Source organism: Hoplias malabaricus, chromosome 2 (assembly GCF_029633855.1).
Source record: "Hoplias malabaricus isolate fHopMal1 chromosome 2, fHopMal1.hap1, whole genome shotgun sequence".
Lineage (NCBI taxonomy): Eukaryota > Metazoa > Chordata > Actinopteri > Characiformes > Erythrinidae > Hoplias > Hoplias malabaricus.
Genome location: NC_089801.1, coordinates 64,326,200 through 64,614,557, shown reverse-complemented (window position 1 = coordinate 64,614,557; position 288,358 = coordinate 64,326,200). Strand labels below are relative to the sequence as shown.

The 288,358-nt window shown below is 40.7% G+C and overlaps 14 protein-coding genes and 1 long non-coding RNA gene across 22 annotated transcripts; 8 read left to right on the top strand and 7 right to left on the bottom strand.

Moving 5' to 3' along the window:
- Window positions 1-769: 769 nt before the first annotated feature.
- Window positions 770-33,371, bottom strand: jag1a (jagged canonical Notch ligand 1a). Of its 2 annotated transcripts, none has more exons than XM_066660839.1 (26): window positions 32,785-33,371; window positions 30,481-30,792; window positions 23,997-24,054; window positions 19,955-20,212; window positions 18,652-18,712; window positions 18,287-18,417; window positions 18,012-18,131; window positions 15,997-16,110; window positions 15,084-15,197; window positions 14,686-14,799; window positions 13,926-13,972; window positions 12,093-12,266; window positions 10,301-10,451; window positions 8,845-9,009; window positions 8,620-8,733; window positions 8,343-8,456; window positions 8,141-8,254; window positions 7,738-7,854; window positions 7,307-7,334; window positions 6,921-7,006; window positions 5,793-5,906; window positions 5,204-5,313; window positions 4,410-4,634; window positions 3,811-3,942; window positions 3,226-3,376; window positions 770-2,950 (listed from the first exon to the last, which is right to left on the bottom strand). In XM_066660839.1, exons 1-26 carry the CDS (start codon window positions 32,854-32,856, stop codon window positions 2,439-2,441), a joined length of 3,708 nt encoding a protein of 1,235 aa, XP_066516936.1. In that variant the 5' UTR covers window positions 32,857-33,371; the 3' UTR covers window positions 770-2,438. The 2 variants fall into 2 exon arrangements, with proteins under 2 accessions (XP_066516936.1, XP_066516937.1); XM_066660840.1 differs by having other exon boundaries at window positions 770-2,947.
- Window positions 33,372-82,767: 49,396 nt separating this feature from the next.
- On the top strand, window positions 82,768-92,905 carry btbd3a (BTB (POZ) domain containing 3a). Its single transcript, XM_066660836.1, has 6 exons — window positions 82,768-83,205; window positions 84,389-84,630; window positions 85,452-85,542; window positions 86,070-86,188; window positions 86,643-87,006; window positions 87,130-92,905. Exons 2-6 carry the CDS (start codon window positions 84,491-84,493, stop codon window positions 87,796-87,798), a joined length of 1,383 nt encoding a protein of 460 aa, XP_066516933.1. The 5' UTR covers window positions 82,768-83,205; window positions 84,389-84,490; the 3' UTR covers window positions 87,799-92,905.
- A 629-nt stretch (window positions 92,906-93,534) lies between these two features.
- Window positions 93,535-102,815, bottom strand: esf1 (ESF1, nucleolar pre-rRNA processing protein, homolog (S. cerevisiae)). The gene is made up of 14 exons (XM_066659705.1): window positions 102,728-102,815; window positions 101,086-101,595; window positions 99,550-99,890; window positions 99,170-99,283; window positions 98,936-99,054; window positions 98,642-98,794; window positions 97,553-97,667; window positions 96,938-97,082; window positions 96,526-96,687; window positions 95,894-96,018; window positions 95,709-95,805; window positions 95,487-95,578; window positions 94,971-95,120; window positions 93,535-94,427 (listed from the first exon to the last, which is right to left on the bottom strand). Exons 2-14 carry the CDS (start codon window positions 101,564-101,566, stop codon window positions 94,083-94,085), a joined length of 2,439 nt encoding a protein of 812 aa, XP_066515802.1. The 5' UTR covers window positions 101,567-101,595; window positions 102,728-102,815; the 3' UTR covers window positions 93,535-94,082.
- A 1,102-nt stretch (window positions 102,816-103,917) lies between these two features.
- Window positions 103,918-108,834, top strand: ndufaf5 (NADH:ubiquinone oxidoreductase complex assembly factor 5). Its single transcript, XM_066660835.1, has 11 exons — window positions 103,918-104,270; window positions 104,870-104,910; window positions 105,059-105,122; window positions 105,302-105,349; window positions 105,448-105,551; window positions 105,766-105,805; window positions 107,055-107,252; window positions 107,545-107,605; window positions 107,690-107,773; window positions 108,229-108,311; window positions 108,604-108,834. Exons 1-11 carry the CDS (start codon window positions 104,022-104,024, stop codon window positions 108,697-108,699), a joined length of 1,068 nt encoding a protein of 355 aa, XP_066516932.1. The 5' UTR covers window positions 103,918-104,021; the 3' UTR covers window positions 108,700-108,834.
- On the bottom strand, window positions 108,775-136,109 carry kif16ba (kinesin family member 16Ba). Of its 4 annotated transcripts, XM_066660833.1 has the most exons (33): window positions 135,798-136,109; window positions 133,786-133,855; window positions 133,165-133,278; window positions 131,104-131,220; window positions 130,752-130,849; window positions 130,549-130,658; window positions 129,181-129,323; window positions 128,809-128,977; window positions 128,427-128,558; window positions 127,973-128,148; window positions 127,656-127,721; window positions 127,490-127,549; window positions 126,179-126,298; window positions 125,557-125,608; window positions 124,960-125,097; window positions 123,977-124,059; window positions 123,628-123,716; window positions 122,256-122,288; window positions 121,668-121,721; window positions 121,207-121,408; window positions 120,456-120,587; window positions 120,289-120,401; window positions 119,252-119,642; window positions 117,670-117,939; window positions 116,919-117,232; window positions 116,616-116,774; window positions 116,105-116,210; window positions 115,320-115,367; window positions 114,627-114,671; window positions 114,079-114,201; window positions 113,752-113,841; window positions 113,589-113,672; window positions 108,775-112,821 (listed from the first exon to the last, which is right to left on the bottom strand). In XM_066660833.1, exons 1-33 carry the CDS (start codon window positions 135,842-135,844, stop codon window positions 112,660-112,662), a joined length of 4,110 nt encoding a protein of 1,369 aa, XP_066516930.1. In that variant the 5' UTR covers window positions 135,845-136,109; the 3' UTR covers window positions 108,775-112,659. The 4 variants fall into 4 exon arrangements, with proteins under 4 accessions (XP_066516930.1, XP_066516927.1, XP_066516929.1 ...); XM_066660830.1 differs by having other exon boundaries at window positions 120,289-120,587; XM_066660832.1 differs by lacking the exon at window positions 115,320-115,367 and having other exon boundaries at window positions 108,776-112,821; window positions 120,289-120,587.
- A 1,277-nt stretch (window positions 136,110-137,386) lies between these two features.
- On the top strand, window positions 137,387-152,805 carry nup133 (nucleoporin 133). The gene is made up of 26 exons (XM_066659642.1): window positions 137,387-137,648; window positions 138,222-138,340; window positions 139,091-139,194; window positions 140,399-140,503; window positions 140,903-141,034; window positions 141,580-141,750; window positions 141,875-142,030; window positions 142,303-142,373; window positions 142,571-142,718; window positions 143,244-143,394; window positions 143,843-144,000; window positions 144,108-144,199; window positions 144,725-144,879; window positions 145,921-146,015; window positions 146,181-146,405; window positions 146,786-146,908; window positions 147,002-147,101; window positions 147,733-147,984; window positions 148,273-148,406; window positions 148,793-148,951; window positions 149,926-150,061; window positions 150,313-150,431; window positions 151,156-151,236; window positions 151,315-151,388; window positions 151,501-151,589; window positions 152,345-152,805. Exons 1-26 carry the CDS (start codon window positions 137,530-137,532, stop codon window positions 152,479-152,481), a joined length of 3,405 nt encoding a protein of 1,134 aa, XP_066515739.1. The 5' UTR covers window positions 137,387-137,529; the 3' UTR covers window positions 152,482-152,805.
- A 3,400-nt stretch (window positions 152,806-156,205) lies between these two features.
- acta1a (actin alpha 1, skeletal muscle a) lies at window positions 156,206-162,101 on the top strand. Of its 2 annotated transcripts, none has more exons than XM_066660827.1 (7): window positions 156,206-156,252; window positions 156,936-157,075; window positions 158,357-158,681; window positions 158,774-158,935; window positions 159,016-159,207; window positions 159,726-159,907; window positions 160,970-162,101. In XM_066660827.1, the coding sequence occupies exons 2-7, from the start codon at window positions 156,947-156,949 to the stop codon at window positions 161,111-161,113; spliced, it is 1,134 nt and encodes a 377-aa protein (XP_066516924.1). In that variant the 5' UTR covers window positions 156,206-156,252; window positions 156,936-156,946; the 3' UTR covers window positions 161,114-162,101. The 2 variants fall into 2 exon arrangements, with proteins under 2 accessions (XP_066516924.1, XP_066516925.1); XM_066660828.1 differs by lacking the exon at window positions 156,206-156,252 and adding an exon at window positions 156,585-156,667.
- Window positions 162,102-162,825: 724 nt separating this feature from the next.
- On the top strand, window positions 162,826-171,580 carry ccsapa (centriole, cilia and spindle-associated protein a). The gene is made up of 4 exons (XM_066649398.1): window positions 162,826-162,941; window positions 163,908-164,311; window positions 164,698-164,996; window positions 167,308-171,580. Exons 2-4 carry the CDS (start codon window positions 163,912-163,914, stop codon window positions 167,485-167,487), a joined length of 879 nt encoding a protein of 292 aa, XP_066505495.1. The 5' UTR covers window positions 162,826-162,941; window positions 163,908-163,911; the 3' UTR covers window positions 167,488-171,580.
- An 8,987-nt stretch (window positions 171,581-180,567) lies between these two features.
- Window positions 180,568-184,365, bottom strand: si:ch211-133l11.10 (rho-related GTP-binding protein RhoU). The gene is made up of 3 exons (XM_066659242.1): window positions 184,170-184,365; window positions 183,110-183,168; window positions 180,568-181,038 (listed from the first exon to the last, which is right to left on the bottom strand). Exons 1-3 carry the CDS (start codon window positions 184,363-184,365, stop codon window positions 180,568-180,570), a joined length of 726 nt encoding a protein of 241 aa, XP_066515339.1.
- A 22,126-nt stretch (window positions 184,366-206,491) lies between these two features.
- dla (deltaA) lies at window positions 206,492-213,825 on the top strand. The gene is made up of 11 exons (XM_066659117.1): window positions 206,492-206,575; window positions 207,043-207,342; window positions 207,799-207,859; window positions 208,385-208,642; window positions 209,994-210,054; window positions 210,155-210,285; window positions 210,649-210,818; window positions 211,092-211,308; window positions 211,464-212,292; window positions 212,385-212,595; window positions 212,793-213,825. Exons 1-11 carry the CDS (start codon window positions 206,525-206,527, stop codon window positions 212,796-212,798), a joined length of 2,295 nt encoding a protein of 764 aa, XP_066515214.1. The 5' UTR covers window positions 206,492-206,524; the 3' UTR covers window positions 212,799-213,825.
- An 8,568-nt stretch (window positions 213,826-222,393) lies between these two features.
- triobpa (TRIO and F-actin binding protein a) lies at window positions 222,394-233,219 on the top strand. 3 transcript variants are annotated; one of them, XM_066660584.1, is made up of 13 exons: window positions 222,398-222,758; window positions 224,031-224,087; window positions 224,628-224,696; window positions 225,130-225,219; window positions 225,670-225,779; window positions 226,161-226,590; window positions 226,700-226,928; window positions 227,169-227,250; window positions 228,375-228,534; window positions 230,056-230,118; window positions 230,272-230,385; window positions 231,793-231,879; window positions 232,663-233,219. In XM_066660584.1, the coding sequence occupies exons 1-13, from the start codon at window positions 222,753-222,755 to the stop codon at window positions 232,822-232,824; spliced, it is 1,659 nt and encodes a 552-aa protein (XP_066516681.1). In that variant the 5' UTR covers window positions 222,398-222,752; the 3' UTR covers window positions 232,825-233,219. The 3 variants fall into 3 exon arrangements, 2 of the variants coding, with proteins under 2 accessions (XP_066516681.1, XP_066516682.1); XR_010800349.1 differs by lacking the exon at window positions 232,663-233,219 and having other exon boundaries at window positions 222,394-222,758; window positions 229,989-230,118; window positions 231,793-231,878; XM_066660585.1 differs by lacking the exon at window positions 230,056-230,118 and having other exon boundaries at window positions 222,400-222,758.
- A 130-nt stretch (window positions 233,220-233,349) lies between these two features.
- smdt1b (single-pass membrane protein with aspartate-rich tail 1b) lies at window positions 233,350-235,454 on the bottom strand. Its single transcript, XM_066660586.1, has 3 exons — window positions 235,236-235,454; window positions 234,119-234,261; window positions 233,350-233,581 (listed from the first exon to the last, which is right to left on the bottom strand). Exons 1-2 carry the CDS (start codon window positions 235,395-235,397, stop codon window positions 234,127-234,129), a joined length of 297 nt encoding a protein of 98 aa, XP_066516683.1. The 5' UTR covers window positions 235,398-235,454; the 3' UTR covers window positions 233,350-233,581; window positions 234,119-234,126.
- Window positions 235,455-237,501: 2,047 nt separating this feature from the next.
- On the bottom strand, window positions 237,502-245,178 carry LOC136677879 (GTPase IMAP family member 8-like). The gene is made up of 4 exons (XM_066655578.1): window positions 244,548-245,178; window positions 244,359-244,418; window positions 242,484-243,155; window positions 237,502-239,453 (listed from the first exon to the last, which is right to left on the bottom strand). The coding sequence occupies exons 1-4, from the start codon at window positions 245,176-245,178 to the stop codon at window positions 237,502-237,504; spliced, it is 3,315 nt and encodes a 1,104-aa protein (XP_066511675.1).
- A 7,235-nt stretch (window positions 245,179-252,413) lies between these two features.
- LOC136686122 (uncharacterized) lies at window positions 252,414-253,560 on the top strand. Its single transcript, XR_010800286.1, has 3 exons — window positions 252,414-252,492; window positions 252,624-252,700; window positions 253,329-253,560. It is a non-coding gene; the product is annotated as an uncharacterized lncRNA (long non-coding RNA).
- A 10,865-nt stretch (window positions 253,561-264,425) lies between these two features.
- Window positions 264,426-273,045, bottom strand: LOC136677871 (GTPase IMAP family member 8-like). The gene is made up of 5 exons (XM_066655566.1): window positions 272,999-273,045; window positions 271,758-271,808; window positions 270,727-271,362; window positions 267,765-268,442; window positions 264,426-266,374 (listed from the first exon to the last, which is right to left on the bottom strand). The coding sequence occupies exons 1-5, from the start codon at window positions 273,012-273,014 to the stop codon at window positions 264,426-264,428; spliced, it is 3,330 nt and encodes a 1,109-aa protein (XP_066511663.1). The 5' UTR covers window positions 273,015-273,045.
- Between the last annotated feature and the right edge of the window lie 15,313 nt (window positions 273,046-288,358).

Here is a 288,358-nt window from a genome sequence, read left to right as displayed (position 1 = left end):
GACATCAACTTCTGTTTATACACATTTCATGTTACAACAGGCATTTAAGTCTTCAGGTGTGTTACCTATTACCTTCACTGAGAAAAATTCTGCCTCCAAACATATGCACTTGTGTATAATATAGTTTTAGTGTTAACTTTACTTTTAGGATACTCCGTTAGTCTTCTATACACAAGTGTTGTATTTGCTGGGTTAGTTCAATACTTAAAGACTGGGAAAGTTTCCCCACACCCAGATTAACCCTAATCTTGGGCTAATAAGAATTTCTAAGTGATTCACCATGGATCCAGCAATTTAGTCAAAGACTGGGTTAAACCTCTGTTCAGGAAACCAAACCATATAACGTCATTCTTTTATTCTTCTGTAACCGCCTCATCCTAATCTGGATAGCTTTGTGCCTGATGCCTACTCACAAACATTACAAGCAAGGCAGGAACACACACCGAACGGGACGCTTATCACAGGGCATCATGCACTCACCAAGTCACACACACACCTGTGGACAATTTCACACACTCACCTAGTCTCTTATTCCCATGCCTGGACACTTGTGAACAGCCACCTACAAGTAGGTGTATTTGGACTGTGGAAGGAAACCCACAAAGACAAAGGATGAACACACCACACCCCTCACACACACAGCGAGAGGGCGAGGGGATTCAAATGTTGTTTTAATCTCAGTCACTGGAAGTGCTAAAAATGAATGGACCCACATGAAACAAATTGTTTCTTACAAAGTAATTTAATAAATATTACTTTTCAAAGGCACAAATAAACAGGAAACAGACAAGACTCATCTTAAAAAAAAGAAAGAAGGGACAAACAAAAAACATTCTCAAGTTTCTGCCTAAGTTTAACACTAATGTGAAACTGAAATTCATCTCATTTTGATCAGAGAGGCCTAAAAACTGTGCTAAAATTACAATGTCTGGCCAGCTTCACTCCCATTAAAGAGCTTTACTTATCTGGACCTGCCCTCCCCTCTTCAACATCTTAAAAGTAATAAGAAATAATAATAATAATAATGTAGGTTTTTTTTAATATAGAAACACGATGATCAGTTGGATCAAGTAAGTTTTTCCTTTTCCAGAAAAGATAAAACTTTTATTTCTTCTCATATTATGGTCAGTCAATTTTCACATATCTCCATACAAACTGGTGACATTTGTTACAGAATACTGCTCTGGGAAATGTAATTGGAAATGATAACATGGTGATGGAACATTCTAGAGGTTATAATGACAATAATACCGCTACTGAGATGTGTGGTCACGTATTTTCATCGTCGTAATAAGTTTGTGAACTTTCTTTTATCAGAGAAATGTTTTCCTCTTCAGTACATTACAAAAATAATCCTTACAAACATCTAACCATACACATGGTTGTTTCTGAAACAAAACTTTGTACAACACGTCCGTATTCAGGCATGACAACACCAATCATACAGTCAGAAAAATAAAACTATTCTCTCAAGAACACTTTTGGCATTTTACGAAAGTTGAAACAATATTTTCTCATCAAAAATAAGGAAGTAGAAAGCTTACAAAGCTGTCAAACCTTCGAATCTATACGAAGCACATAAATAAAAATGGGAATGATAGGCTCTTGATTATTAAGTTAATAAATCAAATATACACAATGATTAATTAAAAATATGTACATACAAAATCTACACAACACCAACAGCATTCTAAGTCGACAGTTAAATTCTTCATATTGCGAGAAATGACAGAAGTATGTTTGACCTGCCACTCTGCAAAAAAAAAAAAAAGGCTAATAAATAATCATTATAATAAAGTTTTGATGGTTGTTGTGGTGTGGTCAAATGGAAGCTTTATGGGAACAGATCCTTTAACGCTGTTCACTTTTTGTATCAGCTTCTACACAGAGCCCATATTTAACGTCAGCTCCATTTGTAAACATGGTTCGCTCAGTCAAATGAATGGGGTCTCAACTATAAGTCCCTGTGAAATGAGCCGAGGGGAAACACGGACAGCTGCTGAGTGCAAAGTCACATGACTTCCGATGTTTGAACACAAATCCAATTTATCTGAAGTGTCGTCACTTCCCATTTTGTTAATAAACAAAGGACTTCATGGTGACATTATTGTTTTAAACCAGGGTTTTTCCAAAATATTTGTCCACTACACCTGGAAAACTAGCCACCCACGGGGACTTTTATTTTGTCATTTTCCTCTGTTTTTTTATTGTAAGATTTCCCGAATCCAAAGCGGAGTCTCTCCGGCTTGAGCCTTTTGACGGTCGTCCAGAAGTAATTTCAAGAGAAGTCGTGCTTATTTTTGTTTATTTTTCTTTCTTCCACCGCTTTCATCCCTTTCGCATGGCCTTTGTTTGCATGCAGCCATGTTGGTTGTCATGGCGACTGTGACATTAGCCAACCTGTGTTGCTGTATTTATTTTGGTTTTGTCAGCGGTCGCTATACAATGTACTCCATTCTGTGTAAACTGTTCTGCGACTGTTCTAGGTCCCTGTTGTCACGTTTGTTAGTCCAGTGCTTCCCTGTTGTCCCGTTCAGACAGGCACACTCTTCCCTGTCCACGAGCATGTAGGCTGGTTGCCGTGGAAAGCGGGCTTTGTGCAGCCGCTTGTCGGTGTCCGTGTCCTCCTCCGTTTGGCTCGTTTCCACGGAGAAGTGCGTCCTGATCTTGGCGCTGACGGCGTTCTTGTCGTCGCCGTGAAGCTTGTCGTTGCCGTTGGTTGCCTGGTTCTTCTCGATGTGATTCTTGATCTGGTTCAGATGATCGCGAGCATTGTTCGCCGCATTGTTGTCATCGGCAATTGGCGTGGGAGACAGGGAGGTGTGGCCGGTTGCCGTGGCGCTAGCGCTGTGCTTGCGCCGTCGCCTCACACACCACAACAAGGCTGATGCCAAGGCTAGCACCCAGACCACAGTCACCACCGAAACCAAGACAGGCACCAAGTACTCTACTGGGCAAAAGAGAGGAAACATGGATGTGAAAATGCTTCAGAAATGGGTCTGTTTTTATGAAACACTGTTGTGATAAAAGCATATAATGTTGGACCCTAATCAATTCTCCTCGGTTCAGTGTGCACCCTATGTTTATATTGACCATAAACCAATATACTTTCAGTAACAGACTTGGCTTAATTGGTAAATTTCGTCTGTTGTAAGTCAGTGCATACATTTCCATATCATCCTACAGTGTTGTATATTCTGCATTGTGTTTGCTGTAGTATCTTACCCGTTTGACTGTTGTTCTGCCTGCGCTGGACCCGCACCTCTGCGATGGCTTTGAGGATGGTGCCGTTAGCATTACGTTTGGTCACCAGGTCCACAATCCTGTCAGTGATTTCTTTAACCGGAGCATCACTGCCCACACCATCATCTGAAACCTGCAGGAGAACGCAAACTGATTTTAACCTTTTAATCTGAAATAAACCCTAAAATATCCACTAATCCAAAACATTAATGCATGCACAATACATTGCCTCTTACCTTCAGTTAATTCCTAGCATACTACTTGAATAGCAATAACAAAGGACTATTTGGAAACAGATTTCAATCTCATTCAAAAGTCACAAACATAAATAACCATTATTGTGTGTAGCGTGCACTCGGGGAGCTGCTGCCAAAACACATAATTCAAGCTTTAGACTTACGGAATTAAGTGTATCAACAGAGACCTTCACATTTGAGTGTAATTAATGTTAGTGTATTACAGTCTGAATATGCACTTACACATTTAAGGACTAAAGTGATATTAAAAGCATTGCAGTGTCAGTGAATATAGTTTGGAGAACATTTAGAGGATGTTTGGGGAACGTACGATGGTGACATGGATCTCGTTGTTGGCGCTGGTGGAAGGTTCGCAGGTTACAGAGATGGAAAAATCAGAGGAAAGATTCTTCACCACAGAGAGACTCCTCAGCTCCCTACACACCTGTTCCACAGTAACACCCTGCAGGTGAGAGAGGGACAGAGAGAGAGAGAGAGAGAGAGAGAGAGAGAGAGAGAGAGAGAGAGAAAGAGAGAGAGGAAAAAAAGAAAGGTATTACATGAGAATATTACACTATATGGAGTTTTATGGACACCAGCACATCCAAAATTTCATCTGAAATGATGGTTATTAATAGGAAGATTTTCCCCTTCACAGCAGTAACAGTTTCTATTTTTTTAAGAATGCTTTACACTAGATGCTGGTATATTATTGAATTAGTGCATTACTGAGGTCAGGTCCTGAAATTGAACCTTTTGTTCTGGGTCACAAAGATACTGGATGGAGCTCGATCCCACAAGAGCATGCAGTTCCCCATTACCATGGAGCTATATACCCCCAACTAACCAACACTTGACATGGAGCATGGTGACCCTAACCTGGGTTCTGTAGAGAGCATTCCCACAGCTGTTAACAGACTGCTCGCTCACCTGTGGCATAGTGTCTTTGATGAAGGTGAAGGTGACATTGGCACAGTTGCTCTCAGGGTGACACTGGGATCGGATCTTTGGACCATGACCTGACCAGCACTCGCCCTGCATGGGGCACGGCCGGACGAAGCAGCTTTCATCCCTCAACGGGACACAGGACTGACCGACTGGACACTCCCCTCGACTTCCTCCGACCAAACGACACGCTCTCGGACCACACCACAACTACAAAACAACAACAACAATTTTAGCTTTTATGTAAACATTGACTTGAGGATTAAACGGATACATGGATTTTTACACATTAGTTTCATAATAGTCAATATGTCCCAGGAGTTACTACACCATATTTATAATTCTTAATCAACAATTCATACTAGAAACTTAATCATTTCTAAAAGATACGGTATAGAGTTCATAGCAGTTAATTAATTACAAGCCTTAAGAACATAGCAGCGTCCTGTCTAACCCTGTTCAGAGCGGCCACTTTCAGCGCCTGTTCCTTTAAATGATAACGAGCCGCTTGCTGTTCACCCTGACCCCGAGTGCACAGCAGTGAGGGGTGAGGAGCAGAAGCTCATATTTTTAGCTGTTTCCTCTCAGTTCTCTTTCTTCTCCGTTCTCTTTTTCTGTGTTTTTACTCAGTGCTCTTATTTCTCAACATTTAAACAAAAATATACCCAAAAAGAACAGAAAATGATATAAATTACCAGCTCAGTCAACAGCTACTGTGGACATTCATGGTGTTAGTTAACTAAAGGAATGAGTGCTAGACTTAAAGCAGGGCGCTGTACCTTGGTGCAGGTGACTCTGCTGTTGTGACAGCGGCAGCTGTTACAGTCTTCCTCCCACTTCACTCCGTCAGCTACGACAAGGCCTCCGACCAAACACGGACGTCCGGTCACTATCAGAACAACAAGAGAAGTATTACAAACGGATTACAAATACATCCCGTGTGTATTTGACCTAATATAGGACAAAAGATTGATTAAACATATTTAGCTTCACCCAAATGAAGTGTTCCTGGTCAAATGTCATGCAAATAAGGTCAAATGAGTTCTTCACAGTCAGAAAACATAAATGCTACATTTTATGATAATTTTAGAGCAGACTTTCTATTATCTAATGCTTTCTAATGTTTTTCAATGCCTGTACGTACTGGAAAATCTTTCCAACTTTTGTTAAATTCAACAAATAAACAGTAATTGTGCAATGAATTTGTGAAAAACCTATAGGGTTCCTCAAATGTACAGATGTCTGACAAAGAATTATACAAAATCACCCACTGAAATTTGCCATAATGAGACTGGGAACAATTCCAGCTAAATGGTGTCTACCCTGGAGTGATGCATCATGGGTAGTATGGTTGTTTACACAGTTTACCTTCCTGGCACCTGGCTCCCATTCTTCCCGGTGGACAGAGACAGCGGTAGCCATTAATCTCGTCCACACAGGTGGCTCCAAATGCACACGGAGACGACTGGCACTCGTTAATGTCTGTGGGATCAAGAAAAGATGTTATTAAAATATCAGTTGATACCATGTAATTACCGCATTAAACATCTTTAGTAAAGTATAACACATAATTACTCGGCTGATGGGAACGGGTGAACTTTGACAATGTTCCAGCTCACTGAGTCAGTAGGGTTTCAGACTTCAGTGGAAAGTGGCTACAATCTCCTTCTATCTCCATTTCCGTCCCTTCCCATAAATACTGTGGTTTTCTCACCATTTACTTAGGTGTAGGAAATGTTTATGGTGAAAAAATGAAGTCTGCTTAGTGTTTTGGATACTACTGGATAGTCTCAAAGCTCCACCCATACATGCATTACTAGTGATCATTAGTTATAAATGCCACACTGCTGAGCTGGACTATGTTGTTGTAGCTGACTAAAACAAGAAAGGACTGAAACGGCAACACTGGTTTATTTTGGCACCATGCTAACTATGCTCCGTCATTCCTCAGAACACTGTTCCACTGCTCCACAGCCCAGGACCAGGGGCTTTGTACAGCTCTAGTCAAAGACTGGAACATGGTCCAGAGCGTAAGTAAAAAATCTGAGGTGCTCCAATCAGAGCCAGACAAGGTCTGGTCTGCTCAATCCTGATTGGCTAAATGCAGTGTGGTGGCCACATTCATTTGCATTAACTTGGGTTTTATTTGAGAGGACTTAAAAAAACACTAGTGTAAGGTTTGGTATTTTTGCTCCTGGGCTCCCCCTACAGTTGCTGAGTGTAATTAATTTACCCTTAGAATTAAGGGTGGGGAGCATGGTTCCTACCCTCCTCCAAAAGTGAGGTAGTGCATTTTCTGAGCCCAGAGTAGCAGTGACAAACCCTCTATTCTCCTGATTATAGCTCAGTGAACTAACACAATGATTTTGAAGTTCTAATTTTAAGGTTAAAATATTTCTTAGTGTTCCTTTAACGTGTAAAAATGTCTTTGTGGTCACAAAGCTTAAGCACTGCATTGAACTTTTATTGTCTGTGCGTCAGTGGTCATTTACTCACTGATGCGGCAGTCTGGTCCGGCGAATCCTGCGGCACACTCGCAGCGATACCAGTTATCTCCGTCCACACACGTCCCACTGTTATAACTGCAAAGAAAGGTGAAGCTCAGAGGTCAGAGGTCAGCGCGGACACAGATAAACATCTGCTGTTCACACGGTGTAATGAATGGTGAGAGGGATCTTGATGGAATCACATCCTGAGGGTCCTCAGGCTTCTGCGCAGAAGCATGTGAGCTCCACATGAAGAGGGTAATGTCAGAGAGGGGCGCAGTTACTGTGGAGCTGTTTGTGTGATTCTGAATTTACATGGAGAGGCGGATAGAGATTCTCTGAAGTTTAGTTTTATAAGTTTAACAAACTTAAGTTTGTAAGTTAAAAATGGCTTACCATGGCTGTGGACTGCAGTCGTTTGAATCTGTAAAATAGAAAAGCAAATGGTTAAAAAATGTGATATTCAGAAAATGTCTTGGTCTGAATTGAACAAAAATACTCTCAGTATATGAACTTGAAATTAATCACTTTCTAAGTAACCTTGACTTCTTTGACAGTATTTTTACATGAAATGTTTCATTTTTCACTGTTTTATTTTGTATAGAACCCTTATTAATCACTAAATTACACATTATAACTATAATTGTGAATGTGCTATGAAACTGCTGCAGGCTAAATAAGCAGAGATATGGATGTGTCTGTGAGTGTGTGTGTGTGTGTGGTTGTGTGTGTGCAAGAGTGTGTGTGTGTGTGTGTGAGAGAGACAGAGAGAGAGAGAGAGAGAATAAAAATGCAGATAGCCATAAGGAAAAGGAGTGTGTTCTTACTCTGGCTGCATGTCAGTCCCTCCCAGCCTTCTTTACACACACAGGTGAAGCCATCTCCACTGACCACACAGGTGCCTCCGTTCTCACACGGACTGGGCAAACAGCTGCTGTTCTTCGCTACACACACACACACACCATTTACAGAGGCTTAATTTCAGAAGCAGTATTTTTCTGTTTAAAGTCCTATGAAATCCATTTATAAATCTGATATAATACTACTAAAGTATATAATGATAACATTGAATAATTCTCTATAAGACAATTCACAATGAGTTTGTGACTTAGTTTACACTTCAGTGACTGAACTATCAAGAAAATATCATTTAAACTTCTCTTTGACTGTTCCATGTGTAGATGCTGTGATTAAAGTATAACATGTGTGTTGTGTGTGTATAACTCTTACCTATATTACAGGTAGTCCCTTCCCACCCGGGAGCACACATGCATTTAAATGAGTCTCCTTCATCGTAGCATGTTCCTCCGTTGTTACACGTGGCTTCGTCACACTGACTCTCACCTGTAAATTCAAACTGCTGTCAGTTCAAAAGTTCTACCAATCACAGACCTGACTTTGTGCTTTATGTAGTAAAAGGGGCAGGGCTTACGTGAGTGACAGGTCTTGCCCTTCCAGCCGTTTTTGCACTCACAGAAAAAGTCATTCACCAAGTCACGACACACACCACGGTCACGGCACGGGTTTGTGCTGCAATCGTCAATATCTTGAAAATAGAAAGAGATATAACGTCATAAACTTGCAGCCTAATGACATGATATAACAAGACCAGTTAATTCAAAATGAGATGTTTTTGAGGCTTACATTCTATATATATACTGTCATTTTTTGTATAGGTCTTTCTTTATAAAGCAGAGGTATGATCTTACTAGTTCCACAGTTTGGTCCCTCCCAGCCATCAGCACAGATACACTGGTAGACGTTCACTTTATCAATACACGTCCCTCCGTTACCGCACGGGTTGCTCTCACAGTCATTAATGTCTGAAAGAGAGGGGGAGGTGTTATTGTAGGGGTTATAGGAAATGATCTAAACACTAGTCAAAACAGGGAGTGTGCTGTGATGCGGTTGCCGTGGTAACAGCCATTACTCACTCTCATGGCAGTAGGTCCCCGTGAATCCGTCCTCACACTCACAGCTGAAATGTCCGGCCGCGAGACTCCGGCAGTGTCCGTGCGGCCCACACACGTTAGAGGAAATAAAGCGCACGCTGCCCAGAGTGCTGTTCGAAACCACTGCAACCGTGCAGCTGTCAATCACTGCAGGAAGAAGAAAAGACAGGGCTTAACACAATCTTGGCCCATATAATATAAAAAAAAACAAATTCTCAGGTTTCAATGAGGTAAGATTGCAAAATAATATTCAATGATTTATCTATTAATATTAATTGAGCCTTTCCAATGAAGAACCATGTATCATTGATTTGCCTTTTATTAGCACTGTCCGAGGGAGAGAAACATCTTTTTAGCATGAGGTGTTTAAAATCTCTTGTATTGTTCTTGTAATTGTTTTTCTATTTTGATGTGTGTGGCCAGGACCTGTAAGGGTTAATAAACATATTACCTCTGGTGTGTTTGTCCTGTTTCTAAGCCTTGGTGTGTGTATTACTGTACGATCACACACCCCGGCTGCTGACAGTTCCTCTCACAGCTCAGATAGCGACGTCCTAAGGCTTAGTGAAGTCGTCGTGTAGTCTACCCCCCCAAGCGTTAAACGCAGCTACGCTCCAACACTGTAACAAAATCTTAACTGTTCCCAAGGCAACACAGCCCTGAGGGACCAATGAGGAGCGTTAGCAATGGCTAATGCTACGCCCTTCTTCAATGGCATGGCATCAAAAGCCTGGGGGAAGGGGGAAGGCCTTGAGACTGAAGATAGCCTCAGTAATGCACCAGCTAAAAAAACCTTCGCCGACTTTTTGGGCGTCTCCATTAAACCCTCAGAATATCCCTGTATGACAGGGTAACATTTCAGAAGTGTGCGTATGTGAATTGGGGACGTCTAGACATCCAGAGACACAGAGGCTGCGAACTGTGATATGACACGATATGAAGCCTAAGCTTAAGCTTCTGGGCCTTTGTAGAGACATTTTAAGCTGATAGAGACGAGGCTTCACTGAAGAGGCAGTGGTCATGTCACCGCTACAATTACCGTCATTGAGACAAGTGGAAAAATACCAATGGGAATGTGGCACTATGTAAACTATTTTGTCACTTGGACAACTGGAAAACACACACACACACACACATATACACACATATATATATATACACACACATCCTTGTTTTTAGGCAATTTGAGGACATAGGTCCCAAGGGTATTACATAAATGTTAGTAAATATAATAATTTGTTTCCTATGTTTTATATAAATAAATGAATGGGTTTATATATAAATAAATATACATATAAATAGATATTTTATTTTAATATACTCTTATATTTTGACACTTTAATGCGTGTGTTTAGGATTTTGATTGGCTTTGTTTAATTTGTCTGATTCTCCTACAGAATCAGTTCTGGAAATGCAGCAAAACCATATGGATGCGTACCTTGGCAAGGTGTGGTGCGACAGTGGTCTTTGAGGTGGGAGCAGTTTTTACCCTCATAATCTTCAGGACATTTGCAGTAATAGTCCGTTGCCAGATTAAAACACTGTGCTCCGTTCTGACAGGGATGGCCTTCACAGTAGTCAATATCCAACTGGAGAAAAAGGGGACAAATGTATGTCAAACAGTGATCCAACAGAGTCGTAAGACCCCACTACATCAGCTGTGGTGTACAGCTTCATTAAACGTCACATAACACTGTACAAATTATTATTTCAAATTCATTATAAGTTATTCATGACACTTCCATTGACTTCGGTGCCCCATGTTAGCTCTTTACTCCACTGCTCTGTCCTCACTGTCTGTACAAAGGGTCAGCTGTGTGAACACAGCTAATGGGTTTTGCTTGAGCCTGATAGCATGAACATGCTAATTTATTTCTCAGAACAAGGAACAGTTCCATGGGGTCCGTTTTACGAGGATGAATTCCGCTAAAGCAGTTAGGCAGTTGAGCTACCACAACTTACCCAATGTGTTATACTAGCATGAGCTAACACAACCATGGGAAACTCATGCTTACACAAAATAAGCCATTACAGAAACCAAAGAGTTTTCAAAGAAAAGGACTCAGAAATATAGCTATGCTAATCCTTCACCAGGAGAAGATACGTAAGACCTGCTATCTGAGTTGGTTCTGTCATAATGAGCTATAGCTGCTAGCAAGGCTAATGCTTATTTTCAAATTACATGCTGGGAGGCACACAGTCTGTGTTTTTTATAGACAATAAGCTACAGAAACTTAGCGATAACTATTCTAATGCTTACCACAGAGAAACTCACACAACACAGCTAAGCTAATTGTATATTGATACCATTTAAAAATATCCTAAGCCAATCCATTAGAGCTTCATATAGGGCCCAACTCACTCTTTCAACCAGCTACCACAACACTCCTGCTATCACCTATGGCTGAACATTTACTTAGAACATTTAAGTATCTTACAACAACAATAAGATGACAACACCCCACTCACCTGCTCTGTCCTCCTCGTATCTAAAACATATTATTATACTGCAAAGCTACAGAATCATAGACTATAAGGCCAATATTTTGGAAACGCTTGCATCATTTGTCATTCCTTCTGAAATTAAGGCTGCATTAACACCCTCTACTTATGTGAGAAAATATATTTAAAAACATCAGAGAATTCAAGTACTACACAGAGCCCTCTAGCTAATTTTTGGCTTTGAGCATGGTGACCTTAGGCTTCCAAATCTTATTCAACAGAACTGACAACACTGGGTGAGATCAACTTTAAAACAGGGCAGGTACGCAAATGTTTTACTGTGGAATAAGCAGACACTCAGCAAATCTAATGTGTTATCACAATAGGTCATCAGGGCTGATGTATTTACCCAGAACAGAGTGACGATCAATGTGTTGTCACTGAAAAAGGGGAGCTAGTGTACTTCCAGAGACAAGAAACAAGTAGCAGTCTGCCTGAGGCAGTGACATGAACGAACTTGACTGTGTTTGGGTGGAGAAAGGCAGCTAAGGCAGGGTGGGACACTAACAACTCCAAATGAGGAGAAACAATGTTTGTGGTTTCGGTGCTGGAGGGAGCTATATAAACTAATCAGATTGTGATAAAAGACTCGAATCAGGTTGCGGTGAGAATGTGAACTAGAATTTGGGGACTTTTATGCATGTATTCGGCAGTGGAAGACTTTCACTGTTCTGGGGCGTGGCAGGGTGTGTGGGTGTGTGTGTGTGTGTGTGTGTTGCGTCAATAACCTGGCACAGGTTTCCAGAGAAACCAGGCAGGCACAGGCACTGGAAGCCGTTGACATGGTCCTGGCAGCGGCCGTTGTTGAGGCAGGGGTGACTCGCACACTCATCCACATCTCTTTCACAGTGATCCCCCGCAAAACCTGCTGCACACACACACTTATAGCCATTCACCAGGTCCTGAGAGAGTGTGTGAGAGAGAGTGAGAGAGTGAGAGAGAGAGAGAGAGAGAGTTAGTTACTTGTACATGCTTTACTGATCCCTGAGGGGAAATCTGGTTACAACAGTAGAAAAACCCTGACAGATTAAACTTATTCGACTACTCAAATTTCTCAAGCTGCAATTCAAACGTTTGAATCAATACCCTTTAATACAATATACGCTGTATCAAATGATTCTAATATGCTTTAAATTTTCACAGCTTTTAAATCATTAATAGAACCATATTTTACATTTATGCATGTGGCCAATGTTGTTTATGTAACAATGTAATCTGCAGAGGTAGCGATTTAAAATTGATACTTGAAAAATGTCTGTTTGAAATGCTGTTTTTGGAACTCCTAACTTTATGGCAGGGTTTATTAAACTATTAAACTGCAGCTAGAACTCCTTTATCGTTGTGGAGGGGGCTCCCAATGGTTGTGTGACTTGGGTCATTTTGTTAAACATGAGTGAGTGAGTGAGTCGGGGAGCAAGTTACAGGCCAGCTCCATAAGGTGTTTGGATGTTATGAGACTGAAGAATACAATGCTGTGTGACAGACTAATACAGAGCATGACAAATAACAATAAATGCTTGCTTAAGGCTGGAATGCTCCTTCACAAATCCATAAAGTGGCTTGAATACAGCAGAAACCAATCCTGTTTTTTTCTAACTCTATTATTCCGGTGCTATTTTTTTCAATCTATACAATTAACTTTAAAGGTTTTAAAGAGCTTCCTGTATTTATGTTGGTCGGCTTTTTGGTAGTCTGATGTTATGTAGTGTTTTCACAGGAAAAACTCATTTACTGCCAAAAACATCACTGCCCTAAGTATTTTTTCTGGACTGCTTTGAGTGTTTTGCACAATACTGTGTATAGGAAAAAAAGATTTCAATGGGATTTTCAAACACAAAGGTACCTTTTGCAGCCATTACATTACACCCAGCACAGTATAACCCCATTCATCCTAATCAACCTGTTTACTTTCACTCATTTTCTCTGATTAACGCTCTGAAGCCTTTTCAGTTCGGCCAATCCGCTCCCGACCAAACGTTTGTGGAAGGAAAAGGGTCATTGAGGTAAAAGACGGAGAAAGGAAAGGCAAAGGGAGTGAGAAAGAGAGAGGGAGGTGTGGGCACAAGGGGAGGAGGAGGAGGAGGAGAAAGAGAGATGGAAGAATAAAGGCTCCCTCTCTCTTTCCTTCTCTCTTTCTTTCTTTCTGGCAGGAGACAGGAATGTTTATGGAAATCTGATCTACTGTGTTCATCCAGTCTTCCTCCCACCCGCACACACTCTTTCTCTCTCTCTCTTTTTTTCCCCACATGGCTTTCCTGCACTCTTTTTCCTTCTTTCTGTCTGTTCTCCAAAGCATGACTCAGCAGTCGCTATTTTTAAAGAGAGGAATGAGGAGAGAAAGAGATGGGCAGAAGTGATAGAGATAGAGAGAGAAAGAGGGGGGAGAAAGAAAGGAGGAGGAGGGTGAAAGAAGAGAGAGAAAAGAGGAGGGAAAAGAAAGAAAACCTCAAAACGGTTCCAAAAACAACGGAAACGCTGGAGGAAAAGCCCACCCCCCTCCACACACACCCAAAACATCAGCAAGATGTTTCTGTGGGTCCTAATCCCACACACGAACTTACCTTACACGCTCCGCCGTTCAGACACTGGCCCTGACAGTCGTTAACATCTGCAATTTAAAAAAAATATATTAACACACCCAATAAAAACAAAGAAACGATAATTCATCACAGTTTGGCCAGTGCTGCTTCAGAAGTGACTCAAAGCAAACGGAGCGCTAGGCTAATCTGACTTGGTAACAAAGCCGTCCTCGATAAGCACCGCTGTCAGATTTCCTGAGCTTTTTCCTCCGATAAGCACTGGGGAAAAACCAGGCTCAGCTCAGCGCAGGCCCGCAGCATGTTTGAGTTGGACGCTATCACTAGCTGCTTGCTAATGGACACTGATAAGAGTGCACTTTAGTGCGCTACTCATTTATCAAATGACTAATGTCTCACACACACTTAATATCCGTGAGAGCTCCAACGTTAATATTATAATTGGCCTGTTATTTGGGTCAACATGAACCTGACAGGAGAGCGCTGTTTAAAAAACGTTTCAAAGGATAAACATGAAACATCCTTAAAATATTTGAATGTGACAAAGTCCATCTTCGAATATTTTAATCGGTCGTGGCCACAGGTAAAATGCAGATAAAGCCCTGAAACATTTACGAGGATGTATTTATGTGACACAGAACAGGAAGAATTGGTTACAGAAATGAATGAACGAATGAATGAACGAATGAATGAATGGATGGATGAATGAATGGATGGATGAATCTGCTCATATGGAGAGCTCGTGGATGTCTAGGAAGTGTAGTTTTTGATGTTGGTTACTTACTGATGTCACAGTTTTGTCCTGTCCAGCCAGGAAGACACTCACAGAAATATCCACCAATCAGATTACGGCACGAGTGAGCATTAACACAGGGGTTCTCAGCACACTCATCAGCATCTACACGGAAAGAGAGAGAGAGAGAGAGAGAGAGAGTCAGTACTGCTGAACATGATTTGTTTTACTCAGTGTGTGTGTGTGTGTGTGTGTGTGTGGAATGTAGTCTAGCACAAAACAGAGGTGGGGGTCTTTCACTGATCCACAGCTTACATTCTTATACTACAGAGTCGGTTACCAGGCGAGGGACCCCTCAAACAAACAGAGAAAGAGAGAGTGTGTGTGTGAGAGAGAGACAGAGAGAGAGAGAGAGAGAGAGAGAGAGAGAGAGAGAGAGAGAGACTGACCGAGGAGGCAGGTTTTGCCAGTCCACTGTGCTGGACATATGCACTTGAATCCGTTGATGAGGTCCACACAGGTTCCACCGTGACTACAGGGGCTGGGGCTGCAGTTGTCTTCATCTGAAAAAGAGGAGAGCAAGAGATTACAGCACCCAGCTACAACTACACTTACAGCATTCAGCATGAGGGAGGCTCATCTCATATGAACAATCTCTCTCTCTCTCTCTCTCACACACACACACACAAACTCAGTGACCTCACTCTCTCTCCGTGTCCACAGAGCCTGGACTCTGTTAGGGTCTGTCACTGTTTTGTATCGTTCTAATGGTTTTCTGTTTTGTGTCCCAAGTTTGGTGGAAAATAGATCAGCAAAACAATATGGAATAAAAAGAAATGCAATAGAAAAGAACTGAAAATGGGAGGTAAAGAGAATAAAAAATTAGAGAAGAGTAAAGACAAGCAGAGAAAAGAAGAGTAGAGAAGAGAAAAGACGAGAAGTATAGAGAAGAGTAGAGAAGGCAATAGTAGAGTAGAGAAAAGAAGAAAATAGCAGAGTAGAGAAGAGTAGAGTGGAGAAAAGAAGAGTAGAGTAAAGTAGAGAAGAGAAGAGAAGAGAAGAGAAGGAAATAGCAGAGAAGAGAACAGTAGAGAAGAGAAGAGTAGAGTAGAGATGAGTAGAGAAGGGTAGAGTAGAGAAGGAAATAGTAGAGAAGAGAAGAGTGGAGTAGAGATGAGTAGAGAAGGGTAGAGAAGATAAGAGAGGAGAAGAGAAGGGAAGAGTAGAGAAAGAAATAGTAGAGAAGAGAAGAGAAGAGAAGAGAAGAGAAGAGAAGAGAAGAGAAGAGAACTAGCTGTCTGGGTTATAAGAGTGAATGTGCAGTGCCCTGTGGGTAATGGCTTGATGGAGTATGAGACTCACCGATGGTGCAGGATGGTCCGGTCCAGCCTGGTGCACAGCGACACTCAAATCCCTGACCACTCTCCACACAACTACCTCCATTAAAACATGGCTCTGAGAGACATGCGTTATCAGCTGGAGAGAGAATGAGAGAGAGAGAGAGAGAGAGAAAGAGAGAGAGAGAGAGAGAGAGAGATGCAATTGTAAGTAAGCCCTAAATTATGATTTGAGTTATAAACATAATGGATCGAATACTTCTCCAAGACCCTGAAAACCCAGAGGAGCTGAATCTGTGGCCACGCCCATCTTCATTAATTTATTAAACCACAGTGAGGTTTTCACCTGCTGTTACGTCTAAAGTGGATGATGCTTTTTCATTAATAGACACTTTCATCAAACACCTTGTTTTAGTTCAGGAGAACTCGTCTCTGTCTCTCTGCATGGCTCTGAAGCAGCTCTCATCATCTCTCCCAGAGCAGGAGCAGTGGAGCAGGAGAGAGCTGCTTGGAAGAATAACCCTCCGCAGACCAGAAAAGCGAGTTTAGCCCTGGCAGCACATTGGAGCTGGCTGCTGAAGCTGGGGCTCACTGCATCCTTCGCCCACTCCTCTATGGCTTCTACATGCTTTCTGCAGCCGGAGCCAGGGTACACAGGTCTGTGCGTCCGGCACTTGGAGGAGGAACAAGACGTGTGTCCTACACTGCGCTGGACTTTACCCTGTGTTTACCATACGACTGCTTCACCCCCGGCCCCTTAACATGCAGTTTATAAAAACCCAGAGAAGGCTATAACATGATTCTGAAACAAAAACACATCCATACGCCCATCATCGCTGTTCAAAAGCTCTGCTCTGACACAGCAGCAGGAGTGCTGCTGGCCTTGGGTTTTCCCCTTTCAATCACTCCCTCCCTTCCTCTCTCTTTCTCTCTCTCCCTTCTTCTGTCTGTCTGTCTGTACCTCCCTCATTCTTTCTCTCCGTCTTTATCAGATGCAGTTAGTGGACTGGAAAGCCCCTTTGGCCTTTCTCACACGGGACAAGAGACCACACCAATACAGACAGAGAGAGAGAGAGAGAGAGAGAGAGAGAGAGAGAGAGAGAGAGAGAGAGAGAGAGAGAGAGAGAGAGAGAGGGCAAAGAAAAACGTGAAAAAATATAAAGTATTAAAATTGAAATAAGAAAAGAAGAGGGAAACAAAAGAGAGTTGAGAGTTAAAAGAGAAGAGAAGAGAGAGAGAAAGAGGTGAGACAATTAGAAGAAAAAGGACAGATAGGGCCAAAAAAGAAAACAAATTAAATGAGAATAAAGAAAGCCAACTCTGACAAGGGTCTCATGAGTCATTTGATGTTTGGAAACATGGAGAGAGAGAGAGAGAGAGAGAGAGAGAGAGAGAGAGAGAGAACCCCACACGTTGGGACGCATTCCTCTGTCCAAATCAATTAACAGGCACTACTCTCTCTGGCTGGGAGACAAGACGGCGAGATTGATATTTCGAGGGTGTTTATTTAAGCTTTTGTCTGATCCTCCCGTTCCTCTGCACTCCCCTTTTCACTCTTTCTTCCTTCGTTCATTCACTGGAGGTCTGATTCTGATACTGAAACCATCTCTGGAGAAAGGGAGGAGAAGGAGAGAGAGACTAAAAAAGCTTCATCTTTTCTGCTGCGTATTCTCCCACTTTTGTAGCGTCTCATTCTGTCTGGCCCATAACACCCTCATGAGTCCATTCATCATCAACAGCCAGGTCATTCACCCTGATCCAAACTACATTACCCACAATGCCCCTTGCCCTGGAAACATGTTCAACTAAACAGAACTATGTGAAAGTTTGTATTTAACCAAAGTGGTTTTAAAGTAACAGTGAGTGTCTTGCACCTTTGTGGCGCTGGGGTGGTGAAAACGTTCAGCAGACAGTGTGAGGGTTTGGTTGCATCCAGCCACAAGACCATTACTGAGGTCAGGAAATGATGTTAATATGCACCAGAGAATGGAGGTCCAGTCCTCTAGTGCTGAGGAAAGCGTGTGTGTGAGTGTGTCTTACCTCTCTCACAGTTCTGACCGGAGTAGCCCTCTGGACAGGAGCAGTGGTACTTGTCCGGTCCCGTGTTGCTGCAGGTTCCTCCGTTCAGACACGGCTGCAGCGTCCCACAGGTGTTCAGATCTAAAACACACACCACACCAAAGAGTGCAAAGAAAAGATTAGTTTAGCAAAGAAACAAATGAATAAAAAATAAAATGAAACAATAAAAAACAACAGAATAAAATCAACCAGAAATGCAACAGAATATAACACAATATGAGAGTGAAATGCCGCACCCTTGTCACAGAGCTGTCCTCCCCAGTTAGTGTCACACAGACACTGCCAGGGCTCCACACAGCTCCCGTGAACACAGCCAGGGTGAGGAATACACTGATCACAGTATTCACCCTGCCACCCATACAGACACCTGCACAGAGAGAGAGAGAGAGAGAGAGACAGAGAGAGAGACAGACAGAGAGAGAGAGAGAGAGAGAGAGACAGAGAGAGAGACAGAGAGAGAGAGAGAGAGACAGAGCAAGAGACAGAGAGAGAGAGGGGGAAATGATTATGAGACATGACGTTCACTGAGGGTAATAAAATGGAAATATTTGGGACTTTTATTCTGTATTTGGATTGAAAATAGAGATGGATGTTTGTTTACTTGCAGTCTCCAGGCACTTTACAGGATCCGTGCTCTACACTGCAGCCTTGCCTACAAATCGCTGAGAGAGGGAGAGAGAGAGAGAGAGAGAGAGAGAGAGAGAGAGAGAGAGAGAGAGAGAGGGAGGTGAGGAATGTGTGGGAGTGATTACTATTGTATCGCTTATCAGATTGATCTATTTAACCAGAGAGAGTGAAGTCATCGCTCTGGCCCTCTATTTTTCTGTCTCTTTATGTCACTCGCTCCTGTATTCAGCACAGACAGAGCGCGGCTAGCATGAGGTCATTTCCACTGTCCCCCCCTCGTCCTCTGTCTCGCAGGAACGAGGGATGAATGAAGGAAGATCGGAATCTCCCACCACAGAGCTAATCCCCGATGATCCCCACGCGGATCTGTGTCCAGACGCTACCGCGGCAACCTTACGCCGCAGCAAATCCGCCTTCAATGCTGCTAAACTAACTACGGAGGGGGCTGAGCGTGTGTGTGTGTGTGTATGTGTGTGCGTGCTAAAATGGCTATGAGGTCACCAATTAACAGGCAGTGATAGCCATGGCCTGACCCTGCACTGACCGCCTCAGCCAGCTTTTATATTAACTGGGAGTTTTTGCTGCTCCTTACTCCCATAACAGCTTTGGATCTTCTAGGAAAATTGTGAAACACATGATAAAACATTGCTGTTAGGTTCTGACTGCATTAGTGAAGGTCAGGTCCTGATGTTGGAGGATTGGTTCAGGATCAAACACCACTCCAACTCATCCCAAAGGTACAGGAGTGAGCTCTATGACTCTATGAGAATACAGATCCACTGCTCCACGGCCTAATGCTGGGGGACCTAGTATCCCTCTAGCAGCTGATGGCCCAGAGCGTCCAATTCAATTAGCAATGAGTAAACTTTAAGGTAATGGAAAAGAAGGGGAGTGGTCTTTATCAAGGATATAGTGTACAGCACGAAGATACATGGATTACAGATAAAGCAAATTTCAAAAGTCATGGTAAAGGAACACTGGGTAATAGTTTTCCCTTAAAATTACAGCTTCAGGATCATTGTGATGCTCCAATGGCCTGTAAAAGGGAGAATAGTGCCTCTGTCATTACTACACTGGGCTCAGCATTGCAGAAACTGCACTGTGTAACTTTTGGAGGAGGGTAGGAAACCCACCCCCTGCCGTTGATTTAAGGACAGTGCTGTAAACGTGAATTAGACTCTCTAACTCTAAGGGAGGCCAGGAGCAAAAATACCACATCTTACCTAGTGTTCCTGTGAAACCTTACTGAAAACCTGAACCCTACTGATGTCTCTCACCGATGCTGCAGTCAGGACTGGCCCAGCCCTCCATGCAGGTTTTGTTGCCGTTGTGGTCGCAGGTGTAGTGGCCGAAGAAATCATCACGCGGCCGGCAGAACTTGTTGCAGCCGAAGCCGTAGTAATGTTCGTCACAGGTGACGCGAATCTGGAAGTCGAACTGGGCCACGGCACCGTTGTGCCTCAGAGTCTGCCACTGACGGCTTGGGTTAATCATACCGGACTGGACCGCCTTTTCAATCAGTTGACCACTTGTACCTGAGAGAGAAAGAGAGAGAGAGAGAGAGAGAGAGAGAGAGAGAGAGAGAGAGATGTTAAAAATCCTACATTGAACAAGGTTTTTACATCTATTAAATGATAAAAGCTACCACTTCAGTTATTATTAAAGGAACACTAGGTAAGATTTGACATGTTCATGCCTTGGCTCCCCTTACAGTTGCAGAGTGAAATTCACATTAACTGAACTTTCCAAAAATCAAGGCGGAGTGAGCGGGGTTTGGGGGTGGGGTCCTTACGCTCCTCCAAAAGTTACACAGTGCAATTTCTACAGTGCTGAGCCTGGACATGGAATAACAATGACAGAAGCTCTATTCTCCTTCTTACAGGACAGTGAAGAATCTCAAATATTTTGAAGCTGTAATTTTCTGGTAAAATTACTACCTAGTGTTCCTTTAAGGCTAACACTAAAGCTAACAGTGATGTTAGATGCTGAGGGCTGAAGAGGATGTGACATATACAAGTTTTATACAAGGTTTAAGAAGTTAAAATGAAACAAACAACAGCCTATGTACGCTCAAAAAAATGAACTATTTATCTCACTCATTTAACACTTCAATATAATGTTACACATCATAATATAGTGATTTTCACCAGTACACTAACCCAGATAAAACAGACAGAGCGGGAGAAGACATGAGAGAAGGAGAGAAGGGGAGGGGATTGAAACTGATGTGCTTCAGTGCAGAGCAAAATGAGGGAAAAGTTTGTGAATGCGTCACATTAGTTTCACTACAACACAAGGCACCGCTCCCACCTGGTCACATTCACTGAGAGAGAGAGAGAGAGAGAGAGAGAGAGAGAGAGAGAGAGAGAGAGAGACAGAGAAAGAGAGAGACAGAGAAAGAGAGAGAGACAGAGAAAGAAAGAGAGAGAGAGAGAGAGAGAGAGAGAGACAGACAGGGGGAGCGAGCGAGAGAGAGAGACAGAGAGAGAGGGAGAGACAGAGAGAGTGGGGCAGACATCAACAGTGAGTGTGTGAGTTAGTGCGAGATGTGTGTGTGTGTGTGTGTATGTTTTGGACAGAGTGTAATGGCAGCTGCAGTTTAATTACATTGCTCTACTCCGTGACGGCAAAAATATTCAACATGTTCTACATAAGGTTTCACAAATAGAGAAAAGACAGACTGAGAGAGAGAGAGAGAGAGAGAGAGGGAGAGAAAGAGAGAACAAAATATGGAGTGAGAAATAAGTAATGAGACACAAAGAAAGAAATAGAGCAAAGAAACTGATAGAGAGAAAACAAGAGAGACATAAAAGAAAGAGAGCGAGTGAGAAAGAGAGAGACAGAGAGAGATCGAGAGAGAGAGAGAGAGAGAGAGAGAGAGAATAAAATCCCAATTGTACATTCCCTATTCTGTTCCAAAACTAATCCTGTGCTCAAAGACAGTGTGTGTAATGTATAGAATGTGTGTAGTGTGTATAGAGAGGAGTGTTATGTTTATTTTCAGAAGGCTCACGGCAGGCAAAATGGTGGTCATTTTTTCGCAGCCGTTTGAAATCCCACGCCAGTGTGAGGTATTTGCTCAGTGGATGGAGGAGTGTGTGTGGTGTGTGTGTGCGAAGTAAATTTTGGACAGCAGGTTGAGCTCAGAGTGGAGTGTGACCTCATGTCCCTCACATACACCTGAACGCAGAGAGTGTACAGTGGCCAGACTCTGGGATGAACTGGACTGACCATGCCCACCAATGTGTTCTTTCATAGCAACTGTTGCTAGGCAGGACAAGCTTTATGAAGACCTGCAACACATCAGGATGGCGATGTATCATTTTCAACCTCTGAGTACTGTTAACAACAAGCTGGCCAATCAATAAGAGTGGCCACCAAGTATCTGGCCTTTACTCATATAACAAGTGTAAACAATGTAATCTTAAACCCTTATTAACCCTGTGCATTTAAGAGAGCCACAGGGAGGGGGCGCTGTGGGAACTTACTGACTGGTAATGTCACATTCTGAAAATGGGTGTGAGGAAAAAACACAAGCCCAGTAGCCCACAGCAGTGTGAGTTTAGCGCTGAGTTTGGTTTAAATGACAGAGGAATGAAGCTGAAAACCGACAAAATACTCAGAAGACCCTTCACTCAACTTGTTCACAACTTTATCTCTAAATCTGTGTGATTTGAGCCTCAGTTTGATGGAAAATCATGTGCTGTGGTGTGCTAAACAAGTGCCTGTTAGCGGCAGCTATGTTTCTAAACAGTGTACACCGTCTTATTTCACTTAATTTTGAACTTTTCTGTTAATCCAGTCTCTGAAATTTGTTCTCTCAGAAACAAATGTGATATATGCTGTAGCAGGAGATTTTACAGATGGAGAGTTAGTGCCGGACATCTGCATTGCGTGGTATAGAGTGACTTTCTCTGCACAATCAGCGCCACGGTTTTGTCCCTACTTGGAAACACGAGAGAACAGGTACTATAAGACAAACCTGTTTCAGGTACCAGATTTATACAGTAGTGTTGGCTCCAACTGGTGAAAAGACCACCATTCAAAGACTGTTATCCTTGAAGTTCTGGGTGTTTTGTTTTTAAATGCCGTAAAGTAACTTCAGAAGTAAATACAGACATAAAAACTCACAAGAAAGCATGTTGGGAAAAGCCGTAGTTTAAACATAATTTTAGATAACATAGTATTATTGTGTATGTTTGTGTGTGTGTGTTAGTGTGAGTGTGTGTTATACAGAGTGTGAAGGTGTGAGAGCGTGTGATTGAGTCTTAAATGAGGCCAGCTCTACAGTAGGAAAGTGCTAAAGGCCACTTGACATGCTGACGTTAAGAGAAAGTCAATATTTGCACTTGTGCCCCCCCACACACTCACACACAAACAGAGAGAGAGAGAGAGAGAGAGAGAGAGAGAGAGAGAGAGAGAGAGAGAGAGAGAGCTTGGCAGGTCAGAGTGGCTTCATGATGTTTGGGCATACTTCAAACACTTGCTCAGATTTCACTACAAAGACCAGCCGCCACACAGTGTCCTCTGTGTTTGTGACGGCCTGTCAACACTGAAAAGAATTATGGGGGTTGTAGTGCTTTGTCACAAACAAAAACAACACATACACAAGCCCCAGGAAAGAAAACTTGTTGACCATACAAGTATTTGATATAAGCAATGCCTTGATGAGGAAAACTGGAAAGAAGCACACACACACACACACACACAAATAAGTGGGGAGGGGGTAGGCATTACAAAGAAGGAAGGAAAGGCTCTTGGTAAATGCAGGACTCCTCTGGACCTCCTGTCTGTCCATGCACATAAACTCTGTATTTAATAATTATAATTTACAGTGCATGTATTATTATTATAAATATTAGTAGTAGTATTAATAACAAATCATATGAATTATATACATACTTATATACATACCTCTGTATAATAACTATCATCATATGTATGTGTATTTTTAAGTGATTTTATTTATTAATTTATTTTAAATTTATAATTTTTTTCTGCCTTTGTTTGTGTGTGGGTAAAACTGTCACGCTCCACCCTGTTATTAATTCACTGTCTGCACCTGCTCTTAGACATCAGCCATTCACAAAAAAATAGAAGATTCTTAAGCATTCAAAACACACACATCATTTCTTTCTTTCCTTGCTTCCTGTTCATGCTTGCCTCACCATTGTGATCATGCTTTCTCATTCCCAGACTGTTTACACAATGATAATAATTTGGAGCAAGAGAGAGTGCGGACTGGGGAAAGAGAGAGGGAAAGAGAGAGGCACTGATAGCGGGACAGAGAAAAGAAAACACTGAAAAAGCTCTACTCACTCCCAGTGCTGGAGTCATTGTTGAAGTCCATGGCCTCCAGGATCAATGTGTATGACCTCTGAGAGAGAGAGAGAGAGAGAGAGAGAGAGAGAGAGAGAGAGAGAGAGAGAGAGAGAGAGAGAATTACAGTTATAATTAATATCATACATGTGGTTTACGCTATTGTTATTCTTACATACTGTATTTCTCCATTCCTTGATGTCATTTTAATACGAGGGAGAAAGAGAGTAAAAAGACCAGAAAAAATGAAGGAAGAATAAGAAAGTAAAAAAGATGGACACTAAAGGAAAGGCATAGAGGTAGAGAAAAACAAAGAAAAGACACAATGAAAGAGAGGCAACGTGAGAGAGGAACAGAATGCTGAAGTGAGGGAATAAACAGACAGAAAGCAAAACAAAATACAGAGAACAAGAGTAAAGAAAACCCAAACCCAAAAATAAATCACCCTCCCTGAGGCCAACACTCACATTGTTCCCACAAGGATTGCCACAAGGATGTGTCTCACACACTAAACTAATCATTTTAATCTCTTAATGATCCTCTGAAGAACGTTAACAAGCTCGCTCGCCCAGAGAGCAACAAACCCACCAGGAGCTTGAGTGCCGGCCCCCAGCCCCTGACTCCCCAATCCTTACAAACACACACACACACACACACACTTCTGTATGTTGAAGAAAATACTTTGAACCTTTATTCATTAGAATAAGTAACCGTCAGGTTATAATACAGTGAACATTCAAAGGATACAAAGCCTATTCCCACATGATTTTATTCATCCTTCCATTCATTCATTGTCTGTGACCCCTTCATCATGTTCATGGTTGCAGTGGATCTGGAGCCTATGCAGAATCATTGGTTGCAAAGCAGGAACACACTGGACAGGGAGTGAGTCCATCACAGGACATCACACACTCATACATTCACTCACACCTTTGGACACTTTCACACAGCATTCCACTTACTAGCATGTGTTTTGGACCATAGGACAATACCAGAGCACCCAGAGGAAACCCACGCAGAGAAAACACCAAACTCCTCACAGACAGTGACCTCAGAGATGTCAGCTATTCCATCTGCAGTGCCACCATATCGCCCACATTAGTTTTAATATATATAAAAATTTAATATATATAAAACATATAATTTAATACTAAAGGTATGCCACAGAATCACGGTACCAATTTCAGATTCAATATTTATGTATAATAGCGTCTTCAAAGAACCCAGCTGCTGTCCTCTTAGTTCTGCCAGTGGTATCACCTTAACAGTGATATTGCCATAGCAACGCACACAAACTGCACCAGCAGCGATGTTGACTGATACCGTTAAGGTACTAGTTACAAACCTTCACTTTCCAAAGAAAAACATGTATCTTCATTTTTGTGGAGTTTACCACATCATTTGAACACAGCCGCTGTCCTTCACACTGTGAATCTTTCATGACGAATGGACCAATAGAAATGCTTTAAAAATAGTTTTTCATTGACTTTCATTGAAAGTAAAAAAAGATTTTTTCCTTCTCCTCTAAAGTTACTATTTTGGAGATACACAGTTTTATGGACATAGACAAGTTGGCACATGCCACTAGCAGGATGGGTTTGGTTCAATTAGATATGTTTGGTAAAATTTGATTATGAGGAAACAGGTTATGACATGCTGTTGTAGGTATTGATTATTATACAGTTAAAATGTGGTGTGATGTGATATCTGGCCTTTAAAAGGTCTCACAGATAGCTGTTAGTTGAAACAGTTATAAATATGTATTCAGACACCTGGGAAGTTGGAGTTAAGGCTTTGTTCTATGTCAATATCACATGTACATTATCACATTTTTGCATTTGAACATCACATTGTCAGTATGCATTGTTATACCCCTATTGAAGAGTATTTAAAATTCACACACATGCACACACACAGTGACAAGGCCAAACCAACCCCCAAAGAGCAGCTTCCTATTCAAAGCATGAGGCCATTTTTTTAAAAAGACATTCCTAAAACCTGACCACAAAACCGTTTCATATTAAAGCATTGTTTCAATTCACATCAGCCAGCTTAAAATCTAAAGAGACACTGTTTACACTGCAACGGTTCAGTTGCCATGAAAGTTCAGGACCCCCCTTGGCATAGTGCATCCATATATAAATAAATAAATAATTTTTTTTTAAATTGTGTGTGTGTGCGTGTGTTGGGATTTTTCCTTCAGTGCAGCCCCCTTTTTGAAGGCTTTTGTCACCCTTAATGCCACTGTCTCTCTCTCTCACCAATATCAGATAACACGTCACACAGCGCAGTGTGTGTGTGATTCAGAAAGAATGTGAGTGTATTGTGCAGGAGGGCCAGAGGGCCCGTTTGTGTGTGTGTGTGTGTGTGTGTGTGTGTGTGTGTTTGTGAGCATAACCCTTCTCTCCTCTCTTCACACACTCTCTCCACCTCTCACACGTTCTAGCTCAGCGTAGCACAATGCAATGAAATATTTCAGAAGAGATATGGCAAACTCTTGCCAATAAGAGACCTCTACACACACAGAGAGAGAGAGAGAGAGAGAGAGAGAAAGTAATCCCCATGCTAACAGCTAACATGGCAAAACCTCTATACAGCAGCCCCCTCTTTCTTTGACTGCGCTGCTTCATTTATTAAAGTTGCAGATTTGTATTCAGATCTGTACAGTTTCTGAGACATTCAGCCCACACGAACGCTTCAGTCCAGCTGGACTTCTGTCTTCTGGTTAAATGAACATGAAAAGCTTAACTAGCTCTTCTTGTTTACAAGGTTTAGCCTTTTAGTTTATCTGACATAGGTCTTTATGGAGAGGAGAGCTTTACTAGCTGAACTATCTTTCTAGTAATACTAAGAGATAACACAAGCGATATCTTTAGCATGCTTATCATAAATATATGAATACAAGTGGAGAGGTTATTATCTTTACTGGTAACTTCCTTATTTTTACTTCATTTCAGAGAGCAGGGAAAGCTACATTAGCATTACTAGCTTTACAAGTTTTAGTCCATAAACAGGGAAAGTTCATATGGTTTAGTTCATCAGCTTTTAGCATTTTAGAGTATTTAGTTTGGCTTTTTTAATAAGGAGGATACGTGACTAATTTTAATAGAGAAATAAAACCTCAGATAGAGGTGGGCAGCTCCAAAAACACACACAGTAACAGAGTTAAGGACAGAAGTGTTAGTGAAGCTGGAGAGCTGTGGCCTAAACTGTCTCCTGAACTCACACACACAGTCCGGTGAACTCTGTGTGTCACTGTCTCGCCCTGAGGCTTTAGCCAGCATCACACACACACACTCACACATGCACAAACACACACACACACAAACATTACAGCCTCTTCAGCACAATGCCATTCCTCACAGTGGAGCTTCCTGCTGCAGCGAGTGTGGGACCCGCAAGTCTTTATTCACTCTAATCCATCCGGCCACACGCCTAGAGCTACTGTTTACCACCACCAACACACACACACACACACACACACACACACACACACACACACACACACACACACACACACACACACAGATAAGAAGAGTGGACACACAGATGGAAAAAAGGCTATCAGCCACTTTTACAAATCATGGAGGAATGATCCTACAGCGAACTGAGCTACAGCAAAGACCAGTTAAAGAAACATATACATATTAGTGACTCCAAAAAATGTCTGAAATTTCTAATTTGGGGCCAAATCTGCTAACAATAAATTACAAACCACATAGATAAAATAAACTGAAGTGAACACACCATGAAGGTCGTACTGAGTCATCAACAACAGAGAGCAGTTTGTTATTCAAGGGATTTGACTCCACCAATGGATTAAAACCAAGAAATGTCCCACTTGACACGTTCCCTCCAGTGGGTATCAAAAACAGCCCATAATTCACTACAGCACAAATGGTAACATGCCACAGGTTCCATTAAAGATGCGATCCAGTAAAAAAATCCAGTTTCTCACAAGTAAAGGCAATCACATGCCTTCCCCAAAGAGTACACGCTGTTATTAATTCCAGAAGATACATTGGCCAACAGGAGTCTAGAAAGATTTGCCCGTAAACAATAAGCTTTTATATCTATCTCTGACACAAATTCAAATGCAGCTATGACATTAAAGAGAAAAACAATGAGATATCCTCACTGTTCAAGTAGACTGGGTCAATAAAAATGATTCGGATTCAGGTTCACATTGTCCTACTAGTATCCAGAAGTGAATGATTAAATAATGCACTCAGCTGGACACTGGTTGCCCAACAACCACCTTTAACATCTGCTGGTGACCCACCGGACAGGCTCAGGACGACTTGGGCACTGCTGATGATGCCAAAAAAACGTATGGCAATCAAAACCCACACACACACACACACACATGCACATACTCACACACACACACATACACACTCTCTCATTCATGAGCCCCCTGTGTTCCTTTCTAAGCTCCTCCTTTGTGGTCAGGGCTCATTGTGCTGGGCTGGATCAGCTCTGCTTGGTGGAACTATTGCTAGGTAGAGATTTAAAGGAAAGGAAAGCATGCAAGATGACAATGTCTAATTATTCCCCATTCAGCTGGGACTCTGGAGCCGGTCTAGACTGTCAGACGGGCGGAGATGTCTGAAGGACGGCTGCCCCGGTAACTGCAGCTAATTGGACTATCGGCCTGACTCTGAGTGACCTGGTATTGACAGCTAGCTAATGCCTCGGGGTGGCGAGGGTAAACACATGCCGCCAACATTCACGCCGGAATGAGGACTGAGGAAAAACAAAAACATACACCCACACTACACCTAAAACATGCCTAATATGTCTTTCACAGTGTGTTGCATGACACAGAAATATATTATAATTCAGATACACAGTTGTTGGCAGATGTTTTGAAACCCCTGGTCCTGTAGACTATAGTACATGTGAGTTTTTTATACATAGTGTTATGTGACAGTGCTGCTACACAAACAAACAAGTAGGTAATTAAATTTCCAAATTAATAAATAAATAATGTTTATGACTGGTTTTCCAGACCCAGATTTAGCCTTATCCAACACTAAATGAGCACCTACACAATTTAGTCATCAGCAGGACCTAATCAATATTCACAGAACCAGGCTATTTCGCATGTTATAGTCTTCTGTGATATATCACTATTACAAGTCAATAATGCAATATACGATAAGGATAATGTATCATTATCCCTGTCATGTCAAACCTGGTTATGTGTAATTTGACTAATTCTAATAGTGACACGCATGAGGGATTAACTGTATGTATAAATAAATAAATATAAACACTAAAAACAAAAACCTAAGGCAGAGGTAAAGTTATCAGAGGTGGAAGTGTCTGGGGTTAATTGTGTCTAAGAGAAATCAGTAAAGCCATTTCCTGAGGCCTTTGTGTGAGTAACAGAGGCTTAGAGTGAGAGAGAATTCAGAAACTGATAAACTGAAGAGATTTTATAGGCCTCATTGTTTCAGTCCTTTGATCTAAAACAGTGGAGAGAGTCCAGCCATGGTCAGCTCAGCTCTTACACTCTGACTTACAGTTCTCTAAAGGATACTATGGGTGTTGAAATTCAGTACATTTATGGTAATTAACAAATTGTCGGTTAATACCACATTTCAAAGCTCTCCAAAATGGACGTTCAAAGAGTGATTTAAATATACCAAGGACTTCTAACAATCACACGAGACCTGTTTCTATTAGATAAACAGCGCTTAAAGTTTCCACAAAAATACACTTCAGATCTGAACACATCCACAGCTGCTCGGGTTAAAAAGGATATGGAGCTGTCCAGAAGCCCTTACTGAGCCCAGACTTCAACAACACTAAATGGGTTTGTGACGACTCGGATCACAAGCCGAAAATGCACCCAACTTCAAACGCTGAACACTGGAGTGAATATGCATTACGCTGAACAATAAACAGCTCGGACTCAAAGGCCGATTTGACTCGAAAGGGTGATCTCTGACTGTTGTATACGCTTCCATTACACCCTTGAAACACATACACACACAAACATCTCTGAAGCCCTGGCAGTACCTGCTGCTTTGCTCTCCTGCTAGCAGCTCCAGCCGGACACACCAACCCGTACCAAACAGAATCATGTCAGCATGCAGGAATGCAGTGGAAGCAAAATGGGGCACTGATTCATTCACCGTATGTAGAGATTACGGTGTTTTAACATTATGGTTATGTTATTGTGATAATAATTATGTCTTACTGAGCATACTATAGAGATCATTACTGCATGAAGAGCATTAACCAACACTGTGTGTTTCATCACAGCATAGATCCAGAGCAGTACAACATGTAAAATGATAAATAAACATCACTGTACGCTGAACATGTGATTGGATAACTCATCGTGCTTGGAGGAGAATACAAATTCTGTCTGTTTATGTTATGTAAGCTACCCGAGGCATCACTGGGGATCAAACCTGTCATCTTCCAATGATGCTTAGGCCAGTGCTTAGACAGAATCTAATGCCACACTCACCGGCCAGGCGAAGCTGAAGGGTAGAACGATCCGAGCGCGGCTCTGTCCTGCTAGAGCTTCGCGGGTCACGCTGTTGCCCCCGAGCACAGGGGTGGTTCCGCTGCCGAAGCTGCATGGCCCTCCAGAGGACACTCGCGACTGGTACTCCTTCAGGCAGGCACGGAAATACGTGTCACACTCGTCCCGAGTACATGCCTCGCCTGCTGCGGGTGGGTCGCGCACACCATCGCAGCACATGCTGCTCAGGAGCTCGCCGCGAGGGTTCTGTATGGACAGCAGCTGCAGCTCAAAGTAACCAGACGCTTCAGAGCTCTGTGCAGGGAATAGAAAACAAGACCATGGCTTAGTACACACTGTGGGTTACCATGTAGATGCTTATCTTGAATTTAACTTGATTTCAGCTTGGCACTGACCCTAACCTCAACCTCAACCTCAACCTATAAGACCTGTGGTCCTAAACCTAACACTGTTATTAACCGTAACACACTGCTTCACCACACGGTCAGGAGTTAGTTAGAGTCTCAGTGGATAATATGTCTGAGAGAATCCAAATACAGTGGAACTGTATTTCCACAGTTTGGCTTGTGACCACAAAAGAGCATTGCACAAGAAAGGGTTAATAAACTATTTTATGAAAAATCTTGTGCAAGAGTTGTTATTATCCACATAAGAAGACTCAAATCAAAAATCGGTTAGCCGTATATGTCTGCAATTTATTTACTTACTCATAGTCTTAGTTTTAATTCTGTCCCTAGTCTGTTTATGTGTAAAGTCTTTTTATATAATTGTGCCTTAATAGCTTGTGTGGATTAGCAAAGTAAGATTGTCAATGTACAGTGTAGCTGTCTGTTTACATGACAGTAAAACTCCTCCATGTCTTGAAACTCTCCAGAAGCATTAATAAACTAAGGTATTTAAACTGCAGTGACTTATCTGTGGTATAAGCCAACACACTGCCCAAGCATTCTATAACATTCCCAGAAAAAATGCTTGAGAACTGAGAGGAACTGAAAGTCCAACCAACTTCTGAGACTGAACTTTAGAGGTGTTGATGAAATTTCTTCCAGGTTTTTCTCCTGAAAGGAAGGGAGGTAGGGGTGGACAGACTAAAAACAGAGAACTCTAGAATTAAGCTTAGTTAGGGCTGGACAATAATTCAGTATCAATATATATCGCAATATACCAATGTTTCAGTGACAATGATATAATTTTTAAATACATTTAAATATTTTAATATACATTATTCACAGCATCTGTCGCTGACTGGCGTTCATTACTGTAACTGCCGTCAGTTCATTGCAGGCCATTTTAAATTTAGTTTCTAAACATTAATATTGACGAAATATTGTTGTATGTTTGAGTGTGATATCATGTTTCTTGGCAGATTTCTGAGGTTTTTATTTTGTTCAAACTGATATCAGAATTATATTGTAATGCCTGAAATTAAGAACTATATCTTGCTATAAACTTTGGCCATATCATCCAGCTCTATGCTTAGGTGTTGAGGCTCCTGTGTAGATTGAAATCCAACAAGTTACAACTCTAAGGGCTGGTTTCCCACACAGGGATTAAGCCTAGTCCTAGACTACACAGCATTGGGATTTTCCATTTAAAGCCCTAAAAGTGTTGAAGTGTTTTCTGCTCTTTTGATTGCACTGGAAATGAATGACTTGTACTTCAAGGCTGTTTTAACTGGAGGTTGAGTAAATGAATGATGTGTGTGACTTCTGCACAGTACTGCGCACTCATTTACACACATACACCACTGCTGCGCTAAACTTACCCTCACACGAATAAGTGAGTTGGCTCGCAGCCTCACCGAGTTTGTTAAGCTTGTACTGACTGACCGTTTCACCAGGTCTGTAATGTTTTATGTGCAATGTACCACTGAATCCAAACGGAATCAAACAAAGCGATTTTGTCGTGATGCATGCAGTCCGTGAAGTGCACTGCAAATCAGTCAAAGCTACGCGCTGAGCATTTTCTTAACGTCTGTAAACCAAACAACCAACGCTCAACGGCAACACAAATTGGGGATCTCATGCACGCCAATATCTCAGACAAAACAAAGGCTGAGGGTCTGCTGCATGCAAAAGCAGTGCCCCAAACAACCACTGGATACGTTTAATTTTTATTGTCACACAAATCCAAACCGCGCATTGCATTTCATTAAAAAAATAAATAACTGCAACCTATAAGATGCGCACGGGTCTCGTGCATGCAACCCTCACTCCCCCAAAAACAGCGCAGCAACCTCTACAGATCTCGTGCATGAACAAATAGCTTCAAAAACACCGCTCATACCCGCATCCAGAAGCAGAGCACGAGCAGATGCAGGCACGCCGCCGTGAGCCGCAGTCTCCGTGTCCCGGTCATGCCTCCTCCCGTGTCCCGTGCGTCCCAAACTACTGCAAAGTTTCCGAACACCGGAGCGCGAGCCTCTTCATGCACCGAGACCTCCACCTCCACCTCCTCCTCCTCCACGCGCCCCTTCTGCCAGACCCTGCACGCACATGCACGAGCGCAGAAGCGCGTGCAGATGTGGAAACCGTGGAAAAGCCCTTCTTTCCTACGCGGGCTTTTTCTGCTCTGTCGTTTGTCCCGTTCTTTCGCTTTTAAGACGGTTTGCGCTGTTTGGCTCGTGCGCCTCTGTCCTGAAGGTGCTCGTGCTGAGGTGTTTATGCTCTAAAAGGCGTCTTCTTGTGGATTTTAAGTGTCCCTCCCTCCTTCTCCGCTCTTGTTTCTGGGTGACAAGCGCCTGGCTGTTGTTATTAAGTGTTTGTCCGTTTTTTAAAATGTCCTTCCGCCGTAGTGGTTTCAGCTTTGAAAGCGTTGTCGTTGATGCTGTAGTTTGATGGCTCTGAAGGAGCTCGCGAGTTGCGCGAGGGGAAAATAAATGACTCGACTGTGAGAGCACGCGAGCGCTGTGTCTATAACACCCCGCTCACAGTGGAAGGGGGCGGGGGCGCCAGTGGAAAACGTGAATATTCATGAGGAAGGCGGGGTTATCGCGGTAAGTTGCGCCCACTGTCGTCGGAAAAGGAGGCGGGGCTTTCCAGTAGAGATTTATGGGCGGTTAATCATGGCTTTAAAAAGACAACATTTCACAGTTTAATTAGAAGCAGTTTTATTACGTTTTTTACGTTTGTGTCTTAATTTTACTCTCTAATTATTCCATGTGGCCTGGGGGGAAACCTCATACCTCAGTTTTTGTAATTTCCTTCCATCCATCCATCCATCCATCCATCTATCTATCTATCTATCTATCTATCTATCTATCTATCTATCTATCTATCTATCTATCTATCAGTTGCTCTGTTTCCTGGGGTTAAAAACTCATGACGAGTGCCCCACATTGATGTGGAAATAAATACTATGTCACCTCCAGTCCAAGTTACGAACATCATTTTATTATGAACAATGTGTAGACTGAATGAGCTCTGTTCTTATTGGCTGCCCTGTATTCTGACTCATTCAATAGCAGTCCGTGGGCGTAGCATGACGTGTGCATATGAATTGGTTTTGTGACCTCACAAAACCAGTGATCTTAGAACGGGCTGTTGTGCAGTTCCTGCACATTGACTGGGGATTGAAACATGTTTTGCAACTTTTAACCTTTTTATGTGCACTATGTAGTCCTACAAGTACAGAGAGTAGTCTATCAGGTGCTCTGCATACTTCGTTAAACTTGTTTTAACTCATTCTGCAACGGTCAGGGCCCCCACAGGACCTCCACAGAGCAGGTATGGTTCAGGTGGTGGAACATTCTCAGCGCGGCACGTGGTGGTGTATTAGTGTGTGTTGAGCTTTTATGAGTGGATCAGACACAGCAAAACATTGAGGTGATTTTAATATTTATTGAAAGGTATTCGGTTGTGTTATGTAGAGTCACGGATCGGCACAAACAAGGAGCAGAAAGGAACAGTTTGTTTTATTCATTTTCCCTGAAAACACAGTATGAAACATGTGAGTGACTGATCAAGCTTCATTAGCTCGATTAGGCTTTGTTCCTGTACCGAACGTCCTCGCAGTCTCCACCTCATCCCCCCCAACTCTCTGAGGAACCTGCCACTTTTAAAGCCCAGTTAATCAGCGCTGCTCATGTATTATTCATCAGCTGGGATCTCTGTGGAATCCCAGAGCTGTTTGTACAGGAATGGAGAAGCGCATCTGTAATCACAGCTGCTTTGGGCCCTAACAGCCCCTCAGAACTGCTCCTTTCTGGAGGTGTCCTGCCTCTGGGTCCAACCATCTAGGTCTTCCAAGCAATGTCTCATTTATCTGCATCACTGGAGCTAGTTTTGGAGCATTACAGTGAATTATAACCTCATTCAATCTTCTGATCATATTCACAATACTGTATTTAAAAAAACACTGTTCTTCACGGGTTCTTCAGTAACAACAATGGTTCTACAAACAGTATTGGTTCATTATTGTTCACAAAAGATACAGACAGTGGAAATGTTCCTTCCAGTGTTGTTCCCTAAAGGTACATCACATTCTCTTCTCCGGAAGTAGAGGTGAGGTGATACATTTTCATAATGTAAAGGTTTTACATTAAAAAAAGGAAAGAAAATAACAGTCCTGGAGTTGAACCGAGATGTATGGAATCATTGCAACTTTCTGCAGTTAAAACAGAACATGGTACCATTATGTTCTGTAGCTAAAGTTACTGAGGATGAACCCTTCAGTGTTTTTGAGTGTTTAGTACCACAAACACTTCTGTGGTTCTATTTACACTGGCTCTTCAGATTGATGAAAAATATGGTGTAAATGTTTCTATGTAAAGTGGTCCTATCTTCTACTGTTATGAGCTTGACATCTTTATACTCTCAGAAAAAAGGTAGGGTAGAGGTATGTTATTGTCACTAAACATACAAAGAGTGTGAATGTATTTTTAAAGGTACAGCAGTGCTGTTAAAGTCCAGTGGTGTTCCTTAAAGGTTCATTACATTCTCTTCTGCAGAAGGAGAGGGGGATGTCTGTAATCTGTCATTACAGAACTGTGTCAAATAAAACAAGATAATAACGAGATGAAACGAATATTATAAAATATGATACAGTAATGTTCCCTAACTAAAGGTACTGAAAATGTTGAGGGTACCACCACAGAGACAATTTTACTAACAGTGTTTGGTAGTGGGACCTTTTTTGGCACTAAATAGAACCCTTTGCAGAGGAGCTGTTCTATTATCCCCTTTACACAGATACATTGCTTCAACCTGAAGGATCCTTAAAGCATGGAAATAGTTCTTTGAGTGTTTGTGGTTCTCAACAGAGTCATTGTTTTTACTGAATATCTCTGAAAGAACCATTCATTTTAAAGAGTGAATGAGCTGTACCTGAATAATGACATTGATTCATTTTGTGCAGAAAATCGTGAGATTTCACAGAATCACATTTGAATTATTATTCCTCCCCATACCTGTCTAAATATACCATGGCAAAAATGTAAAATATTCATGAAAATAGTCAATTATAATCATATTCACTAAAGTTTGTGCTTGTTATTTTGGCCAGAATGAAAGCCCTAGTCTATTTTCAAATGTAAAAGTCTGTTTTCTGTGGAAATCTGTTTTCTAGGTTTGCGCTGGGTATTTTTATGAAGAGTCCTGAATGAAACATTAATCCTCAGATTGATGCGATTCGCAGCGAGATCTGAGCATTTATGATGTGTTCGGTTCTTTCATGTCTGAGATTTACAGTCTGGTTTGGTATGTTTTATCAGTTGTGGGAATTTTACATAATATTACTGCAGATTATAATAATATTCAGTAAAGACTGGGCTTGTTATAAATCCAAATTAAAATCCTACATTTCCAACATAAAATCCCTAATAAAGAGGGATTTTCTGTACTGTGTTTATTGCCTGTTTTCTTCATAACAAGCCTCTTGTCGAATCTGAGTGTTCAGTGTGTTCTCAGCATCGTTCTGAAATGTAATAAAAATATCCAATCAGACACTGGTCAAATCCGAGAGATGCTCTGAGTGATGCTGTGAAGAATCAAGATGAAACTGAATGACTGTGAAAGCCGAGAGACCCCCCCCCTGGTCTGAAGAGAGAAAGAGTGACAGGAGAGAGGGATTGGGGGGTGGATGGAGGAAACTGGGAGGAGGAAGGAGGAGCAGTCTTATGAAACACAGGAGGGCAGGGGGTGGAGGTGGTCTTTATTCTGAAATTGGAACAGCTGTGTCTCGCTGCCTTTAAAGAGGCCGTGAATAGATGATGGGACTAGAACTCCCCCCAATATTACACTCCCTACATCTCCCCTCACATCCCCCTCAGGCAGAGAGAAGAGAGAGAGAGAAAGAGAGAGAGAGAGAGAGAGAGAGAGAGAGAGAGAGAGAGAGAGAGAGAGAGAGAGAGAGACTATGAGACAAAAGAGAGCAAGACAGGGGGAAGATGAAATTGGAGAAAGAATACAAGGAAAGAAAGGTAAAAGAGGATGCTCAAAATAAGAAAGAAAGAAAGAATTAATTAATTAATTAATTAATGAAAACAAAATAATTAAGTATAGACATTAATAAAGAAAGACAGTGTGTTCTGAAAGGGGAACAACACTAAAACTAAATTGTGTACTGGTGTGTGACAGAGGTGTTAATCGGCATCATCATAAACATTCGCAGTACATGATTCAAATGAAATACCTATAGTGTTTGTGCTGCTGCATCTAGTTTGACTGGGCTTCTATTGCCCCCATCAACTCTGCTGCCCCCTAGTGTGAAAGGCAACACATCCAGGGTGTGAGTTTTTAACTCTTTACTATTTAAGGGCCCAAATGTAAAATTAATAATCATCATAACTGAAAATAGCCAAATGATCAATAAGAATATAATAAATTCATTATAAACATTTGCAAAGCAAAAAGACATTAGCTAAAACTGCCCCCTGTCACCCCATACAGGGCGAGGACTAGCTCAGGTTTCAGCCAAGAAATGTTAAATCAACTACTGCTATTGCTGCTAACATGCCTCAGAACCCCTCAGAACACTCGACAGAAAACGTTAACTGCTATTGGATACCCACATGGACTAGCATGATGCTAACTGGAGGGGAGTTGGAGGGCCAGAGGTCTCAGATGGCTGAGGGGATTGAACTGGAACAGGGTTAAAAGGCCATTACTTGCCAAGTGAGTCTTTCACATATCAGAAAATCAATGACATCATCTAATATGCATTCTTACCCTGTCTTTTCATTTTCTCTTCCTTTTGTGCTTGATCAGTAGCAGTAGCAACTTCATACTGACTGTCATCATCCACCTCCCTGTGAACTCCACCCACACTGACTTGTTGGTTCATGACCTTCAGTAGAAGGTGTGGACAAGCGTGGGAACCTTTTGCATCAGGCTTACATCAAGAGGCTTCTTTTGAAGCAGCTATCAGCTCTACAAAGTAAACTGTTGCTTCAGCAGCTTTCGTAGAAATACTTGCTTCATAGTGACAAAATTCTGCCCCAACTCAAATCTTGTCCTACAAAACTTAACCCAAAGAGGGCTTCATGCAAAAAAGATTCTGTATCGAACACCTAGCTCGACAAAACACCTAGCCCCAATTACCTTTAGCCCCACACACACACACACACAAAACCCCTGTCCACACTGACTTTAGCCTGACAAAAGTATGTCTGAATTCATCTAGAGCTTGCCAAGGTTCAGTCCAAACCAACAGTAGCCTAACAATCTTCTGTCTGAACTGACCGAGGCCAACCAAATTCTGTCCCAAACAACTAAAGCCAGACATAGTTCTGTCCAAACCAACTGTAACCCGTCAAGTCTCTGTCCAGCCTAATTACAGCCCAAGACAATGCTGTCCGATCCGACTGTAGCAATCTGCAGCAAAGATGAGGATGCAGCACCTCCGGCTTTATCAGAATTCATCTGCTACAAAATTATAATAATAATTTAGTACTGTCGACTGATAAGAAACTGACCAACACTTTTATTTATGAAAATTTAAATATAAAATAAAGTAGCAGTGTATGATCCATTGATTAAATATATAATCAAAACAATAAAATTAAGTCGCTTTGTATTTTTGGGAGGGCATTACAAACTGGTTACAGGGAACCATTCTTTTTACTTTACTATAATACCTCAGTATAGTTTTGATGTTTTTGAATTAGAATCTCTTAATTAGTTGAGGAACTGTGTGTATGAGACAGGGAAATCTACTGTTTCTATAAAGTGAATCTGAAGTTGTGGGAGGGGCTATAACTTCTGCTTCTATAGAGTGAATCTGAGGTTGCAGGTAAGTTACTGTAAAATTTTTATAGGTAGGTTTATAGAGCACATGAAAGTAAGGTCAATCTGACAGTTGGTGTGTGTGTGTGTATTTAGTTCCCACAGACAGACCTACTATCTCCTGATTTGACCTATGTTTCATTCTCCCTGCTGGAGAAAAGTTGCGAAAGAAGCCAGCTCTGGTGAGAAAAGAGAGAGAGAGAGAGAGAGAGAGAGAGACAAAGAAAGAGTGAGTTTATGACTAACCAGAGAGGCCTGTAATTGCTCTTCGACTTCACAAAACTTGTGGAGAATGTGTGTGTATGTGCGTGTGTGTGCGCATGTGCGTGTGTGTGCGCGTTTGCTTGAACAGGTGCAAGACCCGACCCTTATAACGGTTGTCTGCTTTTCCACCTTCACATGATTCTTCTTACATTACTCTGCAGCTGTGTGTTAGGATCCATTTGAAACTACAAGACTGCCCCTATAAGGTGTTAATGAATGGTGTAAGATGGGCTTATTACTTCACCCTTAATGCGATAAATGTGAAAAAATTGCTTTTATTGAAATTGCGTCTCCACATTTAACAAACACACACACACACACACACACACACACACACACACACATTACTGGTGCACTAGTGCAATCCAGCCATCCCCAGAGCCCAGGGAACTGTTGGGGGTAAGATGTCTTGTGTAAGATGTGGATGTTGAGGGAGGAGACAGAGCTGTTTTAATTTGGTTTAAATTAATATAGTAACCTAAGCTGGTAAAAGAGATATTCAAAGTGAATATTTGAAGTAAGACACATTTCTGCAACATGGACCTCACTCAAATTTTGATCAGCGTCGCCATCTGTCAATTCGCTGTCACTGTTTGAGGAGAAAACGCAATTAATTGCAATACTTTGTGTCTCTTTGCTTTGGGAGATGAAATTCTTTGAGTCTCCAGACACAGTAAATACTTGGGAAACCAAACACACACACACACACACACAACAGGCCCCTGGTATTTAGTCTGCTGCAACATCTTTAGTCATCTCAGTAGAAACACAAACAAACTTCAACATAGGCCATAAATGACAATAATATTTAATGTGTTTGTGAATGGTATCTCTGTGTGTGTGTGTGTGTATTCACTGACAAATATATTGATTAAAATCAAACATATCCATGAAAAGGAGCCACATTTTTATAACCTCTGTGAAACACACATATTACCTTGGGTTTATTTACACTTTATATAATAATTTAAAATAATTGAGCAAACATAAATATTTAGGTAGGTTTAAAAACTCCATGACGAGTGTCACTGTAGTTGTACTAGTTAAAATCTGTATTTATTGAGCGTAGGTTGCTGATAAATGGAAAATAGCTTAAATCCAAATCAAACAAACCAACCAATTTCAAAATAATACAAACTTCACTTACAGTGAAGCAGAAAATTGAAGTATCTGTGCTGAAAGACAGACAGATGTGTTGCGGTTTAATATTTTCACAGCAGAACAAGAGCTCAGGTTTCAAACCTCCTCGTAGATGACTTCTCCTTGGTTTATAATGATTCAGGTCAATGTGTGATGGGATAAACTTTGTGGGCATCTGAGAGGAGCTTATACTCCTCACAATGTAAACACACATCTCCCCAGCTCTTAAGGAAGTTATTCAGCCAAGTATTTCCACTGTTGTTTCCCTCAAGCCAAAAGTACTTGCTTAGCCATTAGATCTTAGTTTTGAGGCTAGTGCAGCCAAGCTAATGTACAAACTATTAGCATTGTGCTAACTGTGTGTATAACGTATCCCCCTCCCCACCTCCACACCCACAAAACTAAAGCATGTGGAGTTGTAAATAATCACAGATTAACATTGTTTTAGACAAAATGCCACTTTTAAGCACTTGTTCTTTCACAGGCCAATGAACTGATATTTCCTTCATTCTCTTGTTATTCTTTATAAATTAAATTAGTAAAAAACACAGTGTCAACATTTTAACCTAATTGGTTCATATCAATACACCTTATTGAATTTCTCACAGATGTAAGTAGTGTTTGTATTAGTTTATTTTCCAGAATAAAAGTCTCTGTGTACATTAAATCTGTTTGAGTAAAGTAAAAACTGGTTAGATCTTGGACACAGGGCAGTAATCTCTCCACTAAACTACACAGTCTGTAGTGTACCGAGATATTAAGCCAGTGGACAGATGCTTGCTGTCTGGGAACACATTTACCAGTTAAACCAACTTGTGCTTTGGACATTCAATGCTGGTGAACTTTTCTTGGTGACCAGCTAAACCAAGTAAAGCACTGAATTCTTACAGGTGTCTGCAGTTTGTCCATGTCATGTCTAAAACAAAAATGAACCACAAGAAGCCACTTCACGACCCATACTAGTGATTCACAGAAGAATCACAGAAGAAACATTCATGTTGTCAGAAGATAAAGACTTACAGGACAGGGTGCAGCATTCCAACAGTTCAATAAAATCTGTAATAAAAACATTCAAGGACAACTTGACAAAACTACACATTTTAATGTTCCTCACGATTTACAGCTTTGCTAGTTTGTTTGTTTGTTTTTTTTAAATGAAGAACTAAGTATTGGCAGAATGGAGTGCTCGTCATGTGAATTCTTAATAGTATTCTTAACTCAAACTTGTACTAACATTAAAGTTTTAAACCTATAAATGAAGTATATCTAATTTTGTACATTTGTCCACCAAGGTAAAGAGCTAATTCAAAGGTCAAAATTTAATTAATTATATGATCAAAACCAAATAGATTTTAGTATTGTCAACACTATCTCAGCACAGCAAATAATAATCCTGTTACTCTGCTGTACTCTGCACATAACCCTCTATATATTTGCATATTTTGCACTGTCGATATTACAACTGGAGTACTGTACTGTTCTGTACTGGTTTACACTGTTTACACAATTTAAACCAGTTAATTGCACTACCTCCATCACACTGTGAGATTTTTCTATATCTATATCTATTTTTTATATTTTATATTTTATTTTATTTTATATTTATACTTCTACTTGTTATTTTATATATTATATTTAGTTCTACATTCAGTTCTATATTCTACATTCAGTTATAATTTCTATTTTTGTTGCCATTAGCTTTTTTTTCTTCTTTTTTTATATATTTAGTTTTGTATTTCTATTTTTGTTGTGTTTATAATTTTTTTATATTTTATATTTTCATGAGGAAGAGCTTCTGGATGTCTCGAATTGCCCTCTGGGATCAGTAAGTAAGTAAGTAAGTAAGTAAGTATGTATGTGTGTGTGTATATGTATGTATGTATGTATCTTTCTATCTATCTATCTATCTATCTATCTATCTATCTATCTATCTATCTATCTATCTATCCATCCATACATCCATCTATACATCTATCTTTGAAAGAAAATTCATGAAAGGGATCTCCTTAACATCTCTGTAATTTTTCCAAGACAACAGTGAAATCAGATCGAAAGACAAAGGAGACCGTACCACATGCCTCATTTTGCTCCAGTGTGCCTCCTGAGGTAAACCACTTACTGTATCCCACGCATGTGTCCTTGAGTTGTAGTGGAGATCTCAGTAAAGTCACAAACTATGCATCGCATACCAGAAGTGACTGTAAGTACAATGACTAATGGAATAATGTGTAAAACAGTATTTCAGAAGTTTCTCACATTGCTCATGCTTTATTAACCTTAACGATGTAATTCTCCTATTGCACCTTTTTTGGGTTCAACTGGGTGTGACAGAGTCAGAGATTACTCGCTTACTAGTCATATCCATGTCCTTACATGAACCTAGGTCAAAATCTGAAGTATTTGTTCTTTCCAGTGCAGTACTTTTACGTTTACTAATCATATACAATATGTAGACTCCCAGTGAAATACTGAATTCCACTAATGTAAGGTGGACAAATTTAAATGTACTTTACAGATTGCAGTTCAGTTCCTGAACTAAGAAACCACATTAAACCACAACAAAGTTCAGTTCCTTTGGCTGTGACAGAAAGTGGAAATGAACTCAACGAAAGTGTGGTTTTTGACTTTTGCACAGTCTGGGTCTATTTTGTTTTCCACTTCAGTTTTTTAGTTCCCATCAGCTTCACTCTCACCCACCGTCCAGTCCTCCTCACTGTGGGCTCTGCAGCTGTGTACTGTGGGACGTCTTCACTTGTACAGACACACGCACACCCCCCCCCCCCACACACACACACACACATAGACACACATGTAAACAAACACACACCTACAAAGGACAAACCAGGATAAAACACACTGGCATACTAAAACACTAGTGACGCAGTGATATGTGTGCACCTCTACGGCACCTTCTGTGCTCTCTCTCTCTCTCTCTCTCTCTCTCTCTCTCTCTCTCTCTCTCTCTCTCTCTTTGTGGAAAACAACAAACATTAGGAAACATGAGTCGGAACAACATCAAGTTCAAAACGCGCATCTGGACCACAGCGGGAAAAAACGAGAGAATCGCTGGCAGCAAAACAAAACAGTCCTCAATGAAACATACACACACACACACACACACACACACACAAGCACAGAACACTGAATGTGTTTACTGAAAGAGAATTTGGTACTTCTTCATTACTCTACAGATCTTGGGCTGAGACTGAGAGCATTTACACACTGATCTCAGAGAGGAGTTCCTTACATTAGTATTTTACGCCAGCTTTTTTAAGTCATACCTTAAAGGTATCAGTTAAAGATTGATTACTTTTAAATGCCATTAAAGTATGAATTTTTTATATTCTGTCATTTTTTTTATTCTAAATTTAAAGTAAAAAAAAAAATCAGCCTCTAAATTTATAAACCAAACTAGCTATGTTTAAGTTTTTTCCGTTTAAATGTTAGGCCTTCAGTTCAGCTCCTAAAGTCCTAACCAATGAGAGGGTGAGTTTGGAAGTATCTGCCTGGACACCACAGGGAAAACAAATGCTGATTGGAGGAACCTTCCAAAACATATTAATTTTGTTTAGGATCAGTTACTACAGTTTATAATATTATGTCAGCACTCGCAGAATATAAATACAATAATGAAATAATGAGCTAAAACGGCTGATATTGTTGACTGATAATTTGCAGAAAATATTAAGCTTTCTCTAAGGCCCTAGAGGGCCCTGAGGACCGCCCCCCCACCCCCAACCACACACACACACACACACAAAGTCTTCCAATACACAATACAGCAAAAGAATTGTGAACCCACACTCATTAAGCGTTCCTCATGAAATATGTCGTAAGTGCAGTGGGTGAAGATAACAGAAGGTAGTCAGTAATTTATTCAGACCCCAGTCTTGTTGGTGAACTTCAGGAGGGCTAATTTTTTTTTCCACACAGTCACACACACACACACACATACACACACACACGTACACACGCACACACACACACACACACACACACACACACACAGATCAGAACTTATTTGTGACTCCCATCAGCTCCCATGCACTGAGGTCAGGGGTCATGTGAGGTCACTGAGCGTGTGACCTCACGTCACCCCCCGGGGCTAAACTAGGTCGGTGGAGGAGGTCTTGGATTCAGACAGTGCTCCAAAAACCAAGGCTTTCAGCGACAAAGACAAAGAATGCCTATATTACAAATAATGATAATAATATAATTGTTATTAAGACCAGAGGTAAGTAGTAACACCTTCTGTGTGCTAAGGGAACTTTACAATGTATAAGGTTTGAAATGTGTAATTTCTTGAGTGTTTTCAAATCACCATTTGTTCATTTCTTCTCTGAGAAATTTCCGGAGGCGACAGAGAGACTGAGAGAAGCACAACTGAGGAAAGGCGGAATGAAAGCGAAAACTGATTCTTCAAGAATATTAAACTCAAAATTGACACAGAAACATTCTGTTTACAACCCTGTTTTTATAACTCTCGGTATTAATGACAGCTTTCTCAATTACAAAATGTCATTTATTGGTTATGGTTTCAGGTTTTTGGTTCTCAGAACTTTGATTCCATAGTAATTCATGTTTATGCATATTTAATACCACAGTCCTTAATCACTTTCCTGTGTTTAATTCTTTATTATTTTAACAGCATCTGTGCTGCTTCGTGACCAGCTACTACTGCAGTGCCAGGTCCCAATCCCACAAGGCAGTCAGCTCTGCTTCTACAGTGAGAAAATCCCCAGGTTATGGCACAGTCAACTCCACTACAGCAATGAGAAATTCCCCAGCTTGGGGCCAGTCAACCCCATTGCTGTGGTGAGAAAGTGCCCACTTTTGCAACCACTAACCTACAAAGCCATTCTGTATTTTACTTGACTGTACTCACGTTTTTCGCTTTCTATTAGATACATTTGGTCCTGGTTGTTGTTTAGTCGCTGTTCTCGTGGTTCAGAGCGAGCCGAGTAGGGATTAAACCGTGGCGTGTAAACCTTGCAGAGTGCTGATTGTCCAGAGAGAGTCCTCACTCTACGCCACACAACGCAGACGACCAGCACCAACTCTCCAGCTGCAGCAGAGATCACGTTTGTTTTTATCCGACTCACGACGGCAGCTCGTAAAATTACACAGAGGTCTTTTGAAGAGATTCAAACGCTCCTTGGATCATTGGCTTACGAAAGAATCCAGCAAGAGCTGGACGCTGTAACCAGGAATGAACAAACTCTGCTGATCTGTCCGAACTGATGACGGAGCTGTGTTCAGTCCCAAAAAACAACAACACGCCAATTCACCATGAGTAAACAGCACTTATCGTTACCATCGCCATTGTTGTGGTTTCCAAAGTCCACTGTTCTCATTAGAGATGGTGTTTTATGATGTCATTGTGTACACGTTACAGGGGAGGGCCTTGGTTGTGTAAAATAATCCAGGTACTGAGGACCACAAAAAGAGTCGGTTTGAGTAATTTAGATAGGTACTATGCAGTGGAAATGTGCCATACGTATGCAGGTAATAAGAAACTCTCAGCTAGTCAAAATGGCTACAGCACAGAGAAAGTCCTGCTGTAGTGGGGAGAAAGACCCCAGGTCATGACCAGTCAAATCCGCTGCCATGGTGAGAAAGTCTCCAGGTCATGACTGGTCAACTACGGTACTGTGGGGGAAAATCCTCAACACCAGCCCAGCTACTATGAGAAGAAAGTGTGCAGATTGTGGCCAGCAAGCTATTACACCATGTGCTGAAGGCCCACAAATTGTGGCAGTAAAATCCACTTCTGCAAGGAGAAAAATCCCCCGTTTGCAGCCAGTCAACTCCTCTGCTGTGGTGAGAGAGTCCGAAGGTCACAGGCCAATCAATCTCACTGCCAAGTTGAAGAGTCCTCAGGTCACAGCCAGACAGCTCTGCTGCTGTGATAAGGAAGTCCTCAGGTGCTTTATAAGATGGTGTCAAGTTAGGCCCCTAAGTGGCCAACATCACATGCTCGATATCCGGTGATGCTTCAGCGGCCTGAGTCTGGAAGACCAAGGAAGGACAATTGGCCTCACTCTCTGAGTGAATAGGATGGACCTCCTTTCCCCCATCACACAAAGTATAAACTGTATCTTAATGCAGTGATAATGAGGTGTACGACAAAACTCATCAGAATCTCATCCACTTCTTTTTGCCTTTGGGAAAACTTGACACCAGTTTTCAAACTACACACGCACACACACACACACACACAGTACATAAAACCTTAAATACTCAAGATGAATCATGTATGAATTTAATTCTTTCTTTTGAAGCTCTTGCTGAAACTTGTTGAAATTTCTATGAAACCATTTAGAAATCTGTATCTGCTTTATTTGTAGATTTCTAAATGGTTTCATAGAAATTTCACATGGAGAACAGAGTGAGAGCAGTGGAGCATGAGCAGATGTTGTTTCTGCTTTATTTTCACATTCAAGGTTGACCTCGCTTACATGAAAAAAAGAAAAAAAAATGGAATAGGAGACAAAACCAAGCCGCGCAGCAGTGATCGAAAATTAAAAAGAGCTCTAATATTTGTGTAGTTTCCTAGGACTCGGCTGGAAGCAATGAATTTGCATGTGGAGGAGCTGGAGCCTGTTGGTATCGTGGTGGTTTTGTTGTACTGCTAGAAAAATAATTTCTGGCTGGAGGTTTTGTTTTGTGGAGCTGCTGAGGGATTCATCTTCCAGCTCTGACTCAGAGAGTTTTCACCGAGGACACAATTGCGTGTAATCTTCAGATTAGTGAATTTATTTCTGAGGAAAAGGTGGGACTCATAACAACAACACCACACCTGGCGTACCATCAAAACCATCTCATCACATAAAATCTCTCTCTCTCTCGCTCTCTCTCTCGCTCTCTCTCTCTCTCTCTGGTGTGGCCAGGGTGCTGACACTAGGTAATAGGCATGGTGGTTTTGGGATCATGTGCCACTGCTCCTGTGTGGCCCATTTCATTCCAGGCCTTTCTGAGGAGATCATAAGTCTGTGTCTACATTAAGGGGTCTCTACAAACATTTGGAGGTACAGTGCAGCAATAATCAGTCCATCTCTAACCATATAAATGAAGATGGTTATGTGTGTGTGTGTGTGTGTGTGTGTGTGTGTGCGTGAGGGGTCATTGCTCTAGTTCTGAGAGTATCCGCTCTGTTTGTTCTCTAAAAAGATTAAAGTCCTCTCACTGGATCTAACTTCACTTTGCTGGAGTTTATTTACAATGTGTTACTCACCGAAACCAGTGAGAGACACAGAGAGTATCTGCCCCACTGTTCACATATGTGAGAAATAATTCAGTGTTCCTCAAATGGCCTCTCTGCTCTGCCTTTTGATCTTTAGAAAACGCTTTTCACTGGGAATGCAGCTGTATGAATGTATTTAAATACTTTATTAATATTAAGAAATCGGTCCTTCATTTAGTTTCCATCCATGTGTCCAGAGACTAACTTGAAGAGCACTAGGACATGCGTAATTCACATACACAGATTAGAAGTCTCAGGTTTAATGATCAGGGCTGGGGCAGGTTTAGTGACTTTTACAGCAATTTACAGAATATCTATTGAATATCTGAACATCTACAGAACATCTATATATGTAAACATCTATACAAAAGACCTATTGAACATCTATAGAACATATACTAATCATCTGGTCATCTACAGAATATCTATTGAACATCTGAATATCTACAGAACATCTTAACATCTGAACATCTATATAAAACATCTATTGAACATTTCCTAATCATCTGGTCATCTACAGAATGCCTATTGAACATCTGAACATCTACAGAACATCTTAATATCTGGACATCTATACAAAACATCTATTGAATATTTACATATCGTCTGCTCAGTATATAGAGAGCATACATTGAACACCTGAACATCTCCTAAACAACTATAAAATATTTATAGATCAACTCAACATCTTAGTCATCTCCTAAACATCTACAAGACATCTATAGATAATCTACTGAATGTCTACAGAACATCTGTAGAATATCTCCAGAAAATTTACAGAACACATCTAAATTCTCTCACTTTGTCTCCTCACTTGCTCTATCTCTCTCTCCCTTGCTTCTCTTTCTCTTTTCCCTCCCTCTCTCACCTCTGTGACTTTTTCACCCTCCTTTCCTTGCTTTTCTCTCTCTCTGTCTCCCTCTCTCTATCTCTCTCTCTGTCCCTCTCCTCATCTCTCTTTCTCTTGCTGCCTCCAGTTTTTCGCTCTCTATGGTCCAGCAGAATTTAGTCCAACCACAACACACACCACCCACACTCATTTTTCAGTCTCTCTCTGTCTTATTCAGACTCTGGTCAATGGTCAGTTATGACATCATCAGGTTGAGTTGCCAGGTTGGGGTAAATCCCTTATAAAAATCAAACAATGGCAAAAAAAAAAAAACACGAAAAAAAGAGAAAAAAAAGAGAAAAGAAAAAAGAAAAAACCTCTACAGCCCAAAAGTGTCCAGTCATTTTCCCAGAGCTGAGTCCAGTGGCTGCGGGGGAAGTGAAGTGGAGTCCGTGAATATAAAGGCTTTATTGGAATCTAATTTGAGTTTCACTGCAGCTGTTATGCTCTGTAAAGACTAATCATAACCCTTGAACATCGCTACTTCTCCGCCACCATCCGCAACTCTCTCCTTCCTGTTTCTGCTCACGGCTCGGGATGTTCCCTGGGAAACATCTCTCCATCTGTATTTTTAAACTGCAGAAGAAATCCAGAAATATGTAGACGCCCCTTAAAACCAGCGAGCACAGCTCATTTAAAGTGCCCCCACTGTGGACACAGATGGTCATTACACATGTTTGCTTACATACACTTGTCCTGCAGACTGGACAATTCAATCGGAATATACACTATTTTTTCAGAGGTTTTTGGACACTTACTCATCCACCATTAATTGTGACATGTCCTTCTCTTCTGAGAGTGGATCTACATATAACTCCACAAATTGCACTTTCATTTATTCATTCATTCATTATCTGTAACACTTATCCAATTCAGGGTCGCGGTGGGTCCAGAGCCTACCTGGAATCATTGGGTGCAAGTCGGGAATACACCCTGGAGGGGGCGCCAGTCCTTCGCAGGGCAACACACACAGTCACACATTCACTCACACACTCACACCTACGGACACTTTGGAGTCGCCAATCCACCTACCAACGTGTGTTTTTGGACTGTGGGAGGAAACCGGAGCACCCGGAGGAAACCCACGCGGACACGGGGAGAAGACACCAACTCAGTGACAGACAGTCACCTGGACCGGGAAACAAACCCACAACCTCCAGGTCCCTGGAGCTGTATGACTGCGACACTACCTGCTGTGCCACCATGCCGCCCCACAAATTGCACTTGTGGAAAACAAATGTTTATGTGTTTGTGATGAGGTGGTAGAGGATGGGCTATAAGGAATAGTGTAATACTAAAACCCATCAGTTGGATCCACCCATTGGAATATGGGTCACTGGTGGCAGCTGAACGAGTCTGAATTCTTGGAATATTCCTGTCTGGTTGAAGTTCTCCTTATAAAAAATGCCATCACTCCATAAAGCCGTGGTTTAAACATCTGAAACATGTCAGAGACAGGCTGGGACGTTCCAACCTGAAGGGCACTTGAGCTTCTGATTACCAAACCATAATAACACGCACCATCTGACCTTGACCTTCACAGTTTCCAGAAATAATTCCCAAATATGTTTACTCTCTTAAACAGAAATGATGAAATGTCACAACTCCTGAACCACCAGAGATATCAGTCTACATGCGGTGCACTTGTTTCCTTCATCACAAGGCGACGAGAGCATGTGTCCGTAAGAAAACCACGGGTTACCAATAGGGTAATCTAACCTCAGTTTGCTTGGGAGCATAAAGACTGGACTTTGGAGTAATGTAAAAAGGTCATGTGATCTGATGAGTCAGTTTGACCCCATTCCAGAGTGATGGGCACATCAGGGTATGAAGGGAAGTTCATAAAGCAATGCGCCATTATGAATAATGCCCACTGAACAAGCCAATAACCAACTTATCACATTAATGGATCTCTCTTTACTGATGGCACTGGGGTATTACAGGTCAATGCTGAGATTCATCCAGCTCTGACGGTGAAAGAATGATTCTGGGAGCCTGAGGAATCATTCTCACACTTGGCCCAGACTGGATTCGGGCCTTAACCCCGTTGAAAGTCTTTTGAGAAGGAGAAATTTTTTGAGCAGATCGACACGCCTGCCTTCATGAAGGCCAATGTGTGCATTTTAATTAAAGCGTAACAAGATCCAGTCAAATATTACATAGTGTGTGGGGTTATTTTCTCTGCCAGCTTTGGACCCAGGAATACTTGGATGGGAGGCCTCCTAGGAAAATTTGGGTGGTTCCTGGATGTGGGGACCAACAGGGGGCGCTGTCCCTGTGGTCTGTGTGGATCCCAATACACGGGTGCAGTGACAGGGACACTGTACTAAGTAAAAAGTGACAGGCTTCGAAAGAAACAAAACTGAGGTCTTGACTCTCTGAGGTTTTAAACTACTGGGGACATTTCCTCATAAAGAGCAGAGGTGTGACCATAATGTCCGGCTAAATCTGCCGCTTTGGCCTCCTATAATCTTTCCCAGCTTGAAATGAACTGGCTCAGTCACTCTCTCTCTGCTCCTTTAGACTGTAAAGAGCTTTGGGGGTCTAGAAAAAAGCTGTATAAGTGTTACTAACATCAATGTATTAGAATTTATAAGACCCGCCAGAGCCGGTCCAGACTTTCCTGGGGCCCTAAGCAATATTTTGGTAGGCAGGGGCCCTTCTACCTGAACTCTGAGCCAAAATGTGACTATTTTTTGACAGTTGCACCTGACTCTCCACTAATACTCTCCCTCCTGTTTTGGCTTAAGAATAAACAGCCCGTCATACAGAACAAGGCCATATGTAAACAAACAATATTTATTATATAAGAATAATATATATATAAAGTTATATATATAACTTTGCGATGAGCCCTCCAGCATCCAAGTCAACATTTGTCTGATTCTGTAACAGCTGTACAACCTTAAATGATGCAGCAGTGGCACCTGTAACTGCTTCACTGTTTAAGGTGTTTAATGAAAACCTAAAATAGGCTGGTGTTAGTGTGATTGTATGAATATAGCGGCAACACTTAAGGTGGAACTAAACTTTGAAGCACTTGGAAATAACTATATCATATTTTAAGGTGGAATGAAATATTAAGAAATTTTAGACTGGACATTAGACTAAAATTTGTACTGGTGTGTTTGGGGAAGTTTAAACGAATACTAAGCAGCATAACATCAGCATATGTTCACTTTTCACTTTTCTGCTTCAAAGTTTGGTTCATGACACTGTGGCACTGCTTTTTTAAGTTTGTGCAGAGCAGCTGTGCAGTGCATGCCACCTCTAAATATATTTCCATGTTTGTAGACTATTATTTATTAACAATCCAACCTCACTGCTGTTCCCGCAGCTCAGTTTCATAGAGTGTGTTTTTTTTCTTTTAATTTCCTAAAAGATAGTTTCTCTTCTGATGATACTCAAACTCCCCCTGACTTGAGATAAGGGGGCCTTTGTTAATTTGTGGGGCCCTATGCAATGTGCGTAGTGAGCGTATAGGGCGGTCTGGCTCTGAAGATTGTCATAGTAAAGAATCTCCCCTAGTTCTGGGGGCATTATATTTTACCCCTCTGGCCAACACTCTACTCCAGGGCATCATCTTTGTCTGGGTCCAAAATGGGTGCACTTTACAGTAGCCGAACCCACCGATGGTAGATGGTAGATAAACAGGTCTGGGTGCTGATCTGTTGAAGCTTGTGTGGGTTGCCAGCGTGCAGCAGCCTGCTATATGCAAAACCACTTCTCCCCACGACTCAGTGGAAAGGCTACACCTGCAGGAGTCCTGCCTCATCATGTATCTGTCAGCAATGATTCTGACTTTATCACCTCATTCAACCTTGGCCATTATTCAGCCCTGATTTATTTATTTATTTTTTATTATATCCGTATCCACATCTCCTACAGTCTCTCTGTGACAGAGCTGAGCAAAACAAGCTCAAGAGTCAGCGCTGTTTATGAGCTCTGATTAATTTCCAAAGCACTGTGCGAGGGCTTGTGTTGAAGTTGTTAATAGAAGAGAAAACATCTTATTGTTCCCTGGTGAGGCTTCGAGAGCCTAACTGGCCTCCTGCTATTTGGTCGGGTAAGTTGGCCATCCCTCCTGGACTACACTCATGTGAAAGGTTTTAGCAAAACACATTTCTTTCTAATGTGTAAGTTATAAAGTGTACAGTGAATATAAAAGCCCTTGACCAGATGTGGCAAGAGAACTAGCCGCTTAGTGCTCTCCTGCAAGCGCGATAAGCTCTAGTGATGTTGTGTTAGTAGCAGATTGAGAGGAAGCAATGGCTGAATCACATATCTCTAAAAATGCTGGTCTGTATCCTCTAAGCTTTTGGCTATGATAAGAGAATCTGTTTGTCTATCTATCTATCTGTTTGTCTGTCTGTCTGTCTGTCTCTCTCACTGTTGAATGACAATGTAAGTATCAGACAATGTCCCATGTTCTTCTTCTTTTCTTTGTCTTCCTCTCTGAACTCTTTCTCCCTCTGGACTGACTGATCCCTCTCTCCGTTTCCTGGCGACCACAAAGCCGTTAATCTGATCAAGATGTGTATGTGGCTGAGGAAGAAACAAAAACACTGAAACACTCCGTTCATTAATATCTCCCTGGAGATTCACACACAGGGACAACAGCCTGCCTCCCTCTGCCTCTCTCTCTCTCTCTCTCTCTCTTCTCCCCTTCCTCCCTAAATCTCTTTCTCTTGCTCTCCCTTTTCCTTTATCCCTCCCTCCCCTCTCTCCTGGGCACAAGTGCAGTATATATGAGAAATTACAAAGAGCATGTATTTAGAGTCATGAAAACACAAAGACAAAGAGTGATTTATTAAACACACCCACCCTCATCCTCACACACACACACGCATACACACACACATTCATTTACCAATTAACAATCATATAACACAAACCCTGCAACTAAATACATCAACTATTCAGCATTTAATGTGCCCACGTTGCCATCACAGCTTCTAGTCTTGTTCTAGTCTTGGTCTGGTCTTGCTCTGGTCTTGGTCTGGTCTTGGTCTAGTCTTAGTCTAGTCTTGATTTAGTCTTAGTCTAGTCTTGCATGTCCTGAATCTCATAATCTGAGTTACAAAGTTTCAAAGTTGTAGTGCAGACTTTCTTCAATGAAGGCTTCTGAACCACGCCACGTCCTTTCAGACCCACACTGACAGAATGGATACAAAAAGCTAGGAATGTGTTGAGATCTGAAGTGAGATAAGCCTTTAAACACTGTAACAACACTGTAATTGCTGAAATATTGTAATTGCTATATATCTTTGACTGCATAAGACCCTTGCACAGAGTTGTATGCGCACATATATATATATATATATGAGTGTGTGTGTGTGTGTGTGTGTGTGTGTGTGTGTTTTCACTGGATCCACAAATGCTAAGTTTGTCTGGTTCTGTTATTAGAGAAGAAAGCACACATGGTCCTAGTTCTTTTTATTAGGAATTAAAGCTTAGAGCGGTGTGTGTGTGTGTGTGTGTAAGGGTTAGGTTTAGGGTTAATGTTAAGGTTAGGGTTACTCTAAGTGTTGTAGGGTTTAGACTAAAAGCAGTTGATGATAAGACAAAGGTAAACCTTCACAGTATGTTTAGATGTCACTGTAATTGCCTTAAAATTCATGGAAACCAACTCTCTCTCTGTGTGTGTGTGTGTGTGTGTGTGTGTGTGTGTGTGTAATAGATAGAGGTATATTTGCATTCCTGAGGGTCGACTGGTATTTGAAAACGTCCCTCAGCCCGAGGGCACAGACATTACTGCTACTGCCCCCAACGTTATAAACGAGTGTGTGAGCCTGCAGTCTTAGGGCAAAGTCCCAACACACACACACACTCCGCCCCCCGGAGAAGGATGTTTTCCTGCCAAATATAAACCGGTATAACTGACCATATAAAATCATTCTGACTGGGTTCTACACTTCTGTTCACCAACCAGCTGATCATTCGCAAGCTCAACATTCCTGATGCTTTTCACATTTATCATAATTTTGCAAACAATCCTTCGGTAAATTGTCTGCTGTGTTTATCATCACACTCCTTCACTTAGGAGCGTTTAATCATGTCGTTCTGTATTATGCACTGATGTCTGACAACACTCCTTAACTGGAATAAATTCACGGTATTCCCTAAATATATATTCCCTCAAAAATAATTAAGAAGTGTTTTCATATTATTATTATTATTATTATTATTATTATTATTATTATACTGTATCAAACTCTTGATATGAGACTTTTAAAAACGCTATGATCCACTGCAGGGGGTGTTTGGAACTGTATTACGTGATGGGTTTAGTGCTTACCATTGAAAACATTCACTGTGTGAACCCTTTTAAAAACCCCTCCCCCCCTCAACACTTTGTATTTATTTCCTTTGAATGAGTCTTAATCAAGGGGCTTAGACCCCCCCTCTACACACACACACACACACACACACACACACACACACACACACCACCACCCCGAAATCTCTCCGTAATTCACACCCGGAATAAAAACAGCCCCTAATTGTGGTGAAATCAATGTTAAGATCAGCCTCCAGTGGCTTATTGCTTTATTTCCTTGTGGGGACAGAGAAAATGTTTCCATAATGTCAGAATATTTGTGGCACATAAAGAGAGAAAAACAGCACACACACACACACAGAGTGGCTTTTAATCGTGTCATGTTAAGCACTGTATCAGACATACAGACTAGTTTTAACATTACACAATATCTGCTCTACCCACAGCCACCAGAGAGAGAGAGAGAGAGAGAGAGAGAGAGAGAGAGAGAGAGAGAGACATTGAGGCTGACAGACTCAGACCAAAGCAAAGCTCTGTAATTGAATACAAGTGTGTTTACGAGCTCAGAGAAGCCTCAAAGCCACAGGGAGAGAGTGAGTGAGTAAGTGAGTGGGGGATGAGAGAGAGAGGGAGGGAGGGAGAAAACTTAGAAATGTTTAGACAGGGGTTATGGGGGGTGGGCAAGAGAGAGAGAGGAAATTGCACATCAGCTTTAGAGAACTGATCAGAAATGATCAGAGAGAGAGCGAGAGAGAGGGAGAGAGAGAGCAGTTTGGGTTAAAGAGCGACTGTATGTGATTAGTATATTTGGGATTGCTTTAAAATTTCAACTCATTGCTCACTTATACACTGCTAATTTACTCACTGAATCTCAGACACATCTGTAGGCCTCTTCAGAAATGTATGCAGATAGAAATAGCCAGTCAAACTTAACATTTTAGAGTCCTGTCATAATCCCTGCCTTAAAACGAGTCTCAGCCAGTCATGCTGGATTACAATAATGAACAGAATGACCACCCCAGAACACAGACCTCATCGTCACTAAATTTGTTTGGGCTTTATTGAATTTTGAGAATAAGAAAATGCAACCAACTTCTAAAACCCTAAATATCTGACTTTGGCACAGAAGTGTTAACGGTATTTATATTTTATACATACGACCGTTATACTTTGTCCCGAAGGAGGTCAGAATGCAAGAGCATGAAAAAGAAAGAAAAAAAGAGAAAGAATAAAGCAACTAAAGACAGTGAGAAAGAAAGACAAGCAAGAAAATGATAAAGAAAGACAGGACGGAGGAAAAGAAAAAGCAGTTTTGTTCTGTGAATGTTTGCTTGTTTGGTCATCGTGGGCCGGCTGGATTTTGCTGAGTCTTTTAACCTTGTTTTGCTCTCGGAGCTGGGAACTCGTCCCACTAACCACTCACTCACAAACACTGCGTGAGTTCAGAGCTAAACCACACTCAACAAGACACAACACTCTCACGCACACACACACCATATCAATCATACGTCTCAATAGCTTTAGTCTACATCCACGGCATCATAAGACAACAACACCCCCAACACAGAGGTAATCTCAGTCCATGGACATTAGGAGCTCAGAATGTCAGTGTCTGTGAAGGATATGGCAATCAGAAATAAATCTGGGTTATTATCACAGCCTGGGAAAATCAAAATCATTAAGCAATGTTTTTAAAGGCGCAGTTATGCATTGTGCATTATGCACTCTGTCTGACAACACTCCTTAACTGGCATAAAATCATAGGTATAAGGTATTGTGTGTGTGTGTGTGTGTGGGAGAGAGAGAGAGAGAGAGAGAGAGAGAGAGAGAGAGAGAGAGAGAGAGAGAGAGAGAGAGAAACTTAAATTTGCATTTACATTTTTTCCCTGAGGTCTGTTTGTGATGTTCGGGGGTTTTATGCACCACCAACAGCCCCTGTTCATTTTAAAATTAACTCTTAAATTGTCCCTAAGGACTAACTACTCTTTTTTCATCATTGTGCCTTTAATACTACTACTAGCTCTGCTCCGACTGGCTGTGTTGTGCTTTAGTAATAAACAGTGTGGGCTGAAACACTCCTTATAACTTAAAGTGCTGTCGTCTGAAGAGGAAAACAAAGGAAATGGGCTGGTTTTCCTGACATCACAAAGTTCCCACATTCAAATGTTTGCTTTTTAATTCCTTAAATATAATTTGGCACTCCAAACCTGTCTAATGTGTATAAGAAGCCCTGGCGTCTGTAAGTAAATGAAAAAAAAAAAAACTGGCTCAGTTCGGTATGCTAGGCTCTCTCTCTCTCTCTCCTCATAGAGTTTCTGTGGTAATTCAAACAGTGAATAAAACTTAGACAAGTTACATTTTGGCGAGGTACAAACAACAGTTGTTATTCTCCTTCGAACTCACCCTTCCACCTTAAAAGTTGAGCTTAGAGCTTCATTTTCATCAGTCATAGATATTCCCTTTAAGTCTGTGAGGGAGCGGCAACTTTAGCTTGCTTGTGTCTCAAAAGACCCTCAATTCACTGTTCCCTACATCTAGAAATCTGGATCACCTAATGGAGCACTAATATAGGCAACAGGTTTCATTCACTGATTCATTCACATTCTGAAGCAACTTTGTCCTGATCAGGGTTGAAGTGGTTCCAGGGCTTACCCAGAATCACACACTCACACCCATGGTTCACATTGGCAATCCACCTTCCAATATGTGTTCGGACTGTGGGAGGAAGCTGGTGTATCCAGGAGAAACCCACACAGACACAGGGAAAACACTTACACCAGATGCCTCACAGTCAGTGACCTCACACTGGAGCTGGGTGTCAGCTGCATTATCTGCACCATTTCGAATGGTCTGAAAATACCATTTACGACAATACTCAGGAACAGTGGATTTCTTCACTCAGTAACACTCAGAGAAGTTGAATTTTCAAACACAATCCAATTTAGGTATTTCATATCTCCTAGAGTACACAAATGACCATTTCTCAATGTGTTCTTGTCTGCACTTGTGTTCTTGTCGACTTGGGAAATGTCATCAGCCCAAGTACTGTTCCATTTAAAAATCCACATAAGTCCAAATACCCAGATGTGTTGTTTCCCCACCCGTATTACAGAGGATGCATTGAGATGTGACTTGTGTAGACTTGAGAGACTCCAACCTCAGCGTGATGGATTTTTTTGTTTTCTTCCCACCACTGAGACAGTGAATCATCAAGTATGGTGGCATTCCAATTTCAGGATGACCATACAGTCAAACTTGCCCAGTCTGTACTACCAGGTATGGTAGTCCAATCTTGACATACTTTGTATTGAACAGCTTAAGATACATGTTTAATTGACAGCAATACAGAGCTACAATTCTATTCATTCATCCAGATTAAAACCGGGCAAAACAGCTGTTGTAAAATGACTAGCTAACTCCACTTATTTCCCCCACATTCTCTGATTAAATAAATATTTAGCAATTTATCACTAGTTAAACAGCCAAATATTTAGTGAATTTTCACACAACATGTAGCTAACTGGCTAACAATTACCCTCAAAATCATTAGCTAGCTTTGGCTACACTTGACCATTAGTCAAATTCCTCCATAATCTGTAGCTAGCTACATATTTTTGCATTGTCCCTTACAATTGCGATCTCTCTGTAGATATTAATGATTTCTCTCAAAATAATGCTGCGGCTAACTTAGCATGTTTACCTCAAAATTTCAGACTCTAGCTAGAACGTTTTCTCCCACAACCTCTACCTGGAAAGCTAAGAAAGGAAAAACAAAAGTGAAGGAAGGCATGTTTCTGAGTGGAAACTACACATATACTTGATCTAGCTAAGTAGCACATTAGGGTAACTTTAGTCTTTTTGGAGTGTATTGAGCTGAATTGTGATATTGAACACAGTGAGAGTGGAGGAGTTTGAAAGCTGCTGGCAAACAAAGAGAAAAAGAGATTTACACACACACACAGACTGCAGGCTTTACCTTTCATACCAGCTACGCCTGTGTATGTGTGTGTTTGTGTGTGTCTGTGTCAATAAATATTCTTCTTCACCCTAAAGAACCAGACTGTACTAATCCATAAGTAATGGTGAATGACATGAGTCAGAATCTCATGCAGCTGCAGCTACAGCCAAAGCCCTGAGTAATTTACTTCAGTAAAAGTCAGTGACTTGCAGAATACTTTTAAAGGACAGATACCTTCTCAAAGCAGTGATTGGTAAATTTGTAGGTATTTTAGTGGAATAATTTTAAACTTTTAAATCAAGTGAATAAAATATTTTTAACCCTGTAAAAACCACTCACAAGATTCAGTTCTGCCTGCATTTTTACCTAAATTACTCTCTCTAAACACAGGCTCCATTTAACAGTGTGGTCTGAAAAGGTATGACCTGATCTACAAACTACAGCACCTCTTCACAGTGTGCGGAGAAACACACACACACACACAGGTATGCACACAAACAATCTTTCACACTCTGCAGTGAAATACCTGAAGTGAAGCTAAAACTCAGTGCTATTCAAATACTGTTAGCCATGTTAGCATCTCTCCAAAATGCTAACATGTAAATGAAACTCACCATCTCATGTTAGCATGATGTATACAGTGCTAACTGCCCTCTTCTGGGCTTCTACTTAAACATTAGTTGCTAGCAATAAAACAAGGTTGGGGTTTGACTTCTGTGATCTGATCACTATGATTCAACATAACCTAAGGGTTTCCCAGACAGCTTATATACAACAGGTCTCACAGATTAAAGAAAAAGTGTAAATCAAAAACAAATCCTGACATTTTTATTATTATTATTTTTATTTTTTAATTCTTTATTTTTAGTTTTAGTTTGTTGGAGATTTTTATGGGGTTTTTTCTTTGCAATTTCCCTCACCAGAAACCTAGTTCCATCTTTTGATGTCATTTTTCATAATTGCTAACTGCAAAACTAACTAAAAGGACTAGCTAAAACAGCACAAAATGATTCACTGGGTGCAAGGCGAGAACACACCCTGGATGAAGCTGTACAGGATATAAGCAAGTCGAAAGACTTTGTTTAAAAGGTATTAATTAAATTTTTTTAATTCCGTTTCATTAGTGACCAAGTGGAAAATATAATGAGAAACTGCAATAATCTGCAATTTCCTTTGTGCTCAATACATTATTATCTTATAAAGTAACAGTATGGGAACTTCTCCATTAACTTAAATCTTCTCCATTAAATCTTACTCCATTAACAGTGGAACTGTGGAGCCAAACTTATGAAGGGGCAAAAGATATCTAACAGAAATGTATCAAGTATGTTAAAGTAAATAGTAGAAGTAACACTTGAGTAAGTGTGTAGATGTAGCATTTAATACGTACACACATAAATTTGGTAATTTTTTTTTTTTACCAAGAATATTGTTTAAAATGCACATTTGAGACAAATATAATTTTGAAAACGTTTTTTTCATATTTGTAGAAGGGACTTTGAAAACGTTCACGGTAATAGGTCTTTTCCTCTTGGAAATGACACTGAGTAGAGGTCTGAAAGGTTTCAGAAATACCTGAGTTCAGTATTAAAATCAGCTTACATCAATCCCCTGGTGCTGTTAAGTAGCAGCCAGTAGTAGATAAAGAACATGATTTTATCAGATATAACGAGGTGAGTGCAGCAGATTTCAACCAGATTACGTTGGGTGGTGCTAAACATGGTATAAATAATTTCTAATATTACTAGTTTATATATTAATATTACAGTTTATCACTAAAATATCAAGTATTGGGGAAAAAATAGAAACAGTTTCCTACCTTAGTTAATCTCTCCAAACAAAAGCCACAGTTCCAACTCAGTCTCACTTCACAGTGTGCTCAGAAAAGACATACCTGCACACACACACACACACACACACACACATATACACAGGTATGTCCTGCTCCACAAAGTTTTTCACAGTAGGCTAAGAAATACACACACACACACACACACACACACACACACATTGGCCATTGGCCTGTCTCACCATATTTCTCTGTTCTGTTCAGAAGTGCTTTATCAGCATTAATGTTCCCAAAGTGATAAACAACAAATATAAAAAGAGGACAAATACAGAGTACAAAAAGATTTATTTTTAATTTATTTTCAAGAGAATAAATCAACATCAAAGACAGGAAAGACTGGCAAAGATTATAAACTAACACGTTCCCTCACTGGCAACACATTAGGTCATAAATCTGTCATAAATCTTGTCGTATTTATCCCCCATTTCTGTGGTAACAGTCTCTACTCTAATAGAAAAGTTACACTCTCAAAAAAAAAAAAGCTATAGTAAAGGTACATAATTGTCACTAAATGCACATTTATCTCTCCTTCCAGAGAGATAAGAGAGAGAGAATGCAATGTACATTTAAGGAACATAATTGGAGTTACATTTACACTGTTTGTACCTTTAGTGAACAATATTGTACCTCTACTGTACCTTTTTTTCTAATAGTTTACAGCAAGGAGGTGTAGAGGGCAAGAGAGAGAGAGACTCGCCCCCTATTAAAAAATAACTTAATTTACACAGTACATCCACCTCACAATCTCCTTCATTTTATTTTTCTCTTTCTGCCTCCATCTGGAGTTCGCATGTCGTCGGAGTCACGTGACCAAAACAACATGTACACGCATAGGGCTGACTACAGTGTGTCACAGAGACTGCAACCATCAAATCCTAGCATCACAGTAAAGCTTATCTTTCTAAGCATATCAAAAACAAAAACCCAAATCAAACACCCTTAAGTGTACCGTGAAAGGTGAAACAAAACATGAACATGATATCTGTGGTAGCCTGAGAAGGCCAAAGCAGATTGTAAATCTGAAATGATGCAGCGACCTTCATTTTAAATGGTCCTGTCTTGGTCGATGTAGTCTAGTGTTAACACGTCTGTGCATTCAAAGTGTGTGTGGAGAGTGAGAGGGCAGATATGGATTTGCCCCTATTCCTGCAGTGGAGCATCAGAGGGAGGTTTCACTGCGGGGTGAGGGGGGTGGGCTGCAGGTTACGAAATACAACAGAAAACGACAGGAAGGTCAACAAAAAAAAAAAAGGAGCTGGTACAACCATTTGGGCTTTTGGACACTGAAGTAAAAAGGGATGAGGGACACACACACACACACACATATACACACACACACACATCAGGCGGATGTTCACAGTACATTGGCTCTGTTTGACAGAGGGCTCGCTCTCACTGGACACATGAGGTGTTCCTGTGTGGGTGTTATTATCCTGCCAATATATATGGCATTATATATATTTATATATATAATACAGAGAGAGAGAGAAAGAGAGAGGGAGAGAGAGAGACAGACAGAGAGATATAAGGCAACTAGTAATCTCTTAAGGTCTGTACAAGTGTTAGGCTTAGGTTAAAGGTGGGGGTTAGTGAAAGTATTAGGGTTCGTCTAGTAGTAGTTATGGATAAGGTTAGGGTAAGTCCTCAGGAACTTAATAGAAGTCTATTTAAAGTCCCCACAATTCACAGAAACAAATGTGTGTGTGTGTGCCTTTGCAAATGTGTAGTTAACTTCAAAAGCAGATTGGGCAATCCTCTGTGTATATGCGTGTGTCTGTGTGTGTACTCTTCCATGTGTGCATTTAACTGCAGTACTATAATCCTGTGTGTGTGTGTGTGTGTGTAGTGAGTGAAAGTGAGCAGTGGGAAGTGTAAATCCGGTAGTGTGTAAGCTCCATTACCAAATGCATGCTGAATATTCTGATCCAGCATCTTCACATTACACTCTACACACTACTGCACCATCTCAGTGTGCAAACACACACACACACAAACACACACAGAATTAATTTACAGCTCTATATCAGTCTTATCCTCAGTGTACACACACACTTCCATTCATTCCTCCAATGTCAACACACTCCTCCAAAATCTCAGTACACTTCTGTATAGGAGCAGTTCACATGAGAGCACTTCTTACTTTGTTCTTTAAAGGAACACGAGGTAAGATTTGGTAGTTTTGTTCCTGGACTCCCGTACGGTTCATTCATTCATTCATTGTCTGTAAGCACTTATCGAGTTCGGGGTCGCGGTGGGTCCGGAGCCTACCTGGAATCACTGGGCACAAGGTGAGAACACCAGTCATTCACAGGGCAACACACACAATCACTCACAGACTCACACCTATGGACATTTTTGAGTCACCAGTCCACCTACCCTCATGTTTAGGGAACCAGAGGAAATCCACTTGAACATGGGGAGGACCGGAGTTGTGTGACAGCGACACTACCTGCTGCGCTGCCATGCTGCCTAGCACCAACAGTAATTTATTTTAACAACAAAGAGAGAGGGGGGAGGGATTTGGGCAGCAGTTTCCTACCCTCCTCCAAAAGGTACACGGTGAAGAGCCTGGAGTAGCAAAGATGGAGGCCCTAATCTCCCTGATGCAGGTCAGTGGAGCATCACAATGATACTGAAGCTGTATTTTTAAGGTACGACTATTACATGGTGTTTCTTTAAGGGGTAAGTCAAATGTACACATTTTTCCATCATCAAAATGTAGCTGATCAGTAAGGACATTTAGCTAGTAATCCAGCACAGTCTTTGACCAGTATACCATCACCAATACGTAACATACCCTATATTCATTTATTTATTTATTTATATATGTATTTCCCAGCAGGGGTGTTTGATTTTATATTTTACTAGAGCTACAAGGTTAAACACTATAAATGTGAACTAGCATTATGTTGAATTCACATCCATTGTGGCTGGCCACGTCGACTTGTTCAGTAATAGACTTAATAGACTCTAATACACTTAATTTTACAGCATTCACCCTAAAGCCTGATTTCTGTCTACTATTTTGTGTGTTTTATAATTAAATTTAAACCCAAGCATCTCTGGCCTCTTTGGCGACATTTGGGTTAAAAGTGGAAAACTAAATTTGATCTTCCTTTTTTCACTTTAAGCGGCTGCAGAGCTCTTCGCGGCCCATAAGACCAGAGCGGAAGGAAATGTATCAACATTTCACCTCTTCATCCTCATACAGCGGCACTGAGTCAACCACAGAGACACTCAGAGGACTGAGAGAAAACAGAACAGACTGCTGAGCAGAGAGAGAGAGAGAAACAGACAAGTCAAGGGTGATGGAGAAAGAGAGTGAAATGTGAGGGATATATATATATATATATATTAGTGAGAGAGAGAGAGAGAGAGAGAGAGAATATATATTAGTGTGAGAAAGACAGAAAGAGAGCAAGAGAGAGAAAGAGCGAGCGAGAGAGAAAGAGACAGAAAGAGAGCAAGAGAGAGAGAAAGACAGAAAAAGAGAAAGAGTGAGAGAAGAGACAGAAAGTGAGCAAGAGAGAGAGAAAGACACAGAAAAAGAGAAAGAGTGAGAGAAGAGACAGAAAGTGAGCAAGAGAGAGAAAGACAGAAAGAGAGAGAGAGAGAAAGAGACAGAAAGAGAGCAAGAGAGAAAAAGAGACAGAAAGAGACAGAAAGAAAGCGAGCGAGAGAGAAAGAGACAGAAAGAGTGAGAGAGACAGAAAGAGCGCGAGAGAGAAAGAGACAGAAAGAGAGCAAGAGAGAGAGAGAGAGAGAGCCGAGAGAAACAGACATCTGAATATCACTTGTTCATTTTCATGTCCGTATTAATTTGGGAATCTGGACACACAAAATGAAATAAGACCACTCCGTCAGAAAATACAGGCTAAAATGAGTCCTGATTCTGCTCCACTTCAAAGTTTAGACATTTTAGAATTGCCCTGTCCCTTCATCTGAGTCTTTCCAATCACAGCACGGAACCCGCATTTATGTGAGAGCGCAAATATGAGGTTAAACGCAGCAAAACATACACGAACACAGAGAAAAAAGAGTAAAAAAAATTAAGAAGACCTGAGAGAAAAAAGGTTAAAAACCAGATCTTCTGCTCCTCACTCCTTACTGCTGTGCACTCGGGGTCGGGGTGAACAGTGAGCGGCTTATTATCATTTAAACGAACAGCCACTGAAGCCGGCCGCTCTGAACAGGGCTGTTTAAACAGTATTTGTAGTCATCCCATAACATCAGAATAGAAAAGTCCAGTTTAATAAAATCTGAGAAAAAAAGGAGAGATGGAGAGAGAGAGAGAGAGAGAGAGAGAGAGAGAGAGAGAGATGGGGAACAGTTTTCAGGTCAGTTTGAAGTTAACGATGCAAAGATAATCTTTCCACCACAAACCAAAGGGTGCTTTTCCATAAGAGCAGTTCCTCCTGTGGTGACGTTCTGACAAATCAGACTCCAATCTAAAGGATAAGTGAGCTCTAATCCAAGTGTACACAGAGTGTATTGCACTTATACTGCACTTAATTCCTTTCTTTCTAGGTATGAGCACTGACTCTACGCTGTGTATTGCACTTCACTGTAAAAAATGTCTGTCAACTGTAAAACCTTGAGTGTAAATGACTGTAAACTCAAACAGTTTGTGTAACAGTGAAATACAGTATATAATGGTATCAGCCAAAACACTGATTTGTACATCTCTTTACTGTAAAAAGTATATTATATATACATTACTGTTAAATGCACAAACCATTGTGGGTGGTACAAGTGTCCAATGCCTGGGAGTTTTTTTGTGATTTTCCTAGTTTCTTTGTTTTTCTCTGTCTTTGAGACTTTTAGATTTTTGGTTGCATTGAGGCCATTATTGTGTGTGTGTGTGTGTGTGTGTGTGTGTGTGCATGTTATGATGAGATGTGTGTTGGTCAGGAAAGTTCACTATCAGCCTGTGTTCCGAACACTGGAGTGTGGCACCCAGACACCGCACATTTCTTAGCTTCTTTAGGCAATAAATACCTTTTAAGAGCTGAATCTAGGATGGGGTTTGGCTGTATCTCAGTGTCCATTCTCTCATTTGTCACACTATGTACATGTTAATTTCATGGCAAAACAATGTTTCTATGTTTATTCATGTAAATACTATGGGGTTTGTACAGTGTATATCTGTTTTTTTTAACAGAAGATTATCGTAAACAATGTAAAATGTACGACTCGCAAAAATAATGTCATATACATTTTTACTGTATATTTTATGGTGAAATTTTGGCAACCACAGCTGCCACTTTTTTACGGATTTTTTTACAGTGTGCTATGTTTTGTTCTTTCTAGGTATCAGTGCTGGCCCTTGTTCTGGCAGCGTCTGAGCTACGATACTAAACACATTTTTGAGTCGCTCTGGAGAAGGGCGTCTGCTAAACGCTGTAAATTTAAATGTAAATGAAGGATTTCCAAATAGTTCTACTTGGCTGACTAAGTAACTCATCACAATACACTGGGCCCACTGGGACTGGGAGATACCCACAAGACCAGAAGGAACCAGACAGAAAACTGTCCAAATACAATCCTGATTAATGCTTTTGAAGCCTTCAGAAAGGTCCACAAAGACCATGAACAAGTCCTGCTTTTGTTCTCGGTGCTCTCCACTCTCGTTCTGTGATCTTCAGTGATGTTGTCAGTGATTGTGTGGATCCCGGTCTTTGCCAGGACTTTACTGGCGACTGCAGCAGTGATACGCCCTTACTGCTTCCACAGAGGGATCCTTTGTTTTTGCAAATGATGATGGAACTCTTTTTGTAAAACATCTAGAACAGTGTGAACGGAGACGATTCAAATATGGGAGAAGAAAAAAAACCTCCTTGGTGTAATTTTTGGGGAACATTAAGAATCGAGAACGTCCGAACAGTCGAACTAAAATTAAGTGATTAAACATAGGAAATGTGTGATTGAGGTTCAAGGAAAAAACAATTAAAAAAGAAAGAGAGAAATCTGAGAGAAAGCTTTACAACAGACGTAACTTGCACAGAGTAAACACACATGCGCACACACACACACACAAACAAGCTAGAGTTCCCAAGGAACATCTAATGACTTTTACATTGAATTCTCTCTTGCGTTGGTGCAATGCATGGTTTCAGCTCAATGTGGCATGCACCATCCCTTCATGTAGAGGGGTACAGAGCGGAACTGCTGAAGAGGGATGGAGGACACGTGCGTAAACACACACACACACACACACACACACACAAAAATATAAACAGTGCCTGGAAAAAATAGACCACCCTTGATTTATTTGATTTCCAGTCAAAACCTGGTAGAGCACCAAAGCTGCCCCCTGAATGACTCTCGCTTCAGCCAGTGTCCTTCCTTCCACTGTGAAAATAACAACTCAAAATTGGGGGTCTGAAAGGATGTGTTGTTGTCCATATGTGGTTGCAGAGAGAAGGCAATAAAAGAAGAAAATCTGTAAATCAAACAAAGAAGCAGAACAATGGACTAAGCCCAGAGCCCAGGCCTCGACATCACTGACTGGGTCGGGATCACATGCACTGTGAGAATAGGAGACTAACGTCTAAGAGAGAACTCTCTCTCTCTCTCATTCTCACCATGTTTTCTAAATCATTTTTTCCATTCCTTCAGTATTTCCTAAATTAACTTCTTTTGCATCTCACTCAGAAAGAAGTTTTTTGATGCCGTGTTCAGATGATGAAGAAACACAGACAGTTCCAGAATGAGTTTATGGAAGAATATTGTCCCTCTCTCTCTCTCTCTCTCCCTCTCTTTCACACACACACACAGTACTTTCATCCTTCACACACACATCCAAAGCTGCCACTCTTCCAACACACACACACATTTGTATTTACCAGCTGGTAAGACGTCTGAATGTGGCCATAGTGGTGGGTATGGCTGGAATAGTGGATAACACTGCAGCTCCCTTTGTGACGAACTGGGGTTTGATTCCAGTCCAGCAACAATGATCTTTACCTGGACAAGACTTTCTGCATTTACCTCCATCTGAGCCCTGTAATTCACACTGGAAAATAGAATCCACCAAATGGCAAATAAAACATACAACATATTTACTTTACTTTCATTCATTGTCTGAAAACACTTATCCAGTCCAAGGTCATAGTGTGTCACAAGGTGGAAACACACCCTGAAGGGTGCGCCAGCCTTTTGCAGTGTGACACACACTCACACCTACGGACATATTTGAGTCGTCAATCCACCTACCAACGTGTGTTTTTGGAGCGTGGGAGGAAACCAGAGCACCCGGAGGAAACCCACACAGACACAGGGAGAACACACCAAACTCCTCACAGACAGTCACCCAGAAGAAACCCACTCGGACACAGGGAGAACACAGCACACTCCTCACAGACAGTCACCTGGAGGAAACCCACACAGACACAGGGAGAACACACCAAACTCCTCACAGACAGTCACCCAGAAGAAACTCACTCGGACACAGGGAGAACACAGCACACTCCTCACAGACAGTCACCTGGAGGAAACCCACGCAGACACAGGGAGAACACACCACACTTCTCACAGTCAGTCACCTGGAGGAAACCCACACGGACACAGGGAGAACACACCAAACTCCTCGCAGACAGTCACCCGGAGGAAACCCACGTCGACACAGGGAGAACACACCAAACTCCTCACAGACAGTCACCAGGAGCGGGACTTGAACCCACAACCTCTAGGACCCTGGTGCGCCACCGTGCCGCCCAGATTTATTTTTCCAGATACAAAATTTTATAAAAATAAACTGACCAATTGAACAGTAAACAAATTGACTGTAAACTTAACTATGGAGAGGAGGCATAAATAAGATGAATATTCACTTTTTAAAATATAAGAAATTATTGAAATATTCATTAAAGAAATATTACGATTCTGCACCTCCACAGATACAAACATTTTTCCACAGCCCCAATAATTATACTGCTCTGTTATGATTTCTGACAGGTTTCTGTTGGTGTGATGCACCCTTCACATTGTTCCCAGAAGATAATTTATTATTTCAAGGGTATTTGTTTGTTTTTTATTATTTTAGTGTCACTTTTCTTGTTTAACATGTCAGACGTGTAACAGACAGAAATAACGAGTTTACAGTCTCTCTCTCTCTCTCTCTCTCTCTCTCTCTCTCACTCTTGACACTGTGTGGAGGGACAAGCTGGGGTGGAGACGGACAGGCGGCCTGTCTGGAGAGGTACTCTACAGAAATGATTACAAAACGCTCGGGTGATCCCAAGTTTTATCCATCAGCGCTTTTGAGTCTGTGCTGAACGTCACTGACCAGTGTGTGTTCTGTGGACTCAGAGAAACAAATTTCCACAGTTTTTTAGACTGTTCAAGGCTCTGGCCTCATTTTAACACTGAGGTTTTTTTTTTTCTGAAATGTGGGGTGACTTTAAATCCATGTGCTTTCATCATGGGGGCTGGGTATAACCAGAAACATCGTTTTAAATGGCAGCTGTTTAATTTCATGGTCGGTCAAGCACAACTGGCGATCTATAATTTCAGATGAAATAAAGGAGAGAGCAAGTCTGGTCAAGAGGTCTTACCATTGTTCATATCTCTGGTAAAGTCCAGCATCCTCCATGAGTTTGGGTTTTACAAAGCCATGCACAATCTTCAGGTGTTTGAGCAGGAGTGGTGCCATGATGGCGTCCTGTGCAGTGTGGTGGAGGGGGAGATGACCCTCGATGCCCCCTGGAGCTGAACACAGTAAACAGTGATGAGGGTAAAAAAGGGATATCGAACTGAATGAGCTTCCTGTACAGGTCCTGCTGAACTGCTGAATAAACGTTATGGTTGAAAATCAAAATATCCCTTACACTGACCATAACCCTATCCCTAAACCTAAGCTTAAAACATTACATTATGGGAAGCAACTAATGGTGTCTTGGTCCCCAACTATTGACATATTGATATATTCATGCATGGACACTCACACACACACACTAGGCAATAACTCTACCATCAAAGTGCATTAACCAATACTAATTACTTATTTTATAGTTAGTAATATTCTAAAATAATTTATCGACTTTGTAAACTGTGGTTACCAAGAAAAATAACAAGCTCACAAACACTATCCGACAGTAACACGAAATCTCTTCCTCATTAAGGCGTCATTACCATCCGTTAATACCACAGTCTTATGGTATTAGCGCAGCAGGTAGTGTCACAGTCATACAGCTCCAGGGACCTGGAGGTTGGGGGTTCAAATCCCGCTCCGGGTGACTGTCTGTGAGGAGTTGGTGTGTTCTCCCCGTATCCACGTGGGTTTCCTCTGGGTGTTCCGGTTTCCTCCCACAGTCCAAAAACACACGTTGCAGGTGGATTGGTGACTCAAAAGTGTCCGTAGGTGTGAGTGTGTGTGTGTGTCTGTGTTGCCCTGTGAAGGACTGGCGCCCCCTCTAGGGTGTATTCCCGCCTTGCGCCCAATGATTCCAGGTAGGCTCTGGACCCACCGTGACCCTGAATTAGATAAGCAGTTACAGATAATGAATGAATGAATAATTCATTATTTGCTAAAATATCGAAGCAAACAATGGTTAGATAAATGTCCTTTTCAGTATTAAACTTTTGAAAATTAGTAAAAATAACGTTAAGTGAAAGAAATGTTCTCGTTAGAGTTAAAGCTAAAGTAGGACACCAATAATAAGCATTGCTCAGGAGAAATATTATAATAAAATACTTTATGTCTTTGTTGGAATTAGAACCTATGTTATGTAATTCGCATTATGCCTTTTTCTATGAGTAATGAAACCTGTAATGAGGAAGAGTTTTCGTGTCACTGTCACATAGTGTTTCTATGGTAATTGCCCATTCACTAATGATTGTGATATTGTCGCATAAAATGTGGGTACATATGCGACTATGTCACGAATTGCAGTCTCCTATATATGTGACTATATCATGAGTAGGTGTGAGACCAGGTTGGTATATATTGTGTGTTTTTGCCATAGGTTAATAATAACAAATCTAAAATTAATTAGGGAGACTCCCTCCACTCATGTCAAACTTAACGTTTTTGGAAGCTCTGTTATTTATTTATTTAAAATTAAATGTATTAAACCAGTGCCCTCAATGTGGTGAAGGGGATTCCCTCTGAGCTAATCGCAGAAGGAAATACACGACTAGACAGCACTGTTATCATCACTGTGCTGGCAAGATTGTTCAAGCCTCAGACAAAATTCATAAGGCAATGAAGTGTTTCTAGCTTTTAAATTGTTGTCCAGAACTCCACAAACCAAAAAAGACATTTAAAAAACCTTTACAATGCCTTATTTTTAGGTGCAAACACAAGAGACAGCCGCATACACACACATTATTTGGAAACCCAGTAAACCAAGACAGCAGCCTATAGTTAGTTTCATTGTCTGCTACTTTTTGCAGCCGTAACTGTCCACAACATCATAAAAAAAAAAGGGGGGGGGGGGGGGGACGGCAACAACCATCAAACTCAGCAAATTAGCGCTGGCGTGTCTTGCGCCATCTTTTCCGTCCAAGAGTGGGAAAACACTCTTGGAAGAGTGTGAAAACCGCAGGAGTGTGGAGGGAAAGCCGGCCGCAGCCAAGGAGCCTTAGATCAGCTTCTTTAAATAAAAGCCAGCAGCTCATTAGAGTCCTGAGGGACGCTAGGTCACTCTTTTATGTCACTACCGGACCGCCACACACAAGGCTTGAATGTGTTAGAAAGATTTTAAAGTGTTTGTTCAGCAGAAAACATCACATTTACACTAGTTTGCCCTTTTTGTCCAAATCAAGCAGGCAAGTTATCCTTGTCTGAAGTTTGGCTTCTTCGGTTCACACCGGAGCTACGATGCTAATGCTGTCATAGCTAAACACAGCCTTACCTAAAAAACCTTAGAACAAGCTACTGTACATCCTCTGTCTTTTTTTTCTTCTTTTCTTCTTTTTAATAAATAACACTATTTCATCAATTCCAAGAAACCGCAGACAGGGAAACCTTGAATGAATGAGTGCTAGGCTAATCAATCAGGCTAATCAATGAGCTTCATGTAGTTGTTATAATCTTTACTTAAAGGCAACTTGTCTATTCTGGAGAACTGTCCTCAAAGCAAAATAAACTCCCCCACCCCATCCCAGTGTTCGTGTTCAGAATATTCAGAGGTTCCACATTTAAGTTGGGACTGTAATTTTAACTAAGAAACCTTTAACTAATATTTAGTCATGAGAATGTTTCTTACATGCAAATAACCGAGGAGACTGAGGAACAAAAGATGCCTCTCCAATGGCTGTTTGTTGTGTTCTTTGATCATTTGAAATGAAATCTTTTCTATAATTGAAATGTAAGCCTTCTTAAATCTTTTAATGTTTTTTCTTTTGATGCTGCGGTATTACTGTAATTAGATATTGTTATGCCAATAAAGCTTACTGAATTAAGTGTGTTTGTGTGTGTGAGAGAGAGAGAGAGAGAGAGAGAGAGAGAGAGAGAGAGAGAGAGAGAGAGCCTCGTTTCTACATGAGTCATTCTCAGCAATCAAGACAGTCAGTCTGGGGTTTGAATTTGGCTCATCTTTTTGGCAACACAATGGCTATGGCTGCAGACAACCCTGGGGCCTTCATACATACACACACACACACACAGCTAGTCATCTAAACTTGGCATTCCATCCAGTGCGTCCAAATTCCTTCATTGGGGAGTGTCTGCAGCAGGCGGCCAATTACATTGTCTGCAACGTCTTCTTATGGAGTCACTGGCCATTTTTAAAGGAAATGACCATTTTGTGCTTCTATTCACAGGAATAATTAGAAACACCTCCATCTACTTCCATTTACATTCACTGGCCACATTATCAGAACCCCCCCCCCCAACCACCCACCACCACCACAACCAATGTAAGGACCTGAGGTCAGAAACTGATCAATGATGTTGAGCTAGAAGATGGCTAACCCAAACTCTGTATAAATAGCATGTCAGGAATGTGCAGCTACAAGAGCGAGGTTTATGATAAAATGGCCAATGGGTGCAGAGATATAGTTTTAACAGCCTATGTAGTCTATATCTTCTACATCTATAAAGATAAAGAACATATAGAAGAGTACAGAATAGTAAAAGTCCAACAACATGAAAACTTTGAAAAACTTTGCAGTTGCTGACGCACATGGTCCACTTACAATGCAGCTAGGGATTAGGGTCGCTGGCAGGTGTCGTGGTTGCTATGGTAACGGGTCATAAAACCCCTCTTTGTTATTCATAGGCCCAGTGTATTGTATAGTGTAGTGGAGTCGTCCATTGAGCTGCCATTGAGCTTTTTTTCTCTTGTACCATTGTCAGTCAATGAGGATGTTTCATCAGAACTTGTAGTGAAATGTGTGCAAACTTTTTCCTCTGTTTTATTTTCTTTTTATTTTATTGTGTTTTCATGTCCTTTTCCCGAGAGAGCTACTGTACTTAATACTTTACATTTCAATATTAATAGAAGGTTATGAATGGAAGATTCAGGGTGTGTCACACTAAAAAGTAATGAACCACAGATTTTATTTCAATTTTTTACAAGTCTTCCAATTATAAAGTAAATTAATTAATTTTTATTGTAATAATGCAGTTAACACTAATACTAATAATATTATTGTTAATAATAATAATGTTTAATCATATTGTTATATTATTTAATAATACATTTCCATATTTGATATGAAAACAATACACTGACAACACATTTACAAATATGTATTGATTCATTTATTGATTTTCATGTATTTCATCTATATACAACAAATATTGCAGTGTTTATAGAGTTTTCAGCCACATAATAAAATGTCCTATAATCCTTGTATCTATATGAATGCCAGGACTGAAAATAATCTATTTCTCTTGCAATCATATATCTTCCACAAGTGGAAAGGCTTTTAGATTCAAAGCACCCAAGATGTTTTCAGATCTACTGTTTACTGAAGTGCGGTAAAATGTGATTTAGTCCAAACTTCTGGAATGGTTTCCCTCTCCTCCTGTTCTAAAGAGCTAAACAAACTTTATCTTGTGTTTTTAATTAGTCACATTCTTGTTACTTTTCCCTCTCAGTGTAATAAGAAAGGTTCAGTGTATATCACTGCTAAACCAAACAGAGCAGAGGTAAACACAGGGGCTGGTTTTCCAGTGTTTGCTGTTGGTATTTGGACTTAATGGTGGAATCCAAACTCGATTAAAGAGCTACCCAATGAATATAAAAGCAGTCAAGCTTGTTTCAAAGTCACTCTGAAGTTTTTGGGTAATTAAAATGTAATTCAAAAACCTGAATAATCCAAATCAGTTTAGAATATATTGGTAAAACAAAGTTAAGAGTGTTGAGGAGCTCTAAGAAAACTCAAGTACCTTAACATCACCACATCACTTGTGCTGTTTTCTTATGACGATTCAGACAGGACTCTTCACCTCCCTCCCTCAGAGTACTGCCAGGAAATAGCATTTAGGACGTTTCAGACACAGCCAAAACAGCTCAGGAGACATCAGCCAAAAGATGTGTGTCAATCAAGTCAAACGTAAGAAAACAGACTTAAGTAACAAAGTCAGTCAGAAGATTTGGACGACCTGAAAAACAGTGAGATGTGCTGTAGGCTAAAATCAGACAGAGTTTTTCAAAGTCAATAAGAAGACTTAAGTAGGTCAGCGTCCACAGGAAGATGGTAATAATTCAAATTCAATAAGATTTTAGATTAACTGAAAGTCAGCCAGAGGACTTGGATGCTAGCCATACATGAAGATTTTGCCAACTCTGGGGGTCTTACAGGGTCGCTACTTGCAAGAGTCAAGGCTTAAAACTTGGTAATATTAAACACTGTTGATTTTACTGCAACATCTAGATCAGAAAATAACTGAAGACTAACTTAAGTCAGCCGTCCTCCACTGGAGCTGTTGCTCCACACCTCATGCAAAACTCTTATGGTTTTATTCCAACATTAGAAACGTGTCTATGACACATGAGAAACTGCATGAATAGTCCTTTGGTGTAAGGCCAGTGTTACTATCAATAGGAAATGCTGGTAACCCAAAGTCAGACAGAAGTTTGGACTTTATTACAAAAAGGGCAAAGCGGAGAGGAGGAAAACAAGCCGAGAACCAAGCCTGAGAAGTACTCTGGAGCGAGTATTCTGTACACGTGAAGACAATATTGAAGAAAACACTCGGCTGAAGGAAAACATCGTGGCCGTTCTTCGCATCACTAGAGTCCTAAAATACAGCGTAACATTGCACTGCGCCTCCTTCACCTGCTGATACAAGCACAGAGAGCCTCTGTGACCTGCTCCAACTGCTCCATAGGTGGTACTTGGTGGTTTTGGTTTGATAAAAAGAAGAAGAAACACCTTTATTGATCCCCTTATGGAAACGACTTCTCTACATTTGACTGTTCTGTGCTTAGTGAACACACACTAGTGAGCAATTCCTCACAAACACTAGAGGGCTGTGACCACCTCGGCGCCCGGGGAGCAGTTTGGGGGTTAGGGGCCTTGCTCAGGGGCACGAATGAAGTTTTCTTTGCCAGTCCCAGGAATTGAACCAGCCACCCTCCAGCCTCCACTTCTCACTTCTCTTACCTCAAGCTCACGGCTGCTGCCTAAAGGTGGGGGTGGTACTTGGTCTAAAAAGTCTGAGAACCACTGGGTCAAAAGATTTGGGCCACTCGAATTCAGTAAGGAAATTTAGATGAATTGAAAGTCAGCCAATAAGGCCTGGTTACATTAAAGTCTGATAGTAACTCAAGATCAGCTTGAAGACCCAGGTAACTGATCACACATCACACGACTTGAGTAACTCAAAGTGGCTTAGAAGGCTTCAGTGAGCTCAAAACACATTCAGTCACTTGTCCCCAGGGATCATCTGTAATGTGCTCTGCTCAAGACCTTGAAAACAGCATCTTAGACTTAAATATCAATGTAAAATTCATTAGTTTGAGGGTCTCACCCTAGCCTTTGGCCCTGGAGGTCCTGGCCTATTAGTATCCAGTGTGTAGCCTGTAATGAGGCCTATTTAGCTCCCCCATTTAAACGTGCTAATAAGATTATAAGCTCTCAGAAAGGCCTGGACGGACGTCAGGTGCTGGCATCCACCAACCCCCCCCAACACCCCCCCATCCACTCTGCTGCTCATTTGGATGTTCTTTCAGCCATAGAAATGACTGCAAATGGACTGTAACATTTGTTTGAAACCTAGCTGAGGGGATAATACAACAATAGCGGACCAGTAGAAAGGAGCAAGTGCCGAAACAGCTTATCAACAGCTGTTCCTGGCTGTTCTGCCCAGGAGGGGGGCTCTTTCTCCTTTCAAAGGAGGGCTGGTGTGCTTGAGGAGAGTGATATAATATCCCCATCCGTCTCTATTGTGGCTGCCCGGTCACTGCGGGTTTATCTGTAGCCAATGTGTGTGTGTGTATGTGTGTGTGTGCCTGCTGTCAGTAAATGGGATTATTGCGGTTTAATTGACTGTGTGTAAATACACCACCGATCAATAGCCCTGGCATGGGCAGATGCAGGAGGAGATAAGGTCCATTCTGAAGAATTCAAAACGCATTCAACACTCAATTATCCCATTCATCTGAGCGAAGGAGGGAGGTACAGGGTGGGGGGGGCAGGAAGATAGAGAGAGCGAGATGGAGGTGGCACAGATGGCCGAGAAGGAGCAGAAAAGAAAAGTTTGGAGCTGAGGCCGAACTATAGAACTTTCTTTGCAGTGTTCTTTTCTTTCGAGCAAATTTAGCGTAGAATAATGGGCTCTTTATTGGGTATTCATAAGTTGTGAACATGGTGCACTTTCTAGAAGGTGAATAGGCTGATGAGAATGGAAGGAAGAATAAGAGAGAAAGGAGGAAGAGTGGAGAAGACGGAGAAGCCCATGAATGAATGAGACACGGTCAGTCCACACGTTCTACAGCCATTCCTCCTCAAACATCAACCAAACAGACCCCACAAGCCTTTCAGATCTTTAGAAATAGGTGACCCAAGGGGGATGTCTCAGATGGCTCCTCACTCCCTACATAGTGCACTAAAGAAATAAGAAGTAACAAGGTTTCCACATCCTCAGTTATTACATTTTACATGCGTGAGTGTTCTCCGTTGTTTTAAAAGTGGCACCTAGATGGCAGTCTCTCTTTTCATTAATCAAAGCAGAAGTGGGTTGCCAAATTTTAAAGCAAGATGTGGGCATTTACCTGATTTCTAAGCATCAACATTAGGTGTTGCGGTGGGTCTGGGGCCTACCTGGAATCACTGGGTGCAAGGCAGGAACACACCCTGGAGGGGGCGCCAGTCCTTTACCTGGCACATACACATTTCAAATAATATTAATAAAAATACAACATATAAAGTCCCGCTTCGGGTGACAGTTTGGTGTGTTCTCCCTGTGTCCGCGTGGGTTTCCTCCGGGTTCTTTGTTTTCTTCCCATGGTCCAAAAACACGTCGGTAGGTGGAATGGCGACTCAAAAGTGTCCGTAAGTGTGAGTTTGAGTGAATTTGTGAGTGTGAGTTGCCCTGTGAAGGACTGTCCCCGCCTTGCACCTAGTGATTCCGGGTAGTCTCCAGTTCCACTGCAACCCTGAACTGGATAAGGGTTACAGACAATGAATGAATGAAATTTGTATGAACTATACAAATTTTAAAAATTGGGTTCAATTCAGTTTTATATTTTTGGCCTTTGGCCTTTAATCTCCAAAATAATTAGTGTATTACTTATTAAAATAATCAATTATATTTATGATTCACATTTGCCAAAACAGTGACAAGTACGTTTATGACACAAAGTGGGCTTGATGTGAATCATTGTATAGCACCCCCTTCTGGAGCAGTCAATAAATGTGCATGAGTGTGTGTAGGAAATAGCGCCCCTTGTCATGCAATACCTAACCGAGAGTGAGTGAGTATGTAAATGTATGTGTGAGGGAGTGAGGGAGTAAGGGTGAGAGTTATATAAACATAAATATTGCGCTAAATTTCTAAAGTGAAGACATTTGAGACGCAGCCTTTTTCTCTCTCCCTCCCCTTTCTCTCAGGAGACACACTTTTTCCATCATACAGGCTAAAGAAAAGCAGGGATTGTGCTGACCAAGAGGGGTGTGCCCGTATCCCACGATGCACCTGGGGCCTGCTGCCCGGCCGTCTGTCTTTTCTCACTTCTGTCCAAAGGAACAATGACCTCTCACTTTAAAAGAGCATCATTGAACAATTCCCCTTCAAAAACAACTGAAACTGTCACACCCCTTCCACGAAATCCCCCCACACACAATACAGAGGGCTGCTCCCAACCCATCCCATGAATATAGGGCCTCCATTACTGCACCATGTGTTCCCTCCAAACCATGGTGGTTCCCATGCTAGCGGCCTTTATACAGAATGAATACGGCCTGTCGGAGGAAGAATAGAGTCTCTGGAGAGGCGCTGGGTTAGTAAGGCTAATTCATCTTTTATCCCTCTAAACGCCCTTTCATTGTAATAGACTTCTAATTGACTTTGGCAAATGTGTGATTGAAAGCGCTGAGGGAGGGGAGTGGAGTAATCCGAGGTCTGAAGGAGGGCAATCGCTAATATGAGCAACTAAATACACACACGATTCTCCCACTGACACCGTGTCCCACACTCACTGCCAGCTTTGAAATTAATCCTACTCCCCACAAACTGGCCACTTTATTAGAAACACCTGTGCTCTACCTCCACTGACCGGACACTTCAGCAGAAACACACCCGTCTACTTGTACTAACTGGACACTTTCTTAGAAACACCTCCTTCTACTACCCACAAACTGGCCACTTTATCAGAAACACCCCCCTTCTACTTCCATTCACTGGCCACTTTATTAGAAACACCAGTGCTCTACCTCCACTGACCGGACACTTCAGCAGAAACACACCCGTCTACTTGTACTAACTGGACACTTTCTTAGAAACACCCCCTTCTACTACCCAAAAACTGGCCACTTCATCAGAAACACCCCCCTTCTACTTCCATTCACTGGCCACTTTATCAGAAACACTGATGATATATTTCCACATATCAGCTTAATTGGAAATTTTGACTTGATTATGATTCTCTTTAGGAAATGGAAACACCCAAGCAGACACAGGGAGAACACAACAAACTATTACAGACAGTGACCCAAGGCATGGTTGGAGCCCACAACCCTGGAGCTGCTGACAGTGATGCTACCTGTTGCACTACTGTGGCACCCTTTGAAAATATCTTTATAATAAATAATATATAATAAAAAATACCAACAGTTGCTTTACTGAATATCAGAATCAGAATTTTAATATTCCGAGTCTTTCAATTACACTCTGCACACTTTTTTTAACACCAAATGTAGGTGTATAATTACAAACTGCACCACACTAAGTGCAGCAGTGACACAAATTGAGGAGAGGAAATGTCCTGAATTTGATTGATACTGTGTAATCTGGTGGGAAAGTACTGTAAAGTATATAACCTGTCAAGAAGCTCAGGTCATTTGGTGGGAACGACTGTAGTTCTGAGATGCTGTGGTAGATATCTCTTCCTTCTGTATGAATATGAACGATAGGGCCTTGTTCTCTCCTGTATTCGTGTGCTCATAATTCAACATAAAGACTTCCCTACTACTTCCGGAGGGTTTTCTCCTAATCAGACTGTTCTGAAATCAGTCAGAAGAGAAAGGAGCTGATAGGAAAGAGGAAGGAACCATTTTTCAAAGAATGGCCTTAAATCAGCTCCCAACAGGATGGCTATGGCAGCCCCACAGTAAGAGATTCGACATCCCACAGTGCACCTGAAGTGTAAATCGGAGCAGCCGAGACCACAGGGGAAGAAAAGAACTGTTTATGAGGGATTGAGTAACACACTCTATGGGTGAAATACTGTGGAAGTCCAATAATGGCCTCTACTATGGAAGGCTTTGCTGTGAGAGTTTCTCTGCATTCATCTATATGCATATTAAAAGTGGCAATATTGGATGATTTGCTCTGGATCAAAAACACCAGCCCAACTCATCCTCAAGGTACTGGGATGGAGCTCTGTCGGTCCAGAGAATCTTTCTGAGGCTTAGCATTGGACATGATGAACCCAGGCTGCTCCAGAGCATCACAAATAATTTTTAATGGTTATTAAAGGAGATTGAATTACCTGTGTCTGCACACTTGAATGTCTGTTTACAATCTTAAAGAAGCTGAGTTCAGTAATTATCACTGGTATCTATATTTGGATATACAATGTAGCTGAATCAAATTTGTCCTCTTATATCAATCAGTCAAGACTTGTTGGATGTCTGAAATTAGTTTATTGTTTGTTTTAAGCTGTTAATATACTGTCTCTAAAAAATGACAAGTGAGGACATTGTGCAAAACTAACACAAATTTCTCTCTCACAAATTTAAACATGCCTCAACCCACAAAACATATATAAAATGTGAGAACGCTTCTAAAGAGTTAAATCTTAGAGCTGAAATCTTTTTAAAACAGATATGGCACGAATGTCTCTGTGAGACTGATCTTCATTATTGAGAGCTGAGGGTGATTAAAAGTTGGCTAAATGCTACTGCCACGTGCTATCAACACTTCGCTACAATAGTTGTTTTCTTACCAAGATCAGGCAAAATATTTATGAATCTGATCCTAGGTCAGAACTAGGGCACAAGTGTCACTAATATGAAGTCCTACACTTCAAAATATCTAAAATATGACAAAGAGAATTGGTTAGGTTTACATGCTAGCACTTAGCATAACAACAAATACTAATTGGTCTAATTTTGACTAAGTGATCCGTAAGAGCAGTTGATGGCTAGACAACGGTCGTTTCCTGGGCTAAATAACCATCCAGCAGCCTCGCAAATGGCAGGGAACAGAGCTGGGAAGGAGTTATTTAAGCTGAGATTGAAATCAGCGTCCAGACAATACAGAGTGCTGACTATTTATGGCTTCTTTCAGGTCAAAGCCCCCCCCCCCCTCTCTCTCTCTCTCCCTCTCTCTCTCTCTCTCTCTCTGTCTCTCTCTCTCTCTCTCTCTAATCACTTCATAGCCTCTTGTTCTCTCTCTCTTTCTAGTCTGTTCCCCACAGTAATTAGTAAATCATTGCGGATTCTCCAGTGCTGCCGTTCTCTGCATAAGGGTGATGAGTACATTCCTGTGTCTTTCTCATGCCCCTTTCATGCTCAGCGTTCAGGTTGAAAGCGTACGTTCACACACACACACACACACACACACACACACACACACACACACACACACACAGCATTCTTCAGTGCAAAAAATGTGCCCTTGTTGTTGTTTGGGTCTACATAAAAGAGATTCTTCACAGTCACTAAATTTCACACGCCGACCTCTAAAGCCAAGGCAAGCCTGCACTTCACTCGGTTCCAATTCACCAAACTTTGTTGTTGTTTTTTAATCCAAAAACGATTTGGCCATGGAACTTTACACTCATCTCTGCCATGGTACATCTCACCTAGAAATCCAATGATGTGCACATCTGCCGGGACTTATATTAAGGTCTATATGTTTTACTTTTCTTTTGTTGTTGTTGTATTTTTTGACATTTTTTTTCAAAGGGCCCATTTTGTGGACATTTCCATGGGTCTATGTACCAAAAAAAGTTGTTGTTCATTTTTACATGACCACGTTCTGAACTCCCTTTGGGGCTTGGGCCTTTATGAATGATCTAATTCATAGATTTGTTTTGTATTGTGTTTTATTCAATCTGGAAAAATACCGTACTTCAACACAGCCGAGGAGGGACGACCTCTGAAGAGCCCTCTGAATTTGTTTCATTGTCTTCTAATCAGCGCTGTGCCTCTATGGGAGAAAGTATAAACCTGCTTCCTAATATGGCAATGTCGACTACAGAATCATGAAACAAATTCAGAGGTCTATTAATGGATTTATGTAAATGTGCTGGCTTTACAACATCAAAAAAGTAATAAAATCAAAACAATCTGGGTTTCCAGTTAACCCCCATTTTAGAAACTTTAAGTGTCCACTGAAGGAAAAAATCTTTCATTATAAAAAGGTCAGGAAAAGTTTTTCTATGATATGGGCCCTTTAATCTTGAGCCTACTGGGCTCAGAGTGCATAACCATACAAAACCACCGAGTCACTGCTGCAACACTTAGTAATGGTGAGTGATGGAAATTAGACGTGTGACTTAATCCTTAAGACAATTCTAAATTATACCACAGACCCAGCGGTCCCATATTCTGCTGTTCCTAGACGAACTCTTTAGAACATTTTTGTCTGTTTTTATGTATGTTAATATGACTCATGGGCTGCACGGTGGTGCAGCAGGTAGTGTCGATGTCACACAGCTTCAGGGTCCTAGGGTTGTAGGTTCGAGTCTTGCTCCGGGTGACTGTCTGTGAGGAGTTTGGTGTGTTCTCCCCGTGTCCATGTGGGCTTCCTCCCACTGTCAAAATACACAAGTTGGTAGGTTGATCGGTTACTCAAAAGGGTCCAAATGTGAGTGTGTGTCGACCAGAAAAGAACTGGCGCCCTCTCCAGGGTGTATTCCCGTCTTGCGCCCAGTGATTCCGTGTAGGCTCTGGACCCACCGTGACCCTGAACTGGATAAACGCTAACAGACAACGAATGATTATGACTCATAATATGCTCACAGCATTGTCCCATTATCCATTGTAAAGCCTTCCCCAAAGATTAGAGTTTTTCACAGCACACTCCCCAATAATATCACTATTGATTACATGAGCATGTGTCCTTAAACGTTTTATACATACTGACCAGACTTAACATTAAAATGACCCCTTTGATTGTACACTCATTGTCCCTTTTTAATTTTAGCTCCTTTGGGAGCACTTTGTTGTTCTACAAATACAGAGTGTAGTCTATATGTTCCTCTACATATTTATTTTGTTCACCCCATCACTCTTTTTTCAATAGTCATGACCACAGAGCAGGCATGATTTGTGTTGTGGATCATTCTCAGCACTGCTGTGACACACACGTGGTGGAAGAGTGATAGTGTGTGTAGCGTTAGTGCAAGTGGATTAGACAAAGTAATGCGGTTGGAGTTTTTTAAACTTTGTCCATTATAAACACCTACCTTGTTGGTTCACCTTGTCCTTCATCAGTGGTCACAGTGCAGTGCCTTAGACTCAGTCCAGCACTGACAATGAGGTTTTTTATAAACCGCCAGTTCTACTGCTGTGTCTGATCCAGTCATACAAACCCAACACACACCCAAACCACCAGAGCAGCCCCCAAAAAATACCTGCCCTGTGGTGGTTGTGTGGGGTCCTAACCACTGAAGAACAGGGTGAAAATTCGCAGAACAACACATGGACTACAGTCTGTAATTGCAAAACTAGAGTCAGCGGGAACTGATTGTGGAATGCACCATTCATGAGCTACACCAAAATTATTAGAGCGCGTTTGTTGCCATCTGCTGGTTTTGTTTTGAACTGCAGCGGGTTTCCGCACGGAAAGATCTTTGATTTGTGTTAGAAAAAAAACGGATTTATTTCTCCTGTTGATCGCTTTTTGTTCCTAAGATCATGAAGTCACTATTTAGACCAGAAAACCATTAAATCTCTTTTAGCCCCTGTGATAATATGCGACCAAATCCGCGCTGCTGGGAGTGTCTTGCGGCCACAAATATTTTCTGTGCCGGAGATGGACGAGTTGAGTTGACCCATGAAACTTTTACGAGCGTCTTTTAACGACTTTTATTCCATGAATTCGTATATTAGCAACTAGAAAGACTTAATAAGATGTTATAAAAAATTTCCTCGACGTAATTTCTGTTATAATTGTGATTTAATGCGTGTATTTGTATTTAACAAAATGCCAGTTAGCTTGGCCAGGGCAGCTTGGCTTTAGCTTTAGCCTTGAAAACGGCTTCCGGTCAGCGTCTAAACGACTGCAGAGTGTCGTGGTGAGTCTTTGTCATTAAATATACGTATTCCAGGAGCAAGGGTATTTTTGAATGTTGTCAAAAACGTCCAGTAGCTGCTGTGGCTAACAGCTAGTTCCTCCTTCTCTAGATTAGCACACAAGCTAATGTTTATATGGATACTAAGGCGCGAGTTTATTACATTTTCAGGCACAAACTGCTTATTAACTGTGAAAGTAATATTTATGTGGAATAGGATTTACCTAGCTACTATTGTTATGCGCTTGTAACAGCCTCCCTGCTAACAAATAGCTGTTTTCTTTGTTTAGTTCGGGTAAAAACATCGGCTAGATGCTCTAAAGAGTATAAACAATTCACTACATAGATATCAACCATATTGGGGGGGATCCAGAACTGATAATCCAACATCAGGGGTGTATTTCACACATCATTTCAGCCAGATAACTTAAACCCAGAGTTAAGACTGTCCAACAGAAAGGGCTATTGAACAGTCCACAACTTTGGGATGAAGTTATCTGAATAACTTAGAAATCCTATTAGGAATCTATTAGGACCACTGAAACAGACTGGCACAAATGAGGCGTTATTGGTGATTAGTAAAGCTGTAGACTAAGCACGGTCCATGCTTATTGTCACTGTAGTATAGGATATATATTTTGATGTACATCTCCAGTATGGCACAGCTTTACTTTGTTGAACTTTAAAATGTAGAATGGCACCTTAAAATCTCATCCTAGTTACATGTTCAAGAAGAAGTCCACTTGGTTTTTAAAGGACAGGGGTGTGAACAAACTCTGTCAGAGGGGTTTACTGGGAAATGGTTTGTCATAGAGAAACTTATCAACAGTGCGCAAAGTAGTTTTATTGAAGTTGTAACTCTTTTGTTTGCTTCTTAAACTTTAACATTGATGGATGATATTAATAATAAGTCTAAACAATGCTTCACACACAGGAAACAACGAAAATCCCAAAGCAAAACTTCGCAAATGATGCAAGTTGTGTAAACATTGTTATAAATAAATGTATAAATATAAATTTACCTTCAGACATCTGGTTCCATTCACCAGCACTGTGAACTGTTTGTTTACAATAAGTCTTTCCAGAACAGATACTTTTACATTGACCCCTTTCAGACTACTCACCCCTTTTAACATGTACAACATGACATTTACCTGTTAATGTTGCATTATAAAATGTCTTCCAGGAAACGCAGCAGTACCAGGCCTTTTCCTTCCGACCCACTACCCTGCTGTCTGGAGCCTGGCCATGAGCACAGACTGAACTACCTGAGGCAGGTTTCAATAAAATGGCTGCAGAGCTTTACCCTGCCAAGAAACTGCCCCCTGTGTCCGCCACCGTGCAGCAGTACCAGCAGCAGAACATCAGCAACAACAACACCATTCAGGGCTGCAACTGGCAGGGCCTTTATCCCACCATCAGAGAGAGGTAGACCCATTCGCACACTCTCGTATTTAATCTGTCATGGGCTGCTTTTAGAGTCCAGGGAGAGCTAAGGTTTACTGTGTGCCGTGGGATGAACAGGAGTAAAAGTAGATATTAACTACAGGAAGCTGTATCTGTGGAGGGCTTTAATGCCATCACAAGCACAGTGTGAATTAACCACATCAAACTAAGATGTCACTGCAGTGCTGACAATGATCCACCACCAAAATCATACCTCCTCTGTGGGAGTCCCGATCACTGAGGAACAGGAAGAAAGTGGGCAAACAAAGTATGCAGAGCAACAAGTGTACTACAGTCTGTAATTGTGGAACTGCAAAGTGATCATGTGTCTTCAGTGGAGCTGAGAATGGACAGTGAGTGTAAGAATAGGGAGGTCATTTTAATATTATTGCTTATTATTGGTCAGGCAGTAAGTAATGATTTCATCAGAAATATCTTTTTAGACTTCCTTCCTGTACATAAATGAAAAGCAGTATTGTCTTTTGGCTCTGGTTTTCCAGCTCAACCCAAACATAGCTATAATCTCCATCCTCCTGACAACATTTTCTAAAAGCTGCATCTTCTACAGCTCTGAGTAGTTTCATATTTCACATTTATATGTTTTCTTTACAGTTTCAAGCACTGTACAAGTTTCTGTTAATGCGGAGATTCCTCCGCCTGTGCCACAAATGCTGTATTCCTGCTACATCCAGATGCTGGAAAAAAGCCAGATGTGGATGCTTGTACCATTGTATGTATGTTTGACACTCAGCGGGTACACTGGAGTGCCTCGACATAAAAGGCCCTTTGTGTTTTCTCTGCAGAAACGCAGTCATGTTCAACAATGAGCTGATGGCAGACGTGCATTTCGTTGTCGGACCCCCGGGGGGGACGCAGAGAGTGCCGGGGCACAAGGTGAGAGTGGGAATGCAGTAACCATGGCAACCCACAGGCTCATTGTTTATTCCCAACTTAGATTACACAGTCACGCTGTAAGGTAATATAATGCAGCCTTCTGCATGACACTGCTGTAATGGGTCAGTGTAAAGTGTCTCAGGGTAAGGAGTGCAGCATTTTATTCATCCCAGAATATTTGTCCGCTACTTAACATCTTTAAAGGCCAGTTTAACCCATTTTCCATGATTACCAGAGTGGCTGAGATGTCTCAGAAGTCCTTTAGTGTGGTTTAATGTGAAATGGGTCATAGAGGAACTTGCAGTCTCAGAATCTTTCACAGTGGTTATAATAGGAACCAGAGGTCAAATATAACTAGGCTGCTTTGTTTTACAACACCCCACTAACTGAAAGCATAAAACTAAATCTCAACTAAATCTTCATAACATTCTCATATGCATAGTTTTGTAGTAGTATAGCCATAGATTGAGCATGGTCCAGGATCAACCAACATTTCACATGAATTTCTGTTTCTTTCTTTCTTTTAGTATGTCCTGGCTGTAGGGAGCTCTGTGTTTCATGCTATGTTTTACGGAGAGCTGGCCGAGGGTAAAGATGAGATCCGCATCCCTGATGTTGAGCCGCCTTCTTTCCTCGCAATGCTCAAGTAAGAAAATGTATTTTCTCCTCCTACTATTTGCTCTTCTTTATCCGTTTCCTTCTCACTTTATTTCCCAACCTATTCCTTAATCTTCCTTTAGCATTCCGTGCTCTCTGAGCCCTTTTTACTTTCTTGCCATTTTTGTCTCTTGAGCTCCCAATCCCTTCCTGTTTTTGTTTTTATTTTTCATGCCTTGTTCATTCTGCTCCTTTTCCCTCACTTCTTCCTTTCTTTCACTCATGCTCTCTCCATTATCCTTCCTTTTTCTCCCGTTCTTGAACTCTCCTGCTGTGCTCTTCCTGTCTTTCTCCCATTTTTGCTTCCCTCCTGTGCTGTTTGCTTTCCCATCACCTTTGTCTCATTTGTTCTTTCTTTCTGGCACACTTTCCATGTTCACTTACCCTTCCTCTGTCCCTTTATCCTTTGTCTTCTTTAATCCCTCCTTCTCCCTCTCCTGCAGGTATATTTACTGTGATGAGATCGACCTGTGTGCTGACACTGTTCTGGCCACTCTTTACGCGGCTAAGAAGTACATCGTGCCTCATTTGGCGCGGGCGTGTGTGACGTTTCTGGAGACGAGTCTTAGTGCTCGTAACGCCTGTGTGCTGCTGTCTCAGAGCTGTTTGTTTGAGGAGCCGGACCTGACACAACGCTGCTGGGAGGTGATTGATGCTCAGGCCGAGTTGGCACTGCGTTCAGAGGGTTTCTGTGACATTGATGCTCAGACATTGGAGAGCATCCTGCGCAGGGAAACGCTGAACGCCAAGGAGACGGTGGTGCTGGAGGCAGCACTGAACTGGGCAGAGGCTGAGTGCCACCGGCAGGTAGGAGTGGTCACTAACAATATGTTATTGTTAAGATCTTTTATACAAATTTTGTGCAACAAACCAGAAAAATGCATATATTAATTGTTCTTACGTTGCCATATGGCACACCCTTGTTGGCAGGAACTGCAGCCCACCATGGAGAACAAAAGGCTGGTGCTGGGCAAGGCCATTTACTTAATCCGGATTCCAGCCATGTCCCTGGATGACTTTGCTAACGGTGTGGCACAGTCAGGTGTGCTGACACTCAATGAGACCAACGACGTCTTCCTGTGGTTCACGGCGGCGAGAAAGCCAGAGCTTCCATTTGTATGCAAGCCTCGGAAAGGCCTTACCCCACAGAAATGCCACAGGTTCCAGTCCTGCGCCTACCGCAGCAACCAGTGGCGTTACCGAGGACGCTGCGACAGCATCCAGTTTGCAGTGGATAAGAGGGTTTTCATTGCCGGCTTCGGCCTGTATGGTTCCAGCTGCGGCTCAGCTGAGTACCAGGCCAAAATTGAGCTCAAGAGACAGGGGGTCACCCTGGGCCTTGCTGTGATCAAGTACTTCTCTGACGGATCCAGCAACACGTTCCCTGTGTTTTTCGAGTACCCTGTGCAGGTAGAACCAGACACGTTCTACACAGCCAGTGTGGTGCTTGACGGTAACGAGCTGAGCTACTTTGGCCAGGAAGGCATGACCGAAGTGCAGTGTGGGAAAGTCACCTTCCAGTTCCAGTGTTCCTCAGACAGTACCAACGGTACAGGGGTACAGGGTGGGCAGATTCCTGAACTCATATTTTATGCATGAGAAACATGAGCAAACCACTGCTTCTCTGGTGTAGGGGGGTAAAGGGTGCCATTTGACAATCTTCTAGATCTCTGGTCCTGGGATACACTCTTAAAACAAGTGTCTATAAGCGGTTCTCATATAAACCTTCACATTCGGGGGGGTGTCCAAGCTAAGTCTGAGCGAATGATCTGGGGAGTTTAGTTTATACTGTAATTTACATAAACACATAAACCATGAAGGATCTTCAGGAGCATCTGAATATCACTGTTGGCTGTACTACACTCTCTGTGGTTATAGATCAGGATACTAGGACTTGGGCACCCCTACTCAAATCGATTTGTATAGCGCTTTACTACTGTACATTGGGTATAAGGTTCTGTAAACTTTGAAAACATTCACGCAATGAAATGGCTCCTCCTCCTTATTTGGTGTAATGAATGTGTCATGAATTAGTGGATTCTACACCCAAATAGTGCACTAAAATTATGTAACCATGGCTTTTCTTAAAGCACTGTCTGGCTGTAAAGACTGGTATTTCATGACCTATGTAGGGCACTACATACTGAGTAGGGAGCCATTCTGTTCTAACACAGCCAGTTCAGCTCTGGAAAAGCTTGTTCCTTAAGCAAGTACAGTGTCCTGCAGAGATTATTGTTGTTCTTATAGCTCTAGACAGAAGACCTTGAAGACCTTGAAACACTAGTGGCCAATGAGGATGTAGGGTCATGTATTTCAAGCAGTTTGTGTACAGCTTTGCTCTTAAAGTACTGCCCTTAACATCTCTTGCCTCAAAATATCAGTGCCATAACTGATCTAATAAGCAACAGACCACTAATAACATCGTCACTGTCTGATATAAACCTTTATCTCCAAAGTTAACTTTACAGTAGAACGAAGAAAATATATTTGTGTGAAAAACATTTGATGAAAATTAAAGTAAAAAAAGCATTAATTTCAAGTAATTTTTGACCATTTCTGCTATTCTGATTGTCATCAGAACTTTGGATAATGTAAGTTACTTAAGTTTCAAAAAGTAAAGCTGAACAATAACGGAGATACAATGTTCTGTTCTGACAGCGATGATGTTAACGGGCGAGGGCTAGTAATTTATTTCACATTCCATGAGTTTTTATTCCTTTGTGAATAGTGTGATTCAGAATTAATTTCAGAATTCAAGTAATATTGGTTCACTCATTAGCTTGATTACTATTCGCTATTACTATTACTATTACTATATCATTTCTATATTTTTAAATGAAGAAACTGAAGGATACACAGTAAAACGTATGAAACATGTCATTTACTGCACTACTATTTACTGTGACACAGAGCCATTTTAACACACGGCTGATCTGTAAATCTGTGATCCATTGCTCTATCCACAAATTAGTTCTCTCCTACCAAACTGCTAGGTTGGACAAGCTCTGCATAATGATGACAAAATCCCATTGGGCTTTATACAAAACTGTAGCTTGTTTTTTACCAGTAATGATTGCAGCTGAAAGTGCTAAGTGTCTAATTTAAAGATCTCTTTTTTTTTTTTTTTTTTTTTTTTTTTTTGCTGTCGTTTGGAAAAGCTTGTCCAACCTAGCAACAATAACAACAAAAGAAGATACAGGGGGTCCTCGACTTACGACGTGGATCCGTTCCTACGTCGTGTCGTAAACCGATTTTCGGTGTAAGTTGGAACATACGTAAATACTGTACGTAAATAACGTACTGCAAGCACTTATCCTATCCTAACAACTATCCTCCTTGGTCCTGAGCCGCGTAACCATGTATTCTTCCGCCGCGCACACCAAACACGAAGTTTGCATTACGACGTTTACGACGCAAAACCACTTACGTTGAAACAAGGCTTTATACAGTAAATTGGAGGTGTGTCGTAACCACGAACCATCATAACTCGGGACTGACGTAACCCAAGGACCTCCTGTATTTATGGGCAGAACATTGATAGGTCAATTTTAACTGCTCCCAACATTTGATATGACATCAATTTATGTATAAACCTCTCCCTGGATCTGTCCTCAGATTAAAATGGGATCCCTACACCTCCCACTGCACAATCACGTACCACAGTAACTGAGTTAAGCTATGAATAACTGCTTTGAATAAATAGCTTTGAATTCCTTCTCGCTAGAACCTCATCATTCATCATAGTATTTGACAATGACAGTGGCTTCTATTCGTTGGATTCATAGTCATAGTTTTATCACTTTTTTTAGGATGGTGCTTATTTCTTGCATATTTGAGTGCATTCTCTGCAGAAGTGGTGCTAAATCCAGTACTGTAGCAGTTTCTTTCTGAAGCTGAATGGAGTGAATCTGTTTTAGTGAGAGCAGTAAACACTGGGGTCTGTGTCACAAAGCTATTTAATATTTAGCCAGCTAACTTGACCTAAACCTGGGTTTTGAGCAGCTTATTCTTTTATCAAACTACATCACCATGGAGTCTTGTGACTAACCCACGTCAGGGACAGTTGCGTTGGGTATTTTACACAGCTTTTTTGATGAATTAGTGACCATGATGGTGGTGGACCTCTCTAATCCTTTTTTGAGGCACTTTGTGAGGTTTGTGACATCAATCAACATAAATACAACTTTTCAGCAGAGGAATCAAGTCAGCCTACACATGTCACTAATATTATTATTCTAATAAGCACTAACACTGTAGCAGAGGTGATAATGCCACAACATTTTCACAATAGTAAATGCATTCCACTTCCCTTTGTGTAAAAGTAAGCCACTCATGTTGAACACGATTTAGTGCAGGGGCTCTCCTTAGTCAGGCCCCTCATCATTCATCCTGTTTATTTGCTATTGAAAGAAGTGATAGACTTGTTTTGAAGCAACTCCTGTTCAGCCATGTGTAGTAAACACTCACAGCACATTTTAAATAGGTGGCATTCTACTGGTTTTGTTTCTATGCTGAGAAACTTCAGTCTTAATAGTACACATTAGCATATGTTATCAGTAATAAGTAATAAAGTACTTATTTTATTGAATGTTACTTTATTTTTATCCTTCGTGTGTTACTGAGGTCTGATCATGATTTGTTAATGGTTCTATTCTTGCATCATGTCTTTTTGCAGTGTGTACTGTAAGAACATCACTGTTGCTAAGCTAGTTTTTTCTTTTCTTTGAAAATGAAGCCTCCTAACAGAAGAACCTTGTGCTAAAGCAAGAACATTTGTTAAATTGCAAATATTGTGGACATTCTGTATAATGCCTTAGAGAATGTATCTCCCCTGAGAATCCCCACGTTAAATATTTTATATATTGTATATTTTTACCAAATACAGCTTGAATCTTGCTGCTTAAGGCTTGGTTCGTTATGCTAGCTGTGTTAGCGCTGAGAGTCTCCACGTCTGAGACTGGGAGCCTGGAAATATCAAAGTCACACAGTTTCTCCCCTTAATCTCAATGTAGTCAATGTCCAAAGTCTTTAACTTTACTCTGGATCTATGAGGTTAATGTACCCAATAACAACAAGATTATTAGCATTGTGCTAACTGCAGTGTCTAATTCATTGCTCTCAGTTAGCATTGTGCTAACTGCAGGGTCTAAATCATTGCTGTCACTGAATGATATAGCTTTGTCTTTAAACATGGACACCAGTATATTAGCACTTGCTAAAACACTAATTGTGGCCATGTTAAAGGTGTTTTTCTGATCAACTACATTTAGGTTAAGGGAAATTCTAATGCAGAGTTGATTTTTAAAGGTGCAGTGTGTAGGATTTAGTGGTGTCTAGCAGTAAGGTTGCAAAACTTAATTTAATATCCATCCCTCACCCCTTCTTTATGAGCTGCAAGTTCAATATAAAGTCACAGACCCACTCTAGAGCTGGTGTTGTGTTTGTAATGTAGAAATATATGATGCCGCAACATGGCAGCCTCTGTCGGAAGAGGACCTACTGCCTATGCAGATATAGAGGTGTCATTCTAAGCTAAAGACAACACAACTACCCTTAGCTACAGGTGACTACACACTAATAAAAACAGGTTTGGTTTCGGATAACAGATCCCACTCAGTCGTACACACCGCAGCTTTAAAGTTAAAATACCTGCTAATCACACATGACGGAACCTTTTAAAATATAACAAAATATAAAAACCATGTACTGAGCTTTGATATTTGACCATCTGTACCTTTCCACACCTGCTGCTGCTGAAATGATTCATCCAGTTTTTAGTGGGTTTATTTTTGTTACATATATTACACCTTTAATGAGATTCAGAAATGTGACCCAATCGGAAATAAACCCACCAACATTCTTGTAGTTTAGAGGACACTGTGATAAAAGCAAATCTCTCGCGATACAGTCTGTTACACTGATGTGATATTTAAAACTGCAGTCTTCCAACACTGATTCAGTACAAGGGGGAATCCACTGATGTTTCAACATTTCTGTATAATTCAGTCTCTGAGGTGTAAACAGTTATTCAGTGTGGTGTGAAATGGTTGATTGAAGCTGAACCTGGTGCCTCTTTTCCACAAGCAGGATTTATGAGTTGTCTGACTGTACCAGTTCGTCTTTCTGAGAGGAAGCCATTGGGTTCCATTTACAACCACTGTAAACAGTTCTAATGATATATTCTTCAAGAACTGGGAGTTTCACACTGAATGACAGTTTTCATGTTAATGACTGTATTAAGTTGAGACGTTAGTGAAGTTCCACTTTTAAAATCCTAAAATAAGGCTGACTTTAGCAGCTGAGATTGGTTCAAACAAATGGTAGCAGTTGCCTTCGTTGTGATGATGTATTGAACTAAAAGTCAGCTGGTGTTTCCAAAAAAGCCTAAAACAAGAAAAAGTCATGAAGTTAGAATAATAAAATATAAATGGTTTTTATCCTGTCCTGTAAATGCATACGTACAATCAGGGCAACATTTCTGGATTGGGTTTACAATCAGAGTTTGTGTAGATCTTGTGATTTGTGAGATGTGACTTGAGCTTGTACCTCATGTGGAAGAGTATGTGTGTCTGTGTAACAGTTTGAATCAGTCTTCATTGCTGATGTGCCTGTGTCGCTGCCAGTGATTAAGTGCCAGTGGGACTCCTGAATGTGTTTGGATCAGAACCAGTATGATCAATAAAGCAAGTCTTCATCTAAGGCCTTTTTAACCTCTCAGTTCTTGGTCCTTGTCTTTATTAAAAGGGGAATCTTATCAAAGATGAAAGCTCATATTCCTTTACAATGGGGGTGAATGGAACCAGACGTCATGATGTAGTCTCTTACTGCACTCTGCACGAACCTCTGCCATCAATGACTTTTAAAAGAATGTTTTAGCACCAAAACAGGCAACAGATTCCATCTTTTATACTTCATTTTTCTGAATGTATTAAAAATACCAGATGTCTGGTCCCTGTCAGGGCAGGGCTGCAGTTACAGTGGTGGGGGGTCTTGGGGGTCCTGGGTTCAAATTTCAAATTATTTAATTATGAATAACTGGAATTTTAAATGGAATCTACTTAGTCTTCTATACCTCTATATCATCATCAGATGTGTTGCTTATGTCATCATGAAACAGTGTGTGGGGAAAAATAATATTTACCAATAAAATCATGTTTCACCTCACCCCCCCAGCAGCCAAACCTGTCAACAAGAGAAATCAACGACAGCAACACTACGCCTGCCTCTCATACCATCCTCTCTTTATCCCCAAAGTATTCATTTAAAAAATCAAAGGTAATTTTGATAGTTTTTCCAATGGTATGGTGCTTTTAATGTTTTGAGAGTTTCTGAATGATACGTCCACAAAGTTACAATTCTGTAGAAAAGGAATTTTCATTTATTTCCACAAATAAAAATGTCTGTTTGAGGCATAATATGATTAAGTTCATCTCCTAAACATGACACAGGGTTTACAGTGGAAATGAGCCACTTTAGTCCAGTTTGTGGGGGGTGGGGGGGCTCTGATTGTAGCTGAAGACTCCACACAGCGAAAAGTCACCCTTCCACAGGGGCCCTATGATGTGAAAGTAGTAGTAAATATTTAACTAAAGGGATGAAATTATTTGTTCTTCTTCACGTTCTGTAATAGCCATTACACTGACACCTAGTGACCTGGATGTGTCAAAGACTCTGTACTTTGACCTGCACAAAGACCACAGATCTATTTAAAGTGATCTAAAAATCACTTTCATAAATTTTGCTTGCTATGTTCTGCTGATAAGAATGGCTGCCTGCTCCTTTAAACTGAGGGAATTATTTACTCAGTTGTTTTATTCCATTATTTTAAGCCTCTAAACGTTTCTACCTTGACAGAAGGGCTCCATAAGTCAGTCTCTCTGTATCTATTTGATCCTCTGTTTCTTTCGAGCCTGAAACTGCTCCGTCTTGTTCTTCACAGACTTGATGAGCAGAGACAGACTGGGGTCCATGACTTTGTGAGATGTGGGCAGATCTACAGAGCTACTGCTGGTCTGTGGGTCAGTCGAGTTCTTGCTGGGTTTCTCTGGGTGTTGTTGGCCCTTGAGCACCTCCTTTTGGACTTGCTGTTGCTGCTGCTCTCTGCGCCTATGCTTCTCCTCCAGGATGCTCTGAGTGGCTTTAGTCTTCTTGTACGCTGGGTCTGAGGGGTCCAGGTTGTAAAGGTGGGACGTGAACATGGCCTGGAAGCGCGGGTCCTGCACATCGACCTGTTTAAATCAGACAGAGATGATTAGATACGAATAGGAGTGCGGTGATTTTCCATGACGTATAGTGACAGCCCCTTCGAAAGTCAGGGGTATTAACAAGGGGTTTGTCCCCGCTTCCTGCAGGAACAGCTTCTAATTCTGGAAAGAATTATTGGAACATTTCTGTGAGGATTTGATGGCATTCAGCCCTGTGAATAGCAGTGAAGTCAGGTATTGATGTTGGATGATTAATAATGGATCACAAGGACCTCTCCAACTTATCTCAAAAGGTATTGCATGAAGGAGTCTAAATAATCTTGTATATGGAACGTTTTAATGGCTATTTAAATATCTAAATTAATAATTAAAATGTGCTTTATGTGGCTGATAATTTTACTCTATCAACCTCTTAGTCCAGTCATACTGATAGACTGCAACACACTACAGGATGTGCAGGGGGTAATACAACATCTACTGTTTCATTTAAAAACCCAGTGTTATACTGACATCCTACAGTACACAAGGATCTTTAAGCAAACAGAAAGTTTGACTATGCGCCCTGACCTCAAACTTGTCCTCCTCCAGCAGCGTGTTGCTCTTCAGCAGCTTCTTCCTCTTCTTCTTGCTGAGGTTCTGATGCTCTACGATCTTGTCGTAGTTAAAATGTCTGTGCTTCTCCTCCTCATCGTCCTCCATCAGAAGAGCCATCTCAGCCTGAGGACAGACACAAGCACACAAATTAAACCGGCTGATCTAGAGGAGTCAACGAAAGGGAGTCCGTTTGTTGGAGGCTGTGGAACACCAGTATCCTTTAGCCTGTATCATCTCTTCTGGGAATGCCTTGTTATTCAAAAAAGACATACACGACTCATTGAAAAATAATTATAGGGACATTACAGCACTGTAGATTTCATGGTCTATATCTGGGAAATATAAATTAACATGTGTACTCATGTTCATCCTAACCCTGTCTTCACTCCTAGAATGCTGCATTTGGCTAATGTCTCCGAAGGGCCTCTTCATAGCTACACACATGATGTCCATTCAGTTTTATTACAGTGAAGTTTCCCTCAGCATTACCTTCTGTTTCTCTAGCTCCGCCTCCTCCTCTGGGGTCCTTTCCTCCTCCGCTTTTTTGTTTTTCTTTGTTTTCTTGATTTTCTGGGACGTTCCTGATCAGTTACAAAACATATTTCAAACTTTATTAATGTATAGTACATTACTAACAAGGAAGAATCTAAAGAAAAAGTGTGAGAGAAGATAGAGATAAAAATAAATAAGTAAATAAAACCCGGGACTGACCAGTGGAACTGTCAAGCTCTTCTGAGAAGAAAGGGTCGTTGAAGTCAACACCAGGTGGAAGTTCATCATCACTGATAGCAGCTTCATCCTCAAAGTCCTAGAGAGAGAGAGAGAGAGTGACTGTATGTGTATTTGTCCACTGAAATGTTGGCTTTTTATATAAAAACTGTGGGTTTTTTTTTTACCTTCTTTCCTTTCCTCTTCTCTTTCTTCTTGTCTTTCTTCTTCTCCAGAAACTCCTCCCATGGAGTCAGTCTGTCTTTTCCTTCTAGCTTTTTCTTCACCAATTTCTCTGTGGTCTCCTTTAACCCTGAACAAGAACCACACACACTTCACAAAATTACTTGTTAGCTACATTAGCTACATTAGGTACTTGTTAGCTACATTAGCTACATTAGCCTCGCAGCTCCCACAAAAGTAAAGAGGCAAAGTTCAGACACTGAACAAATCTCACCTGATTTGATACATTTGAAGAAAGAATTAAAACTACATTATATTTTGACTGAAATAGTACTTTGTGATCTTAGTCTCTTAAAGCCTGGTGTGCACTACATTAATTTAGATCAGACTTACTATGCTACATGATGCTAGCCCATAATTCCTTATTAATAGATGCTTGGTTATAATGAGAAACTTTCTCCTTAATTTTGACAGAAATCAAATCAGGGAAAATTAATATGTTTCTGTACGAAATCCAAGTCTGGAAAGTATCGTTATCAACTGAAACGCAGGGTCTCAACATCTGTATCAGTAAGAGAGAGAAATCTAACATTTCTTTTTTTTTATTATTTCTTCCACACTGATCAAGGAAGTTTACCTGGCACCCATGTGATCTCCATTTCCATGTCATTGTCCTTCTCCTTCTTGTCTTTGTCCTGGACCAGCTGCAACAGCTCGCGGTATTTAGCAATCTGCTCTTCCTCCTTCTTTCCTTTTTTCCCTTTCTTCTCCTCTGCCGAATCTTGCACCAGCTTTATTTCTGAGAAATTTTTTCAACACAAATATTTCTGCAAATTAAAGCTTGCTGATATTTAATATAAACTGCAGTTTAACTTTTGTGAGTAAATTCAACTTCTTAACTACATTAGTCTCTGGTGTAAAACTAAAGACACTGTTATCACCTTAAACAATGGATGTCGTTAATAAATTCTGACTGAGATTTGGAACAAAGTAATGAGTTAACACAGGTTTACATGATCTTTGTTTGATCGAAGGCCATATCCACTCACCCTCTTCCTCTTCCTCATATTCTTCATCCTCACTTGAAGAGGCGAGGTAGGCCTTGAAGTCCATGTCCAGAAGCTCGTTCTTACTAAACTTCTTACTCAGGGCTGTAACTCTATCGTGGTCTGTCTCGTCCCATGTTAACTCCACCTGAAGGCATGACACTTCAAACTTAAAACATATGAATGCTAAGGATGCACCGAAATTTGGAACACAAACATCTGGACATGGAAATGGTCACAGACTGTACTTTCACTGCTGCCCCAATGAAACAAGGCTACCAAGCTTGTAAGGTGCAAAAAGCAAAGGCATTTGTTCAGAATGCTGTTAACACAGCCAACACTGGACAGCTCAACACATTTGGAGAACACTGATGACCCTTTTCTGTTATAGTAGCTAATGGACACCCGGAGGAAACCCATGCAGACACAGGGAGAACACCAATCTCCTCACAGACAGTCACCCAGAGCAAGGTTGGAACCCACAACCTCCAGGTCCCTGGAACTGTGTGACTGCGACACTACCTGCTGTGCCCCGTACTGCCCACCACAACACAAGTGTGTGAGACTATTTATAAGTGGGCAGTTAGTAAATTTGTTTATAGAGCAGTGTTATCTGACCTTTGCAGTCGTGGTAGCGGTGGAGGTGAAGAGTTTGGGTTTGTAGGTGGAAAAGTCCACATCCACTGCACGTTCTCTGGGTTCTTCATCAAATACAACATCATCAGGAATAAACCTGCGAGGATAGTGTAAACACATTTAGAGCCAGACATCAATACACTGTTCACATTATTATATCAAAAATTAAGATTTGTAACAAAACAAGGCACGTGCTTTAATATTATATATTAAACATAATGAACAATGAGCATCATGCTAACTGTAAGCCATTAAGTCATTTTTTTCATTTCCCAGATTACTGAGTACACACTAGGAGTGAAAGATGATCAACATCACTATCTAACTCACTGAATGCTATTGGTTTCCAGTGTCTGATGTCTATATTAGACATATAACAGGGGCTGTGATTAAAACATTTCACCTTTTCACTTTATAGTGGGCTATTCTGGCCTGCTACCATTCTTTAGTTGTGTTTGTAGTGCATAGTGTTTACAGTATAAGCAGTGTACAACTGATGTACCATAGCAAACATCAGATACCCATAATACACCATGTGTAATACAGAGCTCATGCAGTTAAGTAGTCCTCAGAACACACGGTAAGTGTGCAGTTAGACTGAGATTTTATTGGTCTGGGGGCATTAGGTTTATAGTGTTTATGCAACAAAGTCTGCCAGCAAATATAATGCTCAAACTTGCATGCGGTAGTGTCCCAATCATTCACTACCATCCAACATTCAGTTCCTTTAAATTGTGCACTATATAGTTAGTAATGTAGGGAATAGTGAGTAGGGGGCCATCTCGAACTCAGCTAGGTTGTCTGTTTACAGAGAAAGTGCTGCCATTTATTTAAAAGAGCCAATCACCTCGATTCAAAAACCCCAAAAGTAATAACATGAAAAATGCTTATTAAATGTTACTGTACTTTTTGGTTTCTGCTTTATAGACCCCTCCTCATTCAAAGAAAGAAGAGCCTAGTCATGTGAGAGTTGAAATAACTGCCTTAGTGTGGACAGACTTTCCTATAAGGACTGTGGCCACAGTTACAACTAGCTTCTATTCACAATATATTAACAGCTGAGAGTCTCACCTCAGGTCCAGCATGGAACAGCTGCTCTCATACTCATAGCCATCACACTCCTCATAGATTTTAGCCGCCGTTTCCACAGAGTCACACTCCACCACCGCGTAATAATACTTCAAACGCTTGAACTGATAATCCCGCACCTTCTCCCTGTAGATCCTAATACAAATAAACACACATCGCTTTGTAAGGAAAGCAGGCTAGCAGGTAGAAACCCAGAGATATACAAATTAACTTCAGAATAATAAAAAGTTATCGCAGTAAACTGCAAATTAATAAACTGTTTTTGGTGTATATTACCTCTGTTCCTCAGTGTCTGCCTCTGGGTCGTCTGGGAGATCTGTGACATTGGTTAGTTCCAGTGGACCATGAGTCTGTTCTACCTTCATCCTCTCTTTACCAAATTCAGATGGGTAGATCTAACACACACACACACACACACACACACACACACACAGTCAACCTACACTCTAGATCGTGTGATTATAAGATTGTAAAATAAATACATGAAGAGTCAATAATTCTGTAATTTACCATTACAGACAGCACCACTCCTCCTTTGGGTTTGAATGAATTGAAGAGAGCCAACAGATCTTTAGCTTTAATCCGGTCCCAATCCATATTACACACAGCCAGCCTACGACTCAGCTACACACACATACACACAAACACAAACATCACAGTGTCTTTAAACAGTAACAGGACAGTGCAAACCGCCCAGCATCTTAATACACCTTTAAAGGTCTAAAAAAAACATCAATAACAAACAAGTATTGCATCATTAAAACCCTACTTCATACAAAACCTTAAATTAATTTTTTATTTATTGCATCATTAATGCAAGTAGAAAAGCAAAAATGCAGACTACTGTACCTTTAAAGATGTTAAAACAGAGAGTAAGAGAAATACGAAACCTCTTCTGAGCGTGGGGCGTCCTTCCACATCTCTCCCCAGTTGTGTTCAATCTCCTCTTCCTCACGACGAAGATATTCCTCCACCTCTTCATCATCGTCGTCGTCCTCCTCTGAGCTGGTCTCCATGTTTCCTTTCCCTCGGGCCAGATCAGGTCCACTGTCACTTTCTTCCTCAGAGTCACTCTCATCATCATCGTCGTCGTCATCATCATCATCGTCGTCGTCGTCGTCGTCGTCGTCATCATCATCATCATCATCATCAGCAGCAGAGAGACGTACTCCCTTTTCAGTGTCACTGTCTCCTTCTTCATCATCATCCTCCTCCAGTTCTTCTTCCTCTCCTGAGTAAAGACAGGAATATATTACTCAGTGTGCAACACCCAATGTGTCAAAAATTGTTGACACACCCTGTATAATTAGCGAATTCATCTAATTAATTTAAGGTGCCCAACTCGGCTTGCTCCCAGCACTGGAGCACTACAGCTGTGTACTCTGGAGTGATGGAGCTCCATTAAATGTCACTTTCACGACTGTATTCAAAAAACACTTTTTATAAAATTCAGTAGATGTTTCCTCATCATTTGCTGCTCTCTAGTCTGTTTGCATTACCAAAACGTGTCTAATGTGTTTACAAAGCCTCTGTAAATTGCTTAAAAAAAAAAACAAAAAAACAAAGTGTCTCGTCAGGTATGCTAGGCTTTCTCTCTCTCTGCTCACGGCTGTGAAAAGGCATCTGGACTTAGGCAACAGAAACAACATTGAAATTACGAACACAGTTGAGGATACTACTCCATTTCTTCACCACAGGTAGAAGTTTCAGATTACTTAAGGTGGAAACATCTCCAAATTCAAGAGAGAGCATGAAAGTAAACAGACAAAAAGTGCTACAAAACTCAACAACTCAAGTTACAAACCGGTTATGTGTTAATTCAAACAATGAATAAAAACTTACAGACAAGTTACACTTCAGCCACATACAAACAACAGTCGTTTTTTTTTCCCCTCTAACATACCATTCCACCTTAAAAGACACATTGCTCCTTAACATAAACAAACCAGAAAGAACTGCAGTTCCTTACAATCATTTATAAAGTGTCTTTGAGACGACTTGTAGTGGTGTTTGTGATCCAGAACCAATCATATAACATCAGTACCTTACTCAACTGATGTATATTTTAAGGCTGAATGACATCAAATCCTCAGAGCAAGCTTCCAGCTTCTAGTATCCTAGAACATCTTACAAGATTAGCTGCTGTTACTGCAGCAAAGAGGAGAAACTTCCTGCTTATACCCTTCCACACATTTGGGCATTATTACAATAGTACTGAACTCTTAAGATGTCTGGTTCTATTCACCACAAGTGTGAACTATCCTGACGTTGTAGGTTTCTCTAGAACGGAGCAGTTCACATCAAACCCACTGTAAAAGACTTTGGTTACATCACTGCTATTTATTTTTGAGGACTGTTGATTGTTTTTTGACTGTTGAAATGAGTAGAGTTCGCATTTAAGTGTTATGTATTGCATTGTTTCTTACCCTCTTCAATGACTCTCACTCCTCGGACCAGCTCTGCTTTAGTTTTTCTTGCCTTTTCTCCTTGTTTTAACGTCTTTTCCTCTTTCTTTAAGCTTTTCTCAGGCTCATGATCTTCCTCCTCCTCATCCTCCTCCTGCTCCTTCTCCACAGCTAAACTCACTTTTGTCTTCTTTTTCTTCTTCTTGGTCTTTTTCTTCCCCACCTGCTGTACATCTTGGTTCTCGCCTGACCCCTCTGAGTCGGACCCCTCGGATTCAGAGAGTTTATAGAAGCGTTTGAGGTCCTCAGAGGATGAGTGGTTGACCGGCCGACCGCGTTTGTCCACTGTGTATTTCAGCTTGAATCTCTCATCGTGGAACATGGACTGGAATCTCTTGTCGATCCGGAGTTTTTTCTCCACATCTGGAATCTCCCAGAAGCGAGGGTCCTTCGTGACCCGACTGAAGCGCTCATCACCACTCGACTCTTTCTTGGACGACATGATGACCACAGCTTTCCTCAAACAGCAACCTGTTTATAAAACACAGGAAAAAATAACTGCATCAATTAATACATTTATTTAAAGGGCCGGTATCCCACATTTCCTCGAAGACACATGAAGCGCAACCATCTTTTCAAACGGCCTCTGATGCAACATTACTGGAGCACAACTCACTAGGAGGAGAGCACTAACTCGCATTTGTTATGTCAACTTTCAGAGGCCCAAGATGACACGTCAGGCCATCCTGCCTTAAGGAATGAGACCTCCAAAGACTAAACGTCAGAATGTTTTATGTGACTACTTTACAGACTTTCACATTGTCTTAGAGTGAATCAGGCTGGTTATGTGTAAATGAGCTCTGTTTTGATTGTTCATGAAAAAACAACCCATCTGTTACTCTGCATAATTTGTTAACCCCTTGTGTGCTCTAAGACAGTTTTTTAGAGTGGACAGAATGGACACATTGTTTAAAAACTCCAACAGAGGCACTGCTGTGTCTGATCCACTTGAACCTCCACAACACACACTCCCCACCACCATGTCAGTGTCACTGCAGCGCTGAGAGTGATCCACCACCCTAGTTATACCTGCTCTGTGGGGGTCCTGACCATTGAAGAACAAGGTAAAAGGGGGGCTAACTCGGTATGCCTAACACCAGATTGACTAAATTACAGTCTGTAAATGTAGAACTACAGTATACACATGTACGGTTTTGGCATAGCTCACATACACACAACACTCAGACCTGTACAGCTCAGTTAACCCTACACATAGGTCTGTACAGAGGTTTGGACACCCCCTGCTCAAATGACAGCGTTTGCTACTTTTTTAAAAGTGAAAATAATGGTCACAGGGAACACGTGTTAGAGCAGAGTTTCAGTTCAGGTGACTCTGAGAACACAGCATTTATCTGGATCAGGAGGGACCTTAAAACTGTATACACAACTCTACAGTAGGCTACATTACTCTCACATGTGTAGAACAACATTAGCTAGCACTAGCCTCCTGCTTTCTGCCATTCCATGTGATCATAAAGATGTAAACAGTAACAGTAACATCACTAAACACACAAACACGGCGCCGGGGACCACCACACCGCGCCGCTGGCTCTGTTATGGCTTTAAAATCGGAAAAAGATTTAAAATAAATAAAATCTCTCACCAGAGTCAGACACTGCACGCCTCCACTATCCACGTGTTTTCTGACCTCCCTCCAGCCCCGCCCCTTTCTTCTACGGCGAGCCACAAGGTCCATTACATCTAAAAAAAAAAAAAGAAAGTCCCTCCTCCCTGTTTTTAAGTTATTTTCATGTGATTAAATATATGGCATTCATCTCAACAATTAACTGCAAACATTAAGGTGAATTCAGCACTTATTTAAAATGTGAACCTCTATTAAATTTGACCAAGATTCTCCGAGTGTTTTTAAAATCCAAGGCTGTTTCAATCCGCACTTTAGTGCACTACAGTGTTAGGGCACATGGCAAAAGATTCCCAGTGATTCCCAGCAGATTTTGGTCTGAAACAAATAATGCACCTGTTTTGTCCCTCCGTGTTTTTAAAGAGAATACATTATTGTGTGCCTCTAGAACAAATAAAATTGAAAATATGAAATGGATCCTTCAATAATTCAAGAGTTAAAAATTAAACAGGGTTTATGTCTTTGGGGAAAAAGGTGACTTCATTAAAACTTAATACATGTGCATTATTATTATATTTATACATTTACTACCATGATTTTACCTAAATTTTGTAAAAAGCTCCACTGTGTTAATAATAAACCATGGCCTATGTTTTCTGTTTGGGGGTACAAGGCTGTTTTTTTTCTCCAATTTTTCTCAGTTGTTTTGGCATGTCATGTACCTCAGGTTTCTAGCACCTTTATGCATTTTTAATGAGCAATTAAGTTTCATCTGTAAGAGTGGAAGCCAAAGAAAGTGAGGACCTTGAATATATTGTGGAATTACAAAATATATTTATTTCAGCAGGTCATAATGTTTTATTTGTGGGTTGTTAATTATGGCAGCAGTATGAGTTATAAGTTGCTTGCACCACACACTGATTAGTACTTATTTTCCCTATTTAATGTATATTGTAAAAAAATAATAATAAATTCTGGAGTTTGTATACTGTCTATAATACTGTGTAATTTTCTGTACGTTTTATGCATATTAAACATTTCCTAGCAAAACCCTAACAGCTGGAAAAAAAATGTTTGTGTGTCAACATGCTTTATCAATAAACCTGATCCTGATTCTGACCGAGTGCACTAGGTAGGTGACAAGTGCAAGTGTAAATGCGCCGATTTGACATACCTTCAAGTGACGTCACAATCAGTGTCTCATGCTTTAAGGTCACCGCCACCGCCGAATGAAGCGGGTCCGTGCCCCGAGTGTGAACTTGTGTATTTGAAACTAATGGCTTTAACTCTACTTTGTGTTTTGTGATAAAAGACTATGAGTAATTTAACGAGGAACGGCGTTTGTGCGTTCTGCCGCGGCGTTCTCCGCGGGGGAGGGACGGTTTCTCATCCGTTCCTTCAGAACAGCAGAGTTAATGTTAATGCTGTAAACCTCCTGCAGAGACAGCCCCTCTCCTCCAGACCCGGGGGTATGAACGTGTTTGACAGAGGCATGAAGAAAAGACAGAAGAACTGGGCATCAGCTTTACACGACCACCACAAATACGACTATCTGAGAGACGAGGTCAGGATTCTTTACATGCCTCGGTCAGCCATAATCTCAGATCACTTCTGTCCATTTAGGGACACTTTAGATCTCTACAATTACAGATTGTAGGTCACCTGTTGCTCTGCACACTTTGTTAACCCCATTTCACCCTGTTCTTCAAAGGTCAGGATCCCTACAGAGCAGGTATGATTTGGGTGATGCATCATTCTCAGCACTGAAGTGGTGGTGGTGTGTTAGTTTGTGTTGTGCTGGTGCGAGTGGATCAGACACAGCAGTGCTGCTGGAGTTTTTAAACTCTGTGTCCACTCACTGTCCACTCCGTTAGATACTTCAACCTCGTTGGTCCACCTTGTAGATGTAAAGTCGGAGACATTAGCTCATCTGTACAGTTTTTGTTGGTCGTCTTGTAGTCCTATATCGGTGGACACAGGACTGATCCACACATTAACACACCACCACAACGTCAGTGTGGGGTCCTGACCACTGAAGAACAGGGGGAAAGGGAGATAACAAAATATATAGAGCAACAGATGTGTACATTCAATGTATATTAAAGGTGTGGTGTGCAATATCCCCCTTGTTACAGTTGTAATGTGCTGTCGTTGTTGTTGTAGGTGGGAAGCAGGGTTGCAGACCGTGTTTATGACATTGCGAGGTAAGGCTTTGGCGGTGGTCGGATTTCCTCGCAGCATTTCAGGGCCCCAGCACTGCTGAGTTACACTGATTTAACACCGTTGTTACTTACAGAGGCCTGTGTTAGTTTTGAATTAGAACGATGACCCTGTTTTCGGATGTTTCTGCAGGACCTTCCCATTAGCACTAGACTTGGGTTGTGGAAAAAGCCATATCGCAGAGCATCTCAGCAAGGTGGGTCTGCCTTTTTCTCTCAGCAGCTGCCAGGATCAGAGTCAGCCCAGGTTTATTAATGATGAAGGAAGCTTTTTTCCCTCTCTTTCATGTGTGCAGTACAGAAAATATTGGTTGGTATTAGATTCAGAAATGTCTGCATCATTTGGTCCAATATCTTTTGAATGTATTTTTTTCAGGAAATCGTGGAGCGCATTTTCCTCACTGATATTTCCGATGGTTTACTGGTGAGTGTAAAACTGTAGGACTCGGTGTGTGTGTGTGTGTCAGAGGCAGAATGAACTGAGAAAGATGAGCTGTGTGTGTGTAAATGTGTGTGTCTCAGAGGCAGAAAAAGCCGAGCGAGATGCCAACACACAGTGTGATGGCTGACGAAGAGTTCCTGCCCTTCCGAGAGAACACCTTTGACCTGGTGGTCAGCAGCCTGAGGTACTGATTATTAACACTTTACCAAATCATTTCTATTTACCGTGTGAACAGGAGAAGAGTAGACCATGTGTTCTACCGTGGAGTAAAGTAACACAGCAGCAGCTCCTGCTACGATCAACTAAGACTCACTCATTGGCAAATAATGAACCCAGCAAACAAAGGGAACCATAATAGTAATGCTGTGTGTGTGTGTGTGTGTGTGTGTTCTCTTTAGTATGCACTGGATCAATGATCTTCCTGGAGCTTTACGGCAGGTAATTCCATTTTCTCGTTGTCTGTGGAAGACTGTCTCCACCCCCTGAGAAAAATGAAGCTCTTATTAAGTTACAGGATTATCCCAGAATTATGAGAACTGTTCAAAGGAAGAAATTATACAGAGAAAATTATTTGAAGTTATGATGTAAAAGTTAGTACTATGAGATACTCGCTTTATTATCAGATACAAACTCATCAATAAAAAAACGTGTTAATGAGATTAAAACTGTAGGTCATTGTTAGGAAATGTATTATTATTATTATTAAATTATGTAGATACAAAGTGGTTTTAGTCACACAGCTCCAGGTTCCTGGAGGTTGTGGGTTCGAGTCCCGCTCCAGGTGACTGTCTGTAAGGAGTTTGGTGTGTTCTCCCTGTGTCTGTGTGGGTTTCCTCCGGGTGACTGTCTGTGAGGAGTGTGGTGTGTTCTCTCTGTGTCTGTGTGGGTTTCCTCCGGGTGACTATCTGTGAGGAGTGTGGTGTGTTCTCCCTGTGTCTGTGTGGGTTTCCTCCGGGTGACTGTCTGTGAGGAGTGTGGTGTGTTCTCCCTGTGTCTGGGTGGGTTTCCTCCGGGTGACTGTCTGTGAGGAGTGTGGTGTGTTCTCCCTGTGTCTGTGTGGGTTTCCTCCGGGTGACTGTCTGTGAGGAGTGTGGTGTGTTCTCCCTGTGTCTGCGTGGGTTTCCTCCGGGTGCTCCAGTTTCCTTCCACAGTCCAAAAACACATGTTGGTAGGTGGATTGATGACTCAAAAGTGTCCATAGGTGTGAGTGTCACCCTGTGAAAGATAGGCGCCCCCTCCAGGGTGTGTTACTGCCTTGTGCCCAGTGATTCCGGGTAGGCTCCAGACCCACCGCGACCCTGAATTGGATATGCGCTTACAGACAATGAATGAATGAATGAATCAATCAGTGCATGAAGAAATCACTAGGTCAATATTATGAAAAAATATTTTAAAATAAGATATTTTTTACCAATTATAAGTTAGAAAAATGAGAAAATTCATCATTGCACTGTCAGTATCTCTCTCAAGTCATGCTATTGTCTTTGGAAATGTTTTCTTAACAAACAAAGGGCTTTTATTAGTAAATAAAAACAATAATTGTTGTAATCAATGTATACAAATATTTTCAAGAGGCAGAAGAGACTATGAGATGATGTCTACAGCCATGTGGAGAGACAGTGTCTTTTCTGAAGGGGTAAATCCAGGCCTGACCAGTACTGACCTGTGCTTCTGACATTCCTCTCAGGTTCAGCAAGTTCTGAAGCCGGACGGGGTGTTTATCGGGGCGATGGTCGGGGGAGAAACGCTGTACGAACTGCGCTGTTCTCTGCAGCTGGCTGAGCTGGAGAGAGAGGGGGGCTTCTCTCCTCATGTCTCCCCCTACACTGCCGTCACTGACCTGGGCAACCTTCTCAGCCAGGCCGGCTTCAACATGCTCACTGTGGTCAGTGCTGCACATCATCCCGTTTATGAATCAATGATAACACAGCTTCGGAAAGAGGAGGGTGCAGTCCAGAATGCCAATGTCTCTTGTGGGTGAAAATAAACAGCCTGACCATGGAAATTATTTTTAACTGGTGGGCTAACAGAACGAATGCCTTCCCCAGTATAACGCAGATATGGCTTAAAGCATAACATGGCCTGCATGATTTACTCCCTCAAAATGTTGGCCACAGCTGTTTAGTCTGTGCGTATGAGTTTACTGTCACTAAATGAATGGTCACTTCTCCCTGCAGGATGTCGATGAGATTCAGGTTCATTATCCTGGAATGCTGGAAGTCATGTCTGATTTGCAAGGTCGGTACCTGTATCAATTTCCCATTGTATAGATAAATAATCCAGAGGAACATCCATATGATTCTGTTTGTGTTGGTGTGTAAGGTATGGGTGAGAGCAACTGCGCCTGGAACAGGAAAGCCCTCCTACACAGGGACACCATTCTGGCAGCGGCTGCTATTTATAAAGGTGAGGAGAAGAGGAGTGGGTAGATAAATCTAATCTAATCCTGAGTGACTTCCAGTTTTTAAGCCACAGTAGGTAGTATTGTACCGTCCAATCACAGCTTCAAAATCATTGTGAGGAAAAATGGAGCCTCTGCTATTTCCACGATCAGCACTGCAGAAACTGCACTGTGTAACTTTTGGAGTAAGGCATCTGGAAAAGTGGGCAACAGAAAATGTGCACAGTTCATGGCGTAGTAGCCATCATCTCAGATGCTAACGTGCACAAGTTTCAGTTCCATTACATGTTGACCACCTTAGCCTCAGCCCTGAGACAAATCTGAGGAAGGTTACATCCGACAGCTTGACTGTTGAACTCACTCCCAGACTGAACCTTAGTAAAGGAGTGAAGGGTGATTGTGCTTCGTCAGGTTACAGGTTTTTAACAGGACTAACTGTGTTCGATGTTGTTTGTCTCAGAGATGTATGGTCATGAGGACAGGTCAGTCCCAGCTACGTTTGAGATCCTGTACATGATTGGCTGGAAACCTCACGAGTCTCAGGTTTGTTGTAAATTCACAGAAATTTTGTGCAGTCAAAAAAACAATGGGAGTGAGACATGTTTTAAACAACAGCAGTAGTTCAGTCTGTTTTTAAACTGTTGAATTTCCTAATTCATAATAAACAGACAATATATCATACTTTTACAACTGATTACAGATGTTTTTAAAGACATTCAGAGACTTATAGAAATGGTACTCATAGGAGGTATTACTGTTAGTAGAAAATATGATAATTACTTCAGACTACTCCAGGTATTGAAGATTTAACCCCTTGTTTTGTTTTTGTTTTCAGGCCAAACCTGCGAAGAGAGGCTCAGCGACCGCGTCCTTCGCTGATTTGTCAAAGATCAGCCAATCAGGCACCAGCAACAAAACTGACAAACCGTAGCAATGCTGTGTTTTTAGTTTAGATCAGGAATCTTGCTTAATAAAATGTAAATATAAAAAACTGTGCTCTGTACCAGTGTCACAAAAAAGCTTACTTTTTTAAGAAAAATAAACACCCAAAAAATATTAAATGTTTTGAATTTAATGGACATCAGACCCCTTCAACTAAAATGAAATGGTTTAGGAACAAATATCTACACAAAGACAAACAGCCCAAAGGCTTTGAGAGGTTCTTCACCAGAAAAACAGAAGAACAAAGTGCTTTTTTTTTTTTTTTTTTTGCATGGCTTATTAAATATTCTATATCCTCAAGTATAGTGTATTCATAAGGCTAGAGTTAGAAGAAGGGGAAAAAGGACATGAAATTAACCTTTTCTAATAAATAAGAGAGAAAAGGAAACTAAAGCACTTGCATGAGTCGAGAAATTCTAACAACTGTACAGTCCCTTTAACGTCTGTTAATTCATACTGCGATAGTACAGGCACCTTTTATACAGACTGCTCCGTAATATACACATCCACATGGAGGACTCTACACACACATGGCTTTCAGAGGAATATTACTGCAGTTACAGATGATTGTAAAGATCTGGTTCTATACAATCATCAGTCACTTCCTTTATAGGTACAGTATTTCATCACAGTACAATCATTGTTATTCTCACATTCCTCCCCATACACAGCCAAAAATATACAGCCATCAAAAAAGTCATAATAATGAGAAGGCTCATGATTACTTCCTATGACTTTTTATCTCATAATAATGACTTACAATCTCATTATAATGATTTACTTTATAACAATGGATATGTTTAGAATCTAATTATTTAGTCAAACCTAAGCAATGGAGTCCTATTTTGACATAAAATTCCAGTTATGAAATAGCTACAATAATTAGAGAAAGAGCCGTGTCGTCATTATTATGAAACAGGATCTCATTATCATTCTAGAAATTCACAAATATGATTTAAGTCATAACTCTTGAGATTCCTTCTCGTTATTACAAGTTACAAAGCAGCAAACACATGCTTTCAGAATTCCAGTTTCAACCAAGTGGCAGAGCTTTGGCAGGACCAGGGACCGCTGTAAATGCCCAGGCATCAGCGGCCAGTCTTTCACGTTATTATTCTTCTGAGAAATTATTAAAGAGCTCAATGGAGTGAGGTGATTTATTGCATAAACACAATGTGTTTGTACCATTTTTGGACACGTCAATTGACCCAAAGACACAAGAAATGACCTATTGCCATTAAAGAGCTGAAGAACATGAAAAGTAGCTACACTGGAAAATGTAGTCTGAACTTTCTGTAGTGGTTCAAAGACAGCTATAGTCCTGTCACTTATGTTTATTATTAATAATAATAATAATAGTATTAGGAGTAATAGTAGGTATTTTTTAATTATTGTTTTGAATCCTTTGTGCCCCGAGAGGAGTGTTTTTTGGAAGACTTTGTGTTTTGGAAGTGTGTTATACATACACCGTATGTCCATAAATGTGAGAACAGTGCAATCAGAAAGTGGACCCATTGTGGAGACCACTAGCAATGCTCTGATGAAGCTGCACGTGAACATAGAAGGTCAACTTGTCCAATGCCAAGTGTGGGTTAGAGGTGTGTGTATAAAACCCCTCAACACTGGACTCTACAGTTTAAACCAATAGAAAAAAAATAGAACCAGATTTCTCTAGTGAGGTGTTCCATCCAATACCTTTGGGATGAGCTGCTGTGGTGTCAGTGATCCAGAACTAACCACCACACATCAGCATCAGATCTCTCTAAAGTTCATGAAGCTGGACACCATCAAAACTTCACAGGAATTGTCCAACATCTAGTGTAAATCCTTCTCAGGAGAGTAGTCATGTGCATCATCTCCATTAATGCCCCTAATTTTAGGAGGAGTTTTGAAAGTGTCAGAAAATGCTTGGTCATGTTCTGAATGCTATTCCAAGTAAAAGAGCAGCTCATACCATTGCACTTAATGGAAAACTGAAAACAAAATGGAGCACAGTGGCACTGTGTGAGTCACACAGCAAGAGTGTATCTGCATTATGTACACCCTCATATCAAAGGAGTACTGCAGGGTTCTTCTACCTGATCCGTATTTATGGGTAGCCTATGGTCAAATACCACAGTCAAGGATTGGTACTTCAGTTACCCTGATAAGAGGCAACGCTGAAGCGACTCCCCATTGACTTCTGTCATAAGACAGATTATCATCAGTTTTGTTCTTCTCTTATGCACGGGAAATCTACCGTCTATGACAATAGACCAGATTTTTCCTTTAAAAGGCTGTCCCATAAAACTGACCCCAGAGCAGTTCCTACTCCAGGAAATTTGAAAGTCTGGCTGTGGGAAAAACAGCCTGACCCACTTATTACAGTCACTGTTGGTACGAGTTATTAACAGGCTCCAATGTTCATATTCAGATTAGTTTGTCCTGTGTTTGCATTCTTAAAAAAATTAATAATAATAATCCAAATCTGAGCAGATCTGATTTGTTCTGAAAAGCTACTACAGACACAGCTGAAATTCATATGAACAAGATTCTGTCATTGAAAATACCAGACTCCACAAACTCAGGCCTCAAAAAGCATCCAGAGATGCTATAAGAGTGTAGCTTGTATCTAAATGCTACCGACTTTTAAAGGGGATTTCCACCACATTTTCAACATTTCAGTCATTTTTTTACAATCATGGTTGATTGTAGAGAAACACACGTCTGTACAGTGCTTGTGATTTGAATCAGACGTCTGAAGAGTATAATGCCTCTAAAAGCGCCCTCACGATGTTATTACATGAAATGTTTATGAATAAACAAAGCCTGATGATAGCATTTATTATTATTATTATTATTCATATTTATAAGGTGCATTTCAGTTACCCAAAGTACATGTTCATTATTGCACTGAAGAAATGACGACATCTGGTTCATATCACAACCGCTCTAAAGACGACAGGAAGTTACTCCACAGAGAACCATTTCACTTTAAAACTACTTTGAATTCTTCTCGACCATTGAATTATGCAGACACTTTGAAAAATAGGTGGAACGTCCCTTTAGTGTTAAAAGCCATAAGAAGTGGCTTTCCATTATTACCGTGTGAAGTGCACCTTGATTATACATCATTTTCAGTCAGAAGATTCCTCGAGCGGGTGCGGACAGCGTGGTGAAAGCACATTTGGTTGTTTACACTTCACGGGTGGTTAATGTCCTGTAGTTCTCCTAGTTGCTATAGCAACAGGGGCAGCACATCTGGATGGTTCAATGGACCCCCTCGAAAAGGGATCTGAGACTGTAAGTGAACCATTTCACATCAAACCACTCGAACCGACTGTGTACTTCTCAGCCGTCGAGATAGCCGGACGTGTTTGAAGGGTCTCCTTTAATGGGAAAAGGTTTTCCGGGTTGCTACAGCAGCAAGGCACAGGCCTGGATGGTGCAGATGTCCGTTAAGTGAAAAGAGGCGATGTTTAGGACAGACGCTGTTAGTCCGGTCAATCCGTAACATCCAGTCTAAAGTGAGCGGCCAACAAAGGCACTAGGGCTCGCACTTTGGGTTTCTGTTTCTGTCTCAATGACGACCAAATAGCTGCTCAGCCCAATGTTTATTTGTCCTGAAAGTGGATGAATTAGTGTGTTTGTGTTTTGTATGTGTATATTGTCACTGTTATAACAAAACCTCTTCAAACTGGTACCTTCAGGAAATGGGTTGCAAAAAAAAAAAAAAAAAAAAAAAAAGGCCACTATTAACTTTAATGTAAAGTTATTGTTACCCAAACTTCTTGTTCTGGACCAATTCTATTGGCGCAATCATCATCAAATGGTCAAACAATACAATGGATGACTGTAAAAAAAATAAATAAATGAATAAAATAAAACATGAAAAAGAAGAGGTTTTTAATATGACAGTGATTTTTAAACGTGTGTGTTTGTGCAGGAGTGTGATTGTGTGTGTTTGTGCTCAGCCTGTTCCGTGACTGCTGTAGTCGAACACTCCCTTCTTGAAGAAAGGAGAGATGTCACACACTGCGTGTTTGGAGAGGTGGATGCCAGACTCGTCCGCTCTGAGAGGGGAGGAAGAGGATGACGACAGCATCACCCGGAAAAAGTTCCTCAAATACCGCTAGAACACACAGGAGACACAAACATTACATTATTATTAACATTTATACTAATATTAACAGCCAAGCATTTGACATTTCTTTGTATAAACACTGGGAAAAAGCCATGGGTACAACTATAAATAGGTAAAAATCTATTTGTTTCTTACTTTTGTTTGTCTAATTGTGTAACTAAAGAAAATAAACACTTTAACACAGCGTAGAACTCTGAAGAAACTTGAGACACCAAACCCTGTGGATAACAGCTGTAAAAGGTGAATGTGATTATAACCCACTGTTATTGCCACAGTTGTTTTTAGATGCTAAGCTCAACCAGAAAGTGGCTTTTAACTCATTCACTGTTATACTCGCTCATGTTTAGGAACCATTCCACAAGGGGGTGCTATTCTGTGTCCTGCTTCAATGACTGTCCTTGTTTCAGTATTTTGTTGTAGTTTTGTAAATATCAAATTGGGAAAAGATAGATGTGCAGATTGGAGCTCATTTAATAACTATTATGAGATGCTAGCCTTCCAAGATTTAATACATTTTTGAACTTTAAAACTGTACTTGAGACAGTGGATGTGTTAGAAATGTGTGTTTAACATTTCAGCTGTTAATGAGGAAAAGTTTTTAGGGTGGAGTTACTTTTCCTACGAAACTTAATCAAACAAACCCCTTTCACACGAACAGATTTCCTGCTGCTGTTCTTTAATACTCTGTTGTATCTGCACACTGCAGTTTAAGAAACCGTACGGAGGAAAAAGCCCAAGTAAGAGACTCTCCTCACCTCCAGGTGATTGCGCCGCTCTGCTACCATCCTTTCATCTCGATTACCAAAGAGCTTCTTGGGTGGGAACTGTAGAGCTGCGAGCTGAACCAAAATATAGAGAAATTAGCAAGACTCTCAAACAGCTCCGTTTGTGTGTGTTTTCTGATATCAGGATCCTCACCTCTGGGTATTTCATTTTGAGAGATTTGTGCATTTCTCGGAAACGACTGTATCTCCGAAACACAGTCCACGTCTCATCCAGGACTGTGATCTGTAACAGCCCCCACATCACACACACACACACATTCATATTCTGTAACTGTAAATCTCATTATAGCACAAAAACAGAACAGTTGAACAAACCGTTAAACCAAAACTTAGAACATGTACTGCAATATTTTATGATTTATTGTTTTCTTCATGTGTTAACTCTGGCAAATATGTTGAAAATGTTTTAGTAAATATATGAATATATAATAAATACACAACTAGAGTCTCTTAGCCTGACCTTAACTTCAAACTCATAGTGCTCATCTTTGCCCTGTCCTCTGAGGACATAGCGCGGGATACTGATCCTAACCGGGTCCTTCAGACTCTCTGCACTCGGACATGAGTAGACAGACACCATGCGCTGGCCACCAGGAAACAGACAGATAAAAACACACAATAATGTTATAATCAAATTCATATCAAGGATAAATGACAGAAAAAAGGTCAAATCTAAAGCAGTTGCAGGTAAAACTAATCACTAGAAAACAGTTCTAATAAAGCTAATGTCTTGAAAGAAATAATTAATGCAGTACCAATAATTATGTTAAAATTCTCGTAATAAACAGAATACATTTCTAATGAAAATAATTTTAAATACAAATCTGTGACCAAATTAAAACCAAGAATGCTTCAAAAGTGGTGATTAAATGTCAAGACTATGCAATTCAGAATAAACATTTCAGCTACTACGTTTATCGATAATGACTATTTCATACACACGATAAGTGTCATAAATGAAACACTTAACATTCTGGAGGGTGGTTGGTGTTTGTGTATTTTTTGCACCTCATATTTGAGCCTGCGAGGATCCATGCGTTGCGTATAACTGTCCTGTAACAAAACAAATGAACAAAGAGAACATATTCACACACTGAGGATCACCATGAAACGTGCAGATTAGGGTCAAATTTGATCGTTCAGCGCCACTGGTCAGACTTCTGTTCACAGCTCTTCAGTTTAATGGAGAACTCCAATACTTTTTAACCTTCTCTGATCTGCTGCATTTGTATCATACAATAGTTTTCAGAAGTTTGGGTGCCCTCCCGTCCAATTACAACACACACAACACACTCTGCACGTCTAAATACACAGTATAAGTGTTGTTGAATTTAACATATTGGACGTGGTGGGGGGCTCTATATGTGACAAAAATTGCAACACAGCCTCTCTGAAGGAACCCCCCAATTGGCACTTGGTGTAAGGGAAATTTATTGCCAGATCGAGATTAGGTTAACAACTCAGGAGTTTTCCTTAAACACTGTATGATTCAGAAGATGAAGGAGTCTCCCCAGGACAGTGAAAGTGCCTGTGCATGCAGAGAGTGGACAGCGTCCCGCAAAGACAAACCTGATTTACTCTAAACTGTTTCCTCAGAGGGTAAAGATATTCAAGTATGCAGATCAGCATAGATGCCACATGCAATTGAAAGCATTCCCATCTCCAGACGGCCAGCGCTGATTGGACAAGGACTCTGCTTACCTCAGCGTTCGTTTTAACACTGTTACTGTCACTAACTTCCTCGTCCTCCTGTTGGGTTGAACATGTGTTACTACCTCACTCTGAAGCAGACACTAAATTCATCAAAACAGCTTCTGAGTGAAGCAGCACAATAAGAAAAGATGGTAGATGCTAGATACGGCTAGCACTGGGTTGAGCCATGGGGGGGAGGGGGGGGTCAAAGGTGTGGTCATGAGGAGTAAATATATTTAATGTGGGAAACAAGGCAGTATGATGCTCTGATGTTTTTCATGGCACCTAGACAAAGAAATGTCTGATTTGCAATCAACTGTCTAGACATTAGTATTAGGTTAATATTATAATTATATCACATTATTATTATTATTATTATTATTATTATTATTATTAATAATTATATTAGGTCACAGTAATTATTGACATACTGGGTTCAACACTAGGTGATTAATTAGACCAAACTGGGCTTATTACAGTTATACTGTGGGAATTATAATGATGTCCTGAGGTCATTACAGTTACACAAGGCATATTATAATGACATCATCTGAGTTACTATATGTGGCTTTAATTACATCCTGGGGTTATTCTGTGTAAATTATGACACTGTCCTGAGCACATATCTTTGATATCCTGAGGTCATTACAGTTTTATTAGCTGGTTTATAAAGATATCGAGAGGTCATTACAGCTACAATTATGGAATAATATTCTGAGGTTACTGAAATGTTACATCAGTGTAATTACTGTTATGCCAGAAGCTTCACAAGTTGCAGTTGGAGGCATATGTACCTGCAGTGAGTCTGAGGAGAGTGAGAGACAGTTGAGGCTGTCTCCGTTCATCAGGTTCATCTTCCGCAGCCTCCTCTGCACCTCCTCCTCAATGAAAGCATTAATCCTGAACATACACAGATAATATTAAATCACACTCTTTAGATATGTCAGTGGAGCCAAATGACATGTAGATTTATATATCTCTGCTCAAATAATGTGTTGTGTTAATTTAATAAGCACCAAATAATGCACCAAATTCTTGACAGGGAACAAATGTAAAATTACACATTTTTAAATTAGAAAGTTAAAGGCATGATATACACATGATGGTGCCATACGTGTAAATGACCTTGAAGCTGGTGACATACACACTAGGGTTGGACAATACAGAAAAACTGATCCCAATATTTTTTTAATTTTAATAATTTGGTGATTATGAATAAGATTGACTTTTGCAAGTGATATCTCCTCACTCTCACTCTCTGGTGTGTGAATGGTGTGTGTGTGTGAAATCTTATCCCAGAGTTACCTGTCATCTGTTAAAGGAAGCACAGCAGGCAGGCCCTGGATTGGACTCACTGGACAGTTGGGCACTCCATTCTTATCCTCACTGCTGACCGATAGAGTCCGTCCAGTTCCCTCACTCTCGCTGATTCTCTGCTTCAGCTGAGCAATCTCCCTTGACATTCTGAAAGATAAAATATTCAACACTATTATTACCATCAACAAGAGCAGCATCACTAGTGAGGACTTGAACTTCTGTCATTTCTGTTTGCTGTCCTAAACAGAACAATTAAGACAGGAAATGCAAGGCAACATACGGATCCCCCACCTCTCCTGGTCCAGGTCGGACCCCAGGATAGTGCCGATGCTCCTGCGCCGGCCATCCTCTGTGTCAGGCTCCAGACTGAGGCTCCTGCGGAAGGCAGAGTGTCTCCTCTCGAGTCGAGCCACGGCTCTCTCCAGCGCCTCCCTCTGCTGCTTCTCCTGAGTCTCGAGGATCTCCTGCTCCTTCCTCCGCACCTTCTCCTCCTGCCGGGCCACGTTGGCTGTGAATTCGTATGTCTGCTGCAGCTGCTGCAGCTGCTCCGCACTGGCACTGTGCTGAGACAGACGGTCCTCTTTCTCCTCCAGCTCCTTCTCAATCTGAAACAACATCATTATTACTGCTTTATTTGTTCTCCTCCAGCTCCTTCTCAGACTGAAACAGGATCATTATTATAGCTTTATTAAATCCTACATCAATTCCTTTTTAGATATGAAACACTTTAATTTTGGTGCATGTTTAAAAGGGGATTCACGACCAATGACCACCCAGTCATTTTTTGTGGGCTCCTCAAGTCAGGAAACAAGCTGTTCGAGCCCATGTTAGTGGGTTAAACTCTGTGTGTTCTACTCTCATTTAAAGGAACAGGAGCTGAAACTGGTTGCTCTAAACAGGGCTGTTTAGACAGGGGGAGAATGCTCCTGTGACATTTGGTCCTTGTGCTATTTTGACCAAAGTATGTCACAGATGTTTCATTAACACATACAACTAAATATAAGGATCTTTAGAAGAGCAGCAATTGAAACCGTTCTCCAACCTGGTAAAGTGTCTCGTCCAGCTCTTTCTCAACCTGATCTGGACTGGGCTTGGCATCCAGACGTCTGCCCTCTGTCACACTGGTCCACATCCTGTCCAGCGCCTCCTCAGCTCTCTGCCGCTCCTCAGAGACTGAGGGCAGGTGGTTCTGCTGCAGAGAGAGCAGCTGCCGCTCCTTACACTGAATTCTGTGCTCAGCCTGAGAGAGCAGCGCCTCTTCCTGGAGCAGAGAGGAAGCGTCATGAGCTCCTCTGTCCACTGACTCATACACCTACAGGACACGAGAGAGAAGGACAGATTTGCAGACAAAAATGAGCAAATGTAAGTTTGAAAGTTTTCAGAATGTTCACTGCCTTTTTAGACATGGTGCTTTTGTTCATTTTACACCAAAACTCCCTATAGCATCAAGGTGATGAGAGATCACTTAACAACTCAAAACTGAAATGTGCTGCTCATTAAGTAGTTTGTCACAAGGTTAGAATTATGGTAAGTTACGGTTGCTTACAAAATAAGCAAATGTTTGCACTTTTTTTGTTGATGTTTGGGGAAAAACAAACAAACAAAAAACTAGTTTTAAAAGAAAACCGTATTTAATATAATTATCATCTCTGTCCAATTAAAAACATGAGATATATCGTCACTCTCCAATTAATAATGTGTATCTCAAAAAAATGTGTTTTTTTTTTAAATTATTTACATACATATATTATACAGTGGAACATCTACATACGAACTTGATCCGTTCCGTGACTCGGTTCGTAAGTGGAAAAGTTCATTTCTCGAGTCAATTTTCCCCATTTAAAATAATGGAAAAGCAATTAATATGTTTCAGCCCCCACCCCAAAATCACCCTTTTTGCACTGATATATGTTTACAACACTCTCAAATTAGTAAAAAAATACATGTAGCGTTACTAAAAATAAAAAAGAAATACAGTGGAAACAGTAATAAAAAAGAAATAAAAAAGTTAAGTGGTTACATATCACTACCTTGAAGACGTGACGACTGGCTGGAGGAGTAACACAGGCACTGGCTGTATGACGGGAGGTGGGGGTGGGTGGAATAACGGAGAGTAGGCGGGTGAATGTGGGGATTCGGCTTAAAGCGTAGATACGGCTTAACTTAGCACGAATTTCAGTGTCTGCTATTTACACTAATGCTAAATTGCTAAAGCTACAATTTGCTAATCTTAAACGCTCACTCAAGTCTGGGCGCGCTGGGAGACTCGCCTATTGGGGTCAGTGGCCATTTCCAGCCGCCGGCTCGGTGGAGGCTCAGGTTCCTTTCTAGAGTCATGGTTCGTTGGTGGAGGCAAAAAAATATTCAAATGCCCGGTTTGTATCTTGGAGTTCATTACTATAGGCGTTACTAAGTTCATTAGTATAGGCGTTCATTAGCAGAGGTTCCACTGTATTATTTTTGTTTTAAATTTAATATAATTAACATTACTATAAGATTTATTTTATTGCACTATTGTGTTCTTGAAGTCAATAAAAGTATTTTTCAGCATTTCGTTATTGCCAAAATACCCTAAAATATCGTGATATTACTTTAAGGCCATATCACCCACCCCTAGTTCCTACCAGTCTCTGCTTCTCTCTGTGGGAGTGCTGCATTAAGCTGATGGAGGCTCGTTCGTTGACCACCTCTTTCTCCAGTCTCTCTCTCTGCTGGATGAGCCCCTCCTCCAGCGCCTCCAGCTCCTGGACCTGCTCCTGTTTGAACCTGGTGTATCGGCCCCTGGCCCTCCTCAGGGCCTCCTCTCCCGCGTCCTCCTCCTCCTGAGCGTCCAGTCTCGCCTCCTTGGCCCGCAGCAGCTCCTCCCTGATCTCGGCCAGTGTGCGGCGCTCCTCCTGCAACCGGCGTGCCTCCTCTTGCCACAGCAGTGATGCCGCCTCCTCGCTGCGCTCCCGCAGCTGCTCCTCCAGACGCCCCACCAGACTCAGCTGCTCACGCTCACGCTCCTCCAGACGCCTAAACACACAAACACACACCTAATAAACAAAGATATGAAAGACCACCAACTTCATCGTGATGGTGCAGGTGCAGAAGTAGTGGACATATCTTCCCAGTTTGGACCAGTTATTAAAGGGGTCTTACTGCCAAAAATCACTCATTCATTGCATAAGAACGTATTTCTTGGGGATCTGGAGCCCATCAACCCATACATTGTTAATCAAGAGCGGAGATTTCAGAATTGTCCCCTCCTCCTCAGAGTCTCTCCAATCACAGCGCTTATGTGAGAGCACAAAGGATAAATGGAGAAAAACAGACACAACGAGGGCAGAGAAATAAGTGCACCATTTAAAAAAAAGAGAAAACGAGAACTTAGAAGAAAGAAAACAGGTGAAAATAACTAAAAAAAAAAATAGAACTTCTGCTCCTTTCTCCTCACCACTGTGTGCTTGGGGTCTGGGTGAATAGCAAGTGGCTCATTATCATTTAAAGGAACGGGCTCCGTTGAACTGGAACTGAAAAGGAACTGGCCGTTGAGAAAAGGGCTGTTTAGACAGTGGGAGAACACTGTTTGAGTATACTCTCCTCCCCAGTTGTATTTCACAGGCATATACATATATATGTGATTGAATTGCTGTTCATGTGTTTATAAATCCATCCTCACCTCCTTTCCAGCTGGATTTTAACCACCTGCTCCTCCCTTTCACGTTTGAGCCTTTCCAGCTCCCTGAACAGCTCCGTTTGCTCTGCATGCACCTCTGTCTCATCCTCCTGCACCTCCAGCTCCTCCTGCACCCCCAGCTCCTCCAACACCTCCAGCTCCTCCAACACCTCCAGCACCTCTTCATCCAACCCCTCCAGCACGTCCTCATCTAGCACCTCCTCCAGCAGAGACTCCTCTAGATAATGCTGGTTCTGTTGTGGGTGTTTCTTCTGTTCATGCTGCTCCCTGTCACGCTCCTCCTAAAGCAAATACATGTACCAGTGTGTCAATATTTATGGCATTTTGGCAGACGTTCTCATCCAGAACGATTTACAGTTGAAGCATTTCACAGAGGTAGGTGAGGTAAGGGATTTTGCCCAAGGTCACTAGAGAGAGGAATGGAACCCTGGTCTCTTGCATGAAGGCAGGTTTGTTATCCACTACACTACACCAACTTTAAAAAGTAAATGATATAAAAGCATCTCTGCAAGGAGTTGGTGTGTTCTCCCTGTGTCAGCGTGGGTTTCCTCCGGGTCCTCCGGTTTCCTCCCATGCTCCAAAAACACATGTTGGTAGGTGGATTGGCGATTCGGAAGTGTCTGTAGGTGTGAGTATGTGTTGCCCTGTGAAGGACTGGTGGGATGATAGTTTAAGCTGAACTGACCCTCCTCTCTGGCCTGATGCTGGAGAAGATTGGAATGTCCCTGACGACCATCCAGCTCTGACCAAGAGACAACATTTACACGCCCCACCTACCCCCTAGATACGGGGAAGTTACTGTTCACGTTCCACAGAGCCATGTGCTTGGGGCAGTGTGTCTCACAGCCATGCACGCACACACTCACACGCATGCACTGATACTGAGCTTTTATTTTCTACCTGGAAGCGCTCTTTCTCAGCGATCAGGTCCCTCATCCTGCTCTCAATGTCTTGGCTACGTCTGCGCAGACTTTCCTCCTGCCTACGGATGCGGAGCTGCACCTGCTCAGACTCTTTCCTCTGTGACTCCACCTCCTGCTGCATTCGCTCCAATTCTGCCTTCTCACACTTCTGCTTCTCCTCCATCTCTTTTATAAGACGCCTGAGGAACACACACACACACACACACACGTAAATAACTTCTAAACTGGGTTCAGCATCATTTTTAAATGCATATATTTTAACATCAAGTACAAATAAAAATAACAGAATACTAATATAAATGTGTTTTAATGTTTATAATTGTATTCAAGAGTGCATTAGAAAAACCTTTTAAAATGTATATTTTACTCAAAATTTTGTAAAATCTAATGTTATTCCAGGAATCACAGCAGCTCTAAATCGACAAACACATCACAGACCTTTTGTTCTCTAGTTTCTCCAGTTCTTCTCTCTGCTGCCTCTCAAACTCCAGTCTGGAAAACATAGGTGGTTATTAATATACCACAGTATTCATTAACAAACCTCTCCCTCTTTCTCACTTTCCACAAATGTTCAAAATTACTATATATTTACACTAATTTTCATAGTAATTACTTTTCCTATGAAGTAATTATTAATGTAATTTAACATAAACACCATTGTGAAAAAGGCAGAAATAACTGTAGACTTCATTTTTACTACACCAAGCTGCTGTATATAAAGCAGTGAGGCAGGACTTCAGCAAAGTGTTAAACAAGCAATGCAGCAGATGCTAAACAAACAAACAAAATACCACAGACACATGCTGAAAACATAAGTGAGCCTGTAAAGCGTGTCTAACTCTCAAGAGTCAGAGGTGAATGACGAATGAGTGGAGTGTCACGAGCATCGTACACAGGTGATGGAATGATAAACAAAACAAAATCCCTGACACCTAACACACACCAAACAGAACAAAACAAAATGAAACAAACGAAAACAAACACACCAGCTGAGGTTAGAGGCTGTTTTGAAACTGGACGATCTACCTGAAAAATATCGGCACCTTTTCTGCGTAGAGACTGCCATCAGGAGACAGGATAAAAATGAGAAACCAATCAAAACAAAAGCAAAATAAATAAATTTCACACCTGTACAACTGTTAACATTAAATGCTCTTACATCCCAAATATGACATTATGCTCTCTCTCTCTCTCTATCTGTGTGTGTGTGTGTGTGAGAGAGAGAGATTTCCTAATCAAGGTTGTAACACAACATTCATAAGATCAATATCACGATTTCAAAAAGTGTTGGGTCAAATGTTTGGACACAACTAATTACGCATTAAACATTAAAACTACCTCCTTCTTTCACTCATTGTCCATTCTCTCAGCTGCACTGACCACACAGGAGCACTTTGTAGTACCACAATTACAGAATGTAGTCCACCTGTTGCTCTTCATAATTTGTTTGCCTCCCTTTCACCTTGTACTTCAGATCAGGACCCCCAATGGACACCCACAGAGCAGGTATGAGTTGGGAGGTGGATTATTCTCAGTGCTGCAGTGACACTCACATGGTGGTGGTGTGTTATTAGTGTGTGTTGAACTGGTACGAGTGGATAAAAACTCAGAAGTCAGGGGCAGACACACTATGTTGTAGACAGTAAAACTAAACACTCTTCTATTGTGCTGTAGATATCAATATCTGGCTCCTATCACCACCACTGTAAAGAAATCAGTTCAGTTAGTTCTTTCCAGACAGAGCAAACTCCTCTGAGTGACTGAATATATCACATCTTTTTCAAATATTTAAATTACCCTTTAAACAAAACAATTTGCAAGTCATTGCTGGTCAGTTTTCAGAAAACTGACATAAGCATCTATATAGACTCACACCAATAAGCATCAATTGTAATAACCCTTTATATATGCTCATTTAGATTTATGACAGTGGTTATGAAATGGTTATGTTGATTTTATGTAGCTTTATAAACAATAGACTACAGTAAAATATATTTTATCTAACATTATCTTTATTCAAATACAGTGTAAACTGGTCCATTGATCACACAAAATAAAAAGCTCCTGTTGTTTTCAAATAAAAATAAAATTGCAAATAAACATAATAATAATAAAAAAAAGCCTCAAGAAAATGTAGTGATGAGGTTGTTTATGGCAGTCAGGACATGTATGTGTAGTGTGTGTGTTGTATGTGTTTAAACCCAGGCTGTGTGTTTGGCAGCTGTGGATATAAACACAGCAGGAGAGAGGTACCAATGGCGTCGGAGAGCGTGGAGCGAGAGAAGGAGGGAGAGAGGAGGGAGGACAGGAAGCCTACGGAGGAAGAGATGGAGGAGCACTAAGGAAAAGGAGAAAGAACTTGCACTCAAGTCAGTTACTCAGAGCCTGAAGCACTTACCCGGGATTATAGAGCATCACAGCGGAGAGGTTTTCACAGGACTTGGACAGGTCAGTCATAGACAAACTGAACGAGGACAGCAGGCCACTCTGGAATACAAACAGCCAATACATAGTGAGAACTTTATTAGGTGTATTAGGTGATATATGTTTAATAATACAATGCTATTGTGTGATAAGTGGGTAATTTGTGTGTAAGAGAAGAGTCAGAGAAATGTGAAAGTATTAAAGACAAAAAAGAGGGGGATGGGAGACAATCACAATTTAAAAAAGGGAATAAAATAAAAATGACCAACACAAAAAAGACATTTAAAACAGGAAGGAAAGTGATATGAATGAAAGAACCTCACCTTCCTCTTCTCTCGGAGCTTGGCCGCCTCTTTGGGATGATTAAACCTGAACATGTTGGTCCTGCCAAGCAGGATCACAGCGCCTGAGGACAGAGAAGAAAAGTCCACTTCAGTTTACACTGAGGGGGTGCTTTTGGCATTAAAGGAGCAACTGTCATTTTCTCCACTAATTTTTCTTCGCAGGGCGGCATGGTGGAGCAGCAGGTAGTGTGGCAGTCACAGCTCCAGGGCCCTGGAGGTTGTGGGTTCTAGTCGCGCTCCAGGTGACTGTCTGTGAGGAGTTTGGTGTGTCTGTGTGTGTCTCCCTGTGTCTGTGTTGGTTTCCTCCGGGTGCTCCGGTTTCCTCCCACGGTCCAAAAACACATGTTGGTAGGAGGATTGGAGACTCAAAAGTGTCCGTAGGTGTGAGTGTGTGAGTGAATCTGTGAGTGTGTGTCGTCCTGTGAAGGACTGCCGCCCCCTCCAGGGTGTATTCCTGCCTTGCACCCAGTGACACCAGGTCGGCTCTGGACCCACCGCGACTCTGCATTGGATAAGCGATTACAGAAAATGAATGCATGATTTGTCTTCGTATTATGAAACAGACCATATTCTGACACCTAGTGGCCTGGATGTGTCTGAGAACGTTTTGAGGCTGTTTTGCAAAACAAAGAATGAAAAGAATGGACTTGTGTTCTACGGTTGAGCATTAATGAGACGTCACCTTGCAGAAAGAAACTCAGGGCGCCACAGTTATTGATGGACTTTTCTAAAGTTAAAGTGGATGGCGTGGTGGTGTTTATACACGGCATGGGTGTTTTTTAATACATGGTTAGTGCCATTGGGCAGACCCACTCTGTGGATTCTTAATTGGTCCATTCAGAGAATACAATGCAATTCATATTCATTATAGAATAAATGTAATCACTGATCCTTTAAGGCAGACATCAAAACACAACTGACTGAAATCTCCATTTAACAGAAAGTAAAAAATAAGAACTGACCTTGGTTGAGCTGACAGGGCTCAGTCACCTGAACTCCATTAACTGAGCACTGAGCTTCATTCAGAGGAATCAGAGTCACTGTACCATTCTGATTCTGAAACAGACAGTGCTCACTCTCCAAACCTAAACCATGGAGAACTAGGCATAGAGAGAGAGAGAGAGAGAGAGAGAGAGAGAGAGAGAGAGAGAATTTACACAAGTGGTTTAAAATTCATTTAATAATATAGTAACAAAATTCTGCATAGTCATTTATTTTCCTGAAAGTGATTATTCAAACTTTTGCCATGGGGCTCTGATACAGAACAGTGTTGCCACATACTTTCTGTAAGAGAAGCCTCAAAAATATTTGCAGGAAAAACAATGCCCACGCACTAGTTATAATCCAATCCCTTCTCTAGCGACATCTCCCAAAGCTCTCCCCACACTTCTTAAGAACATCAAAATCTAATAATGATGACAAAGGAAAGGCCAAATCAAATTGTGTTAATGTACTTTGTGTAAGAAATAATATAATTGTGTAATCTTTAGTCCTTCCAGATGCAGTAAGAGCTGAATCACTTGAAAAGGAGAAGATTAGCTTTGGTCAGTAAATCTCACCAATGTCCTGCTCATTTGTGGCGTCTTCTCGGCCAACGAATGTCCTCCCTTCCTGCAACGACACACCAAAATGCATCTTAAATTATACATTTCACATGCCCCCAATTAAAGATGTAAAATACACTGAAGAAATAAAATTCATACGGGCTACAGAAGCTAAAAGCCAAGCCTCGAGATACAAATGATAGATGGGTAGCACTAGTAGTGGATAACACCACTGCTGCCAACGCAGGTTCTGTCACGTCCTCAGACAACATCACACCATTAAGAACCCTAAGGCTACATAAGCCCAAGTCTGTAAATAATGTAAAGGTAAATGTTTTGACAAGGGATTGCTTCCTTTCTGTGCCTAAGATCAACTGCAATGAAGCAACAGATGTACACAAAAACTCTTCTAAATCATCTCCAACACTGGAAGCCTTTATACGCCACAGGTCAATGCTCTGCATTTGCCAAGGTGACATTAAAAATGCACTGATGCTACGGTGCATTCATTCCTATTGACTGTGCTATACTTGCCTAATAGCTCCAGCATCAGGCAAAATAAGAAACATCATATGCTACACATGTCTTGACTGATCAAACACATCTTTATCATTGACTGGGATTCTGTGGATCTGACCTTTAAGTGGTACAGGATAATGCCAGTGCTGAGCAGGTCATCGTCAATGCCGATGAGATGTGGAAGTTCAGAGTCCAAAACAACACCAATGCCCTCCTTCCTCAGTGCTAGGGTCTGCTCCTATAATACATACATACATACATACACACACTATGAACAATCTTTGTGAATGACATCACACTGTTCATAATAATGGAAATCAATTTTAACAAACTTCACTTAATTTTAAATAAATAATCTCACTTCAAAAAGTGTCTCAGACATCGTTGTATTAAACAGATATCTCAGCTAGAAAAGAAATCATGACCGCCTCCACACTGGGTCACAGATCTCCATACTGGCATCACACAGGCATTACAGGGGCATTGTCTGGTTAAAAGACTAGGAAAATCCTTTCCATGTATCTCGAAGGTGGGGAAGAATTTGCTTTAGTGTGGATTTGGCTGTGGGCTGTTTGATTGCAAGCTACCGTTACTGCTAAGAAGCCTTAGGTATGATCTTAGCTATTCATTACAATAGAGAGATTATTCAAAACCTAAACAACGGAAACGACTAATCAAATAAGAACATAACAGAAGCTAAAATTAAGGTCAGCTGGTTAACTACCTGGGTTTTTTAAACATAGTTTGGTTTCTAGGTAGAAAAATAAATAAATAAACAAAAATCTGCTGGACTGTTTACCATCTGCTTTCAAATATAAACCATGCCTAAGACAAGTGTCATCGAGTGTACTAATCTACCTCTGACTCTAGGGTTTCCTTCAGTATATCACCCATATCATCACTGTCCAGTGCAACACGTATCTCCAAATTAGTAACTTTACAAGACAAAGATAAGATTTACTTTAAAATAAACACTCTCTTAACCTAAAATCAGTGCAAAATAGATTGTATTCCAAGTCATTTTGGAGCATTTTTATTGGTCCAATCATCATGAAATGTGAAAGACTGCAGTGGTGTTCAGATGTGGTAAACTAAAAATGGACACGTTTTTCATTTGACACCAAATATATGCAAATGTAGGACTCTACAGACACTCATCTGTCAATACAGGCCCTTGTCTGAGAATTGACAGATATGTTACACTACTGAGATTTCTATTTATTAGTGTATAGACTGGAGAGTAGGTTGACACCACAGTGTTTCCCGAACAATAATAATAAAAAACAAACGTAACTTTAAGGTCTTCTATAACGCCCTTCAAAGCATTTTAAGCTGTTTACAGCTTTATAAATGATGTAGAAATAAATGTAGGTCTCTTATTAATATTGCTAAATGTACTGAAAGGACTTGGGGGACAGCTGTTGAGTACCTTCAGGATGTTCTGTGTTTCGTTCCATTTGTTTGTCCACTCCTTGGTCAGTTCCAGCACCTAGGAACAAAAGAAATAAATGGATAAAATAATAGATGAAAAGAAATATAAAGATAGAAATATTCCAAGAATCTGCTCATGGTAGGAGCACTGATTAAAAGCTTACCCTGGCCTCGTTCTGGTGCAGTTTCTCCTCCATACTTAGAGCCGTGGGAGAGTCCAGCAGGGCGATCTGTGACAAAATAACAAGTTCATATTTATCAGCACAAGATGCACAAGGAGCTCCTTCAGGAAACAAAGGATAGTTATTCCCAGGCAGCAGTGAGCAATCGGACAGACACTGCCATAAATACAGATGTAAACTGTGCAAGACCCTTAACAGTCCCATTTACAGCCATTTGGGTGTGGACAGTACAGACGAGACCTAAAGCAAGAGAGGGGGTGATAGGTGATGGGGGATACAATATTAATAAAATCCCAGACCTGGTTTCCCTGCACCAGCAGCGCTTTGAGGCGCGCGATCTCAGCCCTCAGCTCACGGATCAGCCGCACATTGGCATCCTCGTTGATGGTGGGTTTGTTGATGATGTTCTTAGCGCGGTTAGCATAGCGCAATGTGCTGAGGGTCTCTCCATAGTTCACGTCTGCAGGGGAAATGGCTGAGGGCACAGAGGAAACACAGGATATTTATTGAAAATAGGATATTTTTACTGAAAAAGCTAACATAACTGGGTGCTTAATGTTCTCCTCCAAGTGTGTAATAACAATTCTGTGACTGTGACACTGAGTGTCACATCAAACTCAGAGACCACCCTGAGGGCAGATGAAGGTCCATGCAGTAAAACACAGAGACAAGCATTAAATCAGGTCTGCTTTTCATGCTAAAAACAAACAAAAGAGTGTGTTGTTCAGGGTGTTTGCATGTCTAGCTACTGACTTGCGATCATGATGGTTTTGGAGTTTCCTCCGAGACTGTCTTTGAGGAGCCACGTCAGAACAGAGTCTCTGTACGGCACAAACACCTGCTTCTTCTTCAGCTGACTGTTCCCTCCAGTCTGAGATATATCAGCTACAGACAGAGACAGTAACACAGAATTTGCAGTCAATGTCAGACTATCACCTCCCCATGTCTCTGGTATGCTTACCATTCTTTCTACAGTATTTGACAATTGCAACATCATACTTAGTTATTCCCATTATTTACAAAAAAATTATAATAATAAAATAAAAGCCATATTTTCAGCTTTTTTCCTCCCTTCCAGTCTTATGTCTAATATATTTGCATTTTTTGTCCCATGCTGAAGTAGTCGTCTCCTTACCCAAGGCAGATATGACATTCCCGAGAGTTACAAGGCTCTTGTTGATGTTGCCTCCCTCTTTGAGCCGAACACCTGTGGCTCCTGTGGCATCAGCTCGTTCACTGCCCGCCAGGTCCACCAGGTGGATCTTACTGACCGTCTCACAGGGCATCTCTGCATCAAACTTTGCCTGAGTGTGGGAGACAGAGGACAGGAGACAGGTGAACGATGAAACTGACTTGAGCTGATCCCCAAAACTAAAACGCAATGAATCTTAATAGAACAGAAGAATAAAACAGATTTGGTGGAATAGAGAGAAAAATTAAACAGGAAAGAACATGGAAAGTTCAATGTGGCACAAAATTTAAATGCTTCAGTGGAGGTGTGTGTTACCTGTGTGAAGTTGATGGTGAAGATGGCGTGTGAACGGCTGCTGGCGTCATTCATACCGGTGCTGGCTGTGGTGCGGTTAATGTTTCCCGCTTCCATCAGCTCCTCCACATCGGAGTAGTTCTGGACCAAGTGCTTTGACAGATCTGAGACAAAATAAAGGAATAATTCACCTGGGTTTTTGACCAGCACCAGAAGAGCACATTGCAAGCCCAGCAGCTGGGTGGTGGATACAGGGAAAACACTGTGTGCCACAACACTGCCGATATACATTATTTTGAATATCTAAGTATTTCTAAACCAAGTGGAATTGAAACATTCAAACCCACAGAGCAGATTATCTCAAATCACCAACAACTGACCAATTTATTATAGTGCAGTTTCTGCAGTGCTGAGGCCAGGGTAGCAATAACAGAGGCTCTATTCTCCCCATTACAGCCCAGTGAAGCACCACAATGATTTTGATGCTTGAATTTTGTAAGCACTTTGGATTCTTGAAAATCACTATATTTAAAAGAAAAGTATCATTATTATTATTAAAGTGATTATAAAAGTGCTTTGTCATCTTGTACAAAATTTATATATATATATATATATATATATATATATATATATATATATATATATATATATATATATATATATCTCCCCACCAGCAGAAACTGGATTAGAATCCAAACACCTTTGAATAAATACAATGCCAAGACAAGAAAAATATTGTAAATGAGGCAAATGAGGTAAAAGCACAAAGAAAAAAAAAATGAAAAGAAAAACAAGCATGTGTTGTCTTTGATCCAAAGCACTGGCAGCACTTTTTTGTAAGTGTGGAATGACTGATTGAGTGAGTGAGGTAAGAGCCAGTTAGATGAGGAGGGTGCTTAACATCTAAAACATGTCTGTGCTGCTTTCACACAGCTCCAGGTGTTGGGGGGTATTCTGGGTAGGCTCTGGACCCACCATAAACCTGAACTGGATAAGTTACAGATAATGAATGAATGAATCCCAAACGTAACCTGTTAGGTGCTCAGGCCATTGTTCAGAGCTCAACTTTGACAAAGAAATCCAGAGTTAGACTTGAACTAAGCTTAAACTTAATATGTGGGGGAGTGACAACCTACTAACTAATGATTCTTTTTTTTTTTGACTGTCAAGTCCAGTTTCATTCACTGCTAATAATAATAATAATAATAGATTTGTTTCAAATATGAAGTTTGTTACAAATAAAATATAAGTGCTACAAGGTAAACATTTGTATGATCTATATATTCTTCTAAACAGAAGTGAATCCTATTGAGTCCGATTTTAAAACTCACTGCCAGCCCATTGGCACTAGCTCTGTCTGAACGGATCAAAATGAATCTGGAGTCTTACCCTCTACATAAGGGCCATCTTTGGGGTGCTCTCTGACACGCAGGTTAAACGTCTTTGCCAACTTCCTTCTCAAAAGGTCCCGCACACGTTCATTATAGATCTCCAAATAACTGCCAAACAACAACAACGTTAGTTTTGAACACAGATCTCCAACACTGGTCATGAACAAACAGCAAAAACAGTCTGACCCTTCTTTAACTCACCTGACTTCAGTACGGAACGAAGCTTCATCTCGGCGGGTCATCCCAGAAATCCGCGTGAACAGGCCTTCACAAATCCGAGGAATCAACCCCACATCTCCCTAAAATACACACTCAGCAATCAATCATTAATCATCAGTCTGAGCAAAACAGTATAAAAATTTGCCCCAAATGTTTTCAATCGTGTCGTGACATACATACTATATATGAACATGTTTACAAGTTTAACCAAACTAAACTTTATCAGTGTTCATTTTTGTTCTGTAAATTTACAGCTCTTTTTGAAAAGCAATCTATGTGGGAAAAGAGATAAAAAGCTCCTATTGTTCCAAAGAGACTGGACTCAGGGTCTTACAGGGTTCCCCATCATGGTGTAAGACTTCCCCGAGCCTGTCTGTCCATAAGCGAAGATGCAGGCATTATAACCTTCAAACGCAGCTTTCAGCACGTCTGAACCCAGGTCCTTAAACACCTGAAAAATACAAAGATACAGGTGACTGTCTGTGAGGAGTTTGGTGTGTTCTCCCAGTGTCTGCATGGGTTTCCTCTGGGTGCTCCGGTTTCCTCCCACGCTCCAAAAACACATGTTGGTAGGTGGATTGGCGACTCAAAAGTGTCCCTAGTTGTGTGTGAGAGTGTGTGTGTTGCCCTGTGAAGGACTGGCGCCCCCTCCAGGGTGTGTTCCAGCCTTGCGCCCAATGACTCTGGGTAGGCTCCGGACCCATCATGACCCTGAACTGGATAAGTGCATACAGAAAATAAATGAATATAAACATAAACATCACCCTGAATCTTGACCACTCCAAATGCTGAAATCTGTGCCACCTGCCCTTGCTTAACCTGGACAGGGTTCATCGACTTTAATCGAACAAACAATATTAATATAGGCCTTAATTTCAATGCCTTCATTAGCAGGATTAAGGAGAACACATTCAGGCTGTAATTGAACTAATGCGAAGGTGAAAGATGTCCAAGAGCACCCCTGCACTGCCTGACTCATTTACATGGCCTTCAATAACCTCTCCTGATCCCTTTGACCAGACCATGGATCCAGATTCCAGGGCAAGATTTTAAAATGCCCAGCCAGTATGACGCCACAGCTGTAACTGATATTACTCCTGACTGGCCAGGTAGAGTACCATAATAAAATCCCAGCCTTGAACCTGGATCCACGTTTCAAATCTGTCTTGGACCTCAACAGGCTGTTTTCTGTTACTGTGTCTTTAATATAGAAGTACGTAAAGATCCATCTGCTTCCCCAAAGCCTGGAACAGCACAGCTTTAAATTATTTTCCTCTCCAGTGTCACTCTACCTCATAAATCAACCCACTGCTTAAGTTTGTTAGTGTGATATGTCCAGCTTGTCTCAGTGGATGAACTGGACCGAGTCAAACTCTGAACTTTGCTGTGGCTCCAGAAGTGCGCCTGAGGAACGCTGTCCTAAATTCACCATAAAACAGGAACAATAGCCAAGAAATTACAGCACAAAGTTTAAGCTGATTTGGCCATCAAAGCTGATTAAAACAGTCACACACCCGGGGGCTTAGACCACAGTCTTAGAAACCAAACATCTCAAAAACTTTCTCCAGCACACTGCACCGAACCAGCAGGAAACACTATGAACAAATATGTGTACACACCACTGAGTCTACGGGGATGCTTGGGCACTCTCACATGACCACAAGATCACCATGTTCAGTGCCAAGAGTGAGCATTGATCTGTGTTCACTAGACAAATGAAGCAGCCTCCAATACATTCAGGATGGAAATATGATCCAAACCTATACATTCAACAACAGTACTTGATATTAAAAGTGATGTTCATGATCGTATAAAAAAAATTAATGGTCTAATGGCCTTTTCGAAGATGCAGTGTCAGTAAATGGCTCCAAAAAAACCCACAACGTGTCTGGGTTCGGTACTTTCTTTTTACAGCTTTCTTTCTCTTTGCTGACAGCAATGAAAAGGCATCTGGAGCTTTTTAGAAAACAGAGAAGTCCAAATATTGAAAAGCACAAACCGAGATGACGATCTTGCTGCATTAAGGTAAACATAACAAAAGTGCTACAAAACTAAACAATCCTAACTAAAACTAAACGTATATAACCCGTTATATACGAGTGTCTATGGAAGTTCAAATAGTGAATAAGCACTTACAGACTCAGAAAGAGAAGACAGAAAAAAAAAAAAGGTCAATCCACATTAAAAGACAGGGAGCTTCTAAACATAAACAAACCAGAGAGAACTGCATTTCCTCACAATAGTAAACTTTCCCTTGATTGATTTAGACACAATGATTTAGTGGCTAAATGCAATCAAACAATTGATGTTAGAAAATCTAGTGTAAATTAAAGGCTCAGCCTGACCGACAACTCGATATGAGTAAAGTCTAAATGCAGAAACCTCAGTACATTACCATTTCTTGTGAGACGAAACTCATGCTGGAGCGGTCACCAGAATCGTAGGAAAAATCATAGGTAAATGTTTTAGTTCTTTCTCTCATGGTGTCTCCAGTCACGCCGTCTGGAATCTGCAGGGGACAAAAAGAGAAAAGATGACAATATTTAAAACAGACCATTTTTTCAGTGAGGATTTGATGGAGAGTATTATCCCCACAATGCAGTACGAAACAGAAAGGGAGGAGCTGTTTGAGGGAGAACCTGTGTACAGTACAAAAGCAATGATAAAAGCACTAGTTTATTTCCCTATTGTAGTTTTGGGTAAAACCATCGTATGTTGTGGAGAGAGGCTTGAGAATTTAATTTCTGTTCAAAACAGAGAAGGATGGTATTAATAACTTTATATTGTGTACTAACCTGTCCAAGTCATACCATTTGGATTAGTATATACCTTCCAGAATTAGCATGTAGCTCGCGCACAGAGAATCATTTGGTGCTGTATTTTTTGTGTTTATTTTCATCACAGCGTGGGCCTGAGGTATTCTGACCATGAAAGTAAACAGCTGTCATTTCACAGTTAGCTCTATTAGCTTTTACAGATTCAGAAGGTCTCACAGAGAAGCCTCAATAAAGCTTACTTTTGTGTTTGTAATTGTCGTCTTGTTTCCCTCCATTTCGATGATGCACTGGGCAGACAGCTCCTTCTCCCTAAGGAGGAGAAAAAGAGAAACTCAGCTTCTTTTCCAACCATTTCTAACTTTAGATATGTACACATAGAAATGTACACATTTGAACAGGAAAACATTTTAAAAAGAATAATCCAGCATTGTTCTGCCTAATCTCCATCTTCAAATGTAACATACTGCTGATTACCAGAGACAATAATACTCTGTTCTTAGAAACAAATCACTTGTAAAAAACTTGTAATGGAGCTAAAAGGGGAGGGTCTTCACCGACTGAGTGATCTTTTTAGAAGAAGAGGTACCAAAGTTTTTGTTTACAAATGCACAGTAGTAAGTGGGAATGCCCTGGTCACTATTTGGCATCTACCAAATAGTGCTTCATGTCTCACCACTAGTTAATTTCACCAAACCGAAGAGTTTTCTGTTTGAGCTGTGTTTGCTCCACACGTGGATGCTTTTCAGTGCTGCACATTAAAGATACCATGTGTCTTATATAAAAACAACAATGCACTTTAATGAAATCGGACAAGAATAAACAAGCAACTGAGCAAATAAAAAAAAACAGTTTGTTACCTATGAAACACCAATGAATATGAGTCATTCATATGGTAATTATGATATGGTATTAATGGTTTATGTCTAGCCCCTCTAATCCTATTAGAACAGAATTAAAATTTGGAGCATGCGACGTTAAGCAAAACATAATCTAAGTGATATTTATTCAATGCAAAATTAGAAACCCTCTTTTTTAAATATATTAAACAGGTTTGATCATTCACAACCCTTCCAAACACACCCATTTCCATTAAAAGCTCTTAATTCCACAGTTAATCACTTGACCAGCAGCCACACCCCCATGTGTTTAAACAGACTCAATGTCAACAGACATTTCAGTGCAGTCTCTGATATGAAGGTACATAAAAAACAAGGCTAAGATAATTCAGAAATGCTCTTGTCCAAACGTGAAGCATTAGAAGGTCAGCTGAATGAAGGTTACAAACCCTCATTCCTACATATCTATGCCAAAAGACCTGCCTTCAGCATGAATGAGCAACTTTTAGTGCCAGTTTCTGACTCCTGTGTAAAAATCCCACGTGTCAGGGTTAATGTTAAAGCAGATAAACAAACAGCCCTCATTCAAGACAAATATACCATGAGAAATCATGCAAAATGTCTGATTATGTCACAATACTTCAGCAACCACCTGGAAATGTAGCCTGTATCAACAAACATACCACGGTCATTTTTAAAGTGAAAGACCAGAACACCCAGGACTGGTTATCAGAGAAATAGAAAAATTAATTTGATTTGAATCTAGACAAAAATCCACTATGTACCTTATAAGGACACTTGCTTATCTATCGTATGTTAAAGACCTTTTTGACGATACAGAACAAGGCCACACTGCAAGGCTCTAATAATATATTATGAGATATTAAGACATAAATATGAGACAGAAATGAGTATGAGGTTCTAAGATATTGAGTCTTAATTATGAGACTGTGCTGAGTGAGAGACACTAACTCATGACAGAGGGCATGAGATATTAAGTCATAATTCTGAGATGGTAATGAGTATGAGATACTAACTCATACTTAGGGGAAGAGTATGAGATAGTGTCATAATTATGAATTGGCAGTGAGTCTGATGGGACGTTAGGGAATATGGGGGACCAATAGTAGTGAGTATGAGAGACTAAGTCATAACGGAAATGGTAGAGATAATGAGATGTTAGATGATAATTGTGAGTATTACATGCTAAGTCATAAATTAGACACTACGTCAAACCTAAGATGTAGTTAGTATGAGAAGCTAAGTCCTAACTATATCATAAATCCGAAATGGGAATTAGAGACATGATTAGGAGCTGTTATGTCCTAGCTTTAATGCTGATGAGCAGTATGTATCAATGTATAGCGCTGCAAACAGTGTTTTATGAAACAGAATTTAAACATTAAAGCTTTCACCTTGTGTTCATGGGGCGGACTCGGACCGCCACTCTGACCGAGGCCATCCCGCTCTCTCTTCCCGAAACAGCGCCTCAGAGCCCAGCTCTCCCTTTCACACTCCCCGGCCACCGCCGAGACCCTCTCCGGATGCGGATCCCCGCATTTACACACAAACCATTTTACAAAGCGCACTCAGAGAGTTTAACACCGTCCGGACCTCTTATCTCCATATCCTCACAGCCTCCAGGGGACAGACAGAGGCACAGATAGAGGAATAAAACTCAGTGAACGGTGTTTTCTCTCTCTGTGTTTACTTCTGCTTTTAAAGTGCCTCCTCCCTCCTTCAAACCTGCACCCTCCACACTCACACACTACTGCCCTCTGTCGGACTGGGGCGAGGGGAATTAAAGGGCCCATAGTTGTTCCCCTTAAAGGGAATGTCCACGAGTGTGTGGAACTGCGGTTCTCTTGGTTTGTTTATGTTCAGAAGCTCCGCGTCTTTTAAAGTGGAACCGTATGTTTGAAGGGAAAAACGTAGCTGAAGTTAAACTTGTCTGTACGTTTTTATCCACTTTTTTTTTTTACCACAAAAACTCATTTGTAACTCCAATTGTTTTGTTTTGTAGCACTTTTAGTCTTCACTCTCATGCAGTTAGCAGTCTACTGAATTTAGAGTGAGTTCCTACCTAAATAATCGGAAACAGCAAAAATAAGTAAATATTTCCCACCTATGGAGCAGGAATAAAGTGACATCCTCATCTCTTTTTATGACTCTCAATGTTTGGCGGCTCTTTGTTGGGAAAGAGCTTAATATCTCTGACTGAGTCAGTAAACAAGGAACGTCCCTGGACGTTCAAAATATGTCTAAATGTAGTCTGTCCGTCAAATTCCATCTTAATAAGTTAGTTAAGTGGTGACCAATCGATAACGTCAGTGGACGTCCAAAATACGTCTAATAGTCGTCTTTTCAATGTCTGTGTTTGGACGTGTTTTCAACTTTCATTTTCAACCTTAAGAGAACGTTGATTAGACGTTAGTCATTACGTTATTTCAACGTTGAATCAACAGCTAAATGTTTACTGGGGAGACACTTTTTTTTTTTTTTTACTTGTTTACTGACTCGGGGGTTTGTAAACACATTAAACCAGTTTCCAGCATGCAGACAGACTGGAGAGCTAAGAAATTGTGAGGATTCTGAATTTTATAAAACATTTTTTTAAATTACATAGCCCAGAGGAATTTTTACCTATTCCCAAATCTAAAGAAATATCGCTGTGGAACGTGATTTTCTGATGGTAAACTGCCATTTTCAAGTAAAGACCAAATGTTTTTCAGGGAATTTAAAAGGTAATTGCTATACCTATCAAATGTACAGAAGTTAAAGTGATTATATAGAAAAATACAACATATTTCACATGTGATTTAAGTCATACCTATACCAAGGATTAGAACACACCTGCAGTATTTTATACATTTTATTCTTCCCTTCTAGGAATAATGCCTCAGTAGACAGCGTTTAGGACGTGTTAGACAAAGTCAAAAAGCTGTTCAATATGGGCCCTTTAACTGGTGTCCGTGTTGAAACTACACTGCCCATGATGCTCTCTGGCTCAGGCGTTTTTATCTGACGTCCATTGAGATGAGCCCTGTGCCGCGCGGTAAAATAAACGCTGGATGTGTCTGAGAGTTCACAGAGGGAGGATTTTACTTTTCTAATATCTGTTTTTTTTAACCGAGGCGGCGGTAGAAGATGTTCGGGTCTCCGCGCGGTACTCCGGGTCGCAGACAGGCGCCGAGAACCGGCGGCAGGAAGAGCCTCAGCGGCGCGGTGCTGCTCTTCTCCCCGCGGAGAACTTCTCTCGGCGCCGGGTAAACCTCCGCACTCATCGCCGGGATCACTTCCACATTAAATAGATCCACATTAAATCCTTCAGAATGAAATGTGTTCATACAGTTATTATTCATTAACGTGGCTATTACTCATTAACGAGCCTCAAGTTCATTTTGGTGATTTCCAATATTCCGTTCCACCTTAACTGGTTCCACCTTAAATTGGCTTAATTAAAACGTGTCCATTCAAATCAAATCTATTAAGGAGGCTGAGGTTAGGGTCTTGTTTTAATTTTTAATTCCACCTTTAATGGTTCAGCCTAGCAGAGCTTTTAATTCGAATTTGTGTCTTATTTGAAATTGGATTTCAGTGAAATGTGTTTTGTCACGTCTTAGTAAAGGTGCAATAAACGGTTTCAGTGGAGTACCTGGCAGTGTTATTGCAGTTCTTATCTAGCCACCAGAGGGCATGCATTAATAACGTCAAATATTTTACTACTTAGTAGTCCCATTTTCGCCTCATTAAATGTGCAGTCCCCATTTCCACACCGATATGAACCCTGCTTAAGGGAGACATTACTAATTTTAAATGTGTGCTGTAATGTCCTGCAGCCGAGGGACTCCCACTCGAGTTCAGAACTATGCCGCAGTGGACTCTGTTCATTTTGACGTCCAGACGTTTGGATCATCTTTACCTGTTAAAGTGATGGAGGCCCTTACGATGGCGGAAGGTACGTACTCCTCTATTGAGAGACTCTGTTCGGTTCTTCGTGCCACCAGAAATTAGCAAACAATATTTGTATTTATTTTATTGTAATTTTTAAAATTTCTACAAAGTACAGCTCACATGATATGAAGAATCAAACTGGTTTGTAATCGCTAAATAAACCGGTTTATGCTCCGGTTAGCAGGTGCCCCACAGGACCACCACAGAGCATGTGTGATTTGGAGGTGGGTCATTCTCATAGCTGCAGTGACAATTACACGGTGGTGAAGGTTGTGTGTGTTGGGCTGGTAAAAGTGGATTAGACACAGCAGTGCTGCTGGAGATTTTAAACTTCTTAGTGTCACTGCTGAACTTACAATATTTAACCAACCAAAAACATCCAGCTGACAGTGTCCTGTGTCACTGATGAAGGACTAGAGGACGACCAACACACACTGTGCAGCGACAGATGAGCTACTGTCTCTGCCTTTACATCTACAAGGTGGACCAACGAGGGAGGAGTGGACGTAGGGTTTAAAAACTCCAGCAGCACTGCTGTGCCTGATCCACTTGTACCAGCACAACACACACTAACCCACCACCAACAGTTAATTGTCACTGCAGCACTGAGAATAATCCACCACCAAATCATACCAGCTCTGTGGGGACTATTGAAGAACAAGGTGAAAGGGAGCTAGCAAAGTATGCAAAGCAAATCAGCCAGACTACAGTGAAATACAGTGTTAAATGATGTGTGTGTGTTTTGACCCTGTAGCGGATGATCAGATCTCTGTGAAGGTGGAGGATTCCGGCTGGGCCTGGATGGTGTGTGGAGAGAGGCTGATCATTTGGAAGATCTGTCAGACTCCAGTGGCAAAGGTGTGTACCTACAGTAATCTACTCTACTGTACCTTGACACGGGTTCTTTTTTTAGTCATGGTTCAGAGCGAGCCGAGTAGGGACTAAACCATAGCGTGTAAACCTGCGCTGATTGTCCAGAGAGAGTCGTCACTCTACACCACACAACGCAGACGACCAGCACCAACTCTCCATCTGTAAAATCTCCAGCTGCAGCGGTGATCACATTTGTTTTTATCTGACTCATGACGGCAGCTCGTAAAATTACTCTGTGGTCTTTTGAATAGATTCAAACCCTCCTTGGATCGGTGGCTGACAAAAGAATCCAGCGAGAGCTGGACGCTGCAAGAAGGAATGAACAAACTTATGAGTAGTGTAGGACCATGTAGGACCAAAAAACACATATAGTTATACTTTAGGGCTGGGCATTTAATCAAAAATTAACCGAAATCGACATAATGTTGTGTATATAGATTATATAATTTTTGTTTATTTATTTTCACTCATTCATTATCTGTAAGCGCTTATCCAGTTCAGGGTCACGGTGGGTCCACAGCCTACTTGGAATCATTGGGCGCAAGGCGGGAACACACCCTGGAGGGGGCTTTATGTATTTATTTATTTATTATTATTTTTTATTCTGTTATGTCCCCACTGTGTGTTCATATACTGTTCCTTTGAAACCAAGCTGCCAAACTGTAGTTACATGACTCTGCCTCTATCTGCCACATGGAAGCAACCTAAACTCTGAGGCCGACCGAGCGACTCAAGCAGCTCATACCAAAGAAAAACACAGTGTCTGGGGTTTGGACGTGCTGTGTTTTGACTATAATTAATACGACACTCAACAAAAATCAAATGTAAACGCTGAGAAAATGCAGTTTCAGCCAAAGCACAATCACACACCAAATATAAACAGTGCTCAGAAAACAAGAGAGGAACAAGCTCCCAGCGACGTAAGAAAAAATATCCCAGCTTTAACACTGGAGCAGATTTACAGCATAAGCCTCGTCACTGAGCTATGAGAGTCATAAATATAAACGCAAATAATTGTTCATTAATCGTAATTGTGGTAAAATGTACAGTTAATCGTGATATTGATTTGTGATTAGCGCTCACACCACCCAGCACTAGATATACTCTCATTATGAAATGTACTCGTCTATTATTAGAAACTGTGTCGTCGTTTGACATGTGTTCATTCGTGTTTTCTCTGTTTTTGTAGATGTCCGTGTGCAAGGACCTCCAGCTGGCCCCCAGTGAGTACACGTACAGCGCTGACCTGATCTCCATCAGCTCCTCCAGCCCTCTGGACTCCGCCTCCGTCCAGGTACCACACACTTACATTCATCAGAGGGCTCAGGAACTGTGTAGTTCCCTATGATTTCACTCCAAGTCAATCACACGGTCATGGCTATGTTCTAATAGAGGGTTCTGAGATGAGTCCCATGACACTGATACAGGAGAAATAATGCCTTTTAAATGTCATTCAAACAGACCATTTATTATTTTAATGATGATGTTCTTTATGCTCAATGTGAGTTTACATTTCTGTACATACTTAGGCTGATTCTGAATTAACAGAGATTTTTGTTGGTTCAGGTTTAATGCTTTTAAAACCCAATGCTTATTTTATTTGAGATTAATTTAGTTAGATTTTTAATGACCATTTCTCTTACCATTTCTTGATCTTAAATTTTTTGCCACGTGTTCCTTCTGGTTGCTACAGTCTGTGTGCGTGCTGGCGGTTTCTCCAGAAGGTTTGGCCCGGTTCTGGCCGAGTTTGGCTCATGAGGGAACATACACGGAGACACCTGCTGAACTCGGAGGACACCTGTGCAACTATGTCACCGCGACCAGGGTGAGGAATGTGTCTGCAGCTCTCAGCTAAATTGCTGTGCTGTATTTACTGGGATTACTGAGAAATGCTGATGTAAAAGTTCAACAAAGTGAAAGGGGCTCTATAATTCAAATAAAGCAAACTGTACAGTTTTGATTGTACACAATCAACCTGTGGAGAAAGAGGACATGTGAGATACCCAGTTACCATGTGGGGCCACGAGGTGGCACTGCAGGAGTCTCGTAGTGAAGAGGCTATCTACTTACAGATGAGTTACACACTTGACTCCTCTTTTCAACTCTTATAAAGGGGGCTTGATAGCAGTACAGTGTCAGCAGCTGCAAGGAGAAAACCACAAACAGCATGAATTACCTACAAGGGCTTTTACAAGCATTCCTGGATTACAGCACTAGATGCTACACACACACACACAGGTTTTCTGTAAATCTTAAGAAACTAATTTCCATAATTTATTTCTGATATTGTGTGTGCGTGTTTATATTGTATCTAAGAGAACTATTCTGTGGCTTTCTTTCTTTCTTTCTTTCTCTTCCCTCGTGTTTCAGAGCGGCAGTTTCATTGTGTCTTCAGAGCGTGGGCACTTGTTGCGTGTGTGTGCAGATGGTGCAGGGAAGCTTTTCCAGAGACCTCTGCAGCAGGGGCTGGGAATGCTCTCAGGAATCGGACGCCGTGTCTCCAGCCTCTTCGGCATCCGCGGTCCTCCAGCTGACACATCCGTAAGCATCACGTGTTTCTCGTATTTAATTTACACTGACTTTCAGTGAGGGTATGAAGGAAAATGTAATAAAAACAGAAGGAAAAAGAAAAGATCTCACCATATTCTCCCCCTCGTTTTCACAGGTGCACAGTGTGTTGTGGGTGGCAGACTTGTGTTGCCTTTACACTCTCACTTCGTGTGGTTTGAATAAGTGGGAGGTTGGGGACAGTACGGAGGTTCAGGTTCTGAGCTGGAACGCCTGCCCGAGTCTAACCGACAGCATTGCAGATGCCATCTGGGTGAGGAACAGCGCTCATGCTCAGTACTGTGTAAAATTCTTAGCCATAAACAGAGGTTAAACAAATTTTTATTTATTATTTTGAAGGATTGTTTAATCTCCTTTTAATCTCCTACATTGATGCCCTCTTGAAGAAATACAGTGACATGCAAGTCACCTCACGTTTGCAAAATTAAATGCAAGAGTTAATGCCAAAAAAAGTCCTAAAGAACACAGACTATGTCAATGCAAGTTATTAGTGGTATTATTGGTAAAACTTTGTGTGTTTTCCAGGGCTCTGAAAGCAACTACGCTGAAGTGAAGGAGGGGGTGAACGTGGCCTATCTGGACATGCAGCTCAGCCAGTGAGAAGCTCTGATACTTATTCAAGAAAAATTCGACCTAAAATCGTTTGATTGAATGAAAGATAACAGAAACATGGAACAGCCTTAGATGTTATGGTTGTTACATTAGTGTGTAGATACAGTTTTCCTTGTTTTTGTTTTTTTTCCATTGGTGTTGCTGAACTGATTTGTTGGTGTTGGGTGTGTTTGTGATCCAGTGCTGGTTTGGTGGTTTTGGCCGCAGCGTGGCACCCAGCTGATACACCGTGTTTGGCCTATTTCTGCCTGGTCACCATCCCTGACACCGCTGGACATTCCTCAGACGAACTCTCAGTAGAGGTCACCAAATACAACCCTCCTTTTCAGGTGAACTCTCAGAGACCAAGTCCTCAGCTTTCAACCCCGACATATTAGTATCTTCCTGCTGATTAATAACCTAGTTAAATGTTACAGAGTTTTAGACCTATCAGACAAGTCAAATAGGTTTTAGAAAACTTGGTTGCACTTGGTTTTCCAGCTGTTGCGTGATGTATCAGTCATTCAGTGTAATCAGGGCAGTCTCAGAGTCCAGACTGTGTGCTGATCTCTTGTAAAGAAACAGCTCGACCAAAAATGCCAGCTGTTTCTTTAAAGGAGAAGGAAAATCTGACAAAGTTCAAAATTCTTGGGAACCGAGCCAGTGTCTTCATTATTTCCCTTTCTCAAACCGCCCAAACAAAGTTTTTCTTGGTACTTGTCTCTCGCTCTCTCTCTGTCTCCTTCTTTATTACTCTATTCCTCTCATTCTTCCCCCTCACTCGCTAATCTCTCATTGTCTTTTAATGTCTTCCACTCTCTATCATTTGTCTATCATTTTATTTTATTTTTTTTAATCTCTCTCTCTCATATTAGAGTGAGGAGGAGCTTCATAAAACACGGTTGGTGTTGCCGCGGGCGACCAGTCCTGCAGCGTTTATCTACAATGATGAGCTGGTTTTCGCCTGCACCACTGGCACTGGCCGCGGTGGACTGCCCGAGGAAAAGCTAGCCTTCAGCTCTCCCGGTATGAAGACTGGATGCACCTTTTTTCTTTTTTTGTAAACATTGTTTTCATTTAAAGGGGCAGTATTAAGTTTTTTGTTGTTTAAATGTTTTTTCCCCCAAAAATAGTAATGTCATTACTATGTCAATAAGGTTAAAGTGTTTTCTATGTAAACAAGAAAACAAGACATTCACTCATTTGTCCATATATGGAAACTGAGCCCGAAAATACAGTGTTCATTTAACCACGGCTGGGATGTCACTACTTTGGTCTTATTTACATGTGACCTCAGATTTAGATGGTAGTTTACTCCAAATAATTCCTATTAATTTGAAGTAGAATTTGCCAGATTTGGAGAAAATGATCAAATGTTGCCCTGTTCGTGTCTGCCAGGGAGTAAACAGACTAAATAATCCTGAACATGTACTTTTATATTTGTTTTATTTTGTTTTTTAAAATCCCCTGACAGGAGACCATATCCGTGGCGGTGGAGTGTGTGCCAACCTGCCTGTGTTTTTCTCTCAGAACAACGGCCTGGTGGCTGTGGTGGCCAGAGAGAGCTCCTCCATCCTTCCAGAACACATGGAGGAGTCCCTCTGCACCTCAGTGGCTGGACCTGGACCGGAGGTATGCATTGAGATTGATTTAGATCCTAAAAAACGCTTGAGTATGAGAGACCACCATTTAAAATATGATTTAAACTTTTTTCTGAAAATGTGTTGTGGTCTGTGCAGGGGACTCCACTGGAGACACCCCCCAAAACAGACACAGTGGGGCAAGAGGACAAAACCAAACTGCTGAAACAAGCCTTCCTGCAATTCTGCAGGTAAACATTTAATTTCATTTTTAATTTGTTCCACACGCCGCTTCATTTTACCTTAAGACTTCTAAAATAAACACTTTAAAGGCAAAGTGAAACAGGGCATATGCTGTTGGTTCCACTCTTCTGAATCTATTTCCCAGCACAGCCATAGGGTTTATTGGATGTGTAAAAGAAATCTAACAAAGCTAACCAACACACTGTATCTAGTTCTACGTTATTGGGCACAAAAAGTGGACCAAGCACAAAACTTTTAAGCGTTGAATGGTCTTAACAGCAAAGCATTAAACAAGTAGATAAAGTAGCTTAGTGCCGGATGTCTTTAAATGTTGAGGTCTGGTGGGTAAACCCGCAGACAAAAGAAGAGCCATTGCCGTTCCAATCGGCACTGGCGGTTTCACACGGATGAAAAATCACTGCTACACTTGTATGTGTTTAATGTGGGATTGTTTTTTCTGGGTTTTAATGAGGGATTGAAATGTTTGAAGCTGTGTTCTCTGCAGTGTGATACAGTGTTTTTTCTTGCCACAGACATGATCTGATTGGTGCCCAGAACCTGACGGACGATCTGTTCCCCGCCGATGGAGAGGCAGGGGAACTGGACACCGTGGTGACACAGATTGACCTTGACCTGGTGGACGATTATCCTGCTTCTGACCCTCGATGGGCCGAGTCTGTACCTGATGGTGAGAGAGAAGGGGGAGAGTGTGGGGGTGTAGAGAGCAGGGATGTGCACAGGTAATCGAGTACTCGGTTAAGCCTACTAGTGTCAGTATTTGAAATTCCAGCGTCCGTTACCACTGTATCTTTTGAAGTTATGAATACCTGCTGTTGAAAGAGAGATATCGCGTCTGGCAGCGCTTAAAGGTGATGTTCACAATTTTAATCATAAAACACTTTGCGAAATGGTCCTAATTTGTTTACAAAGCCCCAGTGTCTGTAAATTGTTAAAAAAAAATGTGTCTTGGTCCGGTATACAAGATAAAAGCTTCTGAATATAAACAAACCAGAGAGAACAGCATTTCCCCACAATTGTAGATGTCCCCTTTAAACTCAGAAAACAACAGCGTGCTGTGGGCACTGTGCAGCACCAAACTTGCTTACAACAGTTTGACAATTCCTGTGTCAAACAGTCGCTGAAAACTAACACATCCTGCACAGCTTTCTTATTCCAGCTGAAGGAGAAAATAGACCTAAACATATATCAGTGATGATATGTAGTCCTTCAGTTTTTCTTTTCTTTAAAGAAAACATGAGCCAGAGAATTCAAGACCACAAAGAGAGTAGAAAGGTAAAACGAAGAAAGCTAATGCCATGAAAATGAAACTTGAATGCCTGGGGAGAGTTACATTCATGAGTAGAAAGTGGAAAGTTCTTGTGTGCAAGAATGATGGTGCACAGGAAGGACACCGCTCGACAGTCAGCCTCTGGGGCTCGCAGATGTAACAGTTTAATAATAATAAAAAAATGTGGACAGGCAGTTTTTATTGTCACAGGTTTTGGAATTTAGCATCTCCTGTCAGTGAATCAGTTAACTGCTCATTAACTGACAGTTACTGTTACAGTCCAATATAAATATTGTTTGGAATGCACATCCCTAGTATGGAGAGAGTGACTAATACTTGATGGAGATAGATGTAGAGATGGGGAGCTATGTCCGAATAAGTCTAAGCCCTAAAATCCAGACAGTAGTTGTCGTTAACTGATGAAATGTATTAATTCCTCAGAAAGTGCTGGGTTCACTCTAACCTCCCTGATCCTGCTGCACCAGCTGGAGGACAAGATGAAAGCTCACCACTTCTTCATGGACTTCCTGCTGCAGGTCAGCGTTCTGCATTTTGACTTATGATATTTCCAAAATCCACAAAAATGACCCTCAGATCAAATTATTGATTTAAATTGTGATCTTAGTTTGTTAGTGCACACTTCTTGTAATACGTCTCTCTTTCTCTCTCTCTCTCTCTCTCTCTCTCTCTCTCTCTCTCAGATGGGGCTGCTGGATCGCCTCTCCTCTTCGTCTGTGCGTTCGTCTCCGATGGCGACTCGTCTGTTGCTGTGTGAACATGCAGAGAAACTGTCTGCTGCTGTTGTTCTGAAGAACCATCACGCCAAACAGCCAGAGCTGGTGAACGCTGCCATCCTCAGAGTGCTGAAGAAGAGTGGCGCTGACGTCCCGTCCAGTCTCACGCCTGCAGACGTCTTCTTCAGAGAGGTACAGCACCGCAGTAACAGTAACCAAGTGGCACAGCAGACCAAGTGTTGGCACTGTCTGTGGATCAATTATATAAATCTCCCTCTGTGATGCCTCAGACCCAGAGTTCAAGTGAGCTGACTCTGCACTCTCTATGGGTTGTTGGTTATTAAAATAGATGTGGGTGGTTAATGTTCTCCTGCAAGCGTGTGGAGTTTTACAGTGGCATTGTGTTAGTAGCAGTTGGAAAGGAAGTGGTAGTATTATGTAATAACTAGCAAAATACATGGGTTAAATATAAACCAACATCATAATTTTTCGTTGATTATCATCATATGTTTTCATAAATAGCATTGTTGTTCATAGCATTTGTTCTGCTGTGTGTGTGTGTGTGTTTGTAGGTGTCTCAGATTTCCTCCATCTTTTACTGTTTGCTGGATGAGGAGGAGAAGTGTCTGAAGGAGAATCCTGTGGGCTCTGTGAAATGGGCTGAGGTGGTGCTCAACATCAACACCATCATCAAGGCAGGATCCCAGTTCCTCTCTCTCGTTAATTTAACCTCCACCCACAGTGAAGTGTGTCTTCTAAAGTATAAGTGTGTATTGTGTTGTTTTCAGGACATGCTGCAAGCAGCGGCACACTACAGAGAGACCAAGGCTTCTCTTTACAGGGCAGCAGAGAATGCTGCTCCAGAGCCCGAGTACATTCCTTGGACAGGTAACTCCAAATGTGTCAATATTCATAAACAAATATTGTGAATATTAAATATTTTAAACTATTTCAATCTTATCAGTAAATATCCTGCATGATGTTCCAGTAGAATATAAGTAATGTTCAGGAGGCCTCATATCACCCTACATCACTGTCCAGAGAACTTTAGAGGTGGAGGAAAAAACCTCCTTAATTTTCAGTGGAAGTCGGTGTAAAAAGATTTTATTCAAAACAATTTTGGAGCGTTTCTATTGGTTCATTCGTCATGAAATATTCACACAGTTGAAGGACAGCTGCCATGTTCAAATGACGTAGAATGTGTTTTTCTTTGGACCGTGATGATATTCAAAATGGTGGTCAAATCTCAAGTCTGATCAAACAAGAAAATAATTACACTATTATTAATATGAACCATGTAGGAATTGTTATATAAATAAAGTAAAAAAAAATAATTCAGGAACTTGTTCCTCTAGAAATGAATATATTATATAAAATACCTACAAATGTTTGTGGTTCCCAGTTAATTTTATTTCAAATGTATCTTGCTGAGAAGTGATGTTAGGCTACTTTAGGACAGTTGTGTACATATATAAATTGATTGCTATTGGATATTTCTTGTGTTTTGGTCTGTGTTTAGCCTCAGGTGGAGTGGGTGGTGTGCGTACTGTGATTGCGAGGCAACATGAGCTCATTCTGCAGGCCGTGTATCCTCACGCTGAATCGAACCTCCGCGCCACTCTTTGCGAACAGCTGGTGGCGCTGCTGGACTCGCTGCTGTCGGGTTATGTGTCCCAGCTGAACTCGCTGCGTCGCCCTCGGCAGCAGGAGCGCTACGACGCTCTGGAGATGGAGTACACACAGCGGCGCTCTGAGCTACTCACTCCACTGCGTGAGTCACTCCTCACAGCTCTCGGGTCCTACAGGAGTTCCATTTGGTTATAGTTTTAACTCTGTTTTTGTCATGTAATCTAAAACTTCGTCTGAGTCTGGGATCTCAAAAGCTCCTCAGATATGAGTTTAGTTTTATTTTTCCAAGGGCTGCCTTTAGTATTCTATGTATTTGTTTGTAATGTTTTCATTTCTCTATATATTTTTCGGTGTATGTCCAAATAAGCAAACTTTGGAGTGTAGGATAAATTTCATCGTTGATCATGTTTTGCGGTGATGGTTGTTTCAGTGGAGCTGGGTCAGTATCAGTGGGTGGCAGCTCTGGCGGAGAAGTTCTGTGATTTCGACATCCTGGTGCAGATGTGTGAGCAGACGGACAATCAGAGCCGCCTGCAGCACTACATGACAAAATTCGCTGATCAGGTAACTCTCTCTCTCTCTCTCTCTCTCTCACAGAGAGCGAGCGAGCTGCATCACTTTTCATTTTTAAAACTAACATAGTTTTAAAATTGCTGATCTGATATTGAACACCTGTAACAAACCACACCTGACAATTGCCAATGCTCCCACTGTCATGTTGATCAGCCACTAGAGGGCACTCTGGAGTAAACCCTAAATCAATGGCTAACTGAGGGGTTTTTGTTCAAAATGTACAGGTTGATATTTCTTAATCATTTAACTACATTTCAGCTTTGTACCAGTTGTAATTATTCACCTGTACTTGCACATTTTAAGAAGTTCAACTTGCTCTGCAGTGTGAACAGAGACTACTCTGTATGGAGGTGTTCTGATGGTGCTGTTTTCTGTAGAACTTTGCAGACTTCCTCTTCCGCTGGTACATGGAAAAAGGGAAGCGAGGGAAGTTGCTCTCTCAGCCAATCGCGCAGCACCAGCAGCTGGCCAGCTTTCTACAGGCTCATCAGCACCTCAGCTGGCTCCACCACATCCACGTACAGGACTTTCAGAGTGTAAGATCCACAGCCATTTGGAGGACTTGTGAACTCTACACAAATATATTGATTTTATATTAAATAATTATTGGAATGGGCATTACTAGTAGGCAGTGTCGCAATCGCACAGCTCCAGTGTCCTGGAGGTTGTGGGCTTGAGTCCCACTCCGGGTGATTGTCAGCGAGGAGTTTGGTGTGTTCTCCCTGTGTCCGCATGGGTTTCCTCCGGCTGCTCCGGCTTCCTCCCACGCTCCAAAAACACACAATGGTAGGTGGATTGGTGACTCAAGTGTCAGGGGGTGTGTGTGTCGCCCTGTGAAGGACCCCCTCTAGGATGTGTTCCCAACTTCCACCCACTGATTCCATGTAGGCTGGACTGGATAAGGGTTACAGACAAAGAAAGAATTAATTATGATTGATTGCATTGCTGGTGCATTAAGTACAGTTTCACAGTTGTTTTATTTTCTCAAGTTTGAACCCATTTTAATATAAAGGCTGTGTATAGGATTAGTTAATTTTACTACACAACTGTTACAGGGTTTGTTTTTGTTTTGTTTTTTTTTTCTTCCCCAACCCCCCCAATGTCATTCATCACTGATTCCACCAGTCAGTGAGTGTCCCCTGTTGAATGAAGTATGAACTCTGAGAAACTCCAGAGTATCAGGTCTGGAGATTGCCCTAGTTGTCCTTTCTCACACACACACACTGATGTGTTCTTGCAGCAGGAAATGTTCACTAGGTTACAGATTGTGTGTGAAAGGGGCTTAGGACTCCCTGCCTTGGATAGCTAAGGTATCATCAGGTATCAAACGGTTAATTTCCTAGAGATAGTACCAACATTATACCACTGCCACTCTTTCTTAAAATCATTTTTTGACGTAATTTGAAAGCCCAGCCTGATGTTTCACCATGCTTCAAAAAGTTTTGACAATATATTCCTATTAATTTTTTTTTTATTTTTTTTTTGTAATCCTATGCTTGTCCATCTGCAGGCCCACAGGACCCTGCACAGTCAGGCCAACATGGAGACAAGATACTTCAGCAAAAAGAAGACACTGCTGGCACTCAGTAAACTCACAGCTCTGGCCTCAGACATGCCTGAACACCTGCAGCACAAACAGCTGGGCGGTCAGTCACTTACATTACAGACACTGCCGTTCTTCCCTAATCTGTCCTCCACGGCAGACTGGGGTGCGGTTCCATGTAAATTTAACCATACACATGTTTGGTAAGACATTGCTTTTCACCAGGTCAATATGAGCCTCTTGAGATTGTAGTTCTTAGTTAAACAGGAAACTCGTGCATAAATTCATACACTGAACCTTTTAATGATTGATTTTGTTAACTCAGTGTTAAATGTATTGTGTTTGTTTGTTCAGATATTGTGGAGCAGGAGCGTTTCCTACTTCATCAGGAGACTCTTCCCAAACAGCTGCTGGAGGAGAAACAACAGAATCCAGACACCATGCCTTTACTGAGTGCACACAACCTTATTAATGTAAGAACTCGCACACAGAGGTTAATTTTTATACCTTATATATATATTTATTTACACACACACACACACATATACAGGGGTTGGACAATGAAACTGAAACACCTGGTTTTAGACCACAATAATGTATTAGTGTGGTGTAGGGCCTCCTTTTGCGGCCAATACAGCGTCAATTCATCTTGGGAATGACATATACAAGTCCTGCACAGTGGTCAGAGGGATTTTAAGCCATTCTTCTTGCAGGATAGTGGCCAGGTCTCTACGTGATGCTGGTGGAGGAAAATGTTTCCTGACTCGCTCCTCCAAAACACCACAAAGTGACTCAATAATATTTAGATCTGGTGACTGTGCAGGCCATGGGAGATGTTCAACTTCACTTTCATGTTCATCAAACCAATCTTTCACCAGTCTTGCTGTATGTATTGGTGCATTGTCGTCCTGATACACGGCGCCACCTTCAGGACACAGTGTTTGAACCATTGGAGGCATATGGTCTTACTGGTGCAATGTGCAATTAATGAAGATTGTCCACCAGGCTGCTCTAATTTAGCCATGAAACCTCCCACACTAAAATGACAGGTGTTTGTTTCATTGTGTGTGTATGAGTATGTTTTTTTTTTTTTTTTTTTTTTTTTTTTTTTTTTTTTTTTTCTTTTCCTCCATATTTTGACATAACTTAAAAAATGCACTCTCTCTCTCTCTCTCTGTCTGTCTCTCCCCACTGTAGTTGTACATATGTGATGATAACCGTGGCGCCAACGAGTACGACTTTAAAAAGGCGCTGGACCTGCTGGAGTACATAGACAAGGTATTCCTGGGAAATGTTTGATGTTTGTTTTTCGTTTGTGTGTTGGTTTCCCCTGATGCATGGTCTCTGTCTTTGCAGGATGGTGCTGTCGATATCGAGGCTTTGAAGCGTGAGATTTTCAGTAAAGCTTTGAAGAAAGACTGGAAAGAGAAGTAGGACACCAATATTTTTTTAGACTTCTCATTCTAAACCAGTGTGCATTTGATTCAGTGATTGATTGATTAATTGCTAATTGATTGCTTTGTGCTGATTTATTGATTATAGCTGGTCAGCTTTGGATGGTACTGATGACCCTCTAGAGGTGGCCAAAAACAGCATCTTTGTAAAAATTCTCCAGAAATTCATTCAAGAAGGTGCTGTTATCTTTTTTATTATTATTGTTATTATTTTCAGTTTGAATTTTTAGTCTAATATCAGCATTAATTTAACTAAGTTTATTAATGGGTTGTGTTTAGGCCACAACAGTCTTAGGTTTATTTGGGTCTTTAGTCTGTTTTTACATATGTTTGCCTTGTACATTAAGCTAAATTGTTGTGCGACATCTTATTAAAGGTTAGTTTGGCCAAACAAAGTAATGTATTTCCGCAAACCTCAAACATGGGTCAGCCAAGACATGTCTATTGTCTTAAATTTGCTGCTTTAGTTTTGCACTGGAACTACAAACTAATGTAGCTTGTTTACCCCAATTTGAATCTTGCAAACAGCATCACACTGGCCTCAAACTAAGTTGTTAAGTGCTCTCTAAAGTCTCTAAGGACTTAATTATTAAGTCCTTAAAAAATGTGGGTTCTGAAACTGTATGATGCACAGAAATGGACAAATGAACATAACAATTGATGAACTATAGTGCCTTTACACTTATATTACTTATCAGCTACATTAACCTTATAGCTCTAGTGCAAAACGAAAGAATTTCAGACGCAGAACGTGTCTTGACGGCTTGACATTTGGAAAACTGTGAATCACAAAGTAAACCTACAGTTCATATGAATGGTATAAATTTTTCAATAGTTTCCTCTTCTTTACTCTGATTTCCATGTCTTTGTGTGTGGGTCTTTTTAATTGCCATGCCTCCTGTTTCTCACCCTCTCACCCTCTGTGTACTCAGGTGTTTCTCTGCAGTCATATCTGCCGGATGTGAAGGATCTGCTGCAGGTGGAGGAGCTGGAGTGCCTCAGATCTAAACCGTTCTTCGAGTTCCTGCTGAGAGCCAACTATGAGCACTTCCTCCAGTCTCAGATCTGACCTCCACTCCCACATCTCACACTCTCACACCTGTTTATATGGGACTTCACTCTTTTTCTACCATGGCTGTTTATGGCTGCCTTGTGATTTCATTAAATAAATGCTTTATTTCTGTACTCTGTTCCTTCTGTTTACACTTAGTCATTATCAGTATGTTTGACTTTTAGTCCAGACAGAAAAATCCTCTAATGTATGTCCAAATGGGTCTGTGTCGACTGTTTGAGTGTAAACTGTATCACTCCGAAGATGGAGGTTGATACACCCATGTTTTTATTTTGTTGTTTTCAGAGGTGTATATAATGGACGAAAATTATACTTCGAGTTAAAGTACTGTTACTTGGGTAATAAAAGTAATATGACCATTCCCAGAAGAAAACTTGATGACGTATAAATGAATCAATTCCAAAAAAATAGATCTCTCTAGAACAGAAGTGGAATATTTGACATCTTTCAGCATACATTTGTTCAGCTCTACTCTTTTTGAGTCCTTTTGGTCTAAAATGCTATAACTTCAAAGCTCAGACGTGACCAATCACAAAACAGCAAATTTTACCAACAAAAACTAAATATGAATCTCCCTTCTAACCATACTTCTGCTTAAATAAAAATGGTAAGATTATAGAAATTTTTACATAGTAAAGATCCCATAATATGGTGATGTGCAGAAGTAAAAGGCAAATTAGATTCCATTTTCCCTACTCTGGGAATTTTCCTTAGATAGGTGTACTTGGGCTGAACATGGGCTCTGAGAGGATTGGTACATGGGCTATTAATGGAAACAGGTGGGCTGCCTATATCTGATAAATATGGGAAGCATGGGACCACCATAGTGGGTTGTCTTCATTTAGATTGTGTTTTCAGGTGGGCTGCCCATATTGGCCCTTTGTAACTTTGGTGTGAGTCTGTTGGTCCAACATTTAACCCACAAGCTGTTGGAACCCAACTATGCCTTTATGGGCTTCACATGAGTGTGTTGGCTGTTTCGAAGAGTTTAGTAAATGTAAGTCAATTTAATAACTGCAATTTGAATTTTGAATTCAACTTTTAATTACAGCTTGAAGCTGAATTTTTACAATAACAACACCCATTCCTCTAAGTGCTAGATATTGCTTTGCGCTGCAGCTAACCGCTAGTGCTACCACATACAATGAATGATACATAAGATTTAAATGGCACATAAGATCTCATCTCTAAAGTAATATTTGAACTACAGACCTTTGGTCAAATTCTGAATCACTGTGTGACCACAAGCTAAACCTGTTTTTGTCTTTTAGCATAATTTTCATGTAGCAGCTGTGACAACACAACAACTTTGAGTAATTAGCCTCAAGCAAACTGTGAAATGCCTTCAAGCCTGACTGGAACCAAACCACATTCAGATTAATCCAGCTTTGGGTGTTTCTGGTATAAGTGCAGCCAGCCAGGAGAGTGGTCATTTATATAATCATTTAAAAGAACAATCGGAGAGAAAATGCTTTTAAAAAAATACAGTTTTTAAGGGTTAAAAAGTGTCATAGGCCTTGTTAGCTATACCAATTGGTCTCTTTGTCACTACTCAACCCCCCTTCTCTGTTTGTGTTGTAAAGGCAGTAGCTGATCATTTGTCAGTCTCTGTCTCTCTTTTACTCCACGCCTCCTAAAAATAGTCTTGAGGGGTTCAACTGGACGCCTCTACAGTGAATACATGGAGCTGAGTATGTTGTCCCTATATGGCTCTGAGACCCTGAGATAGGTCATCCATCAACAGGATTTCAGTCTGATCTCAGAGCTAGAGACACGCTTAACCATCTACTGCAGGTACAAAAAAATTCCCATCCAATCTTCACATCCCACAGCATCTGGACAGGCATGAAGGACATGCTGTTAGCTCAGTGGAATCATTAAGACCAAGTCTGTTCTATATCAGAATTAATCTCAGTAAGGACTTCTCAACAGCTCCATGTCCTTTCAGACCATTTGTTTTGAGTTGTCTTTTCCCAGTAGAAGGATTTAGGAATTCCCTTCATGTTTTTCCGGGATATCAGTGAAGTAGATAACTGTTTTTTTTTTTACTGAGTACAGTTTTGGTCACTGCATAGTTCCACCTCATTTCACTGAATTGTTTTCACTGGAATTTAAAAGGTTGAAAATTAGAAAAATAGGATATGCCTTCTGTGAGTCAAGCTTTTTGACTGGTGGTGTATTAGTGACCTAAGCAGACATAAATGTAACTGTGATTCCACCAGGTAAACTGTAGATAAATCTCAAGGACTCTAAGTATCCAAGCACTATCTCAGTGATATGTGGCTTGACCCTTCCACACATACTCGCTTACTCATTCACTTATTCTGTCACTCTCTCATTCGCCTGCCCCCTCAGGACAGCCCTCTGGACTGGGTTACCCACTTTTGGAAGCAAAGCTTTACTCCTTGCCGGACGCCTAGGTTGTGTTCACTCCCCTCTAACCCCACCCCCATTTTTTTTTTGACCCAGAAATACCTTGCCTTCCTACACAGCTGAAGTATCCAGTAACATGGTTTACATAAGTGTCTGCCTTATTGATTATTGACTACTGAATCATCCATAATTGTTACAGAATAATTGATATTTGTTACTTAATTATTATAGCTGCTTTATAGTCTACAACTGATTTCTGTCCTCTTTAACTCATCAGATTCTGTTTTTATGGTAATATTTGCACGTATATGTCAACATTAGTCATAATAACATGCAAACGTTTGTGGATTTGTAGCTTCCCCTGTGCTGCCTTGTTGTGTATCCCTGTATAAAAGATGCTCATGGTGATGTACTGAGATTCCTGATCTGTTTCATCATTCATCTATTCATTCATTTTCTGTAAGTGCTTATCCAGTTCAGGGTCACGGTTGGTCTGGAGCCTACCCAGAATCACTGGGTGCAAGGCAGGAACACACCCTGGAGGGGGCGCCAGTCCTTCACAAGGAGACACACACTCACACCTACGGACACATTTGAGTCGCCAATATGTTTTCGGACCATGGGAGGAAACCTGAGCACCCGGCGGAAACCCACGTGGACACGAGGAGAACACACCAGTGGGACTTGAACTTTCAAACCCAGGACCCAGGAGCTGTGTGACTGCGACACTACCTGCTGCACCACCATTCCACCCTCCATTTGATTAACTTAACAATAAAAGATAATGGAAGTGTCTGCAGTTACTGCTTGTCTAAAACATATTTACTCAGCAATTAGAAATGACTCAGGAACTGTTAGAATTGATATAGCAACTAATATAAATGACTCAGTTACTAGTATTAATATTCCGTAACTAATATAAATGACTCATTAACTACTATTAATATTCAGTAACTAATATAAATGATCCATTAACTAACATTAATATTCAACAACTAATATACATTATTCAGCAACAGATATAAATGATTAAGTATCTACTATAAATGACTAAGTAACTATTATGAGACTAATATGTAAGTTATGTAAACTGAGTGTGGAGACACAAACAGGCCCTGTGTCAAATGCCATCAGAGTGAATGAAAGAGACAGAATGTGTGTGTGTGTGTGTGTGTGGCCTGGTGTGTAGAGCTCCATACATGGCAGCCCCAGGCCTCATGAGGCTGAAGCCCAAATAGGGCAAAGGGCCGTGAGCGTAGCAGGACAGGGGGCCGAGGGTCTGGGGGGGGGGGTGTCTGAGAGTGGGTATATAAACTACTGCATGGACTCTGAGGGTCTCTAGGTTGAAGCAGCAGCAGAGCTGAGCTTTCTTCTTAAGCGGAAACAACACAACAGGTAAGACACAGAAACTGGACCAGGAGCAGGATATATTTATTACATTTCCATCATTGAAACAACATGAAGGGATTTGACTCTGGGCCAAGAATCAGTTTGAATTAAACTTCTCAATGGAGTCTGAAAGTTATAGTGAATGTAATTAGTGGTGTAAATAACCAGATAATTTTTCAGCTAGTTGATGGTTTTAAATAAATTTTTATATTGATGCTTTTGGGAAAAAAAAAAAAACCTTGTACTTTACTGAATGTGAAAATATCAGAGCTTCATTTGGTACACTTTCATGGTGAATGGGCTGCTAGAAATATATGTTAATTATGTTAACCTCCATCTGTTAAGATACGTTTTTCCTTCTCCTGTAAACTTACCATTGTGGAGATAGAAGGTTTCAACTCTATATGATTTACACACCTCAGTAAGTATTCTGGACAGGTTTAAACAGAGGTGAAAGGGAATATAATGGGATTGAATAGAGGTGAATTGGAAAATGTAAATAATAAGAGTGTTTCTATAATTCAGTGTCCAGATAAAGTCCATCTGAACTCAGTGGAACTCTCTTATGAAGTTTAGAAGGTTTTTTTTATTATTTATTTATTATTAGCTATTTTCAGCAAGATGTGTTAATGTTCGTACCTGTGTGTGTGAACACTGACCCCTCACCATTTGTCTGTGTGTGTTTGTAGAGGTCTTCAAGATGTGTGATGATGACGAGACCACCGCTCTGGTGTGTGACAATGGCTCTGGTTTGGTGAAGGCTGGTTTTGCTGGTGATGACGCTCCCAGGGCCGTGTTCCCCTCCATCGTCGGCCGTCCACGCCACCAGGTACAACACCAGGAGACCCAACATTAACCCTTCGGTTTAGCTATTAGTGAAACAAGTTATTCATTTTACAGCATTGGGTCAAAACAGTAAATACAATAATAGGCAAGCCTACCCTTTGCCTTGAGACTTAATTTTATGTTTTCTAAAACTGGGCTGTGATATTTTTCCACTCTTCCAAAGCTCAGTCTTAGAAGTTGGTTGCATTTTTGTAGCTAAACTACTGAGGGACAGAATAGACAAACATCTGTGGATGTTTTTTAGGTCAGAAGCGAGAGTGGAGCATGAATTTCTCCTCTTTCACAAAGGTGTTGATAGAGATGAAAGCTCAGGTCTAATGATCTCAGGACTTTGGCAGCTGTTGGGAGTCCTATGTTCATCAAATTTGGAACCACCTGATTTCCACTGACTAAAATATTATTTTATATTGAGTCCCATCAAAAATATGAAAATTAATAATTACTGGAAATAATAATGTGGTGATTGCCACAGTTCTGCATATGACTTTTGGGGGAGGGGTAAGGGGAATTAATTGAAATCGACATTCAGCACTGGTAATCAACATAATCTTGTCTATATCGACTATATCGATTATTTTTATTATGTCCACGCTGTGTGTTCATGTACTGTCTATTTAAAACCCAGACGACCAAGCTGTAGTCACATGATTCTGCCCCTATCTGCCACATGGAACCAACCTAAACTCTGAGGCCGACTAGAGCAGCTCATTCCAAACAAAAGCGTCACATTTGTGGTTTGGACATGCTGTGTTTTTTTAGGTAATTAGGACGACACTCAACAAAAAGAAGTCAAATGTAAATGCTGAGAAAAAAAAACAGTTTCAGCCAAAGCTCAATCACACACCAAATATAAACAGTGCTCAGAAAACAAGAGAGGAACAAGCTCCCAGCGACATTAGAGAAAATATCCCAGCTTTAACACTGGAGGAGATTTACAGCACAAGCCTCGTCACTGAGCTATGAGAGTCATAAATACAAACACAAATAATCGTTCATTAATCGTAATCATGGTAAAATGTACAATTAATCGTGATATTGTTTTGCGCTCATATCGCCCAGCACTAAGGTGGAGTCATGGAAAGTAGCTCCAAGCGTGACATGACAGTGGCTATGTGTTGTCAGGGTACTCACCGTCCCTGTGTCTGTTCTGGTGTCTTCAGGCACGCACTGGGTGGGCATTCAAGACCCTTAGTAAAGGATGTTGATGGCTTGAAAACTTGCAAACTTGCCTCTATTTATAATCATTGTTTTTGTTGTTGTACAGGGTGTGATGGTCGGTATGGGTCAGAAGGACTCCTATGTTGGAGATGAGGCTCAGAGTAAGAGGGGCATTCTGACGCTGAAGTACCCCATTGAACACGGGATCATCACTAACTGGGATGACATGGAGAAGATCTGGCACCACACCTTCTACAATGAGCTGCGAGTGGCCCCAGAGGAGCACCCCACCCTCCTGACAGAGGCACCTCTCAACCCCAAGGCCAACAGAGAGAAGATGACCCAGATCATGTTTGAGACCTTCAACGTGCCCGCCATGTACGTGGCCATCCAGGCCGTGCTGTCCCTGTACGCGTCCGGCCGTACCACCGGTGAGAACACCACCTTCACACATGAAGCACATGGATCTACTGGTGTTTAACATATAAAACCTAAATAACATTACCCTGTTCCCTGTGCTCAGGTATCGTGCTGGACTCTGGAGATGGTGTGACCCACAACGTTCCCATCTATGAGGGTTATGCTCTGCCTCATGCCATCATGCGTCTGGACCTGGCTGGTCGTGATCTCACTGATTATCTGATGAAGATCCTCACAGAGCGCGGATACTCCTTCGTCACCACTGGTGCGTACATGTCTGAGGCATAATGCTTGTGGCTTAAAAGAAACTGGTGTCACATGTCAGAGATGTTTTGTTCCTAACAGCTGAGCGTGAGATTGTGCGCGACATCAAGGAGAAGCTGTGCTACGTGGCCTTGGACTTTGAGAATGAAATGGCCACCGCAGCCTCCTCCTCCTCTCTGGAGAAGAGCTACGAACTGCCCGACGGTCAGGTCATCACTATTGGCAATGAGCGTTTCCGCTGCCCAGAGACTCTCTTCCAGCCTTCCTTTATCGGTACGTACCACCTGGCACCCCTCAGTCAACTGACCAGGCACCTGGTGGGCTGCTTTAGGGGTATAGAGTGGGGAAACCATGCATATGGAAAATATAGGCACATGACAGTTTTGCCAATACTGGCGTTGGAATTCCCAGAGTACATTAAAGCAACATTAGGTAGTATTTCCACCTTAAAATGACAACTCCAAGATCACTGTATTTCTTTAGTGAGCTGTAATAGGGAGAAAAGAGGGCTCTGTAATAGGGCTCTGTTGTTGCTAATCCAGGCTCAGCACAACAGAAACTGCATTATGTATCCTTTGGAGGAGGGTAGGACACCATCCCCACTCTCTTACCCTCGATATCAGGACCTGTAGGGGCAGCCTAGAAGCAAAATTACTAATTCTTACATAGTGCTGCTATAGTGCAACACAGAGGCAGACCCAAGGCACAGAACAAAAGCTTAATCACTGACGACCGTGACAACTCATAGATCTCAGTTAATTAACTGTACTGTATTGTCCTTTGCTTCTCAGGAATGGAGTCTGCTGGCATCCATGAGACGGCCTACAACAGCATCATGAAGTGTGATATTGACATCAGGAAGGACCTCTACGCCAACAATGTGCTGTCCGGTGGCACCACCATGTACCCGGGTATTGCTGACCGCATGCAGAAGGAGATCACCGCCCTCGCTCCCAGCACCATGAAGATCAAGGTATGAGCACAAGCATGCAGCCTCAATGCACATTCCTCCATGAACCTGACATACTGCAGTACTTCAAGCATTCATAACTGAACAAATACTTAATTTACAGCAATAGTTCACAACATTCAACAGGACTTACACTATTAGCACTTTTCCACCAACAGAACTCTGGTTCTGGAACCGGTTCCATTACTGATTCTTGGAACCTTGGTTCTTTCCAGTGAACCGGCTGCGTTTCTACACTTTTAGATGGAAGCCAGGAATACATCATCAGCGGGGGGCGTTGCTGTGGCTGAATAGCCAAAGATAAACTGTTAGAGTCATGACAGGGTCATTGTTTATTCTTTGTTTACCGTGGAGTCAGACCAGAGTGAGATATAACACTGTGTAAATGTTGCCGAGTTCAGAGGCGTCCTGCTGAGCTTGTGAACAGTGGAGAAACATAACCAAGAGCCGTGGCACTGATCAATGTGGTGTCGCGCCAAACACAGCCTCAGAAACACACACAAACGGAGAGTGTTCCTGTTTTATTACTTTTTTTTATTACTGGGCAATAATGCTGTGTGAGGCTCTGAGCTCAAACCTGAGTTACTGAACCTGGACACACCCACGGACAACATCGCAGTTTTTGCTGAAAAAACAACTCTTCTTTGATTCCAGCTGGGAGCAAATTTTTCTGGTTCCTGAAACAGTTAATTTCGGTGAAAACATTTAGTTCACGAACTGGAAATGTTCTGGTTCCTCGTTAGCGGAAAAGCGCTATATCATAATGAGTGGCAGAAATAAGATATGACTTGTTTATTCAGTATATTTAAGTATAACAATGTAATTTAACTTAGTTTTTCTAATGATTTTGTAGAAATTATTTCTGAACTAAAATAAGTACATAACGATTTCAGCACATTTAAAATATACTTAAATTATATTATTTTCACAAGCACCAGTAACGTTCGAAAAGCGCAGAACTAACTGGGCAAGGGTTAGGTCTGTGGCTTACATTTTATTCTGAACAAATGTAGGTCAGTAGATCAGCGAGTCCATCAATAACGGTCTTTCCTCTCTCCTCTCCAGATCATCGCTCCTCCTGAGCGTAAATACTCTGTGTGGATCGGTGGCTCCATCCTGGCCTCTCTGTCCACCTTCCAGCAGATGTGGATCAGTAAGCAGGAGTACGATGAGGCCGGCCCCAGCATCGTCCATCGCAAGTGCTTCTAAACCGCATTTTTCCACCTCAAGCTCAAGGCCCCAGCATACTTCTTGCGGAGACGTGGTTTGCCTGGATTCATCAACCAATAGATCATGACTGTGGTGAAATGAGGAACTACAGACTTTGTGCAGAGGCTTTGCTCGCCATGTAAGCTCAAGAAGGTTCTTCGGATTCACTCAACCCTCGGAAACATTGTCTTCATAAGAAGTAAGCTGAGGCCTTAAGGAATCAGCCACAGCAAACTGCTGGTGCATTGTTGTGGGACTTAAACATTCTCTAAATATAACTATTCCAATGTTATTACATTAATTTAAATAATAATAATAATAATAATACATTTTTTAAAGGGGGGAGGGGAAACATAAAAGCCATCACTTTCATTCACATAACTGTAAGTTAAAGGAGCAAGAAGTAATTTTCTACAGTGATTCTCCTACGTCATGGAACAGCTGTTATACTGACCAGAAATTTTACTCTAAACCATTGTAAACAAGGTCTCCCATTTTATGGAGCCTAAATAAGTTCAGGAACTACAAAGCAGATTGAATCTTCATCTCATGAGAGTTGCACTTTATAGAAAAATGATTTAATTTTCATAAACATCCATTGCTTTTTTTGGTGGTAAAATGACGTATTGCATTTTAACATTCTCATCCTATGAAGGTGATACTCATACCAAATAAAAACAGAAATATGGACTCAGGAACCAGTGGTCAGGCAGAAATAATAACAGTCAGTTAATCTTAAAAAAGTTTTACAGTTTGCTGTAAAATGTGTGTTGTGATTTACCAGAAACTTGAACAGTGGAGAAATGTTCCTAAAGTATTCTCTCACTATTTTAATGGGCCACAAAATGGTCTGAGTGATCAAATCTATTCCATAACATATATTACATAACTGTATTTCGCATCTCTCTGTTCTTTTCTACGTCTCTATGTCCATCCTTTTTTGCAGACCATTGATAAACAGACACAAAAGAATACAAAAAATAAAAATTCAAACCTTTCAAACCTGTTTGACCTTGTGAATTGATGTCTTTGTGTGCATTTCCACATATGGTTTATTGGCAAAAAGCCACCAGGAGGTAATGTTAAGTGCTAGTGGAGTTTTCAGACCCCTCTGTGTCACTGCTGGACTAAGAATAAACCACTAATCCACAATATCCCGCCGACAGCGACCTGTTTCCTCTGATGAAGGACTAGAGGACGACCAACAAAAATAGATGACCAGCAGCAATACTGTCTCTGACAAGACAAACCAACAAGGTAGATGTTTCTAATAGAGTGTGCAGTAAGTGCACGGTGTTTAAAAACTCCAGTAGCACCTGCTGTGTCTGATCCACTTGTACAAGCGGAACACACCACCACCACATCAGTGTCACTGCAGCCCTGAGTAAGACCTGCTTTGTGGTGGTCTTGTGCATGGAGGACCAGGCTAAAAGTATGCAGAGCAACGGTCGGACCACAGTCTGTTTTCGTAGGGCTACAAAGTGCTCCTGTCTGGTCAGTGGAGCTGAGAGAGTGAACAATGAGTGAGAAATATTACATTTCTGTTCCCTTGTTTCACACTGGGAATATAAACAAAACCTCAGTTATTTCTGATTGGTCAGAGCGGTGCACGGATCATTCGTGAGCCAATCAGGTGTTACGAGTGCACACAGACGCGCGCATGCGCACAAGCGAGGCACTGGACTTGTTTTGCTTGCTCTATAATAAACAGAGGCGGAGCAGGGCTCCTTAAAACGCATCTTCTACCGTGTGCGATGTGTTTGGACACCGGGGAGGAGAGAAATGCTTCGATTTAGCTCGGCTCTGGGAGTTTAAGGACGCTGGAGAGGTAAGGCTTAAGCTCAAATAATGATACTACACTAGTAATATCCTATAATAATCATTCAGCTCCTTTGGAATTTTCCGTTCCACCTTAAATGGTGCAGCAGGTACATTGTGGCGCCTCAGGTACGTCAATAAACCTCAAATACCATTGCATATACATTATGTATGAATAAATAGCCCTTTAACATCCTTACAGCTGGTGAACAGAGCTGAATATTAACACCCTATCAGTAAAGCTCCTCTGTACTAATGGAAAGCCTATGAATGGTCACTGTAGAAACATGAGTGTATGCATTATGTAAGGGGTATGTATAAATAATGCAGGTCGAGTGCGTCTGTTGGGAGTACAGTGACTGGGATAAGAAGATAATGCATCTCCACTCTGTCAGGGCTCGTCTCATAGCCGTTAAAAAGGTTGTAATGAGTCAGGCCTTGGATTAATACAGAGCTGTTGAAGGAGCTGTTGCTGAAAGCTGAGGAAATTCTCATGTCCTTGCAGAGCACTTCGAAAATCTGTTAATGGTTCTGGCTAGAAGTTGTTACTAAAGTCAGAGGGCTGACAGTATGGCGTTTTCATAGAAGAAGATGAAGCAGGCAGGAGGTTTTCCATTGCACAGGCTCTTTACAGCAACACTAGGTAGCATTTTTATAGTAAAATTACATTGTGATGCCTTACTGACCTCTCAACTGCTCCGTCATGGCTCAGCAGAGCAGAAACTACACTATGTAACTTTTGGAAATGGGTAGGAGTTCTGTTTTTTTCCATTATTGCCCACTAACCTAACTTGTAGTGTTGCAGTTTTTAAGCTCGGTGGTAAAGTACTGAATGTGGATACCAAAGTAGAAATGACAGAGGCTCTGTTCTCCCTATTACCAAATATGATGCTCCATGACCAGGGTCATTGATCTTATCACAATAATAAGATTTTGGCACGCTGCCTATCTGTGGTCTTGACTATTCACCTGCCAGGTCAATGTCAGATCTAGAAGAAATGACGAGCAATAACAACGCGGTGACCAAGAGGGTCCGGACGGAGTACATGAAGAAGTTCCGCGATCCAAAGTGGGAGACGTTCTCTAAATGTTACGAGGACTCTTTGAAGTACCGTCTGACTCGCAGGCTGCTGGAGCAGACCCACAGGCCTCTGTTCGGAGACGGCTGGGACAGTGGCTCTGACTCCAGCGGGCGGTCCAGCCCCCGACTGACAGGGACCGCGGAAACCTCCAACTCAAAACCGCATGCTGCTTCCGCCACTGAGTCCAGACACGAGGACACGGCAGTGCAGGAACCTGTGGAACCACAGCTGAATGGAGAACTCCATACAGACACGGCCCCTGCCTCTACCTCAGCACCAGAGAGCTCACAGCCTGTGGGTAAGTACTGCTGCCTTCTCACCTGGACACTACAAACTGACCACACATATTTCGAATAGTGTTATATTGTAAGCATTTAATCAGAAAAAGTTTAGATGTGAACTTTAGCTATATTTTCATTAATCTAACAGAAATAAGTGCTCTCCTCCAAGTGTGTTGAGGTGTGTGTGGTTGCATTCAGAGGAGGCTTTGATAGCCCCCCAGCTTTGCAGAACTGTATGATAATGTGAAACTGTCTTCATTTTGATTGGTTGATATCAGATCTCGCAGATAAGGTATTGTTTAATGTATTATCTTCATCCAAATACATACCCTGTATTACTGAATGAACGTATTATATGAACACGAATTGTACATGATGAGTGCCTTTCTGTTTTCAATACCAGAGAACGGTTCCGTGACTGAAAATGGGCCGTCAGAGCGCATCGTGAAGCGGAGTCAGAGACCACGAGCCCCACGCTCTGAGCCCAGTTTTCCTCGCCGTGAACTGGACACTGACGAATCCACAGACTCCCAGCTGAGGAAACCCATCCGAGCCAAGAGCCAGCCGCCCGGCAGCGAAAAGGAGCGGGTGTCGAACCGAGACAACAGACGCTCCTTCATCCGCTATGACTGGAGCGAGAGGAGCATGGAGGCCAGGGAGCGCAGGAGACCCAATATCAGAGCATCTGTGTCCGCAGGAGAGGTCAGCACCAAGGATTTAACACTTTATACCATACCACATACAGCTAGTACAACACAACAGTCCTGTATCACATTATTTGATATGTGACACCTCAGAGCGGTTCTGGATCACAAACACCACTCCAACTCACTCCAATATATTGGAGTTCCAGCACTCCAGAGAACACAGTTCCACTGCTCCACAGCCCAGTGCTGGGGAGTTATATAACCCTCCACACGATGCTTTCCTTTGGGCATGGTGACCTTAAGCTAAAGTGCAGTTGCTCCAGAGCATCCCCTTTTTTATAATTTCCTAGAGAGATTCACTTCTTGTTGAATTTCAGCTGGCCTTGCTCTTTGTGTTTCCAGATGACATATATTAAAAGGGACCTTTTATACCCCTTTTCTACAGTGCTGGATCTTCATAGATATTTCATTACCCGCTTTGGTCAAAATGTCAAAAGATCAAACACCATAGCAATGTTCTCCCCTGTCTAAACAGTCCTGTTCAGAACTGTCGGTTTCAACACCCTATTGCTTTAAATGATATTCAGCTGCTTGCTGTTCACCTCGACCCAGCAGTGAGAAGTGAGGAGCAGAAGCTCTGGTTTTTAGCCATTATCCCTTAGTTCTATTTTTTCTCAGTTCACATTATCTCCGTTTTTACTCTGCTCTTATTTCTCCAAACACATTGTGTCTGTTTTGCTCCACTTAACCTCGTCTTTTCTGGAGAGACTCTGAAGAGGAGGTGGGGCAACTCTGAAGTGCCTGCTAGCGACGCACAAATTCAGAACGACTCGGATAATAACAGAGTTCTTTTACTTTACAGTCTGTTAATTGGTAGGACCTACAGATTCCAATATTAATGTACTAATGCACATTTTTTACACACTATGACCCCTTCAACACAGGATAAAATGTACGCTGCTCTTCAAAATAAGAACGTATAACTTTATAAGTTAAGAAACTAATTTATTTCATTCATTGTCTATAACCGCTTATTCAGTTCATGGTGGCAGTGGGTCCGGAACCTACATGGAATCACTGGGCACAAGGCGGTAACACACCATGGAGGGGGCGCCAGTCCTTCACAGGGCGACACACACTCACACATCCATTCTCACACTCCCACCTACCGACTCTTTTGAGTCGCCAATCCACCCACCAACGTGTGTTTTTGAACCAGAGCGCCTGGAGGAAACACACGGGGAGAACACACCAAACTCCTCACACACAGTGACCCAGAGCAGGGCTCAAACCCACAACCCCAGGTCCTTGGAGCTGTGTGACTGTGACACTACCTGCTGTGCCACTGGGCTGCCCAAGAAACTAATTTACCATTGGTCAAAAAATAAATATCTGACAGAAACCCCATGGTTAATTGTAAAGCTGTGAGTAGACATATTCTCAGTCCTGATGATCTTGTACAACAGGCAAATGAGAGCCAGTAGTAACCAGTTAGCATGATCTCATTAGCATTATCCTAACCAGCTCCTGCTAGCTTTCATTCACTGGATATCCCAGCTCTGCTGAAACTCACTGTTAAATAATTCAGCCTGAGTAATGCTAGAGCTGCGTGTCAGAAGGTGATCCATTTTCCTGATTAGTACAAAGAAAATGCTCTAGCAACGTGAAGAGGTTTCACTTGTGAGCTGCAGTACAAATCTCCCTACCCTTTTACTTCTCCTGCGCTTTGGCTTACACTGTGTCCTAACATGAAAGGACATGAGCGATATAATAACAGCAAGCTCCTGTTATTATATACACAGCCCTTTAAACCACCCACTACCATCAGCACATGGTAAGACCCCCCCTAATCAGTCTTGATGTTGGTGATGTAGATATCCTGAAGGCTTTGTGACGCAATGCAACATTTCATTAAGGACATGTGTTTGAATGATGCAATGCAAACCAATAGAACTGAAATCATGTTCGTAAAAAAACGCTGTAATACTCACCTAGAGATCACATCAGGTGAAATGCTTTAAATAATTAAGTTTCCAGGTTCGTTACTTCCATTTCCAAACCCATTTTTTTTTTATTTGGAGGATAGTGAGCTATGTAATTTCTGGAGAAGCGTATGTATCAAGCCCCCTCCCTCTTGATGTCAGATCAGTGCAGAAAACACGAATCGCACTTTACAGCTGGAGGGGGCGGCCAGGAGCAAAAATACGAAATCTACAAAGTTATTTTAAGTGCTCTTACAATGCGCTCATGTGCCCAGCACAGGCCACAGTTTGGTGTGCACTCTTTCTAGGGGTAGTTGGCTAAACCTTGATGTGTCTTGGTCAGTTTGTGGCTGAATGTTGTGAACTAAATCTGATTCCCTATAGATCCACAGGGCTGACGTCGGCGTCCAGACTCGACGAGAGTCCGAAAAACGCGGAAAAACCTCAGACCGCCGGAGAGCGAGGTCAGCTGACCTGGAGAAATCTCGGCGGTCAGGACTGGCAGTGGCAGATGACCGCTGGATGACGGAGTACATGCGCTGCTTCTCTGCGAGACTGAGGTAGAAGAGAGAGAGAGAGAGAGGACCAGACACCTGGCCCAGGGTCAGCTTCAGGACATTTAAGCTTAAAGGAACAGTTCACCAGTTTTTCAAAAATCAAGATGTGTAGATGATTGATTATGATAATAGTTAAGAATGGATAATCAATGGCATCCCTGGGGTTTTACCTGCAGATTTGAATCATTTTGTGTTTGTACTGCACTGTACTGCAAAGGGCAGTGACAGCATTTTTAATCAAGCTAAATTCTGACCAGATCAGGTCATAGAATCTGTCTTGAAGGAAACAGTGTGAGAAAACTGCAGTATCCGTTTTGACTGGGCTACAACAACTTTAAACTTGTCTTTCTCTGACATTTCACTGTTGCCATGGTTACTGCTTTTTGCACAACTGTTTGAGTGATTTTGATCCAAGATTTTGGAATATAATTTGGCCAAACATAAACTTCCATTGTGTTTGGATCCTGAATCTTGGGAGATCTACTTGAGCTACTTCAGTCTGCTCGTTTGGACAGGATTTTTTTTTTCTTGAAACATGCCCTCATAATTTCACTATTATTAGGCATGATCTAAAGCTCATGTGCAGCTCCTCCAGAGGATCCCATTTCAAGCTATGTCTTTCTATAGAGATTTTAAAAAAGCTACACACAGCTGTGAAATGAACATCTGTGTTACCAATTAGCTCGGTTATCTAGTTACAAGGGGTGTGTACACACTTTAGGTTTAGTGAATTTTGAAAAAATGGTGACCTTCCCCTGTAAGGGTCTTGGTAGGAGATTACGGGTTGGAGGCACAGATCCCAAACCAGCATCAGAGGACATTTTTTACTTAGAGTTTGAACAAGTGAAAGCAGTGATCATAGGCTTTAGAGACATACATTTAATTTTGTGTATGATGCTAAAAAAAAAAAAGCAGAGAGAATGTTTTAATGGACCCTTTCTGCCGTGTTGTGACTGTTTTCACGTTTTATTTCTTTCACTCTTATCACAAATGTGTATTGTCACCTTAACTAACCAGGCCCTTGAAACTGTACCACATGCAGGGATGCTAAAGTGGCTAAAACTGAATGCTAATGTAAGCTCTGTTAACACTACTACCTTCCATTCATTAGTAGCCACATTAGTGTTTGTACTTTGAAAAATACAGTGTATAAAAGTACACCAAATTTGCGTGAAATATTGGCAGATTTATTTCTAACAAAATAATTTGTGCTCTGCTGTTTACTAACTCAGATTTGAAGACATTTTGATGGTCTGGAAATTGGTTTGCTGTGCTGTATATTTGATAGATTTATTTGAACGTTTTAAATCTTTTAATATTCTAGTTTTCAACACCAAGTGTAAAGGGAACTGAACTTAGCCTTTAATAATTGAGGGGACCAAACTTTCTTTAGCTGGAGCAATCACTGAATTTCCTGTTGGTTTTTTTTGTTTTGTTTTTTTTTCTCTGGTTTACTGAATTCTGACTTTTTCGGAGACACTCAGTTTAGATTCTCAAATGTACTCTGGATGTACTCAGCCAGCCTGAGACAGATCTGAAACATGATCTGATTTTTATTTTTTTTTTTTTCTTCTTTTTACAGATTAACTCTGACCTCATGTTATATACGTTATTGTGCAAAAGTCAGAGACCACATACCATTTATTTAATTTCCAGCTAAAACAGCCATTAAGTGCTAGGTAGTGCTTTCAAGCAGGAGATTTATTGCACATATGCCTTTGCAACTAAAGATAAAATGCTTTCCCCTGTGTTTAACATGTCTTCATGTTACCTATTTTACATTGTTTATAAGAATCTTTCAAAGATTTTAAAGGTTGTATACATTCAGAAGCTTTATGTCTTTTAAGGTGGAATGGTGTGTTTCAGGAGAAAAAACACAACTGTTGTTTGTATGTGGCTGAAGTTTAACATGTCTGTAAATTTTATTCACTGTTTGAATTACCACAGAAACTCATTTGTAACTCGAGCTGTTTAGTTTTGTAGCACTGTCGCTAAAGCAGTTAGCTGTCTCCTGAGTTTGGAAACATTTCCACCTTAAGTCATCCAAAACAGCAAAAATGTCAGTATTACTTACCTATGGAGTAGAAATATAGCAACATCCTCATCTCAGCTTTTCAGTGTTTGGAGTTCTCTCCGTTGTCTAGAAAAACTTCAAGAGCAAGATTAGCATATCAGACCGAAATATACATACAGAGACTGGGCCTTCATAAACACATTAGACTGGTTTCAATCACGCAAATAGACTGGAGAGTAGCAAATGGCGAGGACACATCTGAATTTTATAAAAATTGTTTTTTGATCACAGCCATGAACGTCGGATTTAAGTGCTGTTTGTTTGGTGGAGACAGTTTTTGTGGTTTAGCAGGTCTTGAACTGTTGTTAGGAGTCATGTTCTAACTTTATTTTTAATAATATTTTGGATACAGTTTCTTTTGAAATAGACTAGCTCTTTTTTATATCTAATCTCAGATGAAATACTTCTTAAGCATTTATAGAAGAAATGTGTAAGGCAGCTGAGGTATGTGTGTAGTTGTTTTGTATGAATGTGAGTGTAAACTTAAGGGCACCACTATTATTGACTGTTTTAAGTATTATTTGTTGGAGTACATGATTGTAATATGAAGCTTTTAAGGCTGGAAATATGGAAGCCATACAATGACAGTAGGCAGTGGGCAAATGACAGTAAAGAGTGGGCAAAAAAAATATTGACAGATTTTATATTGTATTTAGAATTTGAGGCTCTGTGTAATTGTCTGTTAAACATATAATTCTACTTCATAGCCATTTGAATGGGCATTAAATAAACATGACAGTGGTCTCTGATGTTTTGCATGGTACTGTATATAAAACAGAATATTGGGCTTTTGCTGGAGAGTATTTGTACTGTGAAGCAGTTATACATTGTGAAAGGGAATAAGTATGACACATAAAATGTAACCATGTAAATGTATTCACTGTACTTTGTTATTGACAGACACTTATTGGATCACATTCCTTATGTTTTTCATATATTTGATGCACTTTGTTCTTTCACAGGTAATTTTACAGATATGTTATTTTTATGTGCGACTGAAATATAGAAATGAAGCTGATGGCAATCTAATCATATTAAAGTGGTCACTTTATTATAACCTTCATATAGAACCAGATTAAAGGGGGATTACACAGAGTTTTCCAAATTTCCTAATAAAATATTGGTTAAGATTTAAGCAAACTCAGAGCGGTTTGGTGTGAAATGATTGTTCTGAAGAAACTTACAGAGACAGAACTGTTCACAGTGGTAGTGATAGGAACCAAATATCTAAAGAATTCCTTGCCCCTAAAATCTCCCTCACAGATAGTATGTAAACATAATATACACAAAATGGATATGAATACACTGTTTGAGATGTTGTTTTATGAAATGTTAGCCAAACATATCTATTCTTAAAACCCATAGTGGAGGGGATCATATGAGGTGCTAAATAAATAGCTATATTTATGTTGTAGACGATTGGTTCCTATTCAGATTTCACTGTAAAGAAATCTGAATCAGTCTGTTTTCAACAATCCACAACTTTCTCTTTTCAATAACCAGTTTACTCTGTTTACATCTCAACCACAGATTATGCAGAAATGTTTAGTAATCTATGATATTCCCCTTTAATTTATAAACACTTCTTCTGGATATATTTTATGTTTGTTTGTTTGTTTGTTTATTTATTTCTCTAAGCCTCAGGAGGTAGCAGCAAGTTTGCAGTGAAGTTTTAAGATGATTTTTTTTGAATGACAAAAACCATACTGCAGATTCATTCATTCCTTTTCTCTTGATATGCAGTCAGCTTGCGTATGGAGTTTGCCTGCCCTGATCACTCCAAGGCTTCATTTGCTTGCGCTCAAGAAAATAAAAATGTACATGCTTATTTACAACAGAGGATGTGACTATATTCAGAATGTTATAATTTATATTGATAATGAAGAATGTTTTCATGGTTGACTTGCTGTTTATTTTGCAACAATGTTTACATTTTTAACCACTGTATTTGTATTTGGATATCTAAAAATAACAAGAAAATAAACATGCACAATTAGATATATTTTCATCTGTGAATAAAAACACTTTGGGGCATTGCTGTGAATAAAGTAATGTTTGTGTATAACTGGCCCATTTGCATTTGTAGAAATGTGTAAAGTGAACGTTAAAAATATTATAATGTGTATACCGAGAAATTATTTAGAAAACAAAATTACTACCATTACAAAGAGTAGTAAAATCTTTACACAAATGTGTTCTTGACAACAGAAAATTGTTATCCTAGACAAAGATGCTGTAACTCCAGTTACAGCTGGAGTTCACCAGTTTAGTCATGATGAGTTTTTCCTCCATCCGTTGAACTACATTTTTTAATTAAGCTGAAACAGGCTTAGTGAATTTTGAATTTTTGAACTTTGTTGTTTAAATGCTAGAAGGTGTATCATATGCAAAATAAGTAGTCTTAAACGGGCAGAATCACACCGCCGGTCACAAATGATGTCACAAACCTAAGGAACCAATCCTTATTTCTGACACGCTGTGAAATATTGTTTTCCATCAAAATTAAAAATGTAGACCAAAAAAAAAACATTTGCATTTTTAACATTTAATCCTTTATATGGCGTTATGACAAAAAACACATAAGCTAGTCTAGACAATTTAGTTAACATGAGTAAATGTGGCTTATAATTTACCCCATGCTAATTTTATGATCTCTGGTTAGATTCATGGATACACTGAACCAAAACATAAATTTAACATAAAATCTAAGAGTAAAATAGCAATGGTATTTAAAACTGATTATGTCTGTTCATTAAAATATACACTACTATTGATGCTGTTATTAGCTAGCTAGTTCATTATTAGCTTCAGTGCCAGACAAATTTCACAGACCAAACCGGCAATCTGCTTGTGACAAAAGGAGAAAACTGAATTTAATTTCAACTATATATTCTAGATTTATAATAGTTCTTTCCCCTGCTGAAGAAAGCACATATTTTGCATGAATGCCTAATTCTGGTTTATACTGGTCTATGCTGGTGCTGTTTTTTCTGGTCCACATGCTCATGCTGGTGGAACAGCTTAGCAGCATCCAAAACCCAACATATGTACTTTTGTAGTTTGTCTTCCTTCATGTCTCCATGTCTAAGTGAGTTTCACAAAGAGCTGCTGAGTTCACAGCTGACAGACATGTCGATGTTATCTCACATGTTATTAGCGGTGTTAGCGCAGTGGCGGCTGAGGACTGTGGCTTAACGCAGCATTTGTCGTCAGGACGATTATACACCAGTGTGATGATTTGAAGTCGTTTAACCACGGCATTTACTGACCAGATGTCCACTGTCCATCTACAATAACAGCTGTGTGTGGGCAGGGTTTTTTTTTTCTTTTAACTTACATATCATGGTTAGCAAGGAATGTTTTGATGTTCTCTTAATGTTAGTTAATTTGAACTATTATGATAATATTTATGACAGTGTTTTAAGGACGTATTAAATTTCAAAGTATGTTCCTATAATCTACAGCTCAGAGTGTTTTCAGGGTGACAGATTTTTTTTTTTGAGAACAAAGAATGAGCTTCCTCAGAACAACATTTGGAAAATATTTTATGGATTTGATTGAAGCCTGAGAGAGGATGTGTTCAAACATAATCATTTAGTTTATTTTGTCTAAGAATGATATCCACGAAGGTGACTAAAGCTGTTCAATAAAGTCTGGATTTTGTTTCCTTATAGAACATTTAATAATATGGATCTTTATTAGAACCATTTTAATTAAAAAAAACAACGCATTGTAATTAACCTTAAAGTTTAAGACTGCACTTTAAAAATAAATATGCTAATTGATTTTGAAAAGAAGGTTAGATTCTTTTAAAAAACTATTAGTGGTGTAAAAAACCCATGATGTGAAAGAGTCAGTCCCATAAAGGCATTTCCACAACCGAGTCAAACCAAGATATTTTAGAAAAACTTGAATATAAAATGTCTCAAAAGTGTTTTTGATAAGAAAGAAACTCCTCTGGTTCCTTAAAGGATGTTTCAGTGGACAGATGTTTAATGAAACATTGTTTAAAAATAAGGTGTTGGAAAGCAAATGCCCTTTGTAACCAGAGAGAGACATAGGACAAAAGAAAAAGGGGACAATGAGTGACTGAATGTAAGAAAATGAAGAAAGGGGGAGAGACAAGGTAGGGAACGGATAGATGTGGAGAGATAGAAGGAGAGAATGAATTGCAGAACAGAAACAGAGTGAGAAAGAACAAAAGACAGAGAGAAAAGCAGGAGAGAAGGAGACAGGGTTAAGCGTGAATGGTCAGTTAGGAGTATAAAGCAGACAGCTGATAGATAAACCATCAGATTAGAGAGAGAGTGAGAACAGCAGCCGTCCAGCTGTTCCCCACACGCTGAACACACCCCTCCACACTTTTCATTACACTAATCCCCCATGTTCTGCACGTGTGTGTGTGTGTGAACCATTGCACACATCACAGCCTGTGTCCTGAATGAGTCTGTTGTAGAAACAGCTGCAGCAGCTGTTCCTGAGTACTGCCACAGCTGCAGTCTTTTTAAACTCTGATGCAATGCATCATATTTCTGCAACATCTGTACCTTCTTGGGTTCAGCTACAAGTTTAAAATATAGTCTATTGTTTCCCAATATAATGTTTTTTCAGTGCATCTGTGGCATTTCACCACAGACCACCTTTTCAGCATGTTCATCTGTGCTCGGAGAAAGGAGCAGAGACACACTTATTAATGAAAAAAAAAAAAGATGGGCATGTGCTGATTATTACTGGGTGAATATATTTATATATAATTGGAGGTACAGTAGAAAAGTGTCCTGGAAAAGATTCCTGTTGAGGTGCGGTAGAATATTAGATGTACAAACAGGTTTTAAACCATTGTTATGTAACATAGAATTATAATTAAAAATTCAAACATAATCCTAGCAGGTAGTGTCGCAGTCACACAACTCCAGGGGCCTGGAGGTTGTGGGTTCGATTCCCACTCCGGGAGACTGTCTGTGAGGAGTTTGGTGTGTTCTCCCTGTGTCTGCGTGGGTTTCCTCCAGGTGCTTCGGTTTCCTCCCACAGTCCAAAAACACACGTTGGTAGGTGGATTGGCAGCTCAAAAGTGTCTGTAGGTGTGAGTGTGTGAGTGAATGTGTGTGTGTGTCTGTGTTGCCCTGTGAAGGACTGGCGCCCCCTCCAGGGTGTATTCCCGCCTTGCGCCCAATGATTCCAGGTAGGCTGTGGACCCACTGCGACCCTGAACTGGATAAGCGCTTACAGATAATGAAGGAATGAATGAATTTTTATTACAGTTACCATATAATGACAAAGAGCAGGAGGAGGTCTTAATTTTTAATAACAATTATACATTACTCTAACTCGCTTTAAAATGTATTTGTACACGTAATAAATATTACTAACGTACCTCTGTGATTTTAGTCCTGTCTGAATATGCCAAGTCTTTGATTTTACAGACTTTAAACCTCTGCAAATACAGAGTACTTGAACGTTTATGTTTGTATTTCCATTTGTGTATCTGTGCCCACCCCCCCCCCCCAGCTCTGAGGAGTGAAGGCTGACTCCAGGCCTGGAATTCATCGCTGCTGTTGTATCTGAATCTGACACCACACCGTGTTATCTGTGAAAACACACTGTGAGCTCAGAGGTATCTGTGGATCTGAGCAGAGCTCAGATGAAGTCATCAGACCTTCACAATGACAGGCTGACCATGGCGTCTCAGTGTGTGTTATGTGGCGTGTGGCATGCTGCCGGAATGCTATGACATAATTTACTGTAGGTCAGAGTGGCTTTGTTTCCATCTGCATGAGCTCACACACACTATAAATACACACCTGTCATTCAGAGTGGAGTGGGGAAAGACAAGGATAGTGGGAGAACAAAAGAGTGTGGAGAGTTAAATAAGACCCTCTACTACTTCGGTTTTAGCTGTTGTGGCATTGTGTAAATCAGCAGATGCTTTAACAGGCCTGGGGTCTTCATGACCAAAAGGGGGCATTAAACCCCATCCTGAGTCTGAGATTTACACCAGTGCTGTTGTTTTAACCCTGTCGAGCTCATCAGGCGGTACGTCTACAAACTGACTTAATTTCAGTAAAGAAAGCATGATATGAAATGCGATGCTGTGGAGCAGCTGCACATGAGCCTGAGGTCACAATGCCAAACATGGGCTTGAAGGGTGTAAATCCTCTCAGCACTGAGCTGAGCCGATACTTTGGAATGACCGAAGAGGCTTTTGCATCCAAAACGAATCGTCCAATATCAATACCTGAGCTAACGAATGCTCTCATGCCCGATTGCCATCAAATCCTCACAGCAGTGACCAAACGTGTGTCACAGTTATGGTCAGTCCATGTGCCCATGAGTGACTGATCTGAGACCACTCCTCAGAACTTCTGTACACCCTCCAGTGTCTTGGGGGCTCTGTCCTAAGCTCCCTCCACATGTTTTGGTGGGTTTGTGTTCAGATGGGGGTGGGATTTTGTGGTCATTGATTGTATTTTAACATATATTTTGAATAAGTTGTAGCAGAATTATATGGGGCAGCCATGGCCTAAGGGTTAGAGACCGGGTTTGGTATTGGAGGGTTACTGGTTCTATCCCCAGGACCACCAGGAACATCCATGGCTGAAGTGCCCTGGAACATGGCACTGAAACCCGGGCATGTCTGCCTCCAACTCTGGGTGTGTGTTCAAAGCCCCTAGTGCACTAGTTGTGTGTGTTTGTTCACTGCCACAGAAGGGTTAAATGCAGAAGACACCTTTAGATGTACGTTGTACACTGACACATAATTGCACATTATTATTATTATTATTATTATTATTATTATTAATTATGCTACTTTTTAAAAAACATATTTCAATTAATTAATTCATTCATTCATTCATTATCTGTAACCGCTTATCCAGTTCAGGGTCACGGTAAAACCCTGTCATGTAGTTGTATATTATGCCTCGGTCCAGTGGCTGTGCTGGTATTTGAAGTGTGGCACAGCAGCGCCCTCTACAGACAGAACACCAGACAAACACCCTTTTCAACGCCTTCCTGGTGAAAGGTTTGAGGTTTCAACCCTTACGCTCTTAAGACTAGTTGTGGCATGTTGTTATTAGCTTTAAAGGGAAAGTTCACATTATTTTGAGAATTCCTAAAAAACTAAAGAGTAAATAATGCCATGCAGAATGATTGGGTTGAAGGGCTTCGTTTTAGAGAAACTCACAATCAGAAACTTTCCCCACTTCGTCGTAGTAGTAGGAACCAGACATCTGAAGATTTTTATGCCTAAAAGCTGCTCACAGCAGGGTGATGTGGGTCTGGATCCTACACAGAATCATTAGGCACAAGGCGTGAAAACACCCTGGACAGGGTGCCCCAAGTAGTTTCCCTCTTGGTAGTGTTAGTGAATGAAATGGTTATATTTGCAATTTCTGGTTCTTATCACCACCCTCACTGTAAATAAACCAGTCTCCACATTTCTCTACAGTGAGACTTTCCACACTAACACACTCTGAGTGACCTTTTTAGTGTTTACATTTTGAAACATCAGTTCTGGTGTTAAGAGAAGTATCAGGATCTTTTGTTTTGAAGGTCAAGGTCACCCCAAAATGCAGAAGGCCTTTATCAAAACCGCTGGTTCCTATCCCACATAAGTATCTGTATTTAACGTCTGGAGTAAAGGTAACTCCAGGTGGTGGCGTTGTGCTCTGAGCTGTCGCCAGTGGCTGTAAGTGAAGAGGTCTTGTGTGTTGACTCTGAGCTGAGAGTCCAGGGTTAATGAGTGAGGAACAGGTGGAGACCGTGGTTAACAGATCCTTCCAGAGAAAAAGCAAACCACCATCTGCCCACTAATTCCCTCCAGGTGGCCCCTGTCCACTTCCATTACAGCGACAGACCACAGCAGCCGCCCGGAGCTGGCCCCGGATCAGAGCTGAGAACTCCACTCTAATCACAACCGCTCAGTTTAACCGAGTCAAACTGATCTAACGTCACTGGTCAAGACTAAGACTCCCTTTCTTTTTAAGCTGAGGGTCTGTGCGGCTCCACATTTCTGATGCCTGTACGCTTACAATGACAGAGCACATTTGTTTAACAGAGTGACTACTGAATAAATCATGACACGTAATGAATATTACATAACAGATACTGAATAGACCATTAGTAGTAGTTGTTGAATAATTAAAAGTGGTTACTGAATAATTAGGTTATTTTAGTGGATACTGGGTAGGCCGTGTTTACAGGGAAGTGTGTGAGATTCACATGTGGCAGAGAGTGAGTATATATAACAGGTGCTATTTAAATAAAGACAGATGAATTGATGACTAATGGAGAGTGAAGTGTGGCGGTCAGGAGCAGCAGGTTGCGGCCACACTAGGGAAAGCTGTTCTGACTTTATTTGCTGGAATCTGATTACAGGCTGTCTGGTTGTGTCTGAGTTCCTCTGCAGGTAGAGCAACAGTGAAGGGAGGTATCACTGATGGGGAACGGACCTTACAACGAGCCATTAGCAGGAATTAAATATTTAGCTTCACCACAGCTTAAGAGATCAGTGTATTGTAAGTGCCCTGTTACATTTCACTATGGTTTTTATTAACAATTTAGTAGTGTGTCCTTTTTACTTGTCAAAATTTTTTTTTTTTTTTTAAATACATCTGATTTTTCAAGGAAAAAAATAGTTTTAAGAACATTGGCCCACCAGAAAACACCCCACCACCCCACAGTGACAGAACCAACATGTGTTCCGTATGTTTAGAAGTATTTTAAAGATCATTTAAAGTGTAGTAGTTGGATTTCATCTCATCATCTCAATATTTTAATTCATTGCTTAGTTTGTGTGAGGCGTCTTTGTCCTCCTCAGCTTCCTCTAGGTCCTCCTGGAGGATACCCCAGGCCTTCTCCCCTAAGGCCTTTGCTGTATGGAGAAGCCAAAAAGGCTACATCATTTCAAACATCAGGTACCACCTCCCGAGCCTATGAATAAAAGCCCTCCTGTCCTATGCCTTACCACGATATCTTCTATAAATATCATAAACAGTAGTGGAGACAAGGCGCAATGCGTACACTGAACAAACTTATGGTGCTTTTCCACCACATGTGTCCGACTCGACAGGGCTCCGCTCGCTTAAAGTTTGTTGCGTTTCCACTGGCAGGGCTCCTCCCGTGAAATGGAGCTGGTGATGGTGCAAAACCCTGTTTCTAACAGGAATCACTGGCTTTGAAAACCACAACAATGGTGGGAGTAAAGTGAGGCGCTGTTTACTAGTCATGTATTCGCATATTGTTTTAGTTTTTTGGACTAAACACTGCTCAACGCCCCAGTTCTCACAGATCAGTTACTTGTCACACGTTCGGCATTCACTGGATTTTTCCATTGGACCAAGGAGCATATGAACCTCTTCAAAACACCTCGAGGTAAAGTTATGAGCTGCTGTCGTGAAAGCTGCTAGAGATTTATCCAGTGGTAGTTTGAGCTGGATTTGAATGAGCTCTGCATTTCGTGGTCATTGACATGGCTCGGGCCAATCAGCGCTCTGCAGGGTTTTGCACCATTTAGTACCTACTCGGCAAGGTTCTAACCTGGGACTGGAAACTTACCCAGCTCCAAGGAACAGGACCAGATTTGGCCGGTGGAAAAGCAAAAGAGCCGAGTAGAGTAGAGTCGTATAGTGGAAAAGCATCAATAGAAACTCAATACCAATACTGCGAAAACTACTCATACTCTAAGTGTGCAAGGACAGAATGGCCCTGAACACCTCCCACAGAATATCTGGAATGTATATCTGCCGTGATCATCCTGAACATCAACAGCTGCAGAGATATAGGACAGACTTTAAGAATCATGCCACTATTACTTCAGGGTTTTATTAATGTAATACACATCATGTAAATTATCGCACGTTTCTCCACACAGTTCCTCATTGGTCTTCAAGTATAAAATAAGTCAAAAAATATTAAACATTCAGTCATTTACCTGTATATCAGTAATGAATATGTATGTACACTTTGCTTTACAAAGCTTTGAGATCCGAGTATTAGACCATGGATAAATGTGGAGCTTTGACTGCTTTTGACTCCGGGCAGAAAACGCGGGATTCGTACTGGAGCGCTGTGGCATATCTTTACGACAAATTACATCAGACCAGAACAACAAAATCTGACATGAACATTTCACATGATGGTAAAGGAAAGATGACATGGCTGAGGAACAGAAAACAAATGATGCTTGGTTTGTGAGTGTGTGAATGACATAGGCATGTTACCAATACAACAACCTCCAGAAACACCGGAACATTTAGGTAAATCTCCACTGAAGTGAATCGCGGTTCCAGGAACCTTTTATTGGTTACTACTACTGGACTGATCTTTGAGGACTATCTTAACCCAAAACCTTGAGAGTCGACACAGGAGCTGTCTTAGTTGTGTTCAGGATAACTTCAGAAGATTAGAAAATGCTCAGAAATTTCTTAAAAGTCTTTCAAAGGTTTTGTGGAAAGGTGGTTTCTGGAAATGTTGTGAAACCTTGCTGGAAAACATCTGTGATTCCAGAAATCTCAAATTCCTAGAAAGTTTAAGAAACCTCTGTGGAAAAATAGCCCACACTTCCAGAACACCTTCATTCTTCATGAGGTCATGGACCTTCAGTGGAATTGTGTCCTGTTGATAGGAAATTGCTGACGGTGTACAGGCTCTGTTCTACAATTGACTGGCACCATGTCTATCACGTGTTCCTGACTTGCCCCCAGTTTTTCTGGATGGGGTCCAGACCCACTGTGACCTTGAACAGAATGAAGTGGTTATGGAAGATGAATTAAAACAATGAATGAATGAATTTGGTGGTGCCATAAAATGCTGTAAAAAGGCCCCACGAATTTCAGAAGTCTTCAGTTCCCAAAAAAAGGTCCTGGAAGCTCAGTGGACACCAAATACAGTTCCATAAATCTATAGTGAACCTCTTGAACTTTAGGGACCTCAGTGTAAAAGGGCCTTGTGTGGTTCTTTGGTGGGAACATGCCTCAGTTTTCTTGGTGCACTCCCAAAATATTCAAATGTTCCTCAGACAAAACAGCTGAGCTTCCTCCACCAGGTCTCTGAGAGCTGTTTGATTTTGTCAGGTGTTTTCTCTCGGAGTGTGCACCTCTCTCTGAGTGCCTCCCTCTGTACCTCGTCCTTGTGCTGTAGACTGACCATGATGGCTGTGTCAAACATCTCCTTCAGGTTTTTCTGGGTTAGTGCAGAGCACTCAGTGAAGTCCATAGCTCCAATGTTCTGCGCACACAGCTGAGCATCCTCCTCACTGACAGGACGCTCCTGCTCCTCAGCCAGCCGGATCAGCACCTCGACGTCCTCCCGCAGGTCCGTCTGCGTCCCCACCAGGATGAGTGGAACCCCTGGGCACAGACGCTGGACCTCTGGAGCCCACCTCTCCGTCACGCTGCGGAAAGAGGACGGCAGGACCACGCTGTAGCACAGCAGGAACACGTCAGCATCGTGGTAACAGAGTGGACGGAGGCGCTCAAACTCCACCTACAGGGGGCAGCGCAGAGACACAGTGTGAGAGATCTGTATATGCACGACTGTGCAACAAAATGGGCCAAGTGTAAAGTGGCAAAACTTAAGGTGTGTTGATCATAATGATATAGCAACCCAAGAGCAGCCAAAATTCAAAGAAGCATATGTTTGGAATTGGTTTGATTCATCAACATCTAGAAGCATGAATGCTACATAATGCTGGTCGTCTTTGTGTGAAAGACTGTCTGCAAGCATTCAACACTTCAAAAGTCTTATTCTCTTTCATCTGATTGTGTAATTCTTGCTTATTCTCGTAATTAAAATTTTAAATGTTTGCCATTCTGGGTTTGGCCCATTTTTAAAGTGGAAACACTTTTCTATTCAGGGCTAACGCTCTCAGTGTAAGAAAGGATTTACACAATGTGTTAAATGCTACTCAACACTGTGTAAACTAACAGGACACTCTAGAGATGTCTAAGGAGCACTAATCAATAATCAATGACTGACAGATCAATCAGTGGCTTACATTTAGAGGCCCATCCTTTGATTCCCACTTCTGTGATTAAAAACAAATCATATTCATTCACTAAAAATGCTATATCAAGTTGAATGCAAATCAGCACAACTTTTCTGGTCATATATGAAAATACGTTTTATGAAATAATACTTTTATGAACATTAATAAAAATGATAGCTATAAAATAATACAAATATTCTTTCTAGATAAAGATACTGAAGATGCTCTGTCAGTGGTAGTGTGCTAATGAGTGATAAACACTGAAAGGCACAGCTTTGTCTAGTTTCAAAGAATATATAATTTACAAATACATATACTGAAGTACTGATTTTCTATGGCATAAATGTGTAAAATCTGAATGAATTAAATTCAATGCATCGTTTTTTTTTTGTTTGTTTGTTTTTGTTTTTTTTGTTTTGTTTTTGTATTTTGGCACAGTTTGGATTCAGGCTTTCTGTCCAAGTGTGTTTTACAGTTTTATAATACATTCTTTTGCAAAATTTTAAAAATGCACAAGTCAAAATTAGCTGATTGAGCAGGTAGGTAGCTAATATAGATGTTTCTATTGCGTTTATTATTTCAGCATAATTAAAGGCCCTATAGCACACATTTAGTCACTAAATCTAAAGTTTTACTCAGTTTTTAAAATGTGGACACCATGACCAAACAGCTAGCAATTTGTTAGCTTTATATGTTCCTCTCCTTGCTTGGCCTTTAATCTTGCCTTTAAACTCTTGCCTTAAATAATCGGTGTCCTACCGCCTGATACACTATATTACTAAGTTCTAGTTATTCATTCATTCATTGTCTGTAGCCCTTATCCAATTCAGGGTTGTGGTGGGTCTGGAAACTACCCAGAATCATTGGGCACAAGGCAGGAACACACCTTGGAGGAGGTGCCAGTCCTTCACAGAGCAACACACACTCACACATTCACTCACAGTCATGCCTACGGACACTTTTGAGTCACCAATCCACCTACCAATGTTTTTGAACTGTGGGAGGAAACCCACACGGACACAAGGAGAACACACCAAACTCCTCACAGTCAGTCACCTGGAGCGGGACTCAAATCCACAACCTCCACGATCCTCAAGCTGTGACCCTACCTGCTGCTCCACCATGCCGCCCAAAGTTCTAGTTAAATGCGTGCTATTATGTTGGGGTTCCATGACAAGTACTGTATCCAGTGATAAACATTTTACCTTAAATGTTATCATATTAAATTATAATATTTATTACTGAAGGTACTTACAAATACAATGTTAATGTAATTAAAGGATGAAAAGGCGAATAAAGTAAGACACACATAAATTGGCAGAGAAAATGAGAAATAGAAAGTGCGAAATAGGATAAATCTTTTGGTCAATATCAAGAAATAAATATTTAAAATGGATCTAAAGACGAGTAGCCTGAAATTTGGCCTTATTAAAGCAGCAGCTTAAAGAACTCTAAGTATTGTCTTTAACGTGACATAAGAATGAGAGCGAGAGAGAGAGAGAGAGAGAGAGAGAGAGAGTGAGAGAGAGAGTGAGAGAGGGAGAGATTAATTGATTCAGACTCGCCCACCTGTCCTGCCATGTCACACAGCTGAAGTCTCACCGGTCTTCCATCCACCACAACTCTCGCTGACAGATGACAAACAGAGTCACACAATCAATAACCTCACACTCAATAATCAATACAACACAGAGCTGATTCTGAAAGCAAGACCAAATGTTTCTCTTGCTTGTACAAACTGAAACTAGTGTGGGAGGCCTGAAAAGACCTTTGACCGAGTGCCTTCACTGGTCTTTAGAGGTCCAGAGAGTAAAAGTAGGCTAATCTTCAGTTAGCCAACATCTGGTGTCATGCCATAAGTTGACCACCACCTGGACAAGGATAAAGCTTAAAGTAAGAGTCTGTGGATAAGATGAACATGTTGGCAATGACATCTTTTTCCTAATGTAACAAACAAGCAAACGAACAAAGAAGAAAACATAATTAATTCATACACAATGGAGAGGTTCGCTTAAATGTAAATATTATAGGAGGCCTCTTGCTCTGAATATTTTAGTGCTGTCTCCAACTAATCGGCTCATTAACACCCCCAATGCTAAGCTGAAGTATGTGTGAAAAAGCTGGGAAATGGGGGCTTCCAGGACCAGAGTTGGAAGTTTATATGAACAATATTGTCATGTGGTATAGTCTTGATCAATGAGTTTGTGTTGTACAGCCAGTAAACCTTGGTCCTACATCCTACACTCTCAGAAAAAATGTACGGTGGAGATACATTATTGGTCACTGAAGGTACAAACAGAGTAAATGTACCTTTAAAAAGTACAACAGTGGGTTTAAAGTACAGATGTGTTCCCTAAAAGGTAATTAGACACATATCTTCAGAAGGTGAAAGAGGATATTCGTAATCTTTCATTACAGAACTGTGTAAAATAAAAAAACATATTATAAATCCCAGAGATGAAATGAGCGTATGAAATCAACACAATTTTAATTATAATAGAATAAGGTATAATTATGTTCCCTAAATAAAGGGGCTGGATTTGTACCCTTGAGGATACCACCACCAGTTCTTCTGCCAGTGTATAACACATTGTTCCTTACATAGTCCATAAGTGCTCCTAGCTGTTACCTGTGAAGTGGTCTATAGCTGTGGGGATGTACTCTGCTGGGTATCCATTGGTGGTGTAGCTCACTATGAGGCTGGTCTTGCCCACCGCCTCGTCTCCCACCAGCACACACTTCAGCCATTTCTCCTGCAGAGGGATGGAAAAGGTCCCGGTTCTTCTGGGCGGGACTGGAGGAATCTGATCATCTTGGGGAGGCATTCCTTTCTCTGACAGCCTTAAATGATCCTCTTAAACAGGTCAATTTATCTGAGTGTTTCAGCCTTTACAGAGTCCATGTGCTGGTCTTGTTTCAACTTCTTTAGTGACTGGGTGATGTTCCTATTTCATTCTCTTCAGTGATCGCATGGGGGTCCCTTTAGTGTCTTTGCGGTGGTCCTATTGGGCTTCTTCTGTGACTGTGAGGTGCTCCTATTTTCGCCTCTTGTGGCCCTTGTCTCAGCTGGTTGGTGCCGTGATCCTGTGTGAAGTTTCGGACTCCTGGGGCTTGGCTGGTTGATGTGGTGGTCCTTGGGCTTAGCTGGATGTATCTGAGTGAAGTGTTACTGCAGCTGATGGACACACTCTGCATCTGGGCTCTGGGGAAAGCAGATTACAGCTCAGCTTTACAAGTTTATCAGCCTACAGCAGCCTACAACACACCCAGGCGACGCTTCACTACCAGCCTCCCCTGCAGATTTCACACAAAGCTTAGCTTGTATTAGTGCAGGGTTACAGATGCTGGGCTACAACATATTTACACTGAAGTTATAATATATTTTAGTTATATTATAGAAGCTACACTCAAACAGTTAAGTAGAGAACTAAACTTAACACTATAGTTATATTCCATACTGAAGTTATATTATTGATCCTATAATAACAGAATTTATATTACACAACATAAAAACACTGATGTTATAAATCCTATATTAACATTGATGTTATCTTATAGACTCTATATTAACACTGATGTTATATTATAGAGTCTATATTAACACTGATGTTATATTATAAAGTCTATATTAACATTGATGTTATATTATAGAGTCTATATTAACACTGATGTTATATTATAGCGTCTATATTAACACTGATGTTATATTATAGAGTCTATATTAACACTGATGTTATATTATAGAGTCTATATTAACACTGATGTTATATTATAAAGTCTATATTAACATTGATGTTATATTATAGAGTCTATATTAACACTGATGTTATATTATAGCGTCTATATTAACACTGATGTTATATTATAGCGTCTATATTAACACTGATGTTATATTATAGAGTCTATATTAACACTGATGTTATATTATAGAGTCTATATTAACACTGCTGTTATATTATAGAGTCTATATTAACACTGATGTTATATTATAGAGTCTATATTAACACTGATGTTATATTATAGAGTCTATATTAACACTGCTGTTATATTATAGAGTCTATATTAACACTGCTGTTATATTATAGAGTCTATATTAACACTGATGTTATATTATAGAGTCTATATAACACTGATGTTATATTATAGCGTCTATATTAACACTGATGTTATATTATAGAGTCTATATTAACACTGATGTTATATTATAGAGTCTATATTAACACTGATGTTATATTATAGTCAATATTAACACAGACATTATATTATAGAGTCTATATTAACACTGACGTTATATTATAGAGTCTATATTAACACTGTCGTTATATTATAGAGTCTATATTAACACTGACGTTATATTATAGAGTCAATATTAACACAGACATTATATTATAGAGTCTATATTAACACTGATGTTATATTATAGCGTCTATATTAACACTGATGTTATATTATAGAGTCTATATTAACACTGATGTTATATTATAGAGTCTATATTAACACTGATGTTATATTATAGAGTCTATATTAACACTGATGTTATATTATAGAGTCTATATTAACACTGCTGTTATATTATAGAGTCTATATTAACACTGATGTTATATTATAGAGTCTATATTAACACTGATGTTATATTATAGCGTCTATATTAACACTGATGTTATATTATAGAGTCTATATTAACACTGATGTTATATTATAGAGTCTATATTAACACTGACGTTATATTATAGAGTCAATATTAACACAGACATTATATTATAGAGTCTATATTAACACTGACGTTATATTATAGAGTCTATATTAACACTGACGTTATATTATAGAGTCTATATTAACACTGACGTTATATTATAGAGTCTATATTAACACTGCTGTTATATTATAATGTCTATATTAACACTGATGTTATATTATAGAGTCTATATTAACACTGATGTTATATTATAGAGTCTATATTAACACTGATGTTATATTATAGAGTCTATATTAACACTGATGTTATATTATAATGTCTATATTAACACTGATGTTATATTATAGAGTCTATATTAACACTGATGTTATATTATAGAGTCTATATAACACTGACGTTATATTATAGAGTCTATATTAACACAGACGTTATATTATAGAGTCTATATTAACACTGATGTTATATTATAGAGTCTATATTAACACTGACGTTATATTATAGAGTCTATATTAACACTGACGTTATATTATAGAGTCTATAATAACACTGACGTTATATTATAGAGTCTATATTAAAACTGATGTTATTATAGCATCTATATAAACCTGAATTCTATTACTGAGTCAAACATCTAAGGATTTTTTAAAAACAAAACTAAGGAAATTTCCAGTTACAGTGTAATCAAAATGATTATTAAAATGTGTAAATAAATGACAAATGACTACTGTTAGGTGTTCATTCAAGTTTTAGTCATACAAAGCGTCTGGGTTGTGTGGTATTTGATTGACGCTGATTAAACAATGTTATTACATCCCCTGCGTTAAAGCTACAGTAAATGTTAATATTTATGGTGGTTTAGACTGTATTTTACATTCTGAGGATTAGAGCAGATCAACCAAAGTGAAAGCAGACTTCACATGGGATTAAATCAATTGGGAAGAAAAGCCTGAAGGGGTTTTGGCGCTCACTAGTGTCCAAATGAAGCACACAGCTTTAGGAAACATTCAGAGGATCTTCACACTGAAAATCAAAGAAGTATCCAGGGTTTTGGATCTAATTTGACATTTAATTTGAAATTGAGGGCCACACAAACAAAATTGTAATTGGCCAGAAGTCATAGGCCACTTTCCACTGATATCCAGCTTTACACTCATCACAGCCAGAAGTGGTCCAGAACTGTTTTGTGAAGTGAGGCCAAATGAATATTTTAATTTGTGGGCCCCTTTAGGCTGACATGCAGATTGCAGCCCTAACAGTAGGCCAGAAATATCACATCTCTGCTGGAACTGACCCACATATACATGCTATCTGGGACAGTTTTAAAAATTCAATTACAGACATCCTACATTCAAAAATGTGTTTAATATTATTTATGCCAAAGATGTTAATGTTGCCAGAGTGATCAAACTCGGTGTAATTACATCTTCCTAATGTAAGTGGTTGTTAGTTGTTCAAAAAGGTTTTTTATTTAGTCTGATTTCAAGATCTGATCCTAAAACATCTGTGTTTACATCTCTGAATTTAAAATCTGAAAATATGATACCACCCTTAAAACAAAGCATAAACAAATTAAGGTAAATAAATAAATAAGTGATAACTAATAGTATATAAATAGTAGATAAATTAAAGAAATACACCCAGAATAAATGAAGATGTAAGTAGGAGTACTCCAGCTGTGTTTTGGGGAGGCATGTTTACTTTCACTGCAGACACTCCTTGTGCCTGAGCCCTAGTCCTGTTTTCTGAGCCTGGAGGCAGGACTGAGTTACTCTGGGATTAATCCTGAATTTACAGAAACACGGTGTTAAATGTTAATGGACAGCAGGAGGCCTGAGAGCGCTTGACAGCTGAAGCCGCTGTTGCCCCGGGAGACCAGGGCTTGGCGTGGTTACCTGGGGAACGCTGTTGTTAGGGAAGCGTGTTGCCTAGCAGTTGCCTGGGAAACAGAGTGATAGCAAGGCTTCAAGGGTGAAAAAGTTGGCCATGTCGCAAATTACCCCCTTACTCCCTATGTAGTGCAGTACAATCATCAAAAAAATGATAATAGAACTTCAACAGTTTTTATACCATGTGCTAAATGACTAACGGCTCAATCCCACTTGTATTTCTTTATACAATTACCCAACATTTGGATGATGAACTGTTCTATTATGATTTACATAGTGCACCAAGGAGTATAGGGAGCTACTGGAGCTGTAGCTTTAGAGAATGCTTTTGTATTGTCAGCTTTCTTTGCTGTTAGAAAAAAAAATTATATATAAAAACATTGGTCAAATTACATGTTAGCAAACCTAGCAGTTAGCTTTCCATTTTGCACACCTTGCTGGCCTTTCCAGTCCGTTATCCTTGCATATGAAGCACATTATTCTTGCTTTAAACTTAGTGAAATATTCCCTTTTTTCTTTACCACCTCCTCATATGTCTGTATTATAACATGAAAATGTTAGCTATGTGCTATGTCGTCTGCAGTGACAATTGTAGAGTATCAAGACTTTACCTTTTATGTTATGTTTTATCACTAGTGTTCCTTAAATAGCATTTTAAATAATTTCATAATGAAAAGCTAAAGAAAACTAGATTTAAAAGTAAGATAAAGTGTGGCCTTATACGGTGCATCCATCATCCGAAAAGGGCAGATGTTGATTTGAACCGTCTGAACTGATCTAAAATGCTTTTGTTCACTGAAACTAACTATTTTGCTTTATACTGGTGATTCAATGTGGTTAGTGGAGTAGAATTAAACCAGTTAAACTGCCATAGACCATATGGTAACAAGCAAAAGAAAATCAACAAAAAGGCTTCATTGGACCTGGGGTGTCCAAATCTTTGCCTGCAACTCTAATAGCAACCGCAGTGATGGACGTGTATGTAAACACGACTGATGTATGAACTCAGCTTCAGAGATTAGGATCAAAAAATCAACACTGGACCACTTTCCCTGTGTTCACACAGAGCCCTTGTTTGCTAGCTCCTCTGTACACCCCTCCTCTGTCTCTGTCTCTGTCTCTCTCTCTCTCTGTCTCTCTCTCTCTCTCTCTCTCTCTCTCTCTCTCTCTCTCTCTCTCTCTCTCTCTCTCTCTCTCTCTCTCTCTCTCTCCCTCCCTAAGGGATAGTGTAGTGGTGAGTCTATAGTTATGGGCTGGTGCCATCTGTCATTGTGTGGGCCCATGCAGCCACCAGAAGGCCGCAGCATGTGCTGATTTAAATGGAGAGAGCAACTTTCCCAGGACAGAGCTGACCTTGGCAGCCGTCACACAAGCACACACACACACACACACACACACACACACGCAAAAACGCTACATGTATGCACACATGTGCATGCGCGGGCTCGTGCACACACACACACACACACACACACACACTAACCACCCCCTGTCTCTTTCACACACACATACATATGTAGTGTTGTCTAAAAGATAAGATACATGATGCTAATCAAACAGGTTCCTTGCTGTTACTGCTACAACATCCACCTGAATTCTACTTTAACAAATTAACAAAATCTTGTCTGGTGGGTTTTAGTGAAAAGTCTTAATGGAGTCCAGCCCAAGAATATCCAGATACGATGTAAACAAAGTATGAAGATCAGTGTAATGTAGGTCCACATTATGGTGGCATATCACACATCACCAGCATTAAATAGAAAAAGAACAAGAACAAGAAATGTTTGGCTCGTAAAAATTTCATCAAAACTTGAAGTTTTAAGGTTTTAATTATGTTTAAATGCTGATACTCTCTGACTTTCACACACACACACACACAATACTGTGCAGAAGTCTTAGATAATGATATATATTTAAACTAATGCCTTCTCAGTGAGCTTCTGTAAAGTTATATATAATCACAGTAAATACAAACAAATAATAATATAAATCAAAAAGATTTTTTTCTATAAAGTACTAGGTGAAAGTGAGTTTGAAGAACATTGTTTTGTTCAGATTCTCCTTGCTTGTATGAATTTGTTAAGTCAACAGCACACAGTATTTAAAGTCATTATTTAATTAACCGTTAAAACTAGGTACTGGAAGATGACCTCAAATAATATGAACTCCACGAGGAGAGATTTGGACAAAGTTAAACCAACACATTCACACACAGAGGATCACACTGGAGTAATGTTATTGGGTTTATTCTAATGTTGGCTGTTATTTGTTGTTTGTTTATATGTTTTGTGGCAAATACAAATGTACTGCTCATATATATATATATATATATATACACACACACACACACACACACAGAGGACCAAAAGAGCATTGTTCATGCCTAACACAAAATATCAGTGTTGTAATGCAACACCCTGAACCTGTCTTATCTATTAGTTTATCTGAAAGTGTGTTTGTGTGTGTGTGTGTATGTGTGTGTGTGTGTGTGTGTGTGTGTGTGTGTGTGTGTGTGTGTATGTATGAAAAGGTCTCTACATACACATAATGATGGATTTCCACCCTAGCAGCTGATAGTGTCCCTAAAGACCTTATGTGAAAGGGGAGGACCCTATCTTAATAGCCCCGGTGTGAAATAGAGGCCAGCTCGTCTGATTGGTAAAATTGATTACGAAGGGGCAGGAGGAGGGACCCTGAGGACGCTTGTGGAGGGAGGAGTGTGTGAGAGGGCGAGAAAGAGAGAGAGAAGAAAAGGATGAGGAAAAGAAAAAGAGGATGAAAAGGAAGGATGAGGAATGGGGGGAGGTTAGAGATGGTGTGGGGTGCTGAAGGGCCACTGGGGCATGTCCATGTCACACACGCTTTTTGTGGCACGGTCAACAGGCGTGTGCCGCAGTGTGAGTGTGTGTATGTGTGTGTGTGCGTGTGTGTGTCTGGCCTGCTGTCTTTCTTCAGCGTGGATCATGGGAACCGACTCCACACACACACATAATGACCCACGTGCTGCATACATTAACACACACACACACACATTAAATGACCTGTGTGCTGCTTTAATTAAAACACCAACAGGCGTCATTCACAATCACATTATCACACACACACACACACAAACACACTCTTCACAGCTTCTGCTTCTGCCCCAAGACATCAGAAAACACACCCAGGTTTCAGCATATTCATATTCATATATGTATTCAGATATGTATAACTGAGTCTGTGTGTGTTATTATGACTCTGATATCGTCACTGCCCAAAGGAAATGTCTCTTCATCTTTTTTTTTTGACTTTACAACATTATTGGACCAGTTTAGACCAGTTGACATAGAATATACTGAAACCTTTAGAAGTAGTGTGTGTCTGTGTGTGTGTGTGTGTGCACGCATGTGTGGAGATGACCACTCCACAGCAGCTGTCAGTCCAGCTTGCAGGGGCATCAACACACAAAGGCCTCACTCCCCCAGGGCAGGACACATAGAGCAGGGGTCCAGACCTTTAGAGAGAGAGAGAGAGAGAGAGAGAGAGAGAGAGAGAGAGAGAGAGAGAGAGAGAGAGAGAGAGAGAGAGAGAGAGAGAGAAGGGAGAAGGAGGAGAGAGGAACAGATTGTTTCTGGGCATGAAAAGAAAGAGAAATCGAGAGAGAGAGAGAGAGAGAGAGAGAGAGAGAGAGAGAGAGAGAGGGCTTTGGTATCTATCTGTCTCTCCCCGAGGGACGTGCAATGCAGACTGAAGTGCTGGAGCAGAGAATTCCAAAAGAGGAGACAACAGGTGCACAGTGGGGTGAGAAACACTGAGAGGGAGCCCAGAGGAACGTGAACAGTGGAGACAGAGGGAGATGTTAGTTGTAGATAAACGTTGAGGGCCGTGTTCTTTAGTTACATTTACATTTAGGCCGTTTGGCAGATGCTCTCATCCAGAGTGACTTAAGCTCTAATGTGGTTACAGAGGTAAGAGAATGAAGAGCTAGTGTGGTGTATGAAATTTCTACCTGAGCTGGGAAAGTGTGGAGTTTAGCAGTGTTACCCACTACACCAGCCACATGTTATTGTTATTAACAGTCAAGGAAAGCATTCACTGTCTGACAGCTGATTAAATGGAGCTTTTAAAAAATGACAACCAACAAAAATGGTGTTAACTGAACAGTAACCAGCCAAGCATCGTCTTACAAACATTCCCCAGGGATTTACTGGACTTTAACAGACGTAATTAAAAATATATCAAAACACTGCATTTACATACATTCTTTTAAGCTCACACCTGTGGACAGTTTCACACACTCATCAAGTCACTCACACACTCACCCAGTCACTCACACACTCATCCAGTCACTCACACACTCACCCAGACACTCACACACTCATCCAGTCACTCACACACTCACCCAGACACTCACACACTCATCAAGTCACTCACACACTCATCCAGTCACTCACACACTCATCCAGTCACTCACACACTCACCCAGACACTCACACACTCATCCAGTCACTTACACACTCACCCAGACACTCGCACACTCATCCAGTCACTCACACACTCACCCAGACACTCACACACTCATCCAGTCACACACACACTCACCCAGACACTCACACACTCATCCAGTCACTCAAACACTCACCCAGACACTCGCACACTCATCCAGTCACTCACACACTCACCCAGACACTCACACACTCATCAAGTCACTCACACACTCACACCTGTGGACAGTTTCACAGTTGATTTAACACTAATAAACTCGCTGTACACCAACATATGCTTTTGGATTGTGGGAGAACCTGGAGGAAACCCATACAGTCACTGGGAGAACACACCAACCTCCTCACAGTACACACATGACACTTCTTATTTCATTGAAATCAGGATTCTTTCTCTGGGTCTGAATTCATTAAGTTCATTTCTAGCTTTCACAATTGTAAGCAGAAAACACTATTTTAATTAAACTTCTGAAGATGATTCTCACCATTTCCTCCTCTCCAGTCGGTTCGCGAACTGGAAATTGGTCTAATGTGTTTATGAAGCCACAGTGTCTGTAAATTAGTAAAAAAACAAACAGACTTGGTCTAGTAAACTAGGCTTTCTCTCTCTCTCTCTCTCTCTCTCTCTCTGTCTCTCTCTCTCTCTCACTCTCTCTCTGCTCATGGCAGAGGCATCTGTTTTTTAGACAACAGAGAGAACTCCTAATGTTAAAAGGTATTAATAGTGATGAGGATATTGCTCTATTATGATGAGGTGGGGAAAACTTCCTTTTCTTTTCTTTTGACTGTTTCTGATCACTTAAGGTGTAATGTCTCCAAACTCAGGAGACGGCTAACTGCATTACCGACAGTGCTACAAAACTCAACAGCTCAAGTTAGAGATGAGTTTCTGTGGTAGTTCAAATAGTGAATAAAACCTTACAGACAATTAAACTGCAGCCATATACAAACCACAGTTGTTTCCCCACTCAAACATACTGTTCCACCTTAAAAGATGCTGAACTTCTGAACATAAGCAATCTAGAGACAACTGCATTTCCCCACAATCATAGACATCCCCTTCAACTCGAACATGGAGCAAATCTTCTGTAGTAAATTGGCAAAAGGTTTTAAACCTTTCATTTCAACCTTTTCAAAAAAGGTTTTAAACCTTTCATATCTGCTGAGTTGTAGTTAAACTAAATACCAATAAAAAAAGCAACAGGTTTCAAGAGGTCAGACACATTTACCAGCTGAATAGTTTCACATTTCACAGACTAATGGGTGGACTGTCCAGTTTGCAGTTGGACATTTGCAGAAGGCCTCCTGAGAATCACTGGTGTTACATGGTGTTAGATGTTAGATGGAGAGGATGAAGATGCCACAGAAGGAAAAGGTGGGCTAATGTAACAGGGTGGAACTTAATGTTTTCATATTACAAGTGTTTTAAGGTTTTTCTGAAAATGTCATTTGTGTTATTCATAGGGAAAGAAGGATGAGGCCCTGATTTCTTAATACAGTCATTGTGCTGGAGAAACAACTATGTTCTGCCAATAAAAACACCATATAACATTCATTCATTCATTCATTCATTCATTCATTCATTATCTGTAACTGCTTATCCAATTCAGGGTCACGGTGGGCGCAAGGCAGGAATACACCCTGGAGGGGGCGCCAGTCCTTCACAGGGCAACACAGACACACACACACATTCACTCACACACTCACACCTACGGACACTTTTGAGTTGCCAATCCACCTACCAACGTGTGTTTTTGGACTGTGGGAGGAAACCGGAGCACCCGGAGGAAACCCACGCAGACACGGGGAGAACACACCAACTCCTCACAGACAGTCACCCGGAGCGGGAATCGAATCCACAACCTCCAGGTCCCTGGAGCTGTGTGACTGCAACACTACCTGCTGCGCCACCGTGCCGCCCCCATATAACATTATAATAAATATAAATAATCATTCAATTCATTTTAAAAAGCAATGAATTTGTTGGATAGGTCATAATCAAATTGGGAAACTCTCTTGTGGATTGTGGGGACTCCAGCCAAGACTTGAATTCCATCAGACGTCCATCAAATTTAATGATGATCTTTATTTTTATGTTAAATATCACCACTGTCCAAAGAAAACCATATATCTACATTTTTGCGGATTTTTACTTTACTTCATTTGAACACAGCAGCTGTCCTCCACTCTGCGTGAACATTTCATGATGAATGGACCAATAGAGACGCTCCAAAATTAAATCTTTTTACGTTGACTTCCAGTGACAGTTCAGAAGGTTTTCTCCTGTAAATTCTGTAAATTTAATATTTTTTTACTATGTTTTTCTTTAAACAACAACAAAATAATGGTGATATTTGTGTTGTAGACAAACCAACACCTGGCTTTTATCACCACCGCTGTAAAGCAATCTCTACAGAGTTTCTCTGAGGTGACCAGTTCCAAATATCTCTGTTTACATCTCAGCAATTGAATAATACAGAACCCGGAGTAAGCACACAAGCCTTGGGTGAATGGCCATTGGCCTTTGGCCGTTTCATGCAGGAGAGCAATCGTAAATCCACCTGCCTGCTCCTACAGAGCTTCCCCACTGGTGGCTGCTCCGAGATCAGTCCTTGTTAATGCCCTAGATATGAGAGTGCCTGTGAAAAACTGACCTCAGATCAAACAGCAGAAGAAAATAAAGTCCATTGTGATGTCTAGGCCTTCCCACGAGCGTCCTCTTTCCCCTCACCCAGTCCACACCTGCCGCCTGCCTGCCTTTGTCCCTGGAGCTTGGGTTTTAGTTGTTCTTCTTTTCCTCCCTTTCCTTTGTCCCGTGCGTTCTGGAGGGGGGTTGACTTTTACAGGGTGGGACAGGGGACATTCAACCTGTTTTGTCACAGAAACATGTTTGGCAGTCGGGGCGTGTGATCGTGAGATTTGAGACGACAGAACACACTCCAGCTGTGAGCCCACTGCTAGATAATCACACACCACAACACACACTAGCAAAGAGGCTTGGCTTTCTCTCTTTCGGACATTTGAGAACAGCCCCTTTTCAGCATAAATGAGCTACATTAAAGCTACACTAAATGCAGCCTTAAAGTTTACCCCCACCCCTGCCACACTAACACACACACACACACACATACACACACACATTTGTTTTTATACGCTGTCAGGATGTAGGGTTAAATGTATCATACATCAGTACCTACAAGTACTTATGCAAGATATTTGTGTAAGATCCTATATCTAATGATACTATGTTCTTTGCATTATAATGGGCATATATTGCTCAGCATCCCATCATTTGAAACTGAGAACTTTTATTGATTATTGAAAAACCTTTGCTCATTTTCACCACTGTGTTCATCTCCTCTCCTTTTCACAACACTCTGTAAGTGTTTGGGAACTGAGAAGACCAGTTGCTCTACTTTTGAACGTGAGCTGTTTTCCCATCCTTACTTATTTTAGCTGCTCAGGAATTCTGGTCTCCATTATGGTGTTTTTCATTTCAAAGCACCAAATATTTTGAATGCATCTAAACTCATTTATTTCCTAGACTCTTTTACTGTGGTACAATGCTGCTGTAATCCATAAAGAATGTGCATCGGCATTGCCTTGTGAAATAAGCAAGGCCGTCCCTGAAATTGGAGCATGTTGCTCCAAAACCTGTACATATCATTCAACATTAATGGTGCCTTCACCATGTGAAAGTCACCCGTGCCATGTGCACTAATGATCCCCACACCATCACAAACAATGGCTTTTGAACTGTGTGTATATAACAAACAAGATTTTCCTCTCCTCTTTAGTTTGGAGTAAAAAATATTTCAAACTTTGATTTGTCTGACCACAGGACACTTTTCCACTTTGTGCCAGTTCATATAATATGTGCTTGGGCTCAGAGAAGGTGGCAGCATTTCTGGATCCCTTGAATTGTGTGACTGCGACACTACCTGCTGTGCCACCCCACTATTTTAAGTTGAGAAATGTTATTCTTCAACAGTTCCAGTATTTGCCTGTTCAGTGTTTCCCAGAGCGATGAATCCTTCCCCCAACCTTTTTGCTTTTGAAAAGCGGCTGAAAAACATTTTAAACCTAATCATGTCACTGATCTGTTGCCAATTAACTCTGTTTTGGTAGCATTACACAACTCTTTTGTTGCCCCATCCCAATATTGTTAAATAATATTTAGCTGGAATCAAATTTAAAATAATAATAGAAAAAGAGTCATATACACACCACTGAACCAAAGCTTCTGTAAAAATACTTCATAAGGTTCAAAATTCAGAAGTCAATTGAAATGTTTTACAGTAAATTCTTTAACACTTTTTTCAGATTAATATCCATTCTACCATCATCAGCTTTGCACATAAAAATTTGTATTAAATGATAAATAAAATGACTATATTTGTGTCATAAACATCAATAACCATGGTTCCTGTCAGCACATCAATGTGAATGTGAATGAAAATCAAATTTAAATAATCAATTAAATCAATGACTTTGTTAACACACTAACAACTAATTTGTAATAAACAGAAACTGTAAAATATTGATGGATGTCCTCTATGTTATGTGATGTTACTTTACACAAGCAGAACATACATCACTGATGCTCTGAAAATAAAGCACACAAACACACATTTGGAAGTGAACTGTATAAAGTGTGTTTAGGCCTGGACATGAGATGGCATTGGGTAACAAAGCCTCAAACAGAGCAGGGGTCTTCAGGGATTGCATGTGTGTGTGTGTGTGTATTTGAGAGAGAAAACGAGAGAGAGTTTTAGGGTTATAGAAAGGGCTGGGGGGTATAGTTACTGCCCTCTCTCTCCCCCCTTTCTGCCTCCTTTGTGAGGCCTGCTGTGGAGGAGTGAAGAGGTTGAAAGGGGGAAGAGAAGGAAGGGGGGTGTGAGTACTAAACACAGGTGCCTACATCTGTTCATCCTAAAGCACAGATGCTCACACACACTCGCTCTCCAGAGAGAGAGAGACTGAGAGAGAGAGAGAGAGAGAGAGAGAGAGAGAGAGAGCTTTGACATTTTCTTTTGGAAACAGTGCACTGAAGGATAAACAGAGAGGGGAAAGAGGGGGAAAGAGAAAGACAAATATATATATGATTCTCAAGTAACAGAAACCCAAGGCAACACAACAAAAGTTGAAAATCTTAAAAGCTTGACAGCTATGAACTCTAAGTAGGTTAGTTTAGCACCTGGGCACTGTTATTATCGAGCCAGAATATGGTTCAACATTGTCTTGCTGATAGAAGCAAGGCTTTCCCTGAAAAAGACGTAGTCTAGATGGCAGCATATGATGCAACGAAACCTGTACATATTATTCAGCATTAACGGTGCCTTCACAAATGTATAAGTTACCCCCGTCATGTGCACTAATGTGCCCTCATACCTCATACATAATTTCCAAAAACAATTACAAATTACACACAACTGTTTAAAAACATATTTCTACTTCACCTCAGTCCATTTTAAACGAGCTTGGGCCTAGAGAATTGTGGCATTTCTGGATCTTGGTTTAATTTTTGCATGGAAGAGTTTTAACTTTATTAAATCTTTATCTTTATTTGTGGATGCAGTTATGAACTGTGTTCACAGACAGTGATTTTAAAACGTGCCCCTTTGCTCATACAGCAATTGCCTGTCTGTATTTAATACATGACCCTGAGAGGGTCCAAAGACCACAGCCAGCTCAAGTTGATTTTGGATCTTGCCTCTTTAATGTAGAGATTTCTCCTGATTCTCTGAAACGTTTAATGGTTATTATATAGCGAAGATGGTGAAAAATCCTAAAACTGAGAACTGTTCTTATTGAATTGCTGAACTTTTTGCCCTCACTGTCTTTCCCAGAGTGGTGAACCCCTGACTTCTCTGAAAGACTCTGGGATGTTTTTTTATTTACCCACATTACTGACCTGTCCCACTAGGTTTTTTTTTTCAGATTACAACAGGTTACACATCTCTTGTTGCTACTGTCCCAGATTTCTTTGAAGCATTTTGCTGCCATTGAATTCAAAATGATTATTAATGATTATTTTTCCTCAGTTTCAACACTTGATTTGTTCTCTTTTTCCATTTTAAATTAAGTATATGATTTGAAGGACTTTGAAAGAACCCTGTTTTTATTTATGTTCTGCACAGCACCCTGGCTTATTTTGTTAATGGGGTTGTAGACAAATAGAAAGATAGATGCTAATGTAAGCTAACTCTCACACAAACAATAGTTCCCTGTCAGAGCTGATGACAGTGATTTGAACAGAGAAAAAAAGAGATGATGTCCACATTGCTGATCCAACCGGCTGTGTTTCACAAACAGCCAACAGTGATTTTTCTCTGTTTGAACCATTATTTTTAGCTTTTCTCAGCTGTTCTGTTTTTCTGTGTGTGTGTGTTGGTGTTTGATAAGTGCTCTTTAATGTGTTTTATTGATTGATCTCTTCAGTCAGGGTTTGAAGCGCTGTGTCAGAATCTCTGTAGCGCTTGTCAAATCGATGATCGATCCTTTAAAAAAGAGGAGAAAAAGAAAAAGAAGAAAAGAAGAGGGGGAAAAGTCGATATGTTTGGTGACCGGATCGTGCCCCCCACTTTACCGCCCCACCCCACCCCGAGCCTCCGAAGAAAGCAGATGTGTGTGTGCGCGCGCGTGTGTGCGTGTTTTGATACGCGCAGGCACGCGACCCCCGCGGTCACGTGACCAGATCACGCCCACAAACAGACGCCACGCGTGCGCGCGCGCACACACATACACACACACGCTCTGTAATTATTGAATGATTGGATCCCCGGGACCCCCGCGTATCCATGACAACCACATGATAATGAGATAGAGAGATAGAGAGAGAGAGAGAGAGAGAGGTACTAGATAGAGTTAGAAAAGACAGAAAGCGAGGGTGTAAGAGAAGAAAAGAGTTTTACTGATCTTTACACCATAACAAACAAATGTGTTTCTGTTTCTTTCTTTCTATATATATATATATATATATATATATATATATATATATATATAGAGAGAGAGAGAGAGAGAGAGAGAGAGAGAGAGAGACCATATTGTCCATTGGCCGGCGCGCGCTGCTCACCATCCATACACACACACACACACACACACACACACACACACACACACGCGTAATCGCGCGCGCCTCTCCACGCGCCCTCGTGTGAGGCGCGCGCCGCTGCGGTTCCCACGCGTGTGGAGACAGAGCTCGAGCCATCTGGACCCTGAAGGAGGGGGGTCATACCGTTACAGGTGCTTCAACATGCTTTCAGATATATATATAGATATAGATATAGATATATAAGGAGAGAGAGAGAGAGAGAGATGGACACATTTTTAAAAAGTATAAGATGTAAACACTCAATGGACAAACAACAATCCAAAAATCTCAGAGTGGTGGTGAATGGAACCAGACGTCTGAGCAGCGTAATACCTCTAAAAGCTCCATCACAGAAAATGATCACGCAAAACATTCACACACACTCTCTGTAGTTTAAAACTAATAACAGTTACCTGACGAACAGAGAGAAACAGAGGAGGACAGAGAGTAGATATAGAAAGAGAGAGAAAAGGAGAGAGAGAGAAAGAGTGTGTAAGAGAGAGAGAGAGAGAGAGAGAGAGAGAGAGAGAGAGAGAGAGGGGTGGCAGATGGCTTGTACCAAACCCCCTTCACTGACTGCATGTCCCCCGAGGGGGCTTCCACTGCTCTTTCACAATCAATGAAGAAAAAAAAATGAAAGCAAAGAAAAGGAAAGAATCAGAGAGAGAGAGAGAGAGAGAGAGAGAGAGAGAGAGTTAGTTGTTGTCATCCCGCTGAGGCTGGTCTGGTGGAAGCTGGGGGTTTTACTGCACTTGTAGTTTGGCGAGTTGTAGTTGTTTGGTTTGTCTGCCTATGAAACCAGTTAGCCGTCTAGACAGACAGAAATGTAACCCATATGGAAGCTAATAAACAGCTCATTGAGATGCTCCAGATACAGACAGGGACAGATCATGGCCCTCTGAGGCCCTGGGCACCAGAGTTTTTGGAGGGCCACAGGAAAATTTCTGTTGGGATAATAAACAGATGTAGGTTTTATTAAGATATGATACACTATAGTGTGTCTACACTGGCCATCGTTTTTGAAGAGTTGGATCAAGAGAGATTCCTCTTTTGTTTTGATCTGGTCCTTGATTCCAATGAGCTGTTGGTGTGGAGAAGTGATGCACATGGTGACACGGTGACTTAGTGGTTAGCACATTTGCCTCTCAGCGCTGGGATCTTGGGTTCAAACCCCATCTGGGTAGAGTTCCCATGTTCTCCCTGTGTCTGTGTGGGTTTCCTCCCGGTTTCTTCCCAGAGTCCAAAAACATGGAGGTTTGGTGAATTGGCTTCTCTACTAACTGTCCTGGTGTGTATGTGAATGAATGTCTGTATGTATGTGAGTGAATGTGTATTTGCCCAGATATGGATTGGCCTGGGTGAAGCCTTAGTGCCCGATGGTCCTCCAGGTGGATTGAAGGATGAGTGTTGATTGTAAAGCATCCTTTTCTAGAAAGGCACTACATAAGTGTTACGTTAAATAAATGCTACTGCCCTCCACGCAGGAGTCAGGGGTTAGATTACCCACCCAGGCAGGAACTGCTATTAAGATTCCTATACTCATCTGACTCCAGCTTGTGGTCTATGGCTCAGGCAGTGGCCTAATCTATGTACAGTCAGAGAATAATTACATCTGCCATCGTTCCCAGGATGGAAAATGAGACATCCTCAGACCTCACCAAGGCAAATCAACTTTCACATTTGGTTTTGACTATTTTTTTTTTTCATTTGTTCAGTCATTTATTTTCTGTAACCATTTCATTCTAATTGGGGTCATAGTAGATCCAGAGCTGTACAAAGCATCACAGAGAATAACAAACTCACCCAGTCATTCCACACATTCATCCAGTCACTCATACATTTGGATAGTTTTACATGCACACTTACCCACTCACAATTGTGGACAGTTCAACCCACTCACCCAGTCACTCATACATTCACAGCTGTGGACAATTTCACACACTCACCCAGTCATTCATACACTCACAGCTGTGGACAGTTTCACACACTCACCCAACCACTCATACACTCACAGCTGTGGACAGTTTCACACACTCACCCAGTCACTCATACACTCACAGCTGTGGACAGTTTCACACACTCACCCAGCCACTCATACACTCACAGCTGTGGACAGTTTCACACACTCACCCAGTCACTCATACACTCACAGCTGTGGACAGTTTCACACACTCACCCAGCCACTCATACACTCACAGCTGTGGACAGTTTCACACACTCACCCAGTCACTCATACACTCACAGCTGTGGACAGTTTCACACACTCACCCAACCACTCATACACTCACAGCTGTGGACAGTTTCACACACTCACCCAGTCACTCATACACTCACAGCTGTGGACAGTTTCACACACTCACCCAGCCACTCATACACTCACAGCTGTGGACAGTTTCACACACTCACCCAGTCACTCATACACTCACAGCTGTGGACAGTTTCACACACTCACCCAGCCACTCATACACTCACAGCTGTGGACAGTTTCACACACTCACCCAGTCACTCACACACTCACAGCTGTGGACAATTTCACACACTCACCCAGTCACTCACACACACCTGTGGACAGTTTCACACACTCACCCAGTCACTCACACACTCACAGCTGTGGACAATTTCACACACTCACCCAGTCACTCACACACACCTGTGGACAGTTTCACACACTCACCCTGTCACTCACACACTCACAGCTGTGGACAGTTTCACACACTCACCCAGTCACTTAAGTATATGGTAAGTTAAGTAGTGAAAAGCACCAACAAATCCTTATAATCTTCATAATAGTAGCGACAAACAACTTCCCAAAACCAAACCAGAAATGTGGGACACTTGACAAGCTAAAAATATTTTACTAATGACAATTGACAACAGGATTAAAATAACTAAGCTAGCTATGCAAACAAGTTACCAACTCTTAGCCATACCCTCTTAGTGGATATAACACAACAGGATCCAAACTCAGCACTCACTTCCTAATATGTTTTTGTGTTAGTATGCAACCTGAGAGAGCAACAGAGTAAGCTAGGTGGGTCAGGGTGGGTCCAGAGCCTACCTGGAATCATTGGGCACAAGGCAGGAATACACACGTTGGTAGGTGGAGGAAGTCCTTCACCTGGCAACACACACACATTCACTAACACCTATGGACACTTTTGAGTCGCCAATCCACCTACCAACGTGTGTTTTTGGACTGTGGGAGGAAACCGGAGCACCCGGAGGAAACCCACGCGAACACGGGGAGAACACACCACACTCCTCACAGACAGTCACCCGGAGCAGGACTCGAACCCACAACCTCCAGGAACTGGAGCTGTGTGACTGCGACACTACCTGCTGCACCACCGTGCTGCACTTATATATATATATATATATATATAATATTATTTATACCCTGGTTTTGTTTCCCATCTTTCCCCAATCATTATTTGCCTCCTGTTCCACTGTTACCCTGTGTTCACACAAGTAGATGGGAGAGAGACAAGCAACTAGGTATTTTCTCTGGAAGAGAGATTTCTAGCTGTGTTTCAGTGACAAATATACATGAGGTTTTCTCAACTTTTTCCAAATGAGTTATGATGTGGTGAAGCTAATTTTTTAGCAATAAGCTTCAACAAATTCCCCTGACCAATCACAGACGTGGTGGTAAAATGTCCCCAGATTCTGGTCTCTGAACTTTTAGTTCCTACCTTTTTTTTTCTTTCTCAACAGTGCGGTTGTAAACGTGGAAGAGAAATTCAGAACCGCTGATTCTTCTTTTCACTTTTATATGATTCATCTTTACACAAATACAGGGACAGTTTGAAGAAAAATGAAGTGTGGAATAAAGCAGCAGATTCAGTTCTGTGTCTCTGGTGAACCACGAAGCTTGGACCTGCACAACGCAAGCAGCCATGAACACACTCATAAGAGACAAACTTGAAGTGGCATGTCGCCTTCTAGTGTGAACTCAGGGTTAGTCGTTAGATGAACTCTCCCATAACACACGTCAGGGGTGAAGACAAGCGCACGCTTCCTGTGGCACGCTTGATGTTAACCACCACCTTTTCTTGTACCACCACTGGACAACCCAATGCGCCGGAGGAGAGCACGGTCACATCAGTTGCCACGTGAACCAACAGACGCCTGCTCTGGTTGGCACCATGCTGTGTGATACGGGGAGGAGTGGGGCATGCCACCCACGCAGTGAGTTGAGCCAACTGTGCTCAGACTCCCAGCCTCGGATAGCTGAGGCATTTCCGGGAATCTCATGATGATAGAGTGGCTACTTATTAACCCCCAACAAGAGAGAGAAAGAAGTGTGTGTGATGCAGCATAGACATGTGAGAAAATATGGAGTCTGTGAGAGGTGAACTGCCTGATTTTCTTCACTATCAGATGGCAACTACACCACGGTCTGAAAGTGTAAATTATGTAACACTTTAATGAGTATTTTCATTCAATAAACCCTAGAAATTCAGAATCTACAGAAAGCCAACGTGGGTTTAACCACAGAAAGTGCAGATTATTATGGGGCCTCAGCAGCACTTTGGACCCTAAACACCAAAGTGAAGAGTATGCTATGTTTTAAGGTACAGTCCCTCCAGGTCTGACTGGGTTCTGTGTGCTGTGTTGTTGATTATGAGCCAATGCAGTTGTAGTTCTCCAGTCCACACTCTCTCCTCCTCCTGCGAGAGGATGCTGTCAGAAAGTTTGAGCGGGAGGTTGTGAGGAGGAGAATGAACTCGTTGGGCATTTCTTAACACACTGATGCAATTTGTCTCGCTTGTGTTTGGGTTACTATGGACCTCAGGCTAGAGCTTTTGTGCTAAAGAAAATCACACTTAAATGAATGACCAAATTAAGACCCCACCTCCCCCACCTTACACACACACACACACAATTTCATCCATTTCATTACCACAAAGAAGTTAGGAATTTTTTGTGTGTCTGGCTCAAAAGGGGGCCAAAAACAAACATATATTTGTTTGAGTGACGTCATGAGGAGGGAATGATAAGAACACCATTCATTTGTAAGGTTTTTGATGTGTGTGTGTGTGTGTGTATGTGTGTGTTTTCCTGCATCTGTGAAGACAAATGTCCTCACACTGTTAGGACAACCTATGTTTTATGTCTTTGTCCTAGTCCTCTCTTTTAAATATCTCTTATGATCTTTCAATCACAAACTGCATTTGTTTTGAGGGTAAAACTTAAAGAGCCACAATATTAGGGCCAGGGCTTTAAGAAGATATAAGTGTAGAATGCCTTGTCTACAGTAATACACTGTGAAAGTACTCACAAGTACAGAGACCCGTGTGTGTGTGTTGGGGTGAAGGGGGCTGCTTCTTTTTAGATCTAGTAATTGTGAACGCGCGCTCCCGCGCTGCTTGTCTGCGCGCGCACCCCGTTTATATTGTGCAGGAGCAGGTGCTGCCCGCATTACCATACAGCTGAGCGGAGAGTGCACACACACACACACAATGGACAAGAGCCCTGGGGATGGACACGCGAGCAGCGCACACACACTCTCTCCCTCTGCTTTTCTCTGTCTCTCTATCTCTCTCTCTCTCTCTCGCTCACACACACACGCGCGCGCGCGATTCAGTCTCTTCTTTCTGAGGAATCACACGCGCGTATTATTGAGCGCGCGCACACACGTTTTTCACTCTTTTCATCAAAAAGCTGAAGTTGTTTTGTTACTCGCTAGCTCTTCGAATCTACAGTTCCACCTTAAATGGTGCAGCGGTTACAGCCGCCAGAGTTTACAGACAGAGCGTAACTGTTGCGCTATTTAAGGTGGAACGGAAAAGTCGAATGAACGACTTTAAAAACGCTTTTAAAAACTTCAGTCTCTTCTTTTCTCTACAGTCTGTTTTCCCCATAGTTCCTATTTTAATATTAGACAACTTTTTACATCTCTCACAGCGCTTATAAAACACGCAAAGCCCTCCACTGAGTGTCTTAGCTTCCACAATGGAATGAGTGAATGAATGAATGAAAATGTTTATAAATTTATAAATTCGCCCCAAATACCCTGGGTTATAAACGTCTACCAGAAAATTATTAGAACTGAGAAGCACCAAAATGTTGCTCCCCATGCTCCAAAGCATAAGTTTATAACTACATAGTTTAACTTCTATTTGTCTCCATTTTCCTGTGTTTTTCATGCTCCACTGCTGGTTGGAGCTGGTTTTGTGTGTGTGTGTGAGTGCGTGTGTGTGTGTGTGCGCGCGTGTGTGTGTTGGGGGGGACCCATCAGAAAGCTGGTTTTGTGAGGGGGACCCATCAGAAAGCGTGGGGCAGATTGAAAAGGGGGGAGGTGGTTGTGGCTCATTAGCATATTAGTACCCCGGCATGTGGCAGGCCATATAAAACCGGAGTCTGGAGGCCTCCCACTAGATCCACAACAGTGACACCCAGGAGCAGGACGTGGAGAGGCAGAAAGAGAGAGTTGTGGTGGGTTTTGTTGTTTGGGCACAGAGCAAGGAGGAACTACTGGCTCTACACGCTCAAGTTTCAAGCTGGCTCTGAAGTTTCACTGGGATTCTCTGAGGATTTATCTTCTGAACTTCTTATAAGGAACTCAACAAGTCCACCGGCCAGACCACTGAGGAGATAAAGAGAGGGGGCTCGCACCTTTTTCCACAGATTTCTTTTTGTGTCTTTGTCACTGAGCTGACCCCTTCCACGCCGTCAATGGAAACAACGTGGTGCTTCGTCCAGATTCGCTTCTGAGAGCAAAAAGTGGCCTCAGCTAGAAGAGCCTGAGCTACTCTCTCCCCACCCCCTCCAAACTATTTATTTATTTATTTATTTATTTATTAATTTATCCATCCTTCCTCTGCCATGGGACGCATGCTGCTGCTGCTCTCCATCCTCTACATCTTGGCGAGCCAGGTAAAGGCCCTTCTATTCAATTCCATATTTTGTTTTTTGAAAAACATATTGTAGCTGACTGAATAAGACAGTTCAAATTCATACATTTTTAAGTTCATGTGCTTTTAAGGTGTTCCAGATATATATAGAACCCTTAATATATATTTGTGATGGAAAACCTGTTGCAAATGGTACTAGACAAAAGTCCCACTCTTGTTATGTGTCAGAGAACCTGTAGAAAGTACACTCTTCTACCAGGTGCTGGATTGTGGTGAGGTTGACTCTTAAGAAGTATATAGAACTATTTTTAAAGAACCATACCAGGTTCTCCATCACCTTGCAAGGTGCCATCTGAGAAACCACACAAAGAACCCCTTTATAAGAGTGAACCCCTTTTGCTAAGAGGGTGTATCTGTAAAGCAGAGAATCACCACCGCTGCGTCCAGTCATGTTGACCACTCTCTCTGTGTGAATGTGAACCTCTGCAGGGTTTCTGTTCTGGAGTCTTTGAGCTGAAGCTGCAGGAGTTCCTCAATAAAAAAGGCGTTCAGGGAAATCGTAACTGCTGTAAGAGCGGCTCAGCGTCACCCTACCAGCAGTGTGAGTGCAAGACCTTTTTCAGAGTGTGTCTGAAGCACTACCAGCCCAACGCCTCCCCCGAGCCCCCCTGCACTTATGGAGGGGCCGTCACACCCGTCCTGGGCTCCAACTCCTTCCAAATCCCGGACTCCTTACCAGACGGCTCCTTCACCAACCCCATCCGGATCAACTTCGGCTTCACCTGGCCGGTGAGTTCCAGCACTGTTAATAAAGGACAATAATATAAAGAACAACAGCATGGACATTAATAACAATAACCTTCACGAGAAACTTTCAGACAAAACCTAAACACTGACACTGTTCGGTTAATATTATTACTGTTACAAAAAAAAATTATTTTTACTTAATTATCAGTTCCACCTTAAATAGTGCAGCAGAGCCATTAATTGCATTATGGGGCCTGAGGGGCCAGAAAGTAAGTTCTGTACCATTTAAGGTGGAATGGAATATTGAAATGGCAAACAAAGCACAAGATACAAATTACTACTTGTGAAAGTTATGAATGTTCACTTCCGCCTTAAAGAGTGTGGCAGATGTTTTCGGGGTGTTGTAATGTTTGCGATTTGAGTCTTTGTTATTAGCTGTCTCAAATATCTCACTTCTACACTTCTGCTCTGAACGGCCTTCTTGTTGTTTTGTTGTAGGGCACGTTTTCATTGATCATTGAAGCAGTCCATGCCGAGACCAAAGATGATCTGACCACAGGTAGGGGGCGCTCATGTTCATCATCATCATCATCAATAACAACAACGTTATCTCATTTATGTGATTTATTAATGCTGTTATATACATAACTTCAGTTATAGTTAATCGATAATTTAAATTTCCATTTCAACTTTTTAATTTTCTGATAAATATTCTTTCTTTTTACACTTTCATAAAAGTACTTTTATAAACATTCAACCTCTTAGATATGTATTTGAACAGTATTTACATGTTACATTTCTAGCTCTAGCCTCTGTTCTATCATGCGTGTGTACCGCAAGCAGGGACGCCGTACGATGGGGGGACGTTAGGACAATTCTAAGGGCCTGTGACTGCCAGGGGCCCTAAAAATGAAGAACACTGGGTGGTGGGGGCCCAATGTGATATCTTTTCATGGGGTCCAAAATCCCTTGCGGTGCCCCTGGCAACAAGCCCCTTATTGCTATGCGCTGCTTTGCAAGTAAAGCTCAAATAAACAAACAGTAGGCTAGACTAATTCTCATGTGCCTATTGCAAACCCCACAGAGAACCCAGAGCGCATCATCAGCACCATGAGCACTCAGAGGCACCTGACCGTGGGGGAGGACTGGTCCCAGGACCTGCACAGTGCCGGGAGAACCGAGCTGAAGTTCTCCTACCGCTTCGTGTGTGAGGAGCACTACTACGGCGAGGGCTGCTCGGTGTTCTGCCGGCCCCGAGATGACACCTTCGGTCACTTCACCTGTGGCGAGCGCGGGGAGATCATCTGCGACGCCGGCTGGAAGGGCCAGTACTGCACAGAGCGTGAGTAATTAATTTTTTCCCCCTGTATTTTATATATTATTGTTTTAGCTTGTTCAGAAACAACAGGGATATTTTTATGTTATTTTTAAATTTTATTTATTTATTATTTTTTTGTGGTTTATTGATTTTACAGATTTTTTTTTTATTTTGTAAAGTCACTCAGCCCATATTTAAAAGTCACTCAGAAAATCAGAAAAAAAAATAGAAATGTGTCCACACTTGTTATGTGTTGTAATGTGAGCTGAAGAAGAGTCAGGTCTGAACACAGGGTTATTCACAGTTTCTAATTGATAAAAGTCCCTCTTATCTTTGTATAGTTTATACTTGGGATGATGTTTTACCTTTTTTTTGAAGAGGGGAAAAAGATCATTCGGGCGGGGGGGTGGGGGGGGGGGGGCTTAAAAAAAAAAGAAAAGAAAAAAAGAAAAAAGTTAACGGTTAGGGGTAACTTGTAACTGCCCCCTCTGCACTCCACCCTCCCCCTTTCTCCTGATTTATTCCCTCGAAGGAAAAAGTTTTTCAGCACCGATCTCACGCGTGCCATAAATTTCCATGCTCGCGCATGATTGGCTGGAGGCGGCGCGGCGGCGGCGCTGATTGGCTGGCGCGGGGGAGGGTATTGTTTGAAGTGGGGGCAGCTGCCGGCAGCGCGCGGACAATGGAGCAGCTGTCGCGCGCACACCAGCTGTCCACTCTTATAATCTAACCGGAGACACTGGAGGAGGAGGAGGAGGAGGGAGAGAGAGAGAGAGAGAGAGAGAGAGTTTAGACCCAGAGAGAAAAGAGAGAGGGGAGGGTGGAGGAGGGAGTGAAAGGGGGGCAAGAGAGAGAGTTTGTAACCAGATTGGAGAGAGAGAGAGAGAGAGAGAGAGAGAGTTTTTATTTCCACATTGAAGAGGGAAACAGACAGAGTAAGAGTTTGGATCCATATTGAAAACAAGACAAGGAACGGTGGGAGGAGGGAAAAGGGATGATAGAGGAGGGGAGGGCAGAGAGCGAAAAAGATTTTAGACCCACATTAAAAGGGAAGCGAGAGAGAGAAAAATAGAGGACAGAGAATGAGTTAGAGAGAGGGAGGAGGTGGGGAAGAAAAAAAACAGAAGAGGCCCCTTGTTTGTCCCCATCGTGGTCATGTGTTAAGCAGAACTTCTTCTACACGATAAGGAGATTTAAAGACACAGAGGAACAGCTAATAGGTTTAGTGACCCCTTTTCCTTTACCACAAAATGAATTCCCATAGAGAAGTTTGTTCTGGACGCTAAAGTTGGAAAAATGAACAAGTGCATGTGGCTCTTGAGCATTCTGATGTGGCATCATGGTCCTAACGAGTGTGTTTGTCTCTCTCTTGTAGCGATCTGTCTCCCCGGATGTGACAAAGAGCACGGCTTTTGCGAGAAACCTGGAGAGTGCAAGTAAGTGACCAGGAATTCTGCACCACATTCATTGCCTTGGGCGTAAACTTAATGAGGACATCCGCACTCATGCAAAATATTGTTTGTGTCTGTGTAACAGGTGCAGGGTGGGCTTCAAAGGGCGATACTGTGACGAGTGCATCCGTTACCCTGGATGCCTCCACGGGACCTGTCAGCAGCCATGGCAATGCATCTGCCAGGAGGGATGGGGAGGCCTCTTCTGCAACCAGGGTAAGAAAAGAAGGACATTAGCCTTGGAGAGAAAGGCTGATGGAAAGACAAAGACAGAGAGGGAGAGGGAGAAAGAGAGAGAGGGCAGAGGGGGTGGGAGGAAAGACCAGAAAATAACATTGACTTCATTGATAGAGACTTGTAGAGAGGATGAAGATATATGGGACCACATTATGGCAAAAGGGTGGTCAAGAACGAAATGAAAGAAGGAAGGAAGGAAAGAAGGGAAGGAATGAATTGTTTGAGAATCATGGACAGAACAGACACAGAGACAGCAGCTGTCCAGCTGCTGGTCAGCCATGTGCTGCTGTTTTCATCGCACTAATCCCCGTGTTGCACATGTGTGTGCCTGCCTCCCTGCAGATCTGAACTACTGCACACATCACAAGCCCTGTCTGAATGGAGCTACTTGTAGTAACACTGGCCAGGGCAGCTACACCTGTTCCTGTCGCCCTGGATTCACTGGCACCAGCTGTGAGATCGAGGTCAACGAATGCGCGGGGAACCCCTGCCGCAATGGAGGGAGCTGCACGGTAGGTTTTAACCCTCAGGTTCACACTCTAATGGGACTGTGAGCAACTGTCACATTCCCTGGGATTAGGCATCGGTTGTAAACCTTTGTCTGTCATTAGAGAGTCTCAGATCTTGTGAAACTGTAAAACATCTAAGCAAGGATAGCATTCCCTTCCCTACAACTCCTCCCAAACTTCTGACCCCTGGAAAAATATTAGGACATGACAGTACCCCTGTACATCTTTTGTAGTACTGTTGGAAATCTCTTGTTAACCCTACATCTCACCTTCCAGGATATGGAGAACACTTACAGCTGTACCTGTCCACCTGGTTACTACGGCAAAAACTGTGAGATGAGTGCCATGACGTGTGCGGATGGTCCATGCTTCAATGGTGGTCGCTGTGCTGATAACCCAGACGGTGGCTACTTCTGCCAGTGCCCCACGGGTTATGCCGGGTTTAACTGCGAGAAGAAAATCGACCACTGTACCTCAAGCCCATGTTCAAATGGTGAGTAGGATTAGCTCTCTGACACCCTTGAAAAAGTAAAGATGAATCTAAATTCTTCGAAGTATCTTTTGTGTTAACCTTGTGTTCAACTTTGTGGCAGTCAACAGTGTTTGGTCAAACAGTGTTCTGATCAATCAACACTTATTTCCCCGCAGGTGCTCGCTGTGTGGACCTGGTGAACTCCTATCTGTGCCAGTGTCCCGAAGGCTTCACAGGAATGAACTGCGACCGCATCAGCGATGAGTGCTCCCTGTATCCCTGCCAAAATGGTGGCACCTGCCAAGAAGGGGCCAACGGCTACACCTGCGCTTGCCCACCAGGTTACACTGGCCGCAACTGCAGCTCCCCCATCAGTCGCTGCCAGCACAACCCTTGTCACAATGGCGCCACCTGCCATGAACGCAACAATCGCTACGTCTGTGCCTGTGTGCCTGGTTATGGAGGGCGCAACTGTCAGTTTCTGCTCCCTGACCGCGCTTCCCAAACAGCCAGCGACATCCCATGGACAGCAGTGGGCTCAGGAGTGCTGCTTGTACTGTTGCTGATTGTGGCTTGTGCTGTCCTTGTGGTCTGCATCCGATCCAAGGTGCAGAGGCGGCGGAGGGACCGTGAAGAGGAAGTGGCAAATGGGGAAAATGAAACGATCAACAACCTCACAAACAACTGCCACAGGGATAAGGACCTTGCCGTCAGCGTGGTGGGAGTGGCGCCAGTCAAGAACATCAACAAGAAAATTGATTTCCACAGTGAGCATGACGACTTGAGCCTGACAACAGAGAAGAGTGGATACAAGTCGAGACACCATGCCTCTGACTACAATCTTGTGCAGGAAGTAAAGTACGAAGTCAAGCACGAGGTGAAGCTGGAGCACACCGGGAAGGAGATGGCAGCCAAGGAGCTGTCAGACAGCTGCGAAGACATCAAGTGCCAAAGCTTGCAAGAATCTTGCGAGTTTGAGGAAAAACGCAGGAAACGACTGAAAAGGTAAACACAAATGCTAGTGTCTTTGTAGCATTGCTGAAAAAAATGGTTTATTTAAGGCTAGTGCTAATATCTTCTCTTTTTTTTGTTCGCAGTGATGCATCGAAATATTCAGAGTCAAGATATTCAGAGTCAAAGTTCTCTGAGTCAAAGTATTCCGAGTCGAACTATTCCGATTCGCTGTATTCCGAGTCAGCATGCGCGTCTGCATGTGCATCGGCATCCGTGTCGGCAAGTGTCGACAACAAATACAAATCCGTCATGGTCATGTCGGAGGAAAAAGATGAATGTGTAATTGCGACAGAGGTGAGTGTCTAAGAAATTTTACTTACTTACTTAAGTGATATTAGATATTTTTCCTTGTCAAAATTGGACGTAGCATTGAATAAAGTGTTTGCTTTCGTGGTCCAGTTTCTTGAATCCTAAACTGTGAGAGATGGATTGAAATTGATGGTTTATCAGATGCTAATCTTGTTCCCTTCTTGTCCTTTCCCCTCGCTCAGGTGTAATGGGCCTCCAGGAAGCCGATGCTCATTGTATCCTGTGGGAGACATTTTGAACTCCCACAGAAAATGCTGCTGCTCGAAACCTTAGGTGGAACTGTCCCACCTCGTGACTACTGCTGCTGAGAAAGTAGGACTGATTTAACTGATATTCAGGGTGAGCTGGTTCTCTGTTCTGAAAGAAGCGAGGGCACAACGGTGGCCTGAAGGCTTGGAAACTTCCGGAAACAGACAGAGGGGAGTCGCTTAAATTTTGCAGCCTCTCTTTCAAATGTATTTGTAAAATTTACCTGTAAAGCCATTTTATAACGGTGTTGGACAGTGTGTGTCCACTTTGCTTTTTAAAAATTTATGACAGAAAAAGAAAACTTAAAAAAGAGATCATAAAGTAAAAGAAGAAGTAGGAATTCAAGGAATTGTGTCTCAAAGTTCTGCCATGTGGTGTGCGGCACTGTGGCAACATCGTGGCAATGTTTTTAACAATATTTTGGCAACATTTGCTGTTTTTCCGCCAATATCTCCAGGCCCACACAGACTATTTCTGTGCCCAGAGACTGCACCGAACGTTAAGGACGTTAAAGGAGAATAGATTAAGAAATGTATCACAGCGTTTTCGCCAATGTCCGTCTCTTGGATTCTATGGCAGCGTCGTGGCAACGTTTTAGCAATTTTTTGGCAACATTTGCTGGTTTTTCGCCAATATCTTCAAGCCCCACAAGTCAGTGTGCAAGAGACTACATCAAAACGGTGGATGTTTGGCCATACTGGCCTGTCTTTCGCTAGGTTGAATGTCACATGATGTCATATCCTGTCACATGACCAGTGGAGACTATATGTATGACTTGATCACTGTGTAAATGGGAAAAAAATAGTGCGCAAAAAAAATCTCTAAGTCTTCCGAGCCTCCACTTCTTTTTTGTAATATGGTTTATATGGTTTTGAATATGTATGTAATTATTTTCCTGTCATGAAAAAAGCATTTGTGTTAATATGAATAATATCCTCATTTGTTTATGTTTGTTTCTTTTTATAACAAAAGGTGTATGATTTAAGTTAATTTATTTTATTTAAGTTGTAAGTTGTATTTCTAAATTTTTGTAAGGTTTTTAAGATTATTTAAGCTTTTCTTACGTTGTACTTGTTATTTGCAAAGGCACTTCGGGTTGCTGGGATGTTTTAAGAAAATATTATTTAAAAGTATTGTAAAAAGAATGTTATTAATGCTATTGTTTTCATTCCTGCTTTGTTTTGATTATTTTTTGTTTGTTTGTTTTTGGGAAGGATTTAGCTTAAATTATTTTTCCAAATAAAGATTATGAAATATTAAAAAAGACTTCCTCTTTTACTACATTATACACCTGATTTTTTTAAAATTGTGCAGCCATGTTCTAACGGATATTATCAGTTTATAGCCTCATCATTATAGCAAGGCTTTATCTGTAAACTACACTGAAATTTATAATAACATCACAGTGGATTCACTTGGAAGCTGCTCAGTCTTTCTCATAAAGAATGCAGTGACCAAACACTCAAGTTACAAACTATGAGAATTTGAGAATCTGAAGTTTCAATACCTCAATGTGCTTCACCAGAATTAAAACCAATGACTTCCACTTTGTGGTGACGCACATCTGTGGCTCGTTGGAAATTCACTCCTCTGAGCTTTTGCTTTTTGGTTTGTTTCAAAGTGTTATTAGTGGTTCTTTAGAGGAATGGGTGGATGGAGGGGAGGGTGTGGGGGCAGCCTTTTGATAGGGATGTGAACAGAGCTAATCATTGCCATCTGCTGCAGCCTCCTGGTCACCCCATACCGAGCCATTCAGACCCAGTACAGTCCTCCCTCTGCCTCGGCCATAGCTCCAACACTGGAAAACACTGCAAAATGGGCCAATTATTTCTACAGCTCTGTCAACAAGATCACAGAGATCAACAACCCTCTATTATTTTTTAAGAGCTCTAAAGAGATGAAGATATGCCTTTTTATAAACTACTGAATTTAATATATTAGATTATTTATTAGATCAACCACATTAAAACAACAACAACAACAAAAAATTATATATTTACATTTCTATTAATTGTAAAACCTAAACTTCCCATAGAAATTTCATATTTCAAATTCCATAGATTTTCGATTTTAGGATTAACATTTTCTAATTAATTTTATAAAATGAAAACCTCAAACTTCCACTTTTTGAAAATTCTGAATTTTATTTTATAATTTTAAAAAGGTAACATTTAAGAATAAACTTTGTTTCAAACTCATTTAAATTTCCAAGTTCATCTTTTTAAATAAAGTTTGTTGTCTTAGAAAAATGCATTATTTATGTTTATTTTAAAAAGGAAGAGAAAAGGAAGAGAGGAAAGAGAAAGATATTTTTTTTAGCAGGACGTTGGACCTTGGCGAACTTTGTAGTTTTGGGGGAGATCTGTTACGACAGTCATCAATGGGACTCTGGGGAGGAGGCGTTGCTGCACACAATGCTGCAGTGGACAATGGTGCAACACAAAAGGGCAACATTTGGGAGAGCCACTGTGTGTCTCTGAATGGAGGGAAGAGGGGTGCACTGGGGGGGCTATGGGGCAAAAGAACGACAGATGTTGTCTGTCCTCCTGAGTCAAAGCGCCCTGCAGGCAGAAAACACCAGCTAGACCCCACATGGCCAAGGAACACACGGACAATGGAAATACTTCAAGTTTGGCCTAACTCACTTTGCTCTGCTCTGCTAATCCTGCGTGGATTACCCCAGGGCAAACTTTTCTTCACTTTACTGTTCACACATGACTTCACACCCTCATTACCCTGCTGGATGTTTTGAAGTGAAGTATTTATTACACAAAAAGGAGATAACAGTAATGCCAGTTGTTGTCCTCAAGCCACTGGCAGCAGAAAATTAATTAATAAAAATGAATTCTGTAACAAATCTGCCCTGAAATAGCACAGAATTTCTTGTAGTGGTACATTACCCAAAATAAAGCAAGTCGTGTGATAATGGTTCTGTGTTTATCTCAGTTTATTTCTATTTGCCTTTTGAACATACAGGTATGAGCAGCACTTGGGCACTGCAGGTAGTGTCACTGCTACACAGGGTTCCTGGGTTCAGTCCCCAATGTTTGTAGGTGGGATTGAAAAGTGAAATTGTCTACAGATTTAAGTATGACTGTGTGAGTGTGTGAAATTGTTCACAAGTGTGTGTGTGTGTGTGTGAATGACAGGGTGTGTGTGTGAAGTTGTTATAAACTGAAACTTGACTGTAGTTGGATGAACTATTTGTTGCTTGCTGTGTAGGGTCTGACATAATGCTCAGAGCACAAAAACACCCCCTGAAAGAGCTCTACAGATTTAGGAATCTGTGTAAATTTGCAAAACATCGTAAATGAACTGGAAACATTCACTCTCATCTGATTTAAGTATAGTAGAAATGTTTAAGTGTGATATTTTAATTGCTTTTCTAAGGGAAGTGCTTTAGTTACAAAAGCTCACTTTAAAACTGTGTAAATTGTTTTAAGGTTGATTAAATAACTGAACCTGTATAAATCGATATTCAAGGTTCTAGAATCAGTTTTGAAAAACAATTGTTGTATCTTGCCTCTAGACAAACAAAAATACGAAATAACACAAAAAAGGTCACTCTAGCATCTGAGGTACAGTACTATACAGAGTTAGTGGAGTTTTTGTCTTGATTATATTTGTGTTAAAAGAATAAATATCCCAAAACTCTTGATATCCTAACATTTTCATTGAATCAGTCTACGATTGGAGGAAGACACTGTGTCACACTAGTGTCTGCGTTGACTTCATGGAAAAGCAGGACAGGAATGAGAAGCTTTGCTCTGTGATCCCATTGCAATTTAATGAGCAGATCGTGTACAGTCCTCAGGGAACTGAGTGTAACGCTATCACCCTGCACAACATGGACGCCAAAAAGTAACACAGCACTATGCTGAAAATCAACAGTTGACTCCATCCTCCAACAGTTTGCCACATTTGCCTAAAAAAAGCACTCAAACTATGTGCTAAAACTAAGAGCTGGTGAGCTGAGAATGCTTAACCTTAAAGGAATGAAGGAGATGGAGAAGAGGGTGTTCCAAGGAGTGAGTCATGCGCAGGTGGTGGAGGAGGAGGTAAAAGAAAAAAGGAGGGATTAAGATAAGAGTAAAGAAAAGAAGTGAAAGAGTGACAGCACAGGGCATGATGAAAAAGTCATGAGCGGAGGCTGAGTCTAGCTTAAGTTACATGCCGGCGCTCCTAAAGTAATGAACGTGAGGTGCAGGGACGAAGGGATGGAGAGAGGAAAGAGAGATATAAGACGCTGGCAAGCTGGACTGGGCATTGGCAAAGAAGAATTCCTGGTGGTTTTTGTTTGAGGGATGTTTAAGAGTAAGTCTACCATTTATGTGGCATGCAGTTGTTATGTAAAGCTAGGCTATCTTGGTTAGCCTAGTGCATGGTCTACCATTTTGAGCTAAACTGAAATATTGGGTCCCACTGGCTATCTCCTGTTTGCATCAGTGGACCAACCAACGAGGACCAGCATGCCCTTCCATGGTTCTCCCAGATCTCATTAACGTCTTGATTGACTCACATTGTTGGCATAGCATGAAAATGGAGAATGGACTACCTCATTATTCTCCTCTTTGGATAAATTCTGCTTGATCACTGGCATAAACCCCATCTGACCCTTGAGCTTAGAGGAACTGGGTTAACTCCTGGCCTACATTAAAATATCCTGTTTCTGCTAAAGATCCTGGTAAGATTGCACGCATCACGAGTGAGGAGTTAAAAGTCTCTCTCTTCATGTTGCAGAGGTAAATTATTCACGATTGGTTGGATTCTGTCACATTCCACCAATCAGGCAAATTACGATGGCAGGTCCTTACCGATCTGCGATGGTGATATCACAGTGTTGTTGTCACGCTCCTCCCTTTGGCCTCCCAATCAGATGAATGAACTGAGGTTGGACACCCACCACTAGATGGTAGCGGCAGATTTCAATGTACCTTCACTGGGCTCTTATTCAAGTTTTTTCTTCTCTGATAGACACCACTACATCGGGGAGCATTTGTATCTTCACTGACCACTAATTAAGGACTTACCAAGCACTCCACAAGGCAAAGAATTTGACACAGAGCACAGCATCAGAGGATGAGTTCTGAAATGGAGGAAGAGGCCTAAAGATCTAAAGAGTGGTTTCAGAGCTAATGAAGATTCTAGGGCCAGACGAGAGCTCTCGAGAATGACTCGGCTCGATTCTCCCTTGCACCGTACCGACAGTCGTCCTGCAATGGAGACACGTAGCAGAAGCACTAGCAGACGGGGCAGTGTCAATCAGCACACAGGTAAGCAAGGGCACATCAGAGACCTCTGAAATAAGTTTGTCTTTTGAATTTGTCACTAAACTTGCATTTGCAAGCATGTAAGTCCTTTGGTCTTGCTCATGCTTATTAATAAATGATTGCCTTGCAATTCAATCTATTCAGCGAGATACAGTCTTTGTGTGTCTTTTGCCTTAGATGTAATACCTAGGTACTAATACTCAAGTGTTACTGCAGTTAATAGAGTTTGTTCCTCTTCTACCATTAGCATCAAGAAAAGAGAGGGGGCAAAGTAGCACCCGTGCCATTTTCAAAAGAGCCAACCGCTTTCTGTCTCAGGACAGAGAGCCACAAGATGGTAGACCTTCTACCCCTGTGCGATACTATGAGAGAGGGCACCCTCTTCCTAGCAACAGCAGTCCTGAACGCAAAGCCACAATTCCCTTCCGAAACCCTGACCTGGGCCTCCCATCCTACAGGAGGCGCTGTGACACACTCCACAATGAGGCCCTGAGTGGTCTCTCCCCGCAGCGCCACATGCCTTATTCAAACTTCAGACGTGGTGACAGCCAATCACGAGCAAGCCCTCGTTCAGGTAGTCCGAGGTCTACCAACGTCTCACCACACAGGCAAGTGGTGTCCCGTAGCTCCTCCCACCGTAGGGCCTCCACTTCTCAACGTCATGGAACATCTCACACTTCTTCCAGACAAGCTTCAGGGAAATGCAGTCCATCAAGAATACGAGACTCACGTACACACTCTCCTTCTCGAAGTTCCACTTCCAACAAATATCCAGAATCATCAGGCCACTCCCACAAGGGAACGCCCTCCCAGAGTTCCTATGGGCACAGCTTGGATTCTGATAAACTTTACAGGAATCTCAAATCGATCGCTAGTTCTGCCGAGTCTGATGATTCTCAACAAGAAAGAAAGAGCTGGTCAAAAAGATCTAAGAGGGATTCAGAAGGTCCCTATTACGAAAATGGCCGAAGCAGCCGAAATAGTCGCAGAAGTGGGCGCAACACCGGTTGCAACAGCAGGGATTTCTCACCATCAGGTAGTGACTATGATGACAGGAGCCATTTCTCTCAAAAAGGAAGCAGCCGTATGAGCGGGTACAACAGTCACAACAGTGGTCGCAATACAGGTCACAGCACAAGCCACAACAGGCGCAATGGTTCACCCCCTCATAGGGATTACAATAAAAATGGTCATGGCACTCAGAGAGAAAAAAAACAAAGTAGTTATAGAACTGACAAAGGACGAAGCTCATCGAAATCTTCCACATCCGAGAGGCATTCGAAAACAGACCTCAGCCAATCACAGGGTTCCCGACATGGGTCTCACCATTCACTTCTGATCCCTGACTCTCCTGAGTCGTCTCGAAACATCTCGCCATCAAGGCACAGTTCAAATCAGGTGTTGTCCAAGACCCAAGCTCTAACAACAGAAACAGACCAGCCGAGCGCAGAAAGAAGCAGAAGCACCATACGGCGAGGTCTAGAAGCACTTATATTCTCAGAAAGCAGTAGATCTACCAGCCAGCCCCCTGTGCCGGAGATGACAATAGAGGACTATGTTGTGATTGCGGATATCCCCAAGCTGAGCCTGTACCCAGAGGAAGAGGAGGCTGTCATAGTGAGAAGGAGGCCGCAAAGCCGAAGTCCACGCAGAGACAACCAGCAAAGGTTAGACAGATAGAGTGATACACTATAAAAATGAGAGAGAGAGAGAGAGAAGACCGACAGAAAAAAGTATTTAAGAATTATAGATAGTTAATGACGAAAAAAGAAAATTAGCCATTTGTTTATATACTGTTCTTAACATTAACCTGCCCTTTCCATTTCAAGACCTGTTCCATTACTGTATTAGTCTTAGTGAAATTTATTAGATAATGCTATAGAAAGGCAAGGAATCAAGTAAGTACAAAAATCTTCAGCAGCGTCATTGTGTTATGTTCAGTTGACAGTTCAGAATATGCGCAGCTAGCTAATTAGCTCTCTAAGGTTAGCCTTGCTGGAGACACAGGCACTTCTGCTTTAGAGAGTGAAATAAACTTTCATTGCTGGTGAAAACACTTGGCCAGTCTTTTTCATCACTGTGCATAAATATTACTAACATTCTACTAAATAGAAATGGACTAACCCTCACATGGTTGCAGACAGAAAGAGAGCAGGTTTGTAAGTACTGAAAGGGCAGCAGCCTAAAATTAACATCCTAATAAAACCTCCTCTTACTGTGTCTGGCCTGTCTCAGCTATAGAGAGGGCAGAGAAGGCCACTCTGAAAATGGAGAGCCAGAAGAACGAGGAAGAGGCAGAGAGAGGGGGAGAGATCGTAGAGAAAGAGAGAGGAGACGACATGACAAGGACACAGGAGGGTCATCCGAAACCAACAGCACCTTGTCAGGCCCGATTCAGGTTTTTAACATGAGAAACATAACATATTTAACGACATCAGTTCTAGAGCATCAGTAATAAACTGACTCCAAGTAGATTACAGATGCACTCCTATGCTGATTAGCATTCAGGATCCAGTTATCTACACACTGTAAAATTTCACACCAAAGCATAATGTAATAACATAAATATAAACTACTTTGTCAGAACATGCATCTTTATACAACTCAATATGATTAAACGTAAGAAATGTAAACAAATAATTTCAAAACCTGCTGTTGCTTATTTATTTACAGCTGTGATGACTGCATCAGATTTTTCAAGTGAAACGTTTTTAAAATAGAAGTTAATCTAAGTTTTTATATCTACATTAATGTAAAAATAGGACAGGAGGGTGATTATTGTGCTTCAGAAAGTTTTGCACGTACATCTCTGTCCAGAATGGACTTTACATATACCTAATAGTTAAAAACGTTATTGCAACACTAGTGTAAAACCATGTCTTATTAATCAGGGATATGTAGGCGTTATGTATAAATGTGTAGGTAGGGATATGTCTGGCTCCACTCACCAACACTGTGTGCAATAATGCCACAGTCCGGTTCTCTAGAACTGAACATTTTACATAGAACTACTCTGAATAGCTTTGAAAGAAAATCCAATTTTCTTCTTAATTCCCTCACATGCAATAGGGGATTGTGAGTTTTAGTTTTAGAAGTGTTCCTCTTCCTAGTTCTCTTCTATGTGTTTTCCATGGTTGCAGAAGTCCAGAGAAGAGTACAGGCCTTCAAACAGACATGAGAGAAAGCCATGTGGCCAACCTCAGATGCAGGTAATTACATAGTCTACATTATGGGCACACGCACAGTTACATATGTGGGTATTGCTGTGTTTGTGAGTATTAGTGTATTTCACCATTAAACTAAGGGTTATTTAGTAAAGACATTGGTTTTATTTGGCCAGAAAAACCAGCATAGAGCAACCGCCAGGACAACCAGCATCTTATATGGTCTGAAGACTGGTATTTTCTGGTCAGCAGCATGAGAAATCATGCCCTGGTCACCAGAAAAACATGTGCATGTTGTGATTTGCATGATGATATGCTGGTTATCTGGAATGGCCATGTTGTGTGACCAACTACACCAGCATAAACAAGCTTGATGACATTGTTTGTTTGATTTATGTTGATTACCAGCATATATTTTATTCTGTTCTATGTTTATAAATGGTTAAATGATAGCTAGCATGTTGTGGACTACTGACGTACAGACTGACCAATTAAATGTTTACAGAGAAGGTTATCGACCAATAACAGTCAGACCGTCCAATCAGAAGATTTCAGGATACTTCACAACACCCCCTTCTCACTCAAGCGAACCAATCGGAGTAGGGGAGGGCGGGACTAGTTTGTGAACGAAACGCTTCTCGAAGTTCTATGTTAGCTCTAGAAAAACAAAATCCCGGACATTTTTTAAGTCTAAAAAAGAGTCCGGGTAAAAGAGGACGTCTGGTCACCATATTATTATTATTATTATTATTATTATTATTATTATTATTCGTGCTCTACCACCTAGGGTTCAGTGTATTTCAGCTGAAATATCAACCTTAATACTAACTTAAACACAACTCAACTTTCATAACTGTAACTAGTCAGTTATTTATTTATTACTTATTTTTTTTAGCTATAACTGTGCATTTTTCCTTGTTTTCAGCCAAGCGTTTTGTTTACCATTCAACATGGTCCTAACAAAGTGCTAAAAACAAAGACAAAGAAAGACAAACACACAAAACCCAAACCCTAGGTAGGAGGTAGTGGTGTCCAGTTTCCTGCACTGGAACAAATATCCAGACACAAAGCAGGGGACAGGAGCTACACACAGGTATTTCTCTCTGTCTTAGCTCGTATACTGTGGAGAAATGAAATGTGTGCCTCCTTGTGTAGTCAGTGATCTTCAGGAACGTGTCTAGCACTTGACTAGACGGAAACAGAGTAGAGATCACATGACCAGCTGTCAAACCGCAAGCAGAGAACTGCAGCTTCAACTTCCAGGCAGAAATGAATTAACTGTTAATCAGGACTTGTTTTGAGGCTTTGGGACGGTTTAACTGGGCCAGAACCTCTGTCAGGGAAGAGGGGCACTGATGTGAAGCCTCCTAACGCAGCAAACACACCACGGAACCTGGGTTGACTTACAACTTTCTTTCTCCCTTTTGCACGCTGTCAATCGGCTTCACATCCCTCAACAATGACGGTGAGTGCCTTGAAACACGAATAATGAAGGGAAATTATACATGTGCTCATGTGCTAAGAGATGTAGTGGGTGGTCTGATAAGAGCTTGTGTTCCCACCGTGATCAGGGGAGAACTTTGTTAACATGTGGAGAGGTTTACTGTAGAATATTTATCATGGACGTAGTAAACATTCAACACCATGCATGAGCATTTCCTCAACTTTGAACAGCAGTCTCAAATTTGTGGATTCAGACAGCCAGTGTTTCTGATGTCGTAAATCTAACGAACCAATCCCATCAACTTAAGGGGTGGGGCTATCAAATGGTGGGTGACTGGAAGAGAGGTGGCTGGAGAAAGAAGCTAAACATAGAAGAGTTTTTAAGGATTTAATCAAAGATTGGTGGGATTTATTAAACATTAATTACTTAAATATAGGCTAAAAACACTGTCTGTAAATTGTTGTGCTAACGTACTATTAGAGGAAAAGTCAAAGTAATAATTCAACAATTTAGGGCATTGTTTTGTCTGTTACTGAATTTTTTTGTTATTTATTTAATTATTCATTAAGTATGATTAATTAAGTAATTTGATGAATGACTGTATTTATTGTGCTTTGAGCTCATGTGCATGAAACTTTATATAAAGATAGATTTACAGCTAAACTCTATATTTACAGCTAAGTCTATAAAATAGACTTTCCAACAAGTTACGAAAAGAAATATGACAGTAATTACAAACAAATAAATAAATAAATACAAATAAATAAACTTGACAAAATTGTTTCTTTCTTTTGTTGCATTTTGAAACAAACCACAGTTAGTGATCCCACTATCATCTCTATGGCAACCGTACAGTGTCCGACCTCCATTTTGTCTCGTCAAGCCCAAGTTAGACACAACAGTGCTAAGCTGATTTCTCTCTGTGGAAAATTAAAGCAGCACTAGGTAGAATATTTACATTAAACTTACAGCATACAAATCATTCTACTCTGGGCTCAGCATCGCAAAAACTGCACTATGTAACATTTGGAGGAATGTAGCGAAAATGTAGTTTTGAAATCGATTCATTTCATCAAGTTAGTTGTTTATGCAAATGAGCCCAGAGGTCTCTAGTCAGTGCCTCCTGCATTCCTGGGTCTCGTGCTGGGGATTAGGATCCTGACTCCGACTGCCTCTTTTCTTCTCACTGTGAAGCTTGATCTTGTGGAGTTTTGGAGGGTTATGAGATGTTAAAGTTAAATGTTTTGAAGTCAGCCTGTCTGTAAGAGTTCTTTGTTCATTCTTTCCTTCTAGCCTGACCCTCTGGACTTTAAAAAGGGATGGATGTTCATGCTGGATGACACTGCAGAAGTAAGTTAAGGATCTTTGTAGGATCTATCTATTCTGAGATATGTGAGACATTTTGTGTGAGGTGATGTGTGAGTAATCCTAGTCCAATTCAGACAGTTAATCGACCTAGACTTCACCTGCAGTCAATAAGCTGTTTAAATCATGAAATATTAATCAAAATTGCTTTATTTCAGAAGTTTCATATACAGTTTCAAAAGTGTTCTTGAAGGATGAATATTAGAAATGCTATTTTAATTTAAAATAATTTAGTTGCAGCTTATATATATGGTCCCATATATGGACTTACAGTCTGAGCAAATTATTAGTTTTCATACCACATCAAAACTTTTATTTCATTAAAACAAAAATAATATGAATTATGAGTCCATGTATTCACCAATGTTGCATCACTCTTACTTGAAGAATAAATAGATTAATAAATATTGGATAAATATATGGATAAATAAATGGATAAATAAGTAAATGTCCCAGACTCTTCAAACCAATATCTTTGTATCATTCTTGTGTAAACGATTCTTCTTTCTATATTTCTGTGTGCAGTGGAGGAAGTTCTGGTTTGTGCTTGACCACTGTGGCCTCAAATACTACACTAACCCTGATGCTGAGGAGGTGAGGCACATCCACCCTCTCTATTAACACCACCACTAAAAGAACACAGCTGAGGTTTTGTCCAGCAGATGGTACTGTAGCTGTGAGCTCACTAATCTCATTAATTTTTCCCTGAAAGTGAAAGCGGGATGAGATGGCATTTTCCAGCCAGCGAATATATTCACTATAAGTAAATATGTGTAAAATATGACATATATAAAAATATCTGTCCCAAAAAAATCCTATTTTTTGGTTACTATTCTTTTTCTAATGGACAAAGGTGTGGGCAACTGAATCTAAACCCAATGTTTCATTCAGTGACATTATTGATTTAATCATGTTACGCTTATTAAGGCTATATGTGCCTCATTTGTATTATCTTTCTAATATAATCCTCATTATTGCTAGTGTCTTGTGACTGAGAAATATATGTGTGTGTTTTTATTTGTAACAGAGTGATGAGCCTGATGGAGAGATCGATGTTGGTCACTGTGTGAGTGTTGTGGAGTTTGAGGCTGATAAGAACTATGGTCTTCAGATACACGTAAGAATTTTTTTTACCTTTGCTAGATTAAAGAAAAGTAATTATCTGGGTCTACTCTGAATAAGGAAACCTGAGTGAGGCCCACATGTGTTGAATGGGGGCTAGCAGGGTTCAGGCTGGTCACAGGCCCTACGTGGGTAGATACAAGGGATATTATTTGGATCCTGGTGGGTTGCCTATATCAGGTGAATGTTGGCAGCTCAGATGAGCCCTGGTTCCATTACTGACTCTGGAGGGCATCCATATGTGGGGCCAATATTTAATCCATATTAAATATGGATTAAACTTAGCTAGGCTGCCCATATGAGCCCACATGGTTGTGTTGGCTGGGGAAGGGTTCTGGAGGGATGCATTTACTGAAAGAGTCAGTTTACTCCTGAAGGTCTGAGAGTTTACTATTAAAAGTTTCAAAAGCAAATTGTTCATGTCGATCTTGTTCGGTTTGTGCAGATGCGAGATGGAGAGGTAACTTTATCAGCCATGACTTCACGCATCAGAAGGAACTGGATCGACATCCTGCAGAGACACATCAGACCCAGGGACTTACCTGATATCACACGGTATGTTTTTATCTTTCAGATGTCATTGAATAAGAATGTCAAAGTTAAAGGACAAAATCTGAAACATCAGCCCTCCAAAGCTGGGTGTTCCTACAGAGCACACTTGGCCTCTGTCTATCCCCTCATCCCAAGCACAGTTCTAGCAGGCCTTAGGAGATTTGGACAATTAGCACTCTTCTTCAAGCGTGTTGAGCTGTCCTGGAGTGCTGTGACATGTGACACATTGTGACACCTTTCCTTAAATTGTCTGTAACTTGGGTCACTCTTCATATCATTTACAGAAAATTATAGTATTTAATAGTTTTTATTCGTTACCTAATAATTACATTAAAGAGCTAATGCTGACTACTTCTGCTGTGTCTGTTGTTGTCTCTTTCTCAGGCAGTTGGACAGCAGCGGCAGCGATAAGGAAAACTCCCCATCACGTTCAGATCGACACAATTCAGGTTCGGGAGTCACTAGTCCCATGCTAGATGAGCCGGATGTGATGTCATCGCCATTAACCAATCAAAGAGAGGCAGGAGTGGGAAGAGACAAGGAGCAGGAAAAACGTCTTGAGGACAGGACTAAGTGGTTTCAGGAGGGAGTCTCGGAGAAAGAGTGTGAGAATCCATGGGACAAAGTGCAGTTGAAGAAGGGTACGGTAGCCTCAGTGGCTCATATGATGCCTCATATCTCTGAGACACTGGTAGGGACAGACATTGAGAAGAAGTGGGAGGACTTTGAGAACATTCCTCTTGGAGAGATGATGATGTTGACTTCAGATGGATCACAGGCTCAGCCGGCAACTAATGAGGCACTACAGAGAGAGGTAGCTAATCAGAACCGAGTGCACCATCCATTATGTGAATTCACTGATTACAAACGGGTGTCTACAAACCTTAAACCACCTCCAGGTCCATGATATATTCTTCTTTCAGGTCCTCTCTCTGAGGCAGCAGATCGAGGCTCTGCGTAAAAGCCGAACAGGAGCTGGACGCAGTGTCCTCTGCGGTCCAGACGCCCCCTGTGCTTCCAGACTAGAGCAAATAGAGAGGGAGCATAGAGAGAGACTGCAAGAGATGGAGAAAGAGCATGAGAGACAGAGGAGAGTGATGGAGGTCGAGAGAGAGCAGCTGCTGAAGGAGGAGGCACAGAGTGCAGCACAAGGTGAACACTATTGTTCATATATATATGTAACTTAATGTGTATGCAGACCCTTGACTTGACCTGGGCCTTGTTCTTTCTGAGTGTGCATGTTGAGTAAAACCTCACTATGTCATCATGAGTTTGAATGTGCTCAGAAGAAACCCCCATCTGAGTCTGAATATAGACATAAGTCAAGTCGTGTAATTTAGGATTTACTTTCTCTCTATCACTTCTTCATGTTTTCTCTCTCTCTCATGACAGCGATGGAGGTTCTGAGGAAGGCTCATCAGGAAGAGATGAAGCGAGTGGGTGGAGGCCAACCCACAGACTCCACACTATTACTGTGAGTGCCAAAAACTTTGTGGAAATCTGCTCATCCAAAATGGATTCTCAACTTAAGGATGTAAATCAGTAGTTTGTTTCCATTTGCTGCAGTAACAGACTCAGCTCATCTGGGAAGGTTTTTCACTAGATGTTGGTACATTGCTGTTGGGGTTTGCTTGCATTAAGCTATGGGAGCTGGTGATGGATGATCAGTTTTTGATCACAAACACCACTCCAACCACTCCCAAAGTTATTGAATAGAGCTCTTTCTTGAGGGAACCATTTCCTTATTGAGCACGTAGGCTCAATGGGTCGAGTTCTGATGTCTCTGAAATAAAAGATCGTCCTGCTGGACTGCCACTTTGCCACTGACAAGTTGTTCTGCTTGAGCAGTGAATTGATTTTCAGTGGATTCATTCAATCAATGAACAAATCAATTAGCTCCATAAAGGGTACATCTGTCCCTCAGTTAATGAATAAGCCATGGTGTGTGTGTGTTTGTGTGTGTGTTTTCAGAAAGCAGACCTTACATAGTTTTTAAAATACCAGCCTCTGAAACAGTCTACACTAATTTAGGCTACAGATATATATACGCTGCTCATACAAATCTTGCAAAAAGTGCGATCTTATTCTGAACTGAGTCAATTGCTACTTCAATCAACTTGAATCATTGAGAACTTACACTCGTCATATGCGGAGACCATAAGCAAAAATGTCAAATTTACCTAGTGTTCCTTTAATACAGTATTAACCACACAGTGTTTATATCGGAGAATGATAGAAATACAGAACAGGTTGCAGGTCTGATGCAGATATGGGATACAAATGATAAAGTTGATGAATCACTTTCACTTTCTGTTTTCATGATTATTATTACACTGATTAATTTCAACTGGAAATCAGATCTGTATTTATAACCTTAAGATAATTTATAGATTGTTTACTATTGGTAAAAAAACTCTTATATACCTCCAAAAATCAGCAGTTAGAAGTTGAAGATATTGTTGATCCATAAGAATCTCAGTACTTCTAATTGTGTAACTATTTCTAATGTAATAACTTTATATTTTGATTGGTTGTGGATGTAGTCAACATTTGTATCTAAATAAAATTGTGTGTGTGTGTGTGTGTGTTCATTTTCAGGCCTGAGTCTGTGTCTCTGCAGCAGGAGTTGGACGGTCTGTCTGAGCGTTATTCTCAGCGTTGTGTGGAGCTTAGCCAGGTTCAACACACTGCGGGACACAAACACACTCTCATCCAGGAGAAAGAGAGAGAGGTGGAGCAACTGCGCAAAGAGAACCAGGTACAGAAATAAAGAACAGTAATGTCACTGGAGCTACTAATTACACGGTACTGAAATCTGACCAATAAGAACACTGGATCTATATGAAGCATATCGCCTCTGTTATAACAAACAGACAATACCAGAGGTGGACGAATAAAGCACAACCACTACTGCACTAAGCAACCTTTGCTGAAATGCCCTTATAAGGGCACTGGGCAGAAAGGGGCAAGTGAAGAAGCAGTAATTTGGATTTGGAAGTATGTTGGAAGTGGCAGAGCCCTTATACAGTGCTACCTTAATCTCCCTGATGGTGGATAATGTTCTGTCCATGTCAGTTACCACACACCAAGTCCAATACACACACAAACACACAACAATACTACAAACAAAACAAAGGATATTAAATCTAAAAAGAAACCCTAACAAACAATGAGGGCAGCCGCAGAGCATGCTGGGAGCTCCCTCTGTGAACACTCCAGCCCCTTCCATACTCTGCACTGTCACAGCATCACAGTACAGGACACGGCCTGGGTGAAAGAGATAAGGGCTTTTTGTGAGATGCCTTAAGTAATCATTTTTCAGTGCTGTTAAGTACTGTCAGCTCAACCACAACATCCTGTTTCACACTGAGCTTTAGCACTGACCTAGGATCCAGTTAACACAGCACACAACACTGTAAATCGGAGGAGAGCTGAACTCAGGTCAGTGTGAAAACAGCATCTCACACCAGAACTGTCAGCAGCTTAAAGACACTTTTGGGGAATATGAACAAACTTGACAAAGAGATCGTAAATGCTGAGCAACTCTTAAAGGTTTTGTTTAAGAACAAGAGAAATAATGTGTAATGTCATCCACATGAATATCAGCCACATGAAACATATGTATTGTGCTGTCTGATATCATCATATTGTTTTTTTTAATCTTTGTTAAGCACAGTTTAATTTCTACTTTACAGTAATGGTGCCAGCCACATTTTTGTACATATGATAAGGGTAAAAAGAGAATCACCTGAACAATCATATGACAATTATTACTTTTATATTCACAGTGCGTATTTGAGAAAGATGTTTGTATTGTCAACATCATTGTGTGAAACCATCCCCCTTTATGTAAAAAAAGCCAACACAATATAAATGCACAGCTCAAAAAAGTGTTGTTATATAAGCTAACACATGCCCACATCGGGTAGCATCTTGCTGAGTGGTGTGGAAGAGTGTGAGCCACCCTCCCTGCGTCCCCCAGAGGAAAATAATGCCCTGTAATGGCTCAGGATATATAATGGAGATTCTCCTGAAATTCCTTAGGAGAAACAAAATGAGACCTATAGAGGCATAAAACAGAGAGTGGGACTTAGGTCATTTGGCATATTCTGAGCAAAGTTTCTGACTGTTCAGAGATCTCCATTAAAACTTGAGATGTTAGATTACGCTAAAGTCTCCTTTGTCCTTCCATCTGATCTCACTGTTGTCTAGGAGAAACTACAGAGATATTATGTGATATTAAGAGATCCCCATCTTGATATTTCTTCCCTCTGGGCAGAAAGCAGTTGGCGCCCCAGGAGCCCAACATTTCTCTTTTATTGGGCAGAAAAATCCTCCTCAGGCAAGCATGCCAAATTTTATGCAAACTTTTAAGATTCTATTTAAAAATAGCCAATTCCTTCACTGATGTTCAGCATGTAAAAGTACGTGAATGAAAACCCAGATGTCTTGTCTGATTGATGTCTTCTTCTATTTGAATTGATCATCGAAACAGGAGCTGCGGTCTCATCTGACTGAGGAGATGACCCTCATGAGATCCTTCATCACGGGTCAAAAACCAGGGGTTGTCTCCATCGGCAATTACGAAGGAAGTTCCTCAGATTTAGAGGTAAGAGAAGCCTTGTGATCTCTGTGGAATTTGGCTCCAATAAACTGACTGTATTCACTCGCTCAGCCTGGATGTACTACATCAGCCAAGGCATGTTTGGTGTCAGAAGCTTTGTTTCATATTGTGCTGGAGCAGTGAGGCTAATGTAGCAAACGTATAATGAAAGCTAATACCCCATCAGTTAACAAAGCATGCGCCTAAATCTCTCTTTGATACTGTAGGACACACTGTTATCTAGAAACATAAACAAAGGACGCGCTTTGATGCTGTAAGATGGACTGTTATCTATAAACTTGAACACTAGCAAATTGAGGCTTTATTACAGCTGCTGCTACTGGTTTTAGCCATGCTAATGTGCTTATCTATAAACATGGACAAATCTGTCATTACAGCGTCTGAAACCACACAGTCAAACCCATTAGATATTAATTAATGAATAGTTTGGGGCAAGATTGTGATGATTTAGCCCATGCTAACTTGAGTGCTAAGTTTTCATTGCTTAGCTGCTTTACTTTTGTAGCTTCAGTGTAAAAATAAAGAAGCAAAATCTAGACACCTGACAAGTCTTTGCTGATTTACTGTTTGTGAAAACAGTTACATTTCTACTTAAACTGCTCATTTGCCAATAAGAAAATCTCATTAGCCCTAGCTTAAAACCGAGAAACAGGAATGAGATTTAGGTATTGATTTTCCCTCATATTTTCTCAGATAACAAAAATTATTCAGGCCCTGGTCTGGCCCACATTCACCATTTTATGGCACATTTGCTACATGGATTGCACTTGACCGGCCACTTCTGCCACACGAGGGCCACATTAATACAACATTAGGGACACATGCCACCAGAAGACACATTTGGGTCACACAAATGCAGGCATTTCTTTGGCAGAAGTGGTCTAGATGTGTTTTGTGACATTTGGGCCACTTTTGGTTCATATACAGTTTGCAGTACAGACAGTGCTGCTTCTTTGGCAGAAATGGACCACATAAACAATCTACCTGAATCTAACTGATTAGATATTTAATTGTGAGATACTGCCATCTTGTGGTCAAAACCAGAGCCATTCTGTTTCTCTCAAAAAGTCTGTCTCGGTTTTTTCTTTTCGTTCATATTAAAAGTAGGGTTTATCTAATTAAAAAAAAGACTTTAACTACTATAGATTCAGGCAGATAGCTTTTAAACTATGGCATATACTATGTATACTATGTTATACTATGACAGTTTAACATCATGTATATATACATACACAAACATTTTACATGACAGTTACTCCCAACCTGTAAATATCACTGTTTTATGCAGGATGTATATACTCTATGTATCAAGGAAGTAGATGGTGTTGTGTTTGGAGTCTTGCCCAGGGATTCTTATTGTTCAGAATCGTATTGTTTCTGGGTGTTTTACAGATTCTTCTGAGAATGAAAGAGAATGAGATTGAGTATTTACAAAAAGAACTCAGCTGTCTCAAGAGTGAAATTCAGTCTCTGACTAAGGTAAAATTGTTTTTAAACAGTTGTGAAAAATTTGTTTTAAATTGATCAATAGTTTTATCCTCCACTCAAAATCTGATGGATTTAACTGAACTGATTCAAATGTATGAATCCTTCCCACAGTTAAGTATGTTACAGCCACACACATGTTCAAAGTGTAATGTTGAAAATAAAAGTTGTTTTAATTTGTGTGTAATATTTCTCAGGGCTTTAAACTGTATATTGTGTCCTCGCTGTTTTAAATTAAGGGCTTTGTATAAACAGATAGAAACACTACTCAAAGTTTTGATGACATCAGAAAATCAGTGATGTCAGCAACATACTTTATTAAATCTATATGTTAATATTGTATATGTATATAATGTTATTTTGGATTTATATGTTGGATATCCAATAATGTTGGATTTCCTGGTTTCCTAATTATGAAATTAATTTATTCATTGTCTGTATGCACTTATACAGTTCAGGGTGGGTCCGGAGCCTTCCCGGAATCACTGGGTGCAAAGCAGGAACACACCCTGGAAGGGGCGCTGGTCCTTAATCAGAAAATGACTACTATATAAAATGTTGCTTCTGTAATTTATAAAGGAATGTGAGATTTTATCATATTTGAGGCCTGTTCAAAAACAGGACACCCGATTATTTCTGTAGATTGAAGTTGATACACTACTTTTTCCAGTGCATTAGACAGGTGAAAGCTCATGATCCTCAGAACATAGCTTAAGTTATATTACTTTAATCCCTCAGCCCATCCTGTAATGTCTTTGTGTGTGTGTGTGTGTGCAGGAGAAGCAGGAGCTGATTGAACGCTACAAGGCTGTGTATGTGGAACTGAGTGGGATGAAGGGGCTCAGTGAGAGAGAGCTAAAGACTCTTAGAGAACACCTCAGACTGACCAACGCTGCCCTGGAGGAGGAGCGCCTCCATGACAACAGCAGCAACCAATAGGACCTAGAGTGGACAGATGTTTTCCACATGAACATATGGAGAAGCCCTGAAGAAAGTGATGCATTGAACTGACTTTATTCAGTAGCATATATTGTTACCATTTGAATGAAATATAGTACATTAGCACAGGCTTTCGGTTCAGTCACTTCTAGAAATGGATCGACTGATGTTATACCTTTTATTATGGTAAGAAATTAAGTACACTTTTCAGTAATGTCCGTTCAGTGCATCATTTTATTCAGAGACTGAATAGCAACAAGCACCGATTTGTTTATTGAAGGAGAGCCAAACACTCTTTCTAAGGAACTTATTTTCTTAAGTGTCTTTATTTGAAACCCTCAAGAATGCTGGACATTACACACGTTGTTATTTTAAGAGAATATTTAACTCACTCCAAATAAATTATTTTAAAAACCCTTTAGTGAGACTGTGTGTCATGTTTTTTATTTTTATTTTTTTACATGAACTTAAAGTTATCCCAATTTAAAGGAAGACAATCGTTTGAAGAAATGAAAGACACTCAAATAGTCACTATATTTTAATTCATTTAAAAGAAAACTGTACATGCGAAGACGAGTGAGGCTGAGAGTGGGGCTTGACCCACAGTTAACTTTCAAAGCAAGAACTCAAAGCAAACTGGAGTCAGGCAATGGGTGGTGGGCTGTAAACATGAGGAGACAGACTGACACGTTATTGCATTGATCCCTCTGTAGCGTTATCTTCTCCAACACAAACACCACTCCTTTTGTTCTTCAAACTACAAACAAGATTAAAGATACTGTTAGTACAGAGACGAGCCATGAGTAAAGAAGATCAGTCTAACTGTACAAGTTTAGCTAAGAAATTCTCTCAAGTGGTTTAATAAAAGCATTAGATTCTTTACATGACCAAAGGGAATTTCACCAATATTATATATATTAGATGGATAAGATGTAACCTTATTTTCAATATTTGGGCTGGTTTCTAATAGCTACTTTTAACTTTTGTGTAATTTTTATAAATGTTACTAAGGAGACAAATAATTTTACTGGAAGATTAAGGTTTACCTTTTTGCTCCTTCGTTTTACAGGAATCTAGTCTCTATCTTCTACTTATGTAAAATATTATCGACTACCAAATGTTATATTTCTGAAACATTACTCTGGGCTTAGAAAATAACAGAAAACCTGCTGATGAAACACTTATAACTACAGCCAATGTGCTGCTACTTCATGTGGCTAACTGGCTTTTTTATATATTCTTTTTAAAATCCATATTTTTTATGGTTATATTTATAATAGTTATTGTCACTGACCTTGGTATTCAGTCATCATCATCATCATCAGGAACAAAGATCTCATGCTCTTCCAGGAGAGCAGCAAAATTCTTGCTAATGTATGTGCCGAGGTACAGGAATGGGACCACTACCACCGTGACCCTCGTCAGGCCAAAGGTGATCTGCAGAAGACACACTGAATTTTAAACGACTGTGGGAAATATAGGTGATACCAAGTGGAAGGTGGCAGCGGTATGCTCTAAACATTCAACATAAATATATATATATATATAATTCTCTTTTTCTCCCCTCTAAATCATGTCAAAAATGATAATTATCAGGAAAGGAGACACACAGTTCTATTTAGACAATGACAATTGAATTAACCATCAATGTAAAATGATTAATTACACAATAAATAGTATTTGAAATATTGTTTTAGTCATTTATTACAAAAAAAGTAATTTTCATGTATTTTATATTCATTAAATGTAAACTGACATATATGAAGCATAGTATTTTGCTTACAGTATCACTTATAGCTCAAGAAAATCCTGTATTTCTACAATTCTCAATTTTATTTACATGTTTCTGTGACACTGTAGTGCTAAAGAGACTTGCAATTTTAATGATTTAACAAATAGCAGAAGATTCACTCTGCCCCATTCTGTATTATATATTTTACAGCAGAGATTGTATTTATATTTTATTCTAATAATTCTGATATTTATTGTGATTGTTGGCCTGGTAGTTTGAACCTATTTTTAATTATATGATTGTTATATAAAAGGGATGAGATTTGATCTAATGTAAAATATTAGCTAATAATCCAAGAGACGTTGTTTTGGGCCTTGCCTTTATATCAATTATAGACAGACGTCCAATAAAATAGTTTTATTTCTTTAAAACGTGACTTTGCCCTTGAGTACAAAATAAACTGTTCTGGTTATACACACAGAGTTCAATGGTAATACTTATTTAATTCGTTATTTATCTTAAGAAAATACTGTACACAGTATTTCCGTGTAAACACAACAGAGGCTAACTGGCTGCGGGAGATGTCAGTCTACGCTTGTCGTGCAGTGATTGGCTGGGACCCTCTGAAGCCCCGCCCCTGCAGCTCTCCTGTGTGTTACGGGGCTGGTTCGGTACTCACCCGGTCCGGTTTGGGCCGCACAGCGCCGGTGGTGGACGTGACCGCGGTTCGGCTCTGTGCGGATCCGTTAACGCCGCGGGGAGTCAGACCGGACCTTCTACCGAACTTTGCCGTGTTTCTGAAAAAGAAAGAGCGCAAGACTCCGCCCGCCGCCAGCGCCATGTTTCCTGGTTCTGAGCGAACTGTCGCTACCAGATTTGGGCTGCTGCCCGATAGGGAATGCGCATGCGCAGAACATCTTGTTTGTGTGCATTGCTGCTGACAGTGGTGTTTTATTGCTAATTTCTACTTCGAGTATAATTGTAAATAAACATAGCCCTTTTTGGTTGAAAGACATTTGTGTCCCACAACGTAATTCATCATGATTTGTTTAAGCAGAAGTCAACTTCAACATAACTACATGGATATCTTCAGCTGTAAATGAACACAAGGTGTGCTTCATTTGTTTAAACTGTAATGGACAGTGAGGAAAGACTAACTCATTCCTATGTGTGTTTAAATTTGCTCACTCTACAACCTAAAGCTCCTCTCTGATTTCTAAAAGTCTGCTGCTATAATGCTATGTTTGGGTGTTCATCGGAAAAGCTACATGCTGCGTCCAAATAGTAAACGTCGCACAAATCGGGAAACCACAAAACTTAACTATAGGCTCCCTCTGAGATTAAATATCATTATCACAAGTTCGCACCGTCTCCCAGGGCAACTGAATTCTGACCACTGCATTAGATGGCTTAGCATGAGGCTAGTCCCCCCCCCCCTTACTTAAGTACAATAAAAATGTATTCTTAGTAATAATCATATGCAGGCACAAAGAAATAGTACATTACATGTACTATTTTATATTAAAATAATAAAAATAAAAGGGATCTGTACTTCTGTTAAATATGTAATTAACACTTCAAAACTGGTAAACATAAGTGTCTAACAAATTTATCTGAACTGTATTTTTTTTCTTCTCAAAACAGAATGATGAACTGCTCATATTAGTATAAACTGTCCAGTTTCAAAGAAATAAATATCTGTTGAGAACTCTGAGAATAACATGGTCTGAGTCAGAAATTTGTTTTGCTGCTTTATTAAAAGAATACACAATTCAAAATATTTTATGCTTAAATAGAGCTACAACACCATTCAGTGTTTAGGACACAACCACACCATTCAGAGCAGCAATACTTTATTAACGTTATGGCTGTTTATTTAAGGTAACATTAGGTTTTAAGTCCATCACCAGTGGACACTCACAGCACCCACACAACAGAGCAAAATAAAATACTCCCTCCTCATAGTTGGCACAATCAAGACAGCTTTCCATTCCATCTTAAGTGGCGCGGCAGGTACATGGCTTCTCCTGCACTATATGAGGTGGAACAGGACACTGGGGAGTTAAAAGCTGACTTCAGGCTCAGGCTCTGAGAAGTCAGTATTGTGTTGTGTGTAGTTCTGCGGGTGCTGGGATTGTACACAGGTGATAAATGAGTATGATGGTATTTCGGTCTCATCCTGAGCACAGGTGCTGACTCTTGAGCCATTTTTAGTCAAATTGTTGCTCTTTTCTCCCTCAACTACAACACCTCTCAGTGTTCGATACATGTTCCTTGTGATTTATTGGATGAAATTGTTTTGACGAACTGTAAAAGACACAAAACACTGGTTTTATTAGAGCATCTCATAGAGATCCCAGTGAATAAAATCACTTCCTTGTCCTCCATCTGCATTTAATACAGTGAAGTGACGTCATCTGCAAACAACCTATTAACAGACCTGACCAATAACCTTCTGGGTGTTGTTTGTATTAACGCTAAGGTTTTCTGGTAAGGCTGAGATATTCAGTAAGGTATCATGGATTTCACTGAAGATTTAACTGTGAAAGAATAACTAAATGATATATTCCACACTTAATATTGTCCCCACTGGTACTGTTATCAGTGTTAAGAACGATTTTATACCATTTTTATCTTTAAAATACAAATCATGCAAATGATCTAGTCTTTAACCTTTACCTAAAGTTATTGTATTAGGGCCAGGAATAAAATTCTATTGTAAAGTCTTTTAAAAGTGTTTTGTGTCAGCAGGATTGTCACTAAGCTCAGGGAAAAGCTGAAATGACTTTGTTAATGAACTGTACTCTACAGACGCAACAAATACTGGGGAATCTTTGAGTAAAAATCCTTTTAGTAAATATATATTCCATTATTTAAAATTATCTCACTGTCTTTGAAGAAAAATCATTCATAATGATCAGGTTAAACATTTTCTCATTTTTGACTCAAAGAATAACACATTTTGATCTTGATTCAAACTCACTTTTTAGTTTTTCATATTCTTCTTGTAATTTCATATAATCTCCTTTAGCGCTTGTAAACAGATTCTCCAGGAGTTCATACTGTTTTTTATATTCGTCAATCAGCTCCTGAAAAAGTTTTTCTTTTTTATCATTGAACTCGTTTTGCAGCTCTGCCTGCTTCCTGGCTTCATCTTCAAATTTATTTTTCATTTCTTTCATTTCCTGGTTATGCTTCTTGATCATGTCCTGACGTTCCTTCTCTTCTCTCTCTTTTCTAACAGCGTATTCGCTCTCTCTTTCCTTAATCTCCCTCTCTAACTCTTCTCTAAGTTTCATTTCTCTTCGTCTTTCTTCTTCTCTTCTCTCATCATCCTCATGTTTTCTTTTCTCCCACTCTTCCTTCCTCATCTTTTCCTGTTTCTCATATTGCTCTTTCATCTGTTCTTCCATTAGTCGTTTCTGTTCTTCATACTCTCTATCTTTTAGCTCACTCTCTTTTCTCTGTGCTTCTCTACACTGTCGTTGTTCCTCCTCTCTACAACTTCTCTCTTCTTCCATTTTCTGGAAAAAATCCTCTCTCATTCGGTCTTGTTCTTCTTGTTTTGCTCTCAGCTCTTCTGTGTGCCTCTGTTTTCTAAGTCTGTCCTCTTCCTCTAGTCTTTTCACTTGTCTTTTCTTTTCTTCTTCCCATTCCCTCTGTTTTTGTTTGAGGTCCTCTTGTATCTCTTTCTTCTCATGTTCAGACTCTTTTATTCTTCTCTCCCAAATACACCTTTCATTCTCTTCCTCTCGTCTCCTTCTTTCCTCTTCTAAATCTCTCTTTTTAAGCTCTTTGTCTTGTCTCTTTCTCAGTTCTTCCATGGTTCGGTTTTGTTGATTTCTGAGGTTTTCTTTTTCTTGTTTGTATCGCTCTTCTCTCTTTTTATCCTCTTCATCTCTGTCACTTTGCTGTTTTTCAAAATCAACTCGCTGCCTCCTATTCTCTCTTTCCAACTCATTAATTCTGTTCTGCCATTTCTCCATTTGCATTTTTACTTCTTCTGACCTTCTCCTGTCGTCTAACTCCCGTTTGTTCTTCTCTAGTTCATCTTTCTCTTCAAACTCTTTTTTGAGATTTTCCATCTTTTCTGTGAATTTTCTTTGCATTTCTAGTTTTTCTTCATCAGCCTTTTCTTTTTCTTCCTGTAGTCTTTTCTGCATCTTCTGCATTTCTCTCCTGTATTTGGTGTTCAGCTTCTCTTTTTCAGCTTTAATTTCTTGCTCTTTTTCTTTCAAAATTTCTTCTATTTTATTTTTGATGGATACTTCTGCCTCTTGGAACATGATGTTTGTAAAGTATTGAATTTGGTTTGAATTTATCATTATTTCTATCTGTTTTAAAAGCTCTGAAACTTGGGTGCAGTCATTTTTGTCATTGTTATTAAACACTAGGTACCTATTTCCACAGTCTCTGAGCAGCTTCTTCAGTTTTTCATTCTTACTTTTCTCTGCGTATTGGTTTATTGTCTGATCTTTCAGTTCATCTCCTCTGGTGAACACTACTATGCTGAACATTGAAACCTTTGGACCAAAGATCCTTTTTATCAGATCTAAAGTGTCTGATTCCTCTTTGGTGAATCTCCCGACACTCAGTACAATGATGAAAGCATGGGGTCCAGGTGCCGACAGTGAGATGCACTTCACAATTTCCTGTTGTACTTCATCATTGGACAGTGTGGTGTCAAAGAGTCCTGGAGTGTCAACAACAGCAACTGACTTCCCCTGAACTTCACCAACAGCTTTTTCACAAACCTTAGTCACAGAATCCACACTGGCTTCAGATAAAAATGCCTTCCTTCCCAGGATGGTGTTTCCTGTTGCACTCTTTCCATTTCCTGTCTTTCCAATCAACACTATCCTTAAGCAGCTGGAAACCTGCTGTGGATCATCTTCATCTGAAAATAGAATACATTTTTGACTGGGTTGTAGCCATAATTTCTAAACTTTCTGACTCAATCTTGATTGTGCCATGGTCAAATACTCATCTATACACTGTAAAAAGTGATTTGAGTAATTGTTGATGTAATTTTTTTGAATAAGTCTCACTGAGCTTTCCGCGTTAGTGGTAGTGTAATTCTGAGCATTATATCAACTTGAAATTTATAATCTGTTCCCTTAATACAATTTTCAGTACAAGTGTTTCAGGTCAAGTTTATCCTGTGTGTCTGACGTCATGACGTCTGTTCTATGACATTTACATCTTTTCTAGATTCTTCCACCTGTAGTTCAGCAGCCATTTTCTGCCTCAGCAAGTTAGCTCGGAAAAAACGTAAGGGTAATGCATTTTTTGTGATTGTGATGTCTTAGATACAAAATGACACATCTGAACTGTGTTCTTTATCAGTTAAATTTTTGTGAATTGCTAAGCCAGACCTACACCTTTCATGTATTCATGCTAGCTAACGTTAGCAAGCTTTACATTAACATAGTATTTAGTTACTGCTGTGACAGTTTGGTTAGTGAGATTGGCCCATGAACCCACTGATTTATGAGCAGTTGTAATTTAGTTAGTTAGCGAATTTGCGGGTGGGACTCTAATTGTTTAATACCATAAATGAAAAGTGGTGTATTTATGTTGTGTATAGGTGTAGCTGCTTATACTGAGCTGGTTAATGTTTACTTTAGCTTACCACCAAGTTCATTACAGTCCACTTATGGACAATATGATTTGAAGCAAAACATTTTTTAAAGAGTTGTGAGGAATATCAGGTGCTTCAAAAACGTGCCCCTTTCACTTTCAGAGCGACATCAGTATCATATTGCAAATAATTTGCATACATGTAGTTTTACCAGACTGGAAGTGACAAGCGTATCCACTGTTCACATTTATGTTCTTAATAAGGATATCTCAAATGCTCTTAGACAGAGGTCTTCAGGGACAGACATGGTGTGTTTGGCAAAATGTTTGACACACGATTGTCTAAACTACAATTGTTGGATGATCTTGATCCATTGCTCACTGGGAGGATTGCCAAAGTTAGGTGAAATTGTCCAAATGGTGATTCTGTAGAACACATTGATCTTCATTGTGAAGAAGCTCAGTAGATGGTATATTGAACACTATAGAGCTTACGATCTGAAAACATCACCAGGCAAGGAAGTGGAAGTTCCACAAGAGCTACATGATGCATACCCACTAGCAGACTATAATTTGAGGGATGTGTCTTGTTACATTGAAGAAATTCATTCATGTTTAAAGGGTGAGTTCTATGATTGTGGTGTTTTATTATGAAACTAAAAGCCAGACTTACTACTATACGGTTGTGATTTCAACTTAAATGTTCATAATGTAAGCCGGAACGTTGTTGCAGTACTAGGTGTTGCTTATTTGACTTACAGTTGGTAAATTATGTCAAGTACATTTTATAACAGTAACCATTCACCTACAAAACAAGTTCTTGCATATTTATCCAAGTTGTCTACTACTGCAACATTCATTTATTTCATGATTTTTTTTATTGTTTTATTTAAATGTAGACTGCTTGGTGTACCTGTAAGATGTTTTGTTTAACCCTAAATTTCTTAGTATAAAATCAATTGCTATAATCCCTGGGCACAGTGGCTAGGGCTACCCACTGCACCGGGCATGTGTGCTCACTGCCCCCTAGTGTTCGCTAGTGTGTGTAAATGTATTTCACTGCATGGATTGGGTTAAATGCAGAAAACAATTTCCTGTGTGCAAGCAGCAGCCAATAAAGTGATTTTAATTCCAATTCTAGTTCAAGCCTCATCTACCTAAAACTAATGCACTCTTAAAAACCTCAGTCCTACATAAATTCTCTTTCATACTAACCTTTAGCAAAGACGGCACACCAGTCAGAAATTAGCCAGTCTTGGTCTAGAGGGGATTTGTCTCTTATGTTGAACATTACTAACTATGCTTGCACTTTTTTTCCTCAGACAGCAATGGCTGGTTCAACATCTGCAAGACTATAGGTGATTTTGGGGGAAGCAATATTGAAAAACTAACTCTTCCAAAGACTAGCATACCAGAGACACTAAATTACCTTCTCAGCAAGATAAAGACTACTTTTTTAAATAAAAGGCAACATCAGATTGCAATACATGGACCAAGATTTTGGCAATGAATTCTTCAGTCTGAATTCTACCATTGAACTTCAGGTTTTGGAAACAATCAGAGTGGTCAACCAGCAAACAAATTTGTCTTAAACAGTACCACTGAGACCACATTATCTCATTCTCTTTTTCTTGATTCTGATGAATGTGTTTCGTTGACATCAAATTACAGATCCACAGAGGACGCCATCTCCACTGCCCTTCATTCTGTCCTCAACCACCTGAACAATAATAACAGCTACATCCAGATGCTGTTCTTCAACTTCAGCTCCGTGTTCAACCTAGTCATCCCTACCATGATGGTGTCCAAGCTTACTGACCTAGGAATCAGCACTCCATTGTGTAACTGGGTCTTGGACTTTCTTACTAACAGACCAGTCAGTGAGACTGGGCAGTCACCTCTAGCCTCACACTGAACACTAGTGTGCAACAAGGCTGTGTACTGAGCCCCCTGCTATTCTCCCTGTTCACCTATGACTGTGTGCCACTGCACAAGTCCAACAATATCCAAATCAACATTCTTTTTACTTATTAATATTTAACTCACACTTTACTGCCATTTTACCCATTGTCTATAATTGCACAATACTGCAAGTTTTGCATTGAGTTCCATTTTACACTATGATACTATTTGCACTTCTGGTAAATGCTAACTGCATTTAGTTGTCTTGTATATAGATCTATATATTTATCTATCTGTTTTCATGATAAGTTTTGGAACCATTTTTTTTGCATTGTCAATATTTTTGTCAGAATCCAGGCTGCACCCTGGTTGAGAAAAGCTGCCTAAGAATGTGGTATTAAAATAAATGTGACACATTTTCTGAAATATCAAAAAAAAAACTTACCTTCTGACTTCATCCCCTTCAGCTCCTGGATTTCCATCTCTTTTTTGAGCAGTTCTTCTTTATACTCGTCTTCAACGTCATGTCTGACCTGTTTCTCTAGGGCTTTTACAAACATGTTTAGACAATATGGCTGTGATTCTATCTCATTTACAATTTGGTACACCAGTTCTTCATTCGCCTGCTTTAGAGGTTTCCCTGTCTTTGTTTTCACAAAAATATGTCTGTGATCACAAATGTCTAGAAGTTTCTTTGTGTCTGTGTTGTGCTCTATAAACTCTGACAGGGAGCTACTAATATCTTGCTGAATTGTAAAAAGAACTATTAAATGATCCTTGACTTTGGAGCAGAAGGTTTTCTGTATCATCTCCATTTCTCTTTTGTCTTCATCAGCGAGAGGCCCAGGGGGAACGACGAAGAGGAAAGCATGGACTCCAGGATCACAGAGAGAGAAACAGTGAAGAGCCTCACTCATCAATTTCTCTAAAAGCTGGGAGTGGCAGAGAGATGGCATCTCCACAAGAGTGACTGAGTGTCCAGACACTTCTCCATCTCTCCTCACACACTTTGAGCTGGTCTCTGAACGGCGCTGGATTGGCCCCAGTATTAGATCTGATACAGAAGACTTCAGCTCTTCATCGCTGCCACACAACACCAAGTTCAACCTCCGAGACACTGAAAGAGAAAAAACAATAACAACAATAAGTTACACTTGAAGAGTCTTTTAAAAACCTAAGTACATTTTACAATTTAGGTTTAACAAAATCCTAGAGTAAAACAAAATCTTGAGAGAAAAGTTCTAAGACTTGAAGATGGAAAGAGACGAGGAAAAGCTGATGGAAGAGTGTAAGTGTAAGGAGTTTCAAAGTGTGAGTACAGCAAGAAAGACCTGCTGCCAGCCTATACCAAGCAATGGTCAGAAGACCAGTATTTGCTCGGTGTCAGAAAAAAGGTATTCCACTTGTACATTACTTGTCACTAAATGTACAAACCATGTTGGAAATATACCTTTAAAGGTACAGCAGTGCTGTTAAAGTCCAGTTGTGTTCCCCAAATGTTCATTACATTCTCTTCTCCAGAAGGAGAGAGGGATATCTGTAATTTTTCACATTTTATACAACTCAAATAAAATAAAAATAAAATAGACAAGTCTTGAAGATGAAACTGGACATATGAAATCAACACAAAAACACTACAATTAATATAGAAAGTACTTCATCTGTACCCTTGGGATACCACCACAGTGACAATTTTTCTGAGGGAGTCCTGCAAAATTTTAATGGAAGCAAACAATTACGAATATCTCAGCAAATACTTGCTGCAATCTTTGCTGTAATGACAAGCCAAGGGACATACAAGAGGTGATCATAATGTTATGGCTGACTGGTGTATATTGGTATGTGAGTGCCATACACAAATGCTTGCACACACACAAGTTCTGGCTGTGGATGTAATCTAATACTGCAAGGAATTTTATGATGGTTCTAGGAAGCAATTTGTAAATCCACTTTCTGATTCAAAAACATTGTCTCATTTCCGTGATTAGTTTTGTTGTAATCGCTTTGAAAATGAAACCATTCTGAGTAACACCAGTGGGTTGTGGAAACCTGAGAACGTCACTGGTGTGTCACTGACTCCAGGACTTTAACCTTCTCCTGAATATGATGAAAAATCTCTGGGAAGACATTTTCTGATCAGAACCATAAATTAAGATTCATTGAGTGAAGAAGAAATGTTTTTCAGGTAATTTAAAAGCTAATTCCTAGAACAAATGTAGTATGATTAGATAGAAAAATTATATACATTTTGTATGTTTTTACTTCATATCTATACCTGGTTAGAATTTAGAAATGTAGTACAATATAAAATTTTACTTACTATCAGCCTCAGACTTCTTACCAGGAGTCATTTTCTTGAAAATATCCCCCAAACTTCTCCCTACATTAGAAATATTAATGTCAGTGACCCACTGTGATCATAAGAGAGACCGATTATCAGACACAGTTACTAATAATGGACATTCTAATATTTGGTTGATTCCATGAAGTATGGAAATAGACTATTTACATTTATCCTTGAGTTTTGGAGTTTTGATTTCAGACTTTTTCTGTGCTGTTGACCCTTCGTGGGGTTGTACTTCAGTTGGAGCCAACACAAATTTCTCCCACTTAAGATAATTCCCTCTGTTCTCTTCCACAATCTTTTCCATGTTCATCAGAAGAGTGGAATGACTGCATCCACTGTTAAAGTCAAACTGGAATCTGCCGTATTCTGTGATAACTTCTTTAGAAACACTCTTTCCCACTGGGGTGGCCCTGCCTCTCTGTGGTTTTTGTATTTTCATCACTATGGTGTATTTTTGTGGGTCCTCAGATAAAGAACGAAAAATGAAATCCAGCCTTTTATCGTCTACATCGGTGAAGTCTTCTGGCTGTATGACCAGCACTATAACATGAGGTCCAGGATCACACAGAAACATGCACTCTCTCATTCGCTCAGTCACTTCATTCACAGACAGTGGATTATCAAATAAATGAGATGCACTGATGAGTGCGATGGGTTTTCCTTCCACTATTTCTCTGGCATTCTCACAATGCTGTTGTGGTGGGCAAATGTTTTCAGAATCAAACACGTTTTTTCCCAGGATGAAATTTCCCACTCTTCTGTTCTCCTGGTAATTCTTCCCCAGCAGCATCATCCTCACTGTATAATGAAAGAATTATATTAATATATTACTAATAGGTCTACAGGTACATTTTAAAGTGTTGTGTAATATATAGTTGTAATTTAAAAAGATCTAGCATTAATAAGAACTTTGTCTGAGTCTTTTTAAATAAAAAAAGTTTGACTTAAATAAAAAGTCAAAATGTTTATCTACTGAATTGTGTATTGTTTTATGCAGCATTTTAGCTTTCAGCACGTCCACTAACCTGGAGAGACCCTGTCCTGTTATTTATGTTTATAGTACATTCAAAACTAAAATAAACACTTATAGGATTTGGTTCTGAACAACAGAGAATATTCACTTAAAACAGTGAAAGCAATACAGAATTTATTCCAGAAAATATGGATGCTGTGTAACTTACTTTTAGGAGGATCGTGTATACTACTCCTTTTCCGGGGACATAATGGATCTGTGACAAAAGAGGAATCTACACATTATTTCCTACACATTACAACAAACACCAGTTGCACATTCATTCATTATCTGTAACCGCTTATCCAATTCAGGGTTGCGGTGGGTCCAGAGCCTACCTGGAATCATTGGGTGCAAGGCAGGAATATGCCCTGTAGGGGGCGCCAGTCCTTCATAAGGCAACACACACACACTCACTTTTGAGTCGCCAATCCACCTACCAACGTGTGTTTTTGGACTGTGGGAGGAAACTGGAGCACCTGGAGGAAACCCACGCGGACACGTGGAGAACACACCAACTCCTCACAGACGGAGCCCCTGGAGATGTGTGACTGCGACACTACCTGCTGCGCCACCGTGCCACCAGTTGCACATTTAGTTCTACTAATAAGAATGACATTTTTCTAGAATGAATTGTATTTTTACATGTGCAAACTGAATTCAGGATAGCAGGAAAATGGCTTGCCATGGATATCGTGATCATATTTTAACTAGACGTTTCAGATATCTTGACTGATCATTCTGACTAGTCACACCACAGCAGATTTATATAATGCAGTTTCTTCAAATAAATTCCTGTTACTGACACAGGAAATTCAAATGTTCTTGAGCATTTCTCAGTGGAAGGAAACTCACTTTCTCTTTTTCCCATTCCTGTTCAACTCTTTAGCAAAAATGTAATATTTAACATCAAATGTCCATTCTAGGACAAAATAAATTTGAGATTAAAAATGTAATTGCTACCTAGTGGGAATTGAATTATTGAAATCAACAATATAATTTTTACTAGTAAAATTTAATTACTTATATCAAAAATTAAATTTTCATTTCTGATTAGTCAATATATCATTAGAGATATCTGGAATGTAAATCCGGTGAGAATCTCACTGTGTCCAAAACTGGGCCCTATTCACTATAATAGTGCACTACTTTGGAGTGCCGCCATTTTGTGGTAGTACCTGAAATTATATTGGACACTTTTCAGTGTAATTTTAAGAGTTGTGTCTTAAATGAATGATTGTTTAAACACTATATGTTCTCTCAGTATCTTCAAAGTTGTAATTATTTAGGCGAGCACTATATGTGCAGTGTCTTAGTAACATGTTCAAATATTGCTGCTTTTAAAGCCTGTCTCTAAAGCAATTAATTTGTAAACACCGTCACTTACAAGAAGGCTGCCTTTGGGCACTGACTCGTGAGGCAGCAATGTGGAGAAGGCTGCTGCCTTCTCTTTCAAACACTTATAAACCGAACGCTATTGCGTACTGGAGCTGTCACTCCAAACTCAGCGACCAATAGGAGCCAAGACCTAAATCCCGCCTACCACACGAGCGCAGTAACGATAATCGTCTGGAAATTAAAAAGTCACATTTTTGAGTCATTTTGTTCGCTTCAAACTGTTTCAAAACATCTAATTCAATACTAAGTTATTTCCTGTATGTTTTACCGCAGCCCTCTGCAGTGAGAAGAGCTCCATATCAGTTTACCACACACTAAGATTAGGACCTGTTTTCTCTAACTCTGTATAGACTACTGTGACACGTTTAAGATGAAAATACAACACCGTGACACACACGCCTGTTTTAATTCGGTTTTACAGTATGTACTTACCGTAACCAGACGCCATTTCACCTTCATGTAACAGCTGAAATCAAAACAGAAACCGCCCCCCTGTCCCACTTGCGCCCCTCGTGTGTGTGTGTGTGTGTGTCACTGTAGACATATTTAGAAAGCTAGAACATTCAGGTACTGTATTATCTGTAATGAATCATCTATAGATTGATTACATCACCACAGTGCGATTGTGCCGCTCCTTCTCGAATCCGGTAGGTCACATTTTAGCAGAATACCTCAACTTTAAGTTTGAATATTTTTTGGGAAGGATTGTGTAACCCTTCTAACTAATTAGCATTAATAATCATTTTAATACTAATAAGTTTTTTTATTTGAATGTCTCCTGTAGTTGTACTTATTTGATAAGTTATGTTTGGTCTCTGGTTGTATATTTTTCTTGTTTTTATTTCATTTTATTGAGTCTCATGACTGGAACTCTCATGAGAGGGTGGGGGTGGGGTCGAGAAAAAAGAGAGGAGAGAGAGTGCAAGAAAAGCTTCTGTTGTTTTTCAGTAGTCTACTGAACAACTATAATCTTTGCAATGATGTTGTCAGCTCGGTATCACACTAAACTGTAAATGTGCTGTTGTAAAAGGAAGTGGAGTGACGGTAATATTTTATCTCATGCATTTTATTGCCGAGTGTGAATAAGCGATGCTCATTTATGTGCTTTTTAACCTAACCCAGGATAGCACTAAGTCTAGTGGGACTAGCAAAATTCGGACTCGTTTGGTCAGAAAAACCAAGCTGTATCCTCTCCAACACTCCACAATAACCAGCTATCTAGTAGTTTTGCTCAGGGAGCACGTACCAAACTTCCACAGGCCTTGTGGGAGCATGTTATATTCGGGGGGAGGGAGGAGGAACACGGTTGAAGGGCTTACTTAAAACCCTAAAGTTGAAATAATATAATTTAAATCAAATTTACCAAATATGTATAAAAGAAAAACTACAAAACCCAATGTGTCTATGGCACTCTCCCCAACTTAGCCCCCTTTCAGCTTGACCCAAAAGCTTGTTCAGTCGGGAAAACAGAATTTGCCCAGCAACTCATAGACCAAACTTAATTCCAATCATAAAATTATTTATTAAAAAAAAGTAATCTAGAACTACTAAAATGAATTAAAATTAAGTTGGAGTTTCCAAGCGAGAGGCTAAAAACGATCATTAACGGCTAGCGAACTAATCTTAGCAGCAGAAGACACTCAGGCCACAACAATTAAGGCTGCAGTACTCACACCGTTCCGAGGCTGATCGAAACCAGCCCTGGAGTCTGCAGCGTCCCGCCTTTGATGTGGCCGTCCAAGCGCTCCCCGTCTTGTATCTCCAGCGTCACCAGTTCCACTCTCCTTAGTCCGGTAGCTACTTCCTTGGCCCTCTCAGGATCACTCGCTCGATTTCCAACTCGCTACGCCACGTCAAACTCCTTTACTCAATTTCCTATATCCACGCACTAGTCGTCACGCCATGACCTCGTGCCTTCCCTTGCTTCTCTTCTTTTTTTTCGCTCCCCTTCCTGTCTCCTTCAGTTCCTTAAAAACAAAGAGTCTCCTCCTCCCAAAAGTACGTCTGTTAATTTTCCCCAGCAATGATCACCCTTATTGGTCCTGTCAGCAATTAGAGGTAGCAGCAGGTGGCAATCAACATACACAAATAAATAAATCCACAACCCACCACAAATATGCACACATTGACAAAATAAAGCTCAATTTAAACACCACAAAAATCACACAAGGTTCACCACAAAAAAAAAGAGAAAACCAAACACACAATAATATATTGCTTGTCCCCAACAGTTAGCCTAGCCACTCCAAGCTATCAGCCCCCACTACTCCGAGCCGAACTACCACTGCCGCCGAGAGGGAGAGGAAGGGAGAGACTGAAAGAGACAGAGTGAGGTTCAGTACATGTTGAGGTACAACTTTTTGTTAAATTTGGTTGCTCGTAAGAGTGAAGAGGCCAGTGTTTTATATTTTATGGGCCGGAACGCACACTAGCAATGATTCAGGCCTGCAACGAGAACTAGTTAAATGCCGGCTTAGGGTGTGTGTGTGTGTGGGCCCATCACATGGTTTGAGGTTAAAAGTTTGGATTTCTTAATATTTGTGTCTATAATAACCAGAGAATTAGGTTTATTATAAAGATAGATACATGGTAGTTTAATTTAAGTATTTGTATGATTTTTTTCCAAAATTCTGCCAAATATACGCGTTTACATATTGTATGTAAAATCCATATTTTTTAGTTTTCATTCCAGATCCATATATCTTAGTGTCACGCCCTCGTGTCATGTCTGTTTTCCCCGGTCATGTGCTCTTTTAGCACATGGCTATGTTTGTTATTATTCCTGTCCCGCCTCCTCGTCTGTCATTTGTTAACCTGTCCCCTCGTTATCTGTCCAGGTGTGTCTTGTTTGTGTCAAGCATTTAAGCCCTCTTGTCTCACGTCCTGTTTGTCGAACATTTTACCTTGTTCTATGTCCAGTCGGTCATGTTTCTGTCTGTCTCCGAAGTTTCCCCCGTCGTCATTTCATTCCCTTTGTCGTCGTTTCGCTTTGTTTTCCGTCTGTCCCATTTACCCTGTTTATTTCTTAGTGTCCAGTCTAGCTTGTTTACCTTCTGTCAAAAGTCTCTTTGTTTTGTTATTTTTTCTTTAATAAACGTTTGTGTTTTAGCGAATGCGTCCGCCCTCAGTCAGTCCGCTCCATGTTCCTGACAGAATGTTCAACCAATACAAGGACGCAGCTAGCACAGACTATCCATTTGCGATATGTGCTGTTCGCCGGACTCCATTCCGTACAGGCCCCAAAGATCCTGTGGGGGAGGTTTTGAAAGCGGCCTCGGAATGGAGTCGCCGGCTCCAGCTCCTGCCTGGCGCTGTTCCGAATCCCATACCGGAGGAGTCGACGCGTGAATCGAGTAATTGCGCCAGCGGGAGTCGAAAGAGTCGGCGAAAGAAACGTGCTGGAGACACCCCCTCGATGGTGGATTACCCCCTCAGGTCCGGAGAAATTTTTTGGGGGGGTTAAGGGTAGGGGCTGTTAGCCTCCAACCTCAGGACAACGGAGGTGGGGCTAACAGGGGCGCACCTATAAGGGTTCTGATGGGTGCGCCCGTCAAACCCCCTAAACCCTTTACTGCTCCAGCACGTGCCCGGCGAGCGGCACGGGCCCCTGCCTCCGTGGACGTCGTCGCAGGGTCCCCTGTCTCCGTGGACGTCATCGCAGGGTCCCCTGCCTCCGTGGACGACGCCGCAGGTCCCCCTGCCTCCGTGGACGTCGTCGCAGGGTCCCCTGTCTCCGTGGACGTCGTCGCAGGGTCCCCTGTCTCCGTGGACGTCATCGCAGGGTCCCCTGCCTCCGTGGACGACGTCGCAGGTCCCCCTGCCTCCGTGGACGACGCCGCAGGTCCCCCTGCCTCCATGGACGACGCCGCAGGTCCCCCTGCCTCCGTGGATGACGTCGCAGGTCCCCCTGTCTCCGTGGACGACGTCGCAGGTCCCCCTGCCTCCGTGGATGTCGTCGCAGGCCCCCTTGCCTCCGTGGACGTCGTCGCAGGTCCCCCTGCCTCCGTGGACGTCGCCGCAGGTCCCCCTGCCTCCGTGGACGTCGTCGCAGGTCCCCCTGCCTCCGTGGACGTCGTCGCAGGTCCCCCTGCCTCCGTGGACGTCGTCGCAGGTCCCCCTGCCTCCGTGGACGTCGTCGCAGGTCCCCCTGCCTCCGTGGACATCATCGCAGGTCCCCGTCTCCGTGGACGTCGTCGCAGGTCCTCCTGTCTCCGTGATGGCGGCACCCGCCGCTTCTGTCTCCTAAGCGCGGCTCCCTCAGCCGCTCCTGTCTCCGTGATGGCGGCACCCGCCGCTTCTGTCTCCGTGAGCGCGGCTCCCTCAGCCGCTCCTGTCTCCTTGAGCGCGGCTCGCTCAGCCGCTCCTGTCTCCGTGAGCGCGGCTCCCTTAGCCGCTCCTGTCCTAGTGACTATGGCTTCGGCCGTTTCGGCACCCGTGACTGTGGCCCCGGCCGCTCCTGGTCATGTCCGAGGGACGATCCCCAGAACTGTGCCCAGGCTGGTTCCTCAGACTGCCCCACAGATATTTGCCAGTCCTGGGCACCCCCCTGTTATATTGGTTCCCCTGTCTGTCCCTGTCATGATTCCTGTCTCTGTCCTTGTCCCTGTACCTATGTCTGCCTTCGTTTCTGTCCCAGTCCCGGTCACTGTGTTTGTGTCAGCCCCTGTAAATGTTCTTGTCCCTGTTCCCCTGCCTAGTCCTGTCCAGTACCCTGTTAGTCCAGTCCAGTCCCTGTTTCAACCCTCTCTCCAGTCTCAAGTCCCGTCTCCAGTCCAGTCCCCGTTGCAGTCTAGTGTCATGTCACATGTCCTGTCTTCTGTCCAGTCCCAGCACCCAGCCTCTGTCCAGTCACATACCCCTGTCCAGTCTAACATTTCTGTTCCTATCCTGTCCAGTGTCTTGTCACCAGTCTCTGCTCCCGTCCATTCCCAGCACCCAGTCCTGTCATCTGTCCTGTCACATGTCCAGTCCCCATTTCCACCCTCTGTCTTGTCTCAAGTCCCGTCTCATGTCCAGTCCCCGTATCTGCCCAGTGGCCTTTTTTCCCGTGACAGAGTGCATGTAGAGCAGCTCCTCAGGGGAGCATTGACCTCAGACCTCCTACTGGTTCAGATGAGATTGAGGGAAAGAAAGAATAACCCTCCAAATTTCCTGGAACTTCTCAGTGAAATCCAAGTCAAAGAAGAGTACATGGCTTCATGAAGACAAGTAAACACTGACAAAACAAAAAACAAATGGTTGAGACTACAGAATCTGATCAGTTGCTGGTTTGCAGTAGAGCTCAAAGATGTAAAAGCCCATGTAGCCAGGTGAAAGAAAAAAAAAATAAAAGAAAAAAAATAAAAAATGAATAAATAAACGAAACCATACTTAGATAAGACAAATATTGGGAATATATAAATATGTATTTTACTTTAATTGCTACATCGGCAGGGTTTCAGATTTTGTATTGTAACTAATTTGCATTTGCTCAGTTCGCTTGGCTCCGCGTGGGTGGTGCCTGGGGTTCAGCAGACAATCAGGAGCTGTTCAGGTGACGTTCTGCCTATCGGTTGGAGGTGTAGGGAAGTGCGTAGTTTTTTCCCGGTTTTTACTTTCTGGACCTCGGTCACGAGAATGAGGGCAGCTTCATGCTAAACAGAAGAAAGAAGAAAAAACCCAGAGAAAAGTTGGCGTTACACCACGGCACGGAAAAGAGTAGGTGAACTTTCCTATTAGGAGTCAGAAGCCGAGTAATTGAATAACGACAACGCGTTGTATCAGATAAAAGAGTGCTTGTTAATATTTATCGTTATCGCCCATGCTAATGCTAATTTGGTGTATCATAGGCTAATTACTTACCTTCCAATTTCGGGGCCGCTTCAAGCCGAGGACGGCGGGCGCAGTTTTGAAATACGGAGCAACGGTGAGAAACATGTCTCTCTTTGATGCCCTGGGGCTAAATTTATCTTACGTCTAGTGTGCTATCAAAAGCTGGGGTATTTCTAAAGTCTGTGAATGCACAGAAGTGAGTAATTGTGCAAAGTTTGGAACATGTATATTGTATTTATTATTTTATATCAGTGTATAAGAGGAACGGTTTTATTTTCTGTTGCCAATTTAAGGAAAGAAAGGGAATAATAATGATTTGATAATTCATATGATGAGTGTAAAACTATATTCTATTGTACTTGTAACTGCAGAAATTCATTAATTCCAATTGTGAATTTAAGGAATTAAGAGGGTAATTTTTGGTGCAGTCTTCTTCACACTAGTAGGCCTATAGTGTATGAGGAGTAATTAATTAAGCACACTTCTTTGATACCTCTGGAAGCAACTCAGAATGTTAAGTATCTCACTGTGAGTAACATTGAAACATTTCATATGAGTGGAAATCCATATTTTTGAATGTTGTACAATTGAAACTGAAGATTTGAGATCTGATAAGATTTAAGATATATGTATGAAGTTGGGTGTAGTATGTAGAAATTAGACATTTAAACTTTTATTGATTTATCTGAGAATAGAAATAATAGATATGACCTTGTTTATAGGTCAGGTTTTTTGAGAGGACGGGAAAATTCAAGAATCAGGACGTGATTCCGAATGCATTAGATGGCGAGCCAGGAACATTGAAGAAAAGACACGGACAAGGAGATACCTACGTACCCACTCATACACTCATACATCCTCAAGACACTCAGACGAACATTTAATATCAGGTGCACCTGTAACAAATTCTCAGGTCTGAGGGATCCCAAACAGACACTTTATTTTATTTTGTGTGTGCACACTTTTGGTTATTGTAGACATTTGGGTTTTTGGTTATTGATTATTTTGTGAAACAATATTTTTGGTTGATTGAAAAATACAAGAGAGGTTAATCAATATTCATTCCCTTGTCTGATTATTTATTGCTGCTCAACACACCGGCTCCTAGAGAATTTGGTGTCTTCTGGTTCGAGTCATAGATTGTTACCGGTCCAACTCGTTATTAAACTGTAACTTACTATTATATTACTGATAATTGGTTACACCCAGCTCAGTGAACTCACTTTGAAATCAAGTCGGAGCTCCTCCAAGGAAGGAGAATAAGTGACGCCCAGTCACAAAATAGCTCCAGATCATGAAAGTCCTTCAGAGTTAGCAGGTTTAAGGAAGCAACTCAAGAAGCTACAGCATCTACTGCAGTTTTATGTGTGGCTAACTCTACCAGCTGTATACCATAGGTGGCTTGCGGCCTTGGCAACCTATGACTTTGATATTGAATACCGTCCAGGAAAAGTTAACACAGATGCTGACCTGCTGTCCTGGTGTACCCTAGGAGATGGTACCAATGTAGAGTGGAAAAGTATATCTCTTCCTGAAATAAAAGCCATCTGTAGTGGAGTTTGTCCCCATGACTCACGAGAGATGCCTTTCAGGCTGGCTGAACAGTTGTGCACTCCTGCAGAAGCCATACTACATGCTTATGTTTTCCCCACTTCTTTGAAGGGAGATCAGATGGAAGTGTTGAGCAGAGAAGATATTGAGGCGGCACAGGAAAGTGACAAAGTCATCAAAGTTGTGAAACAGGCCCTCAACATTAGCAGTTGGCCTTCCAAATTGTTAGAACAGACTCCTGAGCTAGGACTCATGAAACGTGAAGCAGACAGATTGGTCACCAAAGATGGGTTGCTGTATCGGGTAAAGAAGGGAAGATTTGGGGTAGAGACCCACCAGCTTGTGCTGCCACAGATATACAGGCCGAAAGTGATGATAGCACTTCACAATGATTTGGGACACTTAGGGGTCGAGCGAACTCTTGAACACCTAAGGAATAGGTTTTATTGGCCCAAAATGACACATGAAGTTGAGCAGTATGTGAAAAACTGTGGAGAGTGCATTGTGCGTAAGAGCAGTAGTCCACAAGCAGCACCGCTCCACCAGATCACAAGCAGTGGTCCCATGGACCTTGTATGCATTGATTTCCTCTCATTAGAAGCTGATTCCAAGGGTTTCACTAGCATCTTGGTAGTAACAGATCATTTCAGCCGCTATTCACAGGCTTTTCCCACGAAGAATCAGAAGGCGATCACAGTGGCTAAAATTCTAGTGGAAAAGTATTTTGTTCACTATGGACTGCCTGCTCGCATCCACGGCTGACCAAGGGTGAGACTTTGAGAGCCAACTTATTCAGGAACTTCTGAAGCTCTTAGGAGTACCATCTGCAAGGGGACCCGCAACCGGAGCGCTTCAACCAATCCTTCTGTCAATGCTTGGGACCTTCCCAGAGGCATCAGTGGAGTTAGCATGTTGTTAGTTTGGTTCATGCCTATAAGAGTACTAAAAATGGTGCAACTGGATATTCACCTTACTTTCTGGTGAATATCCACCATTACTTTCTGGTGGATGTCTGGTTTGGCAACTCTCTGAAAGATGATGAAGAAGTCACACATTCTCAGTATGTAAAAAAGCTGAGACATGACATAAAAAATGTCTACAAACTGGATGGTGAAGCAGCTGACAAAAGCCATTAAAAGAACAAAAAAACGGATTCGTTTCAAGGCTCTTGACTGTGGTGACAGAGTCTTACTTAAAAATTTAGGATTGAAAGGGAAGCAGTTGTGATTGGGAGGATGCCAAATCTTCCTGTCTACCAAGTGAAACCTGAGAAAGGCCTAGGAAGTGTAAAAGACATCCACCGAGACCACTCCTGCCTATAGGACAGCTTGTGATGTTACAACTCTACTGCTGATGATGAGCCTATGCTAAGTGAGACAGGTGGACCGAAACCATGTGGGTCTGGTTACTCCGTGGCGGCTCGCAAACAGACAAGAAAAGACAACTATTTTATTCCACTAGTGATTCTGAAAGTGAGGACTGTGAGATCTATTACACCATTGACATGTATCTCTCTTCTGCCAAGGACAGAGAGGCTACGCCCAGCTCAGAGGTAGTGCAGGATAGTGAGGAGCGGAGGAATGATGTTTCAGTGCAAATGAGGTGGTTGTGAGTGACAGAGAGCTCAATTATAGCCTTGTAATGCAGCGAGAAACGGATCGTGGTTCAGAGGGTGAAGGCAATTGTAGTGGAAATAGTATGCACACGTTGCGGTGGCATTAGCACTACATAGCGGAGTCAATGATAATTAATTATTATTTTATTAATAATTAATTATTTAATTCATTTTGCTAAGCTCCATGTTTGGGAGCCATTAACTAATATGTAGTGTCCTTACCTGTCTTAATTTTAGCTTAGACAAGTAGGTCATCTTCACATATTATACAAAAGAATTAGCTAGAATTAACTATTATTAATGAATTATGCTCATTGACCCGCCGTGGGTCCTTAACTCTGAAATGGAATCTGAACTAGAAGTTACAAATTCCATACAAGAAAGGTGCACACACAAACAAATAACCAAGGATTGGTTTTATCACACAACTGATTTATTAATAATAATATCAAATAATGAATACTGAATAGACATTCATATAATAAAATGGATTACAGCGATATATGAGGGAACAGGGAGATTAATATATGAGGGAATTTTTCTATGATCATTATTGCCCTAAGTTCTAAGAAAGGCTATTGTTTATCCCAGCAAACTTTCAGTACCAACCCATGAGCCATGAGAGACATGAGACCATGTGACCTTACGTATTCGGAGATGGACAGGGAGCATGTTGCTGACGGTGCCTTCCGGCACGACTTCCTGGAGAATTGCAGACGCGGGCCTAGTAGGTTGCAACCGCGGGCGTTCATTTTCTCCCGAGGCTTTCAGACGCAGCCGTCTGAGCTGTTGGTGTTCTGAAGGTCTCTGTGGGGATTCTTCGTCGTCGCTGATATGCCGCCCTGTGAGAGAGAGACATGTCCATGCAGGTCTCTCCTGGGCAGGTTTCTCCTCATCTCAGAAGGTCATTTTGAGGGTTCCATGTTCTATATAATTATTAACCAACTAAACACATAGTATATGGCTACCTTTGTTCTACATAAATTCATATAAACAAAAATGACTTTAAACACATGTAAATTAATTCCACCTATTTTGTCAAAACGGGATTAATTTCAAACAGTTGTGCCCATATACAACTTGTTTTCCATGTAAGAACTTTGGGATGTTTGAGTCTTTTAGAGTTAACAGTGTTTAAAAAGGTGTAAGCGGGCTTTGTGAGTTTCAATCAAGATTGAGTCTCTGTGTCTCTCTGTATTCTTTTCTTGACCCTGGGGGTCCTTAAGTCATAAAAAGGGCCTTTGGAGGGAATTTTACGGGCCTGCTCTGGAGGTTTATCTCACCTTACATCTGCTAGTGAGGAGATGTCTCTGAAACGAGCTAAAGTTTGGGTATATCAAATCACATCTTCAGAAAGTCACAATTTCTTATTAGAAATTAATACACATTCATCATATCCACTACACATTGAACTTCTTATGAATGAAGACATTGCCTTAAGTTCTCATTTTCCTGTCCATCCAGACATCACTCAGTCAGCCAACGCTAGTGACCAAGAAAGCTCTCAGCCGAGTTCAAGCGAGAAAGCAAAGTCAAGTGAAGATGAGAGTCCTGCTACAGAGAAGAGACAAGTCAAGCCTATTATCCGACTTATGTATGAAGAACCTGGCAGATCTAAAGACCAGCCCCTGACCATAGTTCATAGAGGAATAGTTAAAAGATTTGAGGGACTCAGAATTGAACAAGCCTGAGATGCAATCCCTATAATGTAAAGTTAGGTCATATGGGGACATCCTGACCATTAGTGGAGAGAGGGTGTAACCCTTCTAACTAATTAGCATTATTAATAATTTTAATACTAATAAATTTGTTTATTTGAATGTCTCCTATGGTTTTACATATTTGATCATTTCTGTTTGGTCTCTGGTTGTATATTTTTCCTGTTTCTATTTAATTTTATTGAGTCTCATGACTGGAACTCTCTGGTGGTTGGTCAAGGAAAATGGGAGTGGGCTCGAGAAAAAAAGAGAGGAGACGAGAGAATGCAGGAAAAACTTATCTGTTGTTTTTCGGTAGTCTACTGAACAACTATAATCTTTGCAACGATGTTGTCAGCTCGGTATCACACTAAACTGTAAATGTGCTGTTGTAAAAGGACGTGGAGTGATGGTAATATTTATCTCTTGCATTTTATTGCCGAGTGTGAATAAGCGATGCTCATTTATGTGCTTTTTAACCTAACCCAGGATAGCAAAATTCGGACTCGTTTGGTCAGTAAAACCAAGCTGTATCCTCTCCAACACTCCACAATAACCAGCTATCTACTAGTTTTGCTCAGGGAGACCGTACCAAACGTCCACAGGCCTCGTGGGAGCCTGAACTGTTAGCCTAGCCGCTCCAAGCTATCAACCCCAACTACTCAGAGCCAAACTACCACTGCCGCCGAGAGGGAGAGGAAGGGAGAGACTGAAAGAGAGAGAACATCTGACAGAGTGAGGTTCAGTACATGTTGAGGTACAACCTATTAAATGTGGTTGCTTGTAAGAGTGAAGAGGCCAGTGATTTATATTTTATGGGCCGCAACGCACACTAACAACGATTCGGGCCCGCAACGAGAACTAGTTAAATGCCAGCTTAGGGTGTGTGTGTGTGTGTGTGGGTGTGGGCCCATCACATGGTTTGAGGTTAAAAGTTTGGATTTCTTAATATTTGTGTCTATAATAACCAGAGAATTAGGTTTATTATAAAGATAGATACATGGTAGTTTAATTAAAGTATTTGAAAGATTTTTTTCCAAGAAATAAAAGGTGATTTAAAATTTTGCCAAATATACGCATTTACATATTGTATGTAAAATCCATATTTTTCAGTTTTCATTCCAGATCCATATCTCTTAGTTTGGGGTGTATTGAATCAAAACCATTTGCATCCTATTGTCTTTGAGTTTTGTCCTGTATGTTATTCCGAGAAAGGGGACTAGTATAAATACAGCTCGCTTAGTAATTGGAGGCACCGCCATAGTATATTTAACAGTTCCAAACTATGCATGGTTTCATAAATAAGTGGTAAAATATTAATAGCCATCTAACATAAACTTAGTTAACCCAGGGCACTCGAACAGGTAATTTCACAAAGTGAGGAAATTCATTATTACCTGGTATAAGAGCGTTACAATTACTACACTATACTACACTATGTTCACTGAAGACAAATTTACAAATGCAAGACTTTGGGCTATTCCACAAAGGATTTCTTTCTCAGTTAGCCACATAACGTAAGCCCAAAGTCAAGACTGTCCAATAGGAACAGAGCTGAGGGTGATACCTAATGGACAATTCTCAACTGTGAAAATTGTAAGGGAAAAAATATTATAGATAGTAAAAATGAGCTTGTGTGAATGTGTGGGGAAATAAAAACTCAGTATAAAATCATTCAAATGTGACTAGTTATAAAAACAAACATGAAAAAATATATATCCATAAACAACTGCAATAGAACCAAGAAATTATTTTTAACTCTACACAGTAAACCCAGATAAGTTTGCAGAACTCAAAAAAATTAAGGCAATCTGTTTCCATAAAATTTTTAAGTTCATAATAATCAAATGTCAGAAGTATGCATACACAGTTACTTTAAGTGTCTACTTCATTTAATGCTTAATACAACTAAAAAATGTGCGTTTCTGGTGCTCAATACCATTAACTAATCTAACCATAAATTCATTCATTGTGCCAAGGTGCCAGTCCATTACAGGGCACCACACACTCACACTTATGGACACTCCTGCACGGCCAGTTCACCCACCAATGTGTGTTGTGGAGGAACACAACCAACTCCTCAGGACAGTGACCTGATGCGTGACTCCAACCCACGACCCCAGGACTCTGGAGCTATGTGACAGTGATTCTACCTGTTACACCACTGTCCCTTGCACTGAAACACACACATGAACCGGTCCTGTCTGTGACTTCCAGCTGCATAAACTCATAACATTTAAGTTCAGTTAAATCTTTCATATCCAGCTATTTTTACTTAAAACCACAAGCAGGTCTCTGCTCAATCAAAATCTTACAGTGAAACTTTTCAATATATTTTAAGTTAGAATTTCTCAATTCAGTAGTATTTGATCATTAGGATTTACAGTGCACCCATTTTCTTTTATGGTGGCCACTGTTTTCCCCTTTTTGTGTATGTGTAAAGTTTTTCCAGTTTTTATTGTATTACTTGTGTATGTGTAATGTTTTTTCCATTTGTTTTTTTGTCTTTCTTGTGTATGTGTAACATTTATCCTGTGTTTTATTGTCTTTCTTGTGTATGTATAACGGTTTTTCCCATTTTTTATTGTCTTTTTCTCGTTTATATGTAACTTTTTCCCTGTTTTTTTATTGTCTTTCTTGTGTATGTGTGTCAGAAAATTTGTTCAAATCCTTACAGCACATGGAGACTTTATATGTGTGTTTGGAGTGTCTCCTATCTGCCTCTCTCTCTGGGAGATGTATTTCTCAGCTTGGCGTAGTATTTTAGAATTTTCTTTAGTGTTTTAGTGTTTATTTTCTAAATTTTGTTTTCAAAATGTCACCCAGAGAGGAGATAGAACCCACAACCCGAAAAAATTGGAGCTGTGATAGAATTTTTTAAATAAAGTAATAAATGAATTCATTAATACATACTGATTTATAAAATATATAATAATTGAATGTATCTTAAAATGTATTTAATTTTAAATTTTATTTCGTGATTAAATGTATTTCATAAAGTCTATCATTAAGTTGCGATTTTGATTGACAGCCGTTTGAACCAACCAGTTTTCACTCCAGTGGGCAGCAGCCAATCTTTCGAGGAGACGGGCGGGGCCTCGGCAGAACATTCATTCCAAAAAAATCTTTAATACACACCCAGCTTAAAAACTGCCAATATATTTTGACTGACACATTAAAATATACACTTTAAAAATATATATTTATTTAGATTTTCTCATTAAATAAATTTCCCCTTTATGTTAAAAAGCCTTAAAATCCAGACAATATATTTTGACTGCCACCCTTAAAATTCCATTTAAAAATGCAGAATAAACTCACATAATCAAAATAATTTTATGTGTTTGAAAGGAGAAATTTAAAGTTTGAATTAAGTTTTTAGGTGAAAGTGTAAGGATTTTAGAATTAAGTTTAGCCAAAAAGGCCTATTCAGAAAGACACTCAAGTTACTGTGGATTACAGGTGCTGGTCATAAAATTAGAATATCATGAGTTGATTTATTTCAGTAATTCCATTCAAAAAGGGAAACTTGTATAATATACTTATTTATTACACAAAGACTGATATATTTCAAGTGATTATTTCTTTCAATTTGATTAATATAACTGACAACTAATAAAAACTCCAAATTCAGGGTTATAGGTTCTACGATTGTTCCAAGTCTTGTGGTTGTAGCTCAAACTGTAACTTGTGAAAATGTTTAAAGAAATGTGTGTAGAATAAACACTGAGAATAAGAAGAAAAAGAAGAACAGTAATGTGTGAGTTTCCTCTGAGTGCTCTGGTTTCCTTTCACAGGGGGAGGTAAATGTGTGAGTGCATGATGCCCTGTGATGGACCTGTCCAGTTTGTGTTTGCTGCCTTGACCCCATGTAAAGACTCTGCAATAAACTGTTTGGCTAAACCCTGTGGTGACCTGCTAAAAGCAGGATTTTAAGAACAAAACCACTGAGAACCACACAAAGCTTATGTATCAGTAGAAATGCAATTTTGGTGGGTTACATTTTCCACAAAGTGATGCAAGTGAAGTGTATTTTACAATTTCACTTTTCAACTGTATTTTCTATTCATGTTACAACGATTTTAGATTGGGACTGAGCAGTTACTTTAAAATCACACACACACACTGTTTTGATGTGATGTGTGAATGTCCATTCCCCACCAGCTGTTTTGAATGATGTTTCAACTTATTTGCATATCGAGTGTATTAAGCTGCTGCGGCAACTGATTAGATGATGTATAGAGATTTGTTTCTATGGTGATAGGTTGGCTGGAGACCAAAAATTATGGTAATAAACATCGGAACACAGCAGGTATGCTCGCGCGCACACACACAAACACACACACACAGACAGAATATATAAACCTATACAGTGCAAGGACACGTAAATAAATACATGACAGAAAATTAAATTTTTTCTAAATACCAACCTTCTGGCTAAAAATAAATAAATAAATAAATGTTTGTAATCAATCAAGTAGAGGAAAATATACGGAATCACTTAGTTCTGAGGAACATATAATGGAATCATAAAAAAAATAACACTGCACCATTTGTACTTTGTTGCATGACCTGTGGCTTTTATAACAGCTTGTATTCTCTCTGAGGCATGGACTTAACTAATGATAAACATTATACTTAATCGTTCCGGCTCCATCTGTCTCTTATTGCTGTTGCCAGATCAGGTTTGCTGGTGGGAACCTTGTCATTGACCATTTTCTTCAATTTCCACCAGAGATTTTCAACTAGATTGTGATCCAGAAAATTTGCAGGTCATACCATTTAGGTTCTTTGTTTTTCTTGAAAGAAACGTTTCCCAGCCTTTCCCTATGCCAAGATGCGTTATCATCCTGAAAAATGAAGTCATCACCAAACATTTTTTCAACTGATGAAATAAGAAAAATGTCCAAAACTTTAATGTAGATTTTGGCATTTATAGAATATGTAATGACTGCCATCTCCTCCATACTTTTGGAGGCCCATCTTATTAATGACTGTGGAAATCTACATGTTTTCTTTAGGCAGTCAGTCATCTTCATAAATTTCATAAATGGACTGGCACCAAACAAAAGCATCATCCCCTTTCACTTTCATCCAGTCACCCACCGCCTTTTTCCTTAGTCCACTGTGTCTTTGTTCTTTTCTATTTAGGTGGTAATGATGGCATTCATTTGGCTTTTTTGTGTGTAAATCTGATTTTTGTTAGGTGATTTCCTACAGTTCAGATTTTTGCTTTAGAAACTGCAAATTACAGAGTGATTCCATAATATTGTACTCAGAATTGAGTACTTCCATATTTCTATTCCTCTACTTTATCTAACAAAAACAATTGCGCTACAGCAAGTACATTTCTTTCTTTTTAACAGTTTTTTAAGCTAGAGGGAGAAGGTTTGAATTTTAAAACAAGATAGTTTTGTGGCCCTGTGAAGGACTGGCGTCCCCTCCAGGGTGTATTCCCACCTTGCGCCCAATGATTCCAGGTAGGCTCTGGACCCCCCGCGACCCTAAATTGGATAAGCGGTTACAGATAATGGATGGATGGATGGATAGTTTTGTGGCATGTCTCTGTGATTTATGTATTTCTACAAACATAAATAATGGAAAAAACATCCTATAAAAATGGTGATCCCATTACTTTTGCCAGGGGTTATATTTACTGCTTCAAACACCTCAAAACAGAATGATGAATATTAGTATGAAATGTCCATTCTCAAAGAAAGTAAACAGCAGTGGAAAAATTTGAGAATAACATGGTCTGAGTCAGAAATATTTTGGCTGATTTATTTAAAAAATTCACAAGTGAAAATATCTTATGCTTATAGAATTAATGAATAAATTGACCTACGGCACCATTCAGGGTTAAGGAAGCAACATCATTCAAAGCTGCAATGCCTCGTTAAGTTTATGACTATGAATGAATGCTCTTTAAGGTAACATTAGGTTTTAAGTCCATCACCAGTTGACACTCACAGCACTCACAGAACTGAGCAAAATAAAATACTCCCTCCTCATAGTTGGCACAATCAAGACAGCTTTCCATTCCATCTTAAGTGGCGCGGCAGGTACATGGCTTCTCCTGCACTATATGAGGTGGAACAGGACACTGGGGAGTTAAAAGCTGACTTCAGGCTGATGAGGCTTTGAGAAGTCAGTATTGTGTTGTGTGTAGTTCTGCGGGTGCTGTGATTGTACACAGGTGATAAATGAGTAGGATGGTATCTCTGTCTCATCCTGAGCACAGGTGATGACTCTTGAGCCATTTTTAGTCAAATTCTTGCTCTTTTCTCCCTCAGCTACAACACCTCTCAGTGTTCGATACATGTTCCTTGTGATTTATTGAATGAAATTGTTTTGATGAACTGTAAAAGACACAAAACACTGGTTTTATTAGAGCATCTCATAGAGATCCCAGTGAATAAAATCACTTCCTTGTCCTCCATCTGCAGTTCACACAGTGAAGTGACATCATCTGCAAACAACCTATTAACAGACCTGACCAATAACCTTCTGGGTGTTGTTTGTATTAATGCTAAGGTTTTCTGGTAAGGCTGAGATACTCAGTAAGGTATCATGGATTTCCCTGAAGATTTAACTGTGAAAGAAAGAGTCTCCACTGTTACTGTTACTGTGTTAAGAACTGTTTTATACCATTTTTATCTTTAAAATATAAATCATGCAAATGATCTAGTCTTTAACCTTTACCTAAAGTTATTGTATTAGGGCCAGGAATAAAATTCTATTGTAAAGTCTTTTAATAGTGTTTTGTGTCAGCAGGATTGTCACTAAGCTCAGGGAAAAGCTGAAATGACTGTGTTAATGAACTGTACTCTACAGACGCAACAAATACTGGGGAATCTTTTAGTAAATATATTTTCCACTTAATTTTACAAACATCTCACTGTCTTTGAAGAAACATCATTCATAATGATCAGGTTAAACATGTTCTCATTTACGTCTCAAAGAATAACACATTTTGATTTTGATTCAAACTCACGTTTTAGTTTTTCATATTCTTCTTGTAATTTCATATAATCTCCTTTAGCGCTTGTAAAAAGATTCTCCAGGAGTTCATACTGTTTTTTATATTCTGTAATCAGCTCATAGATATATTTATTTTTGTTATAATTGAACTCGTTTTGCAGCTCTGCCTGCTTCCTGGCTTCATTTTCAAATTTATTTTTCATTTCTTTCATTTCCTGGTTATGCTTCTTGATCATGTCCTGACGTTCCTTCTCTTCTCTCTCTTTTCTAACAGCGTATTCGCTCTCTCTTTCCTTAATCTCCCTCTCTAACTCCTCTCTAAGTTTCATTTCTCTTCGTCTTTCTTCTTCTCTTCTCTCATCATCCTCATGTTTTCTTTTCTCCCACTCTTCCTTCCTCATCTTTTCCTGTTTCTCATATTGCTCTTTCATCTGTTCTTCCATTAGTCGTTTCTGTTCTTCATACTCTCTATCTTTTAGCTCACTCTCTTTTCTCTGTGCTTCTCTACACTGTCGTTGTTCCTCCTCTCTACGACTTCTCTCTTTTTCCATTTTCTGGAAAAATTCCTCTCTCATTCGGTCTTGTTCTTCTTGTTTTGCTCTCAGCTCTTCTGTGTGCCTCTGTTTTCTAAGTCTGTCCTCTTCCTCTAGTGTTTTCACTTGTCTTTTCTTTTCTTCTTCCCATTCCCTCTGTTTTTGTTTGAGTTCCTCTTGTATCTCTTTCTTCTCATGTTCAGACTCTTTTATTGTTCTCTCCCAAATACGCCTTTCATACTCTTCCACTTGTCTCCTTTTGTCCTCTTCTAAATCTCTCTTTTTAAGCTCTTTGTCTTGTCTCTTTCTCAGTTCTTCCATGGTTCGGTTTTGTTGATTTCTGAGGTTTTCTTTTTCTTGTTTGTATCGCTCTTCTCTCTTTTTATCCTCTTCATCTCTGTCACTTTGCTGTTTTTCAAAATCAGCTCGCTGCCTCCTATTCTCTCTTTCCAACTCATTAATTCTGTTCTGCCATTTCTCCATTTGCATTTTTACTTCTTCTGACCTTCTCCTGTCGTCTAACTCCCGTTTGTTCTTCTCTAGTTCATCTTTCTCTTCAAACTCTTTTTTGAGATTTTCCATCTTTTCTGTGAATTTTCTCTGCATTTCTAGTTTTTCTTCACCAGCCTTTTCTTTTTCTTCCTGTAGTCTTTTCTGCATCTCCTCCATTTCTCTCCTGTATGTGGTGTTTAATTCCTCCTTTTCAGCTTCAATCTCTTGTTCTTTTTCTTTCAGAATCTGTTCTATTTTCTTTTTGATGGACATTTCTGCCTCTTGGAACATGCTGTTTGTGAAGTATTGACTTTTGTTTGAATTTATCATTGTTTCTATCAGTTTTAAAAGCTCAGAAACTTGGGTGCAGTCATTTTTGTCATTGTTATTAAACACTAGGTACCTATTTCCACAGTCTCTGAGCAGCTTCTTGACTTGTTCAGTGGTACATTCCTCTACGTACTGGTGTATTGTCTGATCTTCCAGGTCATCTCCTCTGGTGAACACTACTATGCTGAACATTGCAGCCTTTGGACCAAAGATCCTTTTTAGCAAATCTAAAGTGTCTAATTCTTCTTTGGTGATTCTTCCGACACTCAGTACAATGATGAAGGCGTGGGGCCCAGGTGCAGACAGTGAGACGCACTTCACTATTTCCTGTTGTATTTCTTCATTAGACAGCGTGGTGTCGAAGAGTCCTGGAGTGTCAACAATAGAAACTGACTTCCCCTGAACTTCACCAACTGCTTTTTTACAAATCTTAGTCACAGAATTCATACTGGCTTTAGATACAAATGCCTTTCTTCCCAGGATGGTGTTTCCTGTTGCACTCTTTCCATTTCCTGTCTTTCCAATCAACACTATTCTTAAGCAGCTAGAATCCTGTGGATCTTCTTCACCTGAAATTAGAATACATTTTAGGCTGGTTGTACCTGTGACAGAATAAGGGTTGCTCTTGCCCTTGCTCTTTTCTCTCTCTTTCTCTTATTTTTTTTATTGTTAATGTTCATTTAATAAATTGGTGTATTCATTGGAAATCCTAATCTCACTGTCTTTTTGGTACGGATCAAACCTATGTGTCTAAATTATTAAAATTCTCTGGGTGCAATTCCAAGGGTGGCATAGTTGGCTACAGTGCTTAATGTTGCACGTCATCATAAATTATTAATGTAAAATTTAAATCACTTCTATCGGCCACATATCCATTTCTAAACTTTTGATTTAATCTGCCATGGTCAAACCCTCATCTATAGTTAGGGACTTTGTTGTACTCTTAGACTCCTTAAAACCTCACATCAAGATACTGGTTATAAATGCCTTCTTCCACCTCTGAAACATTGCTAGACTTGCTAGGCTCATGTTAACCAGATATTATGCTGAAATTCTTGTTCATTATTTTATGTCTTGATTATTGTGGATTAAATAAAAGAAACGCTCACTAATACATCCACTCACCCAAAACCCTGCTGCTAGAATTCTCTTACATTCTAGAAAATCTGCCCACATCACTCTTGTTCTATATTAGTTACCCTGGTCACTTCTCTCACCACGCATTCAGTTTAATCTGCTCCTTTTCACATATAAATCACTGCATGGTCTAGCAACTTCTTACTTATCAGAAATTTATTTTGTGATCTTGTAGCTATGGTCTTGAAACCCAAACAATACTTGATCTGATCAACATGGACTAGTGGTAAATCAAAATGGTACAGTTTGAGGATCAGTTGGCCGAAGCGGTGTGGTGTAATATTTCTGTACTTAGTTAGTGTGTAAGTGTAAACAAATGAAACCCTTCTTTATTTTTTTCCGGAATTCTCCTGTTGTGATTACAGAGAGAGAAAGAGAAAGCCTCTTTTCAAATAATCAGCAGACCATTCGAGTACAAGTCCAGCTGAAATTCAGTTTCTTAACAGTCTCCAAAACAATATTTAATGACTGAGCCACCCAAATTATAATAAAATAGCACGTGTAATCTACTAATGCTTAATCGACTATTTTTAACTTTTGTAGATGCTGTACACAGTATATTCATGTTCAGGCAAAAAAATGAAAGAGCATGCATTTGTCACGTCCTGTGTTATTTTTTTTTTCACATAAGACGTGACAATAAAATTTATTAATCACTCTTTTTCAATATTTCCTCTCTTTAGATTTTTCTCTGGTCTGACCAAATGGTGTATTAATGTATCATTCAGAAAACTTACTCACGGAATCAAAACCATTACTTCTCTAACCCATTTGACGATTAAAATGCATGTGAGACATTTTCTGACAAATCAAAGAACTTACCTTCTGACAGGATCTTCTCCTTTAGTTCCTGGATTGTCTTCTCCTTTTTGAGCAGCTCTTCTTTATACTCATCTTCAACTTCATGTCTGACTTGTTTCTCTAGAGCTTTCACAAACATTTTTAAAGAATACGGCTGTGATTCTATCTCATTTATAATTTGGTCCAGCAGTTCTTCATTCGCCTGCTCTAGAGGTTTCCCTGTCTTTGTTTCCACTAAAATATGTCTGTGATCACAAATTTCTAATAGTTTCTTTGTGTCTGTGTTGTGTTCTATAAACTCTGACAGGGAGCTACTAATATCTTGCTGAATTGTAAAAATAATTATTAAATGATCCTTGACTTTGGAGCAGAAGGTTTTCTGTATCATCTCTATTTCTCTTTTAACTTCATCAGAAAGAGGCCCAGTTAGAACAGCGAAGAGGAAAGCATGGACTCCTGGATCACAGAGAGAGAAACAGTGAAGAGCCTCGTTCATCAATTCCCCTTCTAAGAGATGGGTGTTGTAGAGAGATGGCATCTCCACAAGAGTGACTGAGCGTCCAGACACTTTTCTGTCTCTCCTCACACACTTTGAGTTGGGCTCTGGACAGCGCTGGCTCTGCCCCAGTATTAGATCTGATACGGAAGACTTCAGCTCATCATCACTGCCACACAACACCAAGTTCAACCTCTGAGACACTGAAAGAGAAACAACAATAATAATAAATTGCAGTAAGTTACATGTGAAATGCCTTTCACAAGCCCAAGGATGCTTTACAACTGAACAATAAAGAAAATCAGAAAGAGAGAATGTCTACTGAGAAAAGATAGGATTTAAGCAATGATTTGAAGATGGAAAGAGAGGAGAAAATGCGGATGGAAGAGGGTAAGGAGTTCCAAATTGTAGGGGCAGCAACGCTGCAAGACCTGCTACCCAGAGAAAACAAGCCTGTGCCTAGGAATTGTCAGAAGACCAGAGTTTGTGCAGAGGCATATAGGGACGTAGAAGAGAGGACAGACAGGTAGAGGTAAAGTCATGTAAAGTCTCAAATGTCAAACAGAAGGATTTTATATTTAATGCGTTTTGTAACCGGAGGCCAGTGCAGGATGTGGGAGATATGGGCAGATTTCTTACTGTGTGCTAAACTAAAATCTGTGACTGGACATGTCCATTTGTGCTTTATTTCACACTATTTTCCTGCCCCATATCTCTCTGCTCACTGCATACGAGCGTGCGCATGACTTAGCTGTATGTGGCTTTGATTGGGATGCTCACATACCCTGACTCTAGACACAGTGCACATAAATTTCCATAAAGTTGAACTCCAATGAACATTTTCAGTTTGACAAGGGTGCTCACGCCACACCAAAACACGTCTTGCACAGTGTGCAGCAGCTTTCTCTATTGAAATTAATAGGATGCAGATGCACCATGAGTCAGGTTTAGGAGCAGGGCTTTTTACAAAAACAGTACAAAATAATAATGAACTATATGTAATCAAAATTACATTTATTTAAAGTGTATATGCAGTTCTACCCCACTAGCCATTTTTCTGCCTTTGCAGAAAGCTAATTAATATTTTATAAAATTTGTGTCTTGAAATTTATGTGACACCTCAAGTGTTGTACAAATGTTTGTGTCATACAGAAGTGTACGCAGAGATCTATGCACATGTACTATAACTGTTGTTTTGACGGGATATTTCTTCTATTTATTTTACTTCCCTAAAAGTGAGTTTGGAGGGTAGGTGTAGCATTGCCCCCACCACTCAGGCAGGCGATAACACTCTTAACTGGCCTGATGTTGGTGCAATAAAGCAACCTTTGACATTTTGGCACATATCTCATGGAAATATTGCTATGAAAACTAAACCATTGAGTAACACCAGTGTGTCGTGGAAACCTGAGCCTGGCGTTGTGTGAGACTGTGGACTGCAGGACATTAGTCCTCCACCCTACAGCCCAGACTCAGCCAGGGGGATTTTTTACCTGCTCCAGAATCTGAAGAAGGATCTCAGAGGGAAGAGATTTTCTGATTAGAGCCATACATTATAATTTATAAGGCAAAGAAAAAATGTATGTTGTTGTTTTTTTCAGGATGTTGAAAAGCGAATTACAAGAACAAATTTTACATAAATTAAAAAAATCACATAGAAAAATAGATATCAGATGAATTTCATATTGTTTCATATCTGTACCTAGATCTTTAAACAACCCTTGTACAACTGGATCATTTGCAGATGCAGCCAATATTATTCATTCATTATCTGTAACCGCTTATCCAGTTCAGGGTCCCGGTGGGTCCAGAGCCTACCTGGAATCATTGGGCGGAAGGCAGAAATACACCCTGGAGGAGGGCCAGTCCCTCACAGGCCAACACACACATTCACTCACACCTATGGACACATTTGAGTTGCCAATCCACCTACCAACGTGTGTTTTTAGACTGTGGGAGGAAACCGGAGCACCTGGAGGAAACCCATGCGGACACGGAGAACACACCAAACTCCTCACAGACAGTCACCCACAACCTCCAGGTCCCTGGAGCTGTGTGACTGCGACACTACCTGCTGCACCACCTTGCCGCCCAGTACTATTTAATTTATTTTTTCTTTATAAAGTCATTTTACCTTACATTTAGATATAGGTACATTTGAGTAACAAGTTTGTTCTTACCTTTCTACTTCCAAATTCAACTGAGGCCCCTAAATGTTTGTATATAATTGTATATTCTCTGGTGAGTTAGAATTTAGAAATTTAGTACAATTTAAAATATTACTCACCCTCACCCTCAGATTATTTTTACCACAAGGAATGATTTTCTGGAAAATACACTCAAATCCTCATCTTACATTAGAAATATTAAAGTCAGTAACTAAACCCATCTTAAGAGACTGATAATCAAACACAGTTACTGATAATGGACATTCTGATATTCCGTTGATTATAACGATTTTCGTAAGTATGGAAATAAAATATTTACATTTATCCTTGAGTTTTGGACTTTTGAGTTCAGACTTTTTCTGTGCTGTTGACTCTTCGTGGTGTTGTACTTCAGTTGGAGCCAACACAAATTTCTCCATCTTAAGATAATCCCCTCTGTTCTCTTCCAAAATCTTCTCCATGTTCATCAGAAGAGTGGAATGACTGCATCCACTGTTAAAGTCAAACTGGAATCTGCCGCGTTCTGCAATAACTTCTTTAGAAACACTTTTTTGCACTGTGGTGACCCACCAAGCTCTCTGTGGAATTTGTGTTTTCATCACTATGGTGTATTTTTGTGGGTCCTCAGATAAAGAACGAAAAATGAAATCCAGCCTTTTATCGTCTACATCTGTGAAGTCTTCTGGCTGTATGACCAGCACTATAACATGAGGTCCAGGATCACACAGAAACATGCACTCTCTCATTCGCCCAATCAGTTCATTCACAGACAGTGGATTATGAAATAAATGAGATGCAATGATGAGGTCGATGTATTTTCTTTCCACTATTTCTCTGGCTTTCTGACAATACTGTTGTGGCCAAATGACATCAGTATCAAACACGTTTTTTCCCAGGATGAAATTTCCCACTCTTCTGTTCTCCTGGTAATTCTTCCCCAGCAGCATAATCCTCACTGTGTAATGAAAAGGGAATATATATTAATGTATTACTATTATGTTTAAGTACATCTTAAAGTGTTGTTTGTGTAATTATATAATTGTAATTCAAAAGCATTATTTTAAACATAAACCGTTGTCTAAATTACTATTAATAAGAAACTTTGAGTTCCAATGAATAAAAAGTCAAAATTTTTATCTACTGAATTGTGTATTGTTTTATGCAGCATTTTAGCTTTCAGCACGTCCACTAACCTGGAGAGACCCTGCTCTGTTATTTATGTTTATAGTACATTCAGAATCAAAAATAAACACTTATAGGATTTGGTTCTGAACAACAGAGAGTCTTCACTTAAAACAAGGAAAGCCATACAGAATTTATTCCAGAAAATGTGGATGCTGTGTAACTTACTAGTAGGAGGAAGACTGTCTACACTCCTCCTCCTCCGGGGGCTTGAAGGATCTGTGACAAAAGAATAGAATAGAATTGAAAGCAACGAAATGCAGTTTCGTTGAAGAGACTACACATTATTTTCTGCACATTCATTATTATGTTGTAGAATAAAGCGCAACAAACATTACAACAAACACCACTAACACATTTACTAATAACAATTACATTTTTACTAGCAAGAATTGTATTTTCATGTGTAAATTTAATTCTTAATATCAAGGATTTAATTTAGACATGTGAAAATTAAATTATTACTAGTAAACAAAAGATTTTACCAACAAGAACTCAATTTCCACTAGTGAACATTGAATTTCTGATATCAAGGGTTTATTTTTTAATAGTAAAAATTTCATTTTTGTTATCAAATATGAAATTATTTCTAGTACAATTAAACGTATTACATTTTATTAATTAAATTTTTGAAATCAACAATTAATTGTTACTACACAGCAAATTCACCACTGTTAAATCAACACTACTAGTGTTAAATTAACACTGTTAGTGTAATAATTTAACACTAATAGTGTTGATTTAACACTGGAGAATTTGCTGTGTAGTGGGAATTGGAATTTTGAAATCAATAGTCTAATTAATGTAAAGTAAAAATTAACTTTATTAAATTAACTATTTAATTACTAGTGATATCTCTAACTGTCATTCTGACTAGTCAATGTGTGATTAGAGGAATGTATCTGGGATGTAAATACGGTGAGACGAATTAATGTTAAATCGGTTTGCCATTTGTGATAGACTGGGCCTTGTCCAAGGTGTGTTCCTGCCTTACACCCAAAGAGTCTATAAACCGACCGCTATTGCGTACTGGAGCTGTCACTCCAAAGTCAGCAACCAATTGGAGTTAAGACCTAAATCCCGCCTACCACACAAGCGCAGGGAGCGAAGTAACGGTTATGATTAGGTTAATAAAAAGTCACGCTTTTGAGCCATTTTGTCCGCTTCAAACTCTTCGTTTCTTTAGTTTGATACATGAAAATTTACGTTCATTACGTTTGACCAACATCTAATTCAAAAACAGATTATAATTTGTATGTTTCACCGCAGACCTCTGCAGGGAGAACAGTTTCATATCAGTTTACCACACACTAAGATTAGGACCTGTTTTATCTAACTCTGTACAGACTACTGTGACACATTTAAGCTCAAAATGCCTGTTTTAATTTGGTTTTACAGTGTGTGCTTACCGTAACCCGACGCCATTTCACCTTCATCGAAGAGCTGAAATCAAAATAGAAACCTTCTCTCTGAAAAAATAGTCCCCCTACAGTCACACATTAAAAGAGGAGGGGCTAGTACTCGCCTGCTCTCTTACTCTAACTGCCGGAGGCCAGCAAGTGGGTGATCTGTGTTTTGTGGGAAGGCGAATGTAGGAAAAGCAGCCTTTGTGATTTGAAAAAAGGGCATAGTTTCTCTCCAACAGAACTAGGTACCCTCTACTAGATATATAGTTTAAAATATTAGGTTTCAGTGAAAACGAAATAATGCGGCACGGTGGCGCAGCAGGTAGTGTCGCGGTCACGCAGCTCCAGGGACCTGGAGGTTGTGAGTTTGATTCCCGCCCCGGGCGACTGTTGGTGTGGTGTCCGCGTGGGTTTCCTCCCACAGTCCAAAAACACAAGTTGGTAGGTGAATTGGCGACTCGAAAGTGTCCGTGTCTGTGTTGCCCTGTGAAGAACTGGCGCTCCCTCCAGAGTGTATTCCCGCCTTGCGCCCAATGATTCCAGGCTCTGGACCCTCTGCGACCCTCTGCGATGAATGAAGAATGAAAACGAAATACGTAGCACTCCTGATAGTTTAATTATATATTTTTGGTAATTTGATTATGGGGTGAACTGCAAACTTATGAAATCCATTAAGTCTCTCATGTCTACAATCATTATTTTAATTTGATTACAGAATTATAGGACTGTATTGTTTGTTTTGTACTCAGCACAGTATTGGATTATAATCCGTTTAAATGTGTAAACCCTTAAGTAACACTATAGAAATGGTCCACTATTTAAATAAATATTTAAAGCAGCTCCTTTCCATTAATGGACATGTCCACGGACATTTATCATGTCAATGGACATATATATGTTGTCGATATATATATATATATATATATCAATGGCGGATGCTGGTCTTTCAAGGAGGGGAAGCTCAATTTCGGCCTACATCATAAAATGTGTCGTTTTATTTATACGTAAATTCTACCCTCCGTTCCTTTTCAAGAAAATGATCTGTGACCCTGTCGTACCAACAAGGCGTCTTTTCCAGGGACTTGACTAGTGTCCTCTCAATGGCCAGCAGAGCTAGGCTGCTTAAACGGCCTTGGCCCATGTGAAGTGTGTCCGCCTGTGAGTGCTTTGTGACGGTGGAGGGGCTCAGCAGCACCCGCTAGAAACTGCGATAGAAGTCAGAAAGAGTGATAGAAGTCAGTCTCCAAACACAAGCAGCTACAAAAAACCCACCAGAAATAGAAGCTCGATTTGTCGCTAGTGGTTTTTAACAAAGAAAATGCCGCTAAGAGGTTTAAGAAAGTCTGGTTCAACTCAGAACAGAATGAAAATGTAATGCTTCCACGGATCTTTACACCAAAGGATCGCTGATTCGCTCATTTCGCTGTCAATCAAAAAGGGATTCAGCCTCAGACAGATCATCCAATCATCATGCAGAAGCTGAGCGTCTGGGCCAGCCAAGGCCAGCCCACTGCCCCATAGACCCCCAGAGACGCTGAGCGTCCAATGGGCGGGACAAAGCCCAGCATTTATCCAATGACTCGTCTCGTTTCGCTGCATCTTCATAGTTTTCCGTTGTTGAACCAGTGGAGCTGGAGGTCTGAGGTGAAAATGTCACGCGCTCACGTCCAAATTTAAAGATGAGGGCAGCTTACGGAGAGCAATTATATAAAAATAATTTCAGCGGTATACTGTACACGGTCATAAAGGTGAGAAAAATTTACATTTATTTGCAACTTGTGAAGTGTTCTCGGTGTAGAAGCTTTAATGATCAACTTAAGTCTCGTTTTTTGATAGAAATACGGTGCTGTTCACTTGTTTTAAAGCGCTTTAATTCTCTAATACTATTTAGCAAAGGTGTGCATCTTAGCAAGCTTAGTCAAGCCAGCCTCCACTTGGAAAAGCTTGGTCAAGCCAGCCCCCACTTAGATTTGGTGGAACGTCGTATTCTGAACATTACGGTAATAGCGTGCAGAGGAACAAATTTCTAAATAAAAGCCAAAAGTCAATGACAGGAAATGTATGTAATGATAATTTTCTAAACAAATAATAAATGGATAAACAACAAATATTTGCTATTTTGTGGAAATGATGAAGATTTTAGGACATGACTCTCAAGTCACTCTGATGTGCCATTTAAAAAAAAGGCCCTTTGTGTAGTCCTATGTCTGTAAATTTATTTCCAAATTTAAATAATTATTAAAAAGAAACCTTTAGTTTGCACAGAACAATTTCACTTCATAATCATAGTACAACACCTGATTATGTCACTCAATTAATATAAAGTCATTCTGATGTGTCATTTCAAAATAAAGGCCCTTTGAATTGTCCCATTTCTGTAAATTTAATTTCAAATGTAAATAATTATTAAAAAGAAACCTTTAGTTTGCACAGAACAATTTCACTTCATAATCATAGTACCACACCTGATTATGTCACTCACTAAATATGAAATCATTCTGATTTATCATTCCAAAATAAAGGCCCTTTGAATTGTCCCATGTCTGTAAAATTAATTTCAAATTTAAATACGTACTAATAGGAAACCTTTAGTTTGCACAGAACAATTTCACTTCATAATCATAGTACCACACCTGATTATGTCACTCACTGAATATGAAGTCATTCTGATGTGTCATTTCAAAATAAAAGCTCTTTGAATTGTCCCATTTCTGTAAATTTAATTCCAAAATTTAGATCATTATTAAAAAGAAACCTTTAGATTGCACAGAACAATTTCACTTCATAGTCATAGTACAACACCTGATTATGTCACTCATGTAATATGAAGTCATTCTGATGTGTCATTTCAAAATAAAAGCCCATTGAATTGTCCCATTTCTGTAAATTTATTTCCAAATTTAAATAATTATTAAAAGGAAACCTTTAGTTTGCACAGAACAATTTCACTTCATAATCATAGTACCACACCTGATTATGTCACTCACTGAATATGAAGTCATTCTGATGTGTCATTTCAAAATAAAAGCTCTTTGAATTGTCCCATTTCTGTAAATTTAATTCCAAAATTTAGATCATTATTAAAAAGAAACCTTTAGATTGCACAGAACAATTTCACTTCATAGTCATAGTACAACACCTGATTATGTCACTCATGTAATATGAAGTCATTCTGATGTGTCATTTCAAAATAAAAGCCCTTTGAATTGTCCCATTTCTGTAAATTTATTTCCAAATTTAAATAATTATTAAAAGGAAACCTTTAGTTTGCACAGAACAATTTCACTTCATAATCATAGTACCACACCTGATTATGTCACTCATGTAATATGAAGTCATTCTGATGTGTCATTTCAAAATAAAGGCCCTTTGAATTGTCCCATTTCTGTAAATTTAATTTCAAATTTAAATAATTATTAAAAAGAAACCTTTAGTTTGCACAGAACAATTTCACTTCATAATCATAGTACCACACCTGATTATGTCACTCACTTCATATGAAGTCATTCTGATGTGTCATGTCAGAATAAAAGCTCTTTGAATTGTCCCATTTCTGTAAATTTAATTCAAAAATTTAGATCATTATTAAAAAGAAACCTTTAGTTTGCACAGAACAATTTCACTTCATAATCATAGTACCACACCTGATTATGTCACTCACTTCATATGAAGTCATTCTGATGTGTAATTTCAAAATAAAAGCTCTTTGAATTGTCCCATTTCTGTAAATTTAATTCAAAAATTTAGATCGTTATTAAAAAGAAACCTTTAGTTTGCACAGACCAATTTCACTTCATAATCATAGTACCACACCTGATTATGTCCCTCACTTCATATGAAGTCATTCTGATGTGTCATTTCAAAATAAAAGCTCTTTGAATTGTCCCATTTCTGTAAATTTAATTCAAAAATTTAGATCATTATTAAAAAGAAACCTTTAGTTTGCACAGAACAATTTCACTTCATAATCATAGTACCACACCTGATTATGTCACTCATTAAATATCAAGTCATTCTGATATGTCATTTCAAAATAAAGGCCCTTTGAATTGTCCCATTTCTGTAAATTTAATTTCAAATTTACATAATTATTAAAAGGAAACCTTTAGTTTGCACAGATTAATTTCACTTCATAATCATAGTACCACACCTGATTATGTCACTCACTGAATATGAAGTGTTTCTGGTGTGCCATTTTAAAAAAGAACTATTGTAAATGATCACATTTCAGCTATATTCACTCCGGATGTTGGAATTGTTATTAAAAGGAATCCTCCAGTTTGCACACACCACTTTCACTTTATAATGAAAGTACACCCCCTAAATATATGTCTCTCACTTAATATCAAGTCATTCTTGTGTGCCATTTCAGATTAGGACCACTGTAATAAATCAGATTTTAATTATATTCACTGTAGATGTTGAGATTGTTAATAAAAGGAATTTCTCCAGTTTGTAAACACTACTTTCACTTCATAATGATAGTACAGCACATGCAAGCATCAATCATTTAATGTCATACTATTGTAGTGTGTCTAATTTGTTCATCCACTCATTACATCCAGATCACATTACTGATATATGTGCTCCCAATGTGCTCTATTATGCTAACGAAGCAAGTCCAATATGCTGCTGTAAAGGTTCTGACTTGATGGAAAACAATGGATTACATTACACCTGAACGTCAGTCACTGAACTGGTTATTGGTAAGACTACATTATATATTTTAGGAATGTTTTTTAAATTGGCTTTATGGTCTTGTTCCTATTTTACCTTAGTGAAATGATTGTACACTCTTAAAAATAAAGCTGCTGTCAGAGGTTCACAGTCACGCCCTCGTCCTGTCATGCCCGTTTTCCTCGCCATGTGCTCTCTCAGCACATGGCTCTGTCTGTTGCTGTCCTTGTCTCCGCCCATGTCCCGCCTTTGTTCCGCCTCCTTTTCCGCTGTCCTCATTATCTGTCTCAGGTGTGTCTCGTTTGTATTTGTTTAAATGTCATTTTTTTTTGCTGTTTCCCAGTCAAGTCATGTCATTTCGTTTTGTGTTGTTAACTTCCTAGTCAAGACGTTTCGTTTAGTTTCCCAGTCGTGTTGTTTCTTCCTTTTTCATAGTCATGTGGTGTTGTTTCTCTCCCACTTCAAGCCAGGTTGTTTTTGTTTCCTAGTCGTTTCATTTTGTTTCCAAAGTCATGTCGGTGTGTGTAATTCTCATTTGTAGTCATGTCATTTCGTTTTTCTCCCCAAGCCTTGTCATTTCTTTCCTCCAAGTATCGTTGTTTTGCCTCCAGTGTATCCGTGTCTTGTTTCTTAGTTCGGTCTGTCTCTGTCATTTTCCTCAATTCATTTCATATGTCTTTGTTTGATATCTTTGTTATGTTATATCTTTTGTTTCATTAAAATTACTATGCTTTAGCAAGTGTGTCCGCCCCGCTAATCATGACAGAATGACCAATCACTATAAGGACACAGCTAACACAGACAATCCTTTTGCGAGGTGTGCTATTCGCCGGACACCATTCCGTATAGGCCCCAGAGATCCTGTGGGGTATGTTTTAAAGGCGGCTTCGGAATGGAGTAGCCGGTTCCAGCTCATGCACGACGCGATTCCTCAGCGCCTTCAAGAGTAGTCGACTCATGTACCGAGTGATTACTCCAGTGTGAATCGAAGGAACTGGCGTTAGAAGCGTGCTGGAGTCACCCCCTTGCTGGTGGATTACCCCTTCAGGTCCGGGGAAATTTTTTGGGGGGGGTTAAGGGTGGGGGCTGTTAGCCTCCGACTTCAGGACAAGGGAAGTGAGGCTAACAGGGGCGCACCTCTGGGGGATCCATGGTTAAAGAAATCCCTCAAGAGTTCTCCCATCAGACCCCCTAAACCCTTAACAGTTCCAGTACAGGACGTCGTTGCAGGGCCCCCTGCCTCCGTGGACGTCGTCGCAGGGCCTCCTGTCTCCGTGGATGTCGTCGCAGGGCCTCCTGTCTCCGTGGACATCGTCGCAGGGCCTCCTGTCTCCGTGGACGTCGTCGCAGGGCCCTCTGCTCCCAAGGACGTCGCTGCACTCCCTCCTGATCTCCAGGAGAAGCTTGCAAGCCTCTTGCCACATCTGGAGGTCTCCATGAAGGCGGCACCCGCCGCTCCTGTCTCTGTGAAAGCGGCACCCGCCGCTCCTGTCTCTGTGAAGGCGGCACTAGCCGCTCCTGTCTCCGTGAAGGTGGCACCAGCCGCTCCTGGACCCGTGACTGTGGCTCCGGCCGCTTCTGCACCCGTGACTGTGGCTCCGGCCGCTTCTGCACCCGTGACTGTGGCTCCGGCCGCTTCTGCACCCGTGACTGTGGTTCCGGCCGCTTCTGCACCCGTGACTGTGGCTCCGGCCGCTTCGGCACCCGTGACTGTGGTTCCGGCCGCTTCGGCACCCGTGACTGTGGCTCCAGCCGCTTCTGCACCCGTTACTGTGGCTTTTTTTACACATTTAAAATATTCCGAAAGATGGTTCTTCATGGAACCAATAGTACTTCTCCTATGGCGTCACTCAGTGAATGTCACGATTAGCGGGGCGGACTGACGGAGGCGGACGCACTTGCTAAAACACAGTAATTTTAATGAAACAAAAGATACAACAAAACAAAGACTGGCAACTACGGAAACAACTAGACATATGAAATGAATTGAGGAAAACGACAGAGACAGACCGAACTAAGAAACAAGACACGGATACACTGGAGGCAAAACAACGATACTTGGAGGAAAGAAATGACAAGGCTTGGGGAGAAAAACGAAATGACATGACTACAAATGAGAATTACACACACCGACATGACTTTGGAAACAAAATGAAACGACTAGGAAACAAAAACAACCTGGCTTGAAGTGGGAGAGAAACAACACCACATGACTATGAAAAAGGAAGAAACAACACGACTGGGAAACTAAACGAAACGTCTTGACTAGGAAGTTAACAACACAAAACGAAATGACATGACTTGACTGGGAAACAGCAAAAAAAATGACATTTAAACAAATACAAACGAGACACACCTGAGACAGATAATGAGGACAGCGGACAAGGAGGCGGAACAAAGGCGGGACATGGGCGGAGACAAGGACAGCAACAGACAGAGCCATGTGCTGAGAGAGCACATGGCGAGGAAAACGGGCATGACAGGACGAGGGCGTGACTGTGAACCTCTGACAGCAGCTTTATTTTTAAGAGTGTACAATCATTTCACTAAGGTAAAATAGGAACATGACCATAAAGCCAATTTAAAAAACATTCCTAAAATATATAATGTAGTCTTACCAATAACCAGTTCAGTGACTGACGTTCAGGTGTAATGTAATCCATTGTTTTCCATCAAGTCAGAACCTTTACAGCAGCATATTGGACTTGCTTCGTTAGCATAATAGAGCACATTGGGAGCACATATATCAGTAATGTGATCTGGATGTAATGAGTGGATGAACAAATTAGACACACTACAATAGTATGACATTAAATGATTGATGCTTGCATGTGCTGTACTATCATTATGAAGTGAAAGTAGTGTTTACAAACTGGAGGATTCCTTTTATTAACAATCTCAACATCTACAGTGAATATAATTAAAATCTGATTTATTACAGTGGTCCTAATCTGAAATGGCACACAAGAATGACTTGATATTAAGTGAGAGACATATATTTAGGGGGTGTACTTTCATTATAAAGTGAAAGTGGTGTGTGCAAACTGGAGGATTCCTTTTAATAACAATTCCAACATCCGGAGTGAATATAGCTGAAATGTGATCATTTACAATAGTTCTTTTTTAAAATGGCACACCAGAAACACTTCATATTCAGTGAGTGACATAATCAGGTGTGGTACTATGATTATGAAGTGAAATTAATCTGTGCAAACTAAAGGTTTCCTTTTAATAATTATGTAAATTTGAAATTAAATTTACAGAAATGGGACAATTCAAAGGGCCTTTATTTTGAAATGACATATCAGAATGACTTGATATTTAATGAGTGACATAATCAGGTGTGGTACTATGATTATGAAGTGAAATTGTTCTGTGCAAACTAAAGGTTTCTTTTTAATAATGATCTAAATTTTTGAATTAAATTTACAGAAATGGGACAATTCAAAGAGCTTTTATTTTGAAATGACACATCAGAATGACTTCATATGAAGTGAGGGACATAATCAGGTGTGGTACTATGATTATGAAGTGAAATTGTTCTGTGCAAACTAAAGGTTTCCTTTTAATAATTATTTAAATTTGGAAATAAATTTACAGAAATGGGACAATTCAATGGGCTTTTATTTTGAAATGACACATCAGAATGACTTCATATGAAGTGAGGGACATAATCAGGTGTGGTACTATGACTATAAAGTGAAATTGTTCTGTGCAATCTAAAGGTTTCTTTTTAATAATGATCTAAATTTTGGAATTAAATTTACAGAAATGGGACAATTCAAAGAGCTTTTATTTTGAAATGACACATCAGAATGACTTCATATTAAGTGAGTGACATAATCAGGTGTGGTACTATGATTATGAAGTGAAATTGTTCTGTGCAAACTAAAGGTTTCCTTTTAATAATTGTTTAAATTTGGAAATAAATTTACAGAAATGGGACAATTCAATGGGCTTTTATTTTGAAATGACACATCAGAATGACTTCATATTAAGTGAGTGACATAATCAGATGTGGTACTATGATTATGAAGTGAAATTGTTCTGTGCAAACTAAAGGTTTCCTTTTAATAATTATTTAAATTTGGAAATAAACGTACAGAAATGGGACAATTCAATGGGCTTTTATTTTGAAATGACACATCAGAATGACTTGATATTCAGTGAGTGACATAATCACATGTGGTATTATGATTATGAAGTGAAATTGTTCTGTGCAAACTAAAGGTTTCCTTTTAATAATTATTTAAATTTGAAATTAAATTTACAGAAATGGGATAATTCAAAGGGCCTTCATTTTGGAATGATAAATCAAAATGACTTCATATTAAGTGAGTGACATAATCAGGTGTGGTACTATGATTATGAAGTGAAATTGTTCTGTGCAAACTAAAGGTTTCTTTTTAATAATTATTTACATTTGAAATTAAATTTACAGAAATGGGACAATTCAAAGGGCCTTTATTTTGAAATGACACATCAGAATGACTTTATATTAATTGAGTGACATAATCAGGTGTTGTACTATGATTATGAAGTGAAATTGTTCTGTGCAAACTAAAGGTTTCTTTTTAATAATTATTTAAATTTGGAAATAAATTTACAGACATAGGACTACACAAAGGGCCTTTTTTTTTAAATGGCACATCAGAGTGACTTGAGAGTCATGTCCTAAAATCTTCATCATTTCCACAAAATAGCAAATATTTGTTGTTTATCCATTTATTATTTGTTTAGAAAATTATTTATTATTACATACATTTCCTGTCATTGACTTTTGGCTTTTATTTAGAAATTTGTTCCTCTGCACGCTATTACCGTAATGTTCAGAATACGACGTTTCACCAAATCTAAGTGGGGGCTGGCTTGACCAAGCTTTTCCAAGTGGAGGCTGGCTTGACTTCAGTGTCATACCTGAGGTACTCAGACGTACCTACATTAATTTCAATGTAAATTAAATAAAGTACAGAATGTAAGTTAATGGGCATGCCTGACTTGTCGTTTATTTATCGACAAGTTGGCTAACCTTACTGATGATAATCTGAGAAGTATGTGGCTAGCTAGGTTGAGTGACATAGCTGCGTTTATTTAGCTATTGTAATGAACTACTATGCATTTTGGAGCTAGCTATATACCCAATGTATTCCTTGCTTTAGTCCCTTCCATGACGGCGAAATCAGTAAACTGAATACGTAAGTTAAGTATTTGTCAGTTTTATTTAGTCAGGTTTATTTTTGTGTAAATATTCGTTTCTGTAAATTATAGTGGAATTACAGTCCGTTACTGCTTGCCAGCTTTCCGCTTTTACAGTTAGGGAACTGTAGTTGTAGCTAAGCCTTCTTTAAATATAACCATTGAATTCTGATACTGAACACAGTGCATTCTACAGCCATATCACTTATCGCTAGGAACTATGGTATGACTCTTTTTAAGAGTGTTAATTTAAATGAGTTAAGATATCAGTCGAACTGTTTGGATAAGGTTTTAAAATTTACCTCTCCATTTATCATTTAAGTTTAGCTCATGTTTATCATGAGCTTATCATGCATTATACATGCATTTATCATAAACGCATACCAGAACCAATAGTTTCAAACCAGGAGTTTAAAAGCTTTTTATCTACAGCGTCTTTTCTAATAATTTATTTTTCTAGGCTTCTATCAGTATTTGTATTTTGAGGTTAGATAAAGAGTGCCAGCAGTTTTTTTTATATTAAGTGCATTGTGTAAACTAATGATAATTCTGTTAGCACAATGTTTTTGTTCAGTATTTAAAAAAATATTTATTTTAGAATGTTAAACTACTATGTCTCATCACCACTTTTTTGCATTTTTTCTACATCTTGCAGGAGACCCTCAACTGCTAAAAGAACCCCTGACTTGGCAGAGGGCTCGTGGTTGGTCATTCTTGGTATGGTAGACTCATCTTCCAAGGCCATACTAAGAAGTTAAGTTTGAGTTAATGAATGAATGAATGAACTTTTTAGCTTTTCGTTGTAAAGCTTAATAGACAGAAATGGATGTTTGGAACTGAAGGTCAGCTAATACAACGTTAACCTCCAGAATCAAGAGGGTGCTGCCTGTATTGTTGAAGTCATGTAAAGGTAAATATATGGTAATTATCCAAATTATTTGGTATACTAATATGTTTTATAACTTTGTGTGTGTGTAACATATAATTGTAATTAATAATTCAAACATTCTCCCACTCTTTTGTCATTTTTATGGTAACTGTTGTGTAGTATTTAAAAAATACCTTTGTCATTTTATTTATTAAAAAAAAAAAAAGAACTCTAAAAATGAACTGTTTCAAACTTCTTAATTTTAGGTTAATTTATGTTTAATAAAATCACAGAATTTACCATAAAATGAAAAAGGGCATGATAATGTTTGAATTTTGAGTTACAATTATAGGTTACACTAAAATGCTTTAAAACTTGTTTGTACACCTAAAATCTATATAAACCCATTCTGCACTCTCTGTCTTCTCACGATAATGGAATACTGTGTAGTTCTACAGTTACAGCGTATAGTCCATCTGTTGCTCTGCATACATTGTTTCCCCATTTCCCCCCCGTTTTTTAGGACCACCACAGAGCACCTTATTTGGGTGGTTGGTCATTCTCAGTGCTGCCGTGACACTCCCATGGTGGTGTGTTGTGCTGATACAAGTAGATCAGACACAGCAGTACTGATGGAGATTTAAACCCCTTAGTGTCACTGTTGGACTGAGAATAGTCCATCAACCATTAATTTCCACCATGCAAATAATTCCTGCTTTGTTCAAGGTGCACATATACTTAAAGTTGTTTAGAATATTACTAGTAACATTTATCTGAATTTGGGAATTTATTTCATATAAGTGGCTCACCTGGGCTTACTTGCCTGTGCATTCATCACCTGTATTTCCATAAAAATCGGGTATTCTTCCACAGCAAAATCATTATTTCATAAAAGTGCAAGTTATTTCATATTCTTCAGTATCAACCCAAAGAGGGGAACCAAATGCAAGCAGAAGCAAAGGAAAAGCAAAATAACAGGACAGCTAGCTCACAAAAGGATTTGGCCATCAGTCCACATGTTTCAGCCCTGATGAGGAAGCATACAGAATTTGATTGGGACTTCATCTGAGGTACATGCTGCTGCTTATTTATACAATTTAAATAGTTACAGTACATTCATAGGGTATTTGCTGCTGTTTTGTTTACCCTGTGCTTTTATACTGAATGATTACTGGATTAGGAACACCTACCTTGTATCCACACTCATTGTTCATTTGATCAGGTCTCCCAGATGTCCGAACTCCTAACCCTCTCTCTAAGGGAGAGTCCAGACACCCTGCGAAGAAAACATATTTCAGCCGTTTGTGCCCGCAATCTTGTTCTTTCAGTCACTACCCAAAGCTCATGACCATAGGTGAGGGCTGAGATGTAGATTGAACGGTAAATCAAGAGCTTTGCTTTTCTGCTCAGCTCTCTCTTCACCAAAACAGACCGGTATAGAGTCGCATTACTGTTAACGCTGCACCGATCCACCTGTCTCCCGCTCCATCTTTCCCTCACTCATGAACAAGACCCCAAGGTATTTGAAATTCCGACTAAGTACCATGGACTTGGAGGTGCAGATCTTCATCCCTACTGCTTCACACTCGGCTTCAAACTGGTCCAGCAAAAGCTGGAGGTCCTGGCTCGATGAAGCCAACAAGACCACATCATCCGCAAAAAGAAGACATGGAATCCTGAGTCCACCAAACAGGACACCTTCTGGCACTTGGCTATGCTGAGAAATTCTGTACCTAAAAATTATGAACAGAACCGCTGACAATGGGCAGCCCTGGCGGAGTCCATCGGGAAAGCAGGCGGACTTACTGCCAGCCATACGAACCAGACTCCTGCTTAGTTTATACAGGGACTGGATGGCTCGTAGCAAAGAGCCCAGTAACCCATACTCCCAGAGCACCCCTCACAGAATATCCCGAGGAACACGGTCAAATGCCTTCTTCATATCCACAAAACACATGTAGACTGATTGAGCAAACTCCCATGCACCCTTCAGGATCCAAGCGAGGGTAAAGAGACGGCCCTGTGTTCTGCGATCAGGGCGGAATCCTCATTGTTCCTCCTAGATCTGAGGTTCAGCTATCAGTTGGACTCTCTTCTCCAATATCCCTGCATAGACCTTACCGGGGAGGCTGAGGAGTGTGATCCCCCTATAGTTGGAAGACACCTGATCCCCCTTCTTAAAAAGGGGAACCACTACCCCAGTTTGCCAGTCTAGAGGCACTGCCCCCGATGTTGCAAAGACGTGTCAGCCAGGACAGCCCTACAACATTCAGAGCTTTGAGGAATGCCCTACTGCCAAAGAGTTTCCTACTGCCTCAGCCACCTCAGCTCCAGTGATAGACGAGCCCTCCACAGGATCCCCAAACTCTACATCCTCTGTGGAACACGTGCTGGTGGGATTGAGAAGATTCTCAAAGTATTCCTTCCACAGCCTATTGATGTCCCCAGTCGAGGTCAACAACTCCCCACCCCTTCCTGAGTCGCCTGATGGTTTGCCAGAATCTTCTCGGAGCCAACCAAAAGTCGTTTTCTTTGTCTTCACCGAAATCCTTCCACACCCGAGTTTTTGCCCCAGCGACAGCTGAAGCTGCGAGCCGCTTGGTTCTTTGGTACCTGTCAGCTGCTTCCGGAGTCCCCTCAGACAATCAGGCTCTATAGGACTCTTTCTTCAGCTTGACAGCCTCCCTCACCTGGGGTGTCCACCACTGAGTGCAGGGATTGCCACCCCGACAGGCACTGACACCCTGCAGCCACAGCTCCTTTCAGCTGCCTCAACAATTGAGGTCTGGAACATGGCCCATTTGGACTCAATGTCACCGGCCTCCCCAGGGATGCAGCCGAAGTTCTGCTGGATGTGGGAGTTGAAGATCTTTCTGACAGGTTCCTTTGCCAAATATTCCCAGCAAACCCTCAACACGTTTAGGCCTGCCAGGTCTGTCCGGCATCCTCCCACGCCATCTGATCCAACTCACCACTAGGTGCTGATCAGTTGACAGCTCAGCACCTCTCTTCACCCGAGAGTCCAGAACATATTCCTGCAGGTCCGATGATACGACTCTAAAGTCGATCATCGAAATGCGGCCTAGGGTATCCGGATGCCAGGTGTACTTGTGGACACTCTTATGCTCAACCATGGTGTTTGTAATGGACAAACTGTGATGGGCACAGAAATCCAATAACTGAACACCAGTCGGGTTCAGATCAGCGGTGCCATTCCTCCCAATCACGCCCCTCCAGGTCTCACTGTCATTACCCATGTGAGCGTTGAAGTCCTCCAGCAGAACAATGGAGTCCCCAGAATGAGTACTCTCCAGCACCCCCTCTAGGATCCACAAGAAGGCCAGGTACTCTGAATTGCTGTTCGGTGCATAAGCACAAACAACCGTCAGAGCCCTTTCCCCAACCTGAAGGCACAGGGAAATTACCCTCTCGTCCACTGGGGTAAACCCCAACGTCTAGGTGCTAAGCCGGGGGGCTATGAGTAAGCCCACTCCTGCCTTACGCCTCTCACCCTGGGCAACTCCAGAGTGAAAGAGCATTGAGCCCCTCTGTGTGTCGAGGTGAGCCCAATTATATCTAGCCGGTATCTATCAAACTTGCGCACCAGCTCAGGCACTTTTCCCACCAGAGAAGTTACATTCCATGTTCTAAGGTTTCAGTAACCAAGGATCAGAACGCCAAGGCCCTTGCCCTCGGCTGCCACACAATCCACAACTGCTGAACTGTGAAAATATTGCACTTAACCCATTAGAAGGATTAGAACATTGGGAAAGCTAACAGAGGGAAAGCTAGAACATTTTCAGTTTCACACATTCGTTCATTCATTGTCTGTAACATCTTATCCAGTTCATGAATGCAGTGGGTACAGAGCATACCCAGAATCACAGAGTGCAAGGCAGAAATTGTTCCGCCCTTGGGAGTGTTTATTTAAGAGAAGCAGCCTGATCTATGGTGTCAGATCCAATAAAAAATTTGCGAGCAGAGAAAATAATATTGTGTGAAGAAAACCATATCAGGCAATGAACACTGCTCTTGCAAACGGGAAAACTTTTCCCAAGAGGAAAATAAATTTTGAGTGAAGAAAAACTCACCAGGTTCACCAGCGTGCGAGAAAGTTTTTATGTGTTCTGACAGGGGTTCGCTGTAGCAGAAAAAAATACACTCCAAAACACACACTCCAGTTCACAAAGAGTAACAAATACACACAAGCACTTAAATAAAACGTATCAGTCTTTTTTTAGCCCAGTGAATGACTGGCACCCCCTCCAGGGTGTGTTCCTGCCTTGTGTGCCGAACCCACCGCAAACCTGAACTGAATAAGCGGTTACACATAATGAATGAATAAATGAATAGTGCCTGTTCATTTAGTGTAATAGCATGAGAATAAACACCCGATAGCATTCAGCTTGCTGTGCTAAAAGGGAATAGAAATAAAGGTTACAAAGCTTATCTTTATTGAGCAAAAATTAATCATGAAATATATGAATATCATTTTATCGCCCAGCACTCTCCTACATAAGTACTCTCCTTTCTGTTTGCGCTTCTTTATTTCTGCTTAATTTTTAAACCATTGCAAATGCGGGGCCAGGACACAGAACTGAAACATTTTTTTTCCTGTGAGT

Bases quoted from the DNA above. Each gene is read 5' to 3' on its own strand.
- jag1a (XM_066660839.1), bottom strand. From the start codon at position 32,856: ATGACCGGGACACGGAGACTGCGGCTCACGGCGGCGTGCCTGCATCTG. The intron at 14,800-15,083 runs GTCAGTCTCTCT...CTTTCCGTGTAG, and splicing joins TGGCAAAACCTGCCTCCTCG to ATGCTGATGAGTGTGCTGAG. The intron at 8,734-8,844 runs GTGAGTAATGGC...CCTCTCTTTCAG, and splicing joins GGGGACCTACTGCCATGAGA to ACATTAATGACTGTGAGAGC.
- btbd3a (XM_066660836.1), top strand. From the start codon at position 84,491: ATGGCTGCAGAGCTTTACCCTGCCAAGAAACTGCCCCCTGTGTCCGCC. The intron at 84,631-85,451 runs GTAGACCCATTC...TTTTCTCTGCAG, and splicing joins TATCCCACCATCAGAGAGAG to AAACGCAGTCATGTTCAACA. The intron at 85,543-86,069 runs GTGAGAGTGGGA...TCTTTCTTTTAG, and splicing joins AGAGAGTGCCGGGGCACAAG to TATGTCCTGGCTGTAGGGAG.
- esf1 (XM_066659705.1), bottom strand. From the start codon at position 101,566: ATGTCGTCCAAGAAAGAGTCGAGTGGTGATGAGCGCTTCAGTCGGGTC. The intron at 99,891-101,085 runs GTAAGAAACAAT...GTCTTTACTCAG, and splicing joins AGTGAGAGTCATTGAAGAGG to GAGAGGAAGAAGAACTGGAG. The intron at 96,688-96,937 runs GTGAGTGGATAT...AAAATTTCTCAG, and splicing joins ATATGAGGAAGAGGAAGAGG to AAATAAAGCTGGTGCAAGAT.
- ndufaf5 (XM_066660835.1), top strand. From the start codon at position 104,022: ATGAGTAATTTAACGAGGAACGGCGTTTGTGCGTTCTGCCGCGGCGTT. The intron at 105,123-105,301 runs GTGGGTCTGCCT...TATTTTTTTCAG, and splicing joins TCGCAGAGCATCTCAGCAAG to GAAATCGTGGAGCGCATTTT. The intron at 107,253-107,544 runs GTCAGTGCTGCA...TTCTCCCTGCAG, and splicing joins GCTTCAACATGCTCACTGTG to GATGTCGATGAGATTCAGGT.
- kif16ba (XM_066660830.1), bottom strand. From the start codon at position 135,844: ATGGCCTCGGTCAGAGTGGCGGTCCGAGTCCGCCCCATGAACACAAG. The intron at 125,098-125,556 runs GTGAGATTTACT...CTCTATGCCTAG, and splicing joins CACAAATGAGCAGGACATTG to TTCTCCATGGTTTAGGTTTG. The intron at 115,368-116,104 runs GTACATATGCCT...TCAACCCAACAG, and splicing joins TCTCCTCAGACTCACTGCAG to GAGGACGAGGAAGTTAGTGA.
- nup133 (XM_066659642.1), top strand. From the start codon at position 137,530: ATGTTCGGGTCTCCGCGCGGTACTCCGGGTCGCAGACAGGCGCCGAGA. The intron at 141,035-141,579 runs GTGAGGAATGTG...CTCGTGTTTCAG, and splicing joins ACTATGTCACCGCGACCAGG to AGCGGCAGTTTCATTGTGTC. The intron at 148,407-148,792 runs GTAACTCTCTCT...TGTTTTCTGTAG, and splicing joins TGACAAAATTCGCTGATCAG to AACTTTGCAGACTTCCTCTT.
- acta1a (XM_066660827.1), top strand. From the start codon at position 156,947: ATGTGTGATGATGACGAGACCACCGCTCTGGTGTGTGACAATGGCTCT. The intron at 157,076-158,356 runs GTACAACACCAG...GTTGTTGTACAG, and splicing joins TCGGCCGTCCACGCCACCAG to GGTGTGATGGTCGGTATGGG. The intron at 159,208-159,725 runs GTACGTACCACC...TTTGCTTCTCAG, and splicing joins CTTCCAGCCTTCCTTTATCG to GAATGGAGTCTGCTGGCATC.
- ccsapa (XM_066649398.1), top strand. From the start codon at position 163,912: ATGTCAGATCTAGAAGAAATGACGAGCAATAACAACGCGGTGACCAAG. The intron at 164,312-164,697 runs GTAAGTACTGCT...TTTCAATACCAG, and splicing joins AGAGAGCTCACAGCCTGTGG to AGAACGGTTCCGTGACTGAA. The intron at 164,997-167,307 runs GTCAGCACCAAG...GATTCCCTATAG, and splicing joins CATCTGTGTCCGCAGGAGAG to ATCCACAGGGCTGACGTCGG.
- si:ch211-133l11.10 (XM_066659242.1), bottom strand. From the start codon at position 184,365: ATGCCTCCCCAAGATGATCAGATTCCTCCAGTCCCGCCCAGAAGAACC. The intron at 183,169-184,169 runs GTAACAGCTAGG...GTCATCTGTCAG, and splicing joins AGCTATAGACCACTTCACAG to CGAGAGTTGTGGTGGATGGA. The intron at 181,039-183,109 runs GTGGGCGAGTCT...TGCCCCCTGTAG, and splicing joins TGTGTGACATGGCAGGACAG to GTGGAGTTTGAGCGCCTCCG.
- dla (XM_066659117.1), top strand. From the start codon at position 206,525: ATGGGACGCATGCTGCTGCTGCTCTCCATCCTCTACATCTTGGCGAGC. The intron at 207,343-207,798 runs GTGAGTTCCAGC...GTTTTGTTGTAG, and splicing joins ACTTCGGCTTCACCTGGCCG to GGCACGTTTTCATTGATCAT. The intron at 210,819-211,091 runs GTAGGTTTTAAC...CTCACCTTCCAG, and splicing joins GCAATGGAGGGAGCTGCACG to GATATGGAGAACACTTACAG.
- triobpa (XM_066660584.1), top strand. The intron at 226,929-227,168 runs GTGAACACTATT...CTCTCATGACAG, and splicing joins GGCACAGAGTGCAGCACAAG to CGATGGAGGTTCTGAGGAAG. The intron at 231,880-232,662 runs GTAAAATTGTTT...GTGTGTGTGCAG, and splicing joins AAATTCAGTCTCTGACTAAG to GAGAAGCAGGAGCTGATTGA.
- smdt1b (XM_066660586.1), bottom strand. From the start codon at position 235,397: ATGGCGCTGGCGGCGGGCGGAGTCTTGCGCTCTTTCTTTTTCAGAAAC. The intron at 234,262-235,235 runs GTGAGTACCGAA...TGTCTTCTGCAG, and splicing joins TGCGGCCCAAACCGGACCGG to ATCACCTTTGGCCTGACGAG.
- LOC136677879 (XM_066655578.1), bottom strand. From the start codon at position 245,178: ATGATGCTGCTGGGGAAGAATTACCAGGAGAACAGAAGAGTGGGAAAT. The intron at 243,156-244,358 runs GTAAGTAAAATT...TTTCTCTTTCAG, and splicing joins TAAGAAGTCTGAGGCTGATA to TGTCTCGGAGGTTGAACTTG. The intron at 239,454-242,483 runs GTAAGTTTTTTT...TTCTATTTTCAG, and splicing joins GAAGGGGATGAAGTCAGAAG to ATGAAGATGATCCACAGCAG.
- LOC136677871 (XM_066655566.1), bottom strand. The intron at 271,363-271,757 runs GTAAGTTACACA...TTCATTACACAG, and splicing joins AGACAGTCTTCCTCCTACTA to TGAGGATTATGCTGCTGGGG. The intron at 268,443-270,726 runs GTAAATATTTTA...TTTCTCTTTCAG, and splicing joins TCCAAAACTCAAGGATAAAT to TGTCTCAGAGGTTGAACTTG.